The following is a 288358-nucleotide window of genomic DNA, read 5'->3' as shown; positions in this document are numbered from 1 at the left end:
TGCCAAGGCAACCACAAGTGAGCGGAAAGAATAAATGCTATTTTTTTCTTTACTTTTTTGAAATGCATTTATGGGGAAATGTCAGTTCATAAGACTATTACCACAGGTAGAAGGTCTCCTGTCTGTCCATGACACATTCACCATTCTTTCTTTCTTTTTAAATTTATTTATTTATTTATAAAATGGAAACGCTGGGGAGTCGGGCATAGCAGGTTAAGCGCACATGGTGCAAAGTGCAGGGACCGGTGTAAGGATCCCGGTTCGAGCCCCCAGCTCCCCACCTGTGGAGAAGTCGCTTCACAGGCAGTGAAGCAGGTCTGCAGGTGTCTTTCTCTCCCCCTCTCTGTCTTACCCTCCTCTCTCCATTTCTCTCTGTCCTATACAACAACGATGATATCAATAATAACTACAACAATAAAACAACAAGGGCAACAAAAGGAATAAAAAAAAAAATGGAAACACTGACAAGACCATAGGGTAAGAGGGGTACAATTCCCATCACCAGAACTCCGTATTCCATCCCCTCCCCTGACAGCTTTCCTATTCTTTTATTATTACTCTATTTATAAAAAGAAAACACTAACAAAACCATAGGATAAGAGGGGTACAACTCCACACAATTCCCACCACCAGAACTCCGTATCCCATCCCCTCCTTGATAGCTTTCCTGTTCTTTATCTCTCAGGGAGTATGGGCCTAAGGTCATTGTGGGATGCAGAAGGTGGAAGAAACCCTTCTGCACTGCTGGTGGGAATGGAAATTGGTCCAACCCTTGTGGAGAGCAGTCTGGAGAACTCTCAGAAGGCTAGAAATGGACCTAACCTATGATCCTGCAATTCCTCTCCTGGGGATATATCTTAATGAAACAAACACACTCATCCAAAAATATATGTGTACACTGATACTCATTGCAGCATATTTTTTAAATTTACTTTTTATTAGTGATTTAGTACTGATTTACAAAACAGTAAGATAATAGGGGTATAATTCCATACAGTTCCCACCACCAGAGTTCTATGTTCCATCTCTTCCACTGGAAATTGCAGTAGTTCTCCCAAGGTCACCGATATGGACATTACAGCACAATCTGTAATAGCCAAAATCTGGAAGCAAGGTAAGTGTCCAACAACAAGATGAGTGGCTAAGAAAGTTATAGTATATCTATACAATCTAATACTACTCAGCTACTAAGAACGACGAAGTTAAGTGAGATAAGTCAGAAACAAAAGGATGAATATGGGGCCGGTTGGTGGTGCCCCAGGTTAGGTGCATATGTTGCAAAAGGATGAAAATTGGATAATCTCACTCATTGAAAGAAGTTGAAAAATAAGATCAGAAGGGAAAACACTAAGAACTTGGACTGAAAAGACTCTGGGGGTGTTTGTATGAGGGTTGGGGTCCTGAAACATGATGGCAGAGGAGGACCTAGTGGGGGATTGTATTGTTATGTGGAAACATTATACAAACTATTGTATAACATTTAAATTATATATATAAACTATATTTAAACAATATTAAAACTATTGTATAAATGTTATATACAAACTACTGTATTTTACTGTCAACTGTAAACTAATAATCCCTCAATAAAGAAAAAATATTGCTAAGAACCCAGAAAGATAAGACCACCATGAAATGAGTAGGAATAGTCAAGGAGGAGCTGGCATTTAGTTCATCTGACAGAGCATATGTCTTGTTATGTGAGAGACCCTGGGTCCAAATCCCAGCACCACATGGGAGCATCCTGAAAGGCACCACAGGAGCTCCAAGGAGGTGAGGCTGTGATGTTGTGTCTCTTCTATTTCAAAGAAATAATGAAAAAAAGGGCTGGTAGAATAGCTCTCTTGGATAGTTTGCTGCTCTACCCTGTGTACAACACCAGTTTAAGCTCAGTCTGTACCACATCGAGGGGGGCTCTAGTGCTATAGTCTCTTATTCTGTTTCTGTTTAAAATAAATAATAATAAAAAAGGAATGATGAGTTCATCTTCTTCATCTCACCTTGGACAGATCTTGAAGGATTTATGTTAAGTGAGATAAGTCAGAAAGAGAAGGGTAGTTATAAGACGATCTCACTCATGGACAGAAGTTGAGAAATAAGAAAGGGGAAATCCAAAGTTGAACTTGGAGTGGTTTTTGTGTATTGCACCAAGGTAAAGGACTCACTGGGGACAAGGGGAAGAGTTTTCATGTCCTGGTGCATGATGGAACCCTTACGCTGGTCCTTGTGCTTGGCACCACCTGTGCTTAACCGCCCGACCCCCTCTATCAGATATTTTTAAGGAGATATAAATCTTTATACTAAAAATGTCATCCTTGGTGGTAGCCAAATATACCCAAGTATTTCATTTTTCTAACTTCACTTATACCTACAGGTGATGTGTGTTCCAACCTTTCGGAAGCAAATTAAAGATTGCTAAGAGCAGAGGAAAATTTCATGAAAAAAAAATCTTCCAGATAAAAGGGGATTAAAAACATAATATTGTCACTTTCCTATTTGTCCACTTTGTAAGGGATAAGATATCTAGAGGTTTGGCAGACATTCTTTCACCCATGAGAGACAGATCAGTAAAACTAAAAAATCTTGACCTTGAAATTGCTGAATATTTAAGTCAAAGATGACAACAACATAGCTCTGAACTTCTTGTTATGATGAGAAAATAACTACTTTTTAAGTCTAGTTGAGTTTGGATTTTATGTAATTTATATCTGAAACCATTCATTAATAGTCTTATCCCTGCCATGATTAGAAACAATGCAGTGACAAACATCACTATATATAAACACTTAAATAACAACTTAACATAAAATTCAGGGAAATTGAGAATTAGGATCCTGCACTTCCAGTGTTTCATATGATTATATTCAACTTTATTCTTAACCTACTATTTTCTTTGTGAGGTCCAGAAAAGTAAAGCACATAAGACTTCATGAAATTTTCTGTTTCTCTAAGCCATGTTAGAAAAGTACTCAGTCTGTTAAATCTGGATAGGATTAGATAACAAGTGAATAATTTTACAAAAAAAAAATGTTTGTCAGATTTTTAAAGCTCTTTAGTGTTGACAAACCAACTTATTCAACTTCTCCAACTGTGTAGTTCCAAAGCAATAGTAGTTGGAAGAGGAAGAAGACTGTTCATACATCAGAATATTGTCTCTTCAAATAGGATATTTCAACCAGAATTTTTTTTTGAGGCAAGTATTATGTGAACTAGTTTGCAGTACACACTAATTGTCTATATATTTTATTGGAGATCACTTAAGTCTCCAGGGATGAGATATTATATCCTCTTAGGATAAATATTAAGAATCAAAGAAAGTAACAATGAACTGTCATAAAAAAAAAACAAAAAACTGAGAGTTGAAGAGAGAGTTCACCACAGAAGATGTCTACACTGCTAGGCATGCGGCCTACGTTTGATCTCCAGTACCACATGGAAAACTACTTACTACGGAGTCTCTCTCTCTCTTTCTCTCTCTTTCTCTCTCTCTCTTTCTCTCTTTTTCTCTCTCTCTCTCTGTGTGAGTCTGTCTCTATCTCTCTCTCTAAAAAAAAAAAAAAAAAAAAAAAAAAGCCCAGGAGTGGTAAAAATCATTGTTGAGCAATACTCAGATGTTGGGGGAGAGAAAAAAAAAAAAAAAAAGCGTAAACTGTGTTTGATTTCAGCTTCTAGTGGCAAAAACTTGACAGCACCTTGAATCTCCATGCCTTCCAATATTATAGGGAATCAGTATCTAGGACCTGACATGTCAAAGATAGAGATACTTCTGCCTTATCCCCACTAGGCTTTCAGATTTGTCCACACATCCTAGAAGTTCCTCCAAACTATACTGACATTCATAAGCACAAACTCAAATTATAGTGACCTTATCAATAGAGAAAACAAAAAACTATAACTGTACTATTACAATAGCATATCTTACAACTCAACAGCAACAAAATTATAACTTTATTTTAAAATGGACAAAGAAGATATATAAATGACCAACAAGCTTATGAAAATGTGACCACCAAAGCCCTGGAGATGGCACAGCAAATAGAACACTGGACTTGCATACAGGAAGTTCTAAGCTTGATCCCTAGCACTTCATTTCCCAGAATGATACTTATCTTCTCCCCCCACCCCAGGTACAATAGCATTTTTTGTTTGTTTGTTTTTTTAATAGGGAACCATCTTTAGTCTTCTCCCTATTTCTTATATGACAACTGGAAAATAATAAATCACCCTTTAGCTTTTCTAAATCTTTGAGGAGTCAGATTTTAAAAAAGAAAGTTTTAGAAAAAGAAATTTAGGGCTGGGAAGATAGCTTAATGATTATGCAAAAAGACTTAAGTGCCTGAGGCTCTAAGATTCCAGGCTCAGTCCCTGACACCACCATAATCCAGAACTGAGCAGTGTTCTGTTCAAATTAATAAGAAATGTGAAATTAAATTTAAAAAGAGACTAAAATATGAATGACATATACAATGAAAATTAAACTTTATTAAACTTTTACTTTGCATCTTTAGTTCAGCCTCAAGGGGAAAAAAAGCTACCTTAAATACAGTGGAAGGGGTAAACCATTACGCCAGAAAACATGCCAACAGGGTCAGAAAATATATAACACTTTTTTTCTTTTTGGGATAGAGACAGAAATTAAGTGGGAGATAGGAAGAGAGAGAGACACCTTCTTCACTACTCATGAAGTCTGCCCCCTGCAGGTTTGGACCAGGGACTTGAACCCAGGTCTTTGCACACTATAATGTGTGTGTTTACCAAGTGTGCCACTTCCTGATCCCCAAAACATGTCACTTTTAAAAGTTACTTTTAGTGACTGTTTTATTTGTTAATGGAATGAGCAAAATTCATCTCTAGGGTAAATGGAGATTTAGTTTAAAGAGAAAAAGAAAAGAGAGGGCCTCTTGGGGTTGTGGATTTGTCCTTACAGAGGAGGATTTGACAATGAGAATCCCATTACTCAGAATAATAAAATTACAGAGATTTGGGCCTTTATAAGATTTGAGGAACTTAGAAGACAGATGGCAGGGAAGGAAATTTTAGGAAAATGGTAGCAGTGAGAATCCTGAGAAGAAAACACAAATGAGAAATTTCGTTGTGCAGTGCTAGGAAGTGAACCCCAGACCTTATTCATGTGCAGTACTATTGAGCTGCCTCCCTACTCATTTTTTAAAAAGATTACTTTATAAAGGGAAGAGAGAGAAAGGAGGGTGAGGCAGACAGAGAAAAGAAATGCTACAGTACTGCTTCACCATCCATGGAGCTCTCCCAGTTCTTTCCATTTGGTGCCAGGGTTCAACCCCAGAGCCTACCCAGCAGCAAGGCATATACTCTGTCTGGGTGGTGAATTTCTTCCTTACTCTTAGAAATTATGTTGAAGGTGGTCAAAGAAGTGTTGAGTGTTTGTAATTCCTGTTTTCTGCTGTAGTAATTACTACCTCCTCAGTTATTCCCAGACTTCCAGTAGAAGTCAGTCATAAATACAACAGGGCTTTGGGACTAAATGAGGGAGGAACAGTGGTCACAAGGAGGGTAAGGGGATGCAAACAAGAGAGCAACCCCAGGAGGGACAAAAGCAGTGGTGGAAAGAGCAGGCCAGTGCAGTAATGTCAGTTGGATAGTCTGCTCTTCCGTCACGAGCATGAGCCAGGCTCAAGTTGATTCCCACAGCATTGAAGCAAACTTTCATACTGTGATCTCACAGTCTCGCTGTCTTTCTCTGTCTATCAAATAAATAGCAGAGCAAAAAGTGAAAGATGATCAGGGCTTCCTTTATAACCGCAGAATAACCTTAAGAAATCACATTTGTGGGGGCCGAGTGTAGCACAGCTGGCTAAGCACACATGGTGCAAAGTCCAAGAACCGGCGTAAGAGTCCCAGTTCGAGCCCCCGACTCCCCACCTGCAGGGGAGTCGCTTTACAAGCTGTGAAGCAGGTCTGCAGGTATCTGTCTTTCTCTCTCCCTCTCTGTCTTCTCCTCCTTTCTCAATTTCTCTTAGTCCTATCCAGAAACAATGACAACAATAACAACAACAACAAGGGCAACAAAAGGGGAAAAAATAGCCTCCAGGAGCAGTGGATTCATAGTGCAGGCACTGAGCCCCAGCAATAATCCTGGAGACAAAAAATATGAGAAGAAAGAAAGAAAGAAAGAAAGAGAGAGAGAGAGAGAGAGAGAGAGAGAGAGAAAGAAAGAAAGAAAGAAAGAAAGAAAGAAAGAAAGAAAGAGAAAAAGAAAGGAGTTACATTTGTATATTAGAGGGTAGGGTAAACTGAGAAGCCAGTGACACCTGATGCCATTGCAAATTACACATGAACAATTAAAGCCTGAAGCCTAAGCAACAGGAACTGCTCCCAAATTCTTCAAAATCAGCATGGATGGATAGGTCTATATACTCTTTTTTAAAAATAAAAATAGCGGGGGGGGCGGGGCAGGTGGTGGCACACCTGGTTAACACACACATTACAGTGCACAAGGACCCAGGTTCAAACTCCACCTGTAGAGGGGAAGCTTAATGAGTGGTGAAGCAGGGCTTTAGGTGTCTCTCAGTCTATTTCCCTTTATCCCCCCTCTCAATTACTCTCTGTATTTACCCAAAAATAAATAAATAAAAAATATTTTAAAATACATCTTTATTAATTTGGATAGAGATGGGGAGAAATTGAGAGGAGAGGAAGATATAAAGAAAAGAAGAGAAAAGAAAAAGAGACACCTGTAGCACTGCTTCACCACTCACGAAGCTTCCCCCCTGTAGTGGGGACCAGGGATTGAACCTGTGTCCTTACACTTTGTAACATGTACTCTCTACCAGGTGTGCACTGCTGTATACTCTTGATTCATTTTTTCTTGATGACTTGAATACCAAGAATCCATGGAGAAAATTAGAGACTGTTTGAAGAACCATTCACCAACTGAAAAAACACTACCTGGCCAAAAACAAAACAAAACAAAGCCGAATTTTGTAACCTGTTCATATGTGACTCTGTGCATTTCTTAGTAACTGTTACCATGGTAGCAAGGCAGTTTGACATGGGTGCCTTCTTAGCCCATTACATACTAAAGAGAATTAACAGTTTATCATTTACTATCTTGTGCCTTCTTTATATAACTGTGCTCATTCTGTATTGATTATTAGTCTCTGATACAGTTGTCCCTAATAGCATTAAGCATAATGTTAAGAATATTAAGCATTCAATGTATTTTTTAAAAGATTTTATTAATGAAAAAGATAGGAGGAGAGAAAAAGAACTATATATCATCCTGGTACATCTGCTGCTGGGGCTTGAACTCAGGACCTCATGCTTGAGAGTTCAGTGCTTTTTCCACTGAGCCATCTCCAAGACCACAGCATATTCAACATATTTAACATATTCCAGAATGTTCAACGTATTAAACATTCAAACATATACAAACTGAATAATTAAATAAATGGTGTTTATCCTTCCTTTTTTTTTTTTGCCTCCAGGGTTATCGCTGGGGCTCTAATGCCTGCACTGTGAATCCACTGCTCCTAGAGATTATTATTTCCCTTTTGTTGCCCTTGTTGTTTATCATTGTTACTGTCATTGTTGTTGGATAGGACAGAGAGAAATCAAGAAGGGAGGGGAAGACAGAGATGGGGAGAGAAAGATAGACTTCGTTGTGAAGCCACACCCCTGCAGGTGGGGAGCCAGGGACTTGAACTGGGATCCTTATGCTGATCCTTGCACTTTGTGCCATGTGCACTTAACCCACTGGGCTACCGTCCATTCCTATGCCTTCCTAAGCTATAGTCCTCTGGCAGAAATATATTTTTTAAAAATGGCTTCTATGCTTGTCTAGGAGATCAAAAGTGTACCATTTTCCTGATTGGGTTGGCCTAACCAGGATTCAGGTTGAGAGGGTGAAAGGACAGTGATTAGGTGTTCAGAAGCACTGTATTATCAGAGGCCTGGCTTGTAAGTGGGAAGTGGAATCATGGGGTCATTCAAGGACTAAAAGCTTTGTGTGAGGACTTGCAGTGCTGTTTCTTAGATGCAAAGACACGTTTGGCAGCACTTCCTAAAGTGTTTAATGTCAGGCTTGATTCAAACTCTGAGGGCAGGAAGTTCCACCAATATGGGCTTCAAACTGAGAATATTTTTTAGCCCCCTGCCCCCACTTTATATCCAATTCATACTCAGCCTTACAAGCCTCCTTATTATAACTGCTTGAGTTAATAATAATCTTTTATTGAAGACTTTTCCTGAATATACCCTTACATTTCTTCTTAATTGTCATCTATGTAATTGCTCTGCATTTCAATTACTTCCATTCCTATTTTTAGTGTTTAGTTATTTCACATTTCATTTTAAAAGGCATTTAAACATAGGCATACCCTCTTTATTTTAATATACAGTATGCCCACATTTGTTACTTTAAAATCTGGGTTCCTTCCAACAACAATGACAATAATAGTAACAACACCGATAAACAACAAAGAAGGCAACAAAAGGGAAAATAATGGCCTCCAGGAGCAGTGGATTCGTAGTGCAGGCACTGAGCTCCAGCAATAACTCTGGAGGCAAAAAAAAAAAAAAAAAAAAAATCTGGGTTCCTGAGCTGGGAAAATAGTTCATCTTTAGAGCAGTCTTGGATACCTGAGGCCCCAAGTTCAGTCTTTGGTACTGTTACATGACAGAGTTGAGTCATGCTTTATTCTTGCTCTATTTCTTTCTCATAAAAATAAACAAATTTTAAAATATTAAAATAAAATCTGTATTCCCATAGTTTCAGCAGATCTTGAAGATATACCACTCTCAGCTTTCAGATTGATATTGTCATCATGTTCAAGTCTATGCTTCAAGAAATTGGAAGCAGTGGCATTCACTTGCTATAACTCAAATTTAGTCAGTCTGGTGGACCAGCCATAGAGACATGGTCATTGTCATGACATCAGCCTCATGGAGACAGCCTGTACAGGCCTAGCTTTTTGCATACCGTGCTATAGAAGTCTTTTTTTTTTTTTTCTCCCAGAAAAGAGCACGTTAAATTCTTACAAACCTGCTAGGGGATGTGACCTAGTTCCTAGAAATTAGAGTATAACTTGCAAGAATAACTGATTGCAAATGTGTTTCTCTCTTCCTTACAATTAATTTTGAACTCCTGTGAGACAGGGATATGGGCTCTTTCTTCAATTACATTCACACCACCACCTTTGATAAGCTTGACTGATTCACTGTGAAGTTTGGAGAACAGACAAATCCTATATTTATTTTATCAAAAGAATGTTTAGGACTGTTTTCATCCCATCTTGGATTGAGCTTGAAGAAATCATGTTAAGTGAAATAAGTCAGAAACCAGAAGGATGAATATGGGATGATCTCACTCTCAGGCAGAAGTTGAAAAACAAGATCAGAAAAGAAATCACTAAGCAGAACTTGGACTGGAGTTGGTGTATTGCACCAAAGTAAAAGACTTGGGGGGTGGTTGGGGGGAATACAGATCCAAAAAGGATGACAGAGGATCTAGTGGGGATTGTATTGTTATGTGGAAAACTGAGAAATGTTATGCATGTACAAACTACTGTATTTACTGTCAGATGTAAAACATTAATCCCCAATAAAGAAATGAAAAAAAAAAGAATGTTTAGGGTCCTAGTTGTGAAATTCTGTGAATACACCTTGTCATTACATTTGTAAAGTCTATCAAATGTTTTACCACTGAGCTTAGCATAATGCCAGGCACAAGTGTTCAGTAAATGTTCATTGAGTAAGTGAATAAAGGAATGAAAATTTCCTCACTAGCTCCTATCTCAGTAGTTGTATTGCTGCTGCCCCACTTCCTACAATGTAATATATATATATATATATATATATATATATGTTATATATATTACATATATATATATCTTGAACTCTGTCATAACAGCTGTTGAGTGTCCTAAAATTTTTTCCTTTCCCATTTTCTGTACCTTTGCTGTACCCACTTTCTGTACCTCAATTTCTGTACCTCACTTTCTGTACCTTTGCTGTTCCCACTTTCTGTACCTCAATGCTCTTCTCTCATAGTCCAAATATGAGAGAAGGTATGTACTAAATAGAATGTACCACTGCCTGGCCCCTACTGTTTAGATTTTTGAACATATTACACTCGGTGACATGGGACACGGAATTGCAGAAGAGCAAGAACTTGCAGGCGAGAGGTTCCAAGTTTGAGTAACCCTGTACCCCACACACAAACACCACACACACACACACACACACACACACACACACACACACACACACACACACACACCAGTTATGCCATAGTGCTTCTCTGGTATTCTCACTAAATAAATAAATAAATCTATTTTTTAAATATTTTATTCATTTATTTTAATGAGATAGACCAGAGCACTGTTCAGTTCTGGGTTATGAATGCTGGAGATTGAATCTGGGAACTCCCAAGCATGAAGGTCTTTTGCATAATCACTGTGATATCTCCCCAGCCCAAATCTTTTTGTAATAACAATACATTTCTAATGTTTGTTAAAATACTATAATTAGATATTTCTTAGCTTCTCATGAGAGAGCATAGTTAGATATTTTTTTGTTTTAAAAGTTTTTTGTTTATTCATTTAATAATGATTGACAAGACTGTAGGATAAGAGGGTACAATTCCACACAAATCTCACCATTCAAGTTCCACATCCCATCTCCTCCATTGGAAGCTTTCCTGTTCTTTATCCCAGTAAGGACCCAGGATCATTATGGGGTACAGAAAGTGGAAGGTCTGGCCTCTGTAATTGCTTCTCTACTGGACCTGGTGGTTGGCAGGTCGATCCATACTCCCAGCCTTTTTCTATCTTTCCCTAGTGGGGCAGGGGTCTGGGGAGGTGGGGTTCCAGGGTACATTGGTGAGGTCATCTGTCCAGTGAAGTGAGGTTGGTGTCATGGTAGCAAATGTAACTTGGTGGCTGGAAAAGCATTAAGTTTTATAAAGCAGAACAAATTGTTTAATAATCAGGAATCAAGGGGCCAGGTGGTGGTGCACCTTGTTAAGTGTTCACATTACAGAGCGCAAGGACCCAAGTTCGAGCTCCTGGTCTCCACCGAATCTAAAGGTAAAGACTATAGTGGATGAGATTTGGGGTCTCCATTTTGGAAAATGCTAGTAGGTCTATTTTAGGTATATTACAAGGGTCCCATGACTTTATTAATTTTAGCCTGAGCCAGACAGCTGACATGCAGGTAAGCTAAAGGTATTATCTGGGGAGATGGTGTCAGAGTTGGGAATAGGACTAGAAAGCTGGATCAGGGAAGAGAGTAGCTCCCAAATATGGGAAAAGTATATAAATATTGTTAACTGTAAACCCCATTGATTTTATCTGGGGCCCATATTTAGCACTGGAGCCCCCACATCCCTGTAGGTCTGAGCTCACATTCTGTAGTCATTGCTAGGAACATTTTAGGCTGTACTCTTTGCAGAACCCATCTTACTTGAGTGGCAGAGTATGTTTACCCAACCTTCCTTCCAAGAATGCGGCAGACCCTACCAATGGTGACCCACATTGAGAGCAAGGTCCTATAGAAGCCCACAAGAGGGTCTACTATATTGTTCCTGATGGCAGTGACTAGTGACAGTAGAGCGAGGGATTTGTTAAAGGTCTAGGCCCAACATGTCTATGTGGGAATCCCAGGATTCCCTGACTAGGGCCCTGGATGTTATTTTTAAGACATTTTTTTATATATCAATATTTGTGTTTATTGAAAAAGAGAGACCGGAGCATTTCTTTCCCTTTTTTTGCAGAGCCAGAAATCAAATTCAGAAACTCACATATGTAAGGCATTCCCTACAGTGCTAAGCCACCTTCCCCACCCTCGATGTTTTCAAAACCTCCTCAAATACAATTATCTTCTAAGTAGATCTCCATGATAGGCTCATTAAGAGCTAACCTCTTAACTTCCTGTGATAGTTTCTTTTTACCTTTATCACCTCTCTTCTGCCCTTTTAAAATGATTCTTTGAGTAATCCTTAGATTATTGCCATAGAGTGGGACAAAGACTATTTCAGACAGTCCAATAAAAAGATGTTGAAATTACTTTAAAATTTAGCAGTCTAGAAGATTATCAAGGGAGTGTGCCTTGCCAGACAAGCATAGCCCAGGTTTGAGCCCTGGCACCACGTGGACATATGATGGCACTGGGGCAACCTCTAGGGCCATGGTGTCTTCCCCAATCTTCCTCTGTCTGAAATGAAAAGAATGGAAAAGATTGGGAGTCAGGTGGTAGCGCAGCGGGTTAAGCACACGTGGCACAAAGTGCAAGGACCAGCATAAGGATCCTGGTTTGAGCCCCCCGGCTCCCCACCTGCAGGGAAGTCACTTCACAGGAGGTGAAGCAGGTCTGCAGGTGTCTGTCTTTCTCTCCCCCTCCCTGTCTTCCCCTCTCTCCATTTCTCTGCCCTGTCCAACAACGATGATATCAACAACAACAATAATAACTAAAACAATAGAACAACAAGGGCAATAAAAGGGGATAAATAAATATTTTAAAAAATTTTTTAAAGGAGTAGAAAAGATTGGACCACTTGGACTGAGAGTGGTGAGATCAACCATGTGAGAGTGATTTCCAAAAAAAGAAAGAAAATACTTCAAACTGTGTTTCTTTTAAAGCATACAATAAAATGTATACATACAAGTGGTTAAAATATATTTCTAGAACATCAAATTCATGATTTCTCGTATAGTCTCTAGGACATGACTGAAGTAGGAAGAGATATTAGAATACAATTAAGTAGGGTGGAGGAAATAGCATAATGGTTATGCAAAAAGACTTTCGTGCCTGAGGCTCCAAAATCACAGCAGCACCATAAGACAGAGCTAAGAAGTACTTTGGGATTTTTTTTTTTTTTAGTATATAATTATATTAGGAAAATGTTAAATAAAAGTACAGATGAGGGGGCTGGGTGGTGGCACTCCCAGTTGTGTATACACATTATCATGTGCAACAACCTGGGTTCAAGCCTTCACCTCCCCACCTGCAGTGAAACAAGTCTTCAGGTGTCTGTCTCTTTCCCTCTCTGTCTTCCCCCTCCCATCAATTTCTCTCTTTTCTATCAAGTAAAAGAAAAAGTACATCAAGTAAAAGAAAAAATACATTTGAAGATTGTACCATAATGATTTAGCTTAAAAACTTGGGACTTAGAACCGAGCAGTGGCACACCTGGTTGGGCATACATGTTACAATGTACAAGGACCCAGGTTCAACCCCCTGGTCCCCACCTGCAGGGGGAAAGCTTTGCAAGTGGTGAAGCAGTGCTGCAGGTATCTCTCTCTTTCTCTCTATCTCCCCCTTCCCTCTTGATTTCTGACTGTCTCTATCCAATAAATAAATAAAGATAAAAAAAAATTTTTTAGGGGAGTCGGGCTGTAGCGCAGCGGGTTAAGCGCAGGTGGCGCAAAGCAGAAGGACAGGCATAAGGATCCCGGTTCGAACCCCGGCTCCCCACCTGCAGGGGAGTCGCTTCACAGGCGGTGAAGCAGGTCTGCAGGTGTCTATCTTTCTCTCTTCCTCTCTGTCTTCCCCTCCTCTCTCCATTTCTCTCTGTCCTATCCAACAACGACGACAACAACAATAATTACAACAATAAAACAACAAGGGCAACAAAAGGGAATAAATAAATAAAATTTAAAAAAAAATTTTTTTTTAACTTGGGACTTGGCTCTGGATGGTGGCATACCTGGTTGAGCACACATGTTGCAATGCACAAGGACCCAAGTTCAAGCCCCTGCATAGCTGAAAGGGGGAAGCTTCACAGTGGTGAAACAGTGCTACAAGTCTCTCTCTCTCTTTAATTTTATTAGTGACTTAGTATAGATTTTCAAAATTATAAGATAACAGGGGTATAATTCTGCACTGTTCCCACCACCAGAGTTCTGTATTCCCATTCCGTCCATTGCAGGCTACAGTAGTTCTCCCAAGGTTGCAGATATGGGCTGACTGTTATTTCTACAATTGCCTATATTTATATATATTTGCCCATTTTTTCCCTATGGTCCTGCCTTCCCCTCCTTTCTAACTCACACCTATACCTGCTACTGCTTCTGAATGTTCTTCCTTTTTGCCTTTTTCTTTCTGGGTCCTGATGGAGTTGGAGTTCAGAGCCTTTTGGTCATCTTCCCCTAACTTTTCTCCCCCTCTGGGAATATGGACCAAAATTCTTTGGGGGTGCAGAAAGCAGAGGAGTGCTGGTTTCTGTAATTGCTTCTTAGCTGGACATGGGTATTGACAGGTCGATCCATACCTCTAGCCTGATTCTATCTTTCCCTAGTGGAGTAGGTGAGGTTTCAGGACACATTGGTGAGGTCATCTGCCTAGGGAAGTCAGGATAGAATCATAGTAGTGTCTGCAATTTGGTGGCTCAAAGGCAGTAAGATATAAAACAAGATAAACTCTTTAATGAACAGGAACTTAAAGGTAGGAATAGAGCATACAAAATTAGGAGTCTATTTTAGCTAGGAAGTCTATTTTAGGAATGTTCCTAGGGACCTACAACTTTAGTAAATTTTGTCTGAGTTTTATAGCAAACATGGAGGTGGACAAATATATTGTCTGGCAAGATGATGTCAGAGTTGAGAATAGGGCTAGAAAGAGCAGCTCACAAACTTGAAGAAAATCTGTGAATAAAATTAACTTTACCCCATCAACCTGACCCAGGGCCTATATTTATAATTAGCACAGGAGCTTATATAACCTCTGAGTCCCTGTCAGTCTGAGCTTATAGTTCATGGTCACAGTTGGGAACATTCTAGACTTCACTAATTTCAAGACCAGTCTTCCTCAACTGGCAGGGCAGGATAACCCAACCTCCCTTCAGAAAGTGGGGCTGGGTCCATATTCCCAGAGGGATAATGAATAGGAAAACTTTCAAGGTAGAGGATGGGATACAGAGCTCTGGTGGTGGGAACTGTGTAGAATTATACCCCTCTCATTCTATGGTCTTCTCAATATTTCTATTTTATAAATAAATTTTAAAAGGGGGGGGCTGGATGGCAGTGCAGTGGGTTAAGTGCACATGGTGCAAAGCACAGGGATAGGCATAAAGATCCTAGTTCGAGCCCCCAGCTCCCCACCTGCAAGGGTGGTTGCTTTACAAGCAGTGAAGCAGGTCTGTAGGTATCTATCTTTCACACTCCCTCTCTGTCTTCCCCCTCCACTCTTGATTTCTCTCTGTCCTATCTAACAATGATGACAGCAATAACAATAACAACAATAATGATAAACAACAAGGGGAACAAAAGGGAAAAAATAGCCTCCAGGAACAGTGGATTCATAGCACAGGTACTCAGCCCCAGTGATAACCCTGGAGGCAAAAAAAAAAAAAAAAGTAAAGAAAGAAAAGAAGGAAGAAAGGGAGGGAAGGAAGGAGGGAGGGAGGAAGGAAGGAAATGAAAGAAAGAAAGAGGAGCTATTCCTTCATTGACACTATAGGGAGGAACATTCCTGATGGAAATGACCAGGATAGAGGAAAGAAGGATTTATTTGAGGTCTAGGCCCATCATGTATGTGTGGAAATCCAAGGATTCCCTAACTAAGACCCCAGATGATGAGGTGGTCTGGCATTGACAAAAAGGCTATTAAGTGAGCCAGTCTCTTGCCCTTATCTAGCTTTTGTAGTCCCTTTATTTGACAAGCTTAGACTTTCTCCCAGTTGTTAAAGTATTGACTGTCAATTGTTGTATCTAAACTGCTATTAGATTTATGGGATCTGCCTTCTTTGGGCTTTTCTACTATTGCCAAGCTTATTAGGTCTAGGTCTAATTGGTTAGAAAATTTATGATGCCTTCTTTAGGCCCTTGTACTAGGATCCCATGCTTATTAGGTCTAAATCTAATCACAGAGGGCTATTAAGCACTTTTACTTGGAGGTATTTAATTGCCCCTTGCTTATAGATACATGTACACCTGTACCCTAGGTCCTAGCCTCTATCTAATATCTATAACTCTGTTAGATAACATGTGATCTGAAATGTCCCATGTGTTAGGAAAGATTTCACTAGATCAGAGGAGTTGGGAAATTGACATCTCAGGCTTGGGTGTCTCTGGCAACAATCCAGTTACAAGTCAGTAGCAGCATAACGTGGCATGGCAGCAATCATAGTGTAGATTTAGTTAAGGTTGGCAGAGGCAGTATGATAGTAATGGATCATAAGAAACATAAAAAAATAGGGACATAGTCCTAGAGATTCCAGAACTAGGAGAAATAAGAATCCCTCTTAATTTCACCCTGTCTCTATCCAATGAATAGCAAATAAAGTATTTAAAAATAATAAATAAAACAGGAACTCAGTTATATGGATTTTCCTTAAGTATCCAGAAAACTCACAATTGATGTGTATTTAATTGATTTCCTGTTGGTCTAGCATTGCAAGAGGGAGAGATGACCCAGGAACTAAGCTTGTGGTGGCAAAGCAATACAAATCTTTATTCATTCGAATGCCCCAGAGTCGGGCGCTAGCACACCTGGTTAAGCCACGTGGCACAAACTGCAATGGCCTGCTTCGTCTGCATGCCCACCCTCCCCCAGGCTGGGACACAGAAGAGACAAGACAGAAAGGGAAGTGGCTTGACAATACCATACATGGTTAGGAAAGGGGTGGAGAAAGGCAAAGGGGGGGCCGGGAATGGTATGGACCTCCCCAGCAACTGTTGCTAGGGGTTCAACTGGCAGAATTAGCAATACCTTGTGGGTAATTAGGAGGGAGACCTTTAGTCATTTGTAAGATAAAGCAAGAGATTGATATGTAGATAATAAACAGATGGGCCATAGTATCAGGGAATGTAGGGTGGAGCAGGCTTAATGTCTTTTAAGGAATGCCAGGCTCCAGCAGGAAGATGCAGGATATTTCTGTGGGGGAGAGAAGACTTACATGGCCACCAACCTTTTGAGGTTTATGTGTCCCCTTTTTTGCTCAACCCCTCCATATAGAGAGAGACTTACCAGGATGAACTCACCTCTCAGGTCAAGCCCTGCCAGGATCCACCACATCCCCACAACCTTCCTGCAATTTCCCTCTGGAAAAAAAAAAAGATTTTTGCAAATTATGTAGATCTCTCTAGGCCTCCTAGAGGTTTACTTTTAAGATACTTCCCCCACATTTGAGTGCCACTGGCACATATGGCAAAGACATATGGGGCTATTTTCCTTCTTCCTTACCTACCCCTTGTGACAAACTGCCAGAGTTGTGGCTTGATAAATATGACATAATTCTGGCAATAGTCATCTTTCTCCCCCCCACCCATTGGCCAGAGTTTTTATTCTCTGATTCAAGCCAACTTTGCTCAGATAGAGACAGGTAGAGAGAGGGAAAGATACCATAGCACTGAAGCTTCCTCTAGTGTGGAGAGGGCCAGGCTTGAACTTGGGCCATTTGCATGACAAATCAGGTACACTATCCAGCTGAGTTCCTCACTGATCCACAATAGTCGTCCTCTGGAGGAATGAGAACATAAGGTTGCCAGACTGCTTGTCAGCATTGCTTCATCAGATCAGTCTAAGCACTTTTCAATTTGTGGATCACTTTGGTTCTTCGGTCTGGTTCAGTACACATACTCCAAACATAACATATATGTATATACATATATACACAAATATAAGTTTAATTTGCAGATAGTTTTCTCAGTTTCCTTAAAAATTATTATTTCAGGGGGTCGGATGGTAGTGTAACGGGTTAAGCGCACGTGGCACATAGCACAAGGACCGGCATAAGGATCCCGGTTCAAGCCCCCGGCTCCCCACCTGCAGGGGAGTCACTTCACAGGAAGTGAAGCAGATCTGCAGGTGTCTTTCTTTCTCTTCCCCTTTCTGTCTTCCCCTCCTCTCTCCATTTCTCTCTGTCCTATCCAATAACAAATGACATCAACAATAACAATAATAGGCACAACAAGGCTACAAAAGGGGGAAAAATGGCCTCCAGGAGCAGCTGATTCATGGTGCAGGAACTGAGCCCCAGTAATAATCCTGGAGGCAAAAAAAATTATTTCAGTGGCCCATGAGGTAACTCAGTTGAAGAGATATTGGGCTGTCAAGCATGTATGCTTTACATTGGGTTGTTCTAGCTCTCCCCCGCCAAGAAAATTAGATCAGTCCTGCTAGTTTCGCGGGCCCGCTTGGCCCCACCCCTAGGAACCCCGAGAGGGTTCCAGAGTTCCAGAGTTCGAGAGTTCTTGGCACTGCCGTGGGGGGAAAGAGGCAGCAGAGTTCTGTTTGGTGATTAGTTTGGTTTAGTTTATGAATCATTGTTCCTGAATAAAGAAACACAGCTTCCCTGCCCAGCCGTATGTCTCTGGTCGTCTCTGTTACCCACCCATGAAGCTAGCCCGGCCAGCCAGAGCCGCCAAATTTTAACAACAAAAGTCCCCACGTTAAATCCTTGCTATTGCTTGTGCCAGAGTGATTTTCTCTGGCTTCCTCTTGTTCTCCCCTCCCCTACCTTCTGTCTTGAATAAAGGAAACCTGTAAATTTTTTTTCCTCCAGGGTTATTGCTGGGCTCGGTGTCTGCACCATGAATCCACCGCTCCTGGAGGCCATTTTTCCCCCTTTTGTTGCCCTTGTTGTTGTAGCCTCGTTGTGGTTATTATTATTGCCATTTTTGATGCCATTCGTTGTTGGATAGGACAGAGATAAATGGAGAGAGGAGGGGAAGACAGAGAGGGGTAGAGAAAGACAGACACCTGCAGACCTGCTTCACTGCCTGTGAAGCGACTCCCCTGCAGGTGGGGAGCCAGGGGTTCGAACCGGGATCCTTACGCCGGTCATTTTAAATGATTATTTCATGACTTCTTTTCATGACAATTAACACTGAGCCATCTGAAATCACATCAACAACTTCATTTTGTCTTAAGACTTGGTAGTGAGGGATCATTTTGTTGTGTGGCAAACCCTATCCAATGTTAGCGAAATTATGTCATACAAATACAAAACTTCTGTACTCTCTTCCAGCCTTTTTGGGGAACCATAACTAACACTTTCAGAAGTTGCACTCCTCCTGCCCTAAAATGACCTTATATGCTCTCAGTGAGAGAATCTTTCATTTCATTATTTTCATATCACCTGTTTTTGAGGTGGTATTTTAAGAGTGTGGGGAGTGGGGTAACTCCTAAGCCTTCTGAGTCACAAAAGTATATCTGAACAAATCTGAAATTTGGTTTAAGCCCAAAGCTTCTCTTGTAATGTGTTGAGCCGCGCCGTGGAGAAGAAAGAAAGGAGATCCGGAGCAAAGAGGGAACACAAATCTTTATTTGCACTGGCACCTCAGAGTTGGGTGAGAGAGAAGTAGGTTGGGCCACCTGGAGGTAGCTAAAATGGCCGCCTCACGCAGCAACCTTTCCCGCATCTAAGCACCAAAGTGAAGGACCAGCAAGAGAGAGAGGTGCAGAAGAAGAAAGGCTTTTATGGGAGTAGCTCTGGTGAGAATGGGAAGGGGGAGGAGTAACCATAGCACTGCAACTATTGCAGGGATTAGACAATGCCCTGAGGGCACAACATGGCAGAACAGGCACTCCGAGAATGTCCCAACTCTTGTGGGAACTAGCAATAGCCTGAGGGGACAACATGGCAGATGTGACTGCATCTGCACAATTTCCCAGCATCTCCCCCTTTCCTTTTATCTAATGGTCACAGTATAGGAAATTTAGAGTGTAGCAGGCTTAAATGTTTTTAAGGAATGCTATGCTCAGGTGGGAAGATGTAGAACGTTTTTGTGGGGGCGGGAAGACTTACATGGCCACCAACCTTGTGAGATTATGTGTCCCCCCTGTGCTCAACCCCTCTGTAGAGAGAGAGACTTACCTGGAGGGACTCATCTCATAGGTTAAGCTCTGCCAGGCTCCACCATCTCCTCACAATTTTTCAACATCTTTCCCTATCTTTCTATCTAGTCATTGCATTAAGATGGGTCAATGTCTGTAAAAGACTCCATCTGTGACTGAGAAATAGTGGTGTGGGGTGAGCAGAAAACTTTTGGGCATAAACCTGAATGATATAACGAAACAGGAAGGGACAAATAGGGGAGTAGTAAAAGCCAGTGTGATGTCAAGGGAAGGATTGGTGTGCAAAGGAACGTTCCCTGTCTCGGGGAGGGAGGGCAAGGGTTCGTAATGAGGGGGCATTTCCTGCCTCAAAGTGAAGGACCTGTAGGCAGGAGGGCATGGCCCGCCAAGCAGAGGGGCTATTTGGCATTGTATAGTCCTCAAGGCAACAGTCTGTAAAGTCTATGTATTGGGGGTGCTGATTAGATCTAGTCTCGCAGGAGTGGGTGTTACACTCTGCAGAGGCATCTGTGGATATCCTAATATCAAGACATTCCAGAAGATCCCTGCCCAGTAGGTTGGTGCTAATATCAGCTACCAAAGGGCAGAAGTGTCCGGTAGTCCCTTCAGGGTCTTCCCACATGAGTGAATCTCTTGTAAGAAAGGCTTGGGTCAACCCTCCAACTCCATGTAAACGGGGTCCTGGGAGGAGTTCCTAATTTTGGAGAACCTCTGCTTGCCTTAAAATTGTCTTTTCTGCCCCCATGTCAATAAAAAATTTAAAAGGAATATTGCGAATCCTTACTGTCATAGTAGGGTGACCTCGTTCTAAAATAGGAGTGGTCCACAAAATCTCAGGCCCCGAATTTGTACCATTCAGGGGCATGCCATCTTTATGAAATTTGGACCAACAATCTCTCTTCCAATGAAAACCTTTCTGACATCTAGGTGTTCGTGTTCGTGGCCTCTGGCTCCCTGACTGAAGACGGGGTTCCCCTGACTGGAGGCATGGTTGCCCTAACTGGAGGCATGGTTGCCCTGACTGGAGGTGTGGTTGCCCTGACTGGAGGTTTGGTCACAACTTATCTGGACATTGGTTACACCAATGCCTTTGGTGACCGCACTGAAAGCAGGCCCCGTTTTGATTATGTGGGGTAACTGCTTAAGCCTGTGTCATAATGGGTGCCCCAGAAGAGCCTGATCTAAGTTCCTGTGTTGCTAAAATCCAATTATCTGGGTGTTGGTGTTTAAGACTAAGGTATGCCTGACAGAATTCTGAAATCACGCCATCCCAGACAATAGAACACAGGAGGAGAGAACAGACTTCAGGATTATAAATCTTTCTCTCTAAGTTTGGTTGCACCCTGGAAATGAATTCAGCTAAGGATTCGTCGGTTTTTTGGTGAAGGGAGTTAATGGGGACTGAGGCCTCTCCTGTGGATAGGGTTAACCTTTCCCATGCTTGTGTTGCACAGATGTGTACCTGTTCAAAATAACCAGTTGGAAACTTGGCTTCTGCCTGCTGAATTCCAGTTTCAAACTCTCCTGCTCCAAACAATGCATCAAAATTCCATTCTAGCTGTTTGTTACTATTTTTCTGGGATTATTTAGAGCATTCATCACGAAAGCATGCCTCCCATTTCAGGTAGAAGGGGTCTGGGAGCACAGCACAAGCTAAGTCTCTCCAATCTTGGGGGTATTAAGGTGCTGGAAAAAGCTTTGTAAAATGGACTTGGTCCATGGGGCATGAAACCCGTCCTCCTTCACTGCCTGTCTGAGTTCTCTGAGTTCCTTGGAGGAGTATGGATGCCACACCTGAGGGTTTTGTCTATTGGGGGCCATATTTACTGGAAAGGTGTGGACTTGGTTTGATGACGCGGGGGAAGGAGTCACAGAAGTGGGAGCTGCTAGGGTAGCGGCTCTCAGAGCTGGCAGAAGAGAACTCTTGGGGCAAACTGTAGAGGAATTAGGATGGTTAGGCACCGAGAACATCTCTTTTAACTTTTGAATCTCAGCCTCAAGGTTTCTTAATGATGAGGTATCAGCGGGGGGAGGAGTCATGGAAGTGGAAGCTGCAGAAGGCTTAGAGGGATTAAGCACTGAGAACATATCCTTTAACTCTTATATCTCAGCCTCAAGGTCTATTAACCTTTTGGCAGGACGCCTTATACATATCCTGAAAGTTGCAAACATAGCCAAGAGAACCCATGGTGTAGCTCCAATTAGAGCGTCTCTGAGATAGAGAGCCTCTCCCATGATAAAAGAATAGAATGTCTGGGACACCTCTTCGTAAAGTGGAAAAAATCCAATGGTGGGGGGAAATGCAGGGCCGCCATGTCAGATGGCTGCCACTTACCTGTTTCTGGATGGCTTTTCTGGACATCAGGCTGGGCCACCCAGCGGGGTGTGAGTGTGGGACACGTTGGGCGCCAGGTGTTAAGCTGCGCCATGGAGAAGAAAGAGAGGAGGTCCGGAGCAAAGAGGGAACACAAATCTTTATTTGCACTGGCACCTCAGAGTTGGGTGAGAGAGAAGCAGGTTGGGTCACCTGGAGGTAGCTAAAATGGCCACCTCACGCAGCAACCTTTCCTGCATCTAAGCACCAAAGTGAAGGGCCAGCAAGAGAGAGAGGTGTGGAAGAAGAAAGGATTTTATGGGAGTAGCTCTGGTGAGAATGGGAAGGGGGAGGAGTAACCATAGCACTCCAGGGTAGGATAATAACTCTCGTGAGAATGGGAATGGGGAGGAGTAACCATAGCACTGCAATTATTGCAGGGATTAGACAATGCCCTGAGGGCACAACATGGTGGAACAGGCACTCCAAGAATGTCCCAACTCTCGCGGGAACTAGCAATAGCCTGAGGGGACAACATGGCAGATGTGACTGCATCTGCAGAATTTCCCAGCAGTAATGCACTAGAGAGATGCTTTGGAGAAACCTATAAAATTCTTAAGCGTAACTTCTTTGTCTCCTTATTTCTACTCCTTTTTTGTCTTTTTTTTTTTCATTTTTATTTATTCCCTTTTGTTGCCCTTGTTTTTTTATTGTTGTAGTTATTACTGTTGTTGTTATTGATGTTGTTGTTGTTATTGGATAGGACAGAGAGAAATGGAGAGAGATGGGGAAGACAGAGAGGGGGAGAGAAAGATAGACACCTGCAGACCTGCTTCACTGCCTGTGAAGCAACTCCTGGGCAGGTGGGGAGATGGGGGCTCGAACTGGGATCCTTATGCCAGTCCTTGAGCTTTAGCACCACCTGCGCTTAACCGCTGAGCTACCACCCAATTCCCTGTTTCTGCTTCTAAAGCACAAGATCCTCTCTGCATCTTAAAAGCCTCCACTGTCGGCGTTCACGTGGGGTGACATCCAGCAGGAAGGCAAAACCGATTGGCTTTCTCTAGCTCATTCAAGGGATGACTCGAAGCAGAGACACCGGGGAGAAATGATGTGTTCTCAAATCTCGTTTATTAGCAGGTGGACAAGAGTTTAAATAGAAAACCAAACAAAGAACATTTTTCAAATATGTCAGGAATTACAGGTTTCTTAAAGGTCAGCTTGCCCCTATGGTAGGGGGCTGGTATGACAGGAATTGATGAGATACATAAAGGTTAAGACAATTATTCTCCATGATGAAAGCAGGTTAATTATCTAAAGGCATTTGACAGAGGCATAGGGGTTAAGTCAGCAGGGTGAGATAGAGAGAGATAAACAAGCTTAGTATATCAAAAGGCTATAAGGAAATAAGGTTTGGTGCTTCACTAACTGTTGTCAGGGAGGTGTTTGATGGAGTATGCTTTCTCTAGTGATCAAAAGTAAAGTGGTTGTGCGAACTCTAGGTCACTATGTGAACTTTGAGTGAACCTTAAGGCAGGCACCCATGTGGCCTGCAGTTAGTGGAGAGAGGCAGTGAAGTTTCTGTGGGCTTGAGAGTCTGGAAGGAAAGAACTAAGTCTGAGAGACATGGTTTCTCCCCATTGCTCACCTCGGCAAGGGAGACTTACAAGGGGGTGTCTTTCCCAGACCTCCATCCAGGGATGGGGGAGTTCTCCCTAAGCTCTATCAAGCTTACACATAGCCCCACACTCCACTAAGGCTGGCTTGTAACCAGGGTGCATAACCTTATACTATGCAAATGAGGATACTTTCAGAAATGAGACTGGGGGTGGTGGGGGGAAGGCACAAACCAGAACCCAATAATAGAAACCATGCTCAAAACAAAAAACATTATCTCCTCTATAGCAGAGCTTCGTACAGTGGAGAGTAGATTTCAATTTGAAAATGCTTGGGCTTTTTCAAAGAATTCAAAGTTTCATTTTCATTTCATTTCTGTTCGCATTGTTTTCATTGATACACTGTCCCCAATAGAACTTTTATTGTCCTAGCCAAAAGGAAAACAAATGAAGATTGCACACATAGTGAAATGTTCAAGCCAAATGAAAGGCAAACATCTGCATGGCTTGTAAGTAAAGACATGTAATGGTTCCGAAAAAACAGTTTAGTAAAATGTGACAGCAGGCTATCAAGCCCAAAAGCCTATGTGTGGCACGACAACATTCATTTTGTAAGAGGAGATGTGGTTTCAACAAAACATCATGAACTGCATTAATGATGTTAATTTACATTTCACTTCAGAAACGTTAAAATTATAAATTTATGTTGACTTTCATAAGAGCACAGGAGCTTTCTTATACCTATATTTATGTTAGTACATGTTAAATAAGCATGACAACAAAAAGTAATTTTGAAGGTCTACAGGAAAATTTAAAGTTCCAAAATCAGTGGTTGGAACAAAGTTTTGTATTTTTGTCTTTTTTTTTTTTTTGTATATTTGGTTTTTTTGTTTATCTTTTTAATTCAACTCTGCCCTCTGGTGGTTATAGTTGTTAATAGATGCAAAACAGTCTGTATAATAATTTCCAAATTCATTTGTGGGTCAGCTATACAGAGGCAGAAATAATGTTATAAATAATGGAAAATATTACAAAGTAACCCACAAAAACCCACAGTGACCCCCTTGACTTACACCCTCCATCACTCTCCTCCACCATCCTCTTTGCAAAACAATCAGATTCACAGTCGCCATCATTACCACTGCTCCATATCCATCACAATTAGAAGTAGAAAGCGGGAAGCAATTACAGAAGCCAAACCTTCTACCTTCTGCAACCCACAATGACCCTGGGTCCATGCTCCCAGAGGGATAGAGAATGGGAAAGTTATCAGGGGAGGGGGTGGGATATGGAGATTGGGTGGTGGGAATTGTGTGGAGTTGTACCCCTCCTACCCTATGGTTTTGTTAATTAATCCTTTCTTAAATAAAAAAAAAGAAGAAGAAGAAGAAGAAGAAGTAGAAAGGGTGCTTTGGTCAAAAGCAACCTCTTTACTTAAAGGCACAACTTAAGTCCTGAAACTCCCCACCTTTCCTGGGACCATCAAACACCTACAAGGAAACCCAAAAATCCCTCTTTGCTTCTTTCAGAAAACTGGGCCAAGCATTTAGTATTTCTCTCTAACTTTAAAAAAAAAACTATGTATTTACTTGACCAGAGCACTGCTCAGCTCTGATTTATGGTGACATTGGGGATTGAGCCTGGGACCTGGGAGCCTCAGGCATGAAAGTCTTTTGCATAAGAGGTTATTGGTGAAGGGTGAAGAAGACACGGAACTTTGGTGGTGGGTGTGGTGAGGAACAATACAATATCCCTGTCATTGTATAATCTTTTGAACAACTACCAAATTACAAATTTAAAAAAAAAATCAACTCTTGCATAGCCACTATGGTAGCTCCCTCGCCTGCTTCCTTTCTTCCATATATAACTTTGGGGGGGGCAGGCAGTGGCATGCTCAGTTGAGTGCAGATCTGGTTTGAACTTCTGCTCCCCACATGCAGTAGGGACACTTCACAAGCAGTGACGCAGGTCTCCTCTATTTCACCCTCCCTCTCTTCAATTTCTCTCTGTCCTATCAAATAGAAAAGAAGAAGAAGAAGAGGAAGGAGGAGGAGGAGGAGGAGAAGGAGAAGGAGAAGGAGAAGGAGAAGGAGAAGGAGAAGGAGAAGGAGAAGGAGAAGGAGAAGAAGAAGAAGAAGAAGAAGAAGAAGAAGAAGAAGAAGAAGAAGAAGAAGAAGAAGAAGAAGAAGAAGAGGTCACCAGGAGTGGTAGATCCATAGTGCCGGTACCAAGCCCCAGGGATAATCCTGGTGACAATAAAAAAGAAAAAGAAAAAATGGTGAGGAAATGTTGATTTACAAGATTGCTGTTGTCACAGGGGTACAGTTCCATGTTTATGCTATGGCAGACCACAGTCTGTTGAGGCTTCACCTGCATTATCTCTTGCTTTGTGAGTGGTGGTAGAAATTATGGAGAGTTGGTGAGTTGCAAATGTTTTTTTTTTTTTTTTTTGCCTCCAGGATTATTTCTGGTGCTCAGTGCCTGCACTATGAATCCACTGCTCCTGGAGGCTATTTTTCCCATTTTTTGTTGCCCTTGTTATTACTGTTTTTATAACTGTTGTTGTTGTTGGATAGGACAGAGAGAAATGGATAGAGGAGGGGAAGACAGAGAGGGGGAGAGAAAGATAGACACCTGCAGACCTGCTTCACCACTTGTGAAGTGACCCCCCTGCAGGTGGGGAGTCGGGGGCTCGAACCAGGATCCTTGTGCCAGTCCTTGTGCTTAGCGCCATGTGCACTTAACCTGCTGTGCTACTGTCCAGTCCCCCACAAATATATTTTGAAGGAATTTCCCATATGCACTGTTGATAAATTGATTACATTTGAAGAACAAAGAGAAGGGAAAATCAAAGCTCTCAAAGTTTCATTTTGGAGCAGTAGACTGGTAGAAGAACATATTTTTATTATTGGGATGACAACCAAGAAAATTAATTTTTATTTTGAACATTTTAAATATTATGCCCATTAAATAATCTGTAATTGAGCTGTATAATTTTATTTAATCAGTTTTTAAATTTTTTTTTATTTATTCCCTTTTGTTGCCCTTGCTGTTTTATTGTTGTTGTCGTTGTTGGATAGGACAGAGAGAAATGGAGAGAGAAAGGGAAGACAGAGAGGGGAAGAGAAAGATAGATACCTGCAGACCTGCTTCACCGCCTGTGAAGTGACTCCCCTAAAGGTGGGGAGCCAGGGCCTCGAACTGGGATCCTTAGGCCGGTCCTTGTGCTTGGCGCCACCTGTGTTTAATCCATTGCGCTACCGCCCGACTCCCTTAATCCAGTTTTGTGCAAGAATAAGATATATTACTACAAAATGCCATACAATCTGGGGATTTAGAATAAAATTGATATATAGCTAAAGCATAAGTGCACTAAGATAGTACTTCCATTAAAATAATACTCACATTGTATTGGGTGAGATAGCATAATGATTATGCAAAAAGACAGTTATGCCTGAGGCTTCTAGATCACAAACTCAATCCCCCTCACCACCATTACCAGATCTGAGCTGTGCTCTGGTAAATAATAATAATAATGAAATACTAGTGTTTATTGAGAGATTTCTTTTTGTTTGAATCATGTAAAAGTTACATATACTGACAACTTTGAATTTGAAAATGACATTGCCATATGGTTCATCCCTGAATAGATTAGACACAGAACTATTTGTATATGTAAATGAAAAACCCTTAAAAGAAAAAACAAAACCCTTAAAAAAGACAAAAGAAAAACCCTTAAAGTAGACCTTTTATTACCTTACAATTAACTTAAAAAAAAGTCTGGAAATGGAAATGGATAACAAGAAAGTGGGCAGGCAGAAGTCAAAAACTTCTTTCTGACAAAGTGTGTAAACTCAGTCACAAAGTAAAAGTATCTAAATTTCTACCAATGAGTCATCATGCCTTCTTGAAAATAGTTAAAGCTTCAGATGCAAAAGGCACAAATCTCAAATGCAAGAGTGATTGGTCTGACTGGATGAAAAACTGCTGACAACCTCCTCTTATAGAGAGTCAGATCCCAGTGGACTTCACATGACTGCCTGTATTGCCTGAATTTCAGGGGTGATTTCAGTGAACAAAGATAAATCACTGAGTTAGCATTACTAAAGTTTGTCCCCCAAATCCCACCATACTCATTCATTCAAGAAATTTTTTTTATTTATATTTGTTGCCCCTTTTTTTTCTCATTGTTGTTGTAGTTATTATTGTTGTTACTGATGTTGTCATTGCTGGATAGAACAGAGAGGAATGGGGATAGGAGGGGAAGACAGGGCTCTAACCAGGATCCTTGTGCCAGTCCTTGCACTTTGCACCATGTGCGTTTAACCCGCTGTGCTACCTCCCGACCCCCCACTCAAGAAATTTCTATCTTCCTTTGCATGTTCATCAGAGATATTAGTCTATAGTTAGTGTGTGTGTGTGTGTGTGTGTGTGTGTGTATGTGTGTGTGTGTGTGTGTGAGTGTGTGTGTGTGTGTGTGAGTGTGTGTGTGTGTGTGTGTGTGTGTGTGTGTGTGTGTGTTCCTCTCTGCTTTTAGTATCAGGGTGATGTTGGCTTTATAGAAGTTGGGAGTATTCCTGTATCTTCAATATTTTGGAAAAGCTTAAAAATATAGGTATTAACTCTTCCTTGAAGATTTTATAGAATTCACTTATAAAATCATTTGGTTCTGAACTTCTTGATAACTATTTCAATTTCTCTGGCTACGATTAGACTGTTCATGTTTTCTATGTCTTTTTGGTTCAATTTTGTAAGGTTATATGTTTCTAGGAACTCTTCCATTTCTTCCAGGTTCTCTAGCTTGGTGGCATATAGTTGTTAAGCTTCATATGGTACTTTGGTATCTTGTGATATCTCCTCTTTAAAGCCTTATTTGTTTGAGTCTTCTCTCTCTCTTCTCTACTCTCTCTTTAGTTAATTTTTTTAGAGTCTGGCCAAGGGTCTTACAATTTTGTTTACCCTTTCAAAGGACCTATGTTTAGTTTCAGTGATCTTTCATATTTCAAAAATATGTGTTCATCTCAATTGATACCTTCACTAAGTTTATGTGGGCTACAGCTCCGACGGGAGAAAACTCAAAAAAGCTTATAAGCCATATGCTCTCCTGTTTTGATGTACTGGGGGTACCTCTTCAACTTAAAACTGACAAAGGGAATGCTTTTACCAGCAAACAATTTAAAGATTTTTGTTCCCTCTGGAACATTACTCATACTACAGGCATTCTGTATAATCCTGTATTATACAGGATTATATATAATTCTGTATAATCCTCTCGACAGAGGGCCCATCAAACTCTTAAGGCTCAATTAAATAAAGAAAAAGGGGAAATTTACCCCCCCAATATCCAGCTGGCAAAAGCCTTAACTACATTAAATCTCTTTAATATTTACAAAAACTCAGACAAACCTCCTATTATTTTTCATTGGTAAATACCACCCACCCTCCCAGCTATTAAAGTCAAATGGAAAGACCCACTTGATAAAATTTGAAAAGGACCTGGCCTCCTGCTGACTATGGGGAGGGGTTTTGCATGCATTTTTCCACAAAATTACTCCAGACCTGTTTGGGTTCCTGCCTGTCATGTCTGGCAATACCCACATGATGGCGCTGATATCCCTGAGGAACAAGAAACACTGCAAGAGGACTGGCTGCAAGAGGACTAGATGCAGGACGCACCCCAGGATCCATAATATAACATGGCAGAATCTAAAAAATCTGATTCACAGAACTCTTCCTCCCCCCCCCCCAAATGTCTTATGCTATGACTGGCCAGTTGTGTTTTGTGAGTGAGTGAGTTGGAAAAAAAAATTGAGTGAGTTGAGTGACCATAATTTTTTATTGGACCCATTGTGCTCAGAGTATTCTGAAATTTAATTGACTTTATATAAAACGGCTGGACGCAGCCATGGTTTCTGGAGACGTCCAGAAACAGTCCAAGAATTGTTTTTTCCTCTTTTTGATTGCTTTTTTAAATCTTGGTATAAATATGAAATGTTTAGTCTTAAACTGTGTGAGTAAAGATTGTTCAACTATGACAGTAGATCTAAATTCGCATTTGAAATTATATGTCTTAGTTACAAAAGTTTATCTCCTCCTGTGTGTTATAAACTACATGTTTAATGTGTGTGTTTCAAGTTTGGTAAACATTAACTTAACAGTTAAAGTGTAACTTTGAAGCTACATTCTTACCAGGAAAGGTAAAATTAATTCGCTAAAATAACTGAGTGTTTAAGGTAAAAGTTTAAATATTCAATGTGACAATTCATCATCTCCTAAGTTAAAATACAAATTCTCTATACAGGACATTTTTGGAGGGTCCCCAAAAATGTCCTGTAAGCTATCTTGTGGAAATTAATCCACAACAAATCTGGCATCAATCTGACATTGTAAATGTCCAAAAAAAAAAATTGTCACTAAAATGTGTTAACTCTCTAGTAACCTGAGTTTGCTTAAAAGTCCAATGTAAAAATAGTTAAGAATAAATATATATGTATATTTTACTTAAATTTGGTTTGAAAATTTTGCTGTACAGAGACTGCTACATGAGGTCACATAAGATGACCTTTAAACGAAATTATAAAGATACCTAAACCAATTATAATCGAGTTATCAATTATAGTAAACTTCTAACTTGTTACAAAGTTTTTTCATAAGTAATTGACTACAGCTATGTTAAGCCTTCACATGAAGAAGCATCTGCTCATACAGAATCCCCAGAAATCCATCTTGGACCCCTGTCCTCTGACATCACCCACAATTATAGCCATCCCCCCGAAACCCATGATGTGACCTGACACGATCTGGAGAACCTGATTCACAGACTCCAAAGGACAAGACTTTCCTACTGCCTTTCTCTCACTCATCACTCTCTGCTCTTCCTGCTTCTGCTTCGCCCGTCACGTTTTGGCAGTTCCAGCTCACTCTCTACAGAGAAGAAAAGTTCCAGTGGCTGTCCTCCTCCATCAAGATAGACATGTGGCATTTTTCCCTGGTCGTTGACATTGGACTAATTCTTCTATTGGACTTGCTGGTACACCTGTGGACACTCCCTTTATACTGCTGGACTTCTTGAGGACTGACTGTAGCAGTCCATGGAACTTTCTGCTAGCTGACTCAGGACTTTGCAACGCCAGATCACCCCTCTAGCCCCTGGGCTTATCAGGCCCCCACTCCTCCACCCATCAGGCAGCCCTCCTCTCCGCCTACCAGACCTCTCTTCAGTCTCACTCTGTCACTTGCTACTCTTACTTATCCCTCCCTGTCTTGTGCTAATTCTTTTTGAAGAAACTTACATGCTATCATTCTGGTTTCTTCTCAACAAGTTTCTGTTAATCCCTACACTGCTATTCCCCTGATAGAGATGAAGCCTTTTATAGACATTGACCCAGTTATATATGGCCATTAAGTAAGAGGGAGATGTTGGGGAATTGTGAGGATGTGGTTGAGCTTGGAAGGGCTTGAGCCTGAGGGGTGTGTCAATCCTGTTAGTCTCTCTATCGACAGGTGAGCAAGAAGGGACAGTAGAACCCCAAAAGGTGTGCCTCCTATCAGTCTCCCTGCCTCACAAAGTGCCCCGCAATCCCGATACTATGGCCATTAGTTAAAAAGAAAGGGGGAGATGTTGGGTAGTATGCCAGCTCCTCCTGGCTTCTTCTTCTTCTAGTGTTTGCCCTTCTTCCGTAGCCAGTCAACAGTGTCAGGTTGAGCCTGATGTAAAGTTTCGAGACCTCCTTTGAATCTGGAGAGGTGGCAGTCATTGACTATGTGGGTCATAGTCTGTCTGTAGCCGCAGGGGCAGTTCGGGTTGTCTCTGGCTCCCCAGCGATGGAGCATAGCGGCACACCGGCCATGGCCTGTTCGATAGCGAAAGCCTCTGTCTCTAATCCTGCTTAACTAAGCACCGCCATTCCTGCAGGGCATTGGTTTAATCCCAGTTAAAGCTGTGGTCTATTTACATAAACCACTGTTAACTAAGCACCGCCCTGCCTCCAGGGCATTGGTTTAATCCCCACTGGTTCACTATGTCTTTTTGCTCCGCCCCCTCTCGTAGTCACCCTGATTTCCACCATTCTCTTTTCACTCCACCCTCTCTACGTCACATCCTGTTTCCAACCTACTTGGTGAGTATATATACAGCTGCTCTTCTGTTTTAACACACTGGGGATTGCCTTCCTGCTCCGACAGTTCCAGAGTCTATCTACTGTGATGCTAGCTCAGTACAAGTTCCTGATCCCTCTCCCACGCAGCAGCCTAGGTTGGCTCCAGTTGAGTTCTCTCCAACCCAGAGAGCACTTTCTCAGGAAGAAGCACCCTCAGGCTCTCCCAGCAGCCCAGGAAGAAAATATGATTTGTTCAATGTCAAATAATTGGTTCATGACTCAGGCAGAACAAGAAATAAAATTTTAGTTCTAAGTGAATTGAATTTTCTCTCTACTGTGCACAGGCACATCTGGTTAGGGAGCTCTCTCTTTGTGTGGATTTTTCTCTGATTTCCCTCATGTCATGAAAAGTTGAATGAAGGGCTCAGTTCCTAAGTTCTTAGGAGCCCAAATCTGACAACTTTCACTTATACCAAAGTTAAGTTTTTGTAGGAGTATAGAGTTTGTTCCCATAAGATACAGTTCTTCTTCTAGCGTTTGCCCTTCTTCCATAGCCAGTCAACAGCGTCAGGTTGAGCCTGATGTAAAGTTTCAAGACCTCCTTTGAATCTGGGGAGGTGGCAGTCGTTGACTATGTGGGTCATAGTCTGTCTGGAGCTGCAGGGGCAGTTCGCGTCGTCTCTGGCTCCCCAGTGATGGAACATAGCAGCGCACCGGCCATGGCCTGTTCGATAGGGATTGAGGAGGGCCCAATCATAATGTGCTAGGTCAAAGACAGGTTGACGCTTGCAGGAGTCTGTGATGAGGTGTTTGTTCTTTACCTCAGCTGACTGCCAACTATGTTTCCAAGAGACTGGAACAGAGAAGTTCAGTGTAGGCATAGGGGACCAGATTGGGTGACAAGACGTCAAGCGTTGGACAGGGTGGGCGAAGATATCCGTGTATATTGGCAGGTCCGGTCGAGCGTAGACGTGGGAAATGAACTTAGATGATGCCGCATCCCGACGAATATCTGGCAGGGTGATGTTGCTAAGAACTGGCAGCCATGGAACCGGGGTGGAATGGATGGTTCCAGAAATTATCCTCATGGAGGAATTTAATTTGGAATCGACCAAGTGGACATGGGGGCTACGGAACCATACTGGGGCACAGTATTCTGCAGTGGAATAGCATAATGCCAGAGATGATGATCGTAGTGCGGAAGCGCTCGCGCCCCATGAGGAGCTGGCCAGTCTTGCAATGATGTTATTCCTCGCGCCCACCTTTGCTGCAGTTTTTATGAGATGTTTATGAAATGACAGAGTGCGATCGAGAGTAACGCCAAGATAGACTGGCTGGGCTTAATGCCGGATTCTCGTACCGCCAAGCTGCACATTAAGCTCACGTGAGGCCGAGGCATGGTGTAGATGGAAAACAGATGATACCGTTTTTGCAGTGCTAGGGATTAGTCACCATTTTTTACAGTAATCAGACATCAGAGACATGTCTTTCGTGAGACATGTCGTTTCGTCGAGGATGTCGAACTTTGATGCCTGAGTTGCACAGCAGATGTCATCGGCCTCCCCCAGGGCTCTGTTCTGGCTCCTACGCTATTTAATATTTACATCAATGACCTCCCAGAAACTTCTTCAAGGAAGTTCATCTACGCCGATGACATAAGATACAGTGAAAGTATTTTTTAATTTTTATTCATTTATTTATTTATTTATTTGTTTTCCCTTTTGTTGTCCTTATTGTTTTTTATTATTGTAGTTATTATTGTTGTTATCATTGTTAGATAGGACAGAGAAATGGAGAGAGGAGAGGAAGAAAGACAGACACTTGCAGACTTGCTTCACTGCTTGTGAAGCGACTTCTCTTCAGGTGAGGAGCTGGGGCTCGAACCAGGATCTTTATACCGGTCTTTGCGCTTCACTCCATGTGCTCTTAACCAGCTGCACTACCGCCCAACTCCCTTATTCATTTATCTTATTGCCACCAGGGTTATTGCTGGGGCTTGTCACCTACACAATGAATCTACTAGTCTCAGAAGTCTTTTCTTTCTCTTTCTCTTTCCTTCTTGCTTTCTTTTTAATAGAAATAAAGAGAAATTGAGGGGGGATAAATGGGGAATAAAAAATATACCTACAGCCCTGCTCCACCACTCCTGAAGCTTCTGTCTGCAGGTGGAGACCAGGGGCTTGAACCTGGGTTCTTGCACATAGTAATGTGAACACCCAACCCCTGAATATATTTTTAAGTGGTTGTAGAAGATCTATCATTGTTTATGGACAACTCTTTGACAGAGATTCTGCAGGATGGTTCAGAGTAGATCAAAGGTGCCTAAAAAGAGTTTCAGAATGCATTTAATTTGTTTCATAAAGTCCAAGTTTCACTCCCCATGGTAAATGATGAACCTCCCTTTATACCTATATTAGTGTGTTTCTTGTTCATTCTTCCATACATACTTCTGCCTTTAAAATTTAATAGATGGCCTCTGAAGTTCTAGGTTTAATCCTCATCACCACAATGAGCCAAAGGCAAGTAGTGCTCTGGTCTCTATCTATATATATATCTATCTCTCCCAGTCTCTTAAAATACATAAAATATTAAAAATAGTTTTATAGGTGGAAAAGGTGGATATCACTTTATTGCTCAGCATCAATGTTTGCTTTGATAAATTAGCAATTAATAAGTAATAGAGTAGTAATCAGTAAGCAAGCAATAGAGAGAGGTGAAAATACTCATAAACATTTATCTTTGTCTAGGGATACAGTCAAGATGTGGCAGGAGGGAACAGGGTCCAGCCCTGGGTGTGGGTCTAAAATAGGTGCACAGCAAATGGGAGTCCCACTCTCCCTCTTTAATATCAGGCTAGGCATAAGTTACTGTTCCCCTCCTTCCCTAAAATGTCCCTTTATATTGTGCTAGCCATGGAAGCCGGACTAACCTCTCCCCTGTCATCCAGCTAGAGTTTTAGTACTGACCCTAAAATTCTGCCCCTCTCATATCCCACTTCATTTTTTAAATAAGAAATAAAGACCTCACACTTCTTTTTTAACTATTGTATTTGTTTGTTTATTTATTTGATAGAGACAGCCAGAAATTGAGAGGAAGGGGGAGAGATGGAGAGACAGAGAGAGACAGAAAGACACCTGCAGCCCTGTTTCACCACTCTTGAAGTTTTCCCCCTGCAGGTGGGGACTGGGGGCTTGAACCCGGGTCCTGTGCACTGTAATGTGTGCACTCAACCAGGTGTGCTACCAACCAGCTGCTATATCCCACTTCTTTTTGTAAAAAACAAATGTTTAAATCTATGAGGATGATATTCCTTTCTCTGTGCTAATCAGTTTTACTCCTTTTGAGCTGTGTGGGAGGGAAAGGCATAGGAATTACATAGGTTTTCATCTTTTGCCAGTATTTAACACATCTCAAAAAACTTTTCAAATAACATGCAAATGTTATGCATGTACAAACTATTATATTTACTGGCAACTGTAAAACATTAATCCCCAGGAGTCAGGCTGTAGGTAGCACAGCAGGTTAAGCGCAAGTGGCACAAAGCGCAAGGACCGGTGTAAGGATCCCTGTTCGAGCCCCCAGCTCCCCACCTGTAGGGGAGTCGCTTCACAGGCAGTGAAGCAGGTCTGCAGGTGTCTATCTTTCTCTCCCCCTGTCTTCCCCTCCTCTCTCCATTTCTCTCTGTCCTATCCAACAATGATGACATCAATAACTACAACAATAATAACTACAACAATAAAAACAAGGGCAACAAAATGGAATAAATAAATATTTTAAAAAATTAATCCCCCAATAAAGGAAAAAATGTTAATAAAAATTAACAAATAAAATTATAAAAATGTACCCATGTGACAACTGATCTGTAAACCATTATTTCCCTAATAAACCTGGTGAGTATAAAAACAAAAACCAAAAAGAATTTAAAAAATAAATATTAATCCTTTATTTCCTGAAAAAAACAACAACTTTTCATCTTTCGATTCTTCAGTAGCTTTATGCTATTCACCGTTATCAGATGATGAAACTTATTAAGCTGTACGTCCTGTGGCTGGATGGATGTATGACACCTCTGTTCCTTTATAGTTTCTTAAGGCTTTTAAAAATATTTTATTTTGTTTTATTTTAATGAGAGAGGGATTTTAATGACAGAGGGAGGGGGATAGACAGACAGACAGACAGACAGGCAGGCAGACAGGCAGACAGGCAGGCAGGCAGGCAGGCAGGGAGACAGGCAGGCAGGTAGGCAGACAGGCAGACTTGCCAACCGACCAACCAACCAACCGAAGCACAGCTTAGTTTTGGCTTACTAGGGATTGAACTAGGGATTAAGCCTAAGACAACAGAAGCTCAGGTATGGAAGTCTTTAACATCACCCTTATGCTTTCTCTTTTTTGTGGTTTTTTTTTTAAGTTTCTAAATGGATTGAATTTTTAAATATTTATTTTTTAATTTATTTTCCCTTTTGTTGCCCTTGCTGTTTTATTGTTGTCATCACTGTTGGATACAACAGAGAGAAAGGAGAGAGGAAGGGAAGAAGAGATGGGGAGAGAAAAATAGACACCTGCAGACCTGCTTCACTGCCTGTGAAGTGACTCCCTTGAAAGTGGGGAGCTTGGGGCTCTACCAGGATCCTTACGCTGGTCCTTGTGCTTTGCACCACGTGTGCTTAACCCACTGTGCTACCTGCCGGATTCCCGGATTGAATTTTTCTGTTTAAGTTTTTTTCATTTATTTTGGCATGAGAGAGATACAGAGACCTCAGGCATGAAAATCTGTTGCATAGCCATTATGCTGTCTCCTTGGCCTGAGTTTCTTATGTTTCTAGAAACTTTTACCAGAAAAGTTTTAGCACCAGATGATATATGTCAGTTTATTTACAACAGCTTCTTTTTGTGTAAATAATAAACTTTAAGGGCTTCTCCTAAAGTGGTGTTAGTGGAACACTCAAAGTATTTGTTTACAGGACATAGGGACAGCCAAATGTTAAATAAATTGAAAATGTTTCTCACACATATTATAAGTTGATTACAGATTAACATGTTATATTCTTATTAACATTTCACACATTCTGTTCAACCAATTTAAGGACTTCATAAAACAGTTGCGTGGTAGGTTGAGTAATCGGGTAGCACAATGGGAGTCTTTTTTCCAAGGCTGACATATGAATAAAGTACCTACAAATCATAAAGACAGACAAGATAGGAGCTTTAAAATCATAAATCTTCACATTGCTTACATAAATATGTACACACTTGCCAATACAGGGCTGTTGGGTGTGGTAATTTAAACCACAAGATTCAGTCAGGATTTTCAACCCTTCAACCTCCCTCATGACCTAGAAGATCTGTGATATGTGTACCTTTCAGAAACTTCAGCAAATAAAGTGAATATTGCTAACAATGTATCAAAGCATTAATAAAGAAGCCAGAACTTTAAGGTTCTTGTCTCTTGGCTTCTCAGGCAAAATACAGTGGAGAGTTAAAATGAGAGAGATGATGGTGACCATGGGAACCAAGTCTAGCAAAAATAGGGTTTATCCTCACAGCCTCAGCAAAAGTAAAAGGAAGAAAGGAACAAGTTAAAACAGAGAAAACCTTTAGATTTCCTCTAGGATAACTGAAAAGATTGATTCTCATTCCTGGATATACATTAGAAAGCATTTTAAAAATATCAAAACCCAGTGGTTGGGAAAGTAGATTATTGGTAGAATACATGCCTTGCATAAGGTCCTGAGTTCAGTCCCTAATACAGAATTTTTTAGTGTCAATGCCTAGATATAACCCCCACCTAAAATGGAAAATAATTTCTATATGTGTGGTCTGTGTGATTACTCAGGTGATTTTGATCCATAGAGATTGAAAATTACTAGTTTAGGGGCTGGTTGGTGATGCACCTGGTTGAGCACAAACATTACCATGCTTAAGGATGCAGGTTCAACTGCTCACAGCATGTTGAAATAATTACTGAGAAATGCTGGCTGCTGTAAAGACAGTGAGTGAGGAGCAGTTCTCCAAAGAGAGTCTGATGTCTCACTGCTTTTCTCTGGCATGGGGTTATAGTTCAAATGATAGTGGCTCTCTAAAGAAATATGTATTTAATTTACATGAGAAAGTGAAGAGAGAAGAAGAATCAGAACATCACTCTGGTATATGCAATGTTAGGAATTGAATGTGAGACTTAAAAGTTCAAGGCTCTATCTACTGTAGCACCTCCCAGGTTGCTCAAACAATAATGGTTCTTAGGAGGACCTAATCCTATCCTACCTCAGATCAAAGGAGGAGTAGACTTCCATGGCCACTTAATCATCTAAATATTGGATCATGATCCTATTTTGCATTAAACTTAGTAAGGAGTAGATTTTCACTACAGATTAGACTTTTACTTACCTGAATTCTTCTCTGTAGTCATTTCTGATATACTCAGCTAGAGTCTTGCTGTACTGTAGGCAGCTCTTGAGAATGTAAAACTGCTGGTACAATAGAACTGCTTGACCAGGAGTTAGCAGCTGAAATGAGGCTGAAAGTCCTTTCACCATTTGTTTCACTATACTGGCCACAAACGTAATCTAGACAAGGAAAATGCAGGTACTGATAGGCTGCCTCACACCCATACAAACTTCCCTTTTAGCTGATGCTTCAACATAAGTCTAGGCAGAGGCTTTCAATGCCTTTACAGCAAATTGGGTTAATTCTGATTGAAATAGTACATAAAGACCCAGATCGTAGACCAAATGGATTTACCAGTTGCCTCCCTTCAGGTAGGGTCAAAACTAGTATCAACTGTCAAGGAAGTTTAACTCCTAAGTGGAAGAACATTGAGTCCTATGAAAATGTAGACTGAATTACTACTCTTTGAATCAGTTTTTCAATTAAATGTATGTTGACTGAATATAAGAATGAATATTGAGGGGCTAGGTAGCGGCTCATCAAGTAGAGCACACACATTATCCTGCATAAGGACCTGGGTTCAAGCCTCTTGTCCCCACCTATGGGGGGAGTTTCACGAATGGTGAACAGTGCTTCAAGTGTCTCTCCTCTCTGTCTCTCTCTTTACTTTTCACTCATCTCTATAAAAGTAAAATGACTACCAGCAATAACCCTGGTTGGGAAAAAAAAAAAAAAAAAAAAAGAACCAATATTAGGAAACTTAAGTTTGGGAGATGAGGAGATATTAAGAGATAATGTCTTTTAGAATTCAGCAGTTATTTTACTAACTATAATGTACTTAGCACAACAGACATAGTTTTAACCCTCATAGCACTTGTTTTGAAGTTCATTCTTTTGAATGAAGACAGACATTGTGTCTGTCCTGGGTAGACTAGGTAATGCTGTGATGGAACCACACAACAAAATATCAGTGTTTTGCTTCAAACAAGTGTTTACTACTGGCTCACTCTGTATGTCTCTATGAGTCAGTAGGTGCCTCTGTTCAGTGTAAACACTCAGAGGCATACATTGGGATGTTGCCCGTCTGTCGTTCTGCTCAAAGGAAGAGAGACTTCAGGGAAGCGTGCTCTGGCACATAAACCACTGGGAAGAAATGACACAGACAACTCCTACTTACATTCTACTGACAACACAAGAGCAGGAGAGGACTGCAGTGCAGTCCCACCATGTGCCTGGCTGGAGAGAGAGGGCATGAATACTAATGGGGCTAGCACAGGAAAAAGCCAGATGGGGTCACAGACAAGTGTAAATTGCAACAGTGCAAATCCTAGGAAGGAAAGGAAAAGGAAATCATGCTGTGACTGTGTGTCTCCTGTGGGGGAATCTATCCAGTCAGAGGATGGGGAACCATACCTCTGCCCAGGAAAAGGCATGGATGCCTCAAGGATAATAGGAGCTACCCAGGTAGAAAAATAAAGGAAAAACGTTTCGGACAGAAGAAATGATAATGGTTCTGAATGAAATGATGGCATTGAGGATTGTAAGGGTGAGTCAGTAAGATCATCATTGATGGCAAAGCATGGGACCAAATGAAGCCAATATGCAGGGCCTTGCGGGTTATATCATGGAGTTTGGTCTTTATTCAAGGGGGACAGTTAATAAGAGATTTAAAGCAAAGACACAGTCCAACTTTTATTTTGAGTAGATCATTCTGACTAGTAGAAGAATGAGAACAAATTAAGTAGATTTGTGTTTAGTGTCAAGGTGAGAGATGGTAACATTATGGGCTAGAGTGAGAGCTTCTAGATGAAAAGTGTCCAGATGATTCCAAATGTTATATTTATTGTCCACAATTCATACTTACTTAAGTGTTCATTCTTTCCCACTTAATTAAACAGCAAGCATTTAATACTCAGTTTTCTAATATACAGCAGGGATTTTCATGACATTTAGATCACATTTAAGGGGAAAAACAAATACCATGTGACTTAACTTATTTGTGGAATATAAAAAAACAGCAATGAACAAAACAGAAGCAAGTCCTTGGATTCTGACAACAAAAGGGTAATTACTAGAGAATAAAGACAGTGGTTGAACAGGTAAAGGGATTAATTGGCTGGTGGTGGATGGTAATCAGACATTTGGTGGTAGACACAGTATAAATATTTAAGGTATATACCTTGGTGATATGAGACACTATACCACTGAATCCTATACACAGTGTTGACTCTCTCAATACCAGAAATAACACTTAAGATTTAAGCACTTTAAACATTTAGGTCCTCCCAATATAAATGCATTTTATTTAAATTAAATAGTAAAAATTATAAATCTGTAAGCCATCAAATGTACATTTTCTTTTTTATAAACTTGGCTACTTTAGAGAAAACTGTGATTTACTAAGCACAAGAGCAATCTAATGAGCTTTGAATGGTAGCTGTTTTTTACTTCTAGATACTTACTATGGGAGGGCAACTCTGTAGAAAGGACATCATCCAGCTAATTGCAAATTTCGATCCCAATCCAAGATTTCCCTGAAGGACTCAAGGAAATAAATTATATTCATGAAGTTCTAGTTGTATCTAAAAGGATATTCATTTCCAAATAAATTGTATCCTGATTAATCAAATCTTTAAAATCAACATGAAATATTAAGGAAAATCAGCTAGATGAATACTTAAGATCAAATATATATATTATAAGATGGTGACATAGAGACCAGAACACCTCTGTCATTTGCAGTGCTGGGTTTTTAACCTGGGAATACACCACACACACACACACACACACACACAGTTTGTACTCTACGCACTAAACCACATTCCCAGACACAAAAGTGGTATTTTTAAGTCAACCAGTTTTGGAGACCATCTCAATAAAAGCATTTTATAATTAATTAATTTATTTATTGCCTCCAGGGTAATTGCCAGGGCTCGGTGCCTGCACCACGAATCCACTGCTCCTAGGGGGCATTTTTTCCTTTTTGTTACCCTGGTTGTTTTACCATTGCTGTGGTTATTATCATCGCTATTGATGTCGTTGTTTTTGGATAGGACAGAGAGAAATGGAGAGAGGAGGGAAAGACAGAGAGCGGGAGAGAAAGACACCTGCAGACCTGCTTCACTGCCTGTGAAGCGACTCCCCTGCACGTGGGGGGCCAAGGGCTCGAACCAGGATCCTTCTGCCAGTCCCAGCACTTTGCGCCACGTACGCTTAACCCACTGCGCTACTGTCTGACCCCCAATAAAAGCATTTTAAAGGTCTATTACTAATCATATAATATAAATAGTCATATAAGACATGCATATAACAAAATACTATGTATAATAAACTATATAGTATACCTGCTGAAAGACAAGAAGTAGCTCATATAAAAGTGCTGTAGCTGTATCTGTATATTCCAGGATAAGCTTCTGTAACTAAAATTTTAAATAATAATAATCAGTGCAGGTTGTATTGTTATATGGAAAACTGGGAAATGTTATGCATGTACAAACTATTGTATTTACTGTCAAATGTAAAACATTAATTCCCCAATAAAGAAATTTAAAAAAGAAAACAAAAGTACAAATAAATACTAATTAATAGTTAAAAAATAATAATAATCAGTGCAGTATCATAGAGTCCCAAATAGTCATTACACTTGGCTCTCTTTCAATACTTAAAAATTATTTTTTGATTTTCTGAAAGGATAATGTGTTGTCAACTTTCCCATTCTACTTGGCTCTAATTTTTTTAAAAAACTACACATTTAATATTGGCTAAGAAAGTGGATCAGGTAAAGAAGATACAATGGCTCACTAACAAACAATGACACAGGGGAGTTGGCTGGTAGTGCAGCAGATTAAGTGCAGGTGGTGCAAAGCGCAAGGACCAGCTGAAAGATCCTGGTTTGAACCCCTGGCTCCCCACCTGCAGGGGAGTCACTTCACAAGTGGTGAAGCAGGTCTGCAGGTGTCTTCCCCTCCTCTCTCCATTTCTCTCTGTCCTATCCAACAACAACAACATCAATAATAACTACAATAATAAAACAACAAGGGCAACAAAAGGGAATAAATAAATAAATATTTTAAAAAACAATGCACACTATAAAATCAATCAGATAAACAACCTTACTTCTTTTCAAGGATGTAGAAATATGCTCACCAGAAATGAAGTAGCAGAGTCTCTGTGATGTTTAGGCTAACATTCTACCTGAGCTGTAACAACTTCTGTGATACAGGTAAATATAGACTGAGAGAAAAATTTTTGCTCTCAGAAAGCCCATATAATTGGTGAGATGGTCTTATAGACCACAGGCCACTTAGTGTATGGAAACTGTTTTGTTGTTGTTATAGGAGGAATAGGGTTTTGGCCTGCATGAATCTACCACTCCCAGGGGGTCTTTTTTCCTTTTTAAGTTCAGATAAAGACAGAGGAGAGAGGAGAGAGAAAATGAGACTATAGTACTGCTCCACTACTCATGAAGTCCCCTGGTGCCATGCATGGTGATTTATGAATTGCTGGGGGGTTCAAGCCTGGGTTGTCAGGAATTGCAAAATGTGCACTCTAGCAGTGAACTTTTTGCTGAGCCCAACAGAACTGTTTCTGTGGGTATGCTGCAAATCAACACAGTTTCCCTGACAGTAGTCACTACAGGAAAGAGCTCTTGTTTGAAGCCTCACTCTGTTGGACCTTGTAATCTAAATTTAGATGATCTGTTCATGATCATACTAATAACCCAGGTGTAACAGATCAGTGGGTTCAATAAATTTGACAGCTGTTCTAATCACTAGTTCTTTTCGTATGGAAATACCATAGGAAGTCAAACCAACTAATCCAAAACTAAAATTGTCATCTTCCCTTTTTGAGGCTATTAGTCTTGCATTAATTCTTATCTGACATCCAGGTCAAAATCTAAAAAAAACATATAATGTTCACACTATATTTTCACATAAACCTATCAAATAAATTTCCTAAAAATGTATGTATCTATGCTCTTTACAGTTACCACCCCTCTTCTTTTATCCATTTGACAAATGTGCATCAGACACTGCTAGATATCTGACAGAGATACAGCAAATACAGGATCTCTGCCTTCATAAAACATACAGTATAGTGGGGGACACACACTAATCTCTTGATCAAATAAACAAAACTGATTATTAAATTAAAAAAACTGATTTGAAATGGGTGTGGCATTTGAATACTAGACTGTAAACATGTACATGTCTTTATCCACATGAATCCAATAAACTGTTTTAAGGCAATAAAGGAGGAGGAGGAGGACGGGAGGGAAGAAAAAAGGAAAGAAATCAAGTCTTATGTGGATCAAGGAAGCCTTCCTTCTGACTCATATCATCTCTCACCTGGAATGCATTGCTTCTTAATAGTTCTGCCTATCTGAGTCTTGCTTTCATCAGTGAGTAAATAACTTTTTTTAAAACAGATTTTTAAAATTATTTATTTATTTATTCCCTTTTGTTGCCCTTGTTTTATTGTTGTAGTTATTATTATTGTTATTGATGTCATTGTTGTTGGATAGGACAGAGAGAAATGGAGAGAGGAGGGGAAGACAGAAAGGGTGAGAGAAAGACAGACACCTGCAGACATGCTTCACCACTTGTGAAGCGACTCCCCTGCAGGTGGGGTGCTGGGGTTGGAGCCAGGATCCTTACACTGGTCGTTGCGCTTTGCTGCCGCCCAACTCTCTAAGTAATTTTTAAGTGTCTTCTGCAACATAACTTTAATTGTATGTTGAAGAACTATAAGATTTCATCCCACCCATACTTAAAAAATTGTTATCCTACTCAAAATAAACTAATAATAAACTGACTCATTCTCCAAAAAAAGTATTTTGTAGGAAGCTTGATATTTTTAATGTTTTAGTATAACCTTATAAAAATAAGAAATTCTTGCTGAATTTGCACTATTTTGACAAGTAAAGAAATGTAAACTAAAGCAAGAGAGTTAATCTCTAAAACAATCCTTTTATTTTTAACCATTGGACGACTACTACTTTAAAATTACACATATAAAAATATTTTAATAGGAACGGATAACTATATTTGTCTAATTCCTATAGAATGCTAATTATTTTTCCAAATGTTAATAATTTAAAACATATAAATAGATATATGAATATTGATTGAATAAGGAGTGGGTGGTGACAAACCCAGTAGAGCATACATATTAGAATGCACAAGGACTCTGGTTTGGGCCCCCGGTCCCCACCCTTGGGGGAGAGGCTTCACAAGCAGTGGAGCAATGCTGCAAGTGACTGTCTTTCTCCTTCTTTATCTCCCCTCCCTGCTTGATTTCTCTCTGTTGACATCCAATCAATAAAAGAAAATTATTTTTTAAATATTGATAGAATAAGTTTTCAGGTTAATGAAAAAACATTTAATTTTATTTCTTTTTTTAAGTTTTTTTTTTTTTTTTTTTGCCTCCAGGGTTATCACGTGGGCCTGGTGCCAGCACTATGAATCCACTGCTCCCGGAGGCTACTTCCCCATTTTATCACTGGGGAGCCAGAGACGACACGAACTGCCCCTGCGGCTACAGACAGACTATGACCCACATAGTCAGCGACTGCCACCTCTCCAGATTCAAAGGAGGTCTCGAAACTTTACATCAGGCTCAACCTGACGCTGTTGACTGGCTACGGAAGAAGGGCAAACGCTAGAAGAAGATTGCCCTTGTTGTGGCTGTTATTGTTGTTATAGCTGTTGTTGTTGTTTTTTGTTAGGACAGAGAGAAATCAAGAGAGGAGGGGAAGACAGAGTGGGGAGAGAAAGATAGACACCTGCAGACCTGCTTCACCACTTGTGAAGCCACCCCCCTGCAGGTGGGAGCTGGGGGCTGGAACCCAGCTCCTTCCACCGGTTCTTGTGCTCTGTGCCATGTGCTCTTAACCCGCTGTACTACTGCCCAACGCCCGATTTATTTATTTATTAATGAGAAAAATAGGAGGAGAGAGAGAAAGAACCAGACATCACTCTGGTACATGTGCTGCCACGGACTGAACTCCAGACCTCCTACCTGAGAGTCCAGTGCTTTATCCACTGTGCCATCTCCCGGACCACTTAAATTTTATTTCTATAGTCTATAGTGCCATAATCCAAGTTGGAAGAGCATAGTCCAAATTAGAGTCTATACCTCATATTTGATCTGTTCCAGAAATTCTGATCTCACCTTAGCATCAAAAGACATCTCAACTACAGCTGAATCAGTCACCAACTGGGTATCAAACACAGGACCAGACTTTGGAATCTGAGGCTTGCTAATTAAAATTACCAAGAGATTATATAGTGTTCCCCTGGGAAAAACAAACAGAAAAAGCAATTGATAAGTAAAGTTTTGAAAAGAACAGTGAGGCTAAGTGTGCAGACACCAAATAATAATTTACTTAAATGTATGAGACCATCTTGACTAAATTTTTGGATCCCAGAACATGTAGACATATGCCTAGCAAAAATACATTTTAATGAAATGAAAATATAATTTTTGGACTCTGGCTCAGCAAATATATAGATCTAAAAATCCATATAACTTGGAAAACATAGGAGACTTGACTGGTTTCAATTATAGTGATATTTCCTTTTTAAAATGAAATTTTATTTCATGAGATTAAAACATTATGTAAGAGATAAAGAAAGAAGCCAGAACAATGATGTGATTGAACCAACATATATATGTTGAAATTTGCTTTATTTTCTCTAATGGAATTAAATTTGAAATCTACCCTATGACAACTCTATTTAAAATCCACTGGGCATCAGGGTTAGACAGTGGTGCACCCAGCTGAACAAACATGTTAAAATACACAAGGACCTGGGGTTAAACCAGTCCCCACATGCAGAGAAAAAGCTTCATAAGCAGTAAAGCAGTGCTGCAAGTGTCTCTTTCTCACACACACACACTCTCTCTCCTCCTTTCTCTGTCTCTATCCAATAAATAATTAAATAAAAGTTAAAAAATAAAATAAAACCCACTGGGTCAATGATAGGAAAAAAATTAATATAAATGACAATTTAGCTCTAAAATAAAGACAATATGAGGTTGGCTTTACTGCATTGAAAATGGTGAAAGACAGTTTGATATCTTCATTATTTAGGTTAGCATTATTCCCAATGTATTGTAGTAGCTCTTAAAAACTTTGAAGAGAAAACAGAGGCTTATGAATCAATTTATATTGCTGGGGCAACAGAATCCTATGAGGCTTCAAAAAGTCCCACCCCCTGGTATAAACATACTAGGAAGACCATTTTCCTTAAGTTTAGACAGGACCTGTGACTGTTACTAGATTATATCCTTTTGTGATTCTGTTGTAGTAGATGCAGAAGGTGAAGAGACTTTTTAATTGTGATAAAATTCCCTATTAGTTGACCTTAAAGTTAATCAAAAGGACATCAATCTAGGTGGGTTGTCTAAGCAGAAAATCCCTTAAAAATAGCTTAACCTGGAGGTCGGGTGGTAGCACAGCAGGTTAAGCACACATGGCACAAAGTGTAGAGACTGGAGTAAGGGTCCTGGTTCCAGCTCCCAACTTCCCAACAATGAAAAGAACAAGGGCTTCCCAACAACAAAAGTCCCGGACCAGATGACTTCACAAACAAATTCTACAAAACCTTCAGGAAACAGTTAATACCTATACTTCTAAAGCTTTTCCACAAGATCGAAGAAATAGGAACACTCCATTCCACCTTCTACGAAGCCAACATCACCCTGACACCAAAAGCAGATAGGACACAACAAAAAAGTAAAACTACAGGACAATATCTCTGATGAACATAGATGCCAAAATATTAAACAAGATCCTGGCCAACCGGATAAAGCAGTATATCAAAAAGATTGTTCATCACGACCATGTGGGATTCATCCCAGGAATGCAAGGTTGATTCAACATACGTAAGTCAATGTCATTCACCACATCAATAAAAGCAAAACCAAAAACCACATGATTATCTCAATAGATGCAGAGAAAGCCTTTGACAAAAATCCAATACCCATTCATACTCAAAACACTCAAAAAATGGGAATAGATGGGAAATTCGTCGAGATAGTAGAGTCTATATATAGCAACCTACAACCAACATCATACTCAATGGACAGAAGCTGAAAGCATTCCCCCTCAGACTGGGGACTAGACAGGGCTGTCCATTATCACCATTACTCTTCAACATACTATTGGAAGTTGTTGCTATAGCAATCAGGCAAGAGAAAGAAACAAAGGAATACAGATTGGAAGGGAAGAAGTCAAGCTCTCACTATTTGCAGATGACATGATGGTATACATAGAAAAACCTAAAGAATCCAACAGAAAACTACTGGGAGTTATTAGGCAATATAGGAAGGTGTCAGGCTACAAAATCAATGTATAAAAATTAGTGGCATTTCTTTATGCAAACACTAAATCTGAAGAAGAAGAAGAGGAAGAGGAAGAGGAAGAGGAAGAGGAAGAGGAAGAAGAAGAAGAAGAAGAAGAAGAAGAAGAAGAAGAAGAAGAAGAAGAAGAAGAAGAAGAAGAAGAAGAAGGAGACATCCAGAAATCCCATTCACTGTTGCAGCAAAATCAATAAAATACCTAGGAGTGAAAGACTTGTATACTGAAAACTATGAGTCACTATTCAAGGAAACAGAAAATGATACAAGAAATGGAAAGACATCCCATGCTCATGGATTGGAAGAATTAATATCATCAAAATGAATATTCTCCCCAGAGCCATATACAGATTTAACGTGATACCCATCAAAGTTCCACCAAGCTTCTTTAAGAGAATAGAACAAAAACTACAAGTATTTATCTGGAACCAGAAAACACCTAGAATTGCCAAAACAATCTTGAGGAAAAGAAACAGAAATGGAGGCATCACACTCCCAGACCTCAAACTATATTATAAAACCATCATCATCAAAACAGCCTGGTACTGGGACAAAAATAGGCATACAGACAAGTGGAACATAATTGAAAGCCCAGAACTAAACCCCCACACCAATGGACATTTAATCTTTGACAAGGGGGCTCAAAGTATTAAATGGAGGAAGGAGGCTCTCTTCAATAAATGGTGCTGGGAAAACTGGGTTGAAACATCGAGAAGAATGAAACTGAACCACCTTATCTCACCGGAACAAAAATCAACTCCAAATGGATCAAGGACCTGGATATTAGACCAGAAACTATCAAATACTTAGAGGAAAACATTGGTGAAACACTTCCCCACCTAAACCTCAAGGAGAACTTTGATGAAACAAACCCAATTGCAAGGAAAACTAAAGCAGAAACAAACCAATGGGACTACATCAAATTGAAAAACTTCTGCACAGCCAAAGAAACTATCACACAAAGAGACCCCTCACAGAATGGGAGATCTTCATATGCCATACATCAGACAAGAGACTAATAACCAAAATATACAAAGAGCTCAGCAAACTTAGCAATAAAAAAGCAAATGACCCCATCTAAAAATGGGCAGAGGATATGAATAGAATATTCACTACAAAAGAGATCCAAAAGGCTAACAAAAACATGAAAAATTGCTCCAGGTCTCTCACTGTCAGAGAAATGCAAATAAAGACAACATTGAGATATCACCTCACCCCTGTGAGAATGGCATACATCAAAAAGGACAGCAGCAACAAATGCTGGAGAGGCTATGGGGACAGATTTACCCTTCTGCATTGCTGGTGGTAATGTAAACTGGTTCAGCCTCTGTGGAGAGCAGTCTGGAGACCTCTCACAAGGCTAGACATGGACCTTCCATATGACTCAGTAATCCCTCTCCTAGAGATATACCCCAGGGACTCCATAACACCCAACCAAAAAGAAATGTGTACACCTATGTTCATAGCAGCACAATTCATAATAGCTAAAACCTGGAAGCAACCCAGGTGCCCAACAACAGTTGAGTGGCTGAGAAAGTTGTGGTATATATACAGAATGGAATACTATGCAGCTATTAAGAACAATGAACCCACCTTCTCTGACCCATCTTGGATGAATCTAGAAGGAATTATGTTAAGTAAGCTAAGTCAGAAAGATAAAGATAAGCATGGGATGATTCCCACTCATAAACAGAAGTTGAGAAAGAAGAGCAGAAAGGGAAACTCAAAGCAGGATTTGACTGAATTTGGAGTAGGGCACCAAAGTAAAAACCCTGGGTTGAGGGTAAGGGTGGATGTTTAGCTTCACTGGGGGGGGGGGGGGAGGGGTGGGATGAGACACAGTCTTTTGGTAGTGGAAATAGTGTTTATATACACTCCTATCAATTTGTAGTCAGATAAATCACTATTTAATTAATATGAGAGGGGAAAAATTGATTGAATGTCTCAAACTTTTAAAATCACAGATTGAGTCTTTTTAATACATAGGCTGAGTCTTTGATATGTTGCCTCTCTTAAAAGCTTAGACCAGGGAGAACAGAAGCAACCGGTGGCACAACTATATACAAATAACATCAAAGGACATAAATTATGGTGATGTCGTGTATGATACAGCAAATCCTAACGAAGGGATATGTTAAAGTTAACCCAATTGCCCAATAATGTGATTATAGCAATAAATATCTATTGTCTTCTTAAACCCTAAGACAGCAGGGAACTCCCTCTTCCTCTATAAAGCCTATATTTCCCCCAGTCCTGGAACCTCTAGGGTGGGGCTCACTTTCCTGCAGGCTTCTCTCAATTCATACCAGATGATATTGCATCCACCTATCCCAACCTAATCAATGCAAAGAGTACCACTCAGCATGCTTCACTTCAGACTGTGTCCAGAGACGTCAAGCATGGAATGTCAACCCTTCACCCTCGTTACTCGGGTGAGACCTTTCCTTTCATAGTATTCTCTAATTCCATTCCAGGAAGTTCACTTCCTAACAAAGTCCCAAAACCTAGATATAGACCAAGTCCCATAAAATGGAGCATATGTTCACATGTATCCATAAATTAGGGCAAAATATATACCTGAAAGCAAAAATACACAATAGTCTGTAGTGAGTCAGTATCAAGTTCCTAATGAAATAGTGTCCACTTAGACTTAGATACCCTCCTCACCTACTTCCTGTTACAGTTCTCTCATTCACTCCAAAGCTAACCTCATCAAAGCAAGGACTGCAAAAGCTGAATAAGGGCAACAGACTGGCATACTTTAATTATGACTTTAGTCACTATCAGCCCACCCCATCAGCTGGGACCCTAATCAGGGAGTCCTGAGATTCACAAACATACATGATAGGCCTACACCTCGAATAAACCCCTCTCTCCATATTTACCTGTCATCTCTATCAGGAACAACATAATAGACTCCTTTGTGGGCCCCCATAGGACCTTGCCCTCAACTTGGATCAACAATGGTAGAAAACGTTCCATTCTCCAAAGGGAGGCTGGACAATATGCTCTATGCTACACCTAAGGAAGATGGGTCCTGATATTAGGGCAGCTTGGAAAGTTCCTACTTATGACCACAGAATGTGAGCTCAGATCTAGAGGGATGTAGAGGTCACATAGGCTCCTAAGGTGAATATGGGCCCAGATCACATCAAATCAATGGGGTTTACAATCAACAATATTTATACATCTTTCTCATATTTGGGAGCTACTCTCTTCCCTAATCCAGCTTTCTGGTCCTTTTTCCAGCCATGACATCGTCTCCCCAGACAATAATTAGGATCTACCTGCATATCAGATTTCAGGCTCAGGTAAAAAACAAAAAACAAACAAACAAAAAAAAACAAGTATAGCCACAGACCCTTTGGAATATGACTAAAATATGTCTACTAGCTATCTACAAAACAGAGACCCCCCCAATTCTTCATCTGCACTATTCTAGCCTTTAGGTCCATGATTGCTCAACAACTTGTTTGGCTTTGTATGTTAACTCTCTTTTCAACCACCAGGTTCCAGATGCTAGCATGATGCTGACCAGACTTCCCTGGACAGAGAAACTCACCAATGTGTCCTGGAACTCTGCTTCCCCAGAGCCCTTCTCCAATAGGGAAAGAGAAAGATGGGCTGGGAGTATGGATCACCTGTCAACACCCATGTTTAGCGGGGAAGCAATTACAGAAGCCAGACCTTCCACCTTCTGCATCCCACAAGGACCTTGGGTCCATACTCCCAGAGGGTTAAAGAATAGGAAAGCTATCAGGGGTGGGGATGGGATACTACAAAGTGCTTCTTTTTCAACTTGGATAAAGAAATACTGGTAGGTACCAAATTGTGGAATTGTGGACAGAAGTAAGATGATGTAGTAATAAATTCATCATAGGAGAAAACAAATCATCATGATTCTCTGTTTTGGAGATTGGGGAAATGGCAGTACTACCTACCAACTGCAGGAAGAAGTTCCATATGTGGAAAACAGCTCTATAATTTCCCTGTTTGTTGTAAAACAAGTCAATAGCAATGGCCTGAAAATCAAGTGGTTCAGTCAATCTTATTTTTAAATTAAGCACAGCTCTGCACATTCATTTGTATATTGTCTGTGGCTCCTTTTATGATAATTTGAGTAGTTACAAAAGAGACTTACATGACCTGTAATTTTTTTTTAACTAATGGTTCTACTGTAATGTTTACTCTATGGCCCTTTATGTCCCACCACCATCGCCACAATGATAAAGTATAGTATGCCAGTAGTATCTGATGTACAGAAAATTGCTTAAGAAAATGTTGTGGATATCATAATTAAAATTTTATTTGTAAGTATCCCAGGTAAATAGTTTTAACAGGGTGGGGGTAGATAGCATAATGGTTATGCATAGAGACTCATGTCTGATGCTCTGAAATCCCAGGTTCAATCCCCCACACCACCATAAACCAGAGCTGAGCTATCTACTGCTGGCCCCTTTTCCGTTTTTGCAGCTAGGAATAGCTATATGATAAAAGTTCTCAGATGTCTTGTATACCTTGCTTTAAAAGAGCATTTGCTTTTCCTCTGCTTCTCTTCCTGATTCTCACAGAGTTCAAAGGAAGGGAAGGTCAGCTAGCTTCAACTACATGATGGCAGAGCGACAAAAGGGAGGGACATAGGTTTCTGGCTGACCTTGCACGAGAAAACTTGATTGTCTCTTGGGTGAAATGGAAGACATTATGTTAAGTGAGATAAGCCAAAAAAGAGAACGATTAATACTGAATGATCTCACTAATAAGTAGGACCTACTACTTAGGAACAAGGAGGAAGAAAACAAAATGAAATACAAACTGGGCATAGTGTATTGAATCAAAGCAAGGAACTCAGGGAAGGGGGAGTAGGTAGGATGGAAGAGAGCTGTGGAGGGACCAGATGCATAATGAAACTATATACATGTGACAGTGAGTGACTGTAATGCATTAACCCCCTCAATAAAAAGTTTTTTTAAAAAAAGAAAGCTTAACTATCTAGATTGAATAGTTATACGAAAAAGATGTAGATTTCTATCTTCTCTAGGTCACATACTTTATGTAGCAGTTTCTATGTTAAAACTCTTCAAGGTCATCTAGTGCAAGGTCACACAGTAATATATTAAATGAAGCTACTATAATTCCTGCCTTTGTGATGTAATTTTTCTTTAGTGTGGATAAAACAGTACTCTGCAAAGTTCTTGCACAGACTTTTGGTTTTTAATGTACTGCATGGGATTTTTTGTCAAGTTCACCAAGACTATGGCAAAAGATAAAGTTATTCTAAGAAAATTGTGGTGCCCTTAATAATACCAAGTTACAGAAATCGGTATGTGTCAGTAATTCTGTTCACTACAGAAGGAAATGAAAAGATAAGAGTTAAATATACTGTGAGTTTGGGAAGACACTCAATAGAGTAGTTAATGAGTTGCAACTAAAGTGTCTTTTAAAAGCCCTTACTTCTTAGCTGCCAATGTTTTCAGGCGTGATGACTCAGTTTCTGTTTCTCTGAACATCAGTCCAAGAGTCTGTATAATTTCAATGCATGCCCTAGAAATAGAGAAAAAAAAATGACTTTGTTACAAATTCAGAATTTCACAGACTCAGTAATACATGATAGAATTGTGTTCATATACCCATTTAGAAAATAAAGTGTGTAAGGAAATTCTATATACCAGATCACCAACATTGAATAAGATCTTGGTCTGTGATTGTTGGACCATAAGCATTAAAAAAATTCATTGAAGAAAATTAGCAGTTGGCTATCAGGATTAAAACTAATTTTTCACATTGTTTTTATTTATGTACTTACATTTCCCAAAGCCATTACAATAATCATATGTTACTTTTTTGAAAACTTATTTTAAAATAGAAATTCAAGTGGGTAATATTTGGCTCAAATTGCTGAAGCTAAAAAAGACAATACAATGAAAGACATCTACTATCCAGATGCCTATTTTCTCCACATGGGGACAGATAGTGTTATTACTTCTTGTGTAGCACCTCTTAAAAACTTAGAGCTAAATGAGTGCCATTTTAAAAGTTGTCTATTTGGAACAGCTCAAAATGAAGCAAAGACGTAGACTCTCAAGAATGAAGACCTGGGGTAGGGCTAGATAGCATAATGGTTATGCAAGGAGACTCATGTCTGTGGCCCCAAAGTCTCAAGTTCAATCCTCTGCACTACCATAATCCAGACCTGAGCAGTGCTGAAGTTAAAATACTACTAATAATTATTAATATATTTTCCAGTCAGTACTTACACCAGCTCATCAGCCCTTTGGCTTTTATTTTGACGTGCATTCTTGTCCCTCGACTCTGGCAAATACTCATGAAGTTTGTTCACTAGAAAATAGAAGAGGTCACTGGTCTGTGAAAACAAGCAGGAAAAAAGAAAGTGATTAATTACCCATCAGTAAAATTCTCTATCCTTACATAATAAAAATATAAAAAGATGACTTGTTCTTTGATTAGTATGAAACTAATTAAAATATCCCTCATTAATAGGAGCAGTACCCAGAGTGCAAACATACAACCAGGAGACCACTCACTACCCTCCCTGGTGAACTGAGCAAATACTACAGTAAGTCCATGGGGAGATTTTAGGAAACGCCTTCTATTCTTGACTTTGCATTAACAATAAAGATCATCCAGAAGATGATCATTTAAATGGTGGGTACTACAACTCCTGCTTTTCCAAGGGAATTTAACCATTTGTGAGCACATAATGAAATAATGACTAGGAAAGCTCTCATTTAAAAATGTTCACTAATGCAAAACACAAATGTATAGCACTTGTATAGCCTATAAAGATAGTATAGAATGATATCAGTAATTCTGTTAACACACTGCACATGTAAATTGTCGTTTCTGCCTAAATAAACTCTTGAGTTGAGAGTGGCGGAATCAATTTTTGCATTCATTCATGTTATCTTTCAGCTAGCATGAAAATAAGCACTGGCCCATGAAATCAGGCAAGTTGGTACTAATGAGAAATATGGGGCCAGGTGGTGGCACACCTGGTTGAGCGCACACATTACAGTGTGCAAGGACCCAGGTTCAAGTCCCTGGTCCCCACCTGCAGGGGGAAAGCTTTGAGAGTGGTGAAGTAGGGCTGCAGGTGTCTCTCTGTCTCTCTCCCTATCTCCCCCTCCCCTCTCAATTTCTGGCTGTCTCTATCCAATAAATAAATAAAGGTAATAAAAACATTTTAAAAAGAGAGAGAGAAGTATAATGCAGTTGCTTTTCATTCCTTTCTTGTTCTTGTTTCAGTCCCTGGGACTGCTGCTTACAGTGTTCCAGCTAACCCATAGTAAAAATTTCATTTTTTTCAAGTAGGTAATATTTGGTTTTACTTTTCAAAGGGAAAAAAATAGGAGTACAGTGGTCCACGAGTTGGCACAGTAGATAAAGCATTGGACTCTCAAGCAGGAGGTCCTGAGTTCGATCCCTGGCATCACATGTACCAGAGTAATGTATGGTTCTTTCTCTCCTCCTATCTTTCTCATTAATAAAAAATAAATTTTTTTTTAATTTTATTTATTTATTTATTTTCCCTTTTTTGCCCTTGTTGTCTTTTTTTATTGTTGTTGTAGTTATTATTGTTGTTGTTATTGATGTGGTTGTTATTGGATAGAACAGAGAGAAATGGAGAGAGGAGAGGAAGACAGAGGGGGGAGAGAAAGACAGACACCTGCAGACCTGCTTCACCGCCTATGAAGCGACTCCCCTGCAGGTGGGGAGCCAGGGGCTGGAACCTGGATCCTTACGCCGGTCAAAATAAAATATTTTTAAAAAATAGGAATACAGTGAGAGATATTGTTCATCCGAACAACTATTTTCTCTAAGGAAAGACAATATTATTTGTTTAGGGGGTCTGAGAATGCTATTACCCTTCATATGGCAAAAATCTTGAGTATCCCTGGACCCAAACTATGATTTACAAAACCACACCACTTGGTTAATGGGGAAACTATAACAAGTACAGCTTAAACTCTGTTTAGATGGGTCTATGTGTGTTGTTGTTATTATTACTATGATGACTATGATGATATTACTGTGTGTGTATGGTTAATAATGGCTTACAAGATTGTAAGATTACAGGATACAGTTCCACATCACACACACACCACCAATGTTCTGTTTCCCAACTCCTCCATTCTCCCAAAGATAACCACCAGAGTTCTCACAAAGTCCTTGTTTTATATACCCTTATTAAGATATAGCACGAGATGACTCCAAGGGCCAAGGAACGAAGGACAGCATAAAATGCTTAGGCTCTCAGAAATGCTTAGGCTTGCCCAGAGTCCTGATGTATTAGCATAGTGTGGTGATTTTACACACTGATTCTGGAGTCATATCCCTTAGTTTATTATTTATTTTTTTTAATATTTAGTTATTTATCCCCTTTTGCTGCCTTTGTTGTTTATTGTCGTTGTTGTTGTTATTGCTATTGGATAGGACAGAGAGAAATGAAGAGAGGAGGGGAAGACAGAGGGGGAGAGAAAGATAGACACCTGCAGACCTGCTTCACTGCCTGTGAAGCGACTACCCTGCAGGTGGGGAGCCGGGGGCTTGAACCGGGATCCTTACACCGGTCCTTGCACTTTGCGCCACATGCGCTTAACCCGCTGCACTACCGTCCAACTCCCACATCCTTTAGTTTAAACCCCAGTTCTGTCATTGGCTATAATGACATTTGACAAGTTATTTATACTTTTTAATTATTTTTTTATTGTCTGCAGGTTTATCACTGAAGCTCAGTGCCAGTACTGTGAATCCACTGCTCCTGGTGACCATTTTTCCTTTTTCTTTTTTTCCTCTAATTTTTATAAGATCGGACAGAGGGAAATTGAGAGAGGACAGGGATCTAGAAAGAGGAAGAGAATGATAGACACCTGCAGACGTGCTTCACTGCTCCTGAAGCAGGTGGGGAGCAAGGGCTCAAATCTGGGTCCTTGTGTTCTATAATATGTGCACCACCATCCAGCCTCCCTATTTATACTTTCCATTACTTGGTTTCTTCATTTCTAAAACAGGGTTTTTATATTACCTCCTGGGATTGATTTTAGCATTAAATAAAATAGTATTTGAAAAGCTTGCACAGTACTTAGGACATCAAAAGTATGTGTCAGCTACAGTTATGATTTTCTAATTATTCATTGGTTCATTCTACGCTTAAAATGTTCTCTCTCGACCTGCCAATACCCATGTTTAGCGGGGAAGCAATTACAGAAGCCAGACCTTCCCATCTTCTGCACTCCATAATGATCCTGGGCCCATACTCCAAAGAATAGGAAAGCTATCAAGGGAGGGGATGGGATATGGAGTTCTGGTGGTGGGAATTGTATGGAATTGTACTCCTCTCATGCTGTGATCTTGTCAATATTTCCATTTTATAAATATAAATTTTTAAAACATGTTCTCTACTTGGAGTAGGGCACTAAAGTAAAAACCCTGGGGTGAGGGTGAGGGTGGATGTCCACCTTCACGGGTGGGGGGACAAAGTTGGGGGGATGGAATGGGACACAGTCTTTTGGTGGTGGGAATGGTGTTTACGTACACTCCTATCAATTTGTAGTCATATAAATCACTAATTAATATGAGGGGGGAAATTGTTTGAATGTCTCAAACTTTTTAAATCACAGACTAAGTCTTTTTAATACATAGGCTGAATCTTTGATATGTTGACTCTCTTAAAAAGAAAGAGAGACACCTGCAGCCCTGCTTCACCACTCTCAAAGCTTTCCTCCTGCAGGTGGGGTGGGGAGGATTGAACTGGGGTCCTTATGCAAAGTAACATGTGTACTCAACCAGGTACACCACCACCTGGCCCCTGCCCCTATGTTCTTCACAATCTTCTGATGTTCTAGAGAATCTCCATAGTTTATACTGCATGATATGTTAGATTATAGAGCACTGCATCATCCCTACTTATCTCATGTTGTAGACATCTGGCATATTACTCTCTATAGCTGATATGCTTTCTGGTTAGGGTGATCAACCATTCCAATTTGCTCTGGAAATTGCATGTCCTAGGAACTTCCTCAATCACAGATAGACTTCAAACCATTGGTCACCCTGTTATGGGAAAATTAGGCTGATTTGTCATCCTACATATGAAGCATTTAGAATCTAAGCAATGTAAAGCACAAGGACTGGTGTAAGGATCCCAGTTCGAGCCCCCAGATCCCCACCTGCAGGGGAGTAGCTTCACAGACGGTGAAGCAGGTCTGCAGGTGTCTATCTTTCTCTCCCCCTCTCTGCCTTCCCCTCCTCTCTCCATTTCTCTCTGACCTATGTCTAACAATGATGACATCAATAACAACAATAATAACTACAACAATAATAAAAAAGCAAGGGCAGCAAAAAGGGAAAATAAATACATTTTAAAAAGGTGAAATAAAGGGAGTAGGGTGGTAGCACAACGGGTTAAGTGCACGTGGCACAAAATGCAAGGACCAGCAGAAGGATCCTGGTTTGAGCCCCTGGCTACCCACCTGTAGGGGAGTTGCTTCACAAGTGGTGAAGCAGGTCTGCAGGTGTCAATCTTTCTCTCCCCTTCTCTGTCCTATCCAACAACAACGACATCAATAATAACTACAACAATAAAAAACAACAAGGGCAAGAAAAGGAAATAAATAAATACAGTTTTTTTTAAATAGTGAAATAAAAAAAGACTCTAAGAAGTTGCTGGGACTCTCTTGTATGATTAGGAGGCTATGCAATTCACAATTGCTCAATAAAACGATGGCAACTATGGGCCAGTGAGATAGCACACAGTACTTGCATGTAAGAGATTTCAGGTTCAGTCACCCACACCATCAATAGCTGGAACTAGGCAGTGCTCTGATCCAAAAAAAAAAAAAAAATAGTAGTAGCCACTACTTAAGAGACCACTAGCCAGATTTAAGAAGGCTTATCTCCATCACCTGAGCTTCATTATCTCTGCTTTAGTAATCATTTGGGCTATTCCACATCACCAATTGAAACTGAAAATGCAACTAAGTAAACTTTCAAAAGTAGATCTGAAACTTGCTGAATGAATTTTGGTTACCTAGACATCCCAGGAACAACTTAAAAAAAAAAATCCTACACCAAATAGTCTACTTGTAAATAGGGTGGGGGAGGGCAGCAAGATAGCTCACCTGGATGGTGTACCTGCTTTGCCATGCACACAGCCCGGGCTCAAGCTTGTCCACCATCTCACTGAAGAAGTTTCAGTGCTGTGTTATCTTTCTCTCTCAATATCTGAAAAAGTCGGGGAGTCGGGCGGTAGCACAGCGGGTTAAGTGCAGGTGGCATGAAGAGCAAGGACTGGTGTAAGGATCCCAGTTTGCGCCCCGGCTCCCCACATGCAAGGGAGTCGCTTCACAGGCGGTGAAGCAGGTCTGGGTGTCTGTCTTTCTCTCCTCTTCTCTGTCTTCCCCTCTTCTCTCCATTTCTCTCCGTCCTATCCAACAATGACAACAACAAGAATAGCACAACAATAAAACAACAAGGGCAACAAAAGGGAAAAATAAATAAATAAAAAATTAAAATATCTGAAAAAGTCATTTTAAAGCAATAAAACTCCAGTGAATATTTTAAACAATTTTTTAAAAAATATTTATTCCCTTTTGTTGCCCTTGTTTTCTTGTTGTAGACATTGTTGGTCTTATTGATGTCATCATTGTTGGATAAAACAGAGAGAAATGGAGAGAGGAGGGAAAGACAGAGACAGGGAGAGAAAGATAGACACCTGCAGACCTGCTTCAGTCGCCTGTGAAACGACTCCCCTACAGGTGGGGAGCTGCGGGCGCCGGTCCTTGTGCTTCACTCCACGTATGCTTAGCCCGCTGCCCTACTGCCCAACTCAACAACAACTTTTTTAATGTAGCATCAAGGAACAAACCCAGAGCGATAACATTGTTGAATGGTATCATTCTCTAGGCCAGATTTGAAAGTTTCTTTGCTTTATAGAAAGAGGAGGAAAGAGACAATATTACTCCATCATCCATGGAGCTTGCCACGGCCATCCATGGTGCTCCCATGTGTTGGCAGGACTCAAACCTAAAGCCTCTCATATGGGAACACACTCTACTGAGTGAGCTGTCATCCAGCCCCTCAGAAGTAATTCATTTAAAAAAAAAAAAAAAGATTTGTTTACTAATGAAATAAAGAACAGAAAGAGAAACAGAGCATCACTATGCTACATGCAATGGTGGAGACTGAACTCAGGACCTCATGTTTGAAAGTCCAAGACTTTATCCACTGTGCCACTCTCAGACTGCAAAAGTAATTCTTTCTATTTTTAACTTTTATTTATTAACATGAGCAAGACCCAGAGAATCACTCTAGCAATATTAGGAGTTGAATATAGGACCCCATGCATGTAAGTTCAGTACTCTAGCCATTATAAATCTCCTTGGTCATTAATTTTTTTTTTTTTTTTTGCCTCCAGGGTTATCTCTGGGATTTGGTACCTGCACTATGAATCCACTGCTCCTGGTGGCTATTTGTTCCCTTTTGTTGCGCTTGTCATTGTTGGATAGGACAGAGAGAAATTGGGGGAGAAGTGAAGACAGAGAGGGGGAGAGAAAGACACCTGCAGACCTGCTTCACTGTTTGTGAAGTGACCCCCCCACAGGTGGGGAGCCAACGGCTTGAACTGGGAATTCTTACACCAGTCCTTGCACTTCAGGACATGTGCCCTTAACCCACTGTGCTACTGCCTGCCCCCCACTAGTTGTATTCTTATTATAATAGAACCTGCACTATAAGCTTCTTGAAGTTTATCTTCATATCTCACTGTCTGGACTCTATCTCACATGCCAGAAATTTCCTACTCTATATTCCTAAATTCTGCCAGCCCAGCCCATGTGAGCATCCATCTTTTTGCCACCACTCTCCTCTCATTCCCCTCCCTCCCAACACACACATATACACAGATCACATCACATTTCAAGTACTAATGCATAACCGAGTTAAGTGTCCAACACTTTAAAAATATGGCATCAGAATATAAAACAGTTATTTATAATTTACTGCTTTCTGGATTTGATAAACAGTTGAATCACATTTTAAAGATCAGAGGGGAAAAAAAAAAAAACACCTACTTTCCAGAAAAGCTTTTTCAGTATGAAGTTTTTCTGGGCTGCTACTTTAAGTTCCGCAATTAAACAAAGTATCTTCCCCAAAGTATTGTCTTTAAGAAAGAGTTCAGATTTAAGTTGACTGAAGTGCTTAATTTTCTCCTCAGATCTATGGAAATACACACAGAAAAAATTCTACATTAAAAATAAGATACAACAGTTGAAGAATATCAAAGATAAATGATAGGTATATCCAACCTCTTTTCTAATAGAATTTATTTTTTAAAATTTCTTTATTGGGGAATTAATGTTTTACATTTGACAATAAATATAATAGTTTGTACATGCATAACATTTCCCAGTTTTCCATATAACAATACAACACCCACTAGGTCCTCTGTCATCCTTTTTAGACCTGTATTCTTCCCCACACACCCCCCAGAGTCTTTTACTTTGGTGCAATACACCAACTCCAGTTCAGGTTCTACTTCTGTTTTCTCTTCTGATCTTGTTTTTCTTTTCTTTTTTTTAAATTTCTTTATTGGGGAATTAATGCTTTACATTCCACAGTAAATACAATAGTTTGTACATGCATAACATTTCCCAGTTTTCCAGATAACAATACACCCTCCCTCCCAGATCCTCTGTCATCCTTTTTGGGCCGTATTCTCCTCCCCACCCACTCTAATAGAATTTTATTTTCATTTTATATATTTCCAGAAATTGAATCCAGTGCCTCACACATGCAAGGTATACGTTCTACCACTGAGCTACCTACTAACTCCCTAATGGAATTTTAATTTATCTTATTTGGAACTGATAAGGGGAGGAGGAGGTAGGAAGAGAGAGAGAGAGAGATACCTACAGCACTGTTTCACCACTTGTAAAACTCCCATCTGCAGGTGAGGACTGGGGGCTTGAGTCCTGGTATTTTTGAATGGTGATGTCTGTCCCAACCAGGTGTGCCACCCACTGACCCCTGGAATTTTAATATAATGTTGTACTTCTAGCTTTATTACTCATCACTTATGAAACCTGATCCCCCCAACTGGAATGATTTATTACTATCCCAATATACTTTATTTCATGCTCCTTTACTTGATATATCAGGAATATTCTCACTGTCCCTTATAAACTTCTATCCTTTTGTCATAGTCTAACTCAAGAGTCTATTCACATACCATTTACTATTATGCATGAAACATATATAATAGTATTTGCTTAGGATTTTTCTCTATACCAACTAATTTTTTTCATACAGAAGCATATTTACAAAGAAAACTTTGTATCACTACTTATAGAAAAACTAGTACCACTTGCCATAGTGAGGAACTGTAAAAATAGCATAAAAGAACAGAAATTCTAAGATGTTTCATATTCCAATGCCTAAGATCTGCTCTCTTCGACAAAAAGACAAATGAGCACTACCAGTCTCCCTAAGGTGATCTGATGGGTTGGCAAAGGGATCATTGTTTCGCCAAAGAATTCAATATTCTTTCATGTCACAGCAGGATACCACATGAAACCATCTCCCATTCAGGTGTGCTGCCCACTTGAGGGAACATTGGCTTACTGAGATTCCTAATACCTTCTCTTTAAAGCTTTCCTTAATTCTACCAGCAAATGGGGCACCTCATCCATAGGACTTCTTCCCACACCTTGCATATCAAACTATTCTATTTCATAACATTGCAGCTATTTGTGTACTTGTCTTGGCTCCTCAGCAGATTTTCAGCAACTTGAAAAGACAGTATCATTTCTGTCCCCCACTGTGCTTAGTAATAACAATCTGCCCTTAATTGAGCACTGACTATGTGACATACTTTGGCCTAGATACTTTTCATAAACTAGCACATTCCACTAAGGGAGTTGAGCTGGGAATTACTATTGCATTTAGAGGCTGTTAGGGAGGTTAATCACACAATTAGAAATAAAGATAAGAGGGTGCTAAGTAATGTAGGAGGGATGCTTCATGTTCTGTGTAGATTCATGTAACCTTCTTAGAATTTCTAATATGAAGTAAAAATAGTTTTATCTCCTAGCCCACAAACCTAAATACTAGTTATCTATCTTATTACAACTCTAAGGAATCTTGATTTTTGCCAAGTGCCTTCCATATCATCATCATCATTATCACCATCATCATTACTTGCCATCTCTTTATCTGAAAAATATCATTCCAGAGTGGTAGTGGCAAAATATAAATTAATAGTGATTATTCTCTTTCTTTTGTCTATCTGCTGCTCGAGGCTGACTGGGTTTTTGTTTGTTTGTTTGTTTGTTTTCTTTTTTTAAATTTTATTGGGGAATTAATGTTTTACATTTGACAGTAAATACAATAGTTTGTACATGCATAACATTTCTCAGTTTTCCATATAATACAATCCCCACTAGGTCCTCTGAAGGACCTGTATTCTCCCCCACCACCCCCACCCCGCACCCCAGTCTTTTACTTTGGTGCAATACGCCAGTAGTTCAGGTTCTACTTATGTTTGCTCTTCTGATCTTGTTTTTCAGCTTCTGCCTGAGAGTGAGATCATCCCATATTTTAGTTTTTTATGTTTGTTTGTTTGTTTTTATTTGTTTGTTTTTGCCAAAACACTGCTCAGCTCTGGTTTATGGTAGAGTGGAGGATTGAGTCCAGGACCTTGGAACCTCAGGCATGAAAGCCTTTTGCATAACCAGTATGCTATCTCCCCCGCCCTACAAGCTGACCTTATTAAGGAAAAACGATCTGATTTTTTAAGAGAAAGAAAAAAAAAGACTACTAGGAATGGTGGAGTTGTCATGTAAGCACTCAAACCCCAGTGATAACTGGTAGAATAAATAAATAAAATAAAATATTAATCCCCAATAAAATGATTTTTAAAATCAAAACAACTAAATATTGCTAAAAACAATAAAATAAAGTAATTCAGTAATAGCAACCATAGAGGCAGAAGAACAAGATTATGAGCTGGGGTCTGGGGTCAAACAGGTTCGCCAGAGTGGTTAGATCTGCCCCTACTCAGCTAGATAATTACCATGTGCAAGTTACCTAGTCCCTTTGTGACTCAGTTTCCTCATCTGTAAAGTTGAGATGATGATACAATTTATCCCACTTTGTTGTCTGGAACTTTAGTTACTGTATGTATTTAACATATAGTAATTTTTTAATAAAGGGTATCTAAATAAATTGGAGATAAATTTTGAGATTCCACTTCCTTATGCTTCCATTCTAGTTATTACTACATTTCATTTTAGTTCTCTTTTTTATAGATAAATAACTAAATAGTAACAATAAGCCATGCTATCAAAAAAAAAATTTCTCTAGTCGCTGAAAACTCCAAAAACATAGAAAAACAAAGCACTATATCAGCAGAATTATTTAAAATTGATTTTCCAGTGCTTCTCATTAGCTGTCTTAGGAGTCACCGCTTTTACTATAAGTCATATACAAACAAATGTTTTATATTTTGGTACCTGTCCATACTAAGAAACAATACATAAATTTTTTTCCTGAAGACAGCTCACTGGGTAGGGTGCATAAAAAAAAACTATATTTTTCAGAAGGTCAAAAGAAGTTTCATGGGAGTCGGGCTGTAGCGCAGCGGGTTAAGCGCAGGTGGCGCAAAGCACAAGGACCGGCATAAGGATCCCGGTTCGAACCCCGGCTCCCCACCTGCAGGGGAGTCGCTTCACAGGCGGTGAAGCAGGTCTGCAGGTGTCTATCTTTCTCTTCCCCTCTCTGTCTTCCCCTCCTCTCTCCGTTTCTCTCTGTCCTATCCAACAACGACGACAACAATAATAACTACAACAATAAAACAACAAGGGCAACAAAAGGGAATAAATAAATAAAATAAAATATTTTTTAAAAAAGTTTCATAAGAAAAAAGCACATTTAATGAGCCAACAAAAAACATCTCAGTGTGTTAGAGCACAGTGTTAGTGTGCCTGAGGCTCCAAGCTCTATCCATATCACCACCATATGCCAGAGCTGAGCAGTGCTCTGGTCAATCTGCCATCAGAATAATAAAATAAGGTGGTAGCACACATAATACAAAGCGCAAGGACCCAAGCAAGGATCCCAGCTCAAGCCTGGCTCTCCCACCTGCTGGGGGCTCGCTTCACAGGTGGTGAAGCAAGTCTGTGGGTTTCTCTCCCCCTCTCTATTTCCCTCTCCTCTCAATTTCTCTGTGCTATCCAATTTTTAAAAAAACGAAAAAAAATGGCTTCCAGGAGCAGTGGATTAGTAGTGTTCACACTGAGCCCCAACGATAACCCTGCAGGCAAAAAAAGAGGAAAGAAAAAAGAAATAAATAAAACATTTTAGACACACTAATATTTTCATACTGTATAGAAGAAATAACATAATTATTATGCAAAAATCTTTTAAGCCTGAGACTCCAAGGTCCCAGGTTCAATCCCTAGCACTACCATCAGCCAGAACTGAGCAGTACTCTGGTGTAAAAAACAAACTGAAATTTAATATTAAATCAATGCATGTATCAATTTAGATCTCATAAATTCAAGTTAGGCTTAAAAGTCTATATTTATACAGAGAAGTTTTTTTTTCTTTTATATTTATTTTTCCCTTTTGTTGCCCTTGTTGTTTTTCATTGTTGTTGTAGTTATTGTTGTTGTTATTGATGTTGTCATTGTTGGATAGGACAGAGAGAAATGGAGAGAGGAGGGGAAGACAGAGAGGGGGAGAGAAAGATAGACACCTGAAGACCTGTTTCACTGCCTGTGAAGCGACTCCCCTGCAGGTGGGGAGCCGGGGGCTCGAACCTGGAACCTTAAACTGGTCTTTGCACTTTGCATTACTTGTGCTTAACCTGCTGCGCTACCGCCCGGCTCCCGAGAAGTTTTACATGATCATAATTTCTGTAAACATTCAGAATATTTGCTTTGTACAAGTAACAAACTTCCTTTGACCAGTGTTAAAGGGCTAGTCCTAGAAAGCTTCCTTCTTAAATTTATGAATAATAGGGGAAGTTATAGTACTATTATCAGGTATTCCACATTTTCATGAGCTAGAAAACAAAATGCACCCAAATAATATGGCAAAGATTCTTGATATAATAAGCTCCACTTATTCATTTAATGTAAGTCGTGCCTTACATTAGTAATGCTAGAAAAGCTTTTCATGTAATATATCTGATGTGCTGTGTATATGTTCACAATGGTCAAGTTACAGAATTCACATTGTAAAAGAATTCTAATATGGTCTCAAAGAATATCTTACTACTTTTAAACCAGAGGCGCCTTGCAGACAAATATCTTTTCTCTTATACTTTGAGCACATACTGCATCTCTCTCTAGTATATTTATAATATATTGCCTTTAGGAATCAACTTCACAAAAGAAATGTGCTTGTCTTCAGTCAAGAATTAGAGGCACAATTAGAGGGCTGGGTGGTGGCGCACGTGACTGAACATACATGTTACAATATGCAAAGACCTAGGTTCGAGCCCCCCAGCCCCCACCTACAGGGGGGAATCTGTAAATCATGCAGAAGTGTTGAAGGCATTTCTCTTCCTCATCACCCACTTCCCTCTCAATTTCTGGCTGTCTCTATCCAAATAAATATTTTTTTAAGAAAATGGCTGAAGGAGATACCATAATGGTTATACAAAGATACTCTCATGACTGAGGCTCCAAAGTCCCAGGTTCAGTCCCCCACACCACCATAAGCCAGAGCTGAGCAGTGCTCTATCAGGGGAGGGGATGGGATATGGAGACCAGGTGGTGGGAATTGTGTGGAGTTGTACCCCTCCTATCCTACGGCTTTGTTAAAGTCTCCTTTCTAAAATAAATAAATAAATAATAAAAATTAAAAAGTGGCAAAATTGTCCTTGCTTTCAAAAAATAAATTTCAGGGCAGGGGATATAGCATAATGGTTATGCAAAAGGGTTTCATGCATGAGGCACCAAAAATCCAATCCCCATCATCAGAGCAGTGCTCTGGCAAACGCTAGAAGAAGAGCAGTGCTCTGATAAAATTAACTCATTTATTCCAAATACACATCTACAAAGTGAGAGTTATAGCAGGTCTGCAGGTGTCTATCTTTCTCTCCCCCTCTCTGTCTTCCCCTCCGCTCTCCATTTCTCTCTGTCCTATCCAACAACGAACGACATCAATAACAACAACAATAACTATAACAATAAAACAACAAGGGCAACAAAAGGGAATAAATGAATAAATATATATATATATATATATATATATATATATATATATGCTCCAGAATAAGTGCCACCATGTTAGGTTCAGAGGGAAAACAAGCAGGAAGGGGCCAGGCAGTGGTGTGTCCAGTTGAGCACACACATTACTGTGTGTAAGAACCTGGGTTCTAATTCCTGCTCAAGAGCACTGAAGCAGGTCTGTAGGTGTAGCCTTCTTCCCATCCTCCTCTACCTCCCCCTCCCTCTCAATTTCTCTCTGTCCTATGAAATTGAAAGAAAATAAAGGAGGGGGGAAGGGGAGAGAGAGAGAAGGAGGAGAGAGAGAGGAGAAGGGGAGGGGAGGGAAGGGGAAGGATGTCCTTCAGGAGGACACTGGATTCATTGTACAGTGATAGCCCTGGTAGTAATATTTTTTAAAAAAATGTCTTCCACTTTTAAAAATAAAATAAGCAGGAAACTTTCTGAGAAATGCTAGTTCATTTGGGTTAGGGGACTAGGGCGGGACATAGTTGTTAAAAAGGTCGAAAATGAAAAGAGACATCAGGAAGATCTCTGTAAATTGAAAGAGTTTAGATCTTCTCCCCAAGGGTGTTGGTCTGCTTCTAAGACTCCTTCTGTTTTGATCATCACGTTAGGTTTGCTTGCATTGCTTAACCCTGTGGTCTATTTACATAATCATTGTTTTGTTTGAGACCCACATTGGTTTAATCCCCATTGATTTATTCCCCACTGGTTCTCGCTTTTTTCCTTCTCCCCACCCCGTATCCTACGTACATCCTCTTCCGACCTGACACTTCCGCCTCAGGAGATATAAAGGACAGGATTTTCTAATGAATGGAGATTAGATTGATTGCACTGCATCCCCACTCATCAATAAAGATTGAACTGCGTTCCCAACTCAGCCATGAGTCCCTGGTCGTCTCTTTCCCGCCCACAAAGCTAGCCCGGCACAAGGGCAGTGGGTAGCCATTCAGTGACTTGAAGGGAAGAGTTATATGAGCAAAGGATTCCTCTGTTGTAATGAAGAATGATCTACACAGAGGCAAAAATGAAAGAAGCCAGCTGGGAAAATACAGAGAAATTCAAAACAAAGATAATTGTTAACAACAACAACAAAAAAGCAAAGATGATTATTAATCTTAACATATGGCAGTGGAAAGAAGTGGATATTATCCAGATATATTAAATATGCACAATAAATCAATAGGTGAATTGTTGGATATGATGAGTGATTAAAGAGACAGGAAATAAGGGCTCTGTCTGCATGATCTAGAGATCATGACATCATGTCCTAAAACACAAGAACATCAGACACCAGACTGAAGATGCTGATCTTAATGTTTTTGTAAGACTAAAAAGAGGTGACATGCAGTGGGCAATTATGTTTGTTGGCATTATGTTCAGGGCAGACAGTTGAGATAGAGATATAAATGTGACAGATGCACATAGGGTTAGGAGAGGCAAAAGGAGAGAACATGTCTCCCATCAACTCTATTGTATCAGCACTTCTTACCTATATGGCTTCTGACTTCCAATAGCAGAACTCAGCTCACTACCATACAGAGGATCTTGTGAAAGAGTAGCTTTCTGAAAGGAGAAAGTGACAATAGTTAGCTTTTTTGTTTGTTTATTGAAAGTCACTCCCCCACTTTTAGTCAATATATTTTTTCTTCCTTCCTTTCTTTCTTTCTTTCTTTCTCTCTCTCTATCTCTCCTTCTTTCTTCCCTTCTTTCTTTTTTTACCAAAGCACTGCTCAGCTCTGGCTTATGGTGGTGCAGGGGACTGAACCTGGAGCCTCAGGCATGAGAATCTCTTTGCATAACCATTATGCTGTCTATCCCTGCATATATCTATTCTTTAATCCTTTCAATAGTACAGATTTGTTTTTTTATATTTATTTATTTATTTTCCCTTTTGTTGCCCTTATTGTTTTTCATTGTTGTTGTAGTTATTATTGTTGTTGTTGTTGATGTTGTCGCCTTTAGATAGGACAGAGAGAAATGGACAGAGGAGGTAAAGACAGAGGGGGAGAGAAAGACACCTGCAGACCTGCTTCACCACCTGCAAATCGACACCCCTGCAGGTGGGGAGCCAGGGGCTCCCCCATGTCAGTCCTTGTCATGATTTGTTTATGTAACTAATTTTAAGATTTGATAATAGCAGAGAATTTTTCTCTGTATAGCTTTAAAATTTTTAAACATATCTACTTGTTTAGAATAAAATTACCAGCATTATTCAAGTCAATACAGAAATATATGAAGTAAAAGGTAAAAACTCCCTGCTTTTCCTAAACCTTACATCCAACTACTCAAGAGCCATATTATTATCACTTTATTTTGTGTCATTATAGTCATATAAAAATATATTAACTGATGGGAGTTGGGCTACCATCAGTAGCCCAGCAGGTTAAGCACACATGGCGCAAAGCGCAAGGACTGGCATAAGGATCTTGGTTCGAGTCCCCGGCTCCCCACCTGCAGGGGAGTTGCTTCACAGGCAGTGAAGCAGGTCTGCAGGTGTCTGTCTTTCTCTCCCCCTCTCTGTCCTCCCTCCTCTCTCCATTTCTCTCTGTCCTATCCAACAACAACGACACCAATAATAACTACGACAAGAAAACAACAAGGGCAACAAAGGGAATAAAACAATATAAAAAAAAATATATATATATATATATATATATTAACTGGGTCCAGGAAGATTGTTCAATGACAGAATGCCTTACATGTATGAGATCTAGAATTTGATCTCCAACACCACACAAGAGCCACAAATGTAAAATGAGCTGAACTCCATCAATGGTTGAGCAGTGTTTGTGTACTTGCTCACACTCTCATAAATTAATTAAATGTTTAGACAAAGAGGTTGGACAGCAGTGCACCCATCTGAACTCACACATTACAGTGCACAAGGACCTGGGGACAGACCTATGTTCAAATCCCCATCCCCACTTGTATGTGTGTGGGGGGGGAACCTTCACAAGCAGTGAAACAATGCTGCAAGTATCTCTCTTTCTCAAAGGCACTAAACCCCAGCAATAACCCTGGAGGCAAAAAAAAAAAAATACTTATGGTTAATTATGAGGACACTTACTATAATATAGTTGTTCCATGAACTTTTTAAGTGCAGAAATATTGATGATGTTGTGGAAATAATGTATAAATGAAGCTCTGATTCCTTTTTCTCTAGGCTTTTGTTGCTCTGTAAAGGGGAGGCCAGAGAGTAATTTCCTAAGTAAAACTCATTTCGGTTGCCACTGTCCTTGAAAGGATTTTCACTTGGAGAGTCTTTGTGATCTAAAAGTCCTTTGGATTCTTTTGTGTTTATTGTGGAAGATGGTTCAATGACAGCTTTGCCTGTAACTGAAGTGGACTGACAACTCCTACTGGAGGGAATAGGTAAAGGTCGAAGGGTACTTTGTCTGTGAAGGTTCAGCTTCTTGAGATCTGAAGGAGGGCAGAGAGTTGATTCCTTGTGCGGTGTGCTTTCTTGGAGGTACCTGTCAGATAGAATTTAGTATTAAACATAATTTAGAAGTTAACAGCAAAGAAGAAATCTGCCAGGCTAGTCTGAAGGTGTTTCTTCCCAGGCACGTGTTCTCCGGGTTGGAGAGAATTCGACCAGAGCTAACCTAGGCTGCTGCTTACTCAGCAACACGGGAGTGGAACCAGGAACTCTCATGGCTGAGTGGGAACGCAGTGCCATGCTGGCTTTATTCATCTGCATTTATATTTTCCGAGGAGTAAGTGGTAGGTCGGAAAAGGATATACGTAGGAGAGTGGGTAGAGAAAAGGAAAGCTTCCATCTCACCAGTGGGGATTAAACCAATGCCCTGCCAGCAAGGTGGGTCTTCAGCTGTTGTGAAGGTTCTAACCAGTGGGGATTAAACCAATGCCTTGCAGGCAGAGTGGATCTCAGACAAAACAATGATTATGTAAATAGACCACAGTGTTAAGCAATGCAGGGGGCCTGGCGTAATAACCAACAATAATCCACAGATCCAATTGGAACAATCTAAATTGGAAAAATAAATGCTTTCACACTAAAAGAATGCTTATTAAGAAAGAAGACTGAGCACATGGCATACACAGCAAGGACTAGCATAAGGATTCCGGTTCGAGCCCCCGGCTTCCCACATGCAGGGGGGGGGCAGTCACTTCACAAGCAGTGAAGCAGGTCTACAGGTGTCTGTCTTTCTCTCCCTCTCTCTGTCTTTCCCTCCTCTCTCAATTTCTCTCTGTCCTATCCAACAACAATGATAACGGCAATGGCAATAATAACCATAACAACAACAAGGGTAACAACAAGGGCAACAAGATGGGGAAACGAAAGAAAAGAGGCTGATCTGGCTTCACAGACCTCCATATTTTCACTGAAAGGACTTTTGGTTTTAGTTTTGAAATCTAATTGACCTCATTGTACATTTCTTTTTTTAATTTTTTTTTATCTTTATTGGATAGAGACAGTCAGAAATTGAGAGGGAAGGGGTGAGAGTGAGGGAGAGAGACAGAGAGACACCTGCAGCCCTGCTTCACCACTTGTGTGTACCAGGGGCTCGAACCTGTCATTGTACATTTCTAATAGTGCCTATAAAAAATATGTATTTATGTGGAGTAAGATTTTTTTTTGAATGCTGCTTTCTGCTGTTCATCTCTTGCTAATGTTGTGCCCTTTCCAGTATCATCCAGACAGCATCAGCATTGGTTTTAGGATTAGTTTCTGTGTTCCAGCTCACCACAATCCATTTATCTGTTGTACAAAGATACAAGTTGTAGAATAGGCTAAGATAAGCTCTAAATTCTAAATATTAGGCCACCCAAGATGTCCAAGAGCAGCCTTATTCAAGATGTGACATGTTTTGGGGGGGAGGAACGTAGATAGCAGAGTTGGGGGATAACATAATAGTTAGGCAAAAGACTTTCATGCCTAAGGCTCTGAGGTCCCAATTTCAATCCCCCATACCACCATAAGCCAGAGCTGAGCAGTGCTCTGAAAATAAAATCAGTTTTAAAAAGTGTCACTTTGACCTGTGGATTATCTTGAACTAATATCAATCAAGGATCCGCAAGCTCAAAAGAAACTTTTCACCATTCTCTCAACTACCTAGGAGAATAGAAATGAGAGGTATTATCCATATAGGTTCGTCCTCAGAAATAATCTTTTGCCAGAGAAACTTATCTATATGACAGAGAAAACATCTTATTACAGAGTATCTGGGTTTTGCCATGAATAACCTCTTTAAGTGAGTCCCCCATTTCTCTCCTCTATGTCTCAGGCCCTTACCCCATTCCTTAGCTCTAGAAAAACAATCTTACTTTAAGTCCATTTACTTTGGAATTAACATGCATATAGATTCTCTAGATAGGAAATTAAATTTATTCTTTTTTTTTTCCATGACTAATCTGCTCAATGTTAATTTGATTGCTCAAATAGCCTGAAAAGAACCTGTAGTGATAGGGCAAAATTTCCTTTCCAACACTGTAGTTCTAATCTTGGCTCTTCCAATCATTATTTATGTGAGTTTGATTGACCTAGACCTTAATTTCCTTATTTTAATTATACTAGGAATAATAATAGCACCAAGCACATAAAGTTTCTGAGAGGATTAAAAAAGAAAATATATGCAGTGTGTTTGTAACATTGGAAGGACTGACTCGGTACTAGCTATTAACATTATTCTATATTTCCTTCATCAGTGGTTTATCATTAAGGTATTTTTTTTTTTGACTCCAGGGTAATCACTGGGGCTCAGTGCCAGCACTATTAATCCACTGCTCTTATAAGCCTTTTTTTTTTTCATTTTATTAGATATAACAGAGAGAAATTGAGAGGAGATAGAGAGAGAAAGATAGACACCTGATGATCTGCTCTTGAAGCATTCCCTCTGTAGATGGAGAGCTGGGGGCTCAAACCCAGATGCTTGGGCGGGTCCTTGTGCATCTATAGGTGCTTAACTGAATGTGCTGCTGCCCGGCCCCCTCATTAAGGTATCTTAGCTCCCTTATAAGATGTACGTGGAAAAATCATTTTCTTTTACTAGTTGTTAAATTAAATTTAGGCAGATATAAATGTAGTCATTATGGGTTGGGGAGATAGCATAATGGTTATCCAAAAATCCTTTCATGCCGGAGACACCAAAGATCCCAGGTTCAATATCCAGCACCACCATAGGCCAAAGCTGGCAGTGCTCTGCTAAAATAAATAAATAATAAATAAATAAATAAATAAATAACAAATAGTAAATAAATTTCACTCATGTGTAGAATGATATGGTCTTTGTTGATTTCCAACCCTCAGCTTCTAACACCATTGACCTTGCACAAATGTACACACACACCGGTCACTCCCATTTGATCTTCCAAGTTCCATACCATTTATACAGTCACCCCTTGTCAAATCCTCAAGTTGCCAGAGTGTGAACCAGAGAGGCCTGGAGAGCACCTCCTCCTCACATACTCTAGCTCTGTGAATAGCATATGACATGGTCAGACTTTACACACACAACTGAGCAAATTACTATATGAGCCACAATCCCTGAGTATTATTCAGTTGCCAGGAGCCAGCCCTGGTGAAAGTAATTAAGTCCCTGAAGGAAAGGGGGAGTCGGCTAGATGAATGAAGCGAGAGACACATCAGCTGTTCCAGGTGTAGGAGAGAGGCGTCTCTTTCTGTCCTCTGTCTGCAGAGGTTTATTATTTAAACACTTTTTGCCCGGATATAGTTGACATTATGTAAGATTATTTTCATTAACATCAAGGATACAGATATCATGAATAATTGTTTTCATTAACATCAGGAATAACCTTAAGCAACATTATTATTAGTATAGGTATGTTTTTTTTAGAAAGTTCTCTAAAAAAAAAAGTTCTCATCTTGATCTCCCCTTGAAAGTTTCTTGGGTCTGGAGTAATCTAAATCTACCTTTGAAAGTTTCCTGGGTCTGGAGTAGTCTAAATTTCCCCTTGAAAGTTCCCTTGAAATGACCATCTGTGTTTTGACCATCTCCCTGTTCTGATCTTTTGTATGAATAAACACTATTCTCTGGAGCTAAATCTAATAGCTTTTCTTCTTAACCCATTCTTGGATGGGCCTAACTAAATCATAGTAGGCTGCCCACCTAAAGAAATCCTCCACTGCAAAGCACATGCCATGGGGGCTCTCCCCTGGCCAACCCCCGCACATATGAAAGTTCACCAACCCCTAGCCAAGTTCACTTACACATCCCAACATTAGCTATTCAACTACATGACCCAACACTCATCATGGATGCCTGCAAGTGAAAGCAGAGTGTTTGTGGGTGAGGGCAAGCAACAAGACCTCTTCACATCTAAATAGGACCTCTTCACACCCACGCCACAAGCCCCTGGCCTGAGTCCAGCTAACCAAGAAGCTGCAGTGCTGATAAGTAGCTCCTCTTCTAAAGCCCCGCAATGGGTACAGCAGCCGTCGCTCCTAGGCCATTTTTAGTCTTGTCACACTCACTGCCCATAATTGTTGTCACTATGTACTTCCCCTGGGGATCTCTTTCTATTGTCCCCAGGTAATATTTGTGTATTTGCAATATAGCCAATAGATCCTTAAATTATCAATGTAAGGAAAAATGGCTTCAGTTTAGTCCAGGACTTTCCACTTTGCAGTTAGCCCTAGCCTGCTGGGGCTGTGCCATACAGCAGGCTTGACTTGCCTCCTCCATTGTCCTCAGGTAATATTTGTGTATTTTCAATAGCCAATAAGTCTTCAAATTATCAATGTAAGGAAAAATTGCTTCAGTTTAGTCTAGGACTTTCTGCTTTGCAATTAGCCCTGGCCTGCTGGGGCTGTGCCATACAGCAGGCCTGACTATGCTCCCGCCATTCAGTAAGTGTGATACTCATATCATGATACCTCAGATGATTAAAATACACTTTTCATACTCATTTGTTCACCATCATTATTCACATTTCCTAAAACCCTTGAAATTTCCTAAGTGAGGAGAGCTAGTAGGTGTTTTGTTATGCTAGGAGGTCACTTTTGGAAAGGACTTGAACTGGAGACTGGTTGCCACGGCAACCAGCCTACTGTGTGATTAGAGGGTGAATCTTGTAGTCCCACCTCTACCCAACCCCCACAACTCCACCTCAGGGAGGGGAGGAGTAAAGGTAGGGCTGCAGGTTGAATCATCATTTATGACCAATGATTTAGTCAAATATGCCTATGTAATGAAACCTCCAGAGCTGCCCACGAGGAGAGAGTCCAGTGAACTTGCAGTTTGATGAACACGTGGAGGTGCTAGAAGAGATTCCTTCATACTGTGCTCTATGTATCTCTTCCAACAGGCTGTTCCTGAGTTATGTTCTTTTATAATAAGCTAGTGATCTAGTTAAATGTTTCTCTAAGTTCTGTGAGCCACTCTGGTAGACGAGATTGGGCAGGTTTAGGGTGGTATGGTTGTAGACTCACTCTGGTAAACTGACTGGACCCAGGGAGGAGTGGCCTGATTTATAGCCAATTGGTCAGAAGTACAGGCTATATATGTTGTGACTGGCATCTGAGAGTGGCAGCAGTCTTGAAGGACCATGGAACCCTGATGCTTTCTTTCTGCAAATAGTGAATATCAGAATTGACTTGAACTCTTGGACACTTTGTTGGTATAACTACTTGTTGGTGATGTGTGGGGAAGTCTCACTTCAGAATGTAATAATCAGCCTAGGGCTGTGAGATCCCAGCTTCAATCTCCCACACCACCATATGCCACCATAAGCAGTGCTCTGATTAAAAAAGTGTGTGTGTGGAGGTGGGGGATACTGGGTGGTGGTGCACCTGGTTAAGTCCACACATTATCATGTGCAAGGACCCAGGTTCAAGTACCCCATTCCTCATATGCAGGGGGAAAAGTTTCATGAGCAGTGAGGAAAGTACTGTTGTCTCTGGCTTATGGTGGTGGTGGTGGTGGTGGTGGTGCAAGGAATTGAACTTTGGACCTTAGAGCCTCAGGCATGAGAGTCACTTTGTATAACCATTATACTATCTATGCCACCCCCCCACCCTCTCTCTCTCCCTATCTTCCCAGCCCCTCTCAATTGCTCTCTGTCCTACAATATGTGTGTGTGTGTGTGTGTGTGTGTGTGTGTGTGTGTGTGTGTAGATGGTCAATTATAAAATATAAGCAGAATAATAAAGAACAATGAATTTTTTTTAAAGCATATTAGAAAAATCAAAGCTTCATGAACATATAGCCAAGGGTATTGGCAAATATAAGCACAAAAAATAGCTCACCTGGACAGTATGTGAGCTTTGTAGTATGTGACCCAGATATAAAACCTAGCCCTCATCACACTGGAGATTCTGATATGTCTCTCTCCTTTTCTTTTTCTAAATATTTTTTTATTTATTATTGGATAGAGACAGAGAGAAATTGAAAGGGGAGGGGGACATAGAGAGGGAGAGAGACAGAGAGACACCTGCAGCCCTAATTCAGCACTGGTGAAGCTTTCCCCCTGCAGGTGAGGACCAGGGGCTTGAACCTGTATCCTGGTGCATAGTAATATGTGTATTTAAACAGATGTGCCACTGCTTGGCCCCGTTTGTTTATTTTTCTTTTTCTTGGTTATCACTGGGGCTTCACCACTCCAGGTCAGTTCTACTTTATATATATTTTTTAATTTCTTTATTGGGGGATTAATGATTTACATTCGACAGTAAATACAATAGTTTGTATATGGATAACATTTCTCAGTTTTCAACACAGCAATACAACCCCCACTAAGTTCTCTGTCATCCTTTTTGGAACTGTACTCTCCCGACTCAGTTTTTTTTTTTTCCCTTTTGTTGCCCTTGTTATTTTTCATTGTTGTTGTAGTTATTATTGTTGTTGCTATTGAGTTGTTAGATAGGACAGAGAGAAATGGAGAGAGGAGGGGAAGACAGAGAGAGGGAGAGAAAGATAGATACCTGCAGACCTGCTTCACCGCCTGTGAAGCCACCCTCCTGCAGTTGGGGAGCCGGGGGCTCAAACCCGAATTCTTACGCTGGTCCTTGCGCTTCTCGTCACATGCGCTTAACCCACTGTGCTACCGCCCAACTCCCTATTTTTTAAATACTTTTTTCATATAAAAAGACAGAAACATAAAAACACCAGAACACTGAGTACAGTGGGGACCAGGCTCTAGCCTGGGCCATGCTTACTGTGACCAAGTAAGCATATTACACACAGCAGTTCTATTCCTGGGATGTCTATCCCAGGAAAATTTTCAAATGGGTTTATAAAAGAACAAAGAGTGGGCCAAGCAGTAGTGCAAGCACACATGGCACAAAGCACAAGAACTAATGTAAGGATCCCGGTTTGAGACCCCGACTCCCCACCTGCACCGGAGTCGCAGGTGTCTATCTTTTTTTTTTCTCTCTTTTGACAATTTAAATCTCAAGAGATTTTATTTACTACTTTCTTTTTTTTTTTTTAGTACTATTTTTTTTATTGGGGAATTAATGTTTTACATTCAACAATAAGTACAATAGTTTGTACATGCATAACATTCCCCAGATTCCCATATAACAATACAACCCCCACTAGGTCCTCTGTCATCCTTCTTGGACCTGTATTCTCCCCACCCACCCACACCCACCCCAGAGTCTTTTACTTTGGTGAGATATGCCAATTCCATTTCAGGTTCTACTTCTGTTTTCTTTTCTGATCTTGTTTTTCAACTTCTGCCTAAGAGTGAGATCATCCCATATTCATCCTTCTGTTTCTGACTTATTTCACTCAACATGATTTTTTCAAGGTCCATCCAAGATGAGCTGAAAACGGTGTAGTCACCATTTTTAACAGCTGAGTAGTATTCCATTGGGTATATATACCACAACTTGCTCAGCCACTCATCTGTTGTTGGACACCTGGGTTGCTTCCAGGTTTTGGCTATTACAAATTGTGCTGCCAAGAACATATGTGTACACAGATCTTTTGGGATGAATATGTTGGGTTCCTTAGAATATATCCCCAGGAGAGGAATTGCAGGATCATAGGGTAGGTCCATTTGTAGCCTTCTGAGAGTTCTCCAGACTATTCTCCACAGAGGTTGGACCAATTGACATTCCCACCAGCAGTGTAGGAGGGTTCCTTTGACCCCACACCCTCTCCAGTATTTGCTGCTGTTACCTTTTCTGATGTATGACATTCTCACAGGAGTGAAGTGGTATCTTGTTGTTGTCTTGATTTGCATTTCTCTGACAGTCAGAGACTTGGAGCATTTTTTCATGTGTTTCTTGGCTTTTTGGATCTCTTCTGTGGTAAATATTCTGTCCATGTCCTCCCCCCATTTTTTGATGGGGTTATTTGTTGTCTTGTTGTTGAGTCTGGCAAGCTCTTTATATATGTTGGTTATTAAATTCTTGTCTGAGGTATGGCATGTAAAGATCTTCTCCCATTCTGTGAGGGGTCTCTTGGTTTCGGTAGTGGTTTCTTTTGCTGTGAAGAAGCTTTTTAATTTGATGTAGTCCCATAGGTTTATACTTGCCTTAGTCTTCTTTGTAATTGGATTCATTTCATTGAAGATGTCTTTGAAATTTATGCAGAAAAGAGTTCTGCCAATATTTTCTTCTAAATATCTGATAGTTTGTGGTCTAACATCCAAGTCCTTGATCCACTTGGAATTTACTTTTGTATTTGGTGAAATACAGTGGTTCAGTTTCATTCTTCTGCATGTTTCAACCCATTGTTTCCAACACCATTTGTTGAAGAGACTCTGATTTCCCCATTTAATAGTCTGAGCCCCTTTGTCAAAGATTAGATGTCCATAGGTGTGGGGGCTCACTTCTGGGCTCTCAATTCTATTCTACTGGTCAGTGTGTCTATTCATGTTCCAGTACCAAGCAGTTTTGATGACAATGGCCCTATAATACAATTTGAGATCTGGGAGTGTGATGCCTCCAATTCTATTCTTTTGTCTCAAGATTGTTTTGGCAATTCTAGGTCTTTTCTGGTTCCAGATAAACATTTGTACCATTTATTCTATTCTCCTGAAAAATGTGCTTGGGATCTTGATGGGGATAGCATTAAATTTGTAGATGGCTCTGGGTAGTATATTCATTTTGATGATGTTAATTCTACCAACCCATGAACATGGAATATCTTTTCACTTCTTTGTGTCTTTTTCAATTTCCTTGAGTAGTGACTCATAATTTTCAGTATACAAGTCTTTCACTTCTTTGGCTAGGTTTACTCCTAGATATTTTATTGTTTTTGTTGCTATAGTAAAAGGAATTGATTTCTGGATTTCAATTTCTTCTAGCTTAGTGTTTGCATAGAGGAATGCCACTGACTTTTGAATGTTAACTTTGTAGCCTGACACCTTACTGTATTGCCCGATGATTTCCAAAAGCTTCTTGCTGGATTCCTTAGGTTTTTCTGTGTATACTATCATGTCATCTGCAAATAGGGAGAGTTTGACTTCTTCTCTTCCAATCTGTATCCCTTTAATTCCTTGCTCCTGCCTGATTGCTATGGAAAGAACATCCAACACTATGTTGAATAGTAATGGTGATAGTGGGCAGCCCTGTCTAGTACCTGATCTGAGTGGAAATGCTTCTAGTTTTCACCATTGAGTATGATGTTGGCTGTAGGTTTGCTATATATAGACTCCACTATCTTCAGGAATTTTCCATTTATTCCCATTTTTTTGTAGTGTTTTAATCATAAAGGGATGTTGTATTTTGTCTAAGGCTTTCTCTGCATCTCTTGATATGACCATGTGGTTTTTGGTCTTGCTTTTGTTGATGTGGTGGATCACATTGATTGATTTACGTATATTAAACCAACCTTGCATGCCTGGGATAAACCCCACTTGGTCATGATGAACAATCTTTTTAATATACTGCTGTATCCGGTTGGCTAGAATTTTGTTCAGTATTTCAGCATCTATGTTCATCAGAGACATTGGTCTGTAGTTTTCTTTTTTGGTTGTGTTCCTGTCTGCTTTTGGTATCAGAGTGATGTTAGCTTCATAGAAGCTGGCAGGGAGTATTCCAGTGTCTTCAATCTTCTGGAAGACTTTTAAAAGTAGAGGTATTAGTTCTTCTTTGAAGGTTTTGTAGAATTCATTTGTAAAACCATCTGTTCCAGGACTTTTATTTTTGGGGATATTTTTAATAACTGTTTCAATTTCATTAGCTGTGATGGGCTTGTTCATGTTATCCACTTCCTCTTTACTTAATTTTGGAAGTTGGTAGGTACCTAGGAAATCGTCCATTTCTTCCAGGTTCTCTAGCTTGGTGGCATATAGTTGTTCATAGAAGCCTCGCATGATATGTTGAATTTCTGCGGTGTCTGTTGTGATATCTCCTCTTTCATTTACTATCTGATTTATTTGGGTCTTCTCCCTTTTTTGTTTTGTGAGTCTGGCTAAATGATTTTCAATTTTATTCACTCTTTCAAAGAACCAACAATTACTTTCAGATCCTGGAACAGGCTGGCAGAGGACCTAGTGGGGGTTGTATTGTTATGTGGAAGACTGGGAAATGTTATGCATTTACAAACTATAGTATTTACTGTTGACTGTAAAACATTACTCCCCTATAAAAATAAATTTAAAAAAATGGATATGAGTGAACAGAAGAAAAATGACTATTGATACTACCCAATGCTCAATAAGTTTTTTTTCTGGATGTTTATAAATATATAAGCAATAAGCATTTCTTAACAATGATAAAGTATAAAAAATATATTCAAAAGAACATAAATATTTAATGTTTTCAGAGTCAACTTTGAGAACTATAAAGATATAAAGACATTTTGTAAAAATATCCAGGATAAGTACACCTACACTTAGCATATTTACATGAGCATAGACTCTGGTTCTCCTGGGAGTCAGGCGGTAGTGTAGTGGGTAAAGTGCACATGATGCAAAGCACAAAGACTGGAGTAAGGATCCCGGTTTAAGCCCCCGGCTCCCCACCTGCAGGGGAGTCACTTCACAGGTGGTGAAGCAGGTCTGCAGGTGTCTATCTTTCTCTCCCCCTCTCTGTCTTCCCCTCCTCTCTCCATTTCTCTCTGTCCTATCCAACAACAATGACATCAATAATAAATACAACAATAAAACAAGGGGGAAAAAAAGAATCTGGTTCTCTAAAACAGCTATAACAACTTGTTGCTAAGAAACTCATAAAACTCTTAGCAAACTATGGCACTTCATGCTGTAGCATTACACAACAACATTTTTATTTATTTTTTTTAATACTGTAGTATGTTAGTGAAATAGAAAAGACAAAAGCTATTCTGTCTCAAGATCTGATCAAAGATTCTGAAGATTTTGAATCCTCACATTCCCACAACTGACAATTCAATTGGCAATAACATAATAAGGTCAGGGAGACAGCACAGTAATTTAGGCAACAGATTATATCATAAAAGCTGAATTTTAATAAAAACTCACTTAGCGCCACCAACATTTTGAGTATTTATGGGCATTTGCCTTAATCTTTATATATCCCAGTGGGATAGCTCCTATAATAAGACTTACCCTACCCATGAAGAGGAAGGAAGGCTAGAAGATTAACCAGCCTATGGCAGAGCCAGGATTTGAAGTCAGGCAGTGTGCCCATAGTGGGAGTTGGTGTATTGCAGCAAAGTAAAAGACTCTGGGGGGGGGGGGGGGAGTTCAGATCCTGGAACAGGATGGCAGAGGACCTAGTGGGGGTTGTGCACATTTATTTACTATGCATAAAGGAATAACATAGTACCCTTTTCCTACTTTCTGTCAAGAAGTACTTCTTTGAGAAAAGCGTTAAGATTTTCCTGCTTATTTATTATTATTATTTTTTTTTACAAAAGGAATGGGTAAAGGGAGAGAGAGAAAGAGGGAGAGGGAGAGAGAGAGGGAGAGGGAGAGGGAGAGGGAGAGGGAGAGGGAGAGGGAGAGGGAGAGGGAGAGGGAGAGAGTTGGGGCTGCAAATATCATTCTGGTATATGCACTGCCGGGGACTGAACTCAGGTCCACATGCTTGAGAGTCCAGCACTTTATTCACAGTGCCACCTCCTGGACCATCCACCACCTCTATTTGTTAATGGTGTATTTCATAAAGAGGCTAAGCTGGTTATCTATAATTCTGTTTATTAAACAAATTATCTCTCGAAAAACTCACCCTGATTCTTGCCATGTACTGTGATTAAATAATTTTCTTTTGATTTTTTCATTAGCTCAGTATCAGTAGAGGCTACAGATCAAAATGCACACTGGTGGGTGTGGGCCTAGCAGACTTGGATTGAGGACTACATATTTCTTTTTTTTTATTTTTTTAAGATTTTTATTTATTTATTTATTTATTCCCTTTTGTTGCCCTTGTTGTTTTATTGTTGTAGTTATTGTTGTCATCATTGTTGGATAGAACAGAGAGAAATGGAGAGAGGAGGGGAAGACAGAGAGGGGAAGAGAAAGACAGACACCTGCAGACCTGCTTCACCACCTGTGAAGCGATACATATTTCTATTACTCTTTTTTTCTCATAAATTACTCAAAGCTCAATTTTCCTCTACATTTTTTTTTTTAATTCACAAGCAATAGTGTTCTCCCCACTACTCTCCGCACAAGCTTTAAGAAACTCTTAAGTAGGTCACTATTCACTTTCCCTAACAGAACATTTTTTGTGAAATACATACTTGGGTTTTTGTAAAACATAAGGGTGCTGGGTTGGGGGGGTAGAGGCACAGAACCAGGGAGGTGGCTCTGCAGTGAAGCACAGGCTGGGTTCAGTCTCCAGCAACACATAACAAGAGAAACAACAACAAAGAGAATATCATACATGGCAGAGGGATGCTATGCGTTCTCTCTCTCTCTCTCTCTCTCTCTCTCTCATGTATGCACAGACATAATTTTTTAAATAGTCAAAATTCAGAGCATGCAATATCAGCTTCAATACAATGCAGGACTTGCCTGCCTGACACTCCCAGGTGTTATCTCGGATTCCACATATGCCAGAGTAGTGCTCTGGTTCGTGTGTGTGTGTGTGTGTGTGTGTGTGTGTGTGTGTCTGTCTGTCTGTCTAGCTCTGTCCTCTTTCTCTCTCCATCCCTCCCCCTCTCCCTCTCCCTCTCCCTCTCTCCCTCTTATCTTCCCTCCCTCTCTTCTCAAAGCAAATAAGTAAACTCTTTTTTTTTTGCCTCCAGGGTTATTACCTGCACTACGAATCCACTGCTCCTGGAGGCCATTTTTTCGCATTTTGTTGCCCTTGTTGTTGTCATTATTATTGTTATTGTTGCTACTGATGTTGTTGTTGTTGGATAGGACACAGAAATTGAGAGAGGAGGGGGAGACTGAGAGAAGGGGAGAAAAGGACAGACACCTGCAGACCTGCTTCACCTATTGTGAAGCGACCCTCACCCACCCCCCACCCCCCCGCAGGTGGGGAGCCACAGGGTGCTCAAACCAAGATCCTTGATCCTTTAGCTGGTCTTTGGGCTTTGTGCCATGTGCACTTAACCCACGGCACTACTGCCCAGCCCCCATAAGTAAACCTTTTTAAAAAAAAATGCATAGAAGTACATGGGACAATACACTAATAGAGAGCTGCACTGAAGATAGAGAAACCACAATACTGTATCTCATTATCAGAGATCACTAATGTTGTCTCTATCCCTTAGGTGCTCAAAGACCTGTTGTTTACTACTGCTCTGAAAAGTCATCAGACTTATGTAAGTCTGATGTCCCAAGATAACTGTAGACTACATATGACCTGCAGCTTCTCATAATTAGACCTAAAAGTCTGTACCTTAGAGGTACAATGAGAACATTCTTCAGTCCTCTAATTAGTGTCTTCACTCCTAGCCTGCTCAGTGTTTGTTTACTCTTTTGACTCAAATATTTAATTATGAAGATGGCAGTGCTAGAAAACTGTGGATAGTAGATTTAGTTCCCTCCTCACCTCTTTTTATTTGGAAACTACTCCTCCCTTCCACACTTGGCAGCAGAGAAGCTGCCATGTTTTAAAAAAACCCAGTCCCTCCTAGGCTGTGCTGTACATTTTCCAGCAGCGAGTCATTTGTGCAAGCATAGGAGAACTTCACAGGATTTTCAGATCTCATGCAAAAAGTATTGGTGGTGGGAACTAGAAAATGGGAATTTAAAAGAGTAGGTGATGCTGCTCTTCTGTAAAGGAGTTCAATGTGAAGCAATGAGGCTGATAAACAGACAGGGGGAGGGGGCAGAGAAGGAAGCCTACAGCACTCTAGCCTCCTATTCCAGCTCAGCCTAAATTCCTATTGCATTCTTACCATTCCTGCATTCCAGAGGTTTGATTTCTAACCTTTGCTGATTTTAGTCACTAGTGTATATCTAAAATCAGAGCCCAGAAATTAGAGTATGTTAGTTTAAATAGTAGATACAAACATATACATATATATACATATTTATACATACACATAAATGCACATTTGTGTCTGCATCTATATATATCTGTTGAATAAATGCCAAATTACTTTGTTTCCCCAGTAAATTTAAGATTTTATTTATTAATAAGAAATATTATTCATTTAAATTACTTGTTTACCCAGTAATTTCTTTGTTTAAGTTTTTATTTATTTATTAATAGGAAATATAGGGGGAGAGAGAAAGAACCAGACATCACTCTGGTACATGTGCTGCCAGAGACTGAACTCAGGACCTCATGCTGGAGAGTCCAGTGCTGTATCTATTGTGCCACTTTCTGGACCACACCCCCAGTGACTTCAATACATTCCCTTTCTAATCTAAGTTGTCTTTCTACCATTTTCACTAGAGTTCTAACCTTCATAATAATACAAAGCAACTACTGCAAAGCTGGTGAGGTAGCTCCCCTCCCAGGTGCTATGCACCTGACCCACCTTTGGGCCTGGTCCCCACCACACTGTAATAAGCTTTAGAACATTATTCTTGGTTGGCTAAATCTTTTTATTCAAATTAGAAACTTTGAACTGCCTCCTTATATAACCCACCAGCAAATATTAAGACTTCAAACTAATCTCACAGCAGTAAAAATCCATTAGATAATAGCAACAGGTGTCCCAGATTTAAAAAAATTCAATCCCCTACAGTGAATCTAACCACAGTGCATATGATCAGAGAAATGAGTTAACTCTCTGTTTTTAGATACTTAAATGTGTTAAGAAAAGAATATTTTCTAAAAGTATGTGGTTTTATCTTTTAGTAAGAGATACACTAGTAACCATACGTGAATCTTTGATCACTAAGGTCTTTCTGAGCTTCAAAGTTATCTTCATTATTTTTATTTATTTATTTGTTTATTTATTTTACCAGAACACTATTCAGCTCTGGTTTATGGTGGTGCGGGAGACTGAACTTGGGACTTTGGAGCCTCAAGCATGACAGTCTTTTTGTATAACCATTATTATATCTACCCCCCACCCCAAAGTTATCTTCATTATTACAGTCTAGAAGTAGAGTCAGTGAAGTTGCATTGGCCTAAAACACCAGTCTCCTAAAGGCACAGGTCCAAGGGAAAGAGCATCCGTGCCTAGGATTTCCAATAGCTCTCGCCTCAACCTCACCTAAAATGAGCCTACAAGTGTAAGTCCTCTGTTAAAGCCAGTAATGGGTCCTCGGAAACTGCAATGTTTTTGTCGTTATATGCAGTTTTGGGGAATTAGTCCAGGGTCTCAAGCATGCATGCTACCACTGAACTGCCTCCCAGTCCAATGTTTTATTCTAAATTGTTAGGGGGGAGGCAAAACACAGTGATAGAGATACTTCTTCTAGCGTTTGCCCTTCTTCCGTAGCCAGTCAACAGCATCAGGTTGAACCTGATGTAAAGTTTCGAGACCTCCTTTGAATCTGGAGAGGTGGCAGTCGTTGACTATGTGGGTCATAGTCTGTCTGTAGCCACAGGGGCAGTTCGGGTCGTCTCTGGCTCCCCAGCGATGGAACATAACGGCACACCGGCCATGGCCTGTTCGATAGCGATTGAGGAGGGCCCAATCATAACGTGCTAGGTCAAAGCCGGGTTGACGCTTGCAGGGGTCTGTGATGAGGTGTTTGTTCTTTACTTCAGCTGATACTAATGCACTGCTACACCATCCGTGGAGTTCCCTTGGTCCTGTCTGTGGTGCTCCCGTGTAGCCCCAGAGATCAAGCCCATGACCTCCCAGGTAATAAGACTTTACCTACTAAGCCACTCCCTCCAGCCCAAAAACTGCAACTTTAAGTGAACTGAGGTGTAACAAAACCAGATTTTCAAATAATGTTCTGTCCAACATCTGTTAAAATTCCTTTTTCAAAATGCTCCAAGTCTCTGATTGTCAGAGAAATGCAAATAAAGACAACAACCAGATACCACTTCACTCCTGTGAGAATGTCACACATCAGAAAAGGTAACAGCAGTAAATGCTGGAGAGGGTGTGGGGTCAAAGGAACCCTCCTGCACTGCTGGTGGGAATGTCAATTGGTCCAACCTCTGTGGAGAACAGTCTGGAGAACTCTCAGAAGGCTAGAAATGGACCTACCCTATGACCCTGCAATTCCCCTCCTGGGGATATATCCTAAGGAACCCAACACATCCATCCAAAAAGATCTGTGTACACATATGTTCTTGGCAGCACAATTTGTAATAGCCAAAACCTGGAAGCAACCCAGGTGTCCAACAACAGATGAGTGGCTGAGCAAGCTGTGGTATATATACACAATGGAATACTACTCAGCTGTAAAAAATGGTGACTTCACCGTTTTCAGCCGATCTTGGATGGACCTTGAAAAAATCATGTTGAGTGAAATAAGTCAGAAACAGAAGGATGAATATGGGATGATCTCACTCTCAGGCCGAAGTTGAGAAACAAGATTAGAAAAGAAAACACAAGTCGAACCTGAAATGGAATTGGAGTATTACACCAAAGTAAAAGACTCTGGGGTGGGTGGGTGGATGGGGAGAATACAGGTCCATGAAAAATGATGAATGAAATAGTGGGGGTTGTATTGCTAAATGGGAATCTGGGGAATGTTATGCATGTAAAAAAAAAAAAGAAGTAGAAACGCAAAGCAGAAATTGACTGAGTTTGGAGTATGGCACCAAAGTAAGAAAGCAGAAGTATACTAGAGTTTGCAGTGAGTACCTCCCTAATACTTCCTCTCCACTTTTCCAAGCTTTGGGTCCATGATTGCTCAACAATTTGTTTGGCTTTGTATGTTAACTCTCTTTTTAGTCACCAGGTTCCAGGTGTCATCAGGATGCCGGCCAGACTTCCCTGGATTGAAGACACCACCAATGTGTCCTGGAGCTCAGCTTCCCCAGAGACCCATCCTACTAGGGAAAGAGAGAGGCAGACTGGGAGTATGGACCGACCAGTCAACGCCCATGTTCAGCGAGGAAGCAATTACAGAAGCCAGACCTTCTACCTTCTGCAACCCTCAATGACCCTGGGTCCATGCTCCCAGAGGGATAGAGAATGGGAAAGCTATCGGGGGAGGGGGTGGGATATGGAGATTGGGTGGTGGGAATTGTGTGGAGTTGTACCCCTCCTACCCTATGGTTTTGTTAATTAATCCTTTCTTAAATAAAAAATAATAATAATAATAATAATAATAAAATTCCTTTTTCATCAACTTCATAATGATATGACATTATTCAAGGACCTGTTACACATATTTTTAAAAGTGCCTACAAAAGGAAAAGTTTCAACTTATTCCAAATAAGCAAGTCATTTGTAAGTAAATAAATATCCTGGTAATTCTTTTTTGTTGTTCAACTCCCTCAGTGAAATTTATATGGAAATTCTGTGGCCGACATTGGACCCAGAAAGGACCTGATACCAATCCAAATCTCTCACATATACAGGGATAAGCTTAAATTCTACTCATTCTCTTCTACTTCAGGTCAAGAGAAAGTAACGGGACTAGAGCTAGGCCTCTTACCTGAGACAGCCAAAAACAAGACCACTATCCCTCTCTTTCTTCCTTTTTTTAAATAGAGATTTAATTAATTAATTAATTAATTAATTAGTTAATTAGAAAGATAGGAGGAGAGAGGGAAAGAACCAGACATCACTCTGGTATATGTGTTGCCGGGGATCAGACTCAGGACCTCATGCTTGAGAGTTCAATGTTTTACCCACTGCACCACCTCCCAGACCACACTATTCCATTCTTCACCCATGACCACTGGCCCAATTCAGGTTTTCACTAGTTTGTGCTTTTCCCCACTCTAATCCATCTGAAGAACACCTGTCATATATTATTTTTCTGTAATAAAAGTTTTTTTATTGTTGTAGTTATTATTGTTGTGGTTATTGATGTCATCTTTGTTGGATAGGACAGAGAGAAATGGAGAGAGGAGGGGAAGACAGAGGGGGAGAGAAAGATAAACACCTGCAGACCTGCTTCACCACCTGCGAAGCGACTCCCCAGCAGGTGGGGAGCTGGGGGTTCGATGTAATAACATTTTTTATAACTATCTTTTAATTTCTTTTTTTTTTTATTGCCACCAGCATCATCACTGTTGCTCGGTGCAGGTACCACAAATCCACAGCTCCTGGTGGCCATTTTTTCCTTTTATTTTTTATTTATTTTTTCTTTCTATTATACTTGATAGGACAGAGAGAGAAATTGAGAGGGGAGGAGAGATAGAGAGGGAGAGAGAAAGCATCCTTCTGCAGGTGGGGGATACGGGCTTGAACCCGGGCCCTTGAGCATGGTAATATGTGTACTTAACTGGGTATGCCACTGTCCGCCCCCCCTAAAGTTTTTTTTTAACATATCATGCTCCTGCTCAAAACATTCAACAACTTCTTCATATCTTATTAAATGACATGTAAAGTCTTTATTAGGATTTTTAAGACCCATCCCTCAGATATAGTCCTGATCTTAATTTTTAACTTTATATCGAGTGTTCATATTCTATTTCAAATCACTGAAATGCTTTGCTCCAGTATTTCCTGCTCTTTGCTTGCTTGTTTGTTGGAGCTTGTGAGATATCCTGCTACCCCACTTTTTAATTCAGATGTGTATGGTGATGGTTGGAGAGTGACATAACAGAGAGAGACACAGCACCACACAGAAGCTTCATCTGGTGCCACAGTGCTGCCATATGGTGTCAGGGCTGGACCTGGGCCTTATGCATGGCAAAGCAAATGCCTTACCAGGTGAGCTATCTCTCTGGGCATCCTGCTTGATTTTAGCTTCTACTTTCCCTCCAATGTCTACATCTCCATGTACAACTATTCCTTACCTAATGTCACAGCACCAGAGCTGTTTCTTTCATTTGAATCAGTTATTTACTTTTGAGACATAGACATTCAACTAAAATGAAAAAAAACATATATACTATGTAACAAACTTTTTTTAACATTAAAAAAAGAAAGCTGTTCAAAACACCATCATTAGTGGATTATTAGATAAAGAGAACTCAGTTCAATGTCATTAATGGGAGGGATAAAAAGCATTTAAAAAAGCAAGTGGAAATATTAAATAAGTTTTGGTTATTAAGTTAAAACATACACCAAATATCAGTCTCACCTGGGAGAGGATTCATTCAGATTTCTGGATTCTTTGTTTCTCCAGAAGACATGGCCATTATTCACTTTTTCCACTTAAAAGAAGAAAAAAATTGTAAATAAACTAATTATACAACTTTACTGAGTTTATGGTAAAGATAAAAGTCCCATGTACTGATCTGATGACTGTTCATAAATCCTTACAAAATTGTAAACTGTGCTGCATGTTGATCCAAAAAACAAAACAGAACAAACAAAAAACCCTTTGTGATAGTGAAACATATGCTTACAGCAGCCTAGAGCATTGGACTTGAGAACATGAGGTCCTCAGTTTGATCTCCAACATCACATGTGCCATAGTGATGCTCTGGTTCTCTCTCTCTCTCTCTCTCTCTCTTCTTTATCTCTCCCTTGTGTTAATCTTTAAAAATATATACTTCTCACCAGTCTGTGCTCTCTCTCCACTTCAATCTTTTTTTTATTTTCTCCCTTTCTTTCTTCCTCCCTCTCTCCCTTCCTATATGTCTATCTATCTGTCTATCTCTTTCAGAGCCCTGCTTAATTCTGACTTCTGGCAGTACTGGGGTTTAAACCTGGAACCTTTGGGGCCACAGGCCTGAAGATCTTTCTGCACAACCATTATGTTGTCTACCCAGTCTTACTTAAATCTATTTGAAGAACATCTGTCATATATGTATTATGACCCAGGAGATGGCACAGTAGATAAAGCCTTGGACTCTTAATCATGAGATCCTGAGTTCCAACCCCAGCATCACATGTACCAGAATAGTATTCTGGCTCTTGCTCCTCTCCTCACTCTCAATAAATAATATAACATTAAAAGAAAAAGAAAAGGGGAGTCAGGCTGTAGCGCAGTGGTTAAGCACAGGTGGCGCAAAGCGCAAAGACTGGAGTAAGGATCCCGGTTTGAGCCCTGGCTCCCCACCTGCGGTGGAGTCGCTTCACAGGCAGTGAAGCAGGTCTAAGGTGTCTATCTTTCACTCCCCCTCTCTGTCTTCCCCTCCTCTCTCCATTTCTCTCTGTCTTATCCAACAACGATAACAACAATAATAATAGCCACAACAATAAAACAAGGTCAACAAAAGGGAATAAATAAATATAAAAAAAAGAAAAAGAAAGAAAAATAAAAGTGGGGGTGGAGGTGGAGGTTAAGCACACATAACATGAAGTACAAGGACCTGTGCAAGGATCCCAGTTTGAGCCTCGAGCTCCCCCCACATGTAGGGGGGTCACCTCACAAGTGGTGAAGCACATCTGCAGGTGTCTTTTTCTTTCCCTATCTTCCCCTCCCTTCTCAATTTCTCTCTGTCCTATTGAAAAAGAGAGGAAGGAAGAGAAAGAAAGGAAGGAAGGAAGGATGGAAGGAAGGAAGGAAGGAAGGGAGGGAGGGAGGGAGGGAAAGGAAGGAGAAGGAAGGAAGGAAGGAAGGAAGGAAGGAAGGAAGGAAGGAAGGAAAAAGAAAGAGAAAAAATGGCCATAGGAGCAGTGGATTCATAATGCAGGCACTAAGCCCCAGCAATAACCCTTATAAATTTATAATGAGGTGAAAAAAAGAGTGGTCTAGCTCTACACACACTTATGCTCGCTCTTATAAGTGTGAACTGTGCCAGTTTCTTTTAAAATATTTTTTTTCTTTATGAGAACGAGGAAGAGAGACCCAGAGCCTCACTCTGGTACATACAGTGTCAAAAATTGAACTCAGGACCTTGCGCTGGAATGCCCAATGCTATATCCACTATACCAACTCTTCAGACACATTCTCATTCAGGCTTCAGTATCTTAAATTGTATAAATGATTATTGTAGTGAGGCTGAGTGGTGGCACACCTGGATGAATGCACATTGTACAATGAGCAAGGACCTGGGTTCAAGCCCCCAACCCCCACCTGCAGGGGGAAAGCTTTGAGAGTGGTGAAGCAAAGCTGCAGATGTCTCTCTCTCTCTCCCTCTCTATTGCACTCTTCCCTCTCAATTTCTGGCTGTCTCTATCCAAAAATAAAGATAAATTTAATAAAAATGATAATTTTATTAATTAAAATGAATTAATACATATAAAGTCATTCATATGATGACTGGCATGCTATAAACATGAGTTGAATGTAAAGCGAGAAATTAGTAGCCCATAAAATAGCTCAGCTGGCAGAGTTCAAGAATAGTCCAAGTTTGCTCTCTAGTACCACATAGACCACAGAGATGTTCTGGTTTTTCTTTCCTTCTCTCTCTCTCTCTCTCTCTCACTTGCACATATAAGGCTATCTCATTGTTTTGTTTTTTTTAAGGTATATCATATGAAATAAATAAAATAGGGACTGGGTCGTGGTACACCTGGTTGAGTGCATAGATTACAGTGGGCACAGGCCTGAGTTGAAGCCCCAGCCCTTACCTGCATGGGAGAAGCTTTTGGAATGGTGAAACACTGCTACAGATGTATATATATATATATATATATATATATATATATATATATATATATGGTTACTTATTTTGTTATTTATTTTGTTACTTATTTTGGATACAGAGAAATTGAGAGGATATATATATATATATCCTCTTTATCCTCTCAATTTCTCTGTATCCAAAATAAGTAACTAAAACTTAAGAAATAAATAAGTTCATTTTTTTCTTTTTTCTTTTCTTTTAAAAAATTTTTATGTATAAAAAGGAAACACTGACAAATGTCAGAGAATAAATCATAATTTACATTAAGAAAATTATTATAATCTTCCTACTTTTGAGCATACTTGTCATTTGAGGAGGATAAATAATAGTATCTGTTATGTGATTGTATTTTGGAGGATAAATAATGATAGTATCATGTAAGTGTTTGAAAAACCAAATTTACATTTTCTTTTCTTTTCAAAGGTTTGAATCCATGCACTTAAGCATGTTAACACGTGCTCTCAAGGAGGTGCACAATCACCCCCTCCCAAATTTACATTTTTCAGTATTAGCTATACATGCTTACCTCCAATGTTATCTTAGTGTCCCTGTCTATCTATTCCCCACCTCCAGCAGAAAAGTAATTTATCAGGAATGTACAAGTCAGGAGTAATTTGGGAGGCAACAACCTCCTTGAAATCCAGCATAATCCATTAGAGTTGAAGACCACCTGGGGCTTTGAGGCCAAAGGCCTGATGATGAAAAGAATTTGCAAATTCAGGAGGTGCTTGTTGCAAGATTGTAGTAAAGTAGTCAGTTATTATTATAGTAAAGTAGTCAGTTATTTTGCTTTTTTAGCACTTCCTTTCTTTGAGGAACTGCTTCATCTTTAAAAAACAAAATGAAAAGACTGCTGCTTCTAAGAAATGATGCTTAAGCTCCCAGAGTAGGTTTCTCTGGCCCTCCCTTGAATGAGTTCCTCCCTAATGTCTTAAAAGAGCCCCTGACAATATGTTCATAAGGTTAAATTTTTTCCCCCTGAATTATGTGCAGCAAAGACATGACTTTTTTTTTCTTTTTTTTTTCCTTCAGGGTTATTGCTGGGGCTCCGTGCCTGCACCATGAATCCACTGCTCCTGGAGGCCATTTTTCCCCCTTTTGTTGCCCTTGTTGTTGTAGCCTTGTTGTGGTTATTATTGTTGTTGTTGATGTCATTCGTTGTTGGATAGGACGGAGAGAAATCGAGAGAGGAGGGGAAGAGCAGAGAGGGGGAGAGAAAGACACCTGCAGACCTGCGACTCCCCTACAGGTAGGGAGCTGGGGGCTCGAACCGGGATCCTTACGCCAGTCCTTGCGCTTTGTGCCACCCACACTTAACCCTCTGCGCTACCACCCGACCCCCCAGCAAAGACATTTCAACCCCAATGAATTAAAGAGGCATGCTCTTCCCACTTTAATCCTTCGTTGGTGTCTTGGGGATGGCAATAAACACTCTATATGTGTGGATTATATTGTTTAGGTTTCTTTTTTATTTTTTTTAATATTTATTTATTTTCCCTTTTGTTGCCCTTGTTGTTTATTATTGTAGTAATTGATGTCGTCGTTGGATAGGACAGAGAGAAATGGAGAAAGGAGGGGAAGACAGAGAGGAGGAGAAAGATAGACACCTGCAGACCTGCTTCACTGCCTATGAAGCAACTCCCGTGCAGGTGGGGAGCCAGGGGCTCGAACCATGATCCTTACGTCAGTCCTTGCACTTCGTGCCATGTGCGCTTAACCGGCTGCGCTACCACCGTTTCCCATTGTTTAGGTTTCTTTGAAGTGCTGCAGTCCTTGTATTTGGTGTTTCCAATTCATTTTCTTAAAAGGGACTATACAGGGCTGACAACAGAGCTCACCTGGAAGGGTGTCTTCTTTGTCATGTATGCAACCCTGACTCCCAGGGCACTAAGGGAAGCTATTTGTCTGTCTGTCTGTCTGTGGGTCTGTCTGTCTTTGTCTCTTTCTTTTATCTGAGAAAGTTAGCCTGGGACAGTGAATTCCTGGCGACAACAAAAAGGAAACCAAAACAAACAAACAAAATAAAAACGAACTTTGCAAATTGTACTCATTTTAGTCCCCATAAACTCGGGATCCAACTTTGGCATAACCATAAGTTAGTGGTTTAAAGGTGAGATTCTGATCTAAGCTGGACTGGTCAACTCTCCCTCCTAGACTTGTGTCATTTTAACTTGATAGCTGAGCAACAGGAACATTTGTTAGTTTGTTTTGTTTTATTTTCTCTGTGATTTACCTATTAATGAGAAAGAGGGAAAGAAAACCAGAGCAACATTCTATCATATGTGTTGCCTGGGATCAAAATCAGGACCTCATGCTTGAGGGTCCAACACTTTACCCCACTGTGCTGTCTCCCTGGCAACTCAATAGTTTTTAAAGCTGGTAGAATCTTAGAGGCCAAGAAGACAGTACAGTGGTAGCACAGGAAACTTGCATGAGGTAGGCCCCAGGTTTGACATACAGCACCACTGACAATCAGAGTCAAGCAGTATACTTTAATTCATGCTAGTGTTCCAAAATATGTCACTTAAACCTTTAAGCTCATCTCATGATTTGAGAGCTTTGGTGATCGATGCAGTACCCATTAGCCTTATGACCATCTAAATTAAATAAAATTAAAAATCATTTGGTAGCAACCATATTACACATAATTACACTAGATGTATTGGGTTGTTGGAAAAGTCATGACACATTTTTGCATAGAAAAATAGGTCATGACTTTTCCAACAGCCCAATAAAACAATCCCATCATTGCAGAGATATGTGTGGAAGAGGCTAGTCTAGAATGTTCTTGGAACTTAGGGTCTAAAAATTCCAGATATATAGCTGCTATATATTTCACCACTATATACTTCATTCATTTTGTAAACCAGTGCTCTGGTTTACAAAAGAAAAAAAAAGTATGGCTCCAAGTGTTAACTGTGACCCATGCAAGGATATTTGTATTCTCTAGAGAAATATTTTTCTCTACATTTCCAGAAAAGGTGGGCCTGACTAGCAACCGTGTTAAAACTGTAATGATTAAACTATGAGTGACTGATAAAGCTGAGGTTTCTTTGTTAAGAGGACCCAGGTGATTGGTGTGTCAGCAACTTTGCCACATGACACAAATATTCCCTAGACTTTCACCCTAGAGGCTTGGAGTCAGTCCTAATAATTGTCTTTATTTAAATGCTAAGTAGTTAATGTTCACTGCTTCTCAATGCATAACCTCATCATATTCTTTAATCTTTTTTGAACTCTTTTAAAAATTGTTGTGTTTTATTTACTCTTTCTTTTATTTGATAGGATAGAATGAAATTGAGAGGGGGTGGGTAGAGACGGATAAAGGGATACACCTGCCCACCTACTTCACCACTCATGAAGCTTCCCCACCTCAGATGGGGACCAAGGGCTTGAACCTGGGTCCTTGAGCTCGGCAATGTGTGCACACCACCTGTACCCTCCCTGCCCCCCCTTTTTTCTTATTGCCACCACGGTTATTGCTGGGGCTCAGTGCCAGCACTACAAATCCACTGCTTCTGGTGGCAGTGTTTTCTTTGTTATTATTATTATTCCTATTTTATTTAGTAGGACAAAGAGAAATTGAGAGGGAAGACAAAGACAAAGAGGAAGAGAGAAAGATAGATACCTGTAGACCTGCTTCACCACTTGTGTTCAAACCCAGGTTGTTGCACATGGTACCACGTGTGCTCAACTGGGTGTGCCACAGCCCACCTCAAACTTTATCATTATTAACATTAAAGATTTTAAGGATGGGGGCTGGACAGTGGCACAGTGGGTTAAGCACACATGGTGCAAGAAGCAAGGACCACCGCAAGGTTCCCAGTTTGAGCCCCAACTCCCCACTGCAGGGGGGGGTCGCGCTTCATAGATGGTGAAGCAGGTCTGCAGGTGTCTATCTTTCTCTCTCCCTCTCTGTCTTTCCCACCTCTCTCGAGTTCTCTCTGTCCTATCCAACAACAATGACATCAATAACAACAATGACATCAATAACAACAACTATAAACAATGAGGGCAACAAAAGGAAAAAAAAGTCTCTAGGAGGTGGATTTGTAGTGCAGGCACCAAGTCCCACAGATAACCCTGGAGGCAAAAATAAATAAATATATAATAAATAAATAAAAGAAGAAAAAAATATTTTAAGGAGCCCAGGGCAGTGGTGCACTGGATTAAGCACACATAGTACAAAGGGTAAGGACCCACGCAAGGATCCCAGTTCAAGCCCCAAATCCCCACCTGCAGAGGGATCACCTCACAAGCAGTGAAGCAGGTCTGCATGTGTCTTTTTCTCCCTCTCTCCTCTCAATTTCTCTCTGTCCTATCCAATAAAATGGTAAAAATGGTCACCAGGAACAGTTGATTTGTACTGCTAGCATCAAGCCCCAGCAATAACCCTGGAGGCAAAATAAAAAAAAATTTAAAAAGATTTTATTAATGGCTCTGTTAACTACATGGTCAGACAGAATTAGCCTAAGCTTAGGACCATGCATTACAGAACATCTGAGAAGTGAAGACTGAGTCCACTGTACATCGATAGCAACCTAACTCAGAGAACAGGCAGCTTGGGGGAGTGCAGGGAGCAGACAGTACAACACCTTTGGCTAGCTGGTGAGGGGGAGTGGTTTTGATTCTCCAGTGTGTGCTATGTATGACTCCTGGTGAGAGAAACAATTTTCTCTTTGCAAAAAAATGTCAGATGGTACCTTCAGAAGTGAAAGTAAAGAGAAGGTGGAGCGAGGTATAGTTCTACGAATAGCCATGTATATAGGTACAAAACAATTTTTTAAACATATCTTTAATGATTTCAACATCATTTGCAATGCTTCTAGGAATTTAAATTGTATAAAATGTCTACCAGTAATAGGCTTCTTTAGTGTGTCTGTGTGTGTGTGTGTATGTGTGTGTGTGTGTTTAGCTTATCTGTGTTGGGGGGAAAGTCAAGAATAATTATGCTTGCAGGTAAGGATAAATATGCATTTAAGGCAACCAACACCAGTTGTATATCCTAATTAGAGTGACAAGAGTCCTAGTGAGCAGCCTGGGATTTATTCAGCCTTCTAATTACAACTTCTACAAACAATTGCCATGCCATAGCGTCAGATTGGAGAGGAGTAGAAACAGTGGACAATCTTCCCACACTTTCTAGTTATTCAATACTCCACTGTGTTAACCACCACCCAGACTGCCTTTCATTGCTTTCTACATTTCCTCAATCACGGCAAACTATGCCAAGCACTATGCTGCTGATAAGGTATTGGTCATTTCATCCTCAATGTAAACAGCATTACGTTAACATCAGTAATCATCAGGAAATTTTAAGTCAAACCACATTTAAGTATTTCAGGATTATTATTTTTTTTTTAAATTTTGAGTGAAAGAGGGAGAGGAAGAGAGATAGACAGACAGAAGAGGGAGCTCATGAAAAGACACCACAGCTCCACTCCACCATCCATGCAACTTCCTGGGTGCCTGTGCCATTTGTGGTGCTACCAAGGCTATCTTAAGATAAGCTATCACTTATCTCACAAATAAACTAATCACATACATACATTAAGAAATAAATTGGGAGGGAGTCGGGCGTAGTTCAGTGGGTTAAGTGCAGGTGGCGCAAAGCACAAAGATTGGCATAAGGATCCCAGGCCCCGGCTCCCCAACTGCAGGGGAGTCGCTTCACAGGTGGTGAAGCAGGTCTGCAGGTGTCTGTCTTTCTCTGCCCTTCTCTGTCTTCCCCTCCTCTCTCCATTTCTCTCTGTCCTATCCAACAACAATGACAGCAATAATAACAACAACGATAAACAACAAGGGCAACAAAAGGGAAAATTAATTAATTAATTAATTTAAAAAAAAAGAAAGAAATTGGGAGCAGGGCCTGGGTGGTAACATACTGGGTTAAGCACACATAATACGAAGCACACAGGGACTCAAGTAAAATTCCTGGTTAAAGCCCTCAGCTCCCCACCTGCAGGGGTAAGGGGAGATGGAGTTGCTTCACAAACGATGGAGCAGGTCTGCAGGTGTCTATCTTTCTCTCCCCCTCTCTATCTTCCTCTCCCCTCTCAGTTTCTCTCTGTCCTATCCAACAACAACAAGAGAGAGAGAAGTAAATAAATGGGGGGGGCTGGGTAACATAATGGTTATACAAAAGACTTTCATGCCTGAGCCTCTGAGGTGCCAGGTTCAATTCCCCATACTACCATAATTCAGAACTGAGCAGTATTCTGGTCAAAAAGATGAAGAGATAGAGAAAGAGAGAGAGATGGGAAGAGGGGAAGAGAGATAGACTGACTTTAAAAAAAAAAAAAAGAGGGGTAGATAGCATAATGACTTTGCAAAAAGACTTTCATGCCTGAGGGTCCCAGATCCCAGGTTCAATCTCCAGCAGCATCATAAGGCAAAGCTGAGCAGTGTTCTGTTCTTTCTGTGTCTTCCTCTCTGTATGTCTCTCACTAAAAATAAAATAACGAATTTTAAAGAAATAATTTAGAGGGGCTAGAGTTATGCAGAATGACTTTAGGTTCAATTCCTAGGAACACTATAAGCCCAAGCTCTGCAGTGCTCTAGTACAAATGAAAAAAGAAATAAAATATAGAAATAGGCTACATGTCACATACCTTTTCTGTGGTTAGCACTTGTATGATGAAATGGAAATAACTTCCTGAAACCTTTTGATTTTTCACGCTCCTTTCTCAAAACAGTTGAAGAATAAATGATACGAATATGTTGGTTGGTTTCTCTGTCTGGTGGACTCAGAAATTCTGGGTAATCATCAATCTGAAAAAAAAAAGATTGGTGGTGGGTGTGGTATGGAAATATACACTGTAATCTGACAATCCTGTAATCAACTATTAATCATACATCTAAAAATGAAAAAAAACTATTGAGCTGATTGAAAACAAACAACACATTCATAAACAACTAGTTATGTATTCTGAGATAATAGATTCCTACGCCATCTCAAAGACACATTAAACTCCATTGTGTTTCCAGGGAGATCTTTCCTGTTCCTGTTGTTAGGTTTTCCAATTCCTTCTTTGTTTGATTTAGTTCTTACTAAAAATGTACTCAACAAAAGAAGTCAGGAAACTATTTACATTGTAGTGTTGGCTGAACACATAGTAACAGCATTTTTGTTTAAAATATATTCCTCACAGGTAGGAGTAGATAGCATAAGGTTATATAAAGAGACTCACATGCCTGAGGCTCTGAGGTCCCAGGTTTAATCCCCTGCACCACCATAAACCAGAGGTGATTAGTGCTCTGGTAAAAAAAAAAAAACAACAAAAAAAAACATATATATATATATTCCTCACCATTTCCCTTTTAAAAATAAAGTAAAATATGGTTGGTGTTGGTGGGGGCCAAACGATAGTGCACTGGGTTAAGTGCACATGGTACGAAGCACAAGGACATGTACAAGGACCCCGGTTCAAGCCCCCAGCTCCTCACCCACAGGGGGATCACTTCACAAGTGGTGAAGCAGGTCTGCAGGTGTCTATCATTCTCTCCTCCTCCATATCTTTCCTCTCTGCTCTCAATCTCTCTGTCCTATCCTGTAAAAAAAAAACAAAAATGGCCTGCAGGAGCAGTGGATTCATAGTGCCGGCACCAAGCCCCAGCAATAACCCTGGAGGCAAATAAATATATATATTTTTGTCACCAAAAAAATGTGTAATATTGTGTTTAAATGAGAAAAGAGAGAGCAGCAGGGAGGTGACACAGTGGAAAAAGCACTGAACTCTTCTTCTTTTTCACCCATGAAATTCCAAGTTGGATCCCTGGCATTGTGTGTGCCAGAGTGATGCTCTGGCCCTCTCATAAATAAAATAAAATTCAAAAATGAGAAGAGCAAGAGCACAAGAAAGGATACAGCACAGCTTCAGGGATTCCCTCAAAGCTATGGTGTGTCCACATGGTGTCAGGATTTTAACCAGGCCCAAAGCACAGCTAGACAGGCACCCTACCTGACCCCTAAAGTTGAACTATTTAATAGTTAACCATTAGATGCAGATGTAATTTTTTTTTACTTTTTTAATTTTATTTGACAGAACAGAGAGAAATTGAGGGGGAAGGGAGGCAGAAAGGGGGGGAGAGAGAGAGATACAGAAAGATACATGCAGCACTGCTTCACCACTGGTGAAGCTTTCCCCCTGCAGGTGGGGACTGGGGGCTTAAGCCTGGGTCTTTATGCATGGTAATACATTCATTTAGCCAGCTATGCCACCACCTTGTCCCAAAATATAATTATTTTTAAATATTTTTTTATATTTATGTATTTAATCCCTTTTTGTTGCCCTTGTTGTTTTTATTGTTGTAGTTATTATTGTTGTTGCTATTGATGTCTTCGTTGTTGGATAGAACAGAGAGAAATGGAGAGAGGAGGTGAAGACAGAGGGGGGAGAGAAAGACAGACACCTGCAGACCTGCTTCACTGCTTGTGAAGCGACTCCCCAGGAGGTGGGGAGCTGGGGGCTCGAACCAGGTTCCTTCCACCGGTCCTTGTGCTTTGTGCCACGTGCGCTTAACCTGCTGTGCTACAGCCTGACTGACTCCCTGGAGCCTATATTTCTTACTCTTCATAAAAAACTCCAATTTATCAAACCTTGGCTGACTACCTTCCCATGAAAATCACTTATTGATCTTTCATGCCCAAAGTCCCACAGGCCTCAGGTTTAATCTCCAGCACTGAGCAGTGTTCATGTGTGTGTGTGTCTCATCTCTCTCATAAAAATAAATAAATCCCTAATTAAAAAAATCAAAGAAGGGCCGGGTGGTGGCGCACCTGCTTGAGCACACATGTTATAGTGTGCAAGGAGCCGGGTTCAAGCCCCTAGTCCCCGCCTATAGGGGGAAAGCTTCAGATTTGGTGAAGCACTGCACATTCAAGAAGCCCTAATACTGCAAACAAACAAAAAACAAAAAAAGACTCCCTTATTTCTCAGAGCTATATACTGAAATGTTTGCAGATGGAATGATAAAATTTGTAATGTGAAAAAAAAAAAAAAAAAACCCAACCCTCCAAGGGAAATTTTCCATAAGAAAAAGTTAACAAAGGAATGAGATAAAAACCAAAGCATGATTCCTGACTGAATCATAGTTTGAACAAACCATCTGTAAAAAAAAAAGCTAGGAACAGAAAATCTATGTGGCCTTTACTGAAACAGAATGATATTTGTCTCTGTTGATTTGGGCTTAGATATACTTCAGAAAACATATGCTTTCCCCTCCTTTTGGAATACTTGCCCTTACCTTCTGCCTTGAAACTGCTATGGCATAACAAAGCCAACACCCTCCCAGATGAGGTACTTGCTGCCCTAAGATCAGTTTACTAAATGGGACATAAGGTAGTGGAAGTAAAGTTCCAAAACAATCTCCAACAAAGAGAGGAAAGCAAATAAAACACAACTTACTCAAATTGTAATTTAAGGTACTACCTGTCCCAAAACAATCTTAGAGAGATTCTAAAGTAAGAACAATGGTAAACACAAAGAATTCAATCTACTGGTTAAGGGGCCGACCGATCTATAGAGATAGCTTTAGTAGATGTCCCCTAAATTAAGCTATATTAGCAATTGCCTATACCATACTGTACATATGCTTTTTCCTAAGTAGAAGCTATTTTTCCCATTTAGTATTTGGCAAATTCTTCCACTGTCATAGTTAAAAAAAACTCATTGCGTCCTCCACCAGTGTTTTTTTCCATTATACTCTACCTGGGCTTTAGAGTACCAATCCCAAAGCACTCAGAGTAGAGGAACTATTTTTGAAATCTATGAATATTGCCAGCAAAAATGGTCCACCCCTATATTCCAAAAAGTATTATGAGTAGTTTGGAGACTAGGACTCCAGTATGCCCATCATAATTTTGAAGATTTCACAGACCATTTCAGTGTTAACTTAGATAAGTCATTGCCTGGGATGCATTGGATCGACCTTCTCGTGGTGCATCCCGTGAGTACCCATTTATTGGGGAAACTGACAATCCTTCCTAGCCGACTGAATCCACATGGATCCCAGTCACTTTCAAAGCCAGCAACAAGCAGACATCAGGCTCAACCTGACGCTGTTGACTGGCTACGGAAGAAGGGCAAATGCTAGAAGAAGAAGTCATTGCCTCAGGGCCAACAGCAACTACTAATAAAAATAAAAAAAGAAGGAAGAAAGAAAAAAGCAAAGGAAAGGAAAAAAGAAAAAAGGCTTCCAAGGCTTGACCTATGGGAAGATGCTACATACAGCCCACCAGGGTCTTTCCAACCAGATCTGCCCTTACATTCCATCTGCGACACCAAAGAACCTCACCTCCACCCCAGTTTCAGCTTTGAAGGACCACAATCTTCAGTACAAGAGGTCCTATGAGGGGATGAAAATGATACTTTGTTTATTATTTCATCCTCTCCTTGACATTACTGCCCAGGAACCATATATTTGCACACTGAGGTAACTATCGTCCTTAATTCAGAAACTAAAAACTCTTAGGGAAATATTATGAATTTGCAGGAAACCATTTGTTACTATGTGCACAGTAGTGAAAGAAAGCTGGCCAGGAGGTAAAAAGATCTGAGTTTACATTCCAACTCAGAAGTTCTCTCAGTACCTGGTCTAGTACATATATTTATCCTTCCTCTGCCTCAATTTTCTCATCTGTAAAGCAGAAAGGAAGAAAGAAAAGACAAGAAGAAAGAGGAGGAAGAGGAAAGGAAGGAAGAAGGAAGAAAGAAAAAAGAGAAAAAAAGGAAACCTTAATAGAGTTGAAAACCTTCCTAATAGATTTGATAAGATTAATGAGATAATCCACTAAAAAGGTTTAGTATAAGACTAACAGAGCTCATATCTAATAGACAACACACATTAGTAATTTAAGACTAGGAGATTAATGGTCTGTTCAGCTTATGTCTTGTTTTTGATTGTGGCAGCAAGCAACATTTTGAGAGAGAAGTTAAAGTTTTTTTCATATTTTATTTACTTATATATGTGTTCATTTATTGCATAGAGACAGAGAGAAATCAAGAGGGGATGATATGGGAATGGAGTGAATGCTTTCTGTTATTGGTTTGCTAATGCAAAACAAGGCTTTATCTAAAAAATATATTTCCAGGGGCCAGGCAGCGGCACACTTGGTTAAACACACACATTATTACAATGTACAAGGACTCAGGTTCAACTCTTGGTCCTCTCCTGTGGGAGAGAAAGCCTCACAAATGGTGAAGCAGGGCTGCAGGTCTCTGTCTCTCTCCCTCTGTACCTCCTCCTCTTCTCTTTGTCCAGTAACAAATAAATAAAATATTTTTCTACTACAAACAGTGCTGTTGCAAATATTCTTGAGCATATCTTCTGTGTATTTTGAGTACACACCAAGAATGGAAATAGTTAAGTGATAAAAAGCTATACCATTATATTAGAGATTGCCAAGTGGCTCTCTAAAATGGTTGTACTAATCACTACTTCCACAAGCCACATATAGGGCTTCCTAACTACCCACATCTTAGTAAACACAAGGTAATGCATGACTTTTAAAATTTTTTCCAAGCTGATGTTTATTAAATAGTATCTCTCTGGCTGTTTTAATTTCATTTTCCTGATCATCAACAAGAAGATCAAACATTCATTTTCAAGTCATGGATACACCCCTCCTCCTTACATACATACCATAAGTAGATGGAATAATAAAATGTGAACAAATAACTTGATTTCTCTTTTCTTTATTCCTTTTGTTTTTCTTATATTTTTTAAGAGACAAGGAGAAGTTGAGGGGGTTGGGTGGTGGCACATTAGTTTAAGTGCACATAGTATGAAGCACAAGGACCTCAGTTCAAGCCCCCAGTGTCACCTCACAAGTAGTGAAGCAGGTCTACAGGAGTTTATCTTTCTCTCTACCTCTTTATCTTCCCCTCCTCTCTCAATTTCTCTCTGTCTTATAAAAAAAAAAAAGAAAAAAGGAAAAATAGCCTCCAGGAGCAGTGGATTCATAGTGCAAGCACCAAGTTCCAACGATAACCTTGGAAGGAGAGAGAGAGAGAAAGAGAGAGAGGGGGGAGAGAGAGAGAGAGGGAGAGAGAGAGATGAAGAGTGTAGAGACAGAGAGAAGTAGAAAGAGATAGTTGCAGCACTGCTTCACCACTTGTGAATCTTCCTCCAGGTTTGAACCTGGGTCTTTGCAAACTGCACTGTATGCACTCAACCAGGTGTGCCACCACCTGCCCCCATAACTTGATTTTTAAGCCTACAATTGTAAATAAAATATGAAATATATAATTCCTTTTTAAAAGTTATTTACTTACTTATTTATTCCCTTTGTTGCCCTTGTTGTTTTATTGTTGTAGTTATTATTGTTGTTGTTGTTGATGTCGTCGTTGGATTGGACAGAGAGAAATGGAGAGAGGAGGGGAGAGAGAGCAGGAGAGGAAGAAGCAACTCCTCTGCAGGTAGGGAGCTGGGGGCTCGAACTGGGATCCTTAAGCGGGTCCTTGTGCTTTGCGCCACCATAGCTTAACCCTCTGTGCTACCGCCCAACTCCCAAACTATATAATTCCTTATGCTTTTACCCATTCAAGTAAATCACTGGACATATGACACTTGCCAACCCCAGGATAGAAAGATAAACTAAAATACAAATATAGAGACAGAAATAAATCTAGCTAACTATAAGGCAGTGAGTTAAATGTTATATATGTTCAAAATGCCTGAAAAAGGCTGGGAATATGGTTAGACCTGTCAACGCCCATGTTCAGCGGGGAAGCAATTACAGAAGCCAGACCTTCCACCTTCTGCATTCCACAATGACCTTGGGTCCATACTCCCAGAGGATTAAAGAACAGGAAAGCTATCAGGGAAGGGGATGGGATATGGAGATCTGGTGGTGGGAACTGTGTTGAGTTGTAGCCCTCTTATCCTATGGTTTTGTCAATGTTTCCTTTTTATAAATAAAAAAAAAATGCCTGAAAAAACAATGATTCTTCTTTCAAAAATCTACCTTGAAGAGGACCAAGTGGTAGCTCACACATCACCATTTGCAAAGACCTGGGTTCCAGCCCTGGCTCCCCACCTGCAGAGGGAGAAGAAGCTTCACAAGCAGTGAAGCAAGTACTACATCTATCTCTCTGTTTCACCACCTCCCTAAATTCCCCTCCCCTCTCAGTTTCTCTCAGTGCAAATAAATAAAATAAAACTACCTTGCAAAAAAAAAAAAAAAAAAAAAACTACCTTGCTTCTGTGATTAAAAGTGACTAAAAAAAAAAAAAGAAAGAAAGAAAAACATTGCTTGCTTGCTCTGGCATGTGTGCTAAATACATCATATGAGTGATGAGTGATCTTATTTGATCTTCACAACAACCCTAAGGGACAGTTGCCATTATTATCATTCTTCTCCCTCCCCCATCTCTCCCCAACCCATTTTACAGATGAAGGAACTGAAACACAGAGAGATTAAGTAATTTGTTCAAGGTGGTGGCAAGACTGGGATTTGAAGCTAGCAGAGAGACTCCAGCACCTCTGCCATCTGATACCTTCCACTATTAGGTATTCTTTTTATTTTTTTTAAAAATTTTATTTATTTATTTGTGAGAAAGATAGGGGAGAGGGAGAAAGAACCAAACATCACTCTGGTACATGTGCTGCCAGGGATTAAACTCAGGACCTCATGCTTGAGAGTCTAGTGCCTTAGCCACTGTGCCACCTCCTGGACCACCCACTATTAGGTATTCTTAACCCCTTTAACTCCCTCTCCACCTGCCTAAGCAGAATTAAGGGACTACTGAGTGGTCTAAGCATCCTAGGACTATCTATCTCACAAGAGATTCTACTATTTTAAGCTGTTTCAGAATCTCTTCCTCTTTTGGAAAAGAATTGTATTATCCTTTTAAACTGTGTAGTACAAAGAAGGTTCAATAAATACATCCTACAGCCAAGTGGTGGTGAAGTTAGTAGAGTATACAGGTTACTATGTGCAGAGACACAGGTTCAAGTCTCCAGTCCCCCACCCCTGCAGACTTCCAGGAAGCTTCATGAGAGGTAGAATAGTGTTGCAGGTGTTCCTCCTTCTCCCTGTTTCTCTTCATCTCTGTCTCTCACTCTTTTTGGTTGTGTCCTTGTGCAGGCACTGAGCTCCAATAATAACTATGGTAGCAAAATAATAATAATAGGGATGGGGAGATTGCATAATGGTTATGCAAAAAACTTTCATGCCTGAGGCACCAAAGGCCCCAGGTTAAATCCCCAATACCACCATAAACCAGGGCTCGGCTTTGCTCTAGTTAAATATAAATATATAAATAAATAAATATATAAATAAATAAATAGCCAGGTGACAGTGCACCTAGTAGAGGTACATGTTACATGTTACATTGCTCAAGGACCTGAGTTCTAGTCCGGAATCCCCTCTTGCAGAGGGGAAGCTTCACAAGTGGTGAAACATTGCTGCAGGTGTCTATATCCCTCTTTATCTCCCCCCCTCTCGATTTTTTTCTACCTCTATCAAATTGATTTAATATTTATATATAAGTGAAATATGTCCCAGTGAATAAATTAATGCTATAGAATTACCAAGGATAAAACAACTGACATTAATACGGTGACCTGAAGAAATCTGAAGGAGATACACTACAGACTGACAGGGCAAGCTTTAGCAGGTAGATTCCTTTCCTGTTCAAGAAGCCACATGAAGACTGAAATGACTGGATTCCAGTGACTACAGGAGGTGAGGGTGGGGGTGGGGTGGCGAAAGAAAATGGAGAGAGGTGAGGTGGAAACAAGGGTCAATACAGTTTGATAGATGCAAATTTTTCTCTGTAGGTAATGGGCTGACACTGCAGGAAAGTGAATTCTATATGAGATTCAGACAGTCTAGTTATTTGATCTTCAAACTTAAAAAAAAAAAAGTATGTCTAATATTAGAATGGACCAAAGAATTGTGTTTAGATGAACAAAAGAGTGGAAGCAGAATTCTTGAGAGCTTGTTCGGAGGTTCTAGTATGGGAACACAGCTATTCCTATGCCTTCAACTGTGCACAGCTTTGGGAGGGACACACATAGAGCGGTGAGGGAGGAAAGGAACACCTACCTAGCCAGCCAGATCAGTGGAATCAACCGTGGTGATCAATGGGGTGACAGAGGTTGTAGTCAGATTGTCCTCGCATCCGAGAAGCAGAATTCTTCTAAAGAATCCTTTCAAAGGGTTTTTTTTTTTTTTTTTTGGCCTCCAGGGTTATCACTGGAGTTCAGTGCTAGCACTATGAATCCACTGCTCCTGGAGGCCATTTTTTCCCCATTTTATTGCATAGGGCAGAGAGAAGTTGAGAGAGGAGGGGAAAAAGAGTGGGAGAAAGTAAGACACCTGCAGACCTGCTTTACCACTTATGAAGCAACCGCCCTACAAGTGGGGAGCCAGGGGCTCGAGCTGGGATCTCTGCGCAGGTCCTTGCACTTTGTAATATGTGCACTTAACCCAGTGATCTACTGCCTAGCCCCCTCAAAAATGTTTAATAATGGCCAGCTAAATAGCTCATGTGGATAATGTACTGCTTTCCTACATGTACAGCCCAGGTTCAAGGCTGGTACCCACTGTCACCACACTGAAGGAAGCTGCAGTGCTGTGGTCTCTCTTACTCTATCTCTCTGTCTCTATCTAAAAACAAACAAAAGTTTTTGTAAAAGTTCTGCCCATGATCAGGCGGTAGCTCACCCAGTAAAGCACACTTTCACTTTTTTATTTTGTTCTATTTATTTACTTTAGTGAGAGAGATACAGAGAGAATGATACAGAGTGAGAGAGAAAGAGAGAGATAACCAGAGCACTGCTCAGCTCTGCTGGGGACTGAACCAGAACCTCTGAACCTCAGGCTTGCAAGTCTTTTTGCATAATCACTATGCTATCTCCCCAGCACTAGTCCACACATTTCATCTTGATTGAGGACCTGGGCTCAATCACCCAGTCAATTGCTATCTAAAAATTTTAAAAAGTAGAAAAGTTAACTAAATCTGTGGAAATGGTGGAATTGTGCAAGGACAAAACCCCAGCAAAACCCTGGTAGGGGGTAAAAATGAGGAAAAAACAAAAAAGTTGTGCCCAAGAAACCTCAGAAGATTTCTTGTAGGAGATAAGCCATATACACTAAGCTCTCTAAGGGTACTTTAAGTTTGTGTCTGTTAGAAAGGAAGTCTTACCTAATCCCATTTCTGGTATACCCTTTTATTATTCTTACCTTCTTATTTTTTTAAATTTATTTTAATGAAAGAATGGAATCTTATCTGTATATTTTTTTCCCTGAAGTGTAACTGTGGCATGTGACATGGACTAAATGGGAGAATCTGGTCAATCAGAAAGTAGGGCTGGGGGCCAGGTGTTAACGCAGCAGGTTAAGCGCACTTGGCACAGAGCGCAAGGACCAGTGTAAAGGATCCCCTGGCTCCCCACCTGCGCGGGGGGGGGGGTGGGGGGGTGGGGTGTCACTTCACAAGCGGTGAAGCAGATCTGCAAGTGTCTTATCTTCCTCTCTCCCTCTCTGTCTTCCCCTCCTCTCTTGATTTCTCTCTGTCCTATCCAGCAACAATGACAGCAATAACAACAACAATAATAAACAACAAGGGCAACAAAAGGGAAAAAAAAATAGCCTCCAGGAGCAGTGGACTTGTAGTGCAGGCACTAAGCCCCAGCAATAACCCTGGAGGCAAAAAAAAAAATAGAAGAAGGAGGAGGAGGAGAAGAAAAGAAGAAGGAGGAGGAGGAGGAGAAGAGAAGAAGAAAAGAAGAAGGAGGAGGAGGAGGAGGAGGAGGAGGAGGAGGAAGAGGAAAGAAAATAGGGCCTAGGCTCCAAGAGTCTAGAGGACTGGTTTGCTTAGAGTGCTTATTGACATGACAGCAAGAACAAAACAAAGCTGAAACCTGAGCTAACTAAAGGTTAGATAACAAGAAAACAAACTTGTCTTGTTAAATGAGAAAAGGCTGTGAGAATTAAAAGGGATGTCTGACAAGGAGACCTCAGAACAAGGATGCCAAGCCAAAAAAAAAAGGAACAGTTTATCTTTCAAGGAAGAAAGAACCAGTTTTGGAAAGCAAAGCTGCCTGGCATTGAAATTATGTAACTGAGGTGACTGATTTAGCCTGGCTAAGAGGATGATTCTGTGTGATATAACACAATAGATAGGCAAGGGGACAGCATAATGACTATACAAAATGACTTTCATGTATGAAGCTGCAAAGTCCCAGGTTCAGTCCCCCACAACACCATAAGCCAAAGATGAGCAGTGCTCTGGTATCTCTTTGTATCTCTTTATCTACTTAGCTACCTTTCTCTTGTTCTCTCTTTCACTCTCACTCTTCTTCTAGCGTTTGCCACTCTCATTAAAATAAAACATATATAAAAGAGAGAAGAGGCAGTCGGGCGTTAGCGCAGCGGGTTAAGTGCACGTGGCGCAAAGCGTAAGGACAGGAGTTCGAGCCCCCAGCTCCCCACCTGCAGGGGAGTCACTTCACAGGTGGTGAAGCAGGTCTGCAGGTGTCTATCTTTCTCTCCCTTCTCTGTCTTCCCCATCTCTCTCCATTTCTCTCTCTCCTATCTAACAACGACAACATCAATAACAACAACGACTACAACAACAATAAAAAGACAACAAGGGCAACAAAAGGGAAAACAAATATATTTAAAAATATTTTTTAAAAAAAGAGAGAGAAGAAAAAGAAAGAAAGACATCTACAGCCCTGCTTCACCATGTGTGAAGCTTCCTCCCTGCAGATGGGGAGCCAGAGGTTTGAAAGCAAGTCCTATGCACTGTTGCAAGTGCACTCAGCTGGTTGAGCCACCACCACCTAACCCCTCTCCTCCCTTTTTGCCATCAGAGTTATTGCTGGGGCTCCATGCATACACATTGAATCTACCACTCCCATCAGCCAACCCCACTTCTTATTACCTCTCCCTCCCCCCTTTGTTTTCTTTCATAGAAACAGAGAAGTAGAGAGGGAGTGGGGAGATAAAGGGAGAAAAAGAGAGACCCCTGAAACACTGCTGTACCTCTCAGGATCAGGGGTTCGAACTCTTAACATGTTCCCTGTTCCCTTTACCAGGTGTGCACATATTACTTGATTAGTGTCCCCTTCCACCTTCAGATCCAGTAGATTCTGGTCATGCTTCTACTTATCTTCCCTGTTTTTTGTTTGTTTTGTTTTTATTTTTGTCTTGACTCCAGTTGCTGGGGCTCCAGCATGCCATTTTTTTCCCTTTCCTCCTTCTTTCTTTCTTTTTCTCTTTTTTCTGTGTCTGTCTTTAATTTTTCCCCAATTTTATTAGATAGAACAAAGAGAAATTGAAAGAGAATGGATAGATAGAGAAAGACACCTACAGACCTGCTTCAGCACTTGTGAAGCAGATCCCCTGCAGGTGGGGAGCAGGGGTTTGAACCTAGGTCCTTGTGCCTGGTAATTTGTGCAGTTAACCAGATGTACCACTGCCTGGCCCCACCCATTTTGAAGAGTTTTGTGATTATACTGGACCCAGTGAAGTAATCCAAAATATTCTACATAATTTATTTATGTTATTATTTGTTGTTTTCACTGGGCTATGTTGTTTTCGCCAGGCTGGCTTCAAGGGCGGGTAACAGATGACCAGGAAATCATGGTTGAGCTGTAGGCAGTATCTCTTTATTCATGCAGGACGCAGCACAATCTAAGCCAAGCTAAACTAAAGGTACCCTAAAACTCACAATGCTGTCTTTATATATACTTGCCAAGTAGGGTGGAAACAGGATGTGACATAGAGAGGGTGGGGAGAAAAGTGACTGGTGAAAATCAGAGTGTGACAAGGAGAGGATCAGGGTGTGACAAGGAGAGGGAGTAGAGCTGGCGAGAATTCTATCACTGAACCACTAATGCCATAGAGGGAGGGTGGTGTTTGTTAACAGCGGTTATGTAAATAGAATGAAGTGGTTATGTAAATAGAATCGTGTTAAGCAGGGGGGATTTAAACCAAATGAAACAGAAGGGGTCTCATGCATACCAACAATTTTATTATTATTTTGTCAACAGTACTTTACCACTCCAAGCTGATTTTTTTTTGTTTCCCAGACAGAAACAGAGAGAGGTAAAGACTCCAAAGCACTGGAGATTCCTCCATTGTGGTGAGAGGCCAGGACTGAGTCGGGTCATGTGCATGGCAGAATAGGCACACTATAGTGAGCTGTCTTGCTAGTTCAGCCTTCCTATTTTAAAGCCAACTAATTAGCAAGCAGCCATAATTCCCCTTAGCCATGTAAGAAAACATATTCAGTTGTTCTAAAGATCTATTTGGGGGGGCATTATTCTACATATCACAACTTTAACCACATTAAACTGTATTATTCAAGATACACAATCTACTGACAAATTTATCAACTGGTTAAATTTCAAATTTGTTCAGTATATTAGTTACAGCGTGCAAGGACTTGAGTTCAAGGCCCTGTCTGCACCTACAGGGGACAAGGAGCTTCATAAGCAGTTAAGCAGTGCAGTGGGTCTCTCTCTCTCTCTCTTTCTCTCTCTCCCTTCTCTCTCAATTTCTCTCTGTCTCTATCCAAAATTAATGAAACGTAAGTTTTTTTTTCTATATGCCTACAGTTGACTTTCTACATAAAGCTTGACCAGGTAAACTAGTGTGCAGCTTTGTAGGATTCTTGGCTTGGGGGATTAGGGGACTTTACTGTACTTTACAGATTCTGACCACTTAAAATAACTACTGAAATATATATGTATTGTCTCTTTAAAATAAAGACTCATGGGAGTCGGGCTGTAGCGCAGTGGGTTAAGCGCAGGTGGTGCAAAGCACAAGGACCGGCATAAGGATCCCGGTTCGAACCCCGGCTCCCCACCTGCAGGGGAGTCGCTTCACAGGCGGTGAAGCAGGTCTGCAGGTGTCTATCTTTCTCTCCTCCTCTCTGTCTTCCCCTCCTCTCTCCATTTCTCTCTGTCCTATCCAACAACGACAACAACAATAATAACTACAACAATAAAACAATAAGGGCAACAAAAGGGAATAAATAAATAAAATAAAAATTTAAAAAGTAATAATAATAAAAAGACTTATTTACTTACATGAGAAACACAAGAGAAAGAGAATCAGAGCATCACTCTGGCACATGTGATTCTGGGGATTGAACTCATCCTCATGCTTAAAAGTCCCACACTTAGCCAGTGTGCCATCTCCTGGGTCCTAATGTACTGTTTCTTTTAGGGGAGAATAACAGTTTCCTAAAACCATCACTCTGTGGAAAGAATACATGTTTGCACTGTAAACATTAGCAAAAGTTAAGAGCTCGAAAGATAGTTCATCTGGTAGGGTATCTTCCCATGCACAGAGACAGAGGTTTGAGCCCCAAGCATATCTCATGAAAGCACTATGGCACCAGGGAAAGCTTGATGATCTCTGTATATCTCTATGGTATCTCTCTCTTTCTTCTCTCCCCTCCCCATTGGAAAAAAAAAATCAAGTTAGCCTATGTTTCAGATGTCTTTTTTATTTTTTTCCTCCAGGGTTATCGCTGGGTCTCAGTGATATGAATTGTTCCTTGTGGCCATTCTTTTCCATTTGTATTAGATAGGACAGAGAGGAATTGAGAGGGGCAGAGGAGATAGGGAGAAAGATAGACACCTACAGATCTGCTTCACCACTTGTGAAGTGTCCTCACTGCAGGTGGGGAGCCGGGGGCTTGAACCCAGAACCTTGCACTGGTCCTGGTGCTTAGTACCATGTGCACTTAACTAGGTATACCACCATCTGGCCCCCTCAGATATATCTTTGTCTCTCTCATTATCTATCCCCCTTCCCTCTCAGTTTCTCTCTGTCTTATCAAATTAAATAAAGTCAAAACATCTTTAGAAAGTCACCCTGTAGTGAAATCACACATGAACAAGGTCTCAGACATGAAAGGGAGGATGAAAAGAAGGAAAGAAGGAAGGAAAGAAGGAAGGAAAGGAGGAAGGGAAAGAAAGAGAAAGAAAGAGAGAAAGAGAGAAAGAAAGAAAGAAAGAAAAAAAGAAAGAAAGAAAGAAAGAAGAGAAAGAAAGAAAGAAAGAAAGAAAGAAAGAAAGAAAGAAAGGGAGAGGGGATTAGGGAGACATTATAATGATTATGCAAAAGACTCCCATGCCTGATGCTCTGAGGTCCCACATTCAATCCCTTAGCACCACTGTAAGCCAGAGCTGAGCTCTAGTCTTTCTTTCTCTGTATCTCTTTCCCTAAAAAATAAGCAAAATGGGAGTCGGGCTGTAGCGCAGCAGGTTAAGCACAGGTGGTGCTAAGCACAAGGACCCGCATAAGGATCCTGGTTCAAGCCCTGGCTCCCCACCTGCAGGGGAGTCACTTCACAGGTGGTGAAGCCGATCTGCAGGTGTCTATCTTTCTCTCTCTTTCTCTCTCTCTCTCTCTGTCTTCCCCTCCTCTCTCCATTTCTCTCTGTCCTATCCAACAACAATGACAACAATAATAACTACAACAATAAAACAACAAGGGCAACCAAAGGGAATAAATAAATAAAAATAAATATAAAAAAATATTTTTTAAAAAAATAAGCAAAATATTTTTAAAAGAAAGAACAGGAAGGAAAGAAAATTTTGAGTGCTTAACTTCAAAAATATTTATTCAGAAATAACATTATTTGAAAATTCTAGTTCAAAAGGAGGCAAATAACAACAGTAAGGAAAAGTCAGTTTTACTTCCAACTGTTACTCAAAAAAAAAAAAAGCAAGTACGTTTGATACCACTCCACAAAAGTACTTTAAATTGAGAGGAAAAGAGAAAGGAAGAAAGAAAAGGACAGGAAAAGAACAAAAGAAAAGAAAAACACTATGTTCACTCTTTTCCTACAGTGTTCCAAACAACCTATGACTGTCTTGGCAAAACAACCTGAGCTTCTCTCTCCCTTGGGGGAAGCAGAGACTCAGGTTAAGAGAAGGAAAACCAGGCTAGACACCTGTCCCCAGTGGGAAAGGAAGAACACACCTAGAGAGCAGCTCAGACAAAGGGAAGAGGAGGGTGGGCAGTAACTGGAAAAGAGACTACTTTCAGTCTGGTGCAGGCTTATAAGGTAAATCTATGCCTGAAGGCAGGGGATACAGTAGCAGCACACACAAAAAAAAGTGGGACAAGATTGTATCTCCTTCAAGGTTCTGCTGTGGTCGTGCTCCTTCCAGGAAGTTTTACCAGCATGGCCTGAGTCCAATTTGGATGAAGTAATAATACACCTGAGATGTGCCACTTGCACACATTTCATTAATGCATCTACTCATTCATTTGTTCACGCGTTCACTAACATATTCACACGAAACAACATTCCATGAGTACTGGAAAGAAAAGGCAATCACAGCATAGCACTTATCACGTGACATTTATTTGCAGTGTTGACTCTGTCTTTCTCATAGCAGCTTCTAGAAAAAGCCCTATTTCACTTTTGCATCCTCAGTGCAAGCTCGGCACGTGCCACGGACTTAATGAAAGGAGTGACTTGAGAGCATGTTTTGGGTAGGATACTTCATTCTCAGACCTGTAGCGCTCTTTGAACAGAGGAGGGATAACCCTGGCAGACAATGAGAATAGGAAAGCTGTCTGTATTTAGGGTCCGTACAGCGACCCACTGCTTTCCCACGTGTCTGATAGGACTGAATCAAGTTAGGGAAAGCTGGGTGGCCCTTCCTCCTCCCCTCCTCCCCTCCTCCCAGAGAACAAGGGAGGCCCAAGAAAGGGGTTCTGGTCACCCTGGGGAGCCCGCCTGCCCTCCCTGGCTCCTCACCAGGTCAATGGCCAAAACATCCCTCAACGCGACGACTCTCCGAATGGACTTGGGCGGGTTCTCGGTCAGATAGATGAGCCGGTCGCTGAGCACCACGTATTTCAAAGTGAGCTTCTCCGAGTCGGACGCCACGATGCAAGGCTCGTAGGCGCGGACAGCGTCATAGACCTTGGGTGACAGGTGCCTCCGCAGAAAGGCGTCCAGGCGGCTATTTGTGCGCTCCGGGAATCCGGAGTGCGCTGGGCGGGCCATGCGGGTGCCGGGCGGAGTGCGGGAGCGCGGACACCCCGAGCGCACCATAGGGCAGCCCCCAGCAAAGCCACCCGCCTCGCCGCGGGCGCGGGGAGCAGAGCCCCCAACTGGGCAGGAGTCAGGCTCCCTGCAGCCCTCCGCCCGCTCCGCCTCTCTGTTCTGGGCCAGCCTGACAGCAGCGGGCGTGGCGAGGCTCCGGTCTTCTCCGTATCCTCCACAGAGCAACCTTCTGCTGGGCAGCAGGGAGGCAATTTAGGGACGCATCCTACTCTGTTCTCGAAGGACCCCACTTTCGCCTACTCCAGTCACTGTTGACAACGCCATTCTTTATAAACTGCATTGACTGAAGGAGAAGAAAGAGAGGGTGAGGGAGAGGGAGAAGGAGAAGGAGAAAAAGAAGGAGAAAAAGAATTAAGGAGGGAGAGAGGGAAGGAGGAAGGGAGAGAGGAAGAAAAAAAGGGTTTAGGATAGTTTTTCTGTTAGAAACGTGAAGGAAATGACAAGATGGGCTTTTCCTATTTATTTTTTTAAAGGATTATTCATTACATGAGTTTCAGGAAAGAGAGAGAGACCTACCAGAGCTACACTCCGGTGGGTACAGTGCTGGGATGAAATTGGGACCCTCCCGCCTGCAAGTCTGATGCTGTTCTAACTGATTTCTGCCACCACCACACACCCACACCCCTGCCACTATTGATTCTTTTCAAGATCAGTCACACGGATTTAGGATTTTATTGCAACACTGCCTGGTAGAAGTCTAATTATTCATAAATGTGAACTTACTTTTCCCCCTTCAAGTTAAAAGATGAGAGGAGGGAATTGATTAGCATGTACTTAGGTTCCCCATGCCCAGAAAGCTGCTTTATGGGCACTCAGAATTCAATCTTTGTTAAACAAATAAAAAGTGAGGCCTGCATCTTGAAATTCTTTAACTATTGGCAGCTTGAGGAGTGCTCATTGTGTAGGCGTAAAGCCAAAGGGTCTTAAAAGCACTGCTTATTGTTTATAGACCAGGACTAACTTAAGTTGTTAATGAGATTAGTAAGGACACGAAAGAAACTTGCCCCCCACTAACTGAGGTGAGAGCATTTGTTTTCATTTCAAATCCAAGAAAAGTTGTCCCCCTAATACTGAATATATGTAGAAGTGCTCCCTCAGCCACCGCTGGACTTTCCCACAGTCAGCCTCTGAAAAGATTACACCCATCCAGGTATTTGGAAAGAATGCTCGCCTTCACTGCATACATTGTTATAAATGTTCTTTTTTTTTTTTATTAATTGTTGCTATTAACTACTTACTCTGCTGACTTTACAAATTAAACTTTATCACAAGTATATATGAACAGGAAAAATAGAGTATCTGAGGGCTCAGATATCCACTAAAGCTCTGGAAACTACTCTGTTCTAAGAGGGAGGAGATAAATACATTTTTCTAGTAACCTGCAACTCAAAAAAAAATTATGTACTTTAAACTATTTATTTTTTATTTGTTCATTTACTGGAGAGAGAGAAACTGAGATGGAAGGGGAAGAGAAAGAGGGAGAGGAAAAGAGACACCTGCAGTACTGCTTCACCATTCATGAAGCTTCCCCCTACAAGTAGGAACTTGGGGCTTGATCCCAAGTCTTTACACATGGTAACATGTGCACTCAACTGATTAGATCATCACCCATGCCCAATTTATATATTCTTTATTGCAATTTATATCATCATGTTCCTCATATTTTAATTTTATACTGTATATTTTAAGCAATTTCAAATTACTTGTGGAAAGTAGGTATAAATAAAGACATTTGGACTAGGGTGACAATGTAATAGTTATGCAAAAGAATTTCATACCTGAGGCTCCAAGGTCCCAAATTCAATCCCCAACCACCATAATAAGTCAAAGCTAAATAGTGCTCTGGTGTTTCTCTGTGTCTTTTTCTCTTTCTCTCTCTTTTTCTCATTATAAAAAAATAAATACATAAACAGATTTTGTAGATTTAATAGGTACAAGAGGGAGCTGAGGGGAAGTGTTTGGATCTGGCAAAACAAGTTCAAAGAATTCAATAGCAGCAAATATATTGGAACAGTATTTTTCTTGGAAAGGCTATATTCCATATGGAGAGAAATGCCACCTGCTGACAAAATTTTAAGTGGCATAGCAGTTAAAGTTGTCTTAGAATCTGCTCATGCACCTCATGCTTCAAAACTGGACAAAAAGTGAGCCCCCTAAGGCATGTCCACTTCCTCTAAAGATAACACTCCATCTAAGCCATCTTTCTAAAGAGACTGTGTTGTCTCAAAGCAATAATAGAAGGCAAAGTTATCTCACCTAAATTCAACAGCCACACTTTATAAGCACCCTTGAAAGGCAAATATCAGAGTTTGAAGGGGAGGCCCTCCCAAAGAGGGAAAGACCTCACTCCAAGCTGCTCTACAGTGTTTCCTAGGTTTCCTGCTTTTCATCAACTTCCAGTGACCAAGAGAAACAAAATGGCAGGACCAGAAACATAAAAGATTGCGTACCTGATCTATCCGACAAGAAACCCTTCGTAAATGCACTTTTGATGATGAAGGCACTTGTTTAACATTAAGATAAAACTCAGGAAGAAAGGTTCTTGACTCCAGGATGAGTGGGTAAACTGAGCTCAGTTAAACTTTTTACTTTGTGAGACACTGAGAAGGCAGTATCATGGATTCCAGGCTCTCAGTGTTCTACTCTGTTGTCAAGGTAACGGCAAAATTCAAATTTCAGCATAGGTATTTAATGGAGGTGGGGGCAGGGAACCCATGGATTAGAGCACTAACCCTGCTGCTCACCATCTATGAGATTATTGGAAAATCACTTAACCTTTCTCAACCTCACTATCCATAAAATGAAACTATTATTACAATATTCACCATAATGCACACACATTATCACTTACAAGGACCTGGGTTCAAGACCCTAATCTTCTGCTATTTCACAAGTAGTGAAATAGTATTACAGGTGTCTCTTTCTCTCCCTCTCTATCTCCCCCTTCTCTCTTAATTAAAAAATAGCCACTGGGTGTTGTTAATATTTCGGCGGCTCTTGCCGGGGGGGGCTAGCTTCACGGGCGGGTAACAGAGACGTGGAGACAACGGCTGGGCAGGGAAGCTGTATTTCTTTATTCAGGAACAACGATTCATAAACTAAGACAAACTAATCACCAAACAGAACTCTGCTGGGAGTGGTGGATTTGTCATCTAGACACCCAGATCCATAGAATAACCCTGGTGGCAATTTTAAAAGGATCACTTGTAATGAATGACAAACTCTACAAGCATCCTAGACACGTGAGGTACTGGTATTCCCTTATCTTTTGGTAAATTTTATCTGGACAGTAATTATGATAAACTAGAGATAAGTATCTACTTCTTATCTTTAAAGTATCCATACTATGACCTTATACAATGAAACACTTAAGATATTTTTTAAATGTTTTTCCTCTATTTTTAAACCCCAGAAGTTCCAGAACTGGGAGAAGTACAGGTTTATAGAGAATGAGGAAGGTTCCTTGCTGTCTTTTTTTTTTTTTTTTTTTTTTTGGTTCCTGAGAAAGATAGGAGAGAGAAAGAGAAGAACCAGATATCACCCTGGTACATGTGCTGTCATGAATTGAACTTGGGACCTCATGGTTGAGAGTCCAATGCTTTATCTACTGTGCCACCTCCTGGACCGTGCTTGCTGTCTTTTAAGAGATATTTTATGAGTGTGGGGGAGACAGCATACTGGTTATGCAAAGAGACTGTCATGCCTGAGGTTCCGAAGTCCCAGGTTCAATCCTCTGCACCACCATAAGCCAGAGCTGAACAGTGCTGTAGTGAAGAAAAAAAAAAAAAGAGAGAGACTTTTTTGGTGGCAGGCTCAGAATTTGTAGACATGAAGTCATGAATTCAACTCTCGTATCTCATGTGCCAGTGTGATGCTCTGGTTCTTTCATGTGAAACTCTCAATTTCACGTGAAATAAATCTTTTTAAAAAAAGTTTTTTTTGCAAAGCGAAAGGACCAGCATGAGGATCCCTGTTCGAGCCCCCAGCTCCCCACTTGCAGGGGAGTCGCTTCACAGGCGGTGAAGCAGGTCTGCAGGTGTCTGTCATTCTCTCCCCCTCTCTGTTATCCCCTCCGCTCTCCATTTCTCTCTGTCCTATCCAACAACAATGACATCAACACCCACAACAATGTTAAACAACAAGGGCAACAAAAGGGAAAATAAATAAATGTAAAAAAAAAAAAAAAAAGATTTTTTTTTGAGCTGAGGAGATACCTTAGTGGTTCTGCAAAAAAAAAAAAAAAAAACTTCTGATTCTAGCCCCCAGCTCCCCACCTGCAGGAGGGTCAGTTCATGGGCAGTGAAGCAGGTCTGCAGATGTCTATCTTTCTCTCCCCTCTCCTGTCTTCCCCTCCTCTCTCGATTTCTCTCTGTCCTATCCAAAAACGACAGCAATAACAACAACGATAAAGATAAACTAAGGCAAAAAAAAAAAAAAGGCAAAACAAAACAAACAAAAAAACCCTCTCATGCCAGAGGCTCTAAGGTCCCAAATTCAACCCCCAGCACCACCATAAGCCAGAGCTGAGCAGTGTTCTAGATGGATATATATGTATAAAATAAAATTTTGTTTATACTAATATTTTTAATCTCTTTTTAATTTATTGGATAAAGACATAAATCAAGAGAGAAAGGGATAAGAGAGAGGGAGAGAGACACCTGTAGCTCTGCTTCATCACTTGCAAAGCTTTCTCCCTGCAGGTGGGGACTGGGGACTCAAACCCAGTCCTTGTGCATTGTAACATGTGCACTCAACCAGGTGTGCCACTATCTGGCCCCTATTTTTACTATTATTATTATTTTACCAGAGCATTACACAGGTCTGACTTATGATGGATACTAGGGATTGACCTTGGGACTTTTGGTGCCTCAGGCTTAAAAGTCTTTTTGTATAGCCAGTATGCTATCTTCCCAGACCAATAAATATTTTTAAAAAGTAATAGCATAGGGCCAAGTGGTGGTGCACCTGGTTGAACACATGTATTACCATGCAAGGACCCAGGTGTAAGCCCTTGGTCCCCATCTTCAGGGGTGGGGGGAAGTTTATGGGCAGTGAAGCAGTGTTGCAGGTCTCTTTCTCTCCCTCCTTTCCTTCCCAATATGCCCTCCCTCCCTCCATCAACTTCTCTATCAAATTAAAAAGATAATAAGTATTTTAAAGTAATATAAATGCCTTCTCTTTGATGAATGTTAGCTTAATATTTTAAATTTTAGATCTATAGTAGATAAAGAAAAACCCCTGAAGATTTTCCTCAAAGATTTATTTATTGATAACACAAAGAGAGAGAGCATGAATGAAGGGGCCAGGTAGTGGCACACCTGGTGGAGTGCACACATTACAATGTTCAAGGACCCCAGTCTAAGCCCCTAGTCCTGGGGGGCGGGTGGTAGTGCACCTGATTAAACTCACATAGCATTAAGCTAAAGGACCCCCACAAGGAGCCGGGTTCGAACCCCCAGCTCCCCACCTGCAGGGGGGAAGCTTCATGAGTGGAAAAGCAGGTCTGCAGGTTATCTATCTTTCTCTCTCCTTCTCTATCTCCCAACCCCCTCCCCTATCAATTTCTCTCTGCCCTATCCAATAAAATTGAAAAAAATGACCACCAGGAGCAGTGGATTCATAATGCCAGCACTGAAACCTATCAATAACCCTGGAGGAGAAAAAAAAAAAATCCACTAGTCCCCACCTGCAGGGGAAAAGCTTCACAAATAGTGAAGCAGTGTTGCAGATCTGTGTGTGTGTGTGTGTGTGTGTCCCTTCTCTCCACATTGCTTTCTCTATCCAATAAATAATACATTTTTTTTAAAGAGAGAGAGAACTCATGAACAAGAACTAGAGCATGATTCAGGACTTCATTCTTACAAGACCTGTGCTCAGCTGTTGTACTACACTCCAAATCTCAAGAACTTGAATTTTTATTTATTTTGTCAACTGAAATGTGCAGAAGAATGAAACTGGATCACCACATTTCACCATGTACAAATGTAAACACCAAATGAGTCAAAGACGTTAGGCCAGAAACCATCCAACATGGAGAGGAAAACTTTGGCAGAACAGTCATTAATGTAAATTTTAGAAACGTCTTTGCCGATTCAAATCTAATTGCAAGGAAAACACAAATAAACCAATGGGACTATATCATACGAAAAATTTCAGTATGGCAAAAGGAATCACCACCATAATACAGAGAGAATCTCCACAGAGTGGGAAAAAGTCTTTATGTAGACAGAGGGCTAATAACCAAAATACACAAAGAAGTCACCAATCTTAACAAGAAAAGGACAAACAACTGCATTGAAAAATTTTGGGAGGACATGGACAGAATCTTCTCCAAAGAAGAGGTCCAAATGGCCAGTTAATCCATATCTGTGGCCTGGGGAAAACTACTGTGGTTTCTTTCTTTCTTTCTCTCTTTTTTAATACTGTGGTTTCTAGTAGAAGGGATAGGGGACACAGAACTCTAGTGGTGGTATGGGATTATGCTTGTTCTCGTACAGTTTTGTAAATCAGTATTAAATCACTAATGAAAATAAAGTAAAAGAAGAAGAAGAAAAGGCAATAGCACCTACTGCTGGGGTGGTTGTGGTGGGAAAAAAGCCCTCTTGCACTGTTGATGGGACTGTAAATTGGTCCATCCCCTGTGGAGAAGTCTGCAGATTCTTCAGAGCGCTGGAACTGGACCTACCTTATGACCTGGTACTCCCCCTCCTGGGGCTATGCCCAGGGAAAACAAAGATACCTATCTGAAGAGACCTATGTACACCTATATTCATAGTGGCACAGTGTGTAATACCTCAAACTTGGAATAAATTGTGATGCTCAATGACAGGTAAGGGGCCAGGCGATAGTGCAGAGGGTTAAGTGCACAAGGAGCAAAGCACAAGGACAGGAGTAAGGATCCCGGTTCCAGCCCCCGGCTCCCTTCCTGCAGGGTGGTCACTTCACAAGTGGGGAAGCAGGTCTGCAGGTGTCTGTCTCTCCTCCTCTGTCTTCCCCTCCTGTCTTGATTTCTCTCTGTCCTATACAATGACAGCAATAATAACAACAACAATGATAAACAACAAAGGCAACAAAAGGGAAAAAAATAGCCCCCAGGAACAGTGGATTCCTAGTGCAGGAACTGAGACTCAGCAATAACCCTTGAGGCACAAAAAAAAAAAAGGGAGATGTGGTACATATACACTACAGAACACTGTACAGCCTTTTAAAATGATGAGGTTATCTTCTTTGCAACATCTTGGTCAGAACTTAAAGGTATCATGTTGAATGAGATAAACCAAAAAGAGAAGGAATTCACACATAGATTGATCTCACTCATAGGCTGAACTAAAAAAAAAAAAAAAACAGAGTGGAAGAGACAGCATAATGACTATGCATGAGGCTTATGCCTGAGCCTCAGGGGTCCCAGGTTCAATTGTCCATACCACCATCAGCCAGAGCTGAACAGTGTTCTGGGGGAAAGAGAGAGAGAGAGAGAGAGAGAGAGAGAGAGAAAGGAAACAAAAGATAAAACTTGGGACTGAGTGTGTTGTATTGCACCAAAGTACAGGACTCTGGGGAAAGAGGGGAAGAGTTGGGAGGGAGTGAGATTGGGGTCCTGGTGTATAATGGAGTAGGGGGCTCTACATTGAGGAAGTGTCTCCCAGACACCTAATATAAAGAGATGAGGAGTTGTATCTATGTGTCATCAACTGTACTGTAAACCATTAACACCCCCCCCCAATAAAGCAAAATAAAAGTATTAAAATTAAAGCAGAGAGGTAGGGCACCAGATAGTGGTGCACTCCACTGAGCACACACTACCATGCTCAAGGACCCCAGTTCGTGCCCCAGGTCCCCACCTACAGGGACCACTTCATGAGTGGTGAAGCAAGTGTCTCTCTCTCTCTCTCTTTTTCTTTTTTTGCTTCCAGGGTTATCGCTGGGGCTCTATGCCTCCACTACAAATCCACTGCTCATCGAGGCCATTTTTTCCCATTTTTTGTTGCCCTTGTTATTACTATTGCTGTCATTGCTGCTGGATAGGACAGAGAGAAATTGAGAGGAGGGGGGGGAGAGGGGAGGAGAAAGATAGGCACCTGTAGACCTGCTTCACCGCAGCGGGGGGGGGGGGGGGGGGGGCTTGAACTGGAATCCTTACGCCCTTCCTCTTTGCGCCATGTGTACTTAACCCACTGCGCTACCGCCCAACCCCCATCTGTCTCTTTTTCTTTCCCTCTCTACCTCCTCCTCCCCTCTCAATATCGCTATGTCCTATCAAACAAAATAGAAAGAAAGAAAGGAAAGGAGGGAGGGAGGGAGGGAGGGAGGAAGGAAGGAAGGAAAGAAGGAAGGAAGGAAGGAAGGGGCTACAGGGAGTGGTGGATTCATAGTGCTGGCACTGAGTCCAAGCAATAATTTTAGTGGCAACTAAAACAAATACAGCGGATATGACACTGGATCTTAGCCAAAGGGTCTAGAAACAATGACTTTTTTTTTTTAAGTGAGAGTTAGAGTATCACTCAAGCACATGCAATGCTGGGGATCAAACATGTGCACTCAGTCAGGTAAACCAGTTGTACCATTGCCCAGCCCTGGGGATCAAATTTGGGACTTTATGCCTGAGAGTCCAACATTCATCCACTGTGTCACCTCCTAGATTGTACAATAACTTTAAACTATTTGCTTAGTGAATAAAGGGATTAGAAAGAGTGACTGGAAAACTGTTACATTACAGGGAGTCCGGTGGTAGCACAGCAGGTTAAGCACACATGGCGTGAAGCGCAAGGACTGGCATAAAGGATTCAGGTTGGAGCCCCTTGCTCCCCATCTACAGGGGAGTGGCTTCACAAGTCGTGAAACAGGTCTGCAGGTAACTATCTTTCTCTCCCTCTTCTGTCTTCCCCTCCTCTCTCCATTTCTCTCTGTCCTATCCAACAACGACATTAATAACTACAACAACAATAAAACAATAAGGGCAACACAAGGGAAAATAAATAAATATAAAAAAAAGAAAAAGAAAACTGTTACATTACAGCTAGTGCTGGAGATCAGCCCCTAGGCCTCAAGCTCGTACTCTATCTGCTGAGCTATCTCTGTAAGGCAGCAGAATTGGAAATGTTTTATAGATTTTTTTTCTTTTATATGATATAGAAACAACCAAAGATCAAACAGGGAGCCTCAGGCAGTCACATCATATACTCTACCAGTTGAGCAGTTTTCCATCTCTGGAATCTTTATTATTATTATTATCAGTAGTAGTAGTATTTTGCTTATTTATTTATTTACCAGAGCACTGCTCATTTCAATTCTGGCATATGGTGATGCTGGGGATCAAACTTATATCCTTGGAGCACCAGACACAAAACTTTTTTTGCATAATTATTATGCTATCTTCCCAACCCTGGAATCTGAATTATTTATTATTATTTTGAACCAGGATATGAAAGTATTTTTGCATGATCATTATACTGTCTACGTCAGCCCTAAATCTGAATTATTTTTTATTTAGTGGGGTTTTATAAAACTGGGGTTTGATGCTGGCACTATGAATTCATCACTTCCACTTCCAGTGGACATTTTTCCTTGTTTTATTTGATAGGACAGAGAGAAATTGAGAAAAGAAGGGGGAGTTAGGGAAGAAAGAGAGAAAGAGTACCAAAGAGGGAGAGAGACAGACAGAACTGTAGACCTGAAGTATCCCTGCTGAAGGTTGAGGAGTGGGGGCTTGAACCCAGTTCTTTTGCTTGGTAGCATGTGCTCAACTAGGTGCACCACCACTAGCCCCCTGAATCTGAAATTTTTCAAGTATCTTAGTGTTTCTACTACATTAACTAATATAATTAGATGTCTACAATAATTAACAATCAGCTGGTATATTAAAGTGTTCGTCCTTATAATACACACACACACACACACACACACATGAAAGAGGAGAAGAGTACCAGAGTATTGCTCTGGCATATGCAAAACTGGGGGGGGTTGACTTGGACCTCATGCTTGAGAGTTCATCACCTTTCCCACTGGACCACCTCCTGGGTCAGCAGGATGATAATTAGTAGAGCTAGGGACTCATTCCTAAAGTTTCCTATTGAAGCCTGACATCAAATATACAACTGTGGCACTTTGTCACCTTTTCCTCTCTCACTCCCTTTTTTAAAAAAAACTTTAAAAAATTGTACTTATTTTTTGGATAGAGACAGAGAGAAATTGAGAGACAGAGGAAGACAGAGAGGGAGAGAAACAGGGACATCTGCAGCTCTGTTTCACCACTTGTGGAGCTTTCCCCCTGCTGGTGGGGATCAGGGACTAGAACTAGGGTCCCAGTGAACTGTAATGTGTGTGTGCAACCACGTGTGCCGCCTTCTGGCCCCTCCTCCCTCATTCTCAATGTGAAACTCTGTCTAGCAAGTATATAAAAATTTAAAAATATCAACAAGAAAAGAAAAGGCAGCCCAGGGGCTCTGGGAGTGGTGCACCTGGCTAAGCGCATACAAGGACAATGCACAAGGCCCCAGGTTCAAGTTCCTGCTCCCTATCTTCAGGGGGAAAGCTTTCAAGAGTGGTGAAGCAGTGCTGCAGGTGTCTCTTTCCCTCTCTACCTCCTTCTCCCCTCTCTCCCCTCTGTCACTATCCAATAATAAAATATAATTAAAAAAGAAAACAAGCCCCTTGTGAATGAACTTTTGGCAAAAATAGCATAAAGGTTAATAAGGACTGACATGAAACATATGAAGAAAGTTTGATACATATCTCAGTGTTTATCAGGCCACAGTCACATTATTTTTATTCTACTTACATATTTCACAAATATTTATTATAAAAACTGCATGAATCATAAGACTTAGAGCTGCAGAGGGTAGATAGCATAATGGTTATGCAAACAGACTCTCATGCCTGAGGCTCCAAAGTCCCAGGTTCAATCCCCTGCACCACCATAAGCCAGAGCTGAACAGTGCTCTGGTTAAAATAAAATAAATAAATAAATCAGACTTAGAGCTATCAAGAATTGACTAATTACAAGTTCCTTCCTTGGATATCTGAGCGAACAGGAAAAAAAAATTGACTAATTAATACACATTACTACAAAAGCAAACACATTAACATATATTTATGATATAAGAAAGTTTTTTTTAAAATCATAAATCATCAAAACAAAATTGAAATAATCTGGAAAATATTCTTGGGAGGGAGGCTGGTCAGAAGTTTTACACTTAAGTGATTTCACTACTCTGGACTTTTCCATACGTAGAGAGGGAGACACACTGCCTTCAGGGAAATTGCATCAGTAAATTCAGGACAGGAGCTCTGATGGCCTAGTCTGTTGTTGCGGTGGTCTGGTGTCGGGCTGCACCACGGAGAAGAGAGCGGACGTCCAGAGCAAAGGGGTACACAAATCTTTATTATAGGATGGGGGGGAGGTTTGGTTCAGACCACGTGGAGCCAGCCGGCAATGGCCGACCAAGGGGGGGAGAGCAGGGAGCGAGACCTCAGAGAGGGAGAGCCGAGAGCCCAGAGAGAGAGAGGGGAGGGGTGAGGGGGCTTTTTATTGGGCTACAACCAGGGGTGACGTGTAGGGCCAGGATTGGTTGAAAGGGGGCACTCTAGGATTTAGCGGGGCATAGAAAAACCTGGGGGCGGAGACTGCATCAGAATAACTCCTCAGCAACATCTCCTCCTATCCCTTTATATCTAAATGGACACAGTAAAGAAAAATGGAATGGAGCAGGCTTAAATGTTTTAGAGGAATGCCATGCTCAGGTGGGAAGATGTAGGACTTTCTGTGGAGGAGGGAAGGCTTAAATGGCTGCCAACCTTGTGAGATTTATGCGTCCTCCTGTGCTCAACCCCTCTTTAGAGAGAGAGACTTACCTGGAGAGACTCATCTCATAGGTTTAAGCGCAGCCTGCTCAACCATCTCTTCACAATATCTCTACATCTTTTCTATCTTTCTATCTAGTAATTGCATAAGATGTACAAAGTCTATAAAAGACTATCATGGGGCAGAAACCTTTTGGGCATAAGCCTAAATGCTATAACAAAATAGGAAGGGACAAGTAGGGGAGAAGTAAAAGCCAGTGTGGTGTGAAGGGAAGGATTGGTGTGTAAAGGAACATTCCCTGTTTGGGTGGGGAAAGGGGCAAGGGTACATAATGAGGGGGAGGCGGGAGGCATGACCCACCAAACAGAGGGGCTATTTGGCATTGTATAGTCCTCAAGGCAACAGTCTGTAAAGTCTATGAATTACTCAGGATCAGTCTATGAAAAACCAGCAGCATGAAGGGAAATAAGCTGCTTCAAAATTGTGTAAAATGTATATAGGGTATGTCAGAAAGTCCAATACAAGTCTCAGTCCGAAGTAGATGGCTAGGGGAAGAATTGGCAGGGGATGCAACGCTGCATGAGGGAGGTCAGCCGCTGGAATGTTGCTCTTTTATAGATAGCTAGCTGGAACTGCCAACACGTAACAAACAGGTCAGAAGCAGGAACGGTAACCAGGCATGAAGAAAGTTCTGTCCTTGGAGTTTGTGTATCAGGTTCTTCAGATCGCGTTGAGTGACATCTAGGGTTTCGGGGGGTGTGCCACGGTAGTCGTGCCATCTAGTGAGTGACGTCAGGGTGTGCAGGGGTTCAGATGGTTTTTCCGGGATTCCTGTGAAAGAAACACAAACAATCTGCTTCTCGTGGTTAATTTGAACTTGTAACAAGTTATAGGTTTGTTATAGTTGATACCTCGATGATTATAATTGGTTTAGAATCTCTTTATGATTTTATTTAAAGGTCATCTAATGTGACCTCCTGTAGCAGCCTCTACCGCAGGATCTTGAGACCAATTTTAGCTAAAATATGTATTTTAAACAGACTCAAATTGCTTAGAGAGTTAATGCATATTCATGACAATGATTTTAACGTTTACAGTGCCAGATTGATGCCAGATCTGTTGTGGATTAATTTCCACAAGATAGTTTACAGGGCACCTTTGGGGGCCCTTCAAAGGTGTCCTGTATATAAAATTTATATAGTTTAGTTTTGGGAATGAATAGTCACGTTGAACATTTAGACTTTTACCTAAATAGTAAGTTACCTTAACAATTAATTTTTACCTTGTCTGGTAAAAGTGTAGCTGTAGGGTTACACTTCTGACCGTTAAGTTAGTGTTACCAAACTTGAGACATACCCATAAACATTTAGTTATAACAAACTGGAGGAAAAAGAACTTTTGTTATAAAAACACATTATTTAAAAACAAATTTAAATCTGTCATTAGTCACACAGTTTAAGACTAAACACTTACATATATACCAAAACTATATATAAAATTCAAAAGAGGGAGAAAGAAAAAAATTTTTGGAATGTTTCTGGACGTCTCCAGAAACTTTGGCTGTGTCCAGCATTTTTATATAAAGTCAATTACCTTTTAGAGTACTCCAAGCAGATGGGTCATGCAAAAAAAAAAAATTTTTGTCATTTAACACACTCACTCACAAAAACAACTGGCCAGTTATAACATAAGACATACAGGGAAAGGGTAGGAGAGAGGTCTCTGTGAGCCAGATTTTGCAGGTTCTGCCATGTCGTATTACGGGTCCTGGGATGTATCCTGCATCTGGTCCTCTTGTAGTATTTCTTGTTCTTCAGGAAAACCAGCGCCATCCTGCGGGTATTGTTGGACATGGCGGGCAGGAACCCAGACAGGTTTAGAGAAATTTTGAGGGAAAATGCATGCGAAACCCCTTCCCATGGTCAATAATGGGTCAGGCCCTTTCCAAACTTTATCGAGTGGGTCTCTCCATTTGACCTTAATAGATGGGAGGGTAGATGGTGTTTGCCAGTGAAGAATAATAGGGGGTAAGGCCGAGTTATTGTAAATATTAAAGAGATTTAACGTAGTTAAGGCTTTTGCTAGCTGGATATTGGGGGGATATGTTCCTCCTTTATCTTTATTTAGTTGAGCCTTCAGAGTTTGATGGGCCCTCTCAACAATGCCTTGTCCCTGTGGATTGTAGGGAATGCCCGTGGTATGAGTAATATTCCAGAGGGAACAAAAATCTTTAAATTGTTTGCTTGTAAACATAGCTGCATTGTCTGTTTTCAAAAATAATGGGACCCCCATAACGGCAAAACAAGAGAGCATATGGCTTACAAGCTTTTTAGCACTTTCTCCTGTCTGAGCTGTAGCCCACATAAATTTAGAAAAGGTATCAATTGAGACAAACACATATTTTTGTTTGCCAAAGTTTGGTATGTGGGTGACATCAATTTGCCAAATAGCATTAGCTTTTAAACCTCGGGGGTTAACCCCAAGGGTCTGGATAGCAGGTGTCTTTATGAGACTTGCACAAGAAGAGCATGTAGCGAGGATATGTTTTAACTGTGATACAGGAACATCAGGGAATCGAGCTTGAAGGCCTTTAAGATTAACATGGGTTAGAGAGTGAAAATTAGCAGGATCAGAGACAAGACTGGGAAAGTTCCTGTGGAGGCAAGGCGGTCAACTGCGGCATTCCCTTCGGACAGGGAACCAGGAAGAGGGCTGTGGGAACGAAGGTGTTGAATATACAGTGGTTGGGTTTGAGAACAGAGCATAGAGGCGATTTGAATCAAGAGAGGGGAAAGTGGGTTGTCATCAATTTTCACATAAGAACGAGCAAGCCATGGAAGTAAGTTAACAGTATACACACTGTCAGAAAAAAGGTTGAAGGATTCTGGTACAGCTTTTAGTGCAAGAAAAACAGCATAAAGTTCTTTGTACTGAGGGGAATTATCAGGAAGCTCAGTAAAGAGAGGTTTAGGAGATTGTTTGTCTGGGTAATATATAAGGGCAGCAGCTCCCCTTTTTCTGCCATCAGTAAAGATTGTAGGAGCAGAGGGAATGGGATCCCGAGAGAAAAGTTTAGGTGCTAGTAGAGGCAGAAGAGGTAAAGAAGCTATCAATTTATTAGAAGGAAAATGGTTATCTATTTGTCCTGGAAACCCCACAAAGCTTATGGCAAAGCGGGAATGATGGCATATAAGCCACTCTGTATCTGTGAGAGAAAAGGGCAGAATGATTACATCCGGTTCTTTCCCTAAGACCTGCACAGACCTATTTCTCCCTTGGCGAACCATGAATGCTAACGCATCTATCTCAGTGAGGAGTCTTGGAGCTCCTCCTACTGGTGTGTGAAGCCATTCGAGAACCCCATGGCCTTGCCACAGTGCCCCTACTACTGTGGGGGTGGAGTTGAAGATTAGAAGGTTTATCAGAAAGGAGGGGGAGAATCGAACAAGGTGCATGTCCTGAAGGGCCTGGTTAACCCTTTCCAGTGCCAAGGAGGCCTCAGGAGTTAACTTACGTTTTGAAGAGGGCTGTTTGTTTCCTTTCAACAGGTCAAACAGTGGTTGGAGGCAGCTTGTGGGCAGATAGAGATACTGCCTAAGCCAATTTAAATTTCCTAGAAAACTTTATAAAGAAGCAAGAGTAAGGTTAGAAGGGAAGGTAACATTAGGTTTTAAGGGACGAATTTGCGTTAGAGAAATCTCTGAACCTAGGAAGGATATTGGAGGGATTAGCTGTATCTTCTCAGGGGCTACATTAAGGCCGCTTTTCTTTAATGCAGGAATGAGAAAATCATGTAAGGCATAGAGATCTGTATCTGATTTTCCCCACATTAAAATATCATCTGTATAATGAAAAATATTAAGGCCCTTATGAATATATGGGACAAGGGCAGATTTAACAGCCTCCTGACAAATTGTAGGACTATTGGCTGTTGGTATGCATGAGACCCCTTCTGTTTCATTTGGTTTAAATCCTCCCTGCTTAACACTATTCTATTTACATAACCACTTCATTCTATTTACATAACCACTGTTAACAAGTTCCACCCTCCCTCCAGGGCATTTGTGGTTCAGTGATAGGATTCTTGCCTAATCTGCCCCCTCTTTGTCACACTCTGATTTTCACCAGTCACTTTTCTCTCCACCCTCTCTATGTCACATCCTGTTTCCACCCTACTTGGGAAGTATATATAAAGACAGCATTGTGAGTTTTAGAGTACTTTACCTTGAGTTTAGCTTAGCTCCTCTTAGATTGTGCTGCGTCCTGCATGAATAAAGAGATACTGCCTACAGCTCAACTATGAGTCCCTGGTCGTCTGTTATCCGCCCGTGAAGCCAGCCCGGAGAAAACAACCTAAGCCATCGAAAACAACAATTGGCCATACCCTGGGGCAGCACCACCCATTCAAATCTATCAGCAGGGCTGGCATTATTAATAGACGGAACAGAGAAGGCAAAACGTTTACAATCTCGCGGATGCAAGGGGATAGAGAAAAAACAATCTTGTATATCAATAGCTATGATTGGAATTCCCGTGGGAATTGCAGAAGCAAGAGGCAAACCCCTTTGGGGAGAGCCCCAGACCTGCATGGTTTTATTTACTGCACGGAGATCTTGAAGGAGGCGCCATTTTCCTGAGCGCTTTTTAATCACATCAAATTAAAAAGCTTCTTCACAGCAAAAGAAACCACTACCCAAACCAAGAGACCCCTCACAGAATGGGAGAAGATCTTTACATGCCATACATCAGATAAGAGTTTAATAACCAACATATATAAAGAGCTTGCCAAACTCAACAACATCACAACAAATAACCCCATCCAAAAATGGGGGGAGGTCATGGACAGAATATTCACCACAGAAGAGATCCAAAAGGCTGAGAAACACATGAAAATATGCTCCAAGTCTCTGATTGTCAGAGAAATGCAAATAAAGACAACAACCAGATACCACTTCACTCCTGTGAGAATGTCATACATCAGAAAAGGTAACAGAAGCAAATGCTGGAAAGGGTGTGGGGGTCAAAGGAACCCTCCTACACTGCTGGTGGGAATGTCAATTGGTCCAGCCTCTGTGGAGAACTCTCAGAAGGCTACAAATGGACCTACCCTATGACCCTGCAATTCCTCTCCTGGGGATATATCCTAAGGAACCCAACACATCAATCCAAAAAGATCTGTGTACACATATGTTCTTGGCGGCACAATTTGTAATAGCCAAAACCTGGAAGCAACCCAGGTGTCCAACAACAGATGAGTGGCTGAGCAAGCTGTGGTATATATACACAATGGAATACTACTCAGCTGTAAAAAATGGTGACTTCACCGTTTTCAGCCGATCTTGGATGGACCTCGAAAAAATCATGTTGAGTGAAATAAGTCAGAAACAGAAGGATGAATATGGGATGATCTCACTCTCAGGCCGAAGTTGAAAAACAAGACCAGAAAAGAAAACACAAGTCGAACCTGAAATGGAATTGGAGTATTACACCAAAGTAAAAGACTCTGGGGTGGGGAGAATACAGGTCCATGAAAAATGATGAATGAAATAGTGGGGGTTGCATTGTTAAATGGGAATCTGGGGAATGTTATGCATGTTCAAACTATTGTATTTACTGTTGTTTATTCCCCAATAAAGAAATAAATTATTTTTAAAAAAGGACATAATGGAGGTGATAGACAGCACTATGCTGAAACTGAACGAGTTCATTGAACATGAAACAAGACAAATGAACAGGGCAGTCAGAATAAGAAAGGGGATGGTTAAATTTAATACCCTCCTGAGGTCTTCTTCACCTGAATTTCATCATATACTTATTTGATTCCAAATAGTGAGTTTTACAAAGTTGAAAAACATTTTTTTACAATTCTAGGTAAACTACTTTAATAGCCCAAAGTTACTAGATAAACCACAAGTGTGCTAGTGGATACATAGTGAATTGTAGATAAACATTGTATTTATATAGAAAGTACCCAAAAAGCACATTTACAAATGAAAAAGATTAGCACTGACTGAATTTCCTCATTCTTTAAGACTAGGTACTGGGATATACTAGATACTCAAGCCAGGATTATTAGTTTTGGGTCATCGTCACTTATAGTTGACAGATATGGCTAATTGAAGAATCACTTGCCTAGTGTGCTGCTTTGTCGTATGTGTCACCTAGGTTTGAGTCTGGGCCCAACTACACTGTAGGGAGTTTTGGTGCTGTGGTCTCTTTTTCTCTAAAAAAGTCAGCCTGGAGCAGTGAAGGAGGGGAGGTGATAACTAAGTCTGTCTCTCTCTTTCTCCAAATAATTACTCATTTTACTGAGTTGTAAATATAGGCTAACCCTGTACAAGATCCTGGGGATACAATGATAGAGAATAGGAATCCCAGTCTAACATTTTAAGGTCAACTGCAAATGTAATGTAAAAATGACTCTAGATATAGTTTATATATGAAACGCCGGGAGTAATGTCTCATACATGGTGACGACTAAATAAATGTAGCTGTTAAGATTGCCACATTGATTTTATTCTATTCCCACTTCCCCTCACAAGTATTGTTCTTCAATACTCTCAGTAGCTGCAACAGTACTTATTAAGCATCTACTGTGCCAAACATATGTATTAAAGGAATCCTCACAACCCTTTGAGGCTAGTGCGATTATTATTCCCATCTTGAAGAGGAGGAAATAAGAATACAAAAAGATTATGCAACGTGCCTGAAATTGAGGTCAACTACTCAGTGAGCTGGGGGACTGGCTCACTTCTATGCAGCTTAGCGCAGTATTTATAAATTAATAATCCGGTGGATGAATAAAGGAAAAAACAGTATTATCGGAGGGGCCCTTGACAAGGACTTTCTACAAAAGCGCTCTTTTTTGTGACAAAATTTCAGCTTAAATGCTATTTCAATCTTTTCCGCACTCATCTGAAGTCCCTCGCGTTCCTGGGCTCGGAACACAAGGGACCACAGAAGAGAAATAAAACACACGAGCTTTGGACTCCTCCTCAGGATCTGGCGAGCTCCATAAAGTAACCAACTAGATGAAAAAGCTTCACACAACACGCAGGGGAGCTGCAGGAGAGTCACCGGCTCCGGAGGTATTTGGACGCACGCCCATCCCGACATGCATCACAAGTGCTGGAGACCACGCCCCCGAGGGCACCCGGGAGCGCATGTGCGTCCCGCCGCCCGGAAGTGCCGCCCGGCCGTTGCATGCTGGGAGATGTAGGCTCTGGTCCCCGGCCCATGGGATGCGGTCCGCTCTCTCCATGAGGCTACTGGCGCTGGCCCGCGCGGCGCCGACACGGGGAACGCGCTTCGCGCTGACTCAGCGGCTACGGCGGCGGCGGCGTTAGGCGGCCCTCGCGCTCTTTCCCTTCCTAGGGCGCTGACCCCGCCCGCCTGCTTGCTCGCTTGCCTGCCGGGCGCCACGCAAGAGAAGGCGCCAGGGGACGCGGAGCAGCGTGAGGCGCGCGGCCCGGGCCAGCTAGGTCTCCGGCATTAGCGCAGCGGCCGTGGCGGAGGACGACGACGATCGGAGCGAGGGCCGCTCTCCCAGCTCCCCGCGTGCGGCAGCGCTCCGCTCGGCTCACCGGCTCTCGGGCGTGCAGTCGGGGAGGCGGGATGGAGTGATAGGGAAGGTGACTCGCTCGGGGCTCGGGGCGCGGGGAGGGCGGCGGCTCCGGGGCCCCCGTTCTCCGTCTGCACGAGGTTTGCAGGCAAGTTGGCCGGGCGGACCGGCTTGGGGGAGCCCCCACGCCGGGAAGTGGCGCCGGCCGGGGGCTCCATGGCGGGGCGCCCCGGGGCCGGGCGGGCTGGGGACGCGGCGCGGCCCGAGTGGCGGCTGCCCGTTGCCGGGTGTTTCATCACCTCGCTTGCCACGAGGCTCGTGGAGGGGAAGAGACCGCGGGGGAGCGAGGGGACCGGGCGGCCGAGGGGGAAGGAAGATCGGCGTCGCTTGTTGCGCTGCCCCCACTCCCCTTCCATGGCATGAAGACAGCCAGGCCTTTTTGTAATAGTTGTAGCGAGTCTAATACTTCCAGCTGCGGGCAAAGTTGATCCAAGCCTCGCCCCACCACCACCACCACCACCACCACCACCATCACCATCACCATCACCACCACCACCACCACCACCACCACCACCACCACCACCACCACCTATCCCCGGAACTAAAACGTGAAGAAATGTTCACGTCTATAGTAATCTGCCAGCTCGGGCACGCCATTTCGTCTCTCCCCTCCTCCCCCACTGTTACGCCCGCGTAGAGAAGCTGGATGCTCCCCTGTAATCTGGAGGAACAAGTACTTTTGGAAAGTGCTAATTAGTTATGGCCCGGGGAGGGAGTTACGTTATATTCCGGCGACTTGTCAGCGTGCTTTCTAAAAGCTGGAAAGAGTCTTTCCTTGACACTTTTTCCTTTCCGGGAAAGTGTAGCAAAAAAGAAAAAAAAATTTTTTTTTTTTTTTTTTTTTTTTTTGCAGATTGTTTTATTGACCCTCTAGGAAAAATTTGGGTTTTTTTTTTTTTTTAAGTATGTCGCTGACCTTCCCCCTGAGTATTGCTAGATAACTGGAGTGTTTGTTGCACTGTGACAAGTTGTTTAAAACCTGCAGGGTATATGCCAGGTTAGAGTATTATGTGTTCTTGCCTAACCTCTTCCTAGGAAAGGTGTCACCTTTTTGCACAGGCTGTTTGCACACATGTTGCTGATTTGCCATGCTGTTACATATTGATTAATCAAGTGTCTTCTGTGACACCGAACTGACAACTGTAGCAAGTTTATTTCCTTAGGTGGTTTTTATTTGCCATGGTTCACCACAGGACCACTTACTTCCGTTGATGGAATCCAAGTGACCTCAATATACTTAAGCACTTTTCCCTAAAAGCCATGTCAAAATCCAGAATCTTTTGCAGGATTTTTCCATCTGTGGTGCATCTGGGATAGAGGGGAATGGTGATATTTTTCTTGTCATATTTTTTTTGACCAATTGGAGAAAACCACTGCCTCAGTTCAAAATGCTTGATTAGTATCAGTAGTATGATGATGAATCTGGAATACTCTCAGTACTTACATTCTCATTGTGCCTTGCTCTGTCTCAAAAACTACTGAGGACTCAGGCACAAAGTTTTATATATTTAATAGAAAATTTTACAGCTCCAGCAGATGGCCTTTTCCCATTTCTTAGAACGTATTCTTTTGTCATTTTTCTTAGAAAGTATTCTAGTCATTTTTGCAAATGACTAGATTGGAGTACAAATCCAGAGGTCTCCAAATCTAAAATCTCTATTCCACTTTGTCTTATGGGATTAGTGACGAGTATTAAAACATAAAGCTTAAGATAGTTGTTGTCCTTTAATATTAATGAGAGCAAATCAGATAAACAATCATAGATGACAGGTTGGCACTTAGGAGGGGCATCTAATCCAGTTTGGAAGAAATAGACAGTCGATATCAAAGAAGTAGTCTTGAGAGAGGTGACCTCTGAAGCTGACTTGAAGGGCAGGCAGGGGTTATCCAAAGAACAAGAAAAGCTAAGTGTGTACAGAAACTACCACTATCTTGCTGGGTTGGAATGCAGAATGTTGAGAAGTCATTCAAGTGTTTGGATCTTAACGGTGGGGAACTATACTGACTGTTTTGCTGTAATCTGCAAGTTGATAGGAACAACAAGATAAGCTTTCCTTTCCAAGGCTTTCAGCACATACTCTGATCTGTTATTGGGTTGTTGGAAAAGTCATGATGTATTTTTCTATGCAAAAATGCATCATGACTTCCAACAACTCAGTATATAGTTTGATTCAGACAGACCCAAAAGATTAGAGGAAAGCACATTGTGTTAGGTAGGGGGTCCTCCAACATTAATCTGATCCTGGCCTCACCTCTTCTCCCAACTCCATTCGTCTTCTCATTAGTTGCTAGACCTCTTTGACTCATGGGTTCTCTTTGGTTATTGAAAATTCCACAGCTTTTTAAAAAATTTTTTTTAATATTTATTTTCCCTTTTTTTGCCCTTGTTTTATTGTTGTAGTTATTGTTGTTCTTGATGTTGTTGTTGGATAGGACAGAGAGAAATGGAGAGAGGAGGGGAAGACAGAGAATGGGAGAGAAAGATAGACACCTGCAGACCTGCTTCACCACCTGTGAAGCGACTCCCCTGCAGGTGGGGAGCCAGGGCCGTGAACCGGGATCCATCGCTGGTCCTTGTGCTTTGCGCCACCTGCGTTTAATCTGCGCTACTCCCGTTCCACGGCTTTTTTTTTTCCTCCAGGGTTATTGCTGGGCTCGGTGCCTGCACCATGAATCCACCGCTCCTGGAGGCCATTTTTTCCCCCCTTTTTGTTGCCCTAGTTGTTGCAGCCTCGTTGCGGTTATTATTGCCATTGTTGACGTTGCTTTGTTGTTGGATAGGACAGAGAGAAATGGAGAGAGGAGGGGAAGACAGAGAGAGAGGGGGAGAGAAAGATAGACACCTGCAGACCTGCTTCACCGCCAGTGAAGCGACTCCCCTGCAGGTGGGGAGCCGGGGGCTCGAACCGGGATCCTTACGCCGGTCCGTGCGCTTTTCGCCACGTGCGCTTAACCCACTGCGCCACCGCCCGACTCCCGTTCCACAGCTTTTTAATAGACCTAGACTTAATGAGCTTAGACTCCATACTTTAGAGATCTTGAGAGGATAAATAAAATTTTCACTTCATTTAAACTTTGTTCCTTGTTTAAGTATACATTCTTTTTTTTTTTTTTAAGATTTATTTATTAATGAGAGAACTAAACATCATTCTGGTACATGTGCTGCTGGGGACTGAACTTGGGGACCTCCTGCTTGAGAGTCCAGTGTTTTATCCACTGAGCCATCTCCCCGACCACACTTAAATTCTTTTTTTTTTTTTTTTTTTTTTTTTTTTTTTGACCAGAGCACTGCTCAGCTCTGGCTTATGGAGGTATGGGAGATTGAACCTGGGACTTGAGAGCCTCAGGCATTAAAGTCTCTTTGCATAACCATTAGGCTATACCCCCACCCCTTAAGTATACATTCTGTTCAAAACTAGTTTGCTATTTGGGGCTTGATATCTTATTTGAGAATTTTAAATCCTTTATTGTAAAAAAAAATGCATTGTTTTGCTGAGACACAGTGTTCTTCGGAGTAGTCATTGTCAAATTTTCTAGCTACGATTGTAAAACATTTTTGGAAATACACTTCTAGAATTAGCTGGCAAAAACAGATATTCAGAAGAGTCAGCCCATTGTTCAAAAGCTAAATGACTGGCTTTTCACTCTCCTACTCCTTCCTCTTTTGACTTCTCTTGAAATACTTGACTAACACTCCATAAAGATATCGAACTATGAGGTTATTATCTAATAAAGCACTTTCCTTAAAAAGAAAAGGGTTGTGATACTGATAAATGAAAGTAGGCAGATTATTGCAAGTATAAATATTGGGTTTTTTTTCACCTACTTATGGTTATCCGTTTTGTACTTTTTAATAATAAATGGCTTTTACTTACAGTAGAAAAATTACTTTTTTTTTTTTAACCAGAATAGTATACACACAACTCTGGATGGATTATAGTGGTATGAGGATTAAGCCAGAGACTTCAAAGCCTCAGGCATGAAAGTCTTTTGTATAACCATTATGCTATCTCCTCCCCCCCAAAAAAAAAATCTTTGTACTTTATTTAGTGGCCTTAAAGAATAAGGACGTTTGAGAACCATAATAACATACTTCACATTTCTAAAAATCATGCATTAGCACCCAGCAGGTCCATTCTTTTGAGACTTAGCTTCTTCCTTCATATTTTAGTTTCACAAGAAATTCTTTTAACTCCTTTATTTAATCTGATCCTAACAAGATTTTTAAAATCAAGTATTGTTTTATCTAACATTGTGTGTATATTTGTGTATGCAGATGCTTGTACATTCCTCTGTGGGATCAGAGGGCACGCCTACGGTGACCAGAAAACTCCAAGTATAGCAGCAGGGATGGATGAACAGGCTCTTCTAGGACTAAATCCAAATGCTGATTCAGACTTCAGACAAAGGGTAAGTTAAGCATTTTTTTTTACAGTATATTACCATACATTAGCTTTAGAGAAGTAGGATTAAAAAGAAAAAAATCTAGGGCCTGGGTGATGGCATGCTTGGCTAAGTGTACACACTGCCATGCACAAGGACCCAGGTTCGACCCTCCGGCCCCCATCTACAGGAGGAAAGCTTTGCGAGTGGTGAAGCAGGGCTGCAGGTGTCTCTCCCTCTCTGTTACCCCCTTCCCTCTCGATTTCTGGCTGTCTTTCTAATGAATAAGTAAAAAACAAAAAAAAATTTTTGAAAAGTGTTAATATTTCTTATTACTTAGCCTAGTGTGTATGTAAATGAGTAGTAAACATAGAATGTCTTGTTTTCTCCAGTGTTTCACTGTTGGGACAACTTTTTTTTAGATAGAAAGGCAGAGATCAACAAGGGCAACAAAAGGGAAAATAAATATTTTTTAAAAAATTAAAAGAAAGAGGCAAAACCCAGAACAAAAAAAGAAAGAGAACAAAAACCCAGAAGGAAGCAAGCAAACTAACTTTCTTCTTCTTCTCCTTTTTTTTTTTTTTTAATCCTTTGCCACTGTTCAGCTCTGGATTATGGTGGTTCAGGGGGTTAAATCTGGGGCCTGGGAGCCTCAGGTATGAGGGTCTACATAGGCTTAACACTGTCTCCCACACCCTCAAACTGTTCATAAGACTTTGTTGGTTATCTCTGGGAGGTGGGAGGGGGGAATACAGAATTTTGGTGGAGGGTGTGGTACTGGAACTATCGGCTGTAACCTTACAATCTTTTAACCTACTATTAATCACAGTTTTTTAAAAAAAATGAATAAAATTAAACAGAGGAGGGAAAAGAAGCCACAGTATCAAAGCTTCCATCAACACAGTGGCCCAGGCTCAAACCTGGGTCACACACAAGGAGTCCATCTTGAGGTGTTAGGATATTTAATATTTAAATATTTAAATAAGTGATCATATTTAATGTAAACTGTACCTGCAGTCATGATTATAGCTGATACAAAAAGAATCTAATGAACAAGTCTATAAATATATTATTTGCTTATTTTGGATAGAGACAGCATGACGGAAGAAGGAGATAGAGGCAGAACCCAGGTCCTTGCTTATGGTAACATGCCCAGCTGAGTGCATTATCACCTGACCCCCCCAAATTATACTTTTTTTTTTCCTCCAGGGTTATTGCTGGGCTCAGTGCCTACACCATGAATCTACTGCTCCTGGAGGCCATTTTCCCCCCTTTTGTTGCCCTTGTTGTTGTAGCCTCGCTGTGGTTATTATTATTGCCATTGTTGATGTTGTTTGTTGTTGGATAGGACAGAGAGAAATGAAGAGAGGAGGGGAAGACAGAGAGGGGGAGAGAAAGACAGACACCTGCAGACCTGCTTCACCGCCTGTGAAGCAACTCCCCCGCAGGTGGGGAGCCGGGGGCTCAAACCGGGATCCTTACGCCAGTCCCTGCGCTTTGCGCCACATGCGCTTAACCCACTGTGCCACTGCCTGACCCCCCAAATTATACTTTTTAAAGATGTGGGCATTTTTAATTTAATTAGTTATTTTTATTAGAGCAGTGCTTGGCTTTGGGTTATGATGATGTTCAGGGATTGAACTTGGGGCCTTGGAGTCTCAGGCATGAAAAGTTTTTTACATAACTATTATGCTGTCTCCCTGGCCCAAGATCTTAGGCAGTTTGAAGTGTAAGGGTAAGTAGAAGGAGACACATTTTTTTCTTCTTACTACTTCTTATAGCATAGGATATATATATATATATTTTTTAAATAAATGAGCTAAGGTTAACAGGTGACTAGCACTTGTTATGCATTTAAGCAGGATTTTGTCTAGTAATTTAAAAAAATCTCTCCCACCTGCATGGGGGAAGCTTCCCAAGGGGTGAAGCAAGGCTGCAGGTGTCTCTCTATATCCTCCCTCTCTCAATTTCTCTCTGCTTCTATCCAATAATAAATAAAATTTAAAAGGGAAAACATAAAAAAGATAATAAAAGGAGGAAAAAAATCTCAAGCTGGAGGAGTAACATAATGGTTATGAAAAAGACATTGGGGGTCAGGTGGTGGCACACCTGGTTAAGTGCACACACTACAGTGCGCAAGGATCCAGGTTCAAGCCCCTGGTCTCCACCTGCAGAGGGAAAGCTTCACAAGTGGTGAAGCAGGACTGCAGGTCTCTATCACTTTTCCTCTCTTTTTTCCTCTTCTCCCCTCTCAATTTCTGTCTCTATCCAATAATAGATAAATTGTGTGTGTGTGTGTGTGTGTGTGTGTGTGTGTGTGTGTGTGTGTATGGAAAAGGATATTTAGGCCTGAAGCACTAGAGGGTCCAAATTCAATATGCAGCACCATAAACCAGAACTGAACAGTTCTCTTGTTAAAACAACAACAACAACAAAAATATCTCAGGTAGTTTCTCTTTTTCTTTTTTTTTTAAGTTTGTATTTATTCATGAAGATAAGAGAGCAAGAGAGAACACGGTATCACTCTGGCACATGTGCTGCCAGGGATTGAACTCGGGACCTCATGCTTGAGAGTCCAATGCTTTATCCATTGAGCCACCTCCTGGACCACCTCAGGTAGTTTCTTACATGGAATCAGTAGTATTCAGTACATTTCTCTGTAAGTACATTCCTAACTAGTCCTTTAAATTTCTTTATTTCCATCTATCCTTTCTTCTTTCCATCCTTCTTTTATTACCTCTCTCTCCCTCCCTCTCTCTCTCTCTTTTAAACATTTTACTTGTTTTAATGACAGCTGCAAAGTGAAAGATACAGAGAGAGAAATCAGCACTGCTCAGCTCTGTATTATGGTGATCCTGGGGATTAAGGAGAAAGGAAAGGGAGGGAAGACTGGTGAATAAACTGAAGTGGTTTTTTTATTTTTAATGTTTTATTTACTTACTATTTATTGGGTAGAGACAGAAAAATTTAAAGGGAAGGGGAGGTAGATGCAGCATTGCTTCTCACTTTATGAAGCGTTCCCTCTGAAGGTGGAGACTAGCAGCTTGAAGCTGGGCCCTTGAATATTATAACAGGCGTGCTGTGCTCATCCAGGTGCACCACTACCCAGTCCCCTAAATTGAAGTTTTTATACCAGTTTTTTACAGCTCTGCTATATCAAACTCCTAGTCTCCACATGTTTTTAAGTGATAACAGAATCAGTTCAGATACTTTTACTGCTTATATATAGAAAACAAAACTAGAGACAGCTGAGAATTGGGGTCATAGCTATTTACCTTATCAGTAAATTTGCACTATTCTTAAAATTCAGCATCAGGTCTATCAGAATTTATCTATTGGGGAGCTCCTCCCAATTTCTCTCTGTCTCATCAAATTGAAAGGAGAGAAAAAGATTTATCTAATAATAAGAAATAGACTGAAAGAACAAAAGTATCGCTCTGGGGCAGGTGAAGTCAGAGACTGAAATCAGGATCTCCCGTTGCACTAAAGAGTACAACACTTTATCTACTTTGTTGCCTCCTGGGTCACAACATTCCCTCATTTTATTCTATGTATTTACTTATTGCAGGATGGGAGTGGGTCATCCTTATGGCTTCACCATTCTAGACTGACTTTTCCAGACAGAAAGGAAAGACACCATAGACAGCACCAAAGTTTCATTTGCTGCAGTGGGCTAGAACCTGGGTCATGCTTACAACAAAGCAAGCCTGTTATTCAAGTGAACTAGGAAGATTTATTCCTTTTTGACCTATTTTCTACACATAAAAATAGAACTTTTAGATCAAAGAGATAATTCACCACATAGGATACATGCCTTTCTATGTGTATTGCCTCAGTACGTTTAGGGCCAAGCTCAAATTTGAGTTACATAAGTGCTGGCATCTCTACTGGCCTTCACATTTTTTTAAAATACTAGTTGTACATATATTCAGAGTGCAAAGGTTTTAGTTAAAAACTAACTATTCAGAGTTGTTTTTTAAACATCTGTCTTTGGAGGGAGAGGGGGAGAGAGAGAGAGAGAGAGAGTGTTCATTCGTTCTCAAGCATGTGCATGTGCACATGCATCACTGTTAGGACTTCACCACTCCAGGTCAACTTTTTCAGGCAGAGAGAGAGGCCTGCAGGACATTTTTGTGTTGTCTTCTTGATGGTAAGAAAAGAGTTTAAGTTATCTAACTAGAATTTATTATTTAGTTAAGTATTTCCCCAGGAATGATCACTAGGTTGTACAGATTTATTTAGAAGCCCAAGTTCAATGGCTTAAGGGTTTTTTTTTTTTTTTTTTTTCCTCTTTATTTTAGATATGCTCATTATTGGTTTGCTACTCCTAGAATATTTTTAAATAAATAATAAATAGGCATTGAGACTGACTTTTCCAATTGTGTTTTCTGCTTTGCAATCTTACAGGCCTTGGCCTATTTTGAGCAGTTAAAGATTTCCCCAGATGCTTGGCAAGTGTGTGCAGAAGCTCTTGCCCAGAGGACATACAGGTAATTCAAGTAAAAATTGTGTGATTCTTAGAAGAGTACTTTTTTCCCTGCAAACTTGAAACTATTGTTAACTTTACCTGTGTTTGATGATGTTTTTCATAAGAAAAAAATTAATAACTTAGATTTTAGGAAGCCATTCAATGTAGAAACGGGTAGGAGGGACAGTAAACTAATCACTTGGTTATTCTGGTATTGACTTTTTGGTAGCAGTATCCTTTGCCTTACTCTGTTCTTGACTCCAAACTGGAGTATATAAGAAAAAAACTTTTTCTCTCTTTTTTTTTTTTTCTTTTGTAAAATTTATTGATAAGGGAGAAAAGCAGATAATCACTCTGGCATATATAGTGCCAAGGAATCAAACATAGAACTTGAAACAGATGAGATAGTTCTCCTGGTAGGGCACCTGTTTGCTTATTTATTTTACCAGAACACTGCTCATCTCTTGATTTATGGTGGTTCTGGGGGTTAAACCTGGAATGTGGGAGTCTCAGGCATGGAATGAAAATTTTTTTGCAAAATCAGAATTCTGTCTCCCTGGCCCAGGCACTACATTTTATAACTAGATCCAAGTGCCCCCAGTTCAGTGAAAGTTGGTTTCTAGGCTATCTACTATATGCCTGCCTTTGATTTAATTAGGGTTTTGGTTTGCTTTTTTTTTTTTTTTAATGCAGATACATTGACATGGGATGTACTGTACCACTGAACCACCTCCTTGACCCAGCTCTTGTTTTACTTATTTTATAAATGAGAAAAACATCAAAACATTACTGTCTTATGGAATTCCACTTACTGTACTGTTGTTGAGGTGGTCTGGTGTCGGGCTGCACCGCGGAGAAGAGAGCGGACGTCCAGAGCAAAGGGGTACACAGATCTTTATTATAGGATGGGGGGGGGAGGTTTGGTTCAGACCACGTGGAGCCAGCCAGCAATGGCCGACCGCGGGGGGAGAGCAGGGAGCGAGACCTCAGAGAGGGAGAGCCGAGAGCCCAGAGAGAGCGAGGGGAGGGGTGAGGGGGCTTTTTATTGGGCGACAACCAGGGGTGACGTGTAGGGCCAGGATTGGTTGAAAGGGGGCACTCTAGGATTTAGCGAGGCATAGGAAAACCTGGGGGCGGAGCCAGGATTGGTTGAAAGGGGGCACTCTAGGATTTAGCGGGGCATAGAAAAACCTGGGGGCGGAGACTGCATCAGAATAAGTCCTCAGCAACATCTCCTCCTATCCCTTTATATCTAAATGGACACAGTAAAGAAAAATGGAGCATGCTTAAATGTTTTAGAGGAATGCCATGCTCAGGTGGGAAGATGTAGGACTTTCTGTGGAGGAGGGAAGGCTTAAATGGCTGCCAACCTTGTGAGATTTAAATGTCCTCCTGTGCTCAACCCCTCTTCAGAGAGAGAGACTTACCTGGAGAGACTCATCTCATAGGTTTAAGCGCAGCCTGCTCAACCATCTCTTCACAGTATCTCTACATCTTTTCTATCTTTCTATCTAGTAATTGCATAAGATGTACAAAGTCTATAAAAGACTATCATGGGGCAGAAACCTTTTGGACATAAGCCTAAATGACATAACAAAATAGGAAGGGACACGAAGGGGAGAAGTAAAAGTCAGTGGGGTGTGAAGGGAAGGATTGGTGTGTAAAGGAACATTCCCTGCTTGAGTGGGGAAAAGGGCAAGGGTACATAGTGAGGGGGCGGCAGGAGGCATGACCCACCAAACAGAGGGGCTATTTGGCATTGTATAGTCCTCAAGGCAACAGTCTGTAAAGTCTATGAATTACTCAGGATTAGTCTATGAAAAACCAGCAGCGTGAAGGGAAATAAGCTGCTTCAAAATTGTGTAAAATGTATATAGGGTATGTCAGAAAGTCCGATACAAGTCTCAGTCCGAAGTAGATGGCTAGGGGAGGAATTGGCAGGGGATGCAACGCTGCATGAGGGAGGTCAGCCGCTGGAATGTTGCTCTTTTGTAGATAGCTAGCTGGAACTGCCAACACGTAACAAGCAGGTCAGAAGCAGGAACGGTAACCAGGCATGAAGAAAGTTCTGTCCTTGGAATTCGTGTATCAGGTTCTTCAGATCACGTTGAGTGACATCTAGGGTTTCGGGGGGTGTGCCACGGTAGTCGTGCCATCTAGTGAGTGACGTCAGGGTGTGCAGGGGTTCAGATGGTTTTTCCGGGATTCCTGTGAAAGAAACACAAACAATCTGCTTCTCGTGGTTAATTTGAACTGGTAACAAGTTATAGGTTTGTTATAGTTGGTACCTCGATGATTATAATTGGTTTAGAATCTCTTTATGATTTATTAAAAGGTCATCTAATGTGACCTCCTGTAGCAGCCTCTACCGCAGGATCTTGAGACCAATTTTAGCTAAAATATGTATTTTAAACAGACTCAAATTGCTTAGAGAGTTAACGCATATTCGTGACAATGATTTTAACGTTTACAGTGCCAGATTGATGCCAGATCTGTTGTGGATTAATTTCCACAAGATAGTTTACAGGGCACCTTTGGGGGCCCTTCAAAGGTGTCCTGTATATAAAATTTATATAGTTTAGTTTTGGGAATGAATAGTCACGTTCAACATTTAGACTTTTACCTAAATAGTAAGTTACCTTAACAATTAATATTTACCTTGTCTGGTAAAAGTGTAGCTGTAGGGTTACACTTCTGACCGTTAAGTTAGTGTTACCAAACTTGAGACATACCCATAAACATTTAGTTATAACAAACTGGAGGAAAAAGAACTTTTGTTATAAAAACACATTATTTAAAAACAATTCTAAATCTGTCATTAGTCACACAGTTTAAGACTAAACACTTACATATATACCAATACTATATATAAAATTCAAAAGAGGGAGAAAGAAAAAAAATTTTTTGGAATGTTTCTGGACGTCTCCAGAAACTTTGGCTGCGTCCAGCATTTTTATATAAGGCCAATAACCTTTTAGAGTACTCCAAGCAGATGGGTCATGCAAAAAAAAAGAAAAAAAATTTTGTCATTTAACACACTCATTCACAAAAACAACTGGCCAGTTATAAAATAAGACATACAGGGAAAGGGTAGGAGAGAGGTCTCTGTGAGCCAGATTTGCAGGTTCTGCCATGTCGTATTACGGGTCCTGGGATGTATCCTGCATCTGGTCCTCTTGTAGTATTTCTTGTTCTTCAGGAATAACAGCGCCATCCTGCGGGTATTGTCGGACATGGCGGGCAGGAACCCAGACAGGTTTAGAGAAATTTTGAGGGAAAATGCATGCGAAACCCCTTCCCATGGTCAATAATGGGTCAGGCCCTTTCCAAACTTTATCGAGTGGGTCTCTCCATTTCACCTTAATAGATGGGAGGGTAGATGGTGTTTGCCAGTGAAGAATAATAGGGGGTAAGGCTGAGTTATTGTAAATATTAAAGAGATTTAACGTAGTTAAGGCTTTTGCTAGCTGGATATTGGGGGGATATGTTCCTCCTTTATCTTTATTTAGTTGAGCCTTCAGTGTTTGATGGGCCCTTTCGACAATGCCTTGTCCCTGTGGATTGTAGGGAATGCCCGTGGTATGAGTAATATTCCAGAGGGAACAAAAATCTTTAAATTGTTTGCTTGAAAACATAGGTGCATTGTCTGTTTTCAAAAGTAATGGGACCCCCATAACGGCAAAACAAGAGAGCATATGGCTTACAAGCTTTTTAGCACTTTCTCCTGTCTGAGCTGTAGCCCACATAAATTTAGAAAAGGTATCAATTGAGACAAACACATATTTTTGTTTGCCAAAGTTTGGTATGTGGGTGACATCAATTTGCCAAATAGCATTAGCTTTTAAACCTCGGGGGTTAACCCCAAGGGTCTGGATAGCAGGTGTCTTTATGAGATTTGCACAAGAAGAGCATGTAGCAAGGATATGTTTTAACTGTGGTACAGGAACATCAGGGAATCGAGCTTGAAGGCCTTTAAGATTAACATGGGTTAGAGAGTGAAAATTAGCAGGATCAGAGACAGAGACTGGGAAAGTTCCTGTGGAGGCAAGGCGGTCAACTGCGGCATTCCCTTCGGACAGGGAACCAGGAAGAGGGCTGTGGGAACGAAGGTGTTGAATATACAGTGGTTGGGTTCGAGAACAGAGCATAGAGGCGATTTGAATCAAGAGAGGGGAAAGTGGGTTGTCATCAATTTTCACATACGAACGAGCAAGCCATGGAAGTAAGTTAACAGTATACACACTGTCAGAAAAAAGGTTGAAGGATTCTGGTACAGCTTTTAGTGCAAGAAAAACAGCATAAAGTTCTTTGTACTGAGGGGAATTATCAGGAAGCTCAGTAAAGAGAGGTTTAGGAGATTGTTTGTCTGGGTAATATATAAGGGCAGCAGCTCCCCTTTTTCCGCCATCAGTAAAGATTGTAGGAGCAGAGGGAATGGGATCCCGAGAGAAAAGTTTAGGTGCTAGTAGAGGCAGAAGAGGTAAAGAAGCTATCAATTTATTAGAAGGAAAATGGTTATCTATTTGTCCTGGAAACCCCACGAAGCTTATGGCAAAGCGGGAATGATGGCGTATAAGCCACTCTGTATCTGTGAGAGAAAAGGGCAGAATGATTAAATCCGGTTCTTTCCCTAAGACCTGCACAGACCTATTTCTCCCTTGGCGAACCATGAATGCTAACGCATCTATCTCAGTGAGGAGTCTTGGAGCTCCTCCTACTGGCGTGTGAAGCCATTCGAGAACCCCATGGTCTTGCCACAGTGCCCCTACTACTGTGGGGGTGGAGTTGAAGATTAGAAGGTTTACTGGAGAGGAGGGGGAGAATCGAACAAGGTGCATGTCCTGGAGGGCCTGGTTAACCCTTTCCAGTGCCAAGGAGGCCTCGGGAGTTAACTTACGTTTTGAAGAGGGCTGTTTGTTTCCTTTCAACAGGTCAAACAGTGGTTGGAGGCAGCTTGTGGGCAGATAGAGATACTGCCTAAGCCAATTTAAATTTCCTAGAAAACTTTGTAAAGAAGCAAGAGTAAGGTTAGAAGGGAAGGTAACATTAGGTTTTAAGGGACGAATTTGCGTTAGAGAAATCTCTGAACCTAGGAAGGATATTGGAGGGATTAGCTGTATCTTCTCAGGGGCTACATTAAGGCCGCTTTTCTTTAATGCAGGAATGAGAAAATCACGTAAGGCATAGAGATCTGTATCTGATTTTCCCCATATTAAAATATCATCTGTATAATGAAAAATATTAAGGCCCTTATGAATATATGGGACAAGGGCAGATTTAACAGCCTCCTGACAAATTGTAGGACTATTGGCCATACCCTGGGGCAGCACCACCCATTCAAATCTGTCAGCGGGGCTGGCATTATTAATAGACGGAACAGAGAAGGCAAAACGTTTACAATCTCGCGGATGCAAGGGGATAGAGAAAAAACAATCTTGTATATCAATAGCTATGATTGGAATTCCCGTGGGAATTGCAGAAGCAAGAGGCAAACCCCTTTGGGGGGAGCCCCAGACCTGCATGGTTTTATTTACTGCACGGAGATCTTGAAGGAGGCGCCATTTTCCCGAGCGCTTTTTAATCACAAAGACAGGAGTATTCCATGGGCTTCGAGAATGACGAATGTGTCCCAAGGACAACTGCTCTCGGACGAGCTCTTTTAAAATTTTTAGCTTATCCCTAGGTAAAGGCCACTGTTCCACCCAGACAGGCTCATTAGAAAGCCAGCTTAAGCGGGGTGTTTGGCTACGAACAGTGGCATTTAGTATTGGGGGTGCTGAATAGACCTGGTATCGCGGGAATGAGTTTTACGCTCTGCAGAGGCGTCTGTGGATATCCTAACATTAAGACACTCCAGAAGATCCCTGCCCAGTAAGTTGGTGCTAATATTAGCTACCAAAGGGCGGAAGTGTCCAGTAGAACCTTCTGGGTCTTCCCACATAAGCGAGTCTCGTGTGCAAAATGCTCTTGTCATCCCTCCTATTCCATGTAAACTGGGTCCAGGGATGAGTTCCCAATCTTGGGGAACCTCTTCTTGCCTTAAAATCGTCTTTGCTGCCCCCGTGTCAATCAAAAATTTAAAAGGAATATTGCCAATCTTTACTGTCATAGAAGGGTGACCTTGTTCTAAAACAGGAGTGGTCCACAAAATCTCAGGCCCCGAATTTGTACCATTCAGGGGCGAACCATCTTTATGAAATTGGGACCAACAATCTCTCTTCCAATGAAACCCCTTACGACATCTTGGACAAACAGTACGTGGTCTCTGGCTCCCTGACTGAAAGCGGGGTTGCTCTGGCTGGAGGCGTGGTTTCCCTGACTGGAGGCGTGGTCGCAACTTATCAGGACATTGGTTACGCCAATGTCCTTGGCGACCGCACTGAAAGCAGGCCCCGTTTTGCTTACGTGGGGCAACTGCATAGACCTGCGTCGTAGCGGGTGTCCCATAATTGCCTGATGTAAGCTCCTGTGTCGCTAGAATCCAATTATCTGGGTGTAGGTGTTTAAGATTAAGGCATACCTGACGGAATTGTGGTGTCATGCCTTCCCAGACAATAGAGCGCAGGAGTAGTGTGCGGACGTCAGGATTATAAACCTTTCTCTCTAAGCTTCTCTTCACCCTTGAGATGAAGCTCGCCAATGACTCATCAGAGCCTTGGTGAAAAGAGTTAATGGGAGCTGATGGATCTACATCAGGTGTGGTCACCCTTTCCCATGCTTGTGTTGCACAGATGCGTACCTGTTCAAAATAACCAGTTGGAAACCTGGCTTCTGCCTGCTGAGCTCCAGATTCATAAGCTCCTGCTCCAAACAAAGCATCAGAATTCCATTCTATCTGTTTGTTACTATTTTCCTGCGATTGCCTAGAGCACTCATCGCGGAAACATGCCTGCCACTGAAGATAGAGAGGGTCTGGGAGTGCAGCACGAGCCAGTTCTTTCCAGTCTTGTGGTGTATTTAAATGCTGGTAAAAGCTTCTCAAAACGGACTTGGTCCATGGAGAGTGCATACCGTCCTCCCTGACTGCTTGCCTGAGCGTTCCAAGTTCTTTCGAGGAATATGGCTGCCACGGCTGAGGGTTTTGTTTAGAAGGGGCCAAGTTTACCGGGAATGTGTGGATTTGGTCCGGTGGCGCGGGAGAGGGAGCTACAGAAGTGGAAAGTTCAGTAGAAACTGCTGTAGTGGCTGCAGGGGAGACTAAACGCATATCTACGGGGACGGAGCTCCCGGGGTGGACTGCACATGGTTTAAAATCCTTAAATGCTGAAAAAATATCCTTTAGCTCTCGTATCTCTGCCACTAGATCTCTTAATGGTGATGTATCAGCAGGGGGCGGGGTCAGGGACGAGGAAGCCTCAGGCGGAGCTGAAACCGCGGCAGCAGGGGCCGGGGGCGGGGTCAGGAAAATGGAAGCTGCAGGCGGAGCTGAAACTGGGACAGCAGGGGCAGGGGCGGGGTTCAGGAACGCAGAAGCTGCAGGCAGAGTTGAAACCGCGGAGGCAGGGGCCGTGGGCGAAGCTGAAACCGGGACGGAAGGGGCAGGGTTCAGGAACGCAGGTGGAGCTGAAACCGGGATGGAAGGGGCGGGGTTCAGGAACGCAGGCGCCTCAGGCGGAGCTGAAATGGAAGCTGAAACCGGGACGGAAGGGGCAGGGTTCAGGAACGCAGGCGTAGCTGAAACCTGAACGGCGGAAGGGGGTGGGGTCAGAGGAGGAGCGTCCGAACACGTGTGCGTGTCTGTGGGAACAGAATTCTTGGGTTTAGCTGCTGATCGCTTAGGATGTCTAAGTCTTAAGCACATGTGATTTAACTCTCGTACCTCAGCCTCAAGGTCACTTATCCTTATGGCATACCACGTTTTACATATCTTGAAAGTGGCGACCACAGTTAAAAAAATCCAAGGGGTAGCGAAAATTAAACCTTTTATGACAGCGGGAATCTGTCCCAGGTCAAGAAATAATGACTGGGACACCTCCTCATAAAACGAGAAATTTCCCATAGTGGAGGGAAACGCGGGGCCACAGAAGTGGGCGGATGCCACTTACCTGTGTCTGGGCGGTTTCGGAGACCTCAGGCCGGGCGTGGTGTGGGTACGGAACACGATGGGCGCCAGATGTTGTTGAGGTGGTCTGGTGTCGGGCTGCACCGCGGAGAAGAGAGCGGACGTCCAGAGCAAAGGGGTACACAGATCTTTATTATAGGATGGGGGGGGGAGGTTTGGTTCAGACCACGTGGAGCCAGCCAGCAATGGCCGACCGCGGGGGGAGAGCAGGGAGCGAGACCTCAGAGAGGGAGAGCCGAGAGCCCAGAGAGAGCGAGGGGAGGGGTGAGGGGGCTTTTTATTGGGCGACAACCAGGGGTGACGTGTAGGGCCAGGATTGGTTGAAAGGGGGCACTCTAGGATTTAGCGAGGCATAGGAAAACCTGGGGGCGGAGCCAGGATTGGTTGAAAGGGGGCACTCTAGGATTTAGCGGGGCATAGAAAAACCTGGGGGCGGAGACTGCATCAGAATAAGTCCTCAGCAACACTGTACTGGGGATCAACCCCAGAGCTTTGTGCATACAGGACTTGGACTTTACCATGATTCTTTTTCCCAGGCCTGACTCTTCATTAAAAGCATACTGTAAATATAACATCCCTCTATGATCAAAACACTTCAAAAAATGGAAATAGATAAAAGCATAATGTAATTTACTTTTTTCATGGAAAGTATTAGTCTTGTGTTACTAGTTTAGAAATCAATATTTATATTCATGTCCATGATATGAATAAAAACCCTAAAGTCTTAGGAAATTGAACCTAGTTAAACCTCACTTAAAAACTTTTTGAGGGAGCCAGGTAGTGGTACAGTCCATTGATTACACACACTGCTTCACCGCTCATGAAGCCTTTACTCCTGGGTCCTGGAGTGCTGTAACATGTGCACTCAACCAGTTGTGCTACCATTCAGCCCATATATTCTTAGACTTTTTTTTTTCTTTTTCTTTTTTTTTTTTTTTTTTCTCCTCCAGGGTTATTGCTGGGCTCGGTGTCTGCACCATGAATCCACCGCTCCTGGAGGCCATTTTTCCCCCTTTTTGTTGCCCTAGTTGTTGCAGCCTCATTGCGGTTATTATTGCCATTGTTGATGTTGCTTTTGTTGTTGGATAGGACAGAGAGAAATGGAGAGAGGAGGGGAAGACAGAGAGAGAGGGGGAGACAAAGATAGACACCTGCAGACCTGCTTCACCGCCTGTGAAGCGACTCCCCTGCAGGTGGGGAGCCGGGGGCTCGAACCGGGATCCTTACGCCCGCCTGTGCGCTTAACCCACTGCACCACCGCCCGATCCCCAGACTTTTTATTCTGTATAATATTCTTACAGCTTTTGACCTGTTTGTGGCACACTTGGTAGAGTGCACACATTACCATGTGCACGGGCCCTGGGTTCAAGGCACCCAGTCACCACCTGCAGGGGGAAAGAAACAGTCCTGCAGGTATCTGTCTTTTTTCCCTCTCTCTTAATTCTCTGCTGGAGGTATGGTGGGGGTGGGGGGATCCACCAGGAGTGGTGGATTTGATGTAGAGGCACCAAGTCCTAGCAGTATTCTAGGTTTGTAAAAAATAATAATAAATGAAAGAAATTAAAAATATATGTGAATGTGGTAAGTAAAAGCAATAAATACAAAACAAGCCAAAGATCAATCTTAAGCAACTTGTCAACTGTGTTACTCACTAATATTTGCCTTTGATCTTCCCCATAGTTCTTATTCATTGTGTCTAATTTTCTTTTTCAGTGATGATCACATAAAGTTTTTCTGCTTTCAAGTATTAGAACATCAAGTTAAGTACAAGTACGGCTTTTCTTACTGTTTTGAATCAGATTTTTTGGAGAGACCATTTTACAATTGTATATGAATGAAATTTTAAATAATAATTTTGTTAAATTATTCCCTTTTTGTGGGGGGCATAATTCAGCTTTTTAAAGTGACAGTGGGCAATATAGCTAATTTAGATTTGTTTTGATTTACCAAAACAAAATGTCTAGGAAGTACTAAGTTCACTGGTTAGATAAAACTGCATCTATTATTTTCTTGCTTAGAGTTGTATGGCAACATGGACATAGGTATCAGAAGCCCTGCATTAGTTAGGGAAAACAATGAAACACTAGTCAGTTGACCCTTAGTTTATTTGCTGATTTATTCTATAAATCACAGACATCAGGAAATGGACTGTCATTTAAACAATAATCTTAACTGTCACTACCACCTTTCAGAGCAGTGATGAGATATTTTACCAGTCTATTTGGGGGAATTTTAAACAATTGAGTGCTAAGCCATTTTTTTTTTTCTTTCAAATCTGTAAAACCACAGACACTATTATTTTTCTTCTCTGTTTTGAATAGATATTCGGAACTAACTACTGTTCAACAACAGCTGATTAGGGAGACGCTCATATCATGGCTTCAAGCTCAGGTAAAATAGTCATTACGTTTGATAACCTCAAATTACCATATATTTAACTTTTTTTTCTGCCTCCAGGGTTATTGCTGGGGCTTGTTGCCTACACTACAAATCCACTACTCCTGGAGGCCATTTTTCCCATTTTGTTGCCCTTGTGCTTGTTGTAGTTGTTATTGTTGTCATTGCTGTATAGGACAGAGAAATTGAGAGAGGAGGGGAGGACGGGGGCGGGGGAGAAAGGTAAGACATCTGCAGACTTGCTTCACTGATTGCGAAGTGACCCCCCCTGCAGGTGGGGAGCCAAGGGCTTGAACTGGGATCCTTACAATGGTCCTTGCACTTTGTGCCATGTGCACTTAACCCACTGCACTACCACCCCGCCCCCACATTTAACATCTTGTAGAGTATTGGTCTTAGAAGATCGTGGATAGGTGAAAATCTAATCACTGGACCAATTCAATTTTTATTTTTCACTTTTTTTCCTTTTTAAAATTTTTTATAATGATTAACAATATTGTAAGATAACAGGTACAATTCCACACAGTTCCTACCACCATAGTTCCTTGTCCCATCCCCTCCATTAGAAGCTTCCCTGGCTTTTTTTTTTTTTTTTGGTATTTTTTTTTATTTTATTGATTTAATTTTTTTAATTTTGATTATTTTTATTGATTTAATAACGATTGTAGGATAAAAGGGTACAATTCTGTAAAATTTCCACCACCAGAGTTCTGTACCCCTTCTCTTCCATTAGAAAGTTCCCTATTTTTAAAAAAATTTTATTTATTTTTTTATTTATAAAAAGGAAACATGGACAAAACCATAGATAAGAGGGGTACAATGCCACACAGTTCCCATCATCCGAACTCCATATCCCATCCTCTCCCCTGATAGCTTTCCTATTCTTTATCCCTCTGAGAGTGTAGATTCAAAGCCATTGTGGGATGCAGAAGGCAGACAGTCTGGCTTCTGTAATTGCTTCCCTGCTGAACATTGGCATTGACAGGTCGATCCATACTCCCAGACTGTCTCTCTCTCACCCTAGTGGAGCGGGGCTTTGGGGAAGTTGGGCTCCGGAACATATTGGTGGCGTTGTCTGTCCAGGGAAGTCTGGTTGGCATCATGGTAGTATCTGGAACATGGTGGCACTTCTCCCCATGCAGGTGGGGAACGAACAGGGCTCCAGCCCTGGTCCTTGTGCACAGAAGTCTGGGAACTCCAGCAGGTTCTTCACCACCCAGCAGCCCAGCACAGCTTTTCAAATCATTTTTCCCGGGAGGGGGTTGGAGCAGTGCAGGAGATGGAAGGGGATTGACCCATGGCAGAGACAGGGAGCAAAGGCAGAGGTCCAGGACCCATCTGTCTCTGTGGCCACCTCACCAGGGACCTGGTATCTCAGCCACACAACCCTGATGCTCTCTGTTTCACTCTTAAAAGTAGGCCCTGTTAAATATTTCAAAAATTTATCAAAGATATATATATATATATATATATTTTTTTTTTACCAGAAAATTTCTCAACTGTCCAGTAATAATGCCAGTGCCAAAGATCAAACCTGAGACCTCTGCTTTCCAAGTCCTGTGCACTACCACTGCACAGTCTCTGACTCAGTAGAATTTCTTGTTTTGCTTTGCTTTGCTTTGCTTTGCTTTGCTTTGGTTTTGGTTTTTACAAGAGCACTGCTCAGCTCTGGCTTACAGTGGTGCAGGAGGTTGAACTTGGGTCTTTGGCACCTCCAGCAAAAGTCTCTTCTGTAGTACCATTATCCTATCTACCCCTGCCCCAGAATTTCATTATTTACAAAAAATTCTTTATTTTCATTTACTCTAGCTAATCTTAATATATAAAGCAACTATATAGCTTGGTTTCTTGTTTTCCTTAAATAACAAGAGCTAGAAGAAACTCCCACCCATCTTTTTCCAGACAGAGAGGAAGAGAGGGAGAGGGAAAAACACCATAGCACCAAAAACTTTCTCTAGTGCCATGACAGCTGGGCTTGAACCTGGGTCATGTGCATAACAAAGCAGGCTCACTGAGGTTGAGCTATCTGTTCTCCTGCTGATGGGTCATTTAAAATACATTGTAATTTTCTTTTTAAAAAAACCTTTTCAAAGATGTGTTTTTTTAATTTTTATTTATTATTGGACAGAGACAGAGAGATGTTGAGAAGGGAAGGTGAGACAGAGAGAGAGAGACAGAGAAAAACCTGCAGCCCTGATTCACCATCCTGCAAGTGGAAATAAGGGGCTAAAACCTGGGTCGTGCACTGTAACGTACAATTAAGCAGGTGCGCCACCACCTGGCCCCAATACATAGTAATTTTCAAATAAACTTAGGGGATTGCTAATGTAGGCCATGTTGAAGTTTGGTAGATTTTCCTAAACAGCAAAATAATGTGTTTGAATATTTTTAATTTAATTTTGTGGATTTTTCTGTCAGATGCTGAATCCTCAACCAGAGAAGAGTTTTTTACGAAACAAAGCAGCCCAAGTCTTCGCCTTGCTTTTTGTTACAGAGTATCTTACTAGATGGCCCAAGTTTTTTTTTGATATTCTCTCAGTAGTGAACCTAAATCCAAGGGGAGTAGACATATACCTGCGAATTCTCATGGCTATTGATTCAGAGTTGGTAGATCGGGATGTGGTACATTCATCAGAGGTAAGTAACATCTCGTTCATCTTCTGTGCTCAGTGTTTAAGAATAATTAGAATTTTAACCAATGTTAAGAATTTTGCTTTAAAAAGAAACTAAAACATGGGACTTCTTTCCACACATACTATAGGTTGATATTTGAGTGTTCCTTAGTTTTTGTTCAAGGCAAGCTCTTTATCTTGTGAAATATAGATATTTATGTTCTCTACGACAACTTAAGGACATATGCTCTGTGCTTGCCCCTGTTACATAGTCACTGAACGAGGAGGAGGTGTTTCTGGCTCAGCATTACATTCTTCTGTATTCTCAGCCACATAAGTCGTCTCCTTGGTGTTTCCTTATTCCTTCATCACCTAGTACAACTGCCTCCTTATTCTTAACACATTGATATGACTTTCTCCTTACACTTAACACATTGAAGTAACTTAAAATATGTATGGTAATTTAAGGTCATTTTATGTCTGTCATGTATAGTTTTTATTTAAAGAGTATCATGCTTTCAAAGTTATTGTCATTTTAGGTAGTCTAGGTGTCATATTTTCATAGTATTGAGAACTAACTTTTATCATGTGCTTCAGATTTCTAAATAATACTTATAGTTTGTGCTTAATAGTGGATTAAGTCTAACATTGAGGAGTAGAACTAAAAGGAAATAAACTGAATCACAGGAAATGATTTTCAAGCTGATAAATAGTAATAATTGGCAGAGAAAATGTTAACAAATTTAGAAATTTCATGGTCAGGAAATTACTATGTGCAACTCTTCAGATGTCAAACGTTATTTTGTGATGTAATCTGCTTTGCTTATAAGGTGTTCTGGTTTTTTTAGGAGGCTCGTAGGAATACTCTAATAAAAGATACCATGAGGGAACAGTGCATTCCAAATTTGGTGGAATCGTGGTACCAAATCCTTCATAATTATCAGTATACTAATTCAGAAGTGACTTGCCAGTGCCTTGAAGTTGTTGGGGCTTATGTCTCTTGGATAGACTTATCCCTTATAGCCAATGATAGGTAAGTATGCAAATGCATTTGAAATATAAACTTGCAAGATAGAGTATATAAATCTTGAATCAAAAAATGTTTTAACAATAGCATTTTTCCACTGCCAGGTTTATAAATATGCTGCTAGGTCACATGTCAGTAGAAGTTCTACGGGAAGAAGCATGTGACTGTTTATTTGAGATTGTAAATAAAGGAATGGATCCTGTTGATAAAATGAAACTAGTAGAATCTTTGTGTCAAGTATTACAATCTGCAGGATTTTTCAACATTGACCAGGTCAGTTAATTTATGTGTAAAATCTTAAAAATTGTTATTAAGTATAGTTAGCAATTTTAAAATACTTTTAAAATAATAAAAATGATAGTAATAATAATATAGTGGTGTAATTCCCCCCTTGAGATAATAGTCTTGAGATACTGCATACAGAATATGAAAATGTTCACTGTAGCATTTGCCTTGGATAGTAAATTGCAAAGTCTCAAAACAGCAGACCTAGGATGCTACCTACAATTATTCATTTGTAATAACTTACATAATATAAGTACAACTTATTCACAGGCCATATTTAAGTAGTCCAGGATACTGTTAACATGACAGTACATTTTGACCAAAATTAGACTCAGTAATTGTAAATGTATTATTTATTTATTTATTAGTGAGAGGGAACAGAAGGAGATAGAGATAGGAAGAATCAGACATGACTCTGGTACATGTGCTGCCGGGGATCAAACTCAGGACCTCATGCTTGAGAGTCCAGTGCTTTAGCCACGGTGCTACCTCCTGGGCCACTGTAAATGTATTTTCATATTCATTTGAGCTGTTAGAATCTAATACTAACAAGGCGGTAGCTTTCAGTATATAAATTAGTAATTTAGAAGGAAAATTTAAAGCTTAAATATTTTTATTTATAAAATGGAAATATCTACAAGACCATAGGATAAGAGGGGTACATTTCCATACTAAGGTGGATACTTTTAATAGTAGTTCTGTTTCTTAGTAGCACATTATATACATAAGATATATGCATTTGTTGTATGTGACTGGATTATTAGAGGATGTTTATTGAATTCAACAGAAAAACCAAAAATCTTTTACAGTTTTATAAAACTGGCAATGTCTACAAGACTATAATTATTAAAAATTATTGCTTTAAAGGGGATGTGTGTGTGGAGATTGTTTCTGGCTGAGCACACAAATTACAGTGCACAATGACCTAGGGTCAAGCCCCCAGTTCCCATCAGCAAGGGGGAGGCTTCACAAGTGCTGAAACAGCACTGCCAGTCTCCCTCTTCTGTTTTCCAGTTTTCTCTCAATTTCTGACTCTATCCAAAATAAACAAAGTATGGGGGAGGGCATCTCACTTGGTAGATACCCATATCCTGGTGTGTGTAGGCTGGAGTGCCTGCACTACATAAAACAGGATAGATTGCACCAGAGGAGCTCTGTCGGTGGTGGAGTGGTACTATGGTATCTCTTCTCTGTTTGCCTCTGGTCCATCTTATTTTTCACTATAAAGAGAGGATAAAAAGTTGTGTTGGGGGAGTCGGACAGTAGCACAGCGGGTTAAGCACACGTGGCGTAAAGCGCAAGGATCAGCGTGAGGATCCTGGTTTGGGCCCCTGGCTCCCCACCTGCAAGAGAGTCGCTTCACAAGTGGTGAAGCTGGTCAGCAGGTGTCTATCTTTCTCTCCTCCTCTCTGTCTTCCCCTCCTCTCTACATTTCTCTCTGTCCTATCCAACAATGATCCAATAACAACAATAATAACTACAACAATAAAATAACAAGGGCAACAAAAAGGGAAAATAAATAAATATTAGAAATTATCATTGTCTCCATTACATAACAATAATCCTGACATCTAATAATAATAATAAAAAAAAAACCTCCCACCCTCCACCTCCCCCCAAAAAAAAGTTGTGTTGGGGAAGCTGTTCAACCGTGTTATAAATGCATGAAGCCCTGGGTTCCATCACTTGCACCACATTAAGAGAGACAACTTGTAAGTAACAACAGAATTCAAATTCTAAAACTTTCCCAGATAAATGGTGGAACTGTAATTAAGGAATGTTAATTTAAACTTAAATCCTGTGATAAATCTACACTAAATTTGAGAGTCCCTTTTAATTTGTTTTTCAGTTAAGAGTTAGAGAGAAAATGAAGGAGACTACAGCACTGAAGCTTCCTTCAACGTGTTGGGGGCTGGGCTTGAGCCTAACCTGTGTTATATACATGGCAAAGTAGCATACTGTTTCAAGCAGACGATTTTTGTGGGTTTACTCATAGGTAGTTTAAACTGAGGTCTGTCTTGGTTGCTTATAGGAAGAAGATGTTGACTTTCTGGCAAGATTTTCTAAACTGGTAAATGGAATGGGACAGTCGTTAATAGTTAGCTGGACAAAATTAATTAAAAATGGGGATATCAAGAATGCTCAAGAGGCATTACAAGCGATTGAAACAAAAGTAGCACTTATGTTGCAGCTACTAATTCATGAGGATGATGACATCTCTTCCAATATTATTGGATTTTGTTATGATTATCTTCATATTTTGAAACAGGTAAGTCCTTTAATCTTTTTATGTGGTATAATAGAATCAGAAAGTACAGGATATTAAAATAGTTACCTATAAGTCTTGGAATGGTACCTGCAATTGTATATTTACCAAACTTTCAGGCAGCACAGACCAAACTTCATGTCATAAGGAAATATAATATCTTATGGTAATATTTTTTGTCTAAAATTAGATCTAGTAATTTTATTTCCATCATAATATAATTATATTTACATGGACTATTAATGTATGTCTCTTTATTTAAATTAATTAGCAAAAAAGCAGAAGTAACTTAGTTCTAAAATGTTCTAAACTGGTAAATGGTATGGGACAGTCGTTAATAGTTAGCTGGACAAAATTAATTAAAAATGGGGATATCAAGAATGCTCAAGACGCACTACAAGCTATTGAAACAAAAGTAGCACTTATGTTGCAGCTACTAATTCATGAGGATGGTGACATCACTTTTAAGTTAACAAGCTTCAGAATTAAACGTTTTATTATTTTATTATTATTTTTTTACCAGCGCACTGCCCAGTTCTGGTTTATAGTGGTGTGGGGGGACTGAACCTGGGACTTTGGAGCCCTCGACATGAAAATCTCTTTACATAGCCGTTATAGTATCTACCCCTGCCCAGTATGATTTATTTTTATTACATATACATTGTGTAATGTTTTATAGTAAAAACTACCCCTACAGAGTTGTTTTCAATAAAAATTTAAAATGTGGGAGGTATTAATCTCCATGTTGTAGCAATAGTCTTTTTCAGATTTATTTAAGAGAGAGATGGAGATGCACACACACAAGAATACCACTCAGGTCTATTGTGGTATTAGAGACTGGGGCCTCTGCAGTCTCAGACCTAATTATATATCCTTTGCCCTAGCAGTTTGAGCTGTCTGGGCCTATAAATATGTCTAAAAATCAAATTGATCTGGTGGCCTGGGCGGTGGTACAATGGATAAAGCATTGGATGCTCAAACGAGATCCTGAGTTGAATATAAGAGATGCTGTGCTTCTCTCCCTCTCATTAATCTTAAAAACAAACAGCAACAAAAGATTCATCTGTATGTCCAATTATTTACTAAAAGTGAAATTGTAGTTCTTAGGTTAGGCACACTGTAAATACAAAGAGGTCCTAGAGGGGCTGGCAGTGACACACCCAGTTGAGCACAGTTACTGTGTGCACAGACCTGGCATCAAGCCCCTGCTCCCCATCGGCATGGATACACTTCACAAGTGGCCAAGTAGGTCTATAGGTGTCTGCCTTTCTGTCTCTCATCCCCTTCCCTCAATTTTTTTTTCTGTCCTATCAAATAAAATAAAAGGGCCATGTGGTAGCACAGCGGGTTAAGCACATATGGTGCAAAGCACAAGGACCAGAGTAAGGATCCCACTTTGAGCCTCCCAGCTCTGCACCTGTGTGTGTGGGGGGGTCACTTCACAAACAATGAAACAGGTCTGCAGGGGTCTGTCTTTCTCTCCCTCTCTCTGTCTTCCTCTCATCTCTCAATTTCTCTGTCCTATTCAGCAACAATAATAGTAACAACAACAATAAACAAGGACAACAAAGGGGGAAAAATAGCCTCCAGGAGCAGGCACCAAGACCCAACAACCCTGGAGGCAAAAAAAAAAAAAAAAAAGCCAAACTGCCCTTCAACAAAAGTTGTGTGTATATTTTAACTGACCTTAAGTTATTAGAAAAACATTTGTAGGGAGTCGGGCTGTAGTGCAGCGGGTTAAGCGCAGGTGGCGCAAAGCACAAGGACCGGCATAAGGATCCCGGTTTGAACCCTGGCTCCCCACCTGCAGGGGAGTCGCTTCACAGGCGGTGAAGCAGGTCTGCAGGAGTCTGTCTTTCTCTCCTCCTCTCTGTCTTCCCCTCCTCTCTCCATTTCTCTCTGTCCTATCCAACAACGACAACAACAACAATAATAACTACAACAATAAAACAACAAGGGCAACAAAAGGGAATAAATAAAATAAAATATTAAAAAAAAAAAAAGAAAAACATTTGTATAAGCAAGTATATGTATAGGAAACCTAATCAATTATTGCTTATTTTTTAAACAGCTTACAGTGCTCTCGGATCAGCAAAAAGCTAATATAGAGGTAATTGACTTTTTTCTGTGTCTTTTGAATCAATGACAATCTGTGTTTGCAGTTTACCTTGAAATACAAATTTTAAATAATAAAATTAAAGGCCAGTTGACAACCCATGTTTTATTCTTCAGGCAATCATGTTGGCAGTTATGAAAAAATTGACTTATGATGAAGAATATAACTTTGAAAATGAGGTAAATCAACTTCTTTATTTCTTTACTGAGGCACTATTGGCTTATTGTTTAACCTACATCAAATGAATATTCCAAGTTTTGATATTTGTAGAACCCTTTAAAATAAGAACCATTTAAAAGATGAATCTTACTTACATTGAACTTGTCCTTAGGCAAAATTAATGGAAGCTTTAAGATCCTTCATTTTTGGTCTTTTGTCTTTTTTTTTTTTTTTTAAGATTTTATTTATTTACTGATGAGAATGATAGGGGGAGGGAGAGAGAGAAAAAAAAAAAAGAGAGAACCATACATCACTCTGGTACATGTGCTGCCGGGGCTTGAACTCAGAATCTCGTGCTTGAGAATGTAATCTACTATGCCACCTTCCAGACCACAGTATTTTGTCTTTTTTTTTTTTTTCCTCAGGCAGTTCAAAAAAAAATTAATGAAAATGTTTTGTCCTTTTTAAAAGCTCTTTATAGCAACATCTATTCTAAAACTGATAACCTTATTGTTAATAAAATCTTATTCTTCTCTCTGCTTCTCCTCCTCCACCCTCATGCATTTGCAGTTTTAACCCTCCTCAGGCTGACTTTTTCTTTCGGCTAGACAGACAGATATAGAGACAGCATAGCACTAGAGCTTTACCCAATGCTGTGATATACACTCATGGTGCCCGTGCTCAAAAGCTGCAGGGTATGGGTATGTGTACTGCTCAGTGCAATGTCTCATTTTATTTATTATGAGTAATTGATAAATGGAGTTCAGCTAATTATCAAAGAATGGGAATAAGGAACTTAACTCTTTGGAGTGGTTCTGACTAGAGTCCTTTTTAAAAAATATTATTTATGAATTCGAGAGGAAGGGAGCTTAAATAGTATTTCAAATGGTTACTAGGAAGATCAAGGAGTGTAAATAAGAGGCAAAATTTCTTAATTACTGAGCCTTTTTTTTTTTTTTTTTTGCTTCCAACTTTATCGCTGGCCTGAGCCCATCTTTATTCTTAGCGTCTTCCTTGTACTGTTTCTGATTGTACTTTTTGAGATCTAAGTCTGTGTTCAAAAATTCTTATTTGTGAGTAAGAGGAAAAAGTTTACTTTGTATGTTTTTTTATAAAAAAAAATATTGAGAACTGTATTAAATTTGTAAGTGCTAAAGACTGAACTAATTGTGATTAAGCACTTTTAACAATTTTTAAATGAGAATTAAAATATATTTTAGGGTGAAGATGAAGCTATGTTTGTAGAATATAGAAAACAACTGAAGTTATTGTTGGACAGACTTGCTCAGGTTTCACCAGAGCTGCTGTTGGCTTCTGTTCGCAGAGTGTTTAGTTCTACACTGCAGTAAGTTTACTGTTGATTGTATTAAAGAATCCAGTTCTTCTGTGTGATGAGTCTACAGTGATTAATCTGTATTACTTAGATTTTACATATAAATCTTTAAAATAGTGCATTGTCACTTTACATTTATTTTATTCCTTGGGTAGAGAGATGTTGCTCTTTGGAAAATCATAAAATGGATCCCACTGGTTATTTCTGCTTTTATGATACAATTTTTTTAGCTAGTAAAATTAACATTTGCTCTGGCTTTTTTGAGGGGGTTGTTTTATAGTGCTGTCATTGATAGGAATATAATTTCATTATGCAAGAGGACCCCACAGTTCTTTTCCATTCCTTCCTTCTCTTTCCCCTAAGTCCTTTGCTTTGATCCAATTCACTATGTCCAATCCACATTTCATTTCATGTTTTCCATCCCTGTCACTATTTATCAAGTTCCATTTGTAAAATCAGTTGGTATTTGACCTTCTCTTTTTGGTTTATCTCACTTAACATACAAGATGACTCAGAGATTACGACCTCATTGTTTTTTATTTCTTTTTACCACTGAATAATATTCCAGTGTGTATATATACCACAGTTTGTTGTTTTTTTTCGCCTCCCTTCAGTTGTTGGACATCTGGTCTGCTTCCACGTTTGGGGTATTACAAATTTTGCTACTATGAACATAGGTATACATATATCACTTTTTTTTTTTTTTTTTTTTTTGCCTCCAGGGTTATTGCTGGGCTTAGTGCCTGCACCATGAATCCACTGCTCCTGGAGGCCATTTTTCCACCTTTTGTTGCCACTGTTGTTGTAGCCTTGTTGTGGTTATTATTGTTGTTGATGATGTCATTAGTTGTTGGATAGGACAGAGAAATGGAGAGAGGAGGGGAAGAGAAAGACACCTGCAGACCTGCTTCACCACCTGTGAAGCAACTCCCCAGCAGGTGGGGAGCTGGGGGCTTCCTTAAGCGCCGGTCCTTGTGCTTTGTGCCACGTGCACTTAACCCACTGCGCTACCACCTGACCCCCATACATCACTTCTGATAGGTGCTTTTATTTTCTTTGGGTAAATCTCCAGGAGGGAACTTGCTGGATCATAGGTAGGTCTTCTTAGAAATCTCTAGACTGTTTTCCCCAAAAGTTGGACCAATGTACATTCCCATCGGCAGTGCAGAAGTATCCCCCTTTCCCCACACCCTCTCCAACATTTGTTACCATTCTTTTTTTTTTTTCTTTCTTTAATTATTGGGATTAATGATTTACCATCAACAGTAAAACACAATAGTTTATACATGCATTACAGTTCCCAGTTTTCCACATAACAATACAACCCCCACTAGGTTCCAGGACCTGAAACCCCCACTCAACCCCAGAGTCTTTTACTTTGGTGCAATATACCAATGCCAGTCCAAGTTCTGCTTAGTGTTTTCCCTTCTGATCTTGTTTTTCAACTTCTGCCTGAGAGTGAGATCATCCCATATTCATCTTTCTGTTTCTGACTTATCTCACTTAACAGTGAAATCACCATTTTTAATAGTTGAGTAGTATTCCATTGTGTGTATAGACCACAACTTGGTCAACCACTCGTCTTTTGTTGAGTTGCTTCCAGGTTTTGGCTATTACAAATTGTGCTGCTATGAACATAGATATATATGTCTTTTTGGGTGGGTGTGTTTGGTTCCTTGGGATATATCCCTAAGAGAAGAATTGCATAGTCATAGACTAGGTCAACTTCTATCCTTCTGAGAATTCTCCAGACTGCTCTCAACAGGGGTTGGACCAATTTATATTCCCACCAGCAGTGCAGGAGGGTTCCTTTGTCCCCACAACCTCTCCAGCATTTATTGCTGCTACCTTTCTGTATGGCATTCTCACAGGAGTGAAGTGGTATCTTATAGTTGTCTTTATTTCCTCTGGCTTTTTAATCACAGCAGCTTTTTTTTTTTTATCTGCACATCACTATGTAACAAATGATCTTACTGATACACTTGGCAGGAATTGGCAGACTACTCGGTTTATGGAAGTTGAAGTAGCAATAAGATTGCTGTATATGTTGGCAGAAGCTCTCCCAGTATCTCATGGTGCTCACTTCTCAGGTGATGTTTCAAAAGCTAGTGCTTTGCAGGATATGATGCGAACCGTAAGTATACTGGAGATATTTTGATATAGTTTTAAATTTTTCACCATAAACTAATGGGTGAATTTTTGTTAGATTTATTAATGCTCAAGGCATGCTGATACTGCATTAAGTAAGGATAGATTTCTTGACTTTTCTATTCCAGTTGGTAACATCAGGAGTTAGTTCCTATCAGCATACATCTGTGACATTGGAATTCTTTGAAACTGTTGTTCGATATGAAAAGTTTTTCACAGTAGAACCTCAACACATTCCATGTGTGCTAGTAAGTATGGACTTTACTTTTATTTTTGTTTTGATGTTTGTGTTTGAGCTCATGAACATAGTATTCCATCTTATAATAGTTCTCTTTAAAATGTATAGTATATGTCTCATATTAAAAGATCACATAATTCGGGGTATTGCTTGATGGCTAGAGTATATTCCTTGCCCATGTGAGCCTCTGGGTTCATATCATGGAGCTGTGTTCTGGTTGCTCTCTTTTATTATTATTTTTGTAATTCCTCAAGGACCATTTATGTGTAATATATGACTACTTGAAATATATATTCCTGTGACTGTACCTCTTACTGCTTTCTGCCTTCTAGGAGCTAAAAAGTATAGTTTTATGAAAACAAAAAAGTTCTGTGGCAATAGCACTAAATGCTTGACGAAACAAGCTAGTAAATAATATCTCTGCTTCTTTAGATGGCTTTCTTAGACCACAGGGGTCTTCGGCATTCTAGTGCAAAAGTACGAAGTAGAACTGCTTACCTGTTTTCTAGATTTGTCAAATCTCTCAAGTAAGTACAAAATGTTAGCTATTTTGTTCATTTTTTTAAATTTTTTCAATTATTAAATAAGATATTTACATTATTTTCTTTTTTATTAATTTATTTTATCAGAGCACTGCTCAACTTTGGCTTATCTTGGTGCCCAATATTGAACCTGACAACTCTGTTGCCTCAGGCATGAAAGTCCTTTTGTATAACCATTATGCTGTGTCTTCAGCCCATATGTAAATTAATTTCCAGGATTTTGTGTAAGATTTGACTCTTTCTGGTTTGAGGTATTTTTTTTGTATGATGTGACTGATTTTTCTGCTCACTAGCCAGTAATTTTGCTCACTAAAAGTCTTTTGTTTATACTTAACTATGCTGTGTAACACCTATTACCAATGACATTTTCTTAAAGCTAACATTTTTATTATTAATTAAATATTTTGATTTATTGAATAGAAGCAGAGAGAAATCAAGAGGAAGGGAGACAGAGAGAGAGAGAGACTTGCAGCACTGCTTCACACTTGTCAAACTTCCTGCAGTGGGGACTGGGAGCTTGAACCTAGGTTCTTGCACATTGAAACGTGCACTCAACCGGTACACCACCATCCAGCCCCAACATCTGTTTTTTTTATTTAGCCAACAATGCTGTTGCTGTGGTTCATTATACCTTCTTTGAAATTATCAGTAATAGAGATATCTGGAAATACATATCCTAGACTTATTTATATGACTTTGTACTGTTCTTTGCTGTAACATTTTTGGTATGACCGCTATTTGTTCCTAGGCTTATGAGTTTATAATCTGTTTTAATTATAGATGTGCTTAATAATCACATTTGACTAGTATAGAACTGAATTTTCCCTTTTGTTTTACTTAGTAAGCAAATGAATCCATTCATTGAAGATATTCTGAATAGAATACAAGACTTATTAGAGCTCTCTCCACCTGTAAGTATTAATCCTTACAAGTTTAGATTTTCCCCAAATATCTCTGAAGCTGCACAAGCCATTAGTTTTTTTTAAAATTCATTTTTATTGAGGTAATACTGGTTCAGAAAATTAGGTAATTTTGTGATGCACCATATTGAAATTCAACACTGTATATACTATTATCATGTGCACTACTGAAAATACAATTCGCAAGGCTGGAAAAATAAATCAACACTAGCACAAAGGACTTGCATGCTTGAGGTTTAATCCCAGCACTGACAACTAAGTGGTTCTCTGTTTTCTCTTTCTATCCCCATCACCCTGTTTTCTGTCTCATTCTCATTAAAAACAATAATAATAAAATAAAAGTGGGTGGGAAAGACAGCAAAATGGTTATGCAAAAGACTTTTATGCCTGAGGCTCCAAGCTCCTAGGTTCAGTCCCCAGCATCCCAATAAGCTGGAGCTCAGCAGTGCTTTGCTATTAAAAAAAAGTGTGTGTGTACACAAACATGTATGTATGTATGTATACTTAAATCATGTTTCCAAAGCCATTAGTGTTAATGCCTTAGAGACATTTGTTTTAATAGGAAGGAAGGTTGGATATGTAAAGGTCAGTTCTATTTATATAATTATTAAGGTAGAATAAGCAAAACAAATTGGATTGTCAAAAAGTCTTGACACATTTTTGCACAGAAAAACACATGACTTTTCTGACAACCCAATAGAAAGGAATCAAATGTTGACTGATAAATTTGGCTGTGTGAGATATGTCCTATACTCTTAGAGATATATTCTAGTAAAATATTTTATGGAGAAGGAAAAGTTTAAATTTCTAAGTTGTTTTGATATAATCACCACAGCCTCTCTAAAGTGACTACTACTTAGATTGATTTTTTTTATATATATATAACTTCAGGCTTTGGGTAAAAAAAAAAAAAGTACTAGTTGGCTTACGTATTTTGGTGTCCAATTCATTTGAAAGATTTGAAATACTTTATAAGTACATTTGACTTAGACCTGTTTTGTTTAAATAAAATACTGACATTGACTCATCTTTTTCATTTGACATTACTAGAGCTGTCACTGGTAAAAATAATAACTTTTCTTCTTTCAAAATAATACAAGTATTAAGGGCATTGATGTTATGAGATTTCACTGTATGAGAGGTTACCAGTAAACCGTAAGGCTGAATTTTCCTTGGCAGTTCACAGTGACCTCATTGGGCATTCAAGACATTCAGAAAATCACATTTAGCCCTATTATATTATAGATATTAACAGTTTCCCATGGTTTATATATAAATAGGCAATTGTGGTATACTTGTAATCTTTTTTTCCCCAGCATTTAATAATAGCTAACTTATAAGCTTTAAAAACTTGATAACTTTTTACTAAATCTTGACTGTTTAGTGACGTTTATAGCTATTAATTGTTAAATTAAAACTTAATTTTTGTATTAGTTCCTAGAACTATTATTTTTAGTGGTACTGAGTAAATGTTACCTTTTAATTAATTAATTTGTTTTGGATGCTGACAGAGAAATTGAGGAGGGGTAGACAGGGAGAGACACCCATATCACTGTTTCACTGCTTATGAAGCTTTCCCCTTACAGGTGACTAGGGGTTTGAACCTGGGTCCTTGTGCATGGTAATGTGTGTTCTCAACCAGGTGTGCCATTACCCAGCCCTCATTTTAGTTATTTCTAAATAGAGGTATATTGTAAGAGATAAAGAATTATTTTACAGTAAAATACTACATAATTTATCTCTTTAGAGCATGTTTTCTTCCTTTCTCTCTTTCTTCCTCCTTTTTCTTACTAGAGCACTGCTCAGCTTTAGCTTGTGGTGGTGTCTATGGCCATACCACCCTGAACATGCCCCATCTCATCTGATCTCGGAAGCTTGTGGTGGTAGAGATTGAACCTGGGACCTCAGAGCCCAAGACAAAACTATTTTGCATAATCATTATGCTGTCTCCCTAGGTTCCCCCTCCCCACCTGTGCACATAAACACACACACTTCTTTTTTTGTTAATGTGGAACAGGAGTGAAACCAGGACCTCACTTATCTGTGATACTGCTAAGTGGCCTCCATTCCCAGTTTTCTATTCTTTATTCCTCAGAAAGGGAGACACAGAGAGTAGAGATGTCATAGCACTGGTCTACCATCAGTGGGACTCCCTTCCTTCCCAACCCCATCTCAGCACCTCACATAGGTGACTTCAATGCTTTTGACCAACTTTTCATTCTCTTTAGCTCAAGTAGATTGTAAGAGAGGGAGAGCTACCATAGCACCAGGTCTTGCTTTGGCACTTAGACACTCATGTGTGGCACTGGGGCTAAAGTACAGTCCACAGACATGGCAGGACACACATCCTGTGGAGCTTCTGACTGATTCTGTATTTTTTCTTTTTTCTTTTTTTTTATATAGAGACAGTGAGAAATTGAGAGGGGAGGAAGAAATAGAGAGGATGAGAGACATCTGCTTCACCGAGTGAAGCTTTCTTCCTGCAGGTGGAGACCAGGAGCTTAAACCTGGGTCCTTGCACACTGTAGTGTGTGGTTAACCAGGTGTACCACCGCCTGGCCTCTCTTCCATTATTTCTTACAGAAGCTTAACTGTTGACCCTAGGGGAACCTCTTATATTTGTTTCATTCCCTTAACCTCTGTGACTGCATAATTGTAAAAAAAACTCACTAATGAAAATAAATGGAATGCTTGCTCATGCTTGAATGAGATCTTTTCTCCCCTTCTACTTAAGGTTTTATTTTCAAGCAGCCTACATTGCAGCTTTAATGTGTTGTGTATGTTAACTACATGATTAATTTTTTTACTGGGATTAATGGTTTACAGTAAATATAATTACTGGTACATGTGCATAATTTTTCAGTTTCATGCAAAACACAATCACCCCCAGGCCAGGTCCTCCTCTACCATCATGCACCAGAACCAGAAAGTCGTCCCCCTACTCTCCCCCGAGTCCCTTACTTTGGTGCAATACACCAAACTAAGTGATTTTTGTTGTTATTCAAGTGTTAAATACTTTTAACTTGTATGACGTGTATACTAACACTCAAAATATTTTTTGTATACTTCATCCTGAAAACATTTAATAAATTTTCACAAGTGAAAAGTTAGGAAGCTAATTATTATGGCCATTTCCAAGAACTTCCTAAGGGCTTTAACTGGATTGGGGTGTGTGTGTGTCTAAGTAAAGATGTATCTGTCAATTAATGAGAATGTAGGCTGGAGAAGGAAAATCAAAATATTGAAAATTTTTAGGCCACTGTGTATTCCTTTGGCCTCTGTTGCAGTTTTATTTCCATTACTAACTCTGGGAATTTTTTGTTGTTGTTGTTGTCTCTGTAAATACCTGATCTATTGATACTTTGTATTAGTGAGTTGATGGTGATATTTTTTTTTTATCTCCCATCCCTTATATTCATATTCTGCCTTAAATGAAATAAAAAACTTCAATAAGACTATTTTATTCTAGGAAAATGGTTACCAGTCTTTGTTGAGCAGTGATGACCAACTATTTATTTATGAGACAGCTGGGGTATTGATTGTTAATAGTGAATACCCTGCGGAACGGAAGCAAGCATTAATGAGAAACTTGTTGACCCCTCTAATGGAGAAGTTTAAAATTCTATTAGAAAAGTTGATGTTGGCACAAGATGAAGAAAGGCAGGCATCTCTAGCAGATTGTCTCAACCATGCTGTTGGATTTGCCAGGTGAGTGTGAATGCACTTAAAATTGTAAAGTGGGGGGAGGTCGGGTGGTAGTGCAGCGGGTTAAGCGTTTGCACAGCACAAGGACCGGCATAAGGATCCCAGTTCGAGCCTGGGCTCCCCACCTGCAAGGCAGGTCGCTTCATGGGTGATGAAGCAGGTCTACTGGTGTCTATCTTTCTCTCCCTCTCTCTGTTTCCCCTCCTCTCTCGATTTCTCTCTGTCCTGTCCAACAACAATAATAGTATTGACAATAATAATAATAACTAAGACAAAATGGGAAAAGTGGCCTCCAGGAGCAGTGGACTATTCATAGTGCAGGCACTGAGCACCAGCAATAACCTTGGAGGCAAAAAGAAAAATAAAAAATTGTAAAATGGGTATCTTTATACACCAAAAAAGGCATTTACTTGCATCTTTTAGTTTGGGCAAACATTTTTATTTGAAGAATTGGCTTGTTCAGAGAATTAAGTAAACTTTGATTAATCTAGTAAATTAGAAATTTTAGTTGAAGGGACTGGATAAAATAACATTCTGTATTTTTTTTACTTGACTTTGATCTAAGTCCTTATTTCCTCTCACTAGTATCTTGGATCAACTTTATTTATTTTTTAAATTAATTTAATAATGATTAACAAGATTTTAAGATAAGAGGGATACAATTCTATATAATTCCCACTACCAGAGTTCTGTTTCCCATCCCCTCCATTGGAAGCCTTCCTATTTATCCCTCTGGGAGTATGGACCCAGGATCATTAATGGGGTGCAGAAGCTGGGAGGTCTGGCTTCTGTAATTGCTTGTTCGCTGGACCTGGGCATTGGCAGGTTGGTCCATACTCCCTGCCTGTTTTGTTTCTATTTTCCTATTGGGGCAAGGGTGTGGTGAAGTGGGATGCCAGGACACATTGGTGAGGTCATCTGCCCGGAAAAGTGAGGTTGGCATCATGGTAGCAGCTGCAGTTGATGCCTGAATTGTATCAGTCTTGCTGCCTTAAAGAAGCTTCTTTTAATCCTTTGCATTGTGTCCCAGAGGCCACTCAAGCCATTCTCTCTTTACCCTTACTTTAAATTAGCTAGCAATAATAGTATGAAATTTGCACTGATGGTTAATGAGAAGCTCTCTAGAGACATTGCTCTATAGGATACTTAATGCAAAAGCTAATGATAGTATAAATAGCTAATGATTAATATAAATAACAGTTCTTTTTCTTTATTTAATTGCCACTAGGGTTATGGCTAGGGCTCCTGGTAATCAGGAGCTAGGGCTCCTTTGCCTTTTTTTTTTTTTGATAGGACAGAGAGAAATTCAGAGGGGAGAGAGAGATAGAGAAAGATAGGCATCTACAGACCTGCTTTGCAGCATACCCTGTATGGTGAGGAGCAGGGGCTCAAACCTGGGTCCTTGCGCATGGTGATGTGTGCACTTACCAGATGTGCTACTTCCTGGCCCCTTGTATAAAAACAATTCTAAAAACCACTTTCTAAATTAAAATTGGTGTTTCTTTTTTTTAATTTTCATTTATTGGGGGATTAATGTTTTACAGTCAACAGTAAATACAGTAGTTTGTACATGCATAACATAACACAACCCTCACTAGGTCCTCTGCCATCCTTTCCAGGACCTGAACTCTTCCCCCCACCCACCCCACAGTATTTTACTTTGGTGTAATATACCAAAAATAGGTGACTTTCAAAATATCTAGTACACTCTAATCATGGAAAGTAGACCTCCCTTCTGCCACATGCTTATTATCATTAGGATCTTTATAAAACATTTAGATGGACTCATTAATTCTCATTTAATTTGAGCCCTTTATTGGAATAGTGATTGGAGACAATGATACATAATCATGTTGGCTAAAGATGAATGTGATTGTTTTATGGAAAATGAATACTTTGTTTCTTAGTTTTATAATTCATTTGTGTTGTTATTTATGTTTTATAATATTAATAAAACTTGAAAAGCTTATTACTTAAAGCTGGTTAACTGATTTTGCTTTACGTAGTCGAACCAGCAAAGCTTTCAGCAACAAGCAGACTGTGAAACAGTGTGGCTGTTCCGAAGTTTATCTGGACTGTTTACAGACATTCTTGCCAGCTCTCAGTTGTCCCTTACAAAAGGATATTCTCAGAAGTGGAGTTCGAACTTTCCTTCATCGAATGATTATTTGCCTAGAGGAAGAAGTTCTTCCATTTATCCCATCTGCCTCAGAACATATGCTCAAAGATTGTGAAGCAAAAGACCTCCAAGAGTTCATTCCTCTTATCAACCAAATTACGGCCAAATTTAAGGTACTACAAGCCTTCAGAACTAGAAATCCCTTAAAATATTGGATATGCCCAATGATTAGATATATTGGGTTGTCTGAAAAGCTAGGGCACATTTTTGCATAGAAAGAGATGTATTTTCTGACAACTCAGTAGTTTGGCATCCCTTGGTTTTGTAAAAATATAGATTACCTGAGGTGTGAGTAAAAAAATATGTATGTATATTTTTACTTTATTTTGTGGATTTTTTTCTTACAAAGAAATATTGGGGGGGTCTAGGGAGAGAGAGAGAGAGAGGGAAAAAAAGATTATCTGTAGTGGTGACTTATGAAGCATTCCCCTTTGCAGCACAGGTTTGAACCTGGGTATTTGCACATGGTAATGTGCATTCAACTAGGTGTACCACCACCCAGCCGTGGGTCAAATGTATTTCATCATTTCCAAAGTCTGTCATGAAACAGAACACACTTACTGAATGTTCTAGTAGAAATAAACCTGATTCACACTGTGTAGAAAATCTACTGTTTTTGAAAAGCAGATAAAACAGCATTGAGTGTGGTCCGGGAGGTGGCGCAGTGGATAGGGTACTGGACTCTCAAACATGAGGTTCTGAGTTCGGTCCCCGACGGCACATGTAACAGAGTGATGTCTGGTTCTTTCTCTCTCTCTTTTTTTTCTCTCTCCTCCTGTCTTTCTCATTAATAAATAAATAAAATATTTTTTTATAAAAAGGGAGTCAGGCCGTAGTGCAGTGGGTTAAGTGCACATGGCACAAAGCGCAAGGACGTATAAGATCCTGGTTCGAGCCCCCAGCTCCCCACTTGCAGGGGGTTACTTCACAAGCAGTGAAGCAAGTCTGCAGGTCTCTTATCTTTCTCTCCCCTTCTCTGTCTTCCCTACCTCTCTCCATTTCTCTCTATCCTATCTAACAATAATAATAATAATAACCACAACAAGGGCAACAAAAGGGGAAAAAATAGCCTCTAGGAGCAGTGGATTCATGGTGCAGGCACCGAGCCCCAGCAATAACCCTGGAGGCAAAAAAAAAAAAAAAAAAGCATTGAGTAAGAAGTGTCTAAAGAAGTCAGCTATAAAGCACTGTAATTTGGGTGCTTGATCAGGAGTTGTGGTCTCCTGCCTTCTCTACCTTAAATGAAAAGAAGGGGGGTTAGATAGTACAGTTGTTAACAGAGAAAGATAGATACCTATTAACAGTGCTTTGCCACTTGTGAATAGCTTCTCCCCTTGCAGGTGGGGACTGGAGGATTGAACCCAGGTCCTTGTGAATGGTAACGATGCACTGAAGCAGATGTGCTACCCAGCCCCCTTTTCCTTCTGTTTTTACTAAAGCACAGCTCAGCTCCCTTTTTTGGTGGTGCCTGGGACTTCCCAGACTCTGGCAAGAAAGCCTGTTGTATAAACTGCTATATCTCCCTAGTTCTTACTCATTTCTGAAGTACTAATACATATGTCTTTCTTTAGATTCAGGTATCCCCATTTTTACAGCAAATGTTCATGCCACTACTTCATGCAATTTTTGAAGTATTACTCCGGCCAGCAGAAGAGAATGACCAATCTGCTGCTTTAGAGAAGCAGATGTTACGTAGGAGTTACTTTGCTTTTCTGCAAACAGTGACAGGCAGTGGAATGAGCGAAGTTATAGCAAATCAAGGTGGGTCTATGTTCTATCAATACTGCCTCTTTAAGTAGTTCTACATGTACATTAATACATGAAGTAAATACTAATCTTTCAAAGTGGTTCTTGTTGGTCCCTAATATGACAATTTATTATTGTCAAGTAGTACTCACTGTCACATAGATGGTCATTTTGCCATCTTGAAATTTAAAATAGTGGGACTGTGTATAGCTCAACTTAGAGAACTTAGCGCATTGGAACTCATGAGAAGGAAAACTGAACTTTCGATGGTTTATGCTTAGATTTAGGAGACAAATTATCTTTTTAAATGAAGGGCCTTTTGAACACTCAGTGTTTATTTTCTAGTTTCTTTTGAACTTAATAGTTTTTCTGTAGGTGCAGAGAATGTAGAACGAGTACTGGTCACTGTGATCCAAGGAGCAGTTGAATATCCAGATCCAATTGCCCAGAAAACATGCTTTATTATCCTGTCAAAGTTGGTTGAACTTTGGGGTAAGGTGATTTTTTTTTTCTTATTTTTTTAAAAGATAACATTCTCAGCATTGAAATGAAGACATAATCCTTACAGACAGGGGCTAGGAATTGATTTTCTCCACTGATAAGTTAATTGACTTTCTTTTCATATAAGATGAAAATTTGTATTCTTTTGACAGGAGGTAAAGATGGACCAGTGGGATTTGCTGATTTTGTTTATAAGCACATTGTCCCGGCATGTTTCCTAGCACCTTTAAAGCAAACCTTTGACCTGGCAGATGCACAAACAGTATTGGTAAGCATCTAGGAGTTTTTGTTAATCATGTGTAGTTCGCATGTAATCTGATTCGTAATTTTTTTTTCTTACTGCCAGGTTGACTATATATTAGGTGTAAGCTAGAATTCATTTTTTACAGATTCACAAATACCTTCTGAGCTTTCCTGTAGATTCTTACTGGATGCCAGTGCTAAGTTGAATAATAGGAAAGCTAGTGCCATTGACTTAAATAATCATTTTTTTCCCCTAGGGTAATGAAAAGGCACATAATACATTTTTCTTCTCTCCCTCCTCCATGTCCCCTCCCCCCAATTTAATGCAGTACCAGGAATGAAACTCACAGCCTCATTCACATTTTTTTTAAATTTATCATTGGATTGTGGTCCGGGAGGTGACACAGTGATAAGGCTTTGGACTCTCGAGCATGAGGTCCTGAGTTCGATCCCCGGCAGCACATGTGCCAGAGTGATGTCTGGTTCTTTCTGTCTCCTATCTTTCTCATTAATAAATAAATAAAATAAAATAAATTTATTATTGGATAGAGACAGAATTGAAAGGGGAGGGAGAGACAGAGAGACACACACACACTACACCTCTACCACTTGTGAAGCTTTCCCCCTGCAGATAGTGACCAGGAACTTGAACCCTGGGGTCCTTGCACACTGTAGTGTGTGTGCTTAACCAAGCGCTCCACCTCCTGGCCCTGATTTATTTGACTGTTTACATAAGAGAGTTTCATATGTGTCCGAGGAGATAAACCAGTGAACTCTGGTGCTTGCAGTGCATGCTGGGGACTGAACTGGGATCCTGAGGCATTCGAACCTAATGCTCCACCAGTTGAGCCTTTCTTCAGTTGCCCCTGGCCCAATTTTTATTTATTTATTTACTGGAGAGACAAATCGGGTGGGATGGGGAAGAGAGGGGAAAGGATAGGAGAGCCAGCAACAACTGCTTCTAGCCATTCAGGGTAACTTTGAACTCAGAGAGAAACCGGAGCACTGCACAACTCTGGCTTATTATGGTGCGGGGGATTGAACCTGGGACTCCAGAACCTCAGGCATGAGAGTCTCTTTGCATAACCATTATGCTATCTACCCCTGCCCTCTTTTTTTTTTAATTATTTTTAATTTTTCCCTTTGTTGCCCTTGTTTATCATCACTGTTGTATTGTTATTGTTGTTATTGCTGTCATTGTTGGATAGGACAGAGAGAAATCAAGAGAGATACGGAAGATAGAGAGGGGGAGAGAAAGATAGACACCAACAAACCTGCTTTCACCACCTGTGAAGTGAACCTCCTGCAGATGGGTAGCCAGGGGTGCAAACCTGGATCCTGATGCTGATCTGTGCACTTTCTGCCATCTGCGCTTTAACCGGCTGCTGCCATCCAGCTCCCCAGGGTAACTTTGTAACCAGGGAGGTTGCACAGTGGTAAAGCTCATGACTTACATGCGTAAGAACCTACATTTCATTCTGTGACACCACATGTGCCAGAGATGCTTTGGTATTCTCGCTTTCTGGGTATAAGTGATTTTTTATTTTTTTAAATATTTGGATTAACATGACAAAAACCTTGTGTTAGCACTGATCTATAAATCATTATTTGCCCAATAAAATTATTTGGAAGGTGGAGGAGATAGGCTAATGGTTATGCAAAAGACTTTCATGCTTCAGGCTCTTAGGTCTTGGGTTCAGTCCCATGTACCACCATAAGTCAGAACCTACCGGTGCTGTGTTTAAAAAAAGAAAATGTGGGAGTTGGCGGTAGCGCAATGCATTAAGCGCACGTGGCGCAAAGCGCAGGGACCTGCATGAGGATCCCAGTTTGAGCCCTTGGCTCCCCACCTGCACAGGAATCGCTTCACAAGCAGTGAAGCAGGTCTGCAGGTATCAATCTTTCTCTCCCTCTCTTTGTCTTACCCTCCTCTCTCCATTTTTCTCTGTCCTATCTAACAACGACAAAATCAGTAACAACAATAATAAACTACAACAACAATAAAAACAAGGGCAACAAAAAGGAAATAAATAAATAGAAAATTATTGAAAAGAAAAAAAAATGGGAGCAGGGTAGTGGTGCACCAGGTTAAGTATACATAGTATAAAGCCCCAGGACCTGCGTAAGGATGGTGGTTTCAGCTAGCGGCTCCCCAGCTGCAGGGGGATCACTTCACAAGCTGTAAAGCAAGTCTGCAGCTGTCTTTTTTCTCTCCCCTCAATTTCAGTCCGCAGGAGCAGTAGATTCACAGTGCACCCACTGAACCCTAAAGGCAAAAAGAAAAAAAAAGGAGGAAAAAAAGTTAACTTTTTCATCATAATAATTTGTTCAGATCTCACTCAGAATGTCTAGTGTCTCAAGTCCTATATTTACTTTTCCACAGCCTAGTATAGGTTTGATATTACAATTGACATGTACATTAGAACAGCATTTTTTAAAAAAATATTTATTCATACCCTTTTATTGCCCTTGTTATTGTTGTAGTTATTATTGTTGTTGATGTCATCATTGTTGAATAGGACAGAGAGAAATGGAGAGGGGAGACAGAGGGGGAAGAGAAAGACACCACTTGTGAAGCAACTCCCCAGCAGGTGGGGAGCCAGGGCTCGAACTGGGATCCTTATGCTGGTCCTTGCGCTTGGGCACCATGTGTGCTTAACCCACTGCCCGACTCCCTTGGAACAGAATTTTTATGAAAGGATTTATTTATATATATGGGGCAAGAGCAAGCAGGCACACACCAGAGCACTGGGAAAGATAATGCCAGGAATTGAACCTGACCTCTAATGTCTCAAGCAAGTTACATGCTCTAACAGGTTGATCTATCTTTTTGACCCTATGTTTAAATAAAAATCTTGGTTTTTACAGGCCTTATCTGAGTGTGCAGTGACACTGAAAACAATTCATCTCAGACGCGTACGTAAGCTTAATATTCTATGTCCTTTCACTTTTGTAAGAGTTAATTTCAGTTATACTTTTTTTTGTTGTTGGTAAGGGAGGGGTTTGAATGAAACTAGCTAATCCACCATTGTCCTTCTTGTTTTAGATAATAAACAGGTTTTTTAAATTTTATTTTTACTTATTATTGGACAGAGACAGAGAAATTGAGAGGGAAGGGAGGATAGAGAGGGAAAGTGACAGAGACACCCGCAGCCCTGCTTCACCACTTGTGAAGCTTTCCCCCTGCAGGTGGGGACCAGGGACTTGAACCTGGGTCCTTGAGCACTGTATTGTGTGCTCAAACAGGTGTGCCACCACCTGGCCCCTATTTGTTTTTATTTGACAAAGGCTGTGAAAATCTTAACCACATTTCATGATCTGCGAAGCTCTTCACAGCTAGAGTTATTTAACTTTGAGTACTTTAAATAAGGGACTTCACTACATTATCATCATTCTTTTTTAAATTTTTATATATTCATTCCCTTTTGTTGCCCTTTTTTTTATTGTTGTAGTTATTACTGTTGTCGTTGTTGGATAGGACAGAGAGAAATGGAGAGAGGAGGGAAAGCCAGAGAAGGGGAGAGAATGATAGACACCTGCAGACCTGTTTCACCGCCTTTGAAGTGATCCCCTGCAGGTGGGGGGCCGGGGGCTCAAACCGGGATCCTTACGCCGGTCCTTGCGCTTTGCGCCACGTGCGCTTAACCCACTGTGCTACCGCCTGCCTCCCTGTCCTTTTCATTCTAATCATCTGTATAAATCATAAGTGATTCTGAGTAAATGTCCTTGCACATGATAACATGTGAGCTCAAGTTGGCCTCTAGTCATAATTATCTTTTAATTTTCAGGGACCAGAATGTGTTCAGTATCTTCAACAAGAATACTTGCCTTCCTTGCAAGTAGCTCCAGAGATAATTCAGGTAAGAGTTGTATTGAAATTTTTTACTACCTTTTTTCCTTAATTGAAATAATATTGACTTGTAACATCATATGCATTTCAGCTGTGCATCATGAAAAATGTAATGAAATGGTAGGGGAGATAGCATAATGGCTATACAAAAAGACTTTCATGCCTGAGACTCTGAGGTTCCAGGTTCAAACCCCAGCACCACCATAAGCCAAAGTGAGCAGTGCTCTAATAAAATGTATACATATATTAATTTATTTAATCATAAAAATCAATTGTATATCTTAAGTACTGTGTACAATATGTATAATTTTAAGGGTAGGGAGGATAGCATAATGGTTGTGTAAAGAGACTCTCAAGCCCAAGGCTCAAAAAGTCCTAAGTTCAATCTTCCATACCACCATACACCTGAGTTGAGCAGTGCACTTAAAAAGTTAATTAATAATTAAAAAATTATAGGGCTGGTGGTGGCACACCAGGTAAAGTGCAAGGACTGGTGCAAGGATCCCAGTTTGAGTCCCCAGCTCCCCACCTGTGGGGGCGTCACTTCACAAGCGGTGAAGCAGGTCTGCAGATGCCTGTCTCTCTTTCTATCTTCCCCTGCCCTCTCAATTTCTCTCTGTACTATACAAAATAAATAAATAAGTAGAAATTGACGAAGTAGCCATAGGAGCAGTGGATTTGGAGTGCAGGCACCAAGTCCCGGCAATAACCCTGGAGGCAAAAAAAAAAAAAAAAATTGCAGCTCAGGACCCAGGAGATAGTATTATGATAGTGCACCAGACTTGCATGTCTGAGGCCACAGAGGACCCAGGTTCACCTCCCTGCATCATTATGTACTGATTATTCTGCTGCTTCTCTCAGTCTCTTGTAAAAATAATTTTAATGTGGGCCTTAGAGATAATGAAGTAGTTATGTAAGATTCTCATGCCTCAAGCATTAATAGGTTCAAACTCCCCCCCAGCACCACTATAAGCCAGAACTGAGTGTGTGTATTATTTTTAATTTAAACAGATTACCAGTGAAAGTGTTTTCATCTTTCACTATGCAGTAAGCCCTTTTCCTCTTAATTAAAATATGATTATGAGGGGCAGTAAGACAGGATCACAGTAATGCACCAGACTCACTTACCTGAGAGCTCGAAATTCATTTCCCAGCTCTACCATGTACCAGAGTTAAGTTGCGTCCTGGTGTCTTACTTGTGTCTTGCTCTCTCGTCAGTAAAAAACAACTTCGTTAAATTAAAGGGGGGGGGGTACAATATAGGCATTAGCTCACCTGGTAGAGTGCATACCATACCATGATACAAGACCTCGTTTTCAAAACTTATCACCACACAGGCACACCATGGATGGCACCAGGGAAACGCCACAGGTGGTGGGGTAGTGATACAGCATCTCTTTCTCTCCCCCCCCCCATCATAAAAAGAAAGAAAAAGTTTGCATGAAATAAGTATTATATGACCCTGACCCTATAGAATAAACTTTTTAAAATAAGATGATTTTGAAGTTCAATATCAATCTTGACTTAAGAAAGACAAACTGTTTATCTTGATGTTTTGCAGTGTATAGAATAGTAAGGGTCTATAACCTTTGTAGGAAAATGTGAAGTTAAATGGGAAAGTTAATTTTACATTCATTAATCTATTATTTTCATTAATCTTTAATAGGAATTAACATTTCTCCCATTGTAGAGGTGACAAATCTGCCATTTATTAGCATGAACTATTACTTTGTCATCAGTAGAAATCATATTTTTCTTTTCACATTTGTTTCAGCTACCAAGATATTAGTTACAAGAGTTGATTATAGGGGACTGGGTGGTGGCATACCTTCTTGAAAGCACATGCTACCTTGAGCAAGTCCCTGGCCTCCACCTGCAGGAAGGCAACTTCAAAGATGGTGAAGCAGTGTCGCAGGTGTCTCTGTTCCTTACTCTCCGTCTCCCCTTTTTCAATTTCCCTCTACCCAAAAATAATTTATTTAAAAGTATATTTGGGGGGCCAGGTGGTGGCCCAGTTAAGAGCACATATTAGCGCACGTGGCACGAAGCACAAGGACTGGCGTAAGAATCCCGGTTCAAGCCCCTGGCTCCCCACCTGCAGGGGAGTCGCTTCACAAGCGGTGAAGCAGATCTGCAGGTGTCTTTCTCTCCCCCTCTCTGTCTTCCCCTCCTCTCTCCATTTCTCTCTGTCCTATCCAACAACGACAACATCAATAACAATAACTACAACAACAATGAAAAACAAGGGCAACAAAAGGGAAAATAAAAATAAAATTAAAAACAAAGCAAAACGCATATTAGCAAGTGCAAGGACCCAGGTTTCATGAGTGGTAAAGCAAGTCTTTCTCCCTCTTCTATTTCCCCCATTTCACAATGTCTCCCTGTCCCAACTAGCAAAAAAAAAAAAAAGAAAGAAAGAAAGAAAAGAAAAAGAATGACTGCTGGAAGCAGTGGATTCTTAGGGCTAGCACCAGGCCCCATTGATAATTCGTGTGTGTGTGTGTGTTTAGCAGAGGGGGGTTTCTTTGGCTTGCCACCAAGGTTGTTGCTGAAACTTGGTACCTATACAACCCTACTATTTCCAGTGATCTTTTTTTCTTTTTAAAAAAGCATTGTTACTTTATTTATTGGATTGAGATGGAGAAAGATCAAGAGGGAAGAGGAAGATCAAAGGGGAGAGAGAAAGTGAGCACTGCTTCAACCACATTTGAAGCTTTCCCCCTGCAGGTGGAGACTGGGGTATGAATCTGGGTCCTTAAGCATTGTGACATACACACTCAACCAGGTGTGTCACCACCTAGCTCCCTCCTTCCCTTTCTTCCTTCTCTGCTTCCTTCTCAATAGTCATTGACAGATAGATAGGAGAGAGACACCTGTAGCCACTCCTGAAACTTTTCTTCTTCAGATAGGGATTGAGGGCTTAAACCTGGTCTTCCAGAATGTGTGTGCTCTACTAGGTAAACTACCACCTGGCCCTCATATGCCAAGTTTAATCAAAACTTAATTGACAAATTAAGTTTTGAAGTGAAGTGACTAGGAAATTCTCATGCTTTTGCACTTTTAGAAAGTCATTTTTACAATGGCACCCAGTTGTTTTCTTGACAACTATTTATAACAGATTTCTTAGCCAGTAGAGTCGCACATAGGCATCAACAGTTTGATGAACTCTAATCAGAATTAGAACCTTTTGTGTAGATTCTAAGAATTGTTTGCTTTATCAGAAGTTACTTATTTTTTGATACTAGAGTTACCGCTGGGGCTCAGAATTTGACAGGGGAGAGGTAGAGAGGGAAAGAGACTGAAATACCTTACTTTACCACTTGTGAAACTTCCCTCCTTGGTAGTGGGGAGCAGGGGCTCAGTTCTGGTTCTTTGAGCATGATAATGTGTGTGCTTAACCAGATGCACCACCACTGGCTCCCAGAATTTATTTATTTTCATATTACTGTATTAATATATGTACTATATTACTATATTAAAGTACTATATTAAAGTGACATCTCAAATAAGAGCAATGACAAAACTCAATTTTACTGAATTATTTCATATAATGACATGACATTAGAGGTGCTGTTTTAGATAATCATGTTTATTTAAAGAATCTTTTTTTAAAAATATTCCCTTTTGTTGCCCTTGTTTTATTGTTGTAGTTATTGTTGTTATTGATGTCATTGTTGTTGGATAGGACAGAGAAATGGAGAGAGGAGGGAAAGACGGGGAAAGAAAAGAGAGACACCTGCAGACCTGTTTCACCAGTTGTGAAGAGATTCCACTGCAGGTGGGGAGCCAGGGGCTCGAACCAGGATCCTCACGCCGATCCTTGCGCTTTAACCAACGTGTGCTTAACCCACGGCACTAACACTCAACTCCCAGATAATCATGTTTTATAAGTAATATCTTAATGAAAAGAAATTTTATTAGAATTATGTAGTTCACATTGCAGATATCTATATAAAATTGCAAACATTCATTTTCTTTTGAGTCATCAACTTCAGTGAATTGCTTACAGGAGTCGGGGGGTGGGTAGTGCAGTGGGTTAAGCGCACGTGGCGCAAAGCGCAAGGACGGGCATTAGGATCCCAGTTGGAGCCCCCGGCTCCCCACCTGCAGGGGAGTCGCTTCACAAGCGGTGAAGCAGGTCTGCAGGTGCCTTCCTCTCCCCCTCTGTCTTCCCCTCCTCTCTCCATTTCTCTGTCGTATCCAACAACGATGACATCAATAACAACTACAACAATAAAACAACAAGGGCAACAAAAGGAATAAATAAAACAAAAAAAAATGCTTACAAGAACAATTATAAAAGTCCTGTTACTTGGAATAAAACACATATAGGAGTAGTATGAGAGAAACAGTTCTTCCTCAAAAGCAGTGGAGTGGGACCAGGTGGTGTGCACCTGGTTGAGCACACATGTTACAATGCATAAGGATCCAGGTTCAAGCCCCTGGTCCCCACCTGCAAGGGGGAAGCTTCACAAGTGGTGAAGCAGTGCTGCAGGTGTCTATCTCCCTCTTCCCTCAATTTATGACTATCTATTCAATAAGTAAATAAAAGTAAAAAAAAAAAAAAAAGCAGTGGAGTAGCATGATTATCCTCTCGGGACTGTCAGAGCTTTCTTAGAATTCCTAGATTCTTGTTTCAAAACTACATCACCTGCACACAAACTTTCAGATGTTCATAACTGACTGTAGACCAGGAAACTATACCTAAATGTCCATCCCCATCCTCTATTTTCCCCAAGAAGACATTTATAAAGGTGGAAATAATTTTACCTTTTTTCACCTTAATAAGCTTAAAGAAAATTTGCTGTGAGTCAGTCTAACATTGTAATGCAAACAACAAATTACTGACTATTTAAGTGTTTTTTTTTTTTTAAGACTTTATTTATTCATGAGAGAGAGGAGGAGGAGAAGAGAAAGAGCCAGACATCACTCTGGTAAATGTGCTGCCAGGGATTGAACTCAGGACCTCATGCTTGAGAATCCAGTGCTTTATCCACTGAGCCACCTCCCGGACCACTACTTAAGTGGTCTTAATGGCCTACAAAAAAGTAGAAATGAATAGCTAATTAATATTACCCCAGATTGCATTTCTACTTAGAAATTTGATTATAAAACATGAGGAGGGGAAGACAGAGGGGGAGAGATGGATAGACACCTGCAGACCTGCTTCTCCTGCAGGTGGGGAACTGGGGGCTCAAACCGGGATCCTTATGCCGGTCTTTCGGCTTTGTGCTATGTGCACTTAACCTGGTGCCCTACTGCCCAGACCCCCCATTATTGATTTTTATTTTCTAGCGTAGCTACACACACCTAGATGGTGTATCCTACTATAGACCTAGACTGTATGTATCGAATAGGAATCTGTCATATCAATTGCCCTTAGACCAAAATGTTGGTAAGCAACCCACAATTCCCTTTATATGTTGGTCATTCTTAAAGAAATCCTGTTATATGCTATATAACATAGATAAAATTTGAGAACATTATGCTTAATTAAATAAATCCGTCATAGGAAGATATACTATGATTTCATTTATCTGAAGTATGTAATCAATCAGAAGGTAAAATTGGGGGGGGGTTGGAGAAGGGGATTCAAGAGCTATTCAGGGTTAGGGTTAGTTTCAGTTTTGCAAAATAAAACAATTATAGGGGCCAGAAGGTGACTCATCCTGCACATCTTACCATAGGCGATGACCCAGGTTATAACCATACCACCCACCACATGGCAGTTACAAAGGAGAAGCTTCACAAATGGAAGAATGGTGCTATGGTGTCTCTCCCCCGTCTCTTATACTCTCTCTCTTAAAAAAAAAAAAAAAAATGTGAAGTGGTGAAGTTATGCTGACATGGATCTGTGGCAGCTTCTAGAGCTTTGTTGCACAACAGTGTGCATTCAGTTAATACTCCTGTACACATAAAAATAGTCAAAATGGTCAGTTGGTCTTCACTGCAATTTTAAAAGACTATTATGGATTTGAATTGCGGTTAGTTTAATATAAATCTCTCCCTTTTCCTTACCCCAGGAGTTTTGTCAAGCGCTTCAACAGCCTGATGCTAAAGTTTTTAAGAATTACTTAAAGGTGAGTATTTGGGAAACTTACTTATCTTCAGACAGTTTGAGATTTCAGAGCCAAGAGAGAATATATATTGCAGGACACTGTATTATAGTTTGGTCAACTTAATTTTGGCACTCTTGGCTCTATCAGTAATGTTTAGGAACATTTCTCCATACTGAGTTGAAGGAAACAAAAATAAATAATTTATGAGTTTGTGATACTTGCTATTCAAAAGTTCTGCCTTATTAATGCATGTCCTAAGAATGGGAGTAGAGGTGGATTCGGGTGGTAGCATAGCGGGTTAAGCACAGGTGGCACAAAGCTCAAGGACCAGCATAAGGATCCCGGTTCGATCCCCTGGCTCCCCACATGTAGGGGAGTCGATTCACAAATGGTGAAGCAGGTCTGTAGGTGTCTTATCTTTCTCTCCCCCTTTCTGTCTTCCCCTCCTCTCTCGATTTCTCTCTGTCCTATCCAACAACAGTGACATCAATAACAATAACTACAACAATAAAACAAGGGCAACAAAAGGGAATAAATAAATATTTTTTAAAAAGAATGGGGGTCGAGGGAGCTGGGTGATAGCACATCAGGTTAAGTGCATGTGGTGCAAAGCACAAGGATGGGTGTAAGGACCCCAGTTTGAGCCCCCGGTTCCCCACCAGCAGGGGCGTCGCTTTACAAGTGAAGGACTGCAGGGGAGAGAAAGATAGACACCTGCAGATCTGCTTCACCGCCTGTGAAGCGACTCCCCTACAGGAGAGGATTAACCGGCTGCACTACCGCCCAACTTAAGGTTTACCTTAAATATAGATATTATTTGTAAAGCAATCTTTAGCACATTTAGTGATCATTCTTTTCTCTATACTTAGTCAGCTGGTTGTTAAATGAAGGTCTAACTTACAGGAATAGGGAGACAATGATGAATATGGTTCTTTTCCTTCATAAGCATTGTAACAGCCTGCCATTTACTAGTACTAGTGCTCATTTAACATGTACTTAATCATGGAAAATAGTATGTAATACTGAAGCAGTGACTACCCTCGGTTTTATTTATTTTCTGCCTCCAGTCACTTGGGCTGGGTGCCGGCACTACAAATCCACTACTCCTGAAGGCCTTTTTTTTTCTTTCTTATTGGATAGAACAGAGAGAAATTGAGAGGGGAGGAGGAGATAGAGAAGGGGAAAGATAGACACCTGCAGGCCTGCTTCACCGCTTGTGAAACAATCCCCCTGCAGTTGGGGAGCAGGGGGAGGGGAGGAGAACTCGAACAAGGATCCTTGCCAACCCCCTACCCCTAGCCTCAATTTTTTTTAAGTTTTTTTTTTTTTAAGATTTTATTTATTTATTAATGAGAAAGGAGTAGAGAGAGAAAGAACCAGGCATCACTCTGGTATTTGTGCTGCTGGGAATTGAACTCGGGACCTCATGCTTGAGAGTCCAGTGCTTTATCCACTGTACCACTTCCTGGACCACCCCTAGCCTCAATTTTAACCATTTGTCCATAACCTCAAATGTTGAGGTTGGGTTTGTGTATATTTTCAAAGTATATGAAAATCGTAGTTTACCAAAAAAAAAAAAAAAAGATGTCACTAGCACTCAATAACTTGGAACCATTTCTCAGGTGAAATGTATCTTCTGACACCAGTACTAACTGTACTAATACTTTATTTGCAGGTGTTCTTCCAAAGAGCAAAGCCCTAATGACTGGATCTCCCTGTGCCTACTTCATGATGAGGAATTCCAATTAATAATTTATAAAGAAGTAATTTTTGTGTGCCACTCACCTTGCTTTGAGCTTACCACAGTATATGTGTTGGGATTTTTCTGTAAAGTGGGTATAATTTTCCCTACATACTGGTATGTGACAACAAGAGAAGTTGCTTGCATGCCAATTCAAATTGTTCTATATAAGAAAGCTATCGTTAAAAGATACAGCAGAACTGTCCTAGTACTTTTGTTTTTACTTGAAACAGTATCCTTTTTTAAAATGACTGAATATCAAATGTTCGTAAACTTCAGTTTTCCCTTTATGTATGCAGACTCTTATGTATGCAGATTCAGAAAATATGGGAGGAATACAGTAGAAACTTAATTTTTCTGTAGATAACTGGTGAATATGTTTAAACTGTTTCACTGTCAGTGTGTATTCTACAAAAGAGAATGGTTTCGTAAATTAACTGATTTCAGAATAGGTGCCGGTGTTACACATTTTTATAAAAAGTAAATAAATTTTACGTAGTGAAATCTACCAAGTCTTTTTTTTTTTTGTAATATTATAAATACGTTAGCTTTTAGCTTTATTTCCTCATCTTGTTTCACTCTGATTTTCCATCCATTCAGAATCTTGCACATGTAAGCATTTGAATGATTTATGTTGTGGCCCTCAAAGGTTACATGTAACTTAGGTTCTGTTAAATACACAGAAGGAGAGAGTGCATCAACAAAGCTTCCTCTAGTGCAGCAGTGGCTGGACCCAAACCTAGGCCACACACCAAATCGACATAATTGGAAAGAAAGAAAAAAGGAATATATATTCTACTCCAATATAAAAAACCACTTAAGTGAAGTAAAAGCCTAGTGGCTGATTTTAGAACACTGGCCAATCACACACAAGTTGCCCCATCTGCAAAACGGGGGGCAGTAAGTACCTCACAACTAAGAATTTAATAAATTAAAACATGGAAGTTTGGGAGTCGGGTGGTATCACAGCGGGTTAAGCACACCTGGCACAAAGTGCCAAGGACCTGTGTGAGGATCCCGGTTCAAGTCCCTGGCTCCCCACCTGTGGGGGAGTCACTTCACAGGCAGTAAAGCAGGTCTGCAGGTGTCTATCTTTCTCTCCCCCTGTCTTCCTCTCTTCTCTGCATTTCTCTGTGTCCTACCCAACAATGACGACATCAACAACAATGAAAACAAGGGCAACAAAAAGGAAATAATTAATTTAAAAAAACATGGAAGTTTATGGCACCTGCTTATGAAGAAGACAATATTAGACATGGTATTAGTTTCACACATGTAAAGTGACTCCTATTCCTTTGACTCTTTAAAGCCCCTCCAAAGGTTCACCAGAGCTAAGAGAAATCACAACATAGTAATTTAAAAGTCTGTAATAGAAATCTAACTTCATGTTATATAATCGTGTAACTCCCATGTCCGTTCTCAAAGTTGCCCAGAGAACTTTAGAGAATTCCATAGCATTTAGAACACTTTCTCATCATAATTATTTCATTTGTGTTATACTTAGCTTCCAAAATCAAGCACACAAATAATTGCCTCAGTGGTGAATCTCACCTGTGGTCAGGTGAGTTCATTGCAACAAAGCATGGATTTGTGTTAACTCTAAAGGGTCTTATGATGGCTGGTCTAGGTCTGTATCTGATAGTTTATTTACATCTTAAATATGAATTGATTCACAAGCAGCTTGACCTTTAAAAAATATGTGGTAAATCTATTAATAAAGGTCTCTGAATCAGCAAAGTCTTTTTTTTTTTTTTTTTAAGATTTTATCCATTTATGAAAAAGGAGAGAGAAAGAAGCAGACCTCAATCTGGCACATGTGCTGCCAGGGATCAAACTCAGGACCTCATGCTTGAGAGTCCAAAGCTTTATCACTGCGCCACCTCCCAGACCACAGCAAGTCATATTTTGTCCCACAACTTTTGAGCTGTGAACTTTACTGCTGCAGGCAGTTTTGACAGGTCTTCATCCTGGCATTAAACAATATCGAAATTGATTGGAATTGTAGGCAGTGAGTAGTTCCTATTGTTAGTGTGATTGCATCACCTAAACGTCTAAAAATCTAATAAAAGTGACTTTCTTAGTAGCAAAGCGTTAGGTTTCTGTCTTCTCCCTTGTTAACATGCTTAGCTAAAAAACAAAGAACAAAATATGTTTAAACAAGTAATGGCCAGGGTTTGCATACCCAGGTCTGTTCTATTGAAAAGCCTCTGCTCTCAACCACTTAGCCTTGGTGGTTTTCATCTGGGAAGAGCTCTATCCTTTCCCCCGCCTTCAAATATTTTCTATACATCTGCAAAAGTGTCTTGACTGATACTGAGAAAGGCAGTATTCTGTCAGTGGGCAGAAGAATTATTACTCTATGAAATCATAGCTGTTTGTGATCAAATTCTGTAGAACCTGATTTTAAAGCAACATTATCACCCCCCATTACTATTTTAAAAGAGAACATATATTAAGATTTTTAGTCTTCCAATTCTTCGCAAGACATAATGTGGTGCAGCTTCAACCCACGTTAATACAAATCTGGAAGGATGCACCAGATGATGCTCGCAGCTACTTTGGCGCCCGCGGCCTCCACTGCCAGCACCCCCCCCCCACCTTTACATATTGAAAAAGTTGATATTCAGGAATAAAGTGTCTAACCCACTGACACCGCTCTCCTCACCCTGCCTTTGGCTGTCTGGGACGGACGGGATCTGCAATCGCGGGGATGAGTCACTGCGCAACGCTCCCGCCATCGCCTCCAGACAAAGAGGCCTGAGGAGCGGCGGCGGCGGATCTCCCCGCCCGGAGGGCCAGACCGCAGGGACCAAGACCTTAACCCAGGCGGCCGAGGCAGGAGCAGCGGGCGTGCGCACGCGCCGACCGCCGGTCACGTGGCCCCCGGCCAGGGCTGGCGAAGCCGGAAGTATCCCGAGGCTCGAGGAGGCCGCGGGAGCCGGCTGGCGGTGGCGCGGCGGAGATCCGGCGCGGTAAGTGACTACGGCGCGGGCAGAAGGGCCGACTCGGAGCGGAGCACGGGCCGCCGAGCTCGGCAGGTGCCCACGCGCAAGGCTCCCGCCCGCTGTGGGGCAGCTGCGATGCTGAGTCAGAGCGGGGGCGGGGCGGGCGGCCGAAGCCGACCCCTCTCGCGACCCCGGGGTCCGAGACCCGGAGGACCCGTCGCGCGACCCCCGGCCCGTCCGCCTCGACCCCGCGGCAGCCCTCGGCCGGCCGCGCGAGGCCGCAGGGCGAGGACGTGGCGGTGGGGGCGCCGGGGCCCGGGCCGCGCCTGACAGGCTGGGGGGGGGCGCCCGGTTCCTTGGACTTGGACCAGACCGACCGCTCTCTACCCCGCTTCCCGGTCGACCCCACCACGTCCGACGGCTTTTAAATACTTGAAGTTTTTCGGGCAATTTAAAAAGAAGAGACGTTTCATTGCGGGGTGGAGCGGGTGGTAGCCGCGGAGGTTGACTCACCGGAAGCTGGAGACCGAGACGTTTGCGCTGTAGCCGGAGAGTAAAGCTCAGCCCCGGAGCCACCCCGGGACTAGAGCCTTGGCACCGGGAGCGGGACCTGGTGGCGGTTGCGTGTCCCAGTCCATTTCCAGCTGTTTTCAGTAACGTGGCCTCGGAATAAGACCTACTACACAGTAAATTGCCAAATGCATGCCCGGTGGCCGGACCTTTTGTTTTGTTTTGTCTTTTCTCCCCCCACCCCACTTCAGAACGCTGTGCATAGCGTCTGTGTCATGATTCACAATAAATAAATACGCCAATGATCCACATCGCTGTGGGGTTTGGAGATCCTGGAACTCTGTCCAGGAGCAATGTCACCGGGTCTATTGTCATCTAGGGACAAATGGTAACTTTCATTTCAGGCTGTGGGAGGAAGTAGACTAAGGGCAGGTCCCCGGGAGAGGCAGAGGGACCGGGAGGAGGGGGGGGGTCATGTTTTAGCTGGGGGGGGTACCTGTGTGGAATTATTGGAAGGTACTTTTTATTCTGTTTTTACTTTTTATTATTATTTTTGCCTCCAAGATTATCTCTGGTGCTCGGTGCCTGCACTGTGAATCCACTGCTCCTGGAGACTGTTTTTTCCCTTTTGTTGCCCTTGTTTATCGTTGTTATTGTTGTTATTGATGTCGTTGTTGTTGGATAGGACAGAGAGAAATGGAGAGAGGAGGGGAAGACAGGGGGGGAGAGAAAGACAGACACCTGCAGACCTGCTTCACCTCCTGCGACCTCCTGCAGGTGGGGAGCCGGGGGCTCGAACCCGGATCCTTGCGCTTAGAACCGCGCCAATGCGCTAAACCCGCTGCGCTGCCACCCCGCCCCCGAAGGTACTTTTATTAAACAGCATTGTCCCGGGGCCAGGTGGTGGCGCACTAGGTTAAGCACACACATTACAGTGCAAAAGGACCCATGTTTGAGCCCCCCATCTCTGCTTCACGAATGAAGCAGGTCTGCAGGTGTCTCTCTATCTCTCTCCCTCTCTATCTCCTCTATCTCTGGCTGTCTCCACCCAATGAATAAAGATAATAAAAATTTTTTAGAAAATCTTTAAAAAAAAAAACAAAACAGCATTGCCCCTAATTTTTATGAAGTCTTGGTTTTGTAGACCTGCACATAGAGAGCAGTCGCCCTAACTGCTGAGTGTATTTTGTATTACCCACCTGCCACCTATAGTGTGTGTACTGATACTGTTTGTCCGTTGGGTTATCTCAAACAACAAAGTTACGTTCATTGGGAAAGGTTTTTCCTTTAGTAAATTGAGAAGCTTTTTATTATTAACTCATCGGCTTACAAATGTATACAAATGTATGCCTGTTTTTGGCATATTGCTGCTGTAGCATTTCTTATCTGAATGACACAGATGGTAAAATAGTATATCTTAGTTTTTTTATTGTTTTTGTTTTTTAATAGTGACGTTTATATCCCTGGCAATTCTTTGTTTTTCTATCCACACTTGGAGTATTGGAATCACTGCTTATTTTCTTCTCATTTACTATGAAAGGATATTAAAACATATTTTGATCTGACTTAAGAAGGTATGGTGGCACTAGTGTTTATATTACTTAGCATTCATTTTTATTCCAATATGGGACTCAAATGTTTTTTAGCATACTTACACAGACACACAGAGAACTAAGAGAACTATTCCATGTTACAGGATGAATTACAGGTGAGGTGGTGTGTGTGTGTGTGTGTTTCTAGCCCTTCCCCTCAGACCTTTTTTATTCTTTTTTTTTTTCTTTCCAGATAGAGACAGACATAGTGAAGGAGATAGTCAACAGCAGTGGAGCTTTCCCAGTGCCATGACACTCGTGGTGTGGGAACTTTAATATAGGTCATGAGCATGGAAACGCACATGCCCTCTCCCTACCCCCATATCTTCCAGCAGCCTGACTTCCCCACAATCTCCCCATGGACTTTTTTTTAGTGTTTCAGATTTCCAGCAAAATTGAGCTGCAGGTACAGATTGTTTCCATATAATGTCCCAGTCCCATATGTATAGTTGTGTTCAATACCCTTGAAAGAAACAAAATGTTTTTACTATATTTCTATTATATATCACTTTAAAGGTTTATTTTAGGGCTTAGGAGATAGCATAATGGTTATGCAAAAAGACTTTTTGCCTGAGGCTTCCAACTCCCAGGTTCAATCCATGATACTGCCAGAAGCCAGAGTTTACTGGTTGCTCTAGTAATAATAAATTGGAGCCAGGCAGTGGTGCACCTGGTTAAGCACACACATACGCAAGGTTGCAGGTTCAAGTCCTCAGTCACCACCTTTAGGGGGACAGCTTCACGAGCAGTGGAGCAGGGCTGCAGGAATCTCTCTGTCTCCCTCTGTCCTCCTCTCCCTCAAGTCTTGTCTCTATCTATCCAATAATAAATAAAAACATTTTTAAATTAATTAAATATGAGGTAATTAAATACAGGGGAACTTTACATGAGACAGAAAGAGAGAAAAGTCAGCACCATTCTGGTATATGCCGTGCCAAGGATGAATGGGAAACCTCTGGTATGCAAGTGTAATGCTCTACCAACGTAATGCTTTATTTTATGGTACTTAAAAACACAATTTCTTGGACCTGTGAAATAGCACAATTGGTTAGTGTGCTGCTTTGCCTTGTTCAACCCATTGCACTGAAGGAAATCTTGGTGCTGTAGTCTCTTACATACACACAGAGTATCAATCAGTCAATCTCTGTTTCTCTGTCTGTCTAGACATAATTCCTCATTAATTAATCTTACAAACATTTGAAGGAGGCTAGTGGCCAGTATCACTGCCATTAAAGAAGACTAAATTAGAAAGGAAATACATGTTTCTCTCAGTTCTGCAGTAAATGAATTAAATAAATAAGATGTCTTTAGTTAATTTTATTCATAGCTAACACAGCATGTTGTTAGCCTTTAATAATATAGTTGGAAAGTTGGGTTTTTACAGTGGACCTTACACTTCAGTTTAGCAATAAATACTAGGTTATCTTGAAACTAAAAATACTTAACATTTGTTTGTTATATGTAAATACACAATTTTTTCTTGTCTTTTAGTATAAAAGAATCACCTGACCAAGCCAAGATGCAGAGCACTTCTAATCACCTGTGGCTTTTATCTGATATTTTAGGACAAGGAGCTACTGCAAATGTCTTTCGTGGAAGGCATAAGGTTGGTACAGAAAAAAACTGTGAAGGCTTTTTCATTTCTGTTTACATACTCTTTTGAGAAGTATACTTACACTAATATGTGAGACTTGGTGGTTTTGATTGCTTTGTCTGAAAAGGATAGCTAGTTTTTTCTTCATAGTACTAGAAAATCAGCAGGTGATTGTTGATATTATAAAAAGATCATTTGGGACTGGGCACACCTGGTTGAACACACATGCCACTATGTGCAAGGGCTTGAACTCGGGCCCCTGCACATATGGTATGTGTATTCAACCAGGTGTGCCCAGCCCCCAAATGATCCTTTCCAATACTATGAATTTTGTCTTGAGCTAAATGTTTGGGTTCTCCTACATTGTTGTTTTCAGAAACAGGAATTCTAAACATTTTAATATGGAGGAATTTCTTCATGTACAACTGTTGCCTTGAGATTACCAGTCATTTGTTAGTGAAAATGAGATAAATATTAATAGGGCAGAAAGCTACTTCCTCCTCTTGGGAGAGATTATAACTATAAAGAACTTCTGTGACTCTTAGTGAATGAATCAGTGTCATATGAACAACTGTTTTGTTTGTTTTGTTTTGTTTTGTTTTTTTATGCTAGCATTGGGGCTTCACTTCTCTAGGCCAGCCTTTTCAGAAACAAAAAGACTGCAGTCCTAAAACTTCCCCTGGCTTGGTAGGGGCTGGGCTCAAGTATAGGTCATACATATGGCAGATAAGGTAAGCTACCTGGAATATATTTAATTAATTTATATAAATATATGTTAATATATTTTATTTAACTGTGTATTTATTTGATAGAGACAGAAATCGAGAGGGAAGGAGGAAATAGGGAGAGAAACGGAGGAATTTGCAGCAATGCTTCATCTCTTGTGAAGCTTTTCCCCTTGTAGGTGGGGAGCCAGGTCTTGAACCCAGGTCCATGCACATTGTAATGTATGTTAAACAAGGTGCTCTGTGTCCTGGCCCCTCCCTTTTGACATTTTTATTTAATAAATATTTGTTTATTTGAGTGTGTGTGTGTATGTGTGTCAGAGTATTACTCTGACATGATGCTGGGGATCAAACGGGACTTTTTGCTTGTAAGTCTGACACTCTATCCAGTATATCATTTCCTGGGCCACCAACTTTTAGCTTTATTCCCTCCAATTTAGAAGCCCTACAGGTTCTTAGGTCTTGATTAAGACCTAAGATTTATCATGATCCATACAGAGTATTCCAATCCTCTGAAATTATGTTCCTATTGTGCTCTGTGTCAAGAAAAGAAAGTGGGTAGCATGTACAAATTGTTGTATTTACTGTCAAATGTAAAACATTAATTCCCCAATAAAGAAATTTTAAAAAAAGAAAAGAAATTGGGTAAATAGCACAGGATGTCATGCTGAAAACACCTGTGACATACTGTGACCCAAATTAACTTAACACATTTTATAATCACTTAATAAGTATCAGGTACTGTGGTGCTTCTAGCAAATATAAGTATAAATACTGTGCAGTTCCTACCCACAAAGAGTTTTAGGTTTAATACTGCACTTCCATCAGAAGGGACGCAGAAATCGTTAGTTGTTATAGAGACTGAGTGAAGTGCTTGTAGCTAGTAACTACTTCCCATATTTGGGTCCTCTCTGCTTATGTGTGTCCTCCCTGTAAGTGCTTACACATAGCAAGTCCTCTAAATGTTTGTTTAATGAAGAGTGAGTGAGTGAGTGAGTGAGTAAGGACAGATTAGACTACCTTAAGACAATTGGAAGTTCTTCGAAGAGAACAAAATTTTATTTTGCCTATTACAGTTTGAGAGCCTAAAATACAGATTACTGGGTAAAGAATTCATGGGACATAGAGTCAATGGAGAACTACTCTGTAATCATTAAAAGATAATATTGTATCATTTGGGACTTGAGAAATGGAACTAGAAGTGGTTATGCTAAGTAAAATAAGAAGTAAAGGATAATACCTATAGTTTCACTCACATGTGGGATGTAGATGACTAAACAAAATGGAAAAAAAAAAAAAAACGGTACCCAAACTGTATTTCAGGCTACTTGAGAACTACACTTTAATGGAGGACCTGGTGCCTTACGTTCCATGTATGGGTGGGTGTGGATTTATACCTTTGAAATCTTATAATTTTTCAAAAACACTGTTAAATCACGAAATTTTTTTATTGATTTAATAATGATCGACAAGAACATAGTATAAGAGGGGTATAATTCCACATAATTCCCACCACCAGGGTTCCATATCCCATCCCCTTCATTGGAAGCTTTCCTGTTCTTTATCCCTCTGGGAGTATGGACCCAGGATCATTATGGGGTGCAGAAGGTGGAAGGCCTAGCTTCTATAATTGCTTCTCCGCTGAACATGGGTGTTGGCAGGTCGGTCCATACTCCCAGCCTGTTTCTATCTTTTCATATTGGGGCAGGGGTCTGGAGAGGTGGGGTTCCAAGACACATTGGTGAGGTCATCTGCCCTGGGAAGTCAGGTTGGTGTATGGTAGCAACTGCAACTTGGTGGCAGAGTAATGGAGCTGGAAGGTTGACATCCCACACCTGGCGTCTCTGGACACCATCCGAAGTGAAACATGTCAAGGTGATACTGGTTGCTTTGATTTGGTTGAGGTCAGGAAATGCAGTTTCAAATGGTATGGATTGAGAGAAGCATGAAGGGAAACAAACTATGCCCCACAGGTTCCAGGACTGGGAGAAATAATGGGTTTTATAGAGAATGAGGAAGGTTCTTGCTGTCTTAGAGTTTAAGAAGACAGTAGATAGTTACTGTTATAACCAAGTTATATGGGAATGTGGTTTACTTTGAAAATCCCATGGCTAGGATTTATTGTACCATACAAAACTTTACCATAGTTTATGTCATTTAATGCTATTTACAAATAACTGTATCTTATATACTGACAAGACCGGTTGCTTCTGGTGTAAGTTTATAGGTGATTTAATAGTTCAAAAAAGAAGTCATTAGAAATGTATTAGCGCTCTCACTCTCATTCTCCCTTGGCCCACATGTACTCCAGCATGTGGAAACTCTCAATTTTCCTGAATGAAGTTTTAAAAAAATGTGTATTAACAGTTTAAGTCCACTGTTAAAAAATTCAATTAGGTTACCAATTTGAAACTTTAAATACTTAGATTGAAGGAATGTATACTCAGAACTAGGGTCTGTGCACCAAAAAGTTCAAGACATTCAATCTATTTCCTTCCCCTCTCATATTGATTAGTGATTTACAAGACTATAAGTTAATAGGACAGTATGTTAACACCATTCCCACCACCAAAGATTTGTCTACCCCTAACCCCCTATAGTGGAGCTGAAAATTTATCCTTCCCTTCCCCCGAGAGTTTTTTTACTTTGGTGGAATACTGCAAACTCAGTCAAATTCTGCTTTGTGTTTCCCTTTCTGTTCTTTCTTATCACATTGTGCTGCTATGAACATAGGTGTACACATATCTTTTTGGATGGGTGTACTTGACTCCTTAGGATATACCCCAAGGAGAGGAATTATGTCATAAAAAAGCTTCTGCACAGCAAAATAAACCATTACCCAAACAAAAAGATCCCTCACAGAATGGGAGAAGATCTTTATATGCCATACATCAAACAAGAGGCTAATAACCAAAATATATAAATATATGCTTGCCAAACTCAACAAGAAACCAAATGACCCCATCCAAAAATGAGGACATGAACAGAATATTCACCATAGAAGAAGAGATCCAAAAGACTAACAAATATATGAAAAAATGTTCCAAGTCATTGATTGTCAGAGAAATGCAAATAAAGACAACAATGAGACCATTTCACTCCTGTGAGAATGTCATACATCAGAAAAGGTAGCAGCAGCAAATGCTAGAGAGTTTGTGGGGACAAAGGAACCCTCCTGCACTGCTGGTAGGAATGTCAGTGGGTCTAATCCCTGTGGAGAGCAGTCAGGAGAACTCTCAGAAGGCTAGAAGTGGACCTACCCTATGAACCTGCAATTCCTCTCCTGGGAATATATCCTAAGGAACCAAACACACCCATCCAAAAAGATTTGTGTATTCCTATGTTCATAGAGGCACAATTTGTAATCGCCAAAACCTGCAAGCAACCCAGGTATCCAACAACAGATGAGTGGCTGAACAAGTTGTGGCATATATATGCGCAATGGAATGCTACTCACCTATTAAAAATGGTGATTTCACCTTCTCCACCCCATCTTGGATGGAGCCAGAAACAGAAGGACGAACATGGGTTAATCTCACTCATAGGCAGAAGTTGAAAAACAACATCACAAGAGAAAACACTAAGCAGAATTTGGACTGGAGTTGGTACATTGCACCATAGTAAAAGACTCTGGGGTCAGGGGGTAGGGTTCAGGTCCTAGAGCATGATGGTAGAGGACCTAGTGGGGGTTGTATTGTGGTGTGGAAAACTGGGAAATGTTATGCATGTACAAGCTGCTGTATTTACTGTTGACTAAAGCATTAATTCCCCAATAAAGAAATTAAAAAAGAATGATGCACTGAATAATTTATAAATGAAAAAAGAAGTGTGCCCCTGTTAGCTCATAATTTTGTAAATCAGTATTAAATCACTAACAAAAACAAAAAAGAAAAGAATAGGCTATGCATATGTATTCCCTAACTCCAATAAAGACAGAACCAGTGTTCTGGTCATTTTTCTTTTCTTTTTTTTTTTAATATTTATTTATTTATTCCTTTTGTTGCCCTTGTTGTATTGTTGTAGTTATTATTGTTGTTATTGATGTCGTTGTTGGCTAGGACAGAGAGAAATGGGGAGAGAAGGGGAAGACAGGGGGAGAGAAAGAGAAAGAGAAAGACACCTGCAGACCTGTGGCCTATGAAGTGACTCCCCTGCAGATGGATCCTTATGCCATCCTTGTGCTTTGCGCCACCTGTACTTAACCTGCTGCGCTACTACCCAACTCCCAGTTCTGGTCTTTTTCTTTCTTCTTGATGAGATAAATAAATAATAAACTTTAAATAAAATCAGAAGTCAGTATAAGTTACCTATGCTTAAAAGATAGGAAAATTTATAAGAAAGATAAATTGTAACAGCTTGTTGTGATGGTACCTTTTACTCTTCTAAATAACAGTATAATTAGAGCATTTCTCTCTCTCTTTTTAGAAAACTGGTGATTTATTTGCCATCAAAGTATTTAATAACATAAGCTTCCTTCGTCCAGTAGATGTTCAAATGAGAGAATTTGAAGTCTTAAAAAAACTTAATCACAAAAATATTGTCAAATTGTTTGCTATTGAAGAAGAGGTAAGTAGTCAACTTTTAATCTTATCATACTCATTGTAGTTGTTAAAATTCAGGATACAATCTAGTATTAAAACTTTTATAAACAGTGTTTTTAATGGTAAAAAATAGGACTTATACCACCAAATATTCTGGTCTTTCTTTCTTTCTTCCTTATTTGTGAGAGAAGGGGAGAGAGAAAAGACACCTGTAACACTGTTTCACTTGTCATGAAACCCCGCACACACAGAGGTAAGGACCAGGGGCCTGATCCTGGATCCTTGAACATAGTAGCATGTACATTCTGCTGTGTGTGTCACCATCTGTCCACCTACCACTAGATATTCTCAAAGGTTCTTGAATGGGTGTAACAATGGAATTAAAGCATTGTGAAACTAGAAAAGGTAGTATAAGAAAAGAGTATAGAATGTGGTTATCAGAATTAACAAATACTTGCTAATTACAGTTAGTTACCAAAATATATACCAAAATGTAAAGATGCTCATTGTGGTTTCTTTATAATGAAGAATAGTTAAATGAGTTAGAATGTATAATGGATGCTTACCTGAGTTCAGTCAAACTTGGGGTTAAGAACATAGCCCTCTAGATTGCCAGGTCTGCTGAAAACTTTTAACACCAATTACAAAGGAGTTTGGCAGACTGCACAGAATAGTCCCTGTAAGATGTTGTTCAAATAGATGTAATTCGGGAGTCCCCTGGGCTACCTTCACTTCAGACCTGCTGGCTGCAAATTGAGGGATTTTCATGATCACCATCAGATTTGATTATTTGCTAGGATGCTGAATTACTCGTAGAACTCAGTAAAGCACTGCATTGTTATTACAGTATTATTTAATATTTGTTTTATTTTAATGAGAGAGAGAGAGAGGCCAGAGCTCTGCTCAACTGGGTGCTAAACCTGGGACCTTGAAGCCTCAGGCATGAAAGTCTTTTACATAACCATTATTCTGTCTCCCTAACCCTGTAATTACAGTTTTATTATAGCAAAAGAATACAAATTAGAGGAGCCAGGTGGTGGCATATATATGTTATCGTGTTCAAGGGCCCTGGTTCAAGCCCCCATCCCCACCTGAAGGTGAAAGCTTCACAGGGAGTGGGGCATTATTGCAGGTGTCTCAGTTTCTCCTCTTCCCCTCTCCTGGCCCCACCCCCATGCCCATTTCTTTCTGTTTCTATAAAGAAGAAAGAAGGCTGGGGTGATAACATAATGTTTATGAAAAAAGGCTTCATGCCTGAGGCTCTGATATTTCAGGTTCAGTCTCTAGCACCACCATAATCCAGAGCTGAGCAGTCCTTGTGTGTGTGGTGTGTGTGGGGGGGGAGGTTTGAGGGGCATTTTTCTCCATTTATTATTACTGAGTAATAGAAAACTAGAAATATGCTATTAAAGTGAGAGTATAAAAATCTAGGATTATATAAAAGGAAGAAAGCATAAAGTGTTAAAGATGAATATTAGGTTTTAAAACTCATTTTCACGTATCTGAAATGGACATCCCTCATAGTCATTATTGTTTAAAGATTTTATTTGTTTGTGAGAAATGATGGAGAGAGAAAGAATCAAACATCACTCTGGTACATGTGTTGCCAGGGATTGAACTCAGGGCTTCAGGCTTGAGAGACCAACACCCCATCCTCTGTGCCACCTCCCGGATCACCTCACAGTCATTATTTATATGTGATTTTATAACATTTCTGTATCTTATAAAACTGTTACTGAATTGATGGTGTATCTTTTAACAAATGGCACGGTAAAATCATAGTTAAAAAAAAAAATCAACTCAATGAGCAGAAAGGGAATTCTGCTGCAGGAGGGACCACTCAGATCTCTGCCACCTGTTTGTGTTTACGGCTAGGACTTCATTCCTTTAAATAAAAGTAAGTACTTATCATCAGAAGAATTTCAAGTGTTCCAAGAGATTTATTAAAGTAATGACTGTCCTAGATAAACTAGAAATTTTAAAGAATGTTTATCAGAACCATTAATAACAGGTAGCAGTGATCTTCCAATTTAGATATAGCCTGCTTTCTTCAAAAGCAAATCCAACTTGATAGGAATTTGAAAGATGTTCATTCTTGCATGTGTGTAGTTAAAAAATATTTAACTCCCAGGTAAAAGGACATTGTAACTTCTGACATTAAGTAAAATCAGTACATAAAGTACTAGCATAAAATTAAATTTTAATTTTGGGGGGACAGGCAGTAGCACAGCAGGTTAAGGGCATATGGCGCAAAGCACAGGGCCAGAATTAAGGATCCTAGTTTGAGCCCCCTGCTCCCCACCTGTAGGGTGGTCGCTTCACAAGCGATGAAGCAGGTCTGCAGGTGTCTATCTTTCTCTCCCCCTGTCTTCCCCTCCTCTCTCCATTTCTCTCTGTCCTGTCCAACAACAATGACAGCAGTTAGAACAACAATAACAATGATAAACAACAAGGGCAATAAGAGGAAAAAAATAGCCTCCAGGAGGTGGATTCATAGTGCAGGCACCAGACTCAGCAGTAATCCTGGAGGCAAAAAAAATTCTTTTTTTTTTTTTTTTTTTTTTTTTTTTTTAGTTTTTATATAGTGTCTCAACTACTGATTTTTTTTTTTTTCAGACAACAACAAGGCATAAAGTACTTATTATGGAATTTTGTCCATGTGGAAGTCTCTACACTGTTTTAGAAGAGCCGTCCAATGCCTATGGACTACCAGAATCTGAATTTTTAATTGTTTTGCGAGATGTGGGTATGTTTATTTATATATATTCTTTAAATATGTGCGCATACAACTTAATGACATCAGAATTCATTGTGCCAGGGGCCAGGTGGTGGGGCATCTGATTAAGTGCACGTGTCACCACAAGCAGGAATTCACTGTGCTACTTCCTGAGGACAGATTTTACGATGTGAATTTTATCTCAATAAGGCTGTTATTTGAAAAGAGCAAGAATGTGGGAATAATATCTTCTTGGAAAAAAATAGTGAATATTTGAGTAATGGGGAATACCCAGTGATAAATAAAGTAAGTTTAATGGAAATTCTTAGACTGACACTGGAAGCATGTGACTAAAATTCATGCTGCTGCCTTATAATCAAATAAAAGTTATAGATAATGCCTTTCTAAATATACTAATAGTCCTGAGTTAATTGTTTGTTGATATCCCTAAACTTGTTTTCATTTGTTGTATTTGTAATTTTATATGTCAAAATGTTTCAAAGTATGACTCAGTGACACTCTCAGCCAAAACAGACTGACTTGAGCATTGTAGCCACCTTTGTCATGAAAGAAAGTATCACTCTGATTGTGATACCAAGGATCCAACTCAGGACCTCACACTTGAGTCCAAAGTTTTATCCACTTCTGTACCTCCCAGGCCAATGGAATCTTTTCTTTCTTTCTTTTCTTTTCTTTCTTTCTTTCTTTCTTTCTTTCTTTCTTTCTTTCTTCCTTCCTTCCTTCCTTTCTTTTTTTTTTTTTTAATCAGGGTTATCGTGCTGGGGCTTGGTGCCTGTACTACAAATCCACTGCTCCTGGAGGCCTTTTTTTTTTTTTTTTTTTTTTTCATTTTGTTACCCTTGTTGCTGCTGCTGCTGCTGTTGTGGGATAGGACAGAGAGAAATCGAGAGAGGAGGGAAAGACAGGTGGGGAAAAGAGAAAGATAGACACCTGCAGACCTGTTTCACCACTTGTGAAGCAACTCCCCTGCGGGTGGGGATCCAGGGGCTCAAAATGGGCTCCTTACACTGGTCCTTTCACTCTGCACCATGTGCACTTAACCCGCACTACTGACAAACCCCGGGATCTTTATTCTTAACTTTAGACTATATATATATATATATATATTCAAAAGTAATTCAGGAGTGTACTCACTTTGGCAGCATATACACTAAAATCAGAACAATACAGAGAAGATTGGTATTATTTTTTTCACAGATCTGTGAAGTGTTACATTTTTTTAAAACTAATTTAGGGGGCCAGATGGTGGTGCATCAAGTTGAGCCCTCAAGTTCCAATGCTCAAGGATGCAGTGTTCTAGCCTCTGGTGACCACCTGCAGGGGGAAAGTTTTGTGAGTGGTGAAGCAGGGCTGCAGGTGTCTCTTTCTCTTCCTCTCTGTCTCCCCCTTGCCTCTTGATTACTGAATGACTATCCAATAAATAAAGATAATAGTATATAAATACTTCAGGAAGTCATAATCTTAGGAACATTTTGTTCCACTTTCCTAATAGTCTTTAAGAGATCAAACTATGGGATCATATTGATCTTTATCATTCTAAAAATGTTTTACTACTCAAGAACTTATACAGTATAAATATCATCTATTATTCCTTTGATGAAATTCATTTTGACTGAGGCCAGGTGTTGGCTCACTCTGTACAGTGTACACATTAGTATGTATGAGTACCCCGGTTCAAACTAGTTCCCTAGTTAGTGAGTTTGTCTTTCCTGATTCCCACTTACAAGAGTGAGGAGGAAACTTCATGAGGCAGTGCTGTAGGTGTCTCCCTCTCTCTCTTCCTCTCTACTTCTGTCTCTACCAGAAATGAAGGGAAGTAGAGAAGGCCACTAAGAACAATGAAGTCATCTTGTAGACACAAAGTGACAGTGATAACCCTGATAACAAAAAATAATAAGAATTATTCATTTGACTCAACTTACAGAAAAGTTTGAGTAGATATGAGTGAATTATGTCAGTGAATTTCACACACACATAGATACCTACATTATAATTTCTGTTGTGTTATATTTATTGTTGAAGTGGGTGGAATGAATCATCTCCGAGAGAATGGCATAGTGCATCGTGATATCAAGCCCGGAAATATCATGCGTGTCATAGGGGAAGATGGACAGTCTGTGTACAAACTCACAGATTTTGGCGCCGCTAGAGAATTAGAAGATGATGAGCAGTTTGTTTCTCTTTATGGCACAGAAGAATATTTGGTAAGTCATATCATTAATAATTTTAAAGTGGCTGGATAGGAGCAGCATTGGAGGTAGCACAGTGGATAAAGTATTGGACTCACAAACATGAGATCTCGAGTTCTGTGGCTGGCATTACATGTGCCACAGTGATTCTCTGGATAGAGGTCAGGGAAAAAGTTCGGTATGACGATGGAGGAAGCTTTGTTGCTGAGGTATCTCTCCTTTTCTCTGTCTCTGTATCTGAATGAAAAAGTGACCTGGATCAGTGAAATTACACATGCATGCATGAAGCTCAGGGCCCACCAAAAGAGAGAGAAGTAGAAGGAGAATAGATTGTAAATATGGGTGATTGGTCAATCAATTCACTATAAAATAGCTTATGTAATATTTGTGACAAAATTAAAATTTTTAGGGGCTGGGTAGTGGTGCATTTAGTAAAGTACACATATTACCATATACAACAACCCAGACTCAAGCCCCAGACCCCCACCTGCAGGGGAAAAGCATCACAACTGGTGCAGCTTTGCTGCAGGTATTTCTCTGTCTCTCTTTCCCTCTGTATCTCCCCCTATTAACTTCTCTCTGTTCTGTCAAATAAAATAGATAAAAGGTTTTTTTAATAAAAAATTTCAAGTACATTTTTTAGTTCTAATATGTAGCAAGGGAATTATATACTAATTTGGAGGTTACTGTAAAAGCTTTTTTCTTTATTTTCTTTGATACCACAGAAAGAAACTGAAAGCTGAGGTGGAGATAGAGAGGGAGAGAGACACCTGCAGCCCTGGTCATAAAGCTTCCCCCCTCTAAAGGTGATGAATGGGGCCTTGAACCCAAGTCCTGTGCATGGCAACGTGTGCACACAACTGGTTGTACCACTGCCCAGCTCCCTTTCAAGATTCCTAAAGTTGCCAGTATATCACCTCCATAATGGCAAAGGTAAAGAGACTAAGCAACCAAATATAAAAATACTATTTGATATCTGTAGAACTAAGTGTTCCTTGGAACCTCCAGATTTATCAGCTTCTAAACCAAGTCCTGTAAGATCTGTCTGCTAACTGCAACTATTGTATAGTTTCTTCTGTATTATGGTTATATTTGACATTATGCCAACTATTTATCTAGGTTACTACATCCCTCATGCTAATTCTCACTATTCTAGAAAATGTAATGTCCATTTCAGGGTCCATATGACTTGTTCTGGTGGATTTCCTGTGAGGAAAGAAGGAATTAAGTCTGTGAGGTAGGTTTTTTTTTTTATGGATAGGCAGTGGTACTACTTATTTAGAAGATGGAGATAAGAAAACAGGTTTGTTGAGAAGGCTGCAAGTCTTTCTTTGGATATGTTAGGTTTGTGCTGAATTTTAAACAATCAGGACAGCAGTAAGATGTATACATCTGGCATTTATAGTAGTCAATAGTTTTAGCAGTTGAAGCATACAAATGGTATTTAATGTCATAGCCCTGAATGACAGATCAGAATATAAGGCAGTTATAAGTGTTATGAGATACCTTTTTTGAAACATTTTGCTGTGGAAACAGATTGGGTGATAGCTAGGAGTATGAAACTAGAGTTGTTTTTAATGGGAGATATTAAAGAGTGTACAAGCTAAAAGAAATAATATAGTAGAGAGTGTGGGAATTGGTGCGTAAAATAAAAGGGGAATTTTCAGAAATTGGTTTCTGGAGTTGGTGTGATGAGATGGTGGAATCTACAACACAGTTGGCAAAGCTGGCCATTAAGAAGAGTAGTTCTTTATTTTTTTAAAAAAGATTTTTTTAATATTCCCTTTTGTTGCCCTTGTTGTTTTATTGTTATAGTTATTATTGTTGTTGTTATTGATGTTGTTGTTGTTGGATGGGACAGAGAAAAATGGAGAGAGATGGGGAAGACAGAGAGGGGGAGAGAAAGACACCTGCAGACCTATTTCACCACTTGTGAAGCGACTACCCTGCAGGTGGGGAGCCAGGGGCTCAAACCGGGTTCCTTATGCCAGTCCTTGTGCTTTGCACCATGTGTGCTTAACCTGCTGCGCTACCGCCTAACTCCCAAAGAGTAGTTCTTTTTTTAACTGGAAGGTGGACCTGGCATATGAACACAGATTCAGGTAGGTTGGTATTTAGTAAAATACTGATTGTTTCAGTTTCCTCTTTCACATACTGAAATGTGGTTGTCAAAAGAGGTGGTAGTGTGGAGGTTTGAGACAGGAGAAAATGTGAAATAGTTTTTTGGTTTGTTTTGTTTCCAGTTTGGGGAAGTGAAAGTATTAGGGAGATATACCTGAATTTGTAGGCACTGTTGAATACTTATGTGTGTAAAGATATTACATAGTATAATACACCTTACAATTTTTCCCCTCTTTCTTCTTCTCTTCTTTTTTTAAAGCATCCTGACATGTATGAGAGAGCAGTGCTAAGAAAAGATCACCAGAAGAAATATGGAGCAACAGTTGATCTTTGGAGCATTGGAGTAACATTCTACCACGCAGCTACTGGATCACTGCCATTCAGACCATTTGAAGGGCCACGTAGGAATAAAGAAGTGATGTATGTAAATGGTTTCTGCAGCTAAATTTAGGAATAATTTTAAAATGCAGCTTTTTTTTATCATGTTAAAGGTGTATACACTAATGAAAATTTAACCATCATTTGTAATATTTTCAGCTATCTGGTTTTTAAAAGAATACAGCCTTATAAAAGCATGTAGGTTTAATCTTCCATATTTTGTTTATCTTCTGTATGAAGTATAAGTGACATTCAGTGTTTGATCCATCATCAAAAACATACTTCTTTCTAAATTTTATTTCAGTAAACTATTTCTTTGAGGACTTATTCAGATTTTTCTTCCATATACCTAGAAGAAAAGAAAAAGAAAGGAGTTCTAGAACTATTACAGGATATGAAAAAAATACCTTTTTTTTTTTTTTTTTTTGTTTACTTATTTGTTTGCTTGCTTATCTACAGGGCTTTGCTCTGGACTTTTTCAGGAAACACATAGACACAACACTGAAACTTCCTCCAATATGGTGGTAGCAGGCTTGCAACTTTGTGACTTAATAATCTTCTGTGATCTTAAGTTTTCTTGCCAGATATATTTGGAGTAGGTGCTTTCTGGGCTAGTGTTTTCTGACCCTTCTGAGCCGTTTGGAGGTACGGCCTTCTAGCCCATAGCTTTCTGGGCAGGAGCCTTTTTGCCAGCGGTAGTTACTTTTTTAGCTGGAACCTTTGCAACAACTGCACCCTTAGCACGCTGCTTTTTTGAGAGCTTTCAAGGGCTGCTTCCTTAAGATTCCTAACTTCAAGCTTGATTATTCTGTTCCTTGTTTTCTTTGCCCTCGTGACTTCACAGTGATCAGAATCTGTCATCTTGACTTTGCTTTCTCTAGAATCGATCTTCTTGGCCTATCTTGTGGCTGCCTGTTTTGTATTGAGATCTGCCTTCTCCCAGGCTTTTCATCAGACATATTTCTGATGGGCATTACATGAGAACTTAAAGATGAAATCCGTGAAAGGAATTGCTTATTTCCTTACCTTAGTGCAGGTGTCTCTCAGTCTCTCTCCCTCTTTGTCACCCCCTTCCATCTCAGTTTCTGACTGTCTCTATCCAATAAGTAAATAAAGATTTTTTTTTTTTTTTAAAGAGAGGTAGACACCTGCAGCACTGTGTCACCACTCGAGAAGTTTTCCCCCTGCAGGTGGGGACTGGAAGCTTGAACCCAAGTCCTTGCTTATTGTTAACACATATGTTCAACCAAGTGCACCACCACCCAGCCCCCTCTTTAATATCTTAACACTGTACTCAGACCAGTGTATACTTAACCCTGCCTCTTACAGTGAGCATAACTTAAATAGCCTAACTATAAAAAAAACAATGATAAAATTTCAGAAAATTGAGGGAAAGGGATACTCTTCCTTCTGTTGGCCCCTATATCCATCCCTATATAAATATATTTTTTACAGTATTTAAAGAGACTGTTATGCTGTGATATGGATGATTGTATCTTTTGTTTTAAAATAAATTACTGCTTTTCATTTTGTAATTATTTCATAGTCCAGTTAACTGTGTCTTTGGATAAAATTAGTAGGAAATAGCAGGATGCTTTTTTCCATGGTCTAAAGACAGTCTATAACAATTGTTTTGTGTTTGCTCAATTTTTTTTTTATCTAAAAAAAAATAGTTGTTGTGAGCATCAAAGTGCTTTTATATGACACTGTGAAAAATCCCAAATGAAAGTTAATTATGGCAACTATGGAGTAGAATTAACCTCTGTTCTGCTTCGGTTACTCAGATTAAAAGAATTTTTATTGTTCTGTGCATCCTATGAGCATCAATCACAAAGTTTCATCTAGCAGATAATTGTAGTTACAATTGAGAAAATGCTTTTATAAAGTCCATTGATAGGCTATGCAATAACATACTGCATACTTCATTTTACTTTTTCCCACCAAAGGTATAAAATAATTACAGGAAAGCCTTCTGGTGCAATATCTGGAGTACAGAAAGCAGAAAATGGACCAATAGACTGGAGTGGAGACATGCCTGTTTCTTGTAGCCTTTCGCGGTAAGTATAGTGTATCCAGCTCTCCTCATTTGTTCTTTGGAGTTTATAGTCTTCATTGACTAGAATCATAAATACTTCCATGCAGCCTGTTATTTTTATTAGATATTATTACAATGTATGCTTATATTCCCTGTTGTGTCATTTTATTGGGGGGTTAATGGTTTATAATTGTTGACATATGGGTACAATTTGTCATCTTCCTCATAGTGTCTGCAAAACACTCACCCCAACTTAAAACAAAAATAGGGAGTCGGGTGGTAGCACAGCTGGTTAAGCGCAGGTGGTACAAAGCGCAAGGACCAGCGGAAGCTTCAGGGGGGAAGCTTAATGAATGGTGAAGCAGGGCTGTATTGTCTCTCTCTCCCTATCTTCCCATCCCCTCCCCTCTCAATTTCTTTCTGTCTCTATGCAATAATATAAATAAAATTAAAAATACATGGCACAGTGGATAGTGTTGGACTCAAAAGCGTGAGGCCCTGAGTTTGATCTTTGGCAGCACATCTTCCAGATTGATGCGCTGGTTCTCTTTCCTCTCGCTTTTCTCATTGATAAATAAATCTTACAAACAAAAAGAAAAAGAAAAGACCCATATAAGCACTTGAAAATGTGTTCCAAGTATTAGAAATTACTAGAAATCTAGCTCTAATTTCCCACTGTTTGAATAATTTGAATACTTAAATAAGGATTCCATTTCTCGAGTGTTTTATTTTACTTTAGAACTGTAATTACTCCTTTCTACACCACTACTTAGAGGTCTGTCAACATGGGGCTCAATACAGAAGATATTAGGGTACTAAGTTAGATGCCAACATTGGATAGGCTCCCAAGACCAGTAATTAGCAATCTCAAAAATATGTAGGCTTATAAAAATCTGATTAAGTTATTTATACAGACTCCTCTGCCACAAAAATAAAAATGAGTCAAAGCATACACTTTGGAGGAGGTTGGGGTCCTGGTACCTAATGGTGAAAAAGGGCTTAAGTTTTATTATTATTATTTAATATTTATTTTTGTTGTCCTTGTTTTATTGTTATTGATGTTGTCATTGTTAGATAGGACAGAGAGAAATGGAGAGAGGAGGGGAAGACAGGGGAAAGAAAGACACCTGCAGACCTGCTTCACTGCCTGTGAAGTGACTCCCCTGTAGGTGGGGAGCCGGGGGCTCAAACTGGTTTATGGTGGTGGAGGGAACTGAACCTGGGACTTTGGTATGAACTTTGGCTTATGTATTTGTAAACATATACATATATATATATTCAATAGTGTATATATAACATAATAGTTATGCAATGACTTTATATAACAACCTGGTAAAATAGCACATGACAGGGCTGGGTGGTGATGCACTTGGTGTAGCTCACACATTACCATGCATAAAGACCTGGGTTCAAGTCCTGGTGCCCTTCCCCCTCCCCTCTCTATCTCCCCTCTCAATTTCTCTGTCTTATCAAAAAAATTGTGTGTGTGTTAGTAAGGAAAAAATGACCTCTGGGAGCAATGGATTGATCATGCAGGCATTGAGCCCTGGTGACAATTAAAAACAAGCAAAAGACCTTCCTTCTGCACCCCATAATAAGCCTGGGTCCATACTCCCAGAGGGATAAAGAATAGGAAAGCTATCAAGGGAGGGATGGGATACAGAGTTCTGGTGGTAGGAACTGTGTGGAAATATACCCCTTTTATCCTGTGGTCTTGTCAAAATTTCCATTTTATAAATAAAAAATTATATGCATATAAACAAACAAAAAAGCACATAATGCTTTGAAATTTCATTTTTAAAAATGTTTGTTTATTGGTGAATTGCATCTAAATGAAGGGCTGTGGTGAGGGTGGGGCATTTGGGTCTTTGGTGCATGATGGTGGAGGAGGACCCAGGCTAGGGGTAAGAGTGTTTTGCAGAAAATTGAGAAATTTTACACATGTATCAACAGCTGTATTTAGTGTAAACCATTAATCCCCAAATTAAAAAATGTTTGTTTATTAATGAGGGAGAGAAAACCAAAGCATCACTCTGGCACATACATTGCTGGGGACTAGACCCTAGACACCCTGCTTGAAGACCCAACACTATACACTGCTACCTCCTGGGTCACATGTGAAAATTCATTTATACTAAGAGTTACACTGTTAAAATTATCTGTGAAAAGCACTGTTTTAACATTTTCATTCTTCATACCTTTTGTTTTTTATTGTTTGAACTTTTTAAAATATTTATTCCCTTTTGTTGCCCTTGTTTTATAGTTGTAGTTATTATTGTTGTTTTTATTGATGTCATCATTGGATAAGACAGAGAAATGGAGAGAGGAGGGGAAGACGGGGGGGAGAGAAAGACAGACACCTGCAGACCTGCTTCACCGCTTGTGAAGTGACTCCCCTGCAGGTGGGGAGCCGGGGGCTCAAACCAGGATCCTTATGCCAGTCCTTGTGCTTTGCACCACGTGCGCTTAATCCACAGCGCTACCACCCCACTGCCTGCTTGAAATTTTTAAACTAGCAAAAAGTATGTCTTGTGGTTAAAATTACCAATATAAATTCATTGTGCTTCCTAGTGAAAGATTATTCCTAGTGAAGTGGTACTAATTGAACATAGATGATCATAGTAATTTTGCTTCCTAAAGAACTACACCACAAGAGCGGGGACAGATAGCATAATGGTTATGCAAAGAGACTCTCATGCCTGAAGCTCTGAAGTCCCAGGTTCAATCCTCCCTCTCCCCCCACAGAGCTGAGCAGTTTCTCTGATAAAATAAGTAAGTAAACCACAAAAGGCATACAAATTTAGCAGAGCTGGAAAGATAACTTAATGGTTATTTAAAAGTCTTTCGGTCTTTCGCTTCTCGGCCTTTTGGCTAAGATCAAGTGTAGTATCTGTTCTTATCAGTTTAATATCTGATACGTCCTCTATCCGAGGACATTATATTAAATGGATTTTTGGAGCTGGGAGTCGGAATAGGGGCTTGCTAATAAAAAAAAAAAAAAGTCTTTCATGCCAGAGGCTCTGAGCTCCCAGGTTCAATCTCCACCATAAGCTGGAGCTGAACAGTGCTCTGGTTTTAAGGAAGGAAGGCATGAACTAGCTTAGCATACAACTTTGTATCTTGGGGCAGCCTGGGAGGTAATACAATGAGTAAAGTACTAAACCCTCAAGCATGAGGTCCTGAGAAGGATCCCCAACATCACATGTACCAGAATGATATTCTGGTTTTCTCTTCTTTCTCACGTGAATAAATACATTAAATAAAATTTTAAAAACAGTTTTAAAATTTTATATATTGGAGTGCCATATGAAAAGGAAAGTAGGGAGTTGGGCGGTAGCACAGCGGGTTAAGCGCACATGGTGCAAAGCACAAGGGCCGGTGGAAGGATCCCAGTTTGAGCCCCAGCTCCCCACCTGCAGGGGGGGTCGCTTCATGAGTGGTGAAGCAGGTCTGAAGGTGTCAGTCTTTCTCTCCCTGCCCCTGTCTTCCCCACCTCTCTCCATTTCTCTCTGTCCTACCCAACAGCAGTGACATGAGTAAAAAACAATAATATTAACCACAACAACAGTAAAACAAGGGCAACAAAAGGGGAAAAAAATAGCCTCCAGGAGCAGTGGATTCACAGAGCCCTAGCAATAACCCTGGAGGCAAAAAAAAAAAAAAAAAAGGGAAGGGAAAGGGAAAGGGAAGGGAAAGGGAAGGAAAGGAAAGACTAAATTATGGGCCCAGTGGTGGTCCACATGTTACAGTGCACAAAGACCTGGGTTCAAGCCTCCAGTTCCTTCCTTCAAGGGGGGAAGTTTCATGAGTGGTGAAGTAATGATCCTTCCCTCTTGATTTCTCTATTTCTATCCACTAAATAAATAAATGAAATAATTTTTTCAATTACATTTTTTAAATTTTATTAGTGATTTAATAATGATCAACAAAATTGTGGAATAAGAGAGGTACAATTCCATACATTTCTATACCCTCCTCTTCATTAGAAGGATCCCTAGTTTTTTTTAATTAATCTTTTTTTAATGTTTATTTATTTATTCCCTTTTTGTTGCCCTTGTTGTTTTATTGTTGTACTTATTGTTGTCGTCGTTGTTGGATAGGACAAAGAGAAATAGAGGAGGGGAAGACAGAGAGGGGGAGAGAAAGACTGACACCTTCAGACCTGCTTCACCACTCATGAAGCGACTCCCCTGCAGGTGGGGAGCCAGAGCTCGAACTGGGATCTTTACGCGGGTCCTTGTGTTTTGCGCCACCTATGCTTAACTCGCTGCGCTACAGCCCAACTCCCAGAGCCCTAGTTTTTATCCCTTTGGGAGTATGGACCAAAGATTTTTTTTTAATATTTTGAAAATATTTGTATTTATTATTATTGGATAGAGACAAATTGAGAGGGGTGGGGGAGATAGAGCGGGAGAGAGAGAGAGAGAGAGAGAGACAGGTATAGCACTCCTTTACCACTTGTGAAGCTTTCCCCCTCCAGGTGGAGACCAGAGGTTTGAATCCATGTCCTTGTGAACGGTAATGTGTGTGCTTAACCAGGTGCGCCTCTGCCTGGCCCCTGGACCAAAGATTTTTATGGGGTGTAGAAGGTGGAAGGTCTGGCTTCTGTAATTGCTTCTCTGCTGGACATGGGCGTTAATGGGTGATCCATACCCCCAGCCTGTTTCTATCTTTCTCAAATGGGGTAGGGCTCTGGGAAGATGAGGTTCCAGAACACATTGGTGAGGTCATCTGCCCAGAGAGAAATACTTTTTTAAAATGCTAAGATTAAGTTATTTTATTATCCTCATGACCAACCTGTTCTAATTAATCTCACATAGCTGTGCATATACAATATTGATATATGTTTGAAAAAAATCTGAAAACTTGGGAGGAAGACAATAAACATGCATTAACATAAAAATATCACAATTCAAAAAAAAATCACAATTCGTGATTCATTTACAAGTAGTATTAAACCAGGGTTACCTGACTTTCTGAAAAGATGAAAGAATAATTTTTTTTCACTTTCTAGGAATAATAACAGTGCCTTTGATTTGTTTGTTGGTACATATTTATACATTTATACCTTGACAAAATATAACACATGCTCTCTCTTAATAACTTCTTAAAATACTGTTATAGGGGCCTTCAAGTTCTACTTACCCCTGTACTTGCAAATATCCTTGAAGCAGATCAAGAAAAATGTTGGGGTTTTGACCAGTTTTTTGCTGAAACAAGTGATATACTTCACCGAATGATAATTCATGTTTTTTCACTACAACAGATGACAGCTTATAAGATTTATATTCATAGTTATAATACGTAAGTACTTTTTTAAGCTTTCTTCATATATCATTATGTGATAAATATCTTCATAAATTAACAAAGAAAATTTTAAACTGCTTCAGCTTTACTCATGGTGCCCACTTTTCAGTTAGAAAATTATGTTTGAATGGCTACTAAACTCCTTTCCACTTATATTTGGGATAAAAAGCATTTTCTTTTTTTATAAGAGGAATAGATACCAGAGCACCCACTCCTTCATTTATGATTCTTTCTGTCTTGTCTTAATGTGGTACCTTAGGCTAAACCCAGGGTTTCACATAAGTAATTTATGCTTTTTACTTCTAAGACAGTTCCCCAGCCCTAATTTTCTAAAATTTAGGAGTAAATTTATTTATTCTCATAGTACCAGTTGCTCTCTCTTTCTCTCTACCTGAAAACATTGCCCTCAAATAGGAAAGCCACAGTGTTGACAGCACCAAACAATTATACCCGTGTGCTTAAAAAAAGCAAAAGATCCTACATAGCCAAATACACACATACTTACATGTAGAACTGAAGAAATAGAACTAGGTGGATTATATGACATCACTATGCTGGTTGTAATCGTGATTATATTCAAGATGTTATCTTTGGGAGAAAATGGGCACAGAGTATCATCTTTTTGGATTAGCTCTTATAACACCGGTGTATCTACAGTGATTTCAGAGATTTTTGTTTTTTTATAAATAAATGGGATAAAAGCATTACATCCATTCTTTATGCCTTAGTTTCTGTTTTGACAAGATTCCAGTAATGGTTTTGATGCCTTGTAGATACTAACATCTAATAATATGCCAAATATGACATAGACACTAATTATGTAGGTAAAATAATATTAACATAGTATTGAGAGCAGCTGGGTAGAGACGTACCTGGCTGAGCACACATGTTACAGTGTGCAAGGACCCAAGTTCGTGTGTCTAGTTCCCAGCTGCAGCACTGTCTCCCTCTTCACTCTCAAATTTTCTTTGTCTCTATCAAATAAATATAAATATTAAAATATATACAAAAATATAGCATTGATTAAAATGTTTCTCATCTTTATTTTGGTATTTAATATTCTATGCATCAAGTTTGATATTAGCCACATTTTAAAAGCATTCTTGAACAAACAGATCTATCCAAGTCAAATCACAGCAGAGCTTTATGATAGGAACAAAACACTACTTAGCTGCTGAAATATTCCTTTGATCCCATAGCTCTATTAGTGAAGAATCTACATTTCCTCCAGAACATATTTTGGAAATGCCTGGTACTATTAATTGTTAAGCATTATACACTCATAATGCAAACACTATTATCAACTCCTTAAATATTTGAGTCATTTACTTCTCACTACATTTCTGTGAGGTAAGTTTGTTATCCTATTTTATAGATGAGGAGCAGAAGTTCAATAACTTAGCAGTACAAGTAAGTGGAAGAGCTAAAATTTGAACCCAGATTGTCTGATTTCCAAGTCATTGACCACTCTTAACCACTATGTTATGTTGACTTCTCACTGTTAACTTAAGAATTCTGAATGTTGGACCAGCTTTTAAAAAGAAAAAGAATCCTGACTATTGCACATATCTAATGCAGGTGTCCAAACATAAAATATTTTAGAATTGATTGCTGTACACATTATGTTTATTTTAATAGAGTTTGTAATACCCATAGTAGTAGAGCAGTGTTTCTGTGAGCTGGCCATAAATTGACTATCACTTAGAAATGAATACTGTTGCACTCCTCACTAGAAAAAAGCTGTCACTTCCTTGTATCCCAATTATGTTGTCCTTTTGTATTTTTCTCACACAGTGCTACTGTATTTCATGAGCTAGTGTATAAGCAAACCAAAATAATTTCTTCCAATCAAGAACTTATATATGAAGGACGACGCCTGGTTCTAGAGCCTGGAAGACTAGTGCAGCATTTCCCTAAAACTACTGAGGAAAACCCCATCTTTGTTGTAAGCCGGGAACCTCTGAATACCATAGGCTTGAAATATGAAAAAAGTAAGTTGGGATTTTTTTTTATTCTTACAACCCTTAAAAAATGGTAATTGTAGGGAGCTGGGCGGTAGCATAGTGGTTAAGCGCATGTGGCACAAAGCACAAGGGCCAGTGTAAGGATCCTGGTTCGAGCGCCCAGCTCCCCACCTGCAGGGGGCCGCTTCGCAAGCAGTGAAGCAGGTCTGCAGGTGTCTGTCTTTCTCTCCTCTCTGTCATCCCCTCCTCTCTTGATTTTTCTCTGTCCTATCCAACAACAACAGCTATGACAATAACAACTACAACAAGGGCAACAAAATGGGAAAAATGACCTCCAGGAGCAGTGGATTCATAGTGCAGGCACTGAGTCCAGCAGTAACCCTGGAGGCAAAAAAAAAAAATGATTGTCATCTTTATAAATCTGATTGATAATGGCATCAAAATTTTGAAAATTAGCTGAAAGAAATTACTAGTGAACATGAAAACCTTGGAAACTGGGGTGCTACCCAGGAGGTAGCATAGTGGATAAAGCACGGGCATGAGATCCCAAGTTTGATTACTGCCATCATATGCACCAGAATAATGCTCTGGTGTCTTTCTTTGCTCCTCTCTCTCATAAGTAAATAATATATTTGTAAAGAAAACCTTGAGGGGGTTCGGGAGTAGATAGCATAATGGTGATACAAAGAGACTCATGCCTGAGGCTCCAAAGTCCCAGGTTCAGTCCCCCGCACCATCATAACACAGAATTGAGCAGTGCTCTGGTTTAAAATAATAATTTTTTTAAAATTTTAAAAGAAAAAACCTTGTGGGCAACATAATTAGATCTTAAACAGTCTGTTTCATAGAATGGCAAGATAGTACAGGGAAGATCACATAATGGTTACGCAAAAACCTTTCATGCCTGTGGCTCTGAAGTCCCAAGTTACTCTTCCCACACCACCTGAAACCAGAGTGAGCAGTACTCTGTTCTCTATCTGTACCTTTCTATTTTTCTCTCTCATTAAAATAATATATATATATATATATATATTATGCTTTTAATGGATAGAGACTGTCAGAAATCAAGAGGGAAGGGATTGGTAGAGAAGGGAGAGAGACAGAGACACCTGCCACACTGTATCACCACTCGCAAACTTGCAGGTGAGGACTGGTGGCTTGAACCTAGGTTCCTATGCATTGCGACCTGGGCCCCAAAATAAAATATTTTTAAATTATAAAATAATTTGCCATGCATGCTTTCTATAGACGTCTGATTTTAGTATTCTAATTCTCAAAGTAATCTATTGTATCATAAAATTCAGCAACTATTTAAAAAAAATAGTTGGCTATTAATAGTGTTACAAGATTACAGTGTATAGTTCCACCACCAAAGTCACATATTCCCACCCTCCTACTGTCCACCATAGTTCTCACAAGTCTTAGAAATAGTTTGCTTGCTTCTGTTTTGTTTGGATTTTTTTTTGCAAGTTCATGTAAATCAGATGTATAGATTCCACATATGAGTGGAACCATCAGTTAGTTGTCTTTCATTTCTTATTTTTCTAAGCATAATCACCTCCAATTCCATCCGTTTTGTTCCAAAGAATACTTATCTTTTTTGATCACAGAATACTATTCCATGGAATATATATCCCATAACTTCTTTGTCTAGTCATCTGTTGATGGGCATTTAGGCTGCTTCCACTCTGGCTATGTTAAATAATGCAGCTATGAACATAGGGGTGCATATGTCCATTCTAATTAGTGCTTGAATGTCCCCTGGATAAATTACTAAGAGTGGTATTACTGGACCATAAGGTAATTCCATCTTTTTGTTTAAGGACTATCCATACAGAATGTCAGTTTGCATTCTTGTTAGCAACGATGATATCTCATGTGAATAGACCACTTTATGGGGTTTCAGAGTCTATGAAAAATTAGATTTGCCTTTTTTTTTTAATCTTTTACATTGCTAATTATACTGGGGGTGGAGTAATGTTACTCAGATTTTTGCATTTTTATTTGGACCTTTGGGATGTGATTTAGATTTAAAGATAGAACTGAAATAAAAGCTCACCTGCATAGTGTACCTGCTTTGCAATGATGCATGCAACCCAGGCTTGAGCCTAGCCTCCTGTGCATTGGTGGATCCTTACACTGGTCCTTGCGCTTTGTGCCATATGCGCTTAACCCACTGCGCTACCACCGACTCCTCTATGCATTGGTGGAAGCCTTGTCTTTTCTACTTTCCTTTCTCTTCTTGCTATCCCTAGAACTTATAGTGGACAGTAGATTTGCATAATTGTCTACTCTTGCTTTTCCTCTTTTCCTTTCTCTTTATTTTTCTTTTGGTTTAGTTTGCTATTTTTTCTTGCACTGGAGGTGTTGTTTGGCTAACTGGTATTTGTTGAACTGCATCAGTCCTTGCTTCAGATCCTATTGTAGTTTCTGAGGTTTGTGACTGCATTTGTGAAAAGTCTTTAGTATAACATGGCTAGTACTCAAAACACAACAACTGAAGAATGACAGAACAGAAGAATACAAACCATATCAATTTTAAAAAATGGTTAAATCAAGAGCAAATAAAACTGCTATCACAGTGAATCAGGACAGGAGCCCAGAAGAAACTCCAAATCAGTCAGAAGTAAGCATAGATCAAAAAAGTATGCAAGCAGTAATAAACCTAATAATCACAGAAATGAAGACAACTATGGAGGAAAGGGTGAGCAGAATTAGGGAAACAACAGATGTGACCCTCAAGGAAAATACTAGCTACCTCGATGTAATTAGAGAACTGAAAGCTGAAATTGCTGAGCTAAAGGCCAATTAGCAGAACAAGCTAATACTATAACCAAACTGAAGAAAGAAGCTGAGGGAGGGGAAAGCAGATTAACAGAAGCAGAAAACAGAATTAGCCAGACAGGATGAGCTAGAGAAAACTAAGAAAGAGGTAAAAGAGCTCAAAAAGAGATTGAGAGACACTGAAAACAACAACAGAGACATATGGGATGATCTCAAATAAGTAACATTTGTATAATTGGCCTACCAGAGAAAGAAAGAGAGAACGGGAAAGTAAACATTCTAGAGAAAATAATAGAAGAAAACTTCCCAGACCTAAATAACAGAAAGGACATTAAGATTCAAGAGGCCCAGAGAGTCCCAAACAGAATCAACCCAGACCTGAAGACAGCAATACATACCGTTGTTACAATGAAAAGAAGTAAGGATAAAGAATGGATCCTAAAGGCTGCAAGAGAGAAACAAAAAGGGGAAAACCCAGAAGACTATCAGCAGACTTCTCCACTTAAACTCTAAAAGCCAGAAGAGAATAGCAAGATATGGATCGAGCCCTGAATGAAAAAGGGTTTCAACCAAGGGTAATATATACTGTTAGACTTTCATTCAAATTAGATGGAAGGATCAAAACCTTCTCAGACAGGCAACAGTTAGAGGAGGCAACCATCACCAAGCCTGTCCTGAAAGAGGTTCTAAAAGACCTCTTATAAACAAGAACATCACCATAATACTTGGCATATATCAGAGCAAATAAAAAATTGTTGAATAATGGCACTGCAATACCTTAAATCCATAATATCAATAAATGACAATGGCTTAAACTCACCCATTAAAAGGCACAGAGTAGGAGGATAGATTAAAAAACACAACCCCATCATATGCTGCTTGCAATAATCCCACCTGACCCAACAAGACAAACACAAACTTAAAGTGAAAGAATGGAAAGCTATCGTACAGGCTAATGGACCACAAAAAAAGCAAGAACAGCCATTCTCATTTGTGACACAATAGACTTTAAATTAAAGTAATAAAAGATAGGCAAGGCCATTACATAATGATTAGAGGATCAATCAATCAAGAAGATTTAACAATTATTAACATCTATATACCCAGTAAGGACCCATCTAAATACATCTAACACCTACTGAAAGAACTACAAAATACATCAATAGTAATACAGTAATAGTGGGAGACTTCAACACCCCACTCTCACACTTAGATCAACGAAGCAGAGAATCAACAAAGAAACGAGAATTAAATGAAGAGATGGACAGACTAGACCTCCTGGACATTTTCAGAGTTCTTCACCCCAAAAAAACTGGAATACAATTTCTTTTCAAATCCATACAGCACATCCTCAAGGATAGACCACATGTTAGGCCACAAAGACAGTATCAACAAATTTAAGAACATTGAAATCATCCCAAGTATCTTCTCAGATCACAGTAGAGTAAAGCTAACATTCAACAACAAACAGAAAATTACTAAAAGACACAAAATTTGGAAACTCAACAACATGTTGCTTAATAACGACAGGGTTAGAGAGATACTCAAGCAAGAAATTCAAATGTTCCTGGAAACAAATGAAAATGAAGACAAGCTATCAAAATATTTGGGACACAGCTAAAGCAGTACTGAGAGGAAAACTGATAGCCATACAATCACACTTTAGAGAACAAGAAAAGGCTCAAATAACCCACCTTATTGCACGCTTTAAGGAAGAAGAACAAAGGAACCCTAAAGCAACCAAAAGGACAGAAATGACTAAAATTAGAGCAGAAATAAACATTGAAAATAAGAGAACCATACAAAAGATCAATAAGGCCAAATGTTGGTTCTTTGAAAAATTAAACAAGATTGACAGACCCCTAGCCAGACTCACTAAAAAAAAAAAAAAAAAAAAAAAAAAAGGAGAAGACAAATAAATAAAATTGTAAATGATAGAGTAGATATCACAACTGACACCACAGAAAATCATGCGAAACTTTTATGAAGAACTATATGCCACCAAGCTAGAGAATCTGGAAGAAATGGAAGAATTCCTAGAAACATATACCCTTCTAAAACTGAACCAAGAAGAACTACAAAACCTAAGTGCACCAATCACAGACAGAAAAAAATCAAAAGTTATTAAGAACCACCCCAACAACAAAAGTCCTGGACCAGATGGCTTTACAAATGAATTCTACAAAACCTTCAGGAAACAGTGAATGCCTATAACTTCTAAAGCTCTTCTACAAGATCAAAGAAGCAGGAACACTGCCTCCCACCCTGCTACAAAAAGCAGATAGGAACACAACAAAAAGGGAAAACTACCAACCAGTACCTCTGATGAACATGGATGCCAAATTATTAAACAAGATCCTGGCCAACCAGATACAGCAGCATATCAAAAAGATTATTCATCACAACCAAGTTGGATTTATCCCAGGAATGAAAGGCTAGTTCAACATACGTAAGTCAATCAATGTCATTCACCACATCAATAAAAGCAAAACCAATATCTCAATAGATGCAGAGAAAGCCTTTGACGAAATCCAATACCCATTCATGCTCAAAACACTGCAAAAAATGGGAATAGATGGGAAATTCCTCAAGATAGTGGAGTCCATATACAGAAACCTACAGCCTACGTCATACTCAGTGGACAGAAGCTCAAAGCATTCCACCTCAGATCAGGGACAAGACAGGGCTGTCCATTATCACCATTACTCTTCAACATACTATTGAAAGTTCTTGCTATAGCAATCAAACGAGAAAGAAATCAAAGGAATACAAACTGGAAGAGAAGAAGTCAAGCTCTCACTATTTGCAGATGATATGATAGTATACATAGAAAAACCTAAAGAATCCAGCAGAAAACTACTGGGAGTTATTAGGCAATATAGCAAAGTGTCAGGCTACAAAACCAGTGTACAAACATCAGTGGCATTTCTTTATGCAAACACTAAATCCGAAGAACAGTATATCCAGAAATCACTCCCATTCACCGTGCAGCAAAATCAATAAAATACCTAGGAATAAAGCTGACCAAAGAAGTGAAAGACTTATATACTGAAAATTATGAGTCACTATTCAAGGAAATAGAAAATGATAACTCTCACAAGGCTAGACATGGACCTTCCATATGACCCAGTAATTCCTCTCCTACGGTTATACTCCAAGGACTTGATAATGCCCAACCAAGAAGAAATGTGTACACCTATGTTCATAGCAGCACAATTCATAATCGCTAAAACCTGGAAACAACCCAGGTGCCCAACAACAGATGAATGGCTGAGAAAGCTGTGGTATATATACACAATGGAATACTACTCAGCTATGAAGAACAATAAACCTCCCTTCTCTGACCTATCTTGGATGGAGCTAGAAGAAATTATGTTAAGTGAGCTAAGTCAGAAAGACAAAGACAAATATGGGGTGATCCTACTCATAAACAGAAGTTGAGAAAGAAGAACAGAAAGGTAAACTCACAGCAGCTTTGGAGTAGGGCACCAAAATAAAAATCTCTGGGTTGAGGGCTAGGGCAAAATTTCGGCTTCACTGTGGGGGAGGGGGGGATGGAATGGGACACAGTTTTTTGGTGGTGGGAATGATATTTATATAAATTTTAAAAATCAGATTAAAAAATATAAGCATTGAGTTTATGTTGGAATATATTTAAGAAGAAAATAGACCCTTTACAAATATTAGTAATCTGTTAAATAAACAGTATTATTGCTTCAAGTGGGTTTTTAACCAAGAAAGTAGTTTTGTTACTAATGTTTAATTTAGAGGTTGATATATATAGTGAAATAGTTTATTCAGAGCTCTCTATTTCTGATTTTCATTATTTTAATTTGTATTTCAGTTTCCCTCCCTAAAGTACATCCACGTTATGATTTAGACGGGGATGCCAGCATGGCTAAGGTTAGTATTTAATAAAACTACTATTTAGAGATCTGAATTAAAATGATCCTATCAATGATAACTTCCTGTTTATCTAAAAAACAGATATATGATACTGGGTAGGGTGTAATAATTTTCAGTAAATTTGATACCATAAGCTAGAGTATTCCTGATAAAAAAGTAAAACCATGAAGCCTGGCAGGTGGTACAGTGGGCAAAGTGTTGGACCTTCAAGTGTGAGATCTCAAGTTTGATCCTTGGCATTGTATGTCCCAGAGTAATGTTCTAGTTCTTTCTCCCTACACCACTCATTCTCATAAATAAATAAGTCTTTGAAAATAGTAGGGTCATTTATTTATAGCTCAAAGTTTATAATATAAATTAGCATAGCTGAAAGTATATGTAATTAATGAACCTACTCTATTTTTATTAAACTAAACAATTTTCCTGTCATCTATTGCAAGCTATTTTGCATTTTTATTTTTACCTTGAATTCATTAAAAAAAAAAAAAAACACCTGCAGGGAGGTAGGTTGCTTCATGTAGCTGCTTCTGCAGCTGTTTCTCTTCCCGTCTCCACCTCCTCTCTCAATTTCTCTATGACCTATCCTATTAAAAAAAAAGAAGAAGAAGAAAAAGAAAGAAAAAAAAAGTACCAGGTGTGGTGCATCTGACTGAGCACATATGTTACAGTGTACAAGGACCCAGGTTCAAGCCCTAGGTCCCCACCTTCAGGGGAAAAGCTTCATGAGTGTGAAGCAGGGCTGCAGGTGTCTCTCCGTGTCCCCCTACCCTCTCAATTTCTGGCTGTCTCTATCCAATAAATTAAAATAATTAAAAAAAAAAAAAACGCTTTCTCCATTGACATAGTACGTGTTAAATGTTATTTAATGGGCAAACTTTTTACTGCAGTTATATCTGTCTTCATTTTTAGAAATTGGTGTATACTATGGTCGTAACTGACTTGGTAAAAGTACATGGTTTGATTCTCCCCTCCCATAGCAATTAGCACTAACTATGGGCATTTTGTATTTCTTCATTAGGCAATAACAGGAGTTGTATGTTATGCCTGTAGAATTGCCAGCACCTTGCTCCTTTATCAGGAATTAATGCGAAAAGGGATACGATGGTTGATGTAAGTAATAGATTAAAGTTTGAAAGTTGATCTTAACTTAATCCTAATTAAACAACGTAACCATCCAGTTGTTGATGATTTACCTCTTCAGATTAAGGAAGGTCAGATGATGGCTTTTAAGTCTTACAATATTTTTGTGAGACAGAACAAATAGTATCTGGATTTTAAAACCCAATACTGTACGATGTGAAGGCAAATTAACTTCTTTTCTATGGTCCTTGACATGTTGTTATTTCACACTCTTAAAAGACTGACATTGTTACACTCTAATACAAACTATACTTTATTCTAGTGCTTATGTCCTTAGAATTTTCCTCTGTTTCAAAGGTGTTACTGAGATAAAATTCACCCATTTAAAATGTACAATTCAGTGACTTTAGTACCTTTGCAAAGTTGTGCAAGAATCACCATGTACTTTATAAAAAATTCTTTTTTTTCCCATTTATTTATTTTGTATAGAGACAGAGACATTGAGGGGAGAAGAGATACCTGCATCACTGCTTCACTGCTTATAAAGCTTCCTCCAGTGAGGACTGGAGGCTTGAAACCGGATCCTTGCACACTGTGATGTGTGTACACCACCACCCAGCCTTGAATCACTGCTAATTTTAGAATATTTTTTCACTATAGAATAAAACTGTCCCCATTATCAGTCACTCCCCATTCTTCCATAACCTGCTGAACCCTGGACAGCCATTGCTATAGCTTCTATGTTTTTAGATTTGCCTTTTCTAGACATTTCTTATAAATGAGTCATACTATGTGAGTATACATTCATCTTGACCAGCAATTTAAAAGCTAATGTTTAGTTATTTAAATCAGTATGATTTTTCCAGGGCAGAATTTTAGTCATAAATTTTTAAGTATTCTATTCCTGAAAATGACACGTAAGAATCACTTTTTGATATGACTTTACCAGGGCACTGCTCAGTTCTGGTTTATGGTGGTGTGGGGGGTTGAACCTGAGACTTCAGAGCTTCAGGCATGAGAGTCTTTTTGCAAAACCATTATGCTATCTACCCCCACCTATGATTTGACTTTTTTAACTTACTTTTATGATATGAAGATGTCATCTTTCTACCTGACAGGAGAGAATAAATAATCTCTTTTGAGAATCATTCCTGTAGTTCTGTATGTCACTTAAAGCTTTATGTTTTTTTAGTTTTTTTCTTTTTATTTATTTATTTACTTCCTTTTGTTGTCCTTGTTTTGTTGTTGTAATTATTATTGTTGTCATCGTTGTTGGATAGGACATAGAGAAATGGAGAGATGAGGAAGACAGAGACAAGGAGAGAAAGATAGACACCTGCAGACCTGCTTCACCGCTTGTGAAGCGACTCCCCTGCAGGTGGGGAGCTGAGGGCTCGAACCTGGATCCTTACACCGGTCCTTGTGCTTTGCGCCATCTGCACTTAACCCGCTGCTCTACCTCCCAGCTCCCAGCTTTGTAGTTTTGTATGCACACACACTTAGTAATGAACTTCTGTTCTTAGGACTCACTGTCACTGATCATAGTATATCTTCATCTTTAATGTTCATGACACTTTCTGTATACCAGCCTCATATCATTCCCTTCTTACAGAAACGTGTGCAAAACATTGCATTATTCTTGTTCTTGTACTGCTTGTCTCCTTTTTCCTGTCATCTTTAAGTAAAGTCTCTACCTTTATGCTTTTAATATGTTTTATGTATTCACAAACTCTTGGTTTTTTTTTTGTGGATCCAGAGTTCAGCACTTCTATTCATTCAGAGAAAGGCAGAGAAAGAGGGTCCATAGCACATCCTGTGTGGTGCAGGGGCTAGAAGTTGGGCTGCAGGCATGGTAAGATATGCACCCTGCCAGTGACCCAGCCCTGTGTTTTTCTTTTCCATTATGAAATATTTGTTTTTGCTAAGTAGTTCCTTACAAATCTAAGTGCTAATTTCGATTATTTTCATAATGTTGTATAACTTCTTTTTTTTTTTTCTTTTCTCTTGGCTGTTACCCAGTCATTCTTCCTTGAAACTTTATTTCGTTTTCTTTTAGTTTAACAAATTGTGAGGAAAATCACTTTTTAATATAGATCTTATTGGCAAACTTTTATTTATAGGGTCGGTTAGTAGATATTTTAAACACTGGACTACAAAAGATCTCGTCTTTGTTTTTATTCTGATTTTACTTTATTGTTAATATATATATGTTGTTTATTATTGGATAAAGACAGAGAGAAATTGAGAGGGAAGGAAAGATAGGGAGAGAATCAGAGAGACACCTGCAGCCCTGCTTCACCACTCCTGAAACTTTCCCCCTGCAGGTGGGGACCAGGTGTACCACTGCCTGGCCCCTTTATTCTGATTTTACTACCTTTAAAGATAAAGTTGATTACTTTTTTATTACCACTAAAGTGATCTCTGGGGCATAGTGTCTGCACAGTGAATGCACCACTCCTGGTGGCCATTTTTTCCTTTTTTATGTATTTACTTATTTATTTTTTATAGAACAGATAGAAATTGAAAGGACAGTGAAGAAAGAAAGCAAAAGGCCTTCAGGCCTGCTTCCCCCCTACAGGTGGGGAGTGGGGGCTCAAACTCAGGCCCTTTCACACAGTAATGTGTGTGCTTAACCACATGTATCACCACCCACACCCCTATTTTTTTATTTTATGAGAGCAGATCATTGTCCCCAGACCATGGGCTTGCTTTTTATTAAAAATAGAGACAGAAATCAAGAAGGGAGGGGGAGATAGAGACACCTATAGCACTGCTTCATCAATTGTGTAGGACCAGGTGCTTGAGCCCAGGTTCTTTTGCATTGCTATATATGTCCTCAACTGGGTGTACTGCCTTCCCCCCCCACACACACACACACACAAGGGCTTTTGCTGGGCCTTGGTGATTTTCAACTCCCAGTAGCTTGTTTTTCTTTCTTTATAGAGACAGGAAACAGAAAGAAAGACAGGGAGAGTGAAGTAGAGAGACACCTGCAGCATTGAGACACCTGCATACCATTCATACAGGTGGTGCCTGGGGGCTTGAACCTGGGTCCTTGTAGGTAATGTGTGCACAATCTCAGGTATACTGTATTACTTGGCCTCCAGATCAGGGACATTTAAGGAAAATGCCCCATCTGCTAAACTACCTCTCCTGGCTGAGCCACTTCAGTAGCCCCTGTGTTCACAGCCTTTAAAAAATAAATCCCACTTTTATATCATAGATAAAAATAGGCCTCATAGCCAAGGAGACAGCTCAGCTTTTTAAAGCAGTGGACTTGCATGCCTGAGTGCCCAGCTTCAATCCCCCAATAATAGTACCCCTGTATGCCAGAGCTGAGCAGTGCTCTGGGGTCTCTGTCATAATACTTGAAAAATATAAAAGGCCTTAAGCCTTAGTTTGTTGATCTTTGGTATAGACCAGCTTCTTGAGAAATCACATTAATTCAAGTATGAGGCAGACAGCAGTTTAGTATGAATAGTAAAAATTAATTCTTATGATATGTAACACTGTATAGCTTATTTGTATGATTATAGATTGATTTTTATTCTTCAATTTAATTTTAATGTTTTAGACTTCTAAACTGTTAGTAATAGTGATTTATGCATTATGTATGTATCATAGAAATGTTTTTAATAATACCATCATAAGTTATATGTATTGAATTTCATAATACATCATAATATTCAGATTGTTTGATGAGTCTTGCAGTTATATAATTAGTGGTAGACAAAGAAAAAAGTTCTTTAGATAAACTAATGAAATTGAACTTATTTTTTAGAGAATTAGTTAAAGATGATTATAATGAAACTGTCCACAAAAAGACAGAAGTTGTGATCACATTGGATTTCTGCATCAGAAACATTGAAAAAACCGTGAAAGTGTGAGTAGATTACTTCCTTAATGCTGTTTAAAATTTGTTTAGTCATATTTGGCATAATATAGCATTCTGTGCATGTGTTTGTGTTAAAAAGCAACCTTCAACTAAATTACTTCCTCTTAAAGGTAGAAATATCCAGTCCTCTAGCTAAGAAATGAACACTGTCTCTCTGGTGTCATTTTTGCTTTCTCCATTCAAAAGAAAAGGTAATCTGAGATAGAAATGTCCCTTGCAAAACTTCTTTCTGAAGAAGAAAATACAAAACCTATAACCAACAAAGAATGTTGCAAAACTATTCTAGAACTACATTTTAGTAGTAGTAGCATTTTAGAATGACATAGTTCATTTTGACTTACTAATCTTCTCCCTGAGTTAGATGTTTAGAAGCAGTTTTGTGTTTTTTTTTACCTCCAGGGTTATCGCTGGAGCTTGGTGCCTGTACTACAAATCTGCTGCTGGAGACACCTTCTTTTTTTTTCCCCATTATTGTTGTTGTTGCTGCTACTGCTGTTGGACAGGACAGAAAAATTGAGAGATGAGGGGAAGACAGGGGGAGAGAAAGAAAGATGCCTGCATACCTGCTTCACTGCTTGTGAAGCGACTCCCCTGCAGGTGGGGATCCAGGGGCTTGAACCGGGATCCTTGCATTGGTCCTTGCACTTCACACTATGTGCGCTTAACCCAGTATGCTAGCACCCAGCCCCCTAGAAGTAGATTTAAAAAAAAAAAAAAAATTGTGATGTGTATCTAGGGACATAGCATAATGGTTATGCAAAAAGACTTTAGTGCCTGCGGCTTCAACATCTCAAGTTCAATCCCCAGCACCACCATGAGCCAGAGCTGAATAGTGCTTTTGGTTTTAAAAAAAAAGAAAGAAAGAAAGAAAGAAAGAAAGAAAGAAAGAAAGAAAGAAAGAAAGAAAGAAAGAAAAGAAAATATGTTGCCATAGAATGAACCTGGGACTTTGCACATGCATAATGCCACTGAACTGCCTCTCTGGTCTAATTTTTTTTTTTAATATTTATTTATTTTCCCTTGTGTTGCCCTTGTTTTGTTTTGTTGTTTTTTTTTTTTGGTGTAGTTATTATTGTTGTTGTTATTGATGTCGTCGTTGTTAGATAGGACAGAGAGAAATGGAGAGAGGAGGGGAAGACAGAGAGGGAGAGAGAATTAGAGACAGAGATAAGTGGGATGGGCAGGGAGAAAGAACAAAACACCTACCCACCATCCATGACGTTCCATTGGAGCTGTCCTTAGTGCTCCTGTGTGGTGCCATAGATCACATCCAGGGCCCGATGCATGCATGGTAAGGCATATGCTCCACCCACTGAGTCAGCTAGGACAAAAATTTAAACAGCCACTTCCTAGGTTATATTATTTATAGAACTCAGGAATCTGTATTTACTATTGAACTCCATTGATTCTCAAGTTTAGTATTTTATTCTGGCATTAGGTTTGCTAAAGTTTGTTTGTTTATTTTTACCAGAATGCTGCTTAATTTTGACTTAGGGTAATGGTGGGTATGGATTCTCTGGGACCCCAGGCATGACAGTCTATTGCACTATCTCTGTTACTCCCTACCTAGCCCACATAATTTGTCTTTTATATTTTATTTCTCGTAAGTAGAAGTATGTGAAATTCTTAAGGAATACAGACGTTTTCTTAGAATCTGTTGTTACAGGATTTGCATTCAATATTTTTTCAATATTTATTTCCTTTTGTTGCCATTGTTATTTTATTGTTGTTATTGATGTCGTTGTTGTTGGATAGGACAGAGAGAAATGGAGAGAGGAGGGGAAGACTGAGGGGGGAGAGAAAGACAGCCACCTGCAGACCTGCTTCACTGCCTGTGAAGTGACTCCCCTGCAGGTGGGGGGCCAGGGGCTCGAACCGGGATCCTTACTCTAGTTCTTGTGCTGCTTGGCCACGTGCGCTTAACCCACTGCGCTACCACCCGACTCCCTGCATTCAGTATTTTTAATGGTTACTACAAACTCAAATATATAAAATATCTTAGCCTACATATTTGTTATCACTTAATTTTTCTGCAATTTGTTTTCATACAGATATGAAAAGCTAATGAAAATCAACCTTGAAGCAGAAGAGTTAGGTGAAATTTCAGACATACGCACCAAATTGTTGAGAGTAAGTATTTACAAAATTACAACAACCGTGCGGTTATAATTCCTTTCTTTGTTAGCAGGATTTAATCTTAACTTCTCTGAGGAACTGTTGGGTCTAAAGTCTCCGGATAGAGTAGCCTTTCCCATCTTTAGGAACTATAAAATTTTAATAGCCTGTTGCCGTGACATTCATCATGACATATCCAAATACCTGCTTTGCTCTAAACTCAATTTTTTTCTTTTTAAATCCATAAGCTGATGTTGCTGTTGTGGCAATTCATACAAGTATATAAGTGTAATTATCATGCAGGTGCTTAAATGTTCATAGAAATAGATGCAAGTTCTACTTTTTCGTCATTTAAATGTAGAACAATGGTTTTCAGAATATGAATCATGAGTGACTAGTAGGTTGTGAAATTCAGTATATTGAAAATTTTAAATAAAATAAAGGAGAACATGTTAGAATCCACCCACATCAGGAAATCACTGTTTATGAAACCTTCAGTTCAAATATAAGTGATAATTGGATTAAAGAACTGGATTGGGGGCTGGGCGGTAGCACACCAGGTTAAGCGCACATAGTGCAAAGTGCAAGAACCCACACAAGGATCCTAGTTCAGGTCTGCAGGTGTCTATCTTCCTCTTCTCTCTCAATTTTTCTCTGTCCTAACCAATAAAATGGCCTCCAGAAGCAGTGGACGTAGTGCCGGCACTGAGATCCAGCAATAACCATAGAGGCAAAAAAAAAAAAAAAAAAGCTGGATTAAAGTTATTTTTACATTTTTTTGTTGCTGGGGATTAAACCCAGGACCTTATATTTACAAGATGTGCACTCTACCACTGACCTATATGCCTGGTGAATTGTATAAGTAGAATTTCTCATTATAAGTAAATGTATTTATTTATTATGATTTACTTAAAAGAATACATAAAGCTATCTAACAACAAAGTAAATAAAAAATACATAAACTAGGGGTTGGGCAGTGGCACACCCAGTGAAGTCGTACACATTACTATGCATAAGGACCTGGGTTTGAGCCCCTGCTTCCCACCTGCAGGGAAGACGTGCTTCATGACTGGTGGAGCAGGTTTGCAGGTTGTCTCTTTCTCTCTCTCACTCTCAGTTTCTCTCTGTCCTATCAGATAAAATAAAGTGGGAAATGCTTGCCTGGAGTGGTGGATTCATAGTGCCAGCAAATAAGTCCCAGTGATAACCCTGGTGGCAATAAAATAAATAAATAAAATTTTAGGGAGTCTGTGACGACATCAATAACAACACTACAACAACAATGAAAAAAAAAAGAGCAACAAAAGGGAAAATAAATATTTTTAAAAAATTAAAAAGAAAAAAAGAAAAAGGAACCCTCCTGCACTGTTGGTGGGAATGTCAATAGGTCCAATCCCTGTGGAGAGCAGTCCGGAGAACTCTCAGAAGGCTAAAAGTAGACCTACCCTATGACCCTGCAATTCCTCTCCTGGGGATATATGCCAAGGAACCAAACACACCCATCCAAAAAGACTTGTGTATACCTATATTAATAGCAGCACAATTTGTAATAGCCAAAATCTGCAAGCAACCCAGGTATCCAACAACAGATGAGTGGCTGAGCAAGTTGTGGTCTATATACACAGTGGAATACTTCTCAGCTATTAAAAATGGTGATTTCACTATTTTCAGTCAACGACTGCCACCTCTCCAGATTCAAAAGAGGTCTCGAAACTTTACATCAGGCTCAACCTGACGCTGTTGACTGGCTATGGAAGAAGGGCAAACGCTAGAAGAAGAAGAAGAAGCCCATCTTGCATGGAGCTTAAAGGAATCATGTTAAATGAGATAAGTCAGAAAGAGAAGCATGAATATGAGATGATCTCACTCATAGAAGTTGAAAAATACTACCATGATGCCAACCTGCTTTCCCTGGGCAGACACGACCTCACCAATGTGTCCCAGAGCCCCACCTCCCCAGAGCCCTACCTGACTAGGGAAAAGTAGAGACAGGCTACGGTTATGGGTCAACCTGTCAATGCTCATATCCAGCAGAGAAGCAATTACAGAAGCCAGACCTTCCATCTTCTGCACCCCATAGAGATCTTTGGTCCATACTCCCAGAGGAATAAAGAATGGGGAAGTTTCCAGTGGAGGAGATAGGATATGGCACGCTGGTGGTGGGAGTTGTATGAATTATGCCCCTCTTGTCCCACAATCTTGTCTATTAGTATTAAATCATTAATAATAAAGAGAGAGAGACTGAAAATAAGAAAATACAAGGCATATCTTGGACTACAGTTGGTATATTGCACTAAAGTAAAAGTCTCGGTGGAATAGAGGGTTCAGGTCCTAGAACATGATGGCAGAGGAGGACCTAGAGGGGATTGAATTGTTACATGGAAAGCTGAGAAATGTTACACATGTATGAACTATTGTATTTTACTGTTGACTATAAACCATTTTTTTAAAAAGGATATTTTGCACAATTTATTAATGTTAATGGCTTTAGGAGGTGTATTATCAGTAATACGCCAGACTAGTATGTATGAAGTTCCAGATTTCATCCTTGGCATTGAATATGCCAGCATAATGCAATTGTTTGTTCTCCTCTGTTTCCTAAATACAAAACTATTAAAAATTTATTAATGAGGGCCATGTGGTGGTGTACCCAGTTATGTGCACATGCTACAATATGCAAGGACCCAGGTTCAAGCCCCAGCCCCCTCCCCTTGCAGGAGGAAAGCTTCATGAGAGGTGAAGCAGTGTTGTAGATGTCTCTCTCTCTCTCTCTCTCTGCCCAATAAATAATAAATGCATTTTCAAAATGTGTTAATGTTAGTTTCATGTTTTGTTACTCTGTTATATACTCTGGGTAAATGTCAGCCTAAGGAACTGTCACTGTATTTAAAAATAAAAAAATTAGTCTAACTTTGAAGTAATCAACAAAAGAAATAAGATTCAGACTTTAGACCCCATTGGTATTATGATTATCATTCTGATTTTTTTTCCAAATCAAAATCTGAATTCTCTGGTTTTATTTAGCTTTCCAGTTCTCAGGGAACAATAGAAACCAGTCTTCAGGAAATCGAAAGCAAATTATCTCCAGTTGGACTGTTGGCAGATACATGGGCTCATCAAGAGGGCACTCATCCCAAAGAGAGAAAGTAGGTTATGATTTCATTAGTGTTTCTACACTTGTTAAATGTCTTTTTTCATATCAATTCAGTTAACTTATTGGTCTTTCTTTCCTAAATAGTATAGAAAAGCTGCAAGTTTTCTTAAATTGCATCACAGAGATTTACTATCAATTCAAAAAAGACAAAGCAGAACGTAGTAAGTAAAATTTGCTATTATTATTCAGATGAATTGTACCTAGTAGTTGTGATTTAATTTAATCAATTTAATATATTTGTAAGGATGACTACATAGCTATTTGTTTCAGAGACTTGATTCTGTCAGGAAGGAGATTGACAGACAGGGTGTAGGTAGCATGATGGTTATGCAAAGAGACTATTATGCCTGAGACCCTGAAATCCCAGGTTCAATCCCAGGCACCACCATAAGCCAGAGCTGATCAGTGCTCTGATAAAAAGAAAGGGAAAAAAGGAAAAAATATTGACTGTATTAAAAATGATTCAAAACCAAATTTTTTAGTATCTTTTTTTAATTTTATTAAGATAAACTAACAACACTGCAAGTTGTGAATTGGAGCATAGCACAGTAGTTACACAAAAAACTTACGTGCCTTAGACTCTGAGGTCCCCAGGTTCAATCTCTGACACCCCTGTAATCCAGAGCTCTGGTTAAAAAAAAAAAAAAAAGAGCTTGTACACATACTGATTTGATACACATAAGCACATCCAGCTACATGGGATATATATATGTGTAACTTTTCTCAGTTTCCACATAACAGTCTGACCCCCTCTCAGTCCTCCTCTGCCATCAGGTTCCAGGACCTGAACCATCTGATGCAGTACACCAGGTGTTTTTTTTTTTTTTAAGTTTATTTCTTTATTGGGGAATTAATGTTTTACATTCAACAGTAAATACAACAGTTTGTACATGCATAACATTCCCCAGATTCCCATTTAACATTACAATCCCCACTATGTCATTCATCATCTTTCATGGACCTGTATTCTCCCCACCCACGCACCCACCCCAGAGTCTTTTACTTTGGTGTAATACGCCAATTCCATTTCAGGTTCGACTTGTGTTTTCTTTTCTAATCTTGTTTTTCAACTTCGGCCTGAGAGTGAGATCATCCCATATTCATCCTTCTGTTCCTGACTTATTTCACTCAACATGATTTTTTCAAGGTCCATCCAAGATCAGCTGAAAACGGTGAAGTCGCCATTTTTTACAGCTGAGTAGTATTCCATTGTGTATATATACCACAACTTGCTCAGCCACTCATCTGTTGTTGGACACCTGGGTTGCTTCCAGGTTTTGGCTATTACAAATTGTGCTGCCAAGAACATATGTGTACACAGATCTTTTTGGATGGATGTGTTGGGTTCCTTAGGATATATCCCCAGGAGGGGAATTGCAGGGTCATAGGGTAGGTCCATTTGTAGCCTTCTGAGAGTTCTCCAGACTATTCTCCACAGAGGTTGGACCAATTGACATTCCCACCAGCAGTGCAGGAGGGTTCCTTTGACCCCACACCCTCTCCAGCATTTGTTGCTGTTACCTTTTCTGATGTATGACATTCTCACAGGAGTGAAGTGGTATCTCATTGTTGTCTTGATTTGCATTTCTCTGACAATCAGAGACTTGGAGCATTTTTTCATGTGTTTCTCGGCCTTTTGGATCTCTTCTGTGATGAATATTCTGTCCAAGTCCTCCCCCCATTTTTGGATGGGGTTATTTGTTGTCTTGTTGTTGAGTCTGGCAAGCTCTTTATATATATTGGTTATTAAACTCTTATCTGATGTATGGCATGTAAAGATCTTCTCCCATTCTGTGAGGGGTCTCTTGGTTTGGGTAGTGGTTTCTTTTGCTGTGAAGAAGCTTTTTAATTTGATGTAGTCCCATAGGTTTATACTTGCCTTAGTCTTCCTTGTAATTGGATTTGTTTCATTGAAAATGTCTTTAAAATTTATGCGGAAAAAAGTTCTGCCAATATTTTCCTCTAAGTATCTGATAGTTTGTGGTCTAACATCCAAGTCCTTGATCCACTTGGACTTTACTTTTGTATTTGGTGAAATACAGTGATTCAGTTTCATTCTTCTACATGTTTCAACCCATTGTTTCCAACACCATTTGTTGAAGAGACTCTGTTTTCCCCATGTAATAGTCTGGGCCCCTTTGTCAAAGATTAGATGTCCATACGTATGGGGCCTCATTTCTGGGCTCTCAGTTCTATTCCACTGGTCAGTGTGCCTGTTCATGTTCCAGTACCAAGCAGTTTTGATGACAATGGCCCTATAATACAGTTTGAGATCTGGGAGTGTGATGCCTCCGGTTCTGTTCTTTTTTCTCAAGATTGTTTTGGCAATTCTAGGTCTTTTCTGGTTCCAGATAAACATTTGTAGCATTTTTTCTATTCTCCTAAAAAAATGTGCTTGGGATCTTGATGGGGATAGCATTAAATTTGTAGACGGCTCTGGGTAATATATTCATTTTGATGATGTTAATTCTTCCAACCCATGAACATGGAATATCTTTCCACTTCTTTGTGTCTTTTTCAATTTCTTTGACTAGTGACTCATAATTTTCAATTTACAAGTCTTTCACTTCTTTGGTTAGGTTTACTCCTAGATATTTTATTGTTTTTGTTGCTATAGAAAAAGGAACTGATTTCTGGATTTCAATTTCTTCTAACTTAGTGTTTGCATAGAGGGATGCCACTGACTTTTGAATGTTAATTTTATAGCCTGACACATTACTGTATTGCCTGATGATTTCCAAAAGCTTCTTGCTGGATTCCTTAGGTTTTTCCATGTATACTATCATGTCATCTGCAAATAAGGAGAGTTTGACTTCTTCTCTTCCAATCTGTATCCCTTTAATTCCTTGATCCTGCCTGATTGCTATGGAAAGAACTTCCAACACTATGTTGAATAGTAATGGTGATAGTGGGCAGCCCTGTCTAGTACCTGATCTGAGGGGAAATGCTTCCAATTTTTCACCATTGAGTATGATGTTGGCTATAGGTTTGCTATATATAGACTCCACTATCTTCAGGAATTTTCCATCTATTCCCATTTTTTGTAGTGTTTTGATCATAAAGGGGTGTTGTATTTTGTCAAAGGCTTTCTCTGCATCTATTGATATGACCGTGTGGTTTTTGGTCTTGCTTTTGTTGATGTGGTGGATCACATTGATTGATTTACATATATTAAACCAACCTTGCATGCCTGGGATAAACCCCACTTGGTCATAATGAACAATCTTTTTGATATACTGCTGTATCCGGTTGGCTAGAATTTTGTTCAGTATTTTCGCATCTATGTTCATCAGAGATATTGGTCTGTAGTTTTCTTTTTTGGTTGTGTCCCTGTCTGCTTTTGGTATCAGGGTGATGTTGGCTTCATAGAAGTTGGCAGGGAGTATTGCAGTGTCTTCAATCTTCTGGAAGACTTTTAAAAGTAGAGGTATTAGTTCTTCTTTGAAAGTTTTGTAGAATTCATTTGTAAAACCATCTGGTCCAGGACTTTTATTTTGGGGAAGATTTTTGATAACTGTTTCAATTTCATTAGCTGTGATGGGCCTGTTCATGTTATCCACTTCCTCTTTACTTAGTTTTGGAAGTTAGTAGGTATCTAGGAAATCATTCATTTGTTCCAGGTTCTCTAGCTTGGTGGCATATAGTTGTTCATAGAAGCCTCGCATGATATGTTGAATTTCTGCAGTGTCTGTTTTGATATCTCCTCTTTCATTTACTATCCGATTTATTTGGGTTTTCTCCCTTTTTTGTTTTGTGAGTCTGGCTAAAGGTTTGTCGATTTTGTTTACTCTTTCGAAGAACCAACATTTACTTTCATTGACCTTTTGTATGGTTTTCCTATTCTCAATGTTATTTATTTCTGCCCTAACTTTAGTGATTTCTGTCCTTCTGGTTGCTTTAGGATTCCTTTGTTGTTCTTCTTCTAGGTCTTAAGATGTGCAATCAGGCTGTTTATTTGTGCCTTTTCTTGTTTCCTAATGTGTGCTTGTATAGCTATGAACTTCCCTCTTAGGACTGCTTTAGCTGTGTCCCAAATATTTTGGTAGCTTGTGTCTTCATTTTCATTAAACTCTCGAAACATTTTGATTTCTTCCTTGATTTCCTCTTTGACCCAGAAGTTGTTAAGAAGTGTACTGTTGAGCTTCCACATTTTGGGACTGTTACTAATCTTTTGTTGATTATTAAGTGTTAGTTTCATTCCACTATGGTCTGAGAAGATGCTTGGGATGATTTCAGTGCTCTTGAATTGGCTGATGCTGTCTTTGTGGCCTAACATATGGTCTATCCTTGAGAGTGATCCATGTGGATTTGAGTAAAATGTGTATTCCAGTTTCTTGGGATGAATGACTCTGAAAATGTCCAATAGTTCTAGTTTATCTATCTCTTCATTTAGCTCCCTTATGTCTTTACTGATTTTCTTCCTGGATGATCTGTCAAGTTGAGAGAGTGGGGTGTTGAAGTCCCCTACTATAATTGTGTTACTGTTAATATATTGCTATAGCTCTTTCAGTAGAAGTTTGATGTATTTAGATGGCTTCTCATTGGGTGCATAGATGTTAATAATTGTTAAGTCCTCTTGATTGACTGATCCTCTGAGCATTAAGTAGTGTCCATTCCTATCTTTTTTAATCTTATCTATTTTAAAGTCTATCATGTCAGATATGAGAATAGCTGTTCCTGCCCTTTTTTGTGGGCCATTGGCTTGTATGATAGTTTTCCATCCTTTCACTTTAAGTCTGTGTTTGTCTTGTTGAGTTAGGTGGGTTTCCTGTAGACAACATATTGTTGGGTTGTGTTTTCTGATCCATCTTCCTATTCTGTGTCTTTTAATAGGTGAATTCAGGCCATTGACATTTATTGATATCAAAGACTGAAGATATTTTAACGCCATTCTTGTAGAGTTTTAGAGTGTTTTGATATATGTCCTATTTGTGGTGGTCTGATTGTTTATAGGAGACCTTTCAGAACTTCTTTCAGGGCAGGCTTGGTGATAGTTGCTTCCTTCAACTGTTGCTTGTCTGAGAAGGTTTTGATGCCTCCATCTAGTCTGAATGACAGTCTAGCAGGATATAGTATTCTTGGCTGAAAGCCTTTCTCATTGAGCACTCAATAGATATCTTGCCATTCTCTTCTGGCCTGTAGTGTTTGTATGGAGAAGTCTGCTGCTAATCTTATGGGTTTTCCTTTGTAGGTGACTCTTTGTTTTTCTCTTGCAGCCTTGAGGATCCTTTCTTTATCCTTATTCCTTTCCATTCTATGTATGACATGTCTTGGTGTCTTTAGGTCTGGGTTAATTCTGTTTGGGACCCTCTGGGCTTCTTGAATCTTTATGTCTTTGGTGTTATCTAGACTAGAGAAATTTTCAGCTATTATGGCCTGGAGAATGCTTTCTTCCTCTCCTTCTCTTTCTTCCTCTGGTAAGCCAATAATGCGTATATTGTTTCTTTTGAAGTCATCCCATAGGACTCTGTTGTTGTTTTCAGCATCTCTTAATCTCTTTTTGATGTCTCTTACTTCCCAGATTTTTTTTTTTAAAGAAAATAAATGGTTTTTTTTTTCTCCTTGTGGTGAGAACGCAGGTCTTTTCACTCAGTAGCTTTCATGAATACCATGCAGTAGTATTTTTTCTTTCTTTCTTTTTTTTTTTTTTTTTTGTTATTGGATAGAGACAAAGAGAAATTGAGAGAGGAGGAGGAGATAGAGAGGAAGAGATGAGAGACCCCTGCCGACCTGCTTCACCATCTGTAAAGCTACTCCCCTGCAGGTGGGGAACCAGGGGCTCGAACCGGGATCCTAACGGTCCTTGCGTTTTGCGCTATGTGAGCTTACCCCACTGTGCCACCGCCCGACTCCATGTGCAGTAGTATTTAAACAATAGTTATTATGTTAGTAATATTGTAAACCAAAAATTATACATAGGACAGAAAGGAATGAGATTGACCAATGGGAGACTGAAAACTGGAAAGGTGTTATCCATTCTAAAAGAACCACTGCTCAGACCCACCTCATTGTTGTCCAGACTTCTTACTTCTCAAGAAAAGCTTAAAAAGTCCATATTTTATTAGAAATAATACTTGGGAGTCAGGTGGTGGCACAGCGGGTTGGGTGCATGTGGCGCAGAGTGCAAGGACAGGCCTAAGGATCCCAGTTTGAGCCCCCAGCTCCCCACCTTGCAGGGCAGTCGTTTTGCAGGCGGTGAAGCAGGTTTGCAGGTGTCTTTCTCTCCTCCTCTCTGTCTTCCCCTCCTCTCTCCGTTTCTCTCTGTCCTGTCTTAACAGTGGCGACATCAATAACTACAATAATAATAATTAAAAAAAACAGGGAGTCCGGTGGTAGCGCAGCGGGTTAAGCGCATGTCATGCAAAGCACAAGGACCAGTGTAAGGACCTGAGCCCTGGCTCCCCACCTGCAGGGGAGTCTCTTCACAAGCAGTGAAGCAGGTCTGCAGGTGTCTATTTTTCTCCCTCCCTCTTTGTCTCCCCCTCCTCTCTCCATTTCTCTCTGTCCTATCCAACAACAATGACACCACTAATAAATACAACAATAAAACAAGGACAACAAAAGGGAATGAATAAATAAATAAATATTTTAAAAAACAAGGGCAACAAAAGGAAAAATAAATGAATAAAAAAAAGAATTCTGATTTTTACATGTTGGTGGTTTTTAGTATTGACACAGTACAGAGCAACAAAAGCACCTGTGGGCCATAGCTAGTCCATAAGTCATAGGCTAGTAGCATCTGTCTTATTAAACTCTTAGTCTTTCTGAAGTAGTAATCTCAAAAGAAAAATACATTGTGCATTGTTTTATGATCTACATTTACAAAAATGATCTTCTATTTTTTTAGGATTAGCGTATAATGAAGAACAAATCCACAAATTTGATAAGTAAGTATTCTGGCCATATCTAGTAATTATTTTTGTTATGCTATTAATATGATTCTTTGGAAAGTTAAAGTTAATTACAGTTAAAAATACATTTGAGCAGCCCAGGAAGTGGCATAGTGGACTGTCAAGTACTGAGTTCTATTTCCAGTGTTCCTTGTGCCAGAATGATGCTCTGATTGTTTCTCATTCCATCTCACTCATTAATAAATAAATGAGTCTTTTTTAAAAAGAGCCTTCATAGAACTTTTACGTTGTGTATGCACATTGGTTTCCTGGCACTGGCACTTTATGTGTGCAGAATTCCATCACTCATGGGCTTATTTTTTAATTTTATTTATTTATTAGCATGAAAGAGAGAGGAAGAGAGGAACCTGCAGCGCTGCTTCACCTCTCGTGAAGCTTCCCCCCTACACGTGAGGATGAGGGCCTTCAGTCTTGGTCCTCACGCTTGGTAACGTGTGCTCTGCCAGATGTGTCATTGGCCAGCCCCACCAGGCTGACATTTTTCATCCTTTTTATTTCAGATGGATGGAGAGACAGAGATGCACCACAGCACTGCTCCAACATCTGTGGAGCCTCCCTCAGTGCTGCGGTGCTCCCATGTGATGCTGGGGCTAAGGTACACACCAGATAGGGTGAGCTATTCCTTGGCCCCAGTGTGCATATTTTTGTGGCCCACTCATCTAGTCCCTGGTTGAGATTTTATTGAAATAGGAGAATGAAAGGGATGTCCTGTGCTCTGAGTACAGAAAGACAGATGATAGAGAACATAGGCAAAGGCAGATTGAATCACATTCTTAATGTTAACTTCATTTAATATTTTTAACCATTCTCCATTGTGAGCCTTTCTTTTTCTGCTGTAATGACCTTCTCAGAAACCATTGCAAGTATTCACATCACATGTTAGTATCAATCACTATAAGAAACATAAATTTTACATGATGACATGAGAAATAATAACACTGCTTGAAGCCTCTATTTCTAAATTACAGGCAAAAACTGTATTACCATGCTACAAAAGCTATAACCCACTTTACAGATGAATGTATCAAAAAATATGAGACATTTTTGGATAAGTCAGAAGAATGGATGAGGTAAGTAATTTTAGGAAGGGGCAGGGGATAAATAGCCTAGTGGTTATGCAAAGACTCTCTCACACCTGAGGCTTTGAAGCCCCATGTTCAATCCCCCACACCACCTTTAGCTAGAGCTGAATAGTGCTCTGGTAAAAAAAAAAAATAGTAATAATTTTAAGAGGTCACTAATGGTTGACTGCACAATATATGATTTACTGTCTGTTTTAAGTCAGAACAACATTTCATTAGATGGCTTACTAATTGGTTCTCTCTGGTTTTCAGAAAGATGCATCATCTTAGGAAACAGTTATTATCCCTAACTAACCAGTGTTTTGATATTGAAGAAGAAGTATCTAAGTATCAGGACTATACTAATGAGGTACAGCTATCAAAAGTATCTAGAAAATGTTATTTTCTTTTAGTAAATAACTGAAGTTCTTATTTTAGGTTTGATAATTGTTGACATGGGAGAAATGGAGCTTAATATACATATATCAGTTCTTGTCCATCTATAATATGTGTTTGGGCATATGGATTTTAAATTTAAAAAAGTAAACAAACCATTACTAAAACTTTGAGAACTTTTTGGGGGCAGGGGACAGAAGCTTGAAGGTGGGTACAGTATGGATTGCTCTGTAATCTCATGATCTTACACCCCATTATTAAATCACTAATAAAATATATATTAAAGAAAGAAGCCAGGTGTTTTACAACTAAAAACCTCTGGTAGGGGATTATAGCTCAGTGGTAGAATGCACTGTAAAGGCTCTAGTTTCACCCCTAACATACCTGCTCTTCCCTCTCCCCAAGATAAACCTAATGGGCCAGTCTTTTTATCTGTAAGAAAAAAAATGGATGTTGACAGAAGTATTATAACGGGTAGAGGTAGACAGCATGATGGTTATGCAAAGAGGCTCTCATGCCTGAGGCTCCAAAGTCCCATGTTCAATCCCCCACACCACCATAAACCAGAGCTGAGCAGTGCTCTGGTTAAAAAAAAAAAAAAAGTTTTATATCACTGGTTTTAAAATTCAAACTTCAAGCTATAAGGAACTATACTGAGATCTGTAGTAAGTACTTTGTTCTGAATGATTGATGTGTTTTGTTTGTTTGTTTGTTTTCTATTGTTTTAGTTACAAGAAACTTTACCTCAGAAATTGTTTGCAGCCTCTAGTGGAATCAAACATACCATGACTCCAATTTATCCATGTTCTAACACATTAGTGGAAATGACTCTTGGGTAAATACTATTTTCTGGTGATACAAGGTTTATTTTTTATTAGTGATTTAATACTGATTTGTGATATGATGTTTAAATTTTTTTCTCAATTGTTTTTATTTCAATTTGTGATGTTTCCCTTTTATTTTGAATTTTTTTGTGTTGTGAATATGTTATTTAATGATGTCTTTATAGAGAACTAAAATATAATACAAATGTAATTCTAGAATATTTGCTTATTTGATTAGAGGTTTTTTTTTTTTTTAAATCTTTGTTTCATATCTATAGTATGAAGAAATTAAAGGAAGAAATGGAAGGAGTAGTTAAAGAACTTGCTGAAAATAATCATATTTTAGAAAGGTGAGTAATGTAAAAGTCATTCTGCTCTGTGATTTCATATGCAGTTAAGCACATATAAACTTAAGTGTACATAGAGACAGTATTTGCCTGTCTTCCTGTATTGGTTGGCAGGAAAGGGATATCAAGTCAGAAGCCTTTGCTTTATAAATTCTGTGGTGCCTTACTAGTATGTGTTGGGTTTTTGGGATAACTGCAACTCAATCATGATTTATTTTATTTTGTAGAAGCACTGGTTACTAGAACTACTCATTTATATGAATCATTTGTAAAAGTGAAAAACACATATTTTTATAGCACCTTTTTTTAGAATCATAATTTTCCCCATCTGCAGGGAGGAAGCTTCACAAGTAGTGAAGCAGGTCTGCAGGTGTCTCTCTGTCTGTCCCCCTCCCCTCTCAGTTTCTCTTTCCTATCAAATTAAGTTTAAAAATCTTTTTTTTTTCTTTCTTTCTATTTTTGACAGCAAAAAGAGAGGATAGGGAGATATAGAGACCTGCTTCACCACTCATAAAGCATTCCCTCGGCAGGTGGGGAGCAGGGGCTCGAATCCAGGTCCTTGTACATGGTAATATGTGCACTTAACTGGGTGCACTACCACCTGGCCCCCCAAAAATCTTTTTGTAAAAAAATATATTTAAATCATAATTTTCAGTTTTGAATTAGAATTTCTGTAAGATGCCAGCACCCTGTTCCTGTGTAATTTACAAAAAAGTCCTCTGCATACCTCCTTTCAGATGAGTGCCATATATAAATGTAGTTCTTTCAGGAGCTGGTGTCTTGATTAGCTACAGAATCAGAAAGAAGGTGAGTTAAAGAATACTCAGAGCCAGTACAGTTGCCTTGGAATGGCTGGTCCTGGTTAAATTGGGGACTCACATTTGGCTCTCTGATGCATTCCTTCTTCAAACCCCGAGAGCTCCTCCGTAGGTTCTCTAACCCCTGAGTTGTTAATAAAAGTATTACATCTCTTTGGTGTTTGGTGCATTTGCTTGCAGGGCATTCATAGTGCATGCTCCTTTTTTTTTTTTAAGAATGTATTTACTTATGAGAGAGAGGAAAGAAAGAACCAGGTATTACTTCGGTACATGTGCTGCCGGGGATTGAACGCAGGACCTTATGATTGAGAGTCCAATGCTTTATCCACTCTGCCACCTCCCAGACCACACAGTGCATTCTCCTTAATGTACATTCCAACCTTGCATAGTAGATAGTAGCAGAGCAGAGAGTATCCATGTTCTACAGGTTTGTACCCTGAGACAATGAACTCCTCCACATTCACATATAATCTTTTCTGTATCTTTTCTCTGAAATAAAAAGTTAAAAGCTCCTAGGAACTTAGAAAGATTGAACTATCAAAAAAAAAAAATCACATGATTTTTGTGCTGTGTGCCAAAAGTTATCAGACATCTTTGTTGTATTATCAAATTGTTAAAGAAGCTTAGTGAATTATTTTTAAAATCTAACATTAGTAGAAATCTAGAAATAATTACACCTGCTCTTTTTAAAATTTTTCCTCTTTTTTATTTTTTCTTGATAGGACAGGGAGAATTTGAGAGAGATGGGGGAGAGGGAGAGAGACACCTGTAGTACTTGCTTCAACGATTGTGAAGCTTCCGCTCTACTGGTGGGGAATAAGGGCTCAAACTTGGGTCCTTGTGCACAGGAATGTGTGCATTAATCTCCCGGTCCCCTCACGTGCCCTTTTTATACTCCTCTCGCTCATAGAAGTGATGAGTGGTTATCACTTGTTGAGCATGTGTATCTCATCAGAGTGGAATCATTATGATTGTACTGGTTTAGTCTTTTTTTTTTTTCTTCCATGGTTATTGGCTTTCAAAAGTTACCTAGTATTCCAGTGTATGAATCTACTGTATCTGTGTAATGTATCTTTAATTATTGGGTATAAAAGTTGTAATTTTTCAGTTACAAATCAAGCTTCAGTGAGAGAAAGTGTGTGTTGTCTATATCTTATATGTATGAAAGAATTTTGGAGGAACTGTTCTCTAGATATTTCCAGATGTGAAACTTCTGGATCAGAGGGTATCCATATTTAAATTTTGATAATTATTGTTAATTTGTTCTTTGAAAAACATGTATGTTGGGGGCTGGGTGGTGGTGCAGCAGGTTAAGCATACATGGCAAGGACTGGAATAAGGATCCCAGTTCGAGCTCCCAGCTCCCCACCTGCAGGGGGGTCACTTCACAAGCAGTGAGGCAGGTCTGCAGGTGTCTTTCTCTCCTCCTCTCTGTCTTCCTCATCTCTCTTGATTTCTCTCTGTCCTATCCATCAATAGCACTAATAACAATGATAAACAACAAAGGAAACAAAAGGAAAAAATTAGCCTCCAGGAGCAGTGGATTCATAGTGCAGACACCAAGCCCCAGCGATAACCCTGGAGGCAAAAGAAAAGAAAAGCTAACCCTAAACAGACAAAGGTCATCCTTCAGTCAAAACTACATGTTAACAGTGTTTTGCTTTTTTTTTTTTTTAAGTTTAGTATTTGTTTAGTACAAAACTGGCATTTTATGTCTTTGGTTAGTAGTATGTGAAGTTTCATTTTCCCCCACTCTCAGCATCTTTTTATATGTATATTCAGTTGTCTTTTCTGAATTGTCTGAGAGAGGAGACAGAACCAGATCACTTTGGTACATTCAGTGTCAGGAATCAAACTTAGAGCCCCTTGCTTAGGAGTCCAACTTTCTACTCGTGGCGCCACATTCCACCCTCATCACATTTTTTATTGTTGGTTTTTAGAAACTACATATCAACTCTCTTAACTTTTTACAGTATCTATTTATAGTTTCTTTACAACTTTTGCAATGATCCTAAATTTATTCTGCACTGTTAAAGTTCAGCAGTTAGAAGAAACTGTTATGAATACATTTTAGAGGAGTCGGGCGGTAGCGCGGCGGGTTAAGCACACGTGACGCAAAGCACAAGGACTGGCATAAGGATCCCGGTTCAAGCCCCCGGCTCCCCACCTGCAGGGGAGTCACTTCACAAGCGGTGAAGCAGGTCTACAAGTGTCTGTCTTTACCTCCCCCTCTGTCTTCCCCTTATCTCTCCATTTCTCTCTGTCCTATCCAACAACAACAACAATAATAACTACAACAATAAAATAACAAAGGCAAAAAAGGAAATGAATTTTTTTTTAAAAAAAATACATTTTAACAGACTTTTATATTAAGTCACTAAGAGTTTTTAGAATGAAATCCCCAGTTCTCAAGTATATCTGAATCCCACACAACACCTCCTGTGTTGTATTTGAAATGGATGATATGACATAAATACTTATTCACTTATTAAATGACTACTTGTGGTTTTGTGCCAGAATTAGTAATAGAAGTCAGGTCTTGTACACTATCTAATGTAGCTGTCCTATGATTTTTTTCAATATAAAAGTGACTTAATATCATCCTTCTCAACTCATTATCTCCTCTAAATTCTTCATTCTCTTGAGCAAAATCACATTTCATCTACTCGTGTAAGCATAAGTTATTTCAAACACTCTTTTTTCCCTTTATTTTAGTTTACTAATCTTTCCTCAGAATGTTTCCAGGGGGCTGGAAGGTGCCATAGCAGTAGAGCACTGAACTTAAAGTCAAGAGGTACCCAGTTTAGTCCCTTACACTATATAGCCACAATACTGCTCTGACCACCCACTCTTTTCCCTTCTCTCTTTTGCCTCTTCTCTCTATCAGTGGCTCAAGAAATAAATACTTTTTTAATTTATTTTACTTTTTAATAAGAGAGATACAGAGGAAAGACAGTGAAACACCAGAGCATGGGGGCAGGGGCGGTAAATAATACAAGGGTTATGTAAAGAGACCCTCATGCCTGAGGCTCTGAAGCCCTAGGGTCAATCCTCTGCATCACCATAAGCCAGGACTGATCAGTGCTCTGATAGAGAGAGGGAGAGGGGGAGAGTATGTGTGTGTGTCACGGTGCACTTGGTGGAGTACACATGTTACAATACACAAGGATCTGGGTTTGAGCCCCTAGTCCCCACCTGCAGGGGGAAAGCTTCATGAGTGGTAAAGCAGTGTTGCAGGTGTCTCTCTGTCTCTCTTCCTCTCTGTCTCCCTCTTTCCTCTCCATTTCTGTCTATCCAATAAATAAGATAAACAAAACAAAACACCAGAGCGTGCCTCAGCTCTGGTTCATGGTAGTGCAAAGGATTAGATATGGGGCTTTGGAGCCTCAAGCATGAGAATCTCTTTGCATAATCATTATCAAGCTTCCTCGCCCATAATTTTTTTTTTTTTTTTAGTGTTTCCATAATTCTCCTACTCTAGCCTCACTGAGAAGTCTTTTCTCCCTCATGTGAACTATAATAACAATTTGCCACCTGTTTATTTAACTCCAGAGCCTACCTGTCTTAGGTAGTGCTACATACTGATCTAGTAATTGACACTCTGTTGACTCAAAAACGTCTAAACTGTCACCTCAGAGATTAAGTGTAAATTCATACTTGAATTCAAAGACTTGAAATCAAGGAAGAAGTGGCCAGCAGTATGTGCAGTACTTTGCATGTGTGAGACCCTAGGCTCAATCTCCAGTACCACGTAGCAAGAAGGAAGATTTTTTAAAAATAGAACATGAGGCTGACTGCTGGCATGTCAGGCAGTGGCTGAGTGCATACATTACCATGCACAAGGACCCAGTTCCAAATCCCCAGCTCCATACCTGCAGAGAGAAAGCTTCCCAAGTGGTTAAAAAAAAAAAAAGAAGAAGAAGAAGAAAAAGTACTATGTGTGTGTTTGTGTGTGTGTCCCACCTCTCAATTTCTCTATCTCTATCCAAAATAAATAAATAAATGAATAAAAATTGAGCATCATAAATGACCCCAGAGTATTTACCCACCTTTATTTCCATTATTTGCTGTTACTGAGTGTGTCACACTCCCAATTCTACATCTTTGCTTATAAATTCTACCCTGCTAGGGCCCTGAAATAACTCAGTGGGTTAAGTGCATACCTTACTGTGTATGAGGACCAGGACAGCAACAAAGGAAATTCTGAATGGTGGAGTGACCCCCTCTCCCACCCCCAACCCTGATGTAAATATATAGAATTTTTAAAAATTGCTGAATTAAGTTTTTCATACATTTATTATACCACCCTGCATCAGTGAGAAGAAGAAAAAAACATAGCTGCTTAAACGTTTTTTTTAATAATTTATTTCTTTATTTATTGGGGAATTAATGTTTTACATTCAACAGTAAATACAATAGTTTGTACATGCATAACATTCCCCAGATTCCCATTTAACAATACAACCCCCACTATGTCATTCATCATCCTTCATAGACCTGTTTTCTCCCCACCCACCCCAGAGTCTTTTACGTTGGCACAATACGCCAATTCCATTTCAGGTTCTACTTGTGTTTTCTTTTCTAATCTTGTTTTTCAACTTCGGCCTGAGAGTGAGATCATCCCATATTCATCCTTCTGTTTCTGACTTATTTCACTCAACATGATTTTTTCAAGGTCCATCCAAGATCGGCTGAAAACGGTGAAGTCACCATTTTTTACAGCTGAGTAGTATTCCATTGTGTATATATACCACAACTTGCTCAGCCACTCATCTGTTGTTGGACACCTGGGTTGCTTCCAGGTTTTGGCTATTACAAATTGTGCTGCCAAGAACATATGTGTACACAGATCTTTTTGGATGGGTGTGTTGGATTCCTTAGGATATATGCCCAGGAGAGGAGTTGCAGGGTCATAGGGTAGGTCCATTTGTAGCCTTCTGAGAGTTCTCCAGACTGTTCTCCACAGAGGCTGGACCAATTGACATTCCCACCAGCAGTGCAGGAGGGTTCCTTTGACCCCACACCCTCTCCAGCATTTGCTGCTGTTACCTTTTCTGATGTATGACATTCTCACAGGAGTGAAGTGGTATCTCATTGTTGTCTTTATTTGCATTTCTCTGACAATCAGAGACTTGGAGCATTTTTACATGTGTTTCTCGGCCTTTTGGATCTCTTCTGTGGTGAATATTCTGTCCAAGTCCTCCCCCTATTTTTGGATGGGGTTATTTGCTGTCTTGTTGTTGAGTCTGGCAAGCTCTTTATGTTGGTTATTAAATTCTTGTCTGAGGTATGGCATGTAAAGATCTTCTCCCATTCTGTGAGGGGTCTCTTGGTTTGGGTAGTGGTTTCTTTTGCTGTGAAGAAGCTTTTTAATTTGATATAGTCCCATAGGTTTATACTTGCCTTAGTCTTCTTTGTAATTGGATTCATTTCATTGAAAATGTCTTTAAAATTTATGTGGAAAAGAGTTCTGCCAATATTTTCCTCTAAGTATCTGATAGTTTGTGGTCTAACATCCAAGTCCTTGATCCACTTGGAATTTACTTTTGTATTTGGTGAAATACAGTGATTCAGTTTCATTCTTCTACATGTTTCAACCCATTGTTTCCAACACCATTTGTTGAAGAGACTCTGCTTTCCCCATGTAATAGTCTGGGCCCCTTTGTCAAAGATTAGATGTCCATAGGTGTGGGGCCTCATTTCTGGGCTCTCAATTCTATTCCACTGGTCAGTGTGTCTGTTCATGTTCCAGTACCAAGCAGTTTTGATGACAATGGCCCTATAATACAGTTTGAGATCTGGGAGTGTGATGCCTCCGGTTCTGTTCTTTTTTCTCAAGATTGTTTTGGCAATTCTAGGTCTTTTCTGGTTCCAGATAAACATTTGTAGAATTTTTTCTATTCTCCTAAAAAATGTGCTTGGGATCTTGATGGGGATAGCATTAAATTTGTAGATGGCTCTGGGTAATATATTCATTTTGATGATGTTAATTCTTCCAACCCATGAACATGGAATATCTTTCCACTTCTTTGTGTCTTTTTCAATTTCTTTGACTAGTGACTCATAATTTTCAATATACAAGTCTTTCACTTCTTTGGTTAGGTTTACTCCTAGATATTTTATTGTTTTTGTTGCTATAGTAAAAGGAACTGATTTCTGGATTTCAATTTTTTCTAACTTAGTGTTTGCATAGAGGAATGCCACTGACTTTTGAATGTTAATTTTATAGCCTGACACATTACTGTATTGCCTGATGATTTCCAAAAGCTTCTTGCTGGATTCCTTAGGTTTTTCTGTGTATACTATCATGTCATCTGCAAATAAGGAGAGTTTGACTTCTTCTCTTCCAATCTGTATCCCTTTAATTCCTTGATCCTGCCTGATTGCTATGGAAAGAACTTCCAACACTATGTTGAATAGTAATGGTGGTAGTGGGCAGCCCTGTCTAGTACCTGATCTGAGTGGAAATGCTTCCAGTTTTTCACCATTGAGTATGATGTTGGCTATAGGTTTGCTATATATAGACTCCACTATCTTCAGGAATTTTCCATCTATTCCCATTTTTTGTAGTGTTTTGATCATAAAGGCTTTGTCTGCATCTATTGATATGACCATGTGGTTTTTGGTCTTGCTTTTGTTGATGTGGTGGATCACATTGATTGATTTACGTATATTACACCAACCTTGCATGCCTGGGATAAACCCCACTTGGTCATGATGAACAATTTTTTTGATATACTGCTGTATCCGGTTGGCTAGAATTTTGTTCAGTATTTTCGCATCTATGTTCATCAGAGATATTGGTCTGTAGTTTTCTTTTTTGGTTGTGTCCCTATCTGCTTTTGGTATCAGGGTGATGTTGGCTTCATAGAAGCTGCCAGGGAGTATTCCAGTGTCTTCAATCTTCTGGAAGACTTTTAAAAGTAGAGGTATTAGTTCTTCTTTGAAGGTTTTGTAGAATTCATTTGTAAAACCATCTGGTCCAGTGTTGGTATGCTTTTAAAAACCCCTTCTGTTTCATTTGGTTTAATCCCCCCTGCATTCTATTTACATAGCACTGTATTCTATTTATATAACCTCTGTTAACAAGCACCACACTCCCTCCAGGGCATTAGTGGTTTAGTGGTAAAATTCTCACCTGCTCCGCCCCCTTGTCACACCCTGATCCTCTCCTTGTCATACCCTGTTTTCACTAGTCACTTTTCTCTCCACCCTCTCTGCGTTGCATCCTGTTCCGACCCTACTGGGCTAGTATATTTATAAGGACAAGATTGTTTGTAGTAGTTTAGCTCGGCTTAGATTGCGCTGCGTCCAGCATGAATAAAGAGATACTGCGTATAGCTCAGCCATGAGTCCCTGGTCGTCTGTTACCCGCCCGTGAAGCCAGCCTGGCGAAAACAACAGTCCAGGACTTTTATTTTGGGGGAGATTTTTGATAACTGTTTCAATTTCATTAGCTGTGATGGGCCTGTTCATGTTATCCACTTCCTCTTTACTTGGTTTTGGAAGTTGGTAGGTATCTAGGAAATCATTCATTTCTTCCAGGTTCTCTAGCTTGGTGGCATATAGTTGTTCATAGAAGCCTCGCATGATATGTTGAATTTCTGCGGTGTCTGTTGTGATATCTCCTCTTTCATTTACTATCCGATTTATTTGTGTCTTTTCCCTTTTTTGTTTTGTGAGTCTGGCTAAAGGTTTGTCGATTTTGTTTACTCTTTCGAAGAACCAACGTTTACTTTCATTGATCTTTTGTATGGTTTTCCTATTCTCAATGTTATTTATTTCTGCCCTAACTTTAGTGATTTCTGTCCTGGTTGCTTTAGGATTCCTTTCTTGTTCTTCTTCTAGGTCTTTAAGATGTGCAATCAGGCTGTTTATTTGTGCTTTTTCTTGTTTCCTAATGTGTGCTTGTATAGCTATGAACTTCCCTCTTAGGACTGCTTTAGCTGTGTCCCAAATATTTTGATAGCTTGTGTCTTCATTTTCTTTTTCTTTTTTTTTTTTTTCCTCCTCCAGGGTTATTGCTGGGCTCGGTGCCTGCACCATGAATCCACCGCTCCTGGAGGCCATTTTTCCTCCTTTTTGTTGCCCTTGTTGTAGCTTCGTTGTGGTTATTATTATTGCCCTTGTTGACACAATTCGTTGTTGGATAGGACAGAGAGAAATAGAGGAGGGGAAGACAGAGAAGGGGAGAGAAAGATAGACACATGCAGACCTGCTTCACCGCCTGTGAAGCGACTCCCCTGCAGGTGGGGAGCCGGGGGCTCGAACCGGGATCCTAACGCCGGTCCCTGCGCTTTGCGCCACATGCGCTTAACCCACTGCGCCACCGCCCGACCCCCGTGTCTTCATTTTCATTGAACTCTCGAAACATTTTGATTTCTTCCTTGATTTCCTCTTTGACCCAGAAGTTGTTAAGAAGTGTACTGTTGAGCTTCCACATTTTGAGACTGTTACTAATCTTTTGTTGATTGTTAAGTGTTAGTTTAATTCCACTGTGGTCTGAGAAGATGCTTGGGATGATTTCAATGCTCTTGAATTGGCTGATGCTGTCTTTGTGGCCTAACATATGGTCTATCCTTGAGAATGATCCATGTGGATTTGAGTAAAATGTGTATTCCAGTTTCTTGGGATGAATGACTCTGAAAATGTCCAATAGTTCTAGTTTATCTATCTCTTCATTTAGCTCCCTTATGTCTTTACTGATTTTCTTCCTGGATGATCTGTCAAGTTGAGAGAGTGGGGTGTTGAAGTCCCCTACTATGATTGTGTTACTGTTAATATATTGCTGTAGCTCTTTCAGTAGAAGTTTGATGTATTTAGATGGCTTCTCATTGGGTGCATAGATGTAATAATTGTTAAGTCCTCTTGATTGACTGATCCTCTGAGCATTAAGTAGTGTCCATTCCTATCTTTTTTAATCTTATCTATTTTAAAGTCTATCATGTCAGATATGAGAATAGCTGTTCCTGCCCTTTTTTGTGGGCCATTGGCTTGTATGATAGTTTTCCATCCTTTCACTTTAAGTCTGTGTTTGTCTTGTTGAGTTAGGTGGGTTTCCTGTAGACAGCATATTGTTGGGTTGTGTTTTCTGATCCATCTTCCTACTCTGTGTCTTTTAATAGGTGAATTCATTGATATCAAAGATTGACATTTATTGATATCAAAGATTGAAGATATTTTAATGCCATTCTTGTAGAGTTTTAGAGTGTTTTGATATATGTCCTATTTGTGGTGGTCTGATTGTTTATAGGAGACCTTTCAGAACTTCTTTCAGGGCAGGCTTGGTGATGGTTGCTTCCTTCAACTGTTGCTTGTCTGAGGTTTTGATGCCTCCATCTAGTCTGAATGACAGTCTAGCAGGATATCGTATTCTTGGCTGAAAGCCTTTCTCATTGAGCACTCAATAGATATCTTGCCATTCTCTTCTGGCCTGTAGTGTTTGTATGGAGAATTCTGTTGCTAATCTTATGGGTTTTCCTTTGTAGGTGACTCTTTGTTTTTCTCTTGCAGCCTTGAGGATCCTTTCTTTATCCTTATTCCTTTCCATTCTAAGTATGACATGTCTTGGTGTCTTTAGGTCTGGATTAATTCTGTTTGGGACCCTCTGGGCTTCTTGAATCTTTATGTCTTTGATGTTGTCTAGACTAGAGAAATTTTCAGCTATTATGGCCTGGAGAATGCTTTCTTCCTCTGCTTCTCTTTCTTCCACTGGTATGCCAATAATGCGTATATTGTTTCTTTTGAAGTCATCCCATAGGACTCTGTTGTTGTTTTCAGCATCTCTTAATCTCTTTTTGAGATCTCTTACTTCTTTTTTAGTTGTCTCTAATTCATCCTCAATCTTGCTAATTCTGTCTTCAGCCTCATAGATTCTATTCTCTCTGCCCTCTACTGTTTTCTAGAGTTCATCTATTTTGTTGCCCTGCTCTGATACTGTTTTAGCTTGTTCAGCTAGTTGCATTCTAAGCTCAGCGATTTCAGCTTTCAGCTCTCTAATAACCATGAGATAATTAGTATTTTCTCCCATATTCTTATTTGTTGTTCCTGCATTTCTGATTACAATTTTTTCAAATTCTTTACTCACTCTTGTTATTATTTCCTTAGCTAATGTTTGGATGTTGAACTTGTTGTTTTGTGCTTCACCCTCTGGAGGACTTTTAGCTGGACTCTTGTCCTGGTTCGAGTCTCCAATATTTTTTCTTGTTGTTTTAACCATTTTATATATTATGTTATGAGTTCCCTTTATCAGTACTTTTCAAATTATTGATCACTATTGCCTAGATTGATTTGTGTCTAAGTAAGTTAATTAAAGGGTTTACAGTGGTGGAAGTTAACAGTTTTTTCAATCCCTGAGTTGGAGCTCAGTGGTTTAAAAGCCTTTTTTTTTTTTTCTTCCCTGTAGGCTATGGGAGCCTGAGAGCTTTTAAACTATCAATAGGCTTCTCAGCTTAATCACTGACTCCTGACCAAGAGATAAAGCAGGGTGTGGCAGAGATAATCCAGTGGTTATGCAAAGAGACTTTCACAGCCCCTCAGCTATGCCACCAAGGTATAGGTCTTCTCCTGAGTTTCCCGGTTAGATCTCTGTCCACTGGTGTCCCTCCCTGCCACTGCTCCAGACTCTGAGGGTAGTAGCAATGGAGACTCAGAGTTGCACTTGGTGAGTCTCTGGGGAGTCCTCTCCTCCCTTAAGCTGTCCCCTTGTTGGTGGAGCCGACTGGAGGTGGTGTCTCAACTGATAAACTGCTGAACTGTTAGTAGTCACTTAATATCTCTTTAGGCCCCTCCTCTCTGTCACCAGCCACATGTGTTTGTACTCACGGGTGATTTACTGGGTTCCTGTGGTCATTCTAGTCCTGTCTTGTTTCGGTTCCGGGTGGTCTCCTTTGGTATTCCTAGTTGATCCGGGAGAGGAGGGGAGAGGGAGAGGGAGAGGAGAGAAAGCGGTAGCGCAAGGGTTAAGTGCACATGGTGCAAAGCACAAGGACTGGCATAAGGATCCCAGTTCAAGCCCTCGGTTCCCCACCTGCAGGGGAGTCACTTCACAGGTGGTGAAGCAGGTCTGCAGGTGTCTTTCTCTCCCCATCCCTGTCTTCCCCTCCTCTCTCCATTTCTCCCTGTCCTATCCAACAACGATGACATTGATAATAATAATAACTACAACAATAAAACAACAAGGGCAACAAAAGGGAATGAATAAATATTTTTTTTAAAAAAATAACTCTTTGGGGCCGAGTGGTGACGCACTTGGCTGAGTGCACATGTTACAGTGTACAAGGACCCGGGTTCAAGCCCCCAGTCCCCACCTGCAGGGAGAAAGCTTTGCTAGTGGTGGAGCAGGGCTGCAGGTGTCTCTGTGTCTCTCTTCCCCCTTCCTCTTGGTTTCTGGCTGTCTCTATCCAATAAGGATAATTAAAAAGTGTTTGGGTTTTTTTTTTTAATAGCTCTTCATTTCTCTGTCTTCTTTACAACGTTGGAGGCCAAATAAGTGAGTTTTCTTTTCTTTCGTGTTTTAGGTTTGGCTCTTTAACCATGGATGGTGGGCTTCGCAACGTTGATTGTCTCTAGCTTCCTAAGAAGTTTGAGCAAAGTTTCCATTTGCACAAGAAAATAATGCTGGGGCATTAAATGAATGTCTCTATAGTGATCTCATCTTTCTACAATTCAGTATTTGATGTGGTAGTGTAAATATGTACAGTATTGTAAATACATGAAAATATATAAATTTTTGGCTTCTGTTAAGATGTAATTTTACCTTTTAACATTTGTAATTATGAGGACATTTGACCTCAGTAAGCACTTAGAAGAAAGCCATGACTGATATATTGAGATACTGATTCTCTACTCTTCTGAGTAAAGCTCAGTCTTATATTTCTGACTGCCTACTGGAACCATTTTAAGTGGAACCAAAACTGGCATCCTTATAAATCAGAAAAGACTGATAACTGACACATTTGTAAATGGTGAAAAGGTGAGGTGGCTTCTGTGAGGAGCAAAACCAAACCACTGTTTTACTAGGATTACAATTTTTTTTTTTGAGAAGGATAAAGTGGCATTATTTCATTTTACAAGGTGCCCAGGTTCTTGTTCTCCTTGTACATGTTTAATTTGTGATAAATTATTGTACACAATTTTAAGTAATTTAATTATTAAAAACTATTCACTTTGGCCATAAATGGTATAACTGTCACAAAGTTTCAGGATAATTTCAACTGCTTTATGCTATATATATTTCATCTTTAGTTCTGCTTACCACTTCATGAAAAAAAATCAATAAATTTCTCAATTTTAACGTACAGAGTTTGTATTTTTCTTGTACAGTAATTTGGCAAAAGTTTTGAGAGAATTAATGGAGATAATGACAGTAAATTATTCTCAAAATACTGAGTATATGAGCCTTATTGTGTCTTTTCAAAGCCTACTAATTCCAAGCTTAGTAGTTCTTTCATATATATAAATGCTTTACAAACTCAAAATGAACATTGCATTTTGAAAAATCTAGAGTATTTTTCTCAACCTGGAATTATTTCTTTGAACTAAGATTTGGTTTTGGTTTCTATCTCGTATCAGGTTATTGAAGTGTGATTGTGCACAACCTGTATGTAATAAAGCATGTCCTAAGAGTATATAATTTGACTGTGATGAACACTGAAAAACTGAAAATGGGTTAAGATTTTATTTGAGATCTTGGATTGGTGTATTGTAGTGGGAAATTTTATGTGCCACGCATACACATTATGGAAATAAATGCTTGGGTGAATGACTTCATAAGAGTTTTTCCCTTCAGATATCTGTTTAGTCTGAGAGTAGTGGAACAAGGAGGTGTTTCATCCCTATTTGTTTTATTTTTCCGCTTACCTATCATTGATTGTATAATTTTTCTGTTATTTTTAAGTAGTACAGGTCTCCTGTGGTGCTCTGTGCTAAAAATGAAAGAAGAACAAAGAAGGATTAACATGGTTGTATTGCACTGTCCTGTTTTCCATTTTACTTTAATTTTTTTCATCATTGTTGTTTAACCAGAGCACTGTTCAGCCCTACCATAAGGTAGTTCCAGAGATTGAACCTGGACCCTGGGAACTTCAGGCATGCAAGTCTGTTATGTACCCACAGCACTATCTCCCCAGCCTTCACTCCCCACTTTCAATAAGTCAAGAAGTATTTCAGTAATTTTTTTCTTTAAATATTTGAAGAAATCTTAAACCATTACTCTAGTCAGACTTCCTCCCCTTTGTTATTACAAGACTTGGAGTCCACATTCCTAAGACATACAAAAAACAAAATGGGAAACAAAAACATCTGACCTGGAATCAAGAACTGCTAAGATAATATTCTTTGAGGCCCAGGAGGTTTCACAGTGGCTAAAGCACTGGACTTGCAAGCATGATCTCCTGAGTTTGATCCCCAGCATCACATATCAAAGTAATGCTCTGGTAGTTCCTCTTTCTCCCTTCCTTCATCCCCTATCATAAATATTTTTAAAAAACTAAAAGGGGGGGCCAGGAGGTAGCAGCGGGTTAAGTGCACATCACGCAAAGCGCAAGGACCGGTGTCAGAATCCCGGTTTAAGCCCCCGGCTCCCCACCTGCACGGGAGGTTGCTTCACAAGCAGTGAAGTAGGTCTGCAAGGTGTCTATCTGTCCTCTCTGTCTTCCCCTCCTCTCTCGATTTCTTTCTGTCCTATCCAACAATAATAACAGCTATAACAACAAGTGCAACAAAATGGGGAAAATGGTCTCCAGGAGCATTGGATTCGTGGTGCAGGCACCGAGCTCCAGAAATAACACTGGAAGCAAAAAAAAAAAAGTAAAAGGTAAAGTGGTCCAGGAGGTGGCACAGTGGATAAAGCATTAGGCTTTCAAGCAGAAGGTCCTGAGTTGAGTTGGGCAGCACCTGTACCAGAGGTACAGGTTCTTTCTCTTTCCTATCTTTTATCATTAATAAATTAAAAATTGTAAGTAAATAAATAAAAGATATGGCCAGCAAAATAGCTCACTTGAGTAGTGTGCTGCCTTGCTGTGTGCACAGCCCAGGTTTGAGCCCATCCACTACCACACTGAAGGAAAGAAACCTCAGTGCTGTGGTCCCTTTCACTGTCTCTAAATAAATAGATAACTAAGAGATAATGTTCTTCTTGAGTGTGAATCAGCTTCAAATATTTAATGTGATTTATATGTATAGCCCCAAATGAGGCTAAAATGGTCTGTTTTAGAAAGTAGGTAAGTTATGAATAAATTTCTTTTGACACAAGAGTGTACAAGAGCCTATTACTAGACATAATCTCAGAGGTAAGGATGAGAACTTTAGTACCAGTTGCATAGTGAGCAACTAGACATTGGTGTATGCTGAATATATAATATTCAAGTCTAAACAAAAACGAGTTAAAGAAAAAAACCCTTGGTAGAAATCATGCTCTTTTTACATATTTCTGAACTTGTGAAATCATTATTTAGGATAAATTCCTGCCAGGGCTTGAAGTAGTTTGGTTTTTTTTCCATTTTTTTTGTATATTTATTTATTTTCCCCTTTTTTGTTGCCCTTGTTTTTTTATTGTTGTTGTAGTTATTGTTTTAGTTATTACTGATGTTGTCATTGTTAGGACAGAGAAATGGAGAAAGGAGGGGAAGACAGAGGGGGAGAGATAGACACCTGCACACCTGCTTCGACACCTGTGAATCGACTCCCCTGCAGGTGGGGAACTGGGGGCTTGAACCGGGATCCTTATGCCAGTTCTTGCACTTCTCACCACTTGCGCTTAACCCGCTGCACTACCACCCGATTCCCTTGAAGTAGTTTTTGTTTGTTTATTTTCAGTGAAAAATGTATAGAACAAATGGCATCAGTGTTGTGCCACTAATTCCTATGACTTGCCATTGATAGTTGTTGAATATTGAGTTAGTGGGTGTTGGTTACTCAGTTCTTTGAAAGTAAATTATGTTTTTTTGAAAAAGATAGTGGTGTCTATGCTTAATGATCAAGTGTTGGATTATGTTAGATTTTTCTGAAGCTTAAAACGCTTTCTTTAGAAAGAACAGCTATTAATAGTTTCTACTTATGAGGGCTAAGGTCTAAAGGACAAGCCAAAGGAACGACTGAAGAGGAAACTTAAAGCAAACAGGTGGATGCCAGACATTCATTGGCTGAAAGAGTTCACAACTGTCAAAGGTGAGTGTTGAGTATGTTTTTATCACCCACACTATCTAGAGAGTCATAATTCTAGCGATGGCCATAAATACAACTTTAACAAGGCCTTCAGATTAGCTCAGCTATTTTTCTGGTTGCCAAAATCACCTAACTTGTTCAAAGAATCAGAAACCTGAGTTTCCCTTGGAGCCAGTGTGGAGGTAAGTTATCTCAAACTAATGATTCATTTCAAATACTTTTTTTTTTCAGTTACAAAAGTGGAACCTCCCTCAAGTCAGGGGAAGAAATGAAAGATCTTACAGTCTTTAAAAGTATCATGTAGCATGGTTGTCTAAAGGAATATTCAGGGAAAATGGAAATAAAACAATTTGAAGGTAAAGTATAAAAGTCATAATTTTATGACCCAATTTTATGATGATGAAGCATTTAGATTCAGAAGAATTTTTCAAAGACTAAAAAAACAAAAGCAACCGGAGCCGGGCAGTAGTAGCGTAGCGGGTTAAGCGCACATGGCGCAAAGCGCAAGGACCAGCGTAAGGATCCCGGTTCGAGCCCCTGGCTCCTCACCTGCAGGGGAGTCACTTCACAGGTGTGAAGCAGGTCTGCAGGTGTCTATCTTTCTCTCCCCCTCTCTGTCTTCCCCTCCTCTCTCCATTTCTCTCTGTCCTATCCAATGACGACATTAATAACAACAATAATAACTGTAACAATAAAACATGGCCAACGAAAGGGAATAAGTAAATATAAAATAAATAAATTTTAAAAAGTAACCTCTATTTTCAGTGAGCCTTTATTTGCTTGTAGAATTAAAAGTACTTAGAATAAAGAGGAAAGAGTACATCACAGTGAATTCCCCTCCTTTTCCTAGAAATTGAAAATTGTCCATGACTCTTACTTTTTATATATATATATTTATTTTCCCTTTTTGTTGCCCTTGTTTTTTTTTTTAATTTTTTTATTGTCTTTATTTGATAGACACAGCCAGAAATCAAGAAGGAAGGGGGTGATAGGGAGAGAGGCAGAGAGACACCTGCAGCCCTGCTTCACCACTTACAAAGCTTTCCCCCTGTGGGTGGGGACCAGGGGCTCGAACCCAGGTCCTCGCTCACTGTAATGTGTGCACTCAACCAGGTGCACCACCATCTGGCCCCGCCCTTGTTTTTTAATGTTGTAGTTATTGTTGTTATTGATGTCATTGTTAGGACAGAGAAATGGAGAGAGGAGGGGGAGACGGGGAGAAACCTGCAGACCTGCTTCACCAACTGTGAAGTGACTCCCCTGCAAGTGGGGAGCCAGGGGCTCAAACTGGGATCCTTACGTTTGTCCTTGCGCTTTGTGTCACATGTGCTTCTTCTTCTAGCGTTTGCCAGAGAGGAGGAGAGAAAGATAGACACCTACAGACCTGCTTCACCGCCTGTGAAGCAACTCCCCTGCAGGTGGGGAGCCGGGGCTCGAACCGGGATCCTTATGCCGGTCCTTGTGTTTTGCGCCACCTGCACTTAACCCGCTGTGCTACAGCCTGACTCCCGTCACATGTGCTTATCCCACTGCACTACCACCCAACTCTCAAATTCTTAACTTTCTTGGCACAGTTTGTGTGTTATTATCTTAGCCAGGTACAATGACTAAATAGAGACTTTAAACATCCTACTGGAAAAGTTCTGTGCCTTCTGTCCAGTCCTACCTGCTGGAATGTGAGAGGAAGTGGGGTTGCAGGAATCCAGTGACCAGCACTGGTTCCTGAAATCCCTTCTGTGGAGCCAGCTTTGCCTTCTCCCTCTGTCGGCTGGGACAGTGTTAGTGACCATACCACTAAATCAAGCAAATTCATAATGTTTCATCTTGCAAAATTTACTTATTATTGTCTTTATTGGATAGAGACAGCCAGAAATCAAGAGGGAAGGGAGTGATAGAGAGGGAGAGAGACAGAGACACCTGCAGCTCTGCTTCACCACTCATAAAGCTTTCCCCCTGCAGGTGGCGACTGGAGGCTCGAACCCTGGTCCTTGCGCATTGTAATGCATGTGCTCAACCAGGTGCGTCACCACCCGGCCCCCAATAAAAACAAATTTTTAAAAAATGACCTGTAGTCACCAAGGAATGTGTCTGATTAAGAAATTTCCCAAATAATAAAAAAAAAAAAAAAATTACCAAATATGAGGCCTAGTGCATCTCAGTCATCCTTCATGAATTAATGTTTTATTTTATTCTTTCACTATCATATTGTGAAGAGTCTAAATAGTTTGAAAGTCTCTCCACATATATACCATTCCTCAAAATACAACAGCGTTATTTGAGATCAGAGAATGAGAATTGAGGTTTAAAAGAAAACTTGACCATTCACTAGTATCCTATATGGTCTCTAAAGGTGTCACCAAAATTAAGTGCCGGGCAGGGGAGATAGCATAACGGTTATGCAAAGAGAGACACTCATGCCTGAGGCTCCAAAGTCCCAGGTTCAATCCCCCCGCACCACCATAAGCCAGAGCTGAGCAGTGCTCTGGTGTTTCTCTGTGTGTGTCTCTCTCCCTGTATCTAAATAAATAAATAAATTTTTTTTTTTAATTTAGTGCCACCGAAATACTCTGGAGTTACCCTAAGAATCCAGTTGACCGGGGTCAGGCAGTAGCACAGTGGGTTAAGCGCACATGGCCCAAGTGGTTGGAGCCCCGGGCTCTCCACCTGCAGGGGAGTCGCTTCACAGGCAGTGAAGCAGGTCTGCAGGTATCTTATCTTTCTCTCCCCCTCTCTGTCTTCCCCTCCTCTCTCCATTTCTCTCTGTCCTATCCAACAGCGAATGGTATCAACAATAACAATAATAACCACAACAAGGCTACAACAACAAGAGCAACAAAAGGAGGGGAAAATGGCCTCCAGGAGCAGTGGGCTGATGGTACAGGCATTGAGCCCCAGCAATAACCCTGGAGGCAGAGGGAGAGAGGGGGAGAGAAAGACAGACACCTGCAGATCTGCTTCACCACCTATGAAGCGACTCCCCTGCAGGCGGGAGCCGGGGGCTTGAACTGGGATCCTTGTGCCAGTCCTTGCGCTTTGCGCCACCCGCGCTTAACCCACTGTGCTACCGCGCGACCCCCCTAATCTATGATTTTTATAGAAAATAAAATGGATAGAGATGGGGAATCTATATTTGTTTATTATGGAACCATTTTTTTAAAAATTTTTTTTAGTGATTTACAAAATAGCATAGGTACAATTCCACACCAGAGTTCTGTGTTGCCATTCCCTCCAGTGGAAACTGCAGTGGTTCTCCCAAGGTCACAGATACAGGCTGATTATTATTCCTATAATTCTATATATACACACACACACACATATATAGGCCCATTTTAAAAATAATTTTTATTTATAAAAAGGAAGCACTTGACAAAAACCATAGGATAAGAGGGGTAGAGGCCCATTTTTTTTCCTATAGTCTTTCTTGCCTTCTCTTCCATTTTAAGTCTCACCTATACCTATTACTACTTCCAATGTCTTTCCTTGTTTCTTCTCTCTCTGGGTCCTGATGAAAATGGTTTCAGAGCCCTGTAGTCATTTTCCCCTGTCATATTTTCCCTATCATATTTCCACTATCATTTTCCTCCTCTGGGAGTATGGACCAGAATTCTTTTTGGGGTGCAGAAGGTGGAAGGTCTGGCTTCTGTAATTAATTCTTCGCTGGACATGAGCATGTCAGGTTGATCCATACCCCCAGCCTGTTTCTGTTTCTGTTTTTTCCCTAGTGGGCTAGGGCTTGCTTTGGAGAGATGAGGTTCTGGGACACCCTGTAAGATTGTCCACCTGTGAAGTTCAGTATGGAATCATAGTGGCATCTAGAATTTGTTGTCTGAAAGACAGGTTTCATGCATTTTGTCCTGTCCTGAGGCAGGAAAATTATTTAAGATAATTAATCAAGAAGCTAAGCCTTTGTCTCTAAGGTGTTTCAAAAGCAACAGGCATTAGAAAGGATTTCAGACATGGCCCAGGAGTTAAGTGCGGTGGTAGAGTTTTGAATGTGAAAACATGAGGTCTGAGTTTGAACCCTGACATTGCATGTGTCAGCAATGCTCTGGCATTTATTCTCTCTTTCTCTTTGTTGTGTAAGTAGATCTTAAAATAATAATACTAGGGAGTCGGGCTGTAGCGCAGTGGGTTAAGCGCAGGTGGCGCAAAGCACAAGGACCGGCATAAGGATCCCGGTTCGAACCCCGGCTCCCCACCTGCAGGGGAGTTGCTTCACAGGCGGTGAAGCAGGTCTGCAGGTGTCTGTCTTTCTCTCCCCCCTCTGTCTTCCCCTCCTCTCTCCGTTTCTTTCTATCCTGTCTAACAGCGATGACACATAAAAGAAAAGCCGATTTCTTTTACACATAAAAGAAAGCCGATTTAGACATTGAGATATTATATTTGTGCTTTTTAAAAAGAACACACTCAGGTGATGACAAAAATCAGAAGTTACACTCTGCTCCCTATTCTACTTCCAGGAGGTTGAAACTTAAGTTCCTTAACCAGGATTTAGCATTAGGCATCAGAATTAATGATAATAAACAATGCCTTACTTTTGTCATGAGTAACACAGTGACGTGCTATTTGACTTAAAGAAACTTTCCTCTTTTCTGCCTTTACCAACTGTACAGCTGCCTTATATATATTCTTATAGCTTAGCTTCATGTCATGTCACTTAGGAGCCTGGAAGGAATCTTTAAGATCAAGTCTAATTCCTATCATTTTTCAAATGCAAAAGCTCAACTCAGGTAAGTGACCTGCTCAGTTCTCCAGATCTCAGTAGCTGAAGAAGCAAGAGCTGGAGCTCATATCCTGTGCTCTTCCCTTCAGACTACAGTGTTCTGGAGCTCTGGATTTTTCACATACTGCTCAGGTCCCTCAGCTCTTAAACTCCTTGTATCATGGTTCTTGGAAAGGCCCAAAAGTCAGAACTAGAAGATCTAGTTATCTTTAGGGGAGAAGAGATATGGGGGGGGGGGGAATGGGTATATATATATATATATATATATATATATATATATATATTCCCTTTCGTTGCCCTTATTTTTTATTGTTGTTGTAGTTATTGTTGTTGTTGTTATTTATGTCATTGTTAGATAGGACAGAGAGAAATGGAGAGAGGAGGGGAAGACAGAGAGGAGGAGAGAAAGACACCTGCAGACCTGCTTCACTGCCTGTGAAGCGACTCCCCTACAAGGGGAGAGCCCCGGGCTCGAACCAGGATCCTTACTCCGGTCCTTGAGCTTTGCACCTGCACTTAACCCTGTGCACTACCGCCCGACTCCCAGAATGGGTCTTTTCTACTGAAGCTCTTCTCTGGTTCTTTTTTGTTTGCTTGTTTGTTTTTTTGCCTCCAGGGTTACTGCTGGGGCTCGGTGCCTGCACTACGAATCCACTGGTCCTGGAGGCCATTTTTTCCTTTTTGTTGCCCTTGCTGTTTATCATTGTTGTTAGTATTATTGCTGCTGCTGCTGCTGCTTTTTGTTGATAGGACAGAGAAAAATGGAGAGAGGAGGGGAAGACAGAGAGGGGGAGAGAAAGACACCTGCAGACCTGCTTCACCCTGCATGTGGGGAGCCAGGGGCTTAAACCGGGGTCCTTGCACTTGGCGCCATGTGTACTTAACCCACTGCACTCCTGCCTGGCCCCCTCTGGTTCTTTTTAACCACCTCCACCCCCTGCCTTATCCCAGGTTTTAACAGTTAACTGAGATTTGAAGACAAGACAGTGAAAGTTTATTACTTCCTTATGAGGAGCAGACATAAAACATGAAATTTACTAAAAAAGAAAGAAAAGAAAATTCATAGGGAAGCAGTGAAATTGACTGCTACTCACCAGTGTCCCATTTGTTCCAGATACTGCATGGCTTTTTCAAGGACATCACTATAGAGGACACTAGTAAGGGAAATCTCCCTGGAAATGAAAGGATAACAAGTATGGTGCAATCCCCTAGTAGATTTTATTTTTTGTTCATCGGGAGGCAACAGGCAGGCCCAAACATCTGAGGTCTAACCGTGCTCAGTGGTCTAGTAGAGCAAACTATCTCTGACTCATAGGGAGATGAGGAAAGCATTCCACACATAAAAAGCTATCACTGTCAAAGGCTAATTATCTTTCTTCTGCAAGAAGAGAGGAGTAAGCGTAGATGCAGAAAAAAACATTAGCATGGGAGTAGGCAGTGGTGCACCTGATTGTGCAGACATGTTACAATGTGTGAGGACCACGCTCAAGCTCCCAGCCCCCACCTGCAGGGATAAAGCTTATGAAGTAGTGAAACGGTGTTGCAGGTGCCTCTCTTACTCTCTCTCCCCCTTCCCTCTCCAGTTCTCTCTGTCTGTTTTATAATAAATAAAATGTTTTAAAAAATTATAACATACAAAAGAAGAGTTGTTACAGATGCCTGAACAATAGTATCAAGCCATATTAATACAATCAATATGTACTAGTCTGAACTATGGAAACAAAGAATTGGGTGAACTTTACATTCAGTGAAGTCATCGCTCCTATAAATAGATAAGACAATCTCCCCTTATTCAGATGATCTTATTCATACCTACGGTTTTTCTTTGTTGTCCCCAGGGCTGCGCCACTCTGGGCCAGATTTTTCAGACAGGAGAGAGAGACAGAGGAAGAGAAAGAAAGAAATCACAGCACCAGAGCTTCTCCCCATACAGCGGTGCCTGGGTGTTGGTATGCTTCTAATTCTGCTTCTAAAAACCCCTTCTGTTTCATTGGTTTAATACCCCCTGCTTAACACTGTATTCTATTTACATAACTACTGTATTCTATTTACATAACCATTGTATTCTATTTACATAACCACTGCAGGGCATTGGTTTAATCACCACTGGTTCATGATGTCTTTTTGCTCCGCCCCCTCTCCTTGTCACACCCTGATTTTCACCAGTCACTTTTCTCTCCACCCTCCCTACGTCATATCCTGTTCACACCCTACTTGGAAAGTATATATAAGGACAGCATTGTTCGTTTTAGTTTTAGTTTAGTTTTAGTTTAGGATAGCTTGGTATAGATTGTGCTGCATCCTGCATGAATAAAGAGATACTGCCTACAGCTCAGCCATGAGTCCCAGATCGTCTGTCTCCCGTCAGTGAAGCTCAGCCCGACACCTGGGCACACACTTGGGTTGCATGCATGCAAAATAGGCACCCTTCCAGGTGAGCTGTTTCCCCAGTCCCATGTTTTCCAATGTGGTGACCACAAGTCCAAATTGCCTCCAATGCTGTGCTACCCAGATGCAGTGCAAGTATATTGGAAAACAAACTCAAGAGAAATTAGCGGACTGTCAACAGTAAAGTCATGTGTATATGTAGTTCTTCCATGTGTGTCAAGCCCTCAGTCCTGAAGAAAGTGCACTGACAGTTGACACAAGAATTACCAGCTTCTTGGCAGGCTGAATGTGTAAAAAGAAACTCCCATTCAAAAAAAAAAATGAGGGAGTTGGGCGGTAGCGAAGCGGGTTGCAAGTGCGTGTGGCGCAAAGTGCAAGGAACGGGAGTAAGGATCCTGGTTCGAGCCCCCGTCTCCCCACCTGCAAGGGGGACACTTCACAGGCAGTGAAGCATATCTATAGGTGTCTATCTTTCTCCCCTCTGTCTTCCCCTTCTCTCTCCATTTTCTCTCTGTCCTATATAACAACAATGACATCCATAACAATGATAATCACTACAACAATAAAAGAACATGGGCAACAAAAGGGAAAATAAAATAAATATTTAAAAAATGAAAATAAGAAATTAATTTTAAAAAAGAAAAATTCCCACAACAAATTTACCATTTGCAGACAAAGCTATGGAAAGTTCTCAAAGACACATAAGAAGTGGACAGACAGAAGGTAGGAGAGAATATTAAAAGCTAGGTTTCTATAGAAGATAGTCAAATCTGGGAGTCGGGCTGTAGCACAGCGGGTTAAGCGCAGGTGGCGCAAAGCACAAGGACCGGCATAAGGATCCCAGTTCGAACACCGGCTCCCCACCTGCAGGGGAGTCGCTTCACAGGCGGTGAAGCAGGTCTGCAGGTGTCTATCTTTCTCTCCTCCTCTCTGTCTTCCCCTCCTCTCTCCATTTCTCTCTGTCCTATCCAACAACAACAATAACTACAACAATAAAACAACAAGGGCAACAAAAGGGAATAAATAAAATATATTTTTTAAAAAGTTACAAAAAAAAAAAAAAAAAGATAGTCAAATCTGATTAAACCCTTCAAATCTCAGGAGGAAAATAACCTAACCCTGAAGGGCCTGAGATTATCCAGTCCTGATTGAGTGTAAAACCTGTGCTTTCAGAAACTCCAGGTAATAGACCTTGAGCAAGTGGGACTCCAGAGGCTCAAATACGCTCATTATACCTGTGTCTAGGTTCCTAGTTGAAGCAGCAAAGTGTCAGTCACATCTTGAGAACCTCTAAGTTGCCCTAATCAATCAGACTTACTCTCCTGGAGTCCAGTGTGTAGACCATCCAACAAGGGAGCCCATCCCAAAGCTAAGATGGAATGCCCTATCCAAGGGTACAAGCATAGCATTGAGGAGGAGTGGAGAGTTTGGTGAGATATAAATGAAAGTGTTTTGGTGCAAAGGGGTGGGGGGCAATGTCGGGTCTGGACTTCAAAACAGACCCAGATTCCCATTTCCTTAGCCATCCCAAAGTTTAGATCAATGTGAAATGCCATGTTCACATATCCTGATTTTGAAGCTGTGTGCCTGGATTGAAAAATCAAAACTTCCTTTTCATGTCAAGGTGAAGAGTATGGTGCTTATTCTTAATCAGCAGTATTTCTCATAGTACCTGATTTGAGAACTTTCCCAAGGGTTAATTTAAAGCTGTACAGGTGCAATGTGGGAGAAACACTGACATCTGTCTATCTTCCCTGATTGGTGAATGAGTAGGAGAGTATTTAAGTTTCTCAGTATAAGCTCATCTGTATTATTCCATTGGTAATTGGTGTCTCTTTCAGTGCATTTGTTTTCTTTATAACTTTTAAAAAAATTTTTATTTTATCATTTTTTATTATCTTTATTTATTTATTGGATAGAGACAGCCAGAAACTGAGGGGAAGGGGGAAGTAGAAAGAGAGAGAGATGGACAGAGAAACACCTGCAGTACTGCTTCACCACTCATGAAGCTTTCCCCCTGCAGGTGGGGGCCAGGGGTTTGAACCCGGGTCCTTGGGCATTGTAATACATGTGCTCAACCAGGTGCACCACCACCTAGCCCCTTCTTTATAACTCTTAATTCTTTATATATATTTTATAGTTTCAATACAATTTTATTTTACTCTTTAAGATTTATTTATTGGGGCACCTGGTTGAGCACACACATTACAGTGCATAAAAGATCCAGGTCAGGGAGTCGGGCGGTGGCGCAGCGGGTTAAGCGCACGTGGCGCAAATCGCCAGGACCTGCGTAAGGATCCCAGTTCGAGCCCCCGGCTCCCCACCTGCAGGGGAGTCGCTTCACAAGCGGTGAAGCAGGTCTGCAGGTGTCTGTCTTTCTCTCCCCCTCTCTGTCTTCCCCTCCTCTCTCCATTTCTCTCTGTCCTATCCAACAACAACGACATTAATAACCACAACAATGTTAAACAACAAGGGCAACAAAAAGGAAAATTAATTAATTAATTAATTAAAAAAAAAAAAGATCCAGGTTAAGGCCCTGGTCCCCATCTCCAGGGAGGAAACTTCACAAGTGGTGAAACAGTGCTGCAGGTGTCTCTCTCCCTGTCTCCCCTCACCCCCGCTCTCAATTTCTTTTTTTCTATCAAAAAGAAAAGATTTATTTGAGAGAAAATTAGGGTATCACTTTGGCACATGCAATCCTAGAGATAGAACTCAGGACCTCATGCATAAGGGTTCCACACTCCTATCCACTGCGCTACCTTACAGGCCACTCAATACAATTTTCCATACAGTGAAACATATAATAAAACATAAGATCCAGTGGATTCGTGGTGCAGGCACTTAGCCCTAGCAATAACCCTGGAGGCAAAAAAAAAACACCCTCAACTAATGTGTGTTTTATTCTATCTGTACAATACCACAAAGATATACACACATAAAGGGAGGGGGAAGTTGCTGACCAGTAGGGATACAAATTTTAGTTATGCAGGATGAATAAATTCTAGAGATCTGCTGTACAGCCTTCCCCCGATAGATAGTAATATTATTGAATATAAAAAGCTGTTCATAGATGTCACCTGAGATGTTCTTACCAAAAGAAAAAATTAAGTATATAAATGTTGGTCTGGCTAAATACTATCCCCAGGGATTCCAAATAGGGCCTTCTAATGAAAGAGGTCTGCAGACAAGGTGAGTAGACCAAGCCACATTTACTACACTCAGCAGGAAACCATGTTTATAGAAGGGTGCGTAGGGCAGAAATAGCATAATGGTTACTCGCAGAGACTCTCATGCTTGAGGCTCCAGAGTTCCAGGTTCAATCCCCCACACCACCATAAGCTAGCACTGAGCGGTGCAAACCCAGGACTTCACCTGCTGCAGCTGTCTGTCTCTGTACCTATCATCCCCCGCCCCTCTTGATTTCTGTCTCTCTCCAATTAACTAATTCATAATAAACACAGGAGGGTGTTGAAACCAGTGCAGGACTGCTTCCCACCTCACCCAAGAATTGGGTCCAGTTATTGGCCCTCTGCCATGAGTTGCCTCCACTGTTAGTAACCAGCCCCCATCACCCCTTCCCTTCTGTGGTGCTCAACCATATTTGTTACCAGGTATGCTGTAACACAAAGCTAAGAGAAGTGGATGAAAGCAACAGGTAGCCAAGGAATGTTATTTGATGGAGAAATCTGTCCACCCTCCTTGGCTAGTGGTAAAAGAAAAAGACCCAGTCGCCTTCTGGTGACGCTGAAGTTGGAAACACCAATCAGATTGTGATATTTCAGGCTTTTGTCACCTCCTCTCTGAACCTTATGTCCCCTTGAATATGTTCTCAGTGTCAGGGAGGTATGCAAGTATGCCTAGGTTAAAAGTTAGAAAAATCTTCGAATATTTATTTGCTTGTTTGAAAGAGAACACTCGGGGGTCGGGCGGTAGCGCAGAGGGTTAAGTGCACATGGCGCAAAGCGCAAGGACCCAGCAGAAGGATCCCGGTTCAAGCCCCCAGCTCCCTACCTGCAGGGAGGTTCGCTTCACGGGTGGTGAAGCAGGTCTGCAGGTGTCTATCTTTCTCCCCTCGTCTGTCTTCCCCTCCTCTCTCCATTTCTCTCTGTCCTATCCAACAACAACAACAGCAATGACAACAACAATAATAATGACAACAAGGGCAACAAAGCGGGGAAAAAATGGCCTTCAGGAGCAGTGGATTCATAGTGCAGGCACCGAGCCCCAGCAATAACCCTGGAGGCAAAAAAAAAAAAAAAGAAGAAGAAAGAGAACACTCGAACTCTAGAGAGAACATCAGTCTAGCACATACATTGCTGAGGATAGAACTCAGGGCCTAAGGGCCGGGCAGTAGCAAACATAGTTAAGCACACACACACAAGGTTAAGCGAACATAGTGTGAAACACAAGGACTGGCTCAAGGATCTGGGTTCGAGCCCCTGGCTCCTTGAGAATACCACCTGCATGGGGGGAGGGGGGAGGTTTGCTCACTTCGAAAGCCATCAAGTAGATCTGCAGGTGTCTTTCTCTCCCCCCTCTGCCTTCCCCCTCCCCAATTTCTCTGTCCTATCCAACAACAACAACAGCGGCAGCAGCAGCAGCAACAACAACAATGGAAAAAAGATGGTCTCCAGGAGAGAGAGGGAAAGAGACAGACACCTGGAGCCTTGCTTCACTTGTGAACCCTTCCCCCTGTAGGTGGGGACCAGAGGCTTGAACCCAGGTTTTTGCACACTATAGTGTGTGTGCTTAACCAGGTGTACCACAACCCAGACCCTCTAATTTTTTTTTTTTTTTCTAACATCAGAGCACTGCTCAGCTCTGGCTTAGGGCAGTGCAGGGGATTGAACCTGGGACTTTAGAGCCTTAGACATGAGACTCTCTTTGCATAGCTTATGCTATCTACCCCTACCCTCAGTCTCTCTAATTTTAAAAGTCTTAAAATAATAATGTAGTCCTAAGGAATACCACATCAGTCACATAGCACAGAAGGAAAAAACACTAGTATCCTTACAGATAACAGGATTGCAGTTATCTTCTTATTATGATATATGTATGTATCTGTTTTCCAAAGTGTCATTGTTAAGGAACTCTATTAATAATCAAGATGACTGAAGCCAAGGTGGATAGAGGAAGAAAGGAGCCTTTTATTTTCATGCAGGCCAGGAGCTCAGATCATCCTGATACCTCTAGCCCCGAATGAAAGCGCAGTACAAGCTTATATAAGGGGTGCAGGCTTGAGAGCAAAAAGCATCATTACAGAAGCAGAGGCTGCAAGGTTATGGGATGGAACTTGTACTCGTTGCTCAGGGTCTGGTTGCTTTAGTTACTGTTATCTTTCCTGCATAGCTGTGTCTGGGAAAGTTTAGCCTCAGAGTAAGATACACCACTATGGGGGTGTGGGGGGGAGTACCATTTAGGAGGGCAGAAGCTAGCCAGGTTACAGAAGCTGCCTTCTCAGTAAAAGTTCAGTCTGACCTTCATCATTTCTACTTGTTATCACTTGCTCACCCAGTGAAGGCCAGCCTGCGCTAACCACTTGCACTATCTCAGATTTTCTACACATTCTTAACCCTTTATCATAATTTTAGTCTTTCTGTCCTGTACTGAGACCTGCTTCCAAATGCATCACAATCATTTTATAAGCTTCCAAATGCATCACAATCATTTTATAATCTGGAAATTTCCTAGCATCATCATTATTTATTAGATGTTGACTATGTATCCAGAGTCTGTACAACAGCACTGCAAGTATTTTTCTTCCTTACCCTGATTTAGTATTTATTATTATTTTTATTATCTTTTTTTTTAATTATTTATAAAATGGAAACACTGACAAAAACCACAGGATAAAAGGAGTACAACTCCACATAATTCTCACCACCAGAACTCCATATCCCATCCCCTCCCCTGCTAGTTTTCCTATTCTTTATCCCTCTGGGAGTATGGACCCAAGGTCATTATGGGATGCAGAAGGTGGGAGTTCTGGCTTCTGTAACTACTTCCCCGCTGAACATGGATGTTAGCAAATCGATCCATACTCCCAGCCTGTCTCTCTCTTTCCCTAGTTGGGTGGGACTCTGGGGAAGCAGGGCTCCAGGACACATTTGTGGGGTCATCTGCCCAGGGAAGTCTGGTTGGCATCTTCTTAGCATTATCTTTATTTATTGGATATAGACAGCCAGCAATCAAGAGAGTGGGGAGGAGGGCTAGAGAGGGAGAAAGAAAGAGAGGCCTGCAGCACTGCTTCACCACTCCTGAAGCTTTACCCCCTGCAAGTGGGGACCAAGGCCTCAAACCTGGGTCCTTGCACATTGTAACCTGTGCACTCAACCAGGTGCTTCACCACCGGGCCCTTCACCTTGCTTTAGTTTAGAGGGTATTTCAGAGGCTCAAAGGAGCTTATCACTTGCCCAGGCCACACAACAAAGAGGAAGTGAGCTTTAGTTTGAGCTCTGCTGGAGTCTGAGTTCTCCACCCACCTTCCAAAAACCCTTGGTTTGGAAACTCCTGCAAAATAGAGGGACACAGCCTCTCTACTTGCTTTGTCAGTTCATCTGTAGTGAGGAGGAAGATTCTGAAATTACACCAAGCTTAATTTTTTTATTATATTTATTTATTTTCCCTTTTGTTACCCTTGTTGTTTTTATTGTTGCTATTGTTATTGATGTTGTCGTTGTTGGATAGGAAAGAGAGAAATGGAGAGAGGAGGGGAAGACAGGGGGAGAGAAAGACAGACACCTGAAGACCTGCTTCACCGCCTGTGAAGCGACTCCCCTACAGGTGGGGAGCCAGGGGGAAGAACCGGGATCCTTACACTGGTCCTTGCACTTTGCACCACATGCGTTTAATTGCTGCACTACCACCCAACTCTCTACAAGCTTAACTTCTGTGCAGCTTCACATTTTTTAATTTCACATGTAACCTTACTTTAGAAACCACAGTAAATGTTTTTGGAATGACAGGAGCCATGAAAATAAATGCTTTTGGGAATGAGTAGTGTTTCCTATGACAGGGTTTCCCAAAAAGATCAGAAAAGTCCAAAGTAGAACACCTACTTTGGAAAACACCAAAAGAAAAATCTTTGTTACAGACTGGATCTTCTCCAGACTCGAAGCCGTCCTTCTATCTCTTTTTTATTTATTTATTTATTTATTTATTTGACATATAAAAACAAAGGGCCCGGTGGTGGCACACCTATTACAGTGCTCAAGGATGCGGTTCAAGTCCCCAGTCTCCACCTTGCAGGGGGAAAGCTTTGCAAATGGTGAACAATACCGCAGGTGTCTCTCTGTCTCTCCCATCCTGTCTCCCCTACCTTCTTGATTTCTGGCTGTTTCTACCCAATAAATAAAGATAGTAAAATAAATTTAAAAAATAAAATAAGAACAAATTGCACAGAACTTGTGTTCCCTAGCTGACAAATCTATTATTTTCATCTCAGCTCCTGCTGGGGAGAAATTGGCAGGTGCCCATTCTCAATTTCTTTCAATCATGCAGGCAGCAGCACAATAATAGCCTGTTGGTAGGCCAATGTCACTGCTACTGAGGAACTATGTGTTCACTTTTAGGTGTGTGTATGCCAGAGGTGAGACCCAGGGCCTTACACATTTAAAACACATGCTTTACCTCCAACCCTGTCTAGAATGTTTAATTCTTTCTCCTACTCAGCTGAGCACACAAGGAATATAAACACTTGTGCATGAGTATATACAGAATCTAATCAAATCGTTTTGATTACTTGACTGGTAAAGTAACTAATAAGGGTGCCCGTGCCTTTAAACTTAGGGGTAATTTTGGGATTTAGCAGGATTTTCAGCCCAGGATTCTAAGACATTCGTATTCTCCCTTATTCCCACTGAAAAATGGTCCTCTTAGCTATGTTTTATTTTTTTAACCTTGTTATCTCTTTTTTTTAAGTATTTTTCTTTATTTATCATTTGGGGAGTGAGAAAGGTAGGAAGAGAGACAGAAAGACACCTGCAACACTGCTTTACCATTCATAAAGCTTTCCCCCTGCACGTGGACCAAGGGCTTGAACTTGGATCTTTGTACATTGTAATGTGTGCACTCAACCAGATGCGCCATTGCCTGGTCCCTCAGCTGTGGTTTACACTGCCATCCACCTACTTGGTTTCAGCTCAAGGTTGGGGACACAGAAGTTGCTCTGTCCCCCGTACTGGTTTAAGATACAAAAATAAATAAAGCATATATAGAACTAATCTTGGCAGTCTGGTTCACTGAAAGGGAAAAATGGGGAAGAGCACCAGGTTTAAGCCCCTGGTCCCCACCTCAGGGGAAAAGCTTCACAAGTGGTGAAGCAGGGCTGCAGGTGTCTGTCTCTTTCCCTCTCAGTCTCCTCATCCCCTCTCAATTTCTCTCTATCTCTATCCAATAATAAATGAATTTTTTTAAAAAAGCAGGCAAGAGAAAGAAAAAAAATCTGCCACTCCCAGCAGCCATCCCCTATATCATTATTATTATTATTATTATTTTATATGGCTGGGAAATTGAGAGGGGGAAAGGAGACAGAGAGGAAGAAAGAGAAACACCCACAACAGTGCCTCACCTCTAATAAAGCTTATTTCCTAAAGGTGGGGGTAGGCACTTGAACCCCGGTCCTAGTACATGGTAACGTGTGCGCTTAACTGGGTGTGCCACTGCTCAACTCCTGCTTCACCGCTTGTGAAGTGACCCCACCCCCGCACGTCCTGCACCCCCCGCACCCCTGCACTCCGGCACCCCCCGCAGGTGGGGAGCCTGGGGGCTGGAACCGGGATCCTTACGCCGGCCCTTGTGCTTTGCGCCACGTGCGCTTAACCCTCTGAGCTACCGCCGGAACCCCCAGATGTATTCTTTTTAAATAATATTTTCTTATTTTTTTAAATTTTATTTCAGTGAGAAATAGATACCGAGAGGCCAGAGCGCTGCTCAGCCAGCTGGAAGCATTCTTCTTCTGTTTTACCATGCTACAGCCCCAGCTGCTCAGCCTGCTTGTCACCATGATGAGCCTGACTGTGGGACAGGAAACAAGTTGGCAGTGGCAGTGGTGCACGTGGGTGAGATTCTAAGACCCAGAATTTTCCTGGCTTTATAAGACACATATTCAAAGTCTGCATTCCTGCTTCCTTGTTTCCTGTTTGCACATTCCTTTTGATTACTGATAATATAACCAGGAACACAGAGATCTGGTGACTTAAGATGGCTTAGTAGTAAGTTGCATGACTTGCATGCATCAAGCCCCCAGTACCACATAAAAACAAGAAAGACAAAAATAATTAGCGGGAGCCGGGTGGTAGCACACTGGGTTAAGTGCACATAGTACAAAGGGCAAGGACCCACTCAAGCATCTCAGTTTGAGCACTTGGCTCCCTACCTGAAGGGGGGGTCACTTCACAAGCAGTGAAGCAGGTCTGCAGGTGTCTCTTTTTCTCCCCCTCTCTATCTTCCCCTCCCTTCTCAATTTCTCTCTACCCTATCCAAAAAAATAGAAGAAGAAGAAGAAGAAAGAAGAAGAAGAAGAAGAAGGGGAGGAGGAGAAATGACTGCAGGAGCAGTGGATTCATAGTGCAGGCACTGAGCACCAGCAATAATCTTGGGGGCAAATAATAATAGTAGTAGTAGTAATAATAATAATAATTATAGGGCTAGGTGGTGGTGAACCTGGTTGAGCATACATGTTACATTGTGCAGGGATCCAGATTCAAGTCCTAGGTTCCTACCTGTGTAACAGAAGCTTCATGATTGGTAAAACAGTATTGTAGGTGTCTGTCTCTTTCCTCTCTATCTCCCCCATCCCTCTCAGTTTCTTCCCACCTATTCTAAATTAAAAAATAAAATAATAATCATTAGAACATCATAAATGTAAAATATCTAGGAGTAAACCTAACCAAAGAAGTGAAAGACTTGTATATTGAAAATTATGAGTCACTACTCAAAGAAATTGAAAAAGACACAAAGAAGTGGAAAGATATTCCATGTTCATGGGTTGGAAGAATTAACATCATCAAAATGAATACATTACCCAGAGCCATCTACAAATTTAATGCTATCCCCATCAAGATCCCAACCACATTTTTTAGGAGAATAGAACAAATGCTACAAATGTTTATCTGGAACCAGAAAAGACCTAGAATTGCCAAAACAATCTTGAGAAAAAAGAACAGAACCGGAGGCATCACACTCCCAGATCTCAAACTGTATTATAGGCCCATTGTCATCAAAACTGCTTGGTACTGGAACATGAACAGGCACACTGACCAGTGGAATAGAATTGAGAGCCCAGAAATGAGGCCCCACACCTATGGATATCTAATCTTTGACAAAGGGGCCCAGACTATTACATGGGGAAAGTAGAGTCTCTTCAACAAATGGTGTTGGAAACAATGGGTTGAAACATGCAGAAGAATGAAACTGAATCACTGTATTTCACCAAATACAAAAGTAAATTCCAAGTGGATCAAGGACTTGGATGTTAGACCACAAACTATCAGATACTTAGAGGAAAATATTGGCGAACTTTTTTCCGCATAAATTTTAAAGACATTTTCAATGAAACAAATCCAATTACAAGGAAGACTAAGGCAAGTATAAACCTATGGGACTACATCAAATTAAAAAGCTTCTTCACAGCAAAAGAAACCACTACCCAAACCAAGAGACCCCTCACAGAATGGGAGAAGATCTTTACATGCCATACATCAGATAAGAGTTTAATAACCAACATATATAAAGAGCTTGCCAGACTCAACAACAAGACAACAAATAACCCCATCCAAAAATGGGAGGAGGACTTGGACAGAATATTCACCACAGAAGAGATCCAAAAGGCCGAGAAACACATGAAAAAATGCTCCAAGTCTCTGATTGTCAGAGAAATGCAAATCAAGACAACAATGAGATATCACTTCACTCCTGTGAGAATGTCATACATCAGAAAAGGTAACAGCAGCAAATGCTGGAGAGGGTGTGGGGTCAAAGGAACCCTCCTGCACTGCTGGTGGGAATGTCAATTGGTCCAACCTCTGTGGAGAACAGTCTGGAGAACTCTCAGAAGGCTACAAATGGACCTACCCTATGACCCTGCAATTCCCCTCCTGGGGATATATCCTAAGGAACCCAACACATCCATCCAAAAAGATCTGTGTACACATATGTTCTTGGCAGCACAATTTGTAATAGCCAAAACCTGGAAGCAACCCAGGTGTCCAACAACAGATGAGTGGCTGAGCAAGTTGTGGTATATATACACAATGGAATACTACTCAGCTGTAAAAAATGGTGACTTCACCGTTTTCAGCTGATCTTGGATGGACCTTGAAAAAATCATGTTGAGTGAAATAAGTCAGAAACAGAAGGATGAATATGGGATGATCTCACTCTCAGGCCGAAGTTGAAAAACAAGATTAGAAAAGAAAACACAAGTCGAACCTGAAATGGAATTGGAGTATTACACCAAAGTAAAAGACTCTGGGGTGAGTGGGTGGGTGGGGAGAATACAGGTCCATGAAAGATGATGAATGACATAGTGGGGGTTGTATTGCTAAATGGGAATCTGGGGAATGTTATGCATGTACAAACTATTGTATTTACTGTTGAATGTAAAGCATTAATTCCCCAATAAATAAATAAATTATTTAAAAAAAAAAGAACATCATAAATGGCCTGACATGCCCTGAGCTCGCTCGCTCGCTCTCGCTCTTTCTCTCTCTCTCTCTCGCTCGCTTTAAGTAATCTATTATAAAAAGAATGGAAATCTGTTCTCCTAACTAGGCCAGTGCTTTTTATTCTGTGTGTATGTTCCTTTAAAAGCACTGAAATGTCCTAAAATGGGAACATCTCTTTGTTAATGTGGCAACTGAAATAGCCCTCCCTTCCTGTTTGAACTGGCTGCAAAGGAAGTCTCCTTTTAATGTTAAACTGAAGGGCATGTTCAAAGTGTAGGCTGACTGTAGGTGAGGGTGGATGTTCAGCTTCATGGGGGGGATGGGACACAGTCTTTTGGTGGTGGGAATGGTGTTTATGTACTCTCCTATTAATTTAAAAAAAAAATGTATAGGATGACTTTTTTTAATCCTAAGAGCCCTTGAGTGCCCAGGACAGGTGAGCTGAACCAAGCCTCTGAGGTTACTCTGTGACTGATGAAACTCTTGTTCAAAGCTCTTACCACTAGCCCTAAAGCTTTCCCCTCTAGGACTATTTATCCTGCTGAGACCCAGTGACTTTCCTAGCAAACCACTCCCATGTTATTAAAAAAAAAAACAAAAAAACACACACAAAAAAAACCCTGACCTCATAACCATAACTTTGAAGTCTGCATAAGCAAGAATATTAATATATTCATCACTCAAAAAACTCTATGTTCCTTTCTAATTCTTTCATACACACCTTACCTTCCCCTTCTCAAGAAACTTTTTTTAAAAGAGTTATTTATTTATGAGAAATGGAGGGAGAGAGAGAAGGAGGATGAGTCAGAGCATCACTCTGACTTGTGCAATGCCAGGGATCAAACTTGCGACTTCATAGTTGAGAGTCCAACACTATCTACTGCATCATTTCCCTGACAGCTCCCTAAGCAACTCTTTTTTTTCTTTTTTTAATTATCTTTATTTCTTGGATAGAGACAGCCAGAAATCTAGAGGAAGGGGGTGGTAGAGAGGGTGAGAGACAGAGAGACTACTGCAGCTCTGCTTCACCACTTGCAAAGCTTTTCCCCTGTAGGTGGGGACCAGAGGCTCCAACTTGGGTCCTTGAGCATTGTAACATATGCGTTGCACCAGGTGTGCCACCACCTGGCTCCCCCTAAGCAACTCTTGACCCACTTCCTTCCCCTTTCCCTTTCCTTTTCCTTTCCCTTCTCTCCCCTCCCATTTCTTTTCCTTCCCTTTCTTTTCTTAAGACAGAGAGATAGGGCCAGGTGGTAGCACACGTAGTTTAGTGCTCACATTACAGTGTGTAAGGACAAGGGTTCAAGCCCCTGCAAAGGGAAAGCTTCATGAATGGTGAAGCAGGGCTGCAGTTGTTTTTCTGTCTTTCTTCCTCTCTATCTCCTCCTCCCTTCTCAATTTCTTATTTTTATTTTTTATTATCTCTATTTATTTATTGGATAGACAGCTAGAAATTGAATTGGAAGGGAGAAATAGAGACAGAGAGACACCTGCAGCCCTACTTCACCACTCATGAAGTTTTTCCCTGCAGGTGGAGACCAGTGGCTAGAACCTGGTTCCTTATACACAGTAATGTGTGTGCTTAACCAGGTGCACCACCACCTGGCCCTTCTCCCTGCTCAATTTCTAATAAATTTTTTTTTAAATATTGGGGCTGAGTGGTGGCACAGTGGGTTAAGAGCACATGGCCCTAAACGCAAGGACCCGCACAAGGATCCAGGTTCGAACCTCCAGGTCCCCACCTGCAGGGAGGTCGCTTCACAGGCAGTGAAGCAGGTCTGCAGGTGTCTACCTCTCCCCCTCTCTGTCTTCCCCTCCTCTCTCCATTTCTCTCTGTCCTATCCAACAATGATGACAGCAATGACAGCAACAATAATAACAGCCACGATAAACAACAAGGGCAACAAAAGGGGGAAAAAGTAGCCTCCAGGAGCAGTAGATTCGTAGTGCAGGCACAGAGCCCCAGCAATAACCCTGGAGAAAAAAAAAATTAAGACAGAGGGTCAGAGAGAGAGAGAGAGAGGCAAAAAGAGACCACAGCACCAAATCTTCCTTCATTGTGGGGCAGGTTGGGATGGAACTTGAGTCGCACACATGACAAAGGAGCACACTGTCCAAATAAGCTATTTCACCAGCCCTTGACCTGCTTTCTATCATTAGTTCATTTGCATTTCTGGAATATTATGTAAACAGAACCATCTGATATATACTGTTTCAGCCTTCTTTAATTCAGTAAAATAATTTAGAAATTTATTTATATTGGTTTGCCAGGGCTAACAAAATAGCTCTCACCACAATGAAACAAGCTTCAGTGCTGTGGTCTCTTTGAGTCTCTCTGCCTTTAATTTTAAAAATAATAATAATAATATGTCAAAGTGGTTCCTTTTTTAAATATTTATTTATTTTGTTGCCCTTGTTGTTTTACTGTTGTAGTTATTACTCTTGTTGTTATTGATGTCGTCATTATTAGATAGGACAGAGAGAAATGGAGAGAGGAGGAGAAGACAGAGAGGGGGAGAGAAAGAGAGACACCTACAGACCTGCTTCACTGCTTATGAAATGACTCCCCTGCAAATAGGAGCCGGGGACTCGAACCAGGATCCTTACAGTGGTCCTTGCACTTTGCGCCACCTGTGCTTAACCCGCTATGCTACCACCCAACTCCCAGTAGTTCTTTTTTATCATCACTGGGGCTTCACTAACTTTTTCAGATAAAGAGGGGGGGGAAGACACCACAGCATCAAAGCTTTCTCCAGTTTGATGGGACTAGGCTTTAAACAGGGTCTCACACTTGACATAGTAGGCACAATAGCCAGGTGAACTATTTTGCCAGTCCTTGGTGTTTTCTTTTTACATTTTAAAAATTATGGGGGTCGGGCAGTAGCGCAGCGGGTTAAGCACAGGTGGCACAAAGCGCAAAGACTGGCGGAAGGATCCCAGTTCCAGTCCCCAGCTTCCCACCTGCTGGGTGGTCGCTTCACAGGCGGTGAAGCAGGTCTGCAGGTGTCTATCTTTCTCTCCCCCTCTCTGTCTTCCCCATCTCTCTCCATTTCTCTCTGTCCTATCCAACAACAACGACATCAATAACAACAACAATAATAACTACAACAATAAAAAAACAAGGGCAACAAAAAGGGAAAACATTATTTTGGATAGAGACAGAAATTAAGAGGAAAGGGATGATGGAAAGGAAGGAAGAGAGAGAAACCTACAGCACTGCTTCATGGCTCATGTGACTTCACCATTGTGGGTAAGGACCTGGGGCTTGTGCACCTGGGCATATGTGCATGGCAGCATGTGCTCTCAACTGGGTTCACCAACCCTCTAAAAATAAGAGTGCTTTCCTTTCATTTGAATAAATACACAGGAATAGAATGGCTGGGTCATGTGGTAGATATATATTTAGCCTTTTCAAAAACTATCTGTTTTTCTTTTCTTTTCCTGTCCTTTTTTTTTTTTTTTTTTTTTTTTTTGGCCTCCAGGGTTATCACTGGTGGGGGCTGCACTGCTGCTCCTTTGGCCATTTTTTTTCATTTTTCTTTTTTGGCTAGGACAGAGAGAAATTGAGAAGGGAGGGGAAGATAGACACCTGCAGACCTGCTTCACCACTTGTGAAGCAACCACACACACACACGTGGGAAGCTGGGGGTTTGAACCATGATCCTTGCGGGTCCTTATCTTTCCTACTATGTGCACTTAACCCAGTGCACCACCACCCAGCCCCCAAAACTATTTTTCTAAAGAAGTTTTACTGGGTTAGGGAGACAGCATAGTGGTTATGCAGAAGACTTTTTAAAAATATTTATTCATTCCCTTTTTGTTGCCCTTGTTTTATTATTGTAGTTATTATTGTTGTTGTTGCTGGTGTTTTTGTTGGATAGGACAGAGAGAAATGGAGAGAGGAGGGGAAGAAAGAGAGGGGAGAGAAAGATAGATATCTGCAGACCTGCTTCACCGCTTATGGAGCGACTCCCCTGCAGGTGGGGAGCCAGGGCTTGAACCGAGATCCTTAATGCTGGTCTTTGAGCTTTGCGCTGCTACACTACTGCCCAACTACCCATGCAGAAGACTTTGATGCTTGAGATTCTGAAGTCCCAGGATCAAGTCTGGCACCACCATAATTCAGAACTGTTCAGTGCTCTGGTTCTCTCTCTCTCGCTGGTAAATATATATATGACAATTTGTTCATTTATTTGTTTATTTTTATTATAATGAGAAAAAGTAGACACAGAGGGAAAGATACCTAGAAAGAAAGAGACCAGAACACTGCTCAGTTCTGGCTTATGGTGGTACTGGGGATTAAACCTGGGACCTTTTGCATAACCATTTTGCTGTCTCCCCAGGCCTTTTTTTTTTTTAATAAGAAATCTGATGGTCAGGAGCCAGGCAATAGCACAGAGGGTTAATCGCACATAGCATGAAGCACAAGGACCAGCATAAGAATCCTGATTCCCCACCTGCAGGGGGGGTCACTTCATAAGCAGTGAAGCAGGTCTGCAGTTGTCTATCTTTCTCTCCCCCTCTCTGTCTTTCCCTCCTCTCTCAATTTCTCTCTGTCCTATCCAGTAACAACAACAACAATAACAACAACAACGATAAACAACAGAGGCAACAAAAGGGAAAAAAGCCTCCAGGAGCAGTGGATTTGTAGTGCAGAGCCCCAGCAAAAACCCTGGAGGCAAAAAATAGTAATGATAATAATAGAATTAAAAAATTATATATTAAAAAAAAGTCTTGTGGTCCAGGAGGTGATGTAGTAGATAGTGTTGGGCTCTCAATCTTGAGGGCCTGAGTTCTATCCCAGGCAGCACATGTACCAGAATGATGCTTTGGTTCTCTTTCTCTCTCCTCCTATACTTTTCATTGATTTAAAAAGGAGTCTTGCCCTTTTACAGTCTCACGTGCAGTGTATTAGAGTCCCAGAAACTCCTTTCCAACATTTGATACAGTAATTCCAGTAGGGGTGTAGTCATTTTTCATTGTGCTTTAGTTTGCATTCCTCTAACAATTAGTGATTTCACATAATTACTTGCCATCTCTTTACCCTTTTTTTTATGAAGTGTATTTAAATTGTATTGCCTACTGCTTAATTGGGTTGTTTTCTTTCTGCTTATTAAGTTTTAATATTCCATATTTATTATTCAGTGTTGATATACATTGTGTATTTTTGCCTTCCTATGTTACATTTTATTTTTTTAATATTTTATTTCTTTATTATTAGATAGAGACAGAGAGAAATTGAGAGGGGAGGGAGAGAGGTAGAGAGGGGGGAGAGAGAGAGAGAGAGACACCTGCAGCCCTACTTCACCACTTACGAAACTTCCTCCCTCTAGGTGAGGACTGGGAACTCAAACCTGGGTCCATGTGCACTATAATGTGTGTGCTCAACCAGGTGTGTCACTGCCTAGGTCCCCCATATGTTACATTTTATATAATCCTTAATTGGATATATAAATTGGAAGTATTTGCTTCCAATCTCTTTTGTTCCTTTTCATTCTCTTATTTCTTTATTTTGTGGCTCTGGAACCTGGTCATGCACAATTTCACTGCCCCATATGGCTTTGGTTTTTGTTGTTGCTTTTTTTTTTTTCCCTTTTGTTGCCCTTGTTATTTTATTGTTGTTGGGGTTATTATTGTTGTTGTTACTGATGTTGTTGTTATTGGATAGGACAGAGAGAAATGGAGAGAAGAGGGGAAACCAGAGAGGGAGCGAGACAGATAGACACCTGCTGACCTGCTTCACCACCTGTGAAGCGACTCTCCTGCAGGTAGGGAGCCAGGGGCTGGAACCGGGATCCTTACACCAATCCTTGTGCTTCGCACCACGTGCACTTACAGGTGTGCTTAACCCGCTGCGCTACTGCCTGACACCCTGCTGTTGTTTTTTTAATTCGTTTTATCTTACATAGAGGCAGAGAAAGAGAAGAGGGGGAGGAGTGATGCCACAGCACTGCTCCATCATTGGTGGCTTCCCTGGGTGCTAGGATATTCCCAGTGGCCAAAAAGAGTTTCATACCTGAGCATCCACAGCCCCAGGTTTGTCCCCTATACCACTCACTATAAGCCAGAGTTGAGTAGTGATCAGGCAACAATAAAAAAAGATTATTCTTAACTATTTGTTAAAAGATTATTTTTTCAAAAAAAAACAACTGCCTTTATACCATTATTGAAAATCAGCTAAGTATGTGTTTATTTCTGTATTCACTAGTCTAGGGGGACTTTGGGAACTTTTAATTACACTTTCTCAAACTCCTGAAAGATTGATACTGCAGAAAGATAAACCATGGTTGGCCTGTAGTTGTATATGGATTCCTTGATATCCTTGCTGCCTACAATGTGCAAGCTTCAATTTGAAGAAATCAGAGAATTTATGTGAACCGTGGGGGTCACCCAGAAGTGCCCCTTCATTTTCACAGAGTGAAAACTGAGAACACAGATCACACACTGAAAAGTGACAGAGCCAGCTGAGGAGTCAGAAATGCTATTTTTGTTCTCCTGAGTGCTTTGCACCAAATCCTGACTGCCTAGTCTCTGAGATCTGGCCTTAGTGAAATCAGCTTTCCTCTCAATTTCAGAACACAGGAAAGGTGAAGCAAAGCAACATTCCTCAAAGGATTGACTTGAGCATTTCACCTAGGAGTCAAAAGACCTCAAAGTCAGCAAAAGAGGGAGAACAAAGACAGGAAAGCACAGCTACAGGTAGGATTTCTATCATTAGTCTGGTAGCCACAGGGGAGAAAAAGCTTCTAGAGTTCATGCTGGGTGAATGGGTGACACTAGGCAGCTCTTTTTTGCTCTCTAAAGAATCCCATTTATGGACCTGACTGGAGACTACTAATGACAAGCCTCATTTCTTCTCTTAATTCTTATTTACATTATAACAATCCTTTTCTCCTAAATATTGGGGATTTTGCACTGTGTCAGATAAAAGGAAGTTTCCTAGTATTCTAGGAAATAGTTAAAAATCACTACCCTGTAGTGATAATGATCAACCCTGCCTCATAAACCCAAATTTTATTAACAAGAAAGGCAGGGTAATTTCTCTCAACAAAAATAATAATGGCTAACCCTTGTAGAGCACTGACTATGACATTGAGTTCTAATCTAAACGCACTCCATACGTACCCAAACTCAGTGAGACAAGAACTATCAGTTTCTTTGTTTTATGGGAAAAGAAACAGAGGCTCAGAGAGGTTAAATCAACTTCCAAAAGGTCACACTACTCTCCTAGACTGTGTCCAGAAGCCTTAACAGCTTTATTGGGCACATCGTCAGTCAATGCAGTGGTTTGGGAGATGATCCCTCAGCCTCTTCTGACATGATTCCTGGACACACTTGTGAAGTTTGACAGCACTTTAGTTCTTTGGTGGTCAATTGGAAAAACATGTGAAGTCAGTAAATGCAGGGCAGCCTGGCCTCCTGGTGGGCTCTGAGTCACACAGGTCATCCTGGGCTGGCCTACCGAATCTGTCACCCTCAGCTGTCACCGTGTGCTGCACTGCAAAGCTGGGACGTGGAGATGGGAACGGCAATTTACAAGCTCTCGGGCAAAATCAACTTTCAGGTGAAGAAAACCCACATACCAGGTAGGTTACCCTTGCTTCTGACAGTCTGATGGCACCTGGGCTGCTGGAGGAATAAGTTTCGCATTGGTTCAATCATTTGTGCCTTTGATGTTCTGGAATGCCCCCCGCTGGTCTTCAGGACTGGGGTAACTGCATCAATCTGGCCTGTGGCTTTGGTTCATTGTCATCCGCGTTTCTTTATAAGCCAGTTTGGGTAGAAGCTTGTTTCTTATAGGCAAATGTGCTTTCAAATTTTGAGTGAGTTAAACAAAGGATGGAGACCACAGAGCCCTGCAGCTTCTTTCTATTACAGGGCAGCCCAGTAGGTTTAGTTTTCCGTAACAGATGGGACATTAACTCCAACATTATTTTTGCCAGTTATAAATATCAAGGACATGTGTTTTGCAGTTCAGAGTCTTCCTAAAAGGACTCAAGGATTTCAGGCTTTAGTCCATGACTCCTCTAAGTCTTTCTTCAGAAGCACCAGAAAATTTATTCAGCCTCATGGTGCTAGAAGGAGTAGGTGGGGGGGAGGTGTTCAGGTACAGCTTCCAAAAAGAAAGAAAGAAAGAAAGAGAGAGAGAGAGAGAGAGAGAAAGAAAGAAAGAAAGAAAGAAAGAAAGAAAGAAAGAAAGAAAGAAAGGACAAGCAGCTATGGGTAATCTTTCTTTCCAACCAATTTTTTAATATTTATTTATTTATTCCCTTTTGTTGCCCTTGTTGCTTTTTTATTGTTGTAGCTATTATTGATGTCATTGTTGTTGGATAGGACAGAGAGAAATGGAGAGAGGAGGGGAAGACAGAGAGGAGGAGAGAAAGAGAGACAGACACCTGCAGACCTGCTTCACCGCCTGTGAAGTGACTCCCCTGCAGATGGGGAGCCTGGGGCTCAAACCAGGATCCATATGCCGGTCCTAGCGCTTTGCGCCACCTGCGCTTAACCCACTGCGTTACTGCCCGACTCCCTCCAACCAAATTTTTTATAGTTTTTTTGCATAATTTGAGTTTATTTGTTAATTTGTTTTAATATTTATTTATTTATTCCCTTTTGTTGCCCTTGTTTTATTGTAGTTATTTATTTATTTTTTAAAATATTTATTCCCTTTTGTTAACCTTGTTTTATTCTTGTAGTTATTACTGTTGTTATTGATGTCGTCGTTGTTGGATAGGGCAGAGAGAAATGGAGAGAGGAGGGGAAGACAGAGAGGGGGAGAGAAAGACAGACACCTGCAGACCTGCTTCACCGCCCGTGAAGCGACTTCCCTGCAGGTGGGGAGCCCGGGGCTGGAACCGGGATCCTTACACCAGTCCTTGCGCTTTGCGCCACCTGAGCTTAACTCACTGCGCCCGATTCCCCATTTTAGTTATTATTGTTGTTGTTGATGATGCCGTCGTTGTTAGATAGGACAGAGAGAAATGGAGCGAGGAGGGGAAGACAGTCGTTGTGAAGTGGCTCCCCTGCAGGTGGGGAGCGGGGGGGGCTGGAACCGGGATTCTTACGCAGGTCCTTGTGCTTCGCGCCACGTGCGCTTAACCCGCTGCGCTACCGCCCAACTCCCCCAACCAAATTTTAATGGAAATAAAATATTAAGTAAAAAAAGAGAGTTACTATTGACTGACAGAAAACCCATCCCAAAGCTATAGTAGTAGCTATAGTAGTGCTGGACCAGGTGGTGGCGCACCTGGTTAATCGCACACATTACAGACCTAGGTTCAAGCCCCTGATCCCCACCTGCAAGGGGAAAGCTTCACGCGAGGGGTAAAGCAGAGCTGTCTCTCTCCCTCTCTGTCTTATCCTCCCTTCTCAATTTCTCTCTGTCTCTATCCAATAATACATTTAAAAATTTTAAAAGGGGGGCTGGGCGGTAGCACAATGGGTTAAGCGCACGTGGTGCAAAGCGCAAGGACCGGTGTAAGGATCCAGTTCCAGCCTCGGCTCCCCACCTACAGCGGGATCTCTTCAGAAGCGGTGAAGCAGGTCTGCAGGTGTCTATCTTTCTCTCCCCCTCTGTGTCTTCCCTGCCTCTCTCAATTTCTCTCTGTCCTACCCAACAACAACAGCCATAATAACAATAACAAGAGCAACAAAATGGAAAAAATAGCCTTCAGGAGCAGTGGATTCGTAGTGCTGGCATCAAGCCCCAGTGATAGCCCTGGAGGAAAAAAAAAAGAAAGAAAGAAAGAAAGAAAGAAAGAAAGAAAGAAAGAAAGAAAGAAAGAAAGAAAGAAAATTAAAAAAGACCTCTGCTAAGCTGGGAACTAGAGGGACATTACAAGGCTGTGCCTGCTTATGAGGTGGTGGTGTGTGTGCTAACATCTAAAATGGACTCTAAGAAGAATTCTACCAGATTTTTTTTTTCTACCAGATTTTTAACTATGACCCTTCTTTTTTCTTGGTGTGAGCACTGAGATGCCTGTTTTCCTACAAAACCATTGTCGGCATCATATCTGCCAAATGATCCTCTTATTATTATCATCTGGACTCTCCTGCAATATTATTAGGCAGTTATTTTTCTAGAATAGCTTACATAGGTCAGGAATGGAGCATATATCTAGCATATATTGAGTCAGGGTTTGATCCCAGTCTCTCTCTCTCTGTCTCTCATGCATGCAGACCTTGTATATCTTTCCTAGTGGCAAGACAGAGCATTACCATGTTTCATGATGTCAAAGGCACCATCGATTGTGAGCTCATTTTATGTAACACAGAGAAAACTGTTGTTTAATCATACCATGACGGGCTGTTGACTGTAAGATGTATGCTATCCAGGGTCGGGTGGTAGCATAGTGGGTTAAGCACACGTGGCACAAAGCGCAAGGACTGGTGTAAGGATCACGGTTTGAGCCCCCGACTCCCCACCTGCAGAGGAGTTGCTTCACAGGCATTGAAGCAGGTCTGCAGGTGTCTGTCTTTCTCTGCCCCTCTCTGTCTTCCCCTCCTCTCCCCATTTCTCTCTGTCCTATCCAACAACAACAAAATCAGTAACAAAGATAATAATAACCACAACAATGGTAAAAACAACCAGGGTAACAAAAGAAAAAAAATGGCCTCCAGGAGCAGTGGATTCATGGTGCAGGCACCAAGCCCCAGCAATAACCCTGGAGACAAAAAAAAAAAAAGTTGTATGCTATCACAGCCTGAGCAGTAGTATAATGGATAGAGCATCAAGTCTCAGTTATGAGGTCCTCAGTTTGATCCCTGGCATCACATGTGCCTGAGTAATATTCTGGCTCTTCTCTCTTTCCTCCTATCATTAATGAACAAATAAATATTTTAATAAAATTAATTTTAAAATATTTTTAATATTTTATTTATTTTTTATTGTAATGAGAGATACAGAGAGACCAGAGCACAGCTCAGCTCAGGTTTATGGTGTGGCTGGGATCTCAGAGCCTCAGTCATGAGAGTCTTTTGCATAACCATTATGCTCTCTCCCCAGCCCTCTAAATATAATTTTAAAGATTATAATTTTAATTTTACACCTGGGTTCAAGCCCCCAGGCCCCACCTGCAGAAGGAAAGCCATGAGCAGTAAATTTATGCATTTAACCAGGTGTGCCACCCTCTGGCTCCAGAGAATATTTTATTTTTTATTTACTGGAAAGAGACAGAGAAATTGAGAGGAGGAGATAGGCAAGTGGAGAGAGACACCTGCAGTACTTTCTTACCCATTTAAATTAGTTTTTTTTTTTTATATACAGAGACATTAATCAGCTCTGATTTACGTATATGTGCACCACCACTCAGGCCCCTTAGCTCTGAAAGTACTTATGAAAGTACTGGGGG

At 40.4% G+C, this 288358-nt stretch overlaps 3 protein-coding genes and 1 pseudogene across 5 annotated transcripts; 3 read left to right on the top strand and 1 right to left on the bottom strand.

Annotated features, from left to right (window-relative positions):
* Nucleotides 1-36601: 36601 nt before the first annotated feature.
* C7H12orf56 (chromosome 7 C12orf56 homolog) lies at nucleotides 36602-117253 on the bottom strand. The gene is made up of 14 exons (XM_007516885.3): nucleotides 117186-117253; nucleotides 114424-115018; nucleotides 98293-98452; nucleotides 89245-89317; nucleotides 69875-70280; nucleotides 68297-68370; nucleotides 60640-60784; nucleotides 53806-53912; nucleotides 53003-53092; nucleotides 45362-45485; nucleotides 41533-41607; nucleotides 40651-40722; nucleotides 38189-38367; nucleotides 36602-36976 (listed from the first exon to the last, which is right to left on the bottom strand). Exons 2-14 carry the CDS (start codon nucleotides 114721-114723, stop codon nucleotides 36862-36864), a joined length of 1920 nt encoding a protein of 639 aa, XP_007516947.2. The 5' UTR covers nucleotides 114724-115018; nucleotides 117186-117253; the 3' UTR covers nucleotides 36602-36861.
* A 16787-nt stretch (nucleotides 117254-134040) lies between these two features.
* On the top strand, nucleotides 134041-187644 carry XPOT (exportin for tRNA). The gene is made up of 25 exons (XM_007516862.3): nucleotides 134041-134166; nucleotides 138433-138566; nucleotides 142947-143029; nucleotides 152783-152839; nucleotides 153391-153460; nucleotides 155885-156103; nucleotides 156927-157111; nucleotides 157210-157378; nucleotides 159423-159659; nucleotides 161728-161766; nucleotides 161889-161951; nucleotides 163152-163276; nucleotides 165254-165398; nucleotides 165541-165660; nucleotides 166083-166177; nucleotides 167034-167103; nucleotides 170582-170820; nucleotides 172824-173109; nucleotides 174568-174757; nucleotides 175118-175234; nucleotides 175396-175511; nucleotides 178355-178402; nucleotides 179275-179346; nucleotides 185360-185416; nucleotides 187071-187644. The coding sequence occupies exons 2-25, from the start codon at nucleotides 138507-138509 to the stop codon at nucleotides 187095-187097; spliced, it is 2889 nt and encodes a 962-aa protein (XP_007516924.1). The 5' UTR covers nucleotides 134041-134166; nucleotides 138433-138506; the 3' UTR covers nucleotides 187098-187644.
* A 2340-nt stretch (nucleotides 187645-189984) lies between these two features.
* Nucleotides 189985-255360, top strand: TBK1 (TANK binding kinase 1). 3 transcript variants are annotated; one of them, XM_007516861.2, is made up of 21 exons: nucleotides 189985-190108; nucleotides 193675-193789; nucleotides 198928-199068; nucleotides 201660-201789; nucleotides 203803-203984; nucleotides 206350-206510; nucleotides 208415-208525; nucleotides 213628-213807; nucleotides 215605-215801; nucleotides 222403-222461; nucleotides 223483-223574; nucleotides 227326-227427; nucleotides 229491-229569; nucleotides 232579-232700; nucleotides 232793-232869; nucleotides 239556-239595; nucleotides 240588-240689; nucleotides 240954-241050; nucleotides 241805-241911; nucleotides 242179-242250; nucleotides 254585-255360. In XM_007516861.2, the coding sequence occupies exons 2-21, from the start codon at nucleotides 193703-193705 to the stop codon at nucleotides 254634-254636; spliced, it is 2190 nt and encodes a 729-aa protein (XP_007516923.1). In that variant the 5' UTR covers nucleotides 189985-190108; nucleotides 193675-193702; the 3' UTR covers nucleotides 254637-255360. The 3 variants fall into 3 exon arrangements, with proteins under 3 accessions (XP_007516923.1, XP_060050982.1, XP_060050983.1); XM_060194999.1 differs by lacking the exons at nucleotides 189985-190108; nucleotides 193675-193789; nucleotides 201660-201789 and having other exon boundaries at nucleotides 198935-199068; XM_060195000.1 differs by lacking the exons at nucleotides 189985-190108; nucleotides 193675-193789; nucleotides 198928-199068 and having other exon boundaries at nucleotides 201660-201785.
* LOC132539558 (U2 spliceosomal RNA) lies at nucleotides 211355-211510 on the top strand (annotated as a pseudogene).
* Nucleotides 255361-288358: the final 32998 nt, after the last annotated feature.

Source organism: Erinaceus europaeus, chromosome 7, assembly GCF_950295315.1.
Source record: "Erinaceus europaeus chromosome 7, mEriEur2.1, whole genome shotgun sequence".
Taxonomy (NCBI): Eukaryota; Metazoa; Chordata; class Mammalia; order Eulipotyphla; family Erinaceidae; genus Erinaceus; species Erinaceus europaeus.
Note: the sequence above shows the minus strand (reverse complement) of the source record. Positions and strands in the feature narration are given on the sequence as shown.

Coding starts and splice junctions, on each gene's coding strand:
- C7H12orf56 (XM_007516885.3), bottom strand. CDS start 114,723: ATGGTGCGCTCGGGGTGTCCGCGCTCCCGCACTCCGCCCGGCACCCGC. Junction 53,913..60,639: donor TGAAAAAGCTTTTCTGGAAA/GTAGGTGTTTTT, acceptor TTGTTTTCACAG/ACCAGTGACCTCTTCTATTT. Junction 36,977..38,188: donor GACTACAGAGAAGAATTCAG/GTAAGTAAAAGT, acceptor TATGATTTGTAG/GTACTTTATTCATATGTCAG.
- XPOT (XM_007516862.3), top strand. CDS start 138,507: ATGGATGAACAGGCTCTTCTAGGACTAAATCCAAATGCTGATTCAGAC. Junction 138,567..142,946: donor ATTCAGACTTCAGACAAAGG/GTAAGTTAAGCA, acceptor GCAATCTTACAG/GCCTTGGCCTATTTTGAGCA. Junction 157,112..157,209: donor TCCCTTATAGCCAATGATAG/GTAAGTATGCAA, acceptor TTCCACTGCCAG/GTTTATAAATATGCTGCTAG.
- TBK1 (XM_007516861.2), top strand. CDS start 193,703: ATGCAGAGCACTTCTAATCACCTGTGGCTTTTATCTGATATTTTAGGA. Junction 229,570..232,578: donor TACGCACCAAATTGTTGAGA/GTAAGTATTTAC, acceptor GGTTTTATTTAG/CTTTCCAGTTCTCAGGGAAC. Junction 232,701..232,792: donor ACTCATCCCAAAGAGAGAAA/GTAGGTTATGAT, acceptor TTTCCTAAATAG/TATAGAAAAGCTGCAAGTTT.